The 202,177-nt window shown below is 45.3% G+C and overlaps 5 protein-coding genes, 1 non-coding gene and 1 pseudogene across 13 annotated transcripts; 2 read left to right on the top strand and 5 right to left on the bottom strand.

The window, feature by feature from the left end:
- Positions 1 to 4,597: 4,597 nt before the first annotated feature.
- On the bottom strand, positions 4,598 to 29,424 carry Snap29 (synaptosomal-associated protein 29). Its single transcript, NM_023348.4, has 5 exons — positions 29,065 to 29,424; positions 15,964 to 16,160; positions 12,873 to 12,958; positions 8,283 to 8,387; positions 4,598 to 7,281 (listed from the first exon to the last, which is right to left on the bottom strand). The coding sequence occupies exons 1-5, from the start codon at positions 29,299 to 29,301 to the stop codon at positions 7,124 to 7,126; spliced, it is 783 nt and encodes a 260-aa protein (NP_075837.3). The 5' UTR covers positions 29,302 to 29,424; the 3' UTR covers positions 4,598 to 7,123.
- Positions 29,110 to 155,073, top strand: Pi4ka (phosphatidylinositol 4-kinase alpha). Of its 5 annotated transcripts, none has more exons than NM_001001983.2 (55): positions 29,110 to 29,169; positions 45,967 to 46,083; positions 49,095 to 49,188; positions 53,535 to 53,623; positions 56,910 to 56,982; positions 58,247 to 58,506; positions 62,008 to 62,074; positions 67,872 to 68,020; positions 71,412 to 71,477; positions 74,831 to 74,927; positions 76,338 to 76,529; positions 77,037 to 77,137; positions 77,749 to 77,878; positions 79,208 to 79,340; positions 80,458 to 80,553; positions 81,191 to 81,374; positions 82,583 to 82,686; positions 84,494 to 84,662; positions 86,659 to 86,709; positions 109,375 to 109,483; positions 109,894 to 110,030; positions 110,178 to 110,311; positions 112,354 to 112,436; positions 116,871 to 116,941; positions 117,020 to 117,144; positions 118,049 to 118,130; positions 118,379 to 118,462; positions 119,786 to 119,875; positions 122,953 to 123,072; positions 126,026 to 126,118; positions 127,202 to 127,358; positions 127,594 to 127,721; positions 131,981 to 132,139; positions 132,282 to 132,433; positions 134,324 to 134,431; positions 135,855 to 135,982; positions 137,754 to 137,873; positions 138,135 to 138,214; positions 138,335 to 138,528; positions 139,962 to 140,052; positions 141,414 to 141,581; positions 142,491 to 142,544; positions 144,189 to 144,309; positions 148,643 to 148,772; positions 150,147 to 150,217; positions 150,756 to 150,828; positions 150,907 to 150,977; positions 152,015 to 152,124; positions 152,497 to 152,601; positions 152,682 to 152,807; positions 153,018 to 153,138; positions 153,416 to 153,575; positions 154,315 to 154,404; positions 154,624 to 154,707; positions 154,804 to 155,073. In NM_001001983.2, the coding sequence occupies exons 2-55, from the start codon at positions 45,985 to 45,987 to the stop codon at positions 154,853 to 154,855; spliced, it is 6,135 nt and encodes a 2,044-aa protein (NP_001001983.2). In that variant the 5' UTR covers positions 29,110 to 29,169; positions 45,967 to 45,984; the 3' UTR covers positions 154,856 to 155,073. The 5 variants fall into 5 exon arrangements, with proteins under 5 accessions (NP_001001983.2, XP_006522099.1, XP_030104929.1 ...); NM_001373955.1 differs by lacking the exon at positions 29,110 to 29,169 and adding an exon at positions 29,559 to 29,790 and having other exon boundaries at positions 154,804 to 155,072; XM_030249069.1 differs by lacking the exons at positions 29,110 to 29,169; positions 49,095 to 49,188 and adding an exon at positions 29,557 to 29,790 and having other exon boundaries at positions 154,804 to 155,072.
- Positions 33,908 to 34,592, bottom strand: Gm18793 (predicted gene, 18793; annotated as a pseudogene).
- Serpind1 (serine (or cysteine) peptidase inhibitor, clade D, member 1) lies at positions 91,850 to 104,053 on the bottom strand. 2 transcript variants are annotated; one of them, NM_008223.4, is made up of 5 exons: positions 103,977 to 104,053; positions 98,288 to 99,259; positions 95,383 to 95,656; positions 92,939 to 93,083; positions 91,850 to 92,571 (listed from the first exon to the last, which is right to left on the bottom strand). In NM_008223.4, the coding sequence occupies exons 2-5, from the start codon at positions 99,111 to 99,113 to the stop codon at positions 92,380 to 92,382; spliced, it is 1,437 nt and encodes a 478-aa protein (NP_032249.3). In that variant the 5' UTR covers positions 99,114 to 99,259; positions 103,977 to 104,053; the 3' UTR covers positions 91,850 to 92,379. The 2 variants fall into 2 exon arrangements, with proteins under 2 accessions (NP_032249.3, NP_001317976.1); NM_001331047.1 differs by having other exon boundaries at positions 98,288 to 99,132.
- Gm24927 lies at positions 93,412 to 93,518 on the top strand. Its single transcript, XR_003952047.1, has one exon. It is a non-coding gene; the product is annotated as a U6 spliceosomal RNA (small nuclear RNA).
- Positions 155,074 to 156,762: 1,689 nt separating the features above from the next.
- Positions 156,763 to 177,819, bottom strand: Tmem191c (transmembrane protein 191C). Of its 3 annotated transcripts, none has more exons than XM_030249067.1 (10): positions 176,351 to 177,819; positions 158,956 to 159,358; positions 158,537 to 158,790; positions 158,385 to 158,462; positions 158,174 to 158,230; positions 158,023 to 158,082; positions 157,832 to 157,896; positions 157,683 to 157,755; positions 157,533 to 157,573; positions 156,763 to 157,452 (listed from the first exon to the last, which is right to left on the bottom strand). In XM_030249067.1, exons 5-10 carry the CDS (start codon positions 158,195 to 158,197, stop codon positions 157,248 to 157,250), a joined length of 468 nt encoding a protein of 155 aa, XP_030104927.1. In that variant the 5' UTR covers positions 158,198 to 158,230; positions 158,385 to 158,462; positions 158,537 to 158,790; positions 158,956 to 159,358; positions 176,351 to 177,819; the 3' UTR covers positions 156,763 to 157,247. The 3 variants fall into 3 exon arrangements, with proteins under 3 accessions (XP_030104927.1, NP_803424.2, XP_030104928.1); NM_177473.3 differs by lacking the exon at positions 176,351 to 177,819 and having other exon boundaries at positions 158,537 to 158,587; positions 158,667 to 158,790; positions 158,956 to 159,124; XM_030249068.1 differs by lacking the exons at positions 158,385 to 158,462; positions 176,351 to 177,819 and having other exon boundaries at positions 158,956 to 159,139.
- On the bottom strand, positions 171,994 to 201,837 carry Hic2 (hypermethylated in cancer 2). Its single transcript, NM_178922.3, has 3 exons — positions 201,694 to 201,837; positions 180,358 to 180,456; positions 171,994 to 178,089 (listed from the first exon to the last, which is right to left on the bottom strand). Exons 2-3 carry the CDS (start codon positions 180,381 to 180,383, stop codon positions 176,256 to 176,258), a joined length of 1,860 nt encoding a protein of 619 aa, NP_849253.2. The 5' UTR covers positions 180,384 to 180,456; positions 201,694 to 201,837; the 3' UTR covers positions 171,994 to 176,255.
- Between the last annotated feature and the right edge of the window lie 340 nt (positions 201,838 to 202,177).

Below are 202,177 nucleotides of genomic sequence, written 5' to 3'. Positions count from 1 at the left end.
TCCAGTAGAGGAAGGTCTGGAACCTTCCTATGCTTCTCTTTGTTCCATCGCCTGTCTAGTTTGGGGATCCCCTTCAGTTCTTCATTTTTATTATTTTCACTCATTTGACAGTTTTGTACATGTATAATAAATTTTGGTACTTTTTGCCATTATTACTTCTCCTTCCCCTGCCTACTAGCCCTGAAATCCCTTAATACTTTCCTCCCCCAAAGCATTCTCTTCCTGTCTTTGTTTGCATGTGACCACTGACTTTAACTAGGGTTGTTTGCATGAATATGGATGGGAGGCTGTGTACTGGAGCAAAAGCAAGTGTCCTAGCTTGGTGTCCATTGCGGTAATAAAACACTGACCAAATCCACTTCAGGGGCTCAAAGAATTTATTTGGTTTACATTTCCATGTCACAGGCCATCATCAAGGGAAGCTAAGGCAGGAATCTGGAGGCAGGAACCAAAACCATAGAGGAATGCAGCTTATTGGATTGCTTTTCATAGCTTGCTCAGCTTACTTTCTTATCTCACCAAGGACTACCTTCCTAGGAATGGCACTGCCCACAGTGGGCTGGGCTCTCCCACATTAACCATTAGTGTGGCTTTTGAGACAGGTTCTCATTATTTAGATATGGCTGTACTGGAATGTTCTCTGTGGATTAGTCTGGTCTCATACAGAGATCTGCCATCCTCTGCCTTCCTAAGATTGGGATTAAAGGCATGCCCCACTATGACTGGCCAACAATTGTTTTCTTGATTTTATTTTTAATTTTAATTTTTAATATTTGATTGTTTATGGTGAATAATGATATAACCAAATTTTATGTGTTGAATTTGTATCCTGAAGCTTTTCAAAGTATAGTAATTTGTTGTAGTACTTGTGTGTATATGTAGCACTTCTTAGGATTTTTTTTCATATATTATATATCATTTGTGAACATGAGCTAATTTTAGTCTTTTGTTCAATTTGGATGCCTTCTTTCATTTCTTAACTTACCTAAGTAATCCATCCGGAACTTCAGGTATTACATCCAATAAAACTTGTAAAAGCAGGTATCCTGGCTTATTTCAAGAAAATGCCCCACAGATATGTCCAGAGGTCAGCCAACCTGTGCAGGCAATACTTTTGGGCTTTCCTCTTCCCGGCTGCCTCTAGCTTGTATCAAGTTGACAACCCAGGTTATCGACTTTTCAGTAGCTACAGCACTGGAGAGAGCAACACCCCTTCCCTAGACATCAGCGGTCCTCAGGAAGGGATGAAGTCTCATGAGCTAGCTCTGTGGTGTTGGCAGACTTATTGTGTGCAGGTCTCGTGAGGATGACCACAGCTGCAGCAAGTGCAAGGCGTGCCACATCCAGAAGACAGCTTTCTGCAACACACTTCCCCATCCTCTTCTGGCTCTTCCACTCCTTCTAATTCTTCTTTCTCAGTGTTCTCTGAGCCTTGAAAGGATACTCTAGATGATCCCTCCCACACCCCAAACTTTGAGACAGGGTGTGATGGCTCTTCTTGGTTGTCAACCTGACTACATCTGGGATTAACTGAAACCCAAATGACTGGACATACCTGTGAGGGGATCTTTATGTATTTCCTTTCCTTTCTCTCCCTCCCTCCTTTCCTTTTCTCCCTTCTCTTCTCCTCCTCTTCTTAATTTCTTCTTTCTTTTTTTCTTCCTCCCCTTTTCTATAAGAGACAGGGTTTCTCTGTGTAGCCCTGGCTGTCCTGGAACTCCCTCTACAGGCCAGGCTGGCCTTGAACTCACTTTGCAGTTCTTCTTACGTTGTGATCTGTCTTTATGGCCCCTTCAACATACAAATATGATGATGCCATTTTCTTACTTAGACACCATCATCTTTGAAGGTCAGTGTTGTAACTCCCCACTAGGGCTCTTAGAGCCTGTTTTACTTCAGACTGGCCCAAGAAGAGCAGTGTGGCTCTAGGACATGGACAAGCTAGCCTTCTGGCAAACAGATAGGTATCCTGGCCTGGCCTGAGGGTGCCAGGTAATTCCTATACCATTCAAGCAAAGATGGAGACAGAACAGTGGAAGTGATGTCTGTCCCATCCTCTTCCTTGGCAGGAGCCTCAAAACGGAACTGCCTGCAGCCCACACTGGCCTTTCCCTCTCCACAGACCTACCTCTTAAGTCTAAACAGGAGGCAACAAACTATGACCCACTGGCATCATTTTCTATCTCCCATGAAATGAAAGATTCTGATTTTTAAAAAAAAGATAGATTTATTTATTTATTTATTTATTTATTATATGTAAGTACACTGTAGCTGTCTTCAGATACTCCAGAAGAGGGCATCGGATTTCATTACGGATGGTTTGAATCACCATGTGGTTGCTGGGATTTGAACTCCAGACCTTTGGAAGAGCAGTCGGCGCTCTTAACCACTGAGCCATCTCGCCAGCCCCCTGATTTTTTTTTTTAAAGTGGATGGAAAATAAACAATAGTTTGTGAAATAACATTCAGTTTTTATGTTTATAAATACTGTCTGACTGGAACACAGGCACTCTCATTTGTGTATTGTGGATGGTTTTGTGCTACTATGAGAAATGGACAGTGCTACAGAGACCGTAGCACTATGGGCGTGGCACACTTTTTTTTTTTTTTTAAAGATTTATTTATTATGTGTACAGTATTTTGCCTGCATGTATTTCTGCATACCAGAAGAGGGCACCAAATCTCAAGCCACCATGTGATTGCTGGGAATTGAATTCAGGATCTCTGGAAGAGCAGCTAGATGATCTTAATTGCTGCTGAGCCAGCTTGGAAGCCTAGCTTGGAGCACTTAAATTTTTGTCATTTCAAGAAGTTTTCTATCCCAAAGTCATAAGGCTCAGGCTGGTGAGAGGGCTCACTGTGTAAAGGCACCTGCCTCCAAGCCTAACCTTTGGAACCCAAATGATGGAGGAACCAACTCCTGAACATTGTCCTGACACCTCCACATGTATTATGCTGGGGCACAAGAACAATACGCACACGCACACATGCACGTGCGCACACACACACACACACACACTTTTTTAAAGAGAGGACCTGATGATGATGGTGTGGCCTTTTAAACTTAGACTTCAGCCTTCAGAGCTGTGAGCCATGAGCTCTCTGTTACCTCCTCTGCATGTTTAGTGTAGTGAAACTGGTAACGATAGACATTTCATCTTGAGCCACTGCACTAGAGAAGAGGTGGTAGCATTTACTGAGATGGATAGCTAGGAAATAAAAAAACAAATTCAGGTTAAAAAAAATCTATGTGTATGTTTTGCCTGGATGTATGTCTGTGTAACCTGTGTATGTCTGGAATGACAGATGGTTGTAAACTACCTCATGGATGCTGGGAATTGAACCTGGGTCCTCTGGAAGAGCAGCCAGTTCTCTTAATGATTATACCAACCTCCAAATTCAGAAACACACACACACCCTGAAGATAAGGCTCATTCAAGCAAAGCAGAAAACTGCAGAGGGGTGAGACGATGGCTACAGGTTGGACAAGCTTTCTGATGACATTGGGTTTCTGACTCACTTTTATCTTTTCAGTAGTAGTGGTGCTGGGGATTGAACCCATGGCCCTCTATGTGCCAAACACATGCCTTACCACCTGGCTATCTTCAACTTAGAGGGCTCCTAAATGTGGCCTCAAGGACCAAACACATTAACTAAGGAGGGTTCCCCCCTCCACCCATGATTTGATAGTGGCATGTAGATAGGTTCTGATTAAAAATTAACCTCCTGATACTCATCTTCTGAACTGAGGGCTGGGGGATGGAAGCTAATCTGACAGGACAAAGACTCTTTCACCTCCTGCCAAATGAGTGCCTTTAATGATGGCTTTACTTTTCTGCCTTTTTTTTTTTTTTTTTTTGCCATGGTCTCATGAAGCCCAGTTTGGCTCTCAATTTGCTGGTAGTAGCTGATGGTGACCTTGAACTTTTGATCTTCCTGGCTCTACTCCCCATGTGCTCCAATTACAGGGATGTGCTCTCATGCTCACTGGTAGCTTACCACTTTGTATATAAAGGCTCATTCACTGGACTTGAAGATGCTTAACATCAGTAAACTTCAAAACTTCTACAGAACGATCAGCAAAACGGCCCAGCAGGTAAAGGCCTTGCCTCTAAGCCTGATGATCCGAGTTTGATCCTGGAACTTAAAGGGTGGAAGGAGAGGACCAACTCCTAAAAGATTCCATGTCCCCTGGAGCTCATACACAGACATACAAATAAATGTAAAACAAAACAAAATAAAACAAAAAGTAAAACTCTTTAAAAATGTCCTGCATAGGGTTGGGGAAGCTTGCCAAATGACAAGCATGGGGACCTGAACTCAATCCACAGATCTTGTGACCTGTGTAAGAAAACTTATCAAAAGCACACATATCCTCACTGTGTGCTTGAAATCCCAACACAAGGGAGGGAGAAAGGGTGGCTTGGGGTTTGCTGGTGAGTTCCTGGCTAGTGAGAAAAAGTGGGCAGGGCCTTAGGAACAACATCTGAGGTTCACCTTCTCCCTCCCTCCCTCCCTCCTCCCCTCCTCCCCTCTCCTCCCCTCTTCTATCACACAGGCACACCTCTCTGAAGAAAGGGGCTTAGTCAAGCAAAGTAGATTTTTTTTTTTTTACTGAAGTGATACATTATACACTTAAAATTGCACATTTATAAGAAGAGAAAGGGAAATTAAGACTCTCTGCTCTCTTGTTTTACTTGTTACATGAATGAACATCAGGCCTCTCCTACAGAATGAGGAAAACCAACTGAAGACGTCACTCTAATGCTGCTAAGTTACACGTCAGTAACGGTTAGTCTTCTCCAGAGGACAATGCACTTGTTTTGGTAGCACACATACACATAGCTAACCTAAAGTTACAAATGCCACCTTTCTGAAGGTAGGGTGCTTCAGTCTGTCTTGCAGACCTCACATGACAAGGATATGTTCACTGGTCTGTGAGACAGAAAGTCCATTCCACTTCTGCCTGCCACCTCGCCAACACTAACTCTTCCTAAGCCAGAGCGCAGGAGTGAGTCTTTCTTCCCTCCCTCCCTGCCCACCTTCACCCCCCTCCCCCCGACACACACACAACCACTGATATTCAGGGTGAGACAAGATCTCACCCTGAACCTGGAACTCATGGTTACCCTTCTGCCTTGGCCTAAGTGCTGTGATTACTGTGTCAGCCAGCAGATCTGGCTCTGGAGTTTCCCCAAGTCCTTTGTATCTGTGTCTTCCAAACAACCCTGCTTTGTAAGGCAGCATCTGCCTCAGCCAGTCTCCAGCAGGCCAAGGGATAACTTCAGTGGACCACAGAGTCTGAAGAACAGACTGGATGAGGACCTCTAATGGTTACAGGAAGACTGTTTCATGTTCATGGAGCAAAAAAAGATTGGGAAAGGGGTGATTGGCTTCATTAATTTAGCAAAACAAAGAAAGGTACATAAAATGTCCCTTTGCCTCAAGTTAGCTGATTTACACTAGGATGACCATGGAAGGCATTCTCATGTGTAAATTTCTTAGGACTGAGGTATATTGATCAATTTCTAAAAGGCTATGCCTGATAGTGATGAAGAGAAACAGTTATAACACTTGGAAGGTTTTATAGAAAAAAACAAAACAAAACCAATTAGTGGAAATACATATGGATCAGTCTCTCTATATTGTTTGAGACAGATCTTAGTATATCGTCCTGGCTGTCCTGGAACTCACAGAGGTCCACTTCAGTCAGATTTCAGATTTGGGCCCTTTCTCCCTGTGGTTGCTGTATTTTCAGAAAGGTTGGATAATTTTTGACAAGAGTGTGTACATATTGCTACATGAACAGTAATAATCCTGTTACCCCATTTTCTGATCCTCTCCTCAATGGTGGAGACCAACCCCAGGCCCCGAGAGAGAAGAGTAGATAACTGACCACTGAGATGAACCCACTGCTTGCTTTGCTTTAAGGTACTGCAGACTCCAGATGCAAAAGGAAGGATCCTCAAATGGCACATGAGCCAAGTTTTAAGGCAAGAAGGCACCAGCATTATAGATTTTGACATATCTACTAGTAAGTCTCTTTTACCTTCTTCAAAATATGTGAGTTTGATTTTAAGATAGTCAGGTGTTCTGTGGCTTCAGTGACTTTATTGGCAGTACAAGGAAAAATTCTTGCAAGAATCAATTTTAATTAATACTTCTAAATATTTTCTTTTGGAAACTGAAGGGAGTGGACACAAGCTAGCTAAGATAGTCTCTGGGCCTTTTGGTCGAATCATCTGACAGACAGAAGGTTAGCATCATTTGTGGAGTCGAAGTCCCTAAACTAGGTGGAACACTTCGTAGCTATGGAGAATGCATGGGAATCTGGGATGGATGAGGAGACTCCAGGCACCGAATAAACAAGGCCTTTGGTTCTATTCCCAGAGGCAGAGGGCTCAGTAATACTCCATGCACACAAACCAACCTACCAGTTGGCTTTGAGCCAGTGGAGAAAGTCCCCATCAGAGATGGAAAGATGAGGTGAGAACAGGTGAGAAGAGGGGCCTAACAGTTCTGCTCTGAGTCCTTCTGCTAAAGTGCAGGACAAGAACAGAAGATGGGGATAGGGACAATGAAGGCAACACATTTCCGTTCTGTATGAACATGGATCCTTTTCAGGGGAGAGAGCTGCCATGTGCTCAGTGTGTGTGCAGGCATGTCCACAAGACTTGTCATATAAAGATGTGGAAGGACCTGTTCTTCTGTCACAAACCCAGGGTCCTTTCACATCTGAATTCACAGTAAGGCCTCGGAGTGAGAAACATAACAAATGGGTAAATGAAAGGCAGTAGTTCTGACACTCTGCCCGTGGCTTTGCAGACACACATGAAATCAGAAATGCAGTACTTTTTCTCCTTCCAGCATAGTGATCAAAGGCTCAAGGTGTTCACAGTTACTCAGCTTAGACTAAAACTCAGCAGAACAGCTCAATAATTTTAGAACTACTGGTCTTACCAAATGTGGAACACACATTTTTTCCCCCATTGAAACTAATATTTCAAAGACCCACATTTGAAAACACGTTATATTATACACTTGTAATAAGTGACATCCATGAGTTTAAGAGAGCCTTTCGAATCTTCTCATCAGGATGGAGCAGAGTTCCTCCTCCGTGTCTCTAGAGTTGCCGCACTTTTTTTTCTGTGCTTTTTATATTGACATCTAGCTTGTCCACTTTGGTTGTCAGTCGGTCAAGGATGTCATCCTGTTCCTCAATTTCTGTCTGCATTCCCAAGGCTATGTCCTTCAGGTGGCCTAATCCCACGGACAGCTCATCTGTGAGAAGGAAATGACAGGCTGTCACAGTGCCTCTCAACTACAGAGTCCTGCCTGAGAAGCTGTGTGCCACAGCTTGTAGCATATGTTTCTCAGAGTACACAGAAGTGAAAAGAAATATATTTACTACACAGTGATATGTGGTGAATTTGGTAGAGACCACTGTGTATCTCCTCCCTCTAGACAGCCACTGTTAAGGGTTTGCTTTTTAAGTACAGTCTTGATCTATAGCTCTGGCTGTAGCTAAGCAGTCCAGGCTGGCCTGGAAGCCACAGAGCCCTCCCTGCTTCTTCTGCTTGAGAAGATTACAGGGGTCACTGTTACACTGGCATTTCCGCCCTGCATGCTGGAGAATCAAGCACAGAGCCTTGCACATGCTAGGGAAGCACACTGACACTTAGTCATATCCTTAGTCTCTCTACACTTTCCATTTCAAGACAGGAGCTCACAGATTTTCTAGGCTGGCCTTGAATTTGCAATCCCGTCTTAGCCATCCAGATAGCTGGGACTAAGCTTGGCACACTATGTTTCTTGACGTCGCTGGAACCTGAGACCTTGTGTTTTCTGGAAAGTAAAATAAAGAGTCACCCATGCCTCATGAAACTTCTTGGGTTTGAGGACAATAAGGACAGGAAAAGAAGGCTGAGATAAAGTAGCTGGTTAGTTTTGGGACATGCCTCAGTGGGTCTGAGCACTTGCCAAGCAAGCATGAGGACCTGAGTTCAGATCCTTAGCATCCATGCAAAAGCTGTGTGGTTTATCCTGGATGCACTTAAGCCCCAGAGACGCCTAGGTCTGGTCTGGATTCACATGAGCAGTGGAGATGGCTTGGCTGGACTGATGTAGGAATGGAGAAGTGGACAGATTCCTGAGGTGTGAGGCAGTGAGAGGGACATGGCTGTGGGGTGTGACTTGCATCTACACAATGAAGTGTCAGTGCTGGGTGCTCTTGCTGTGCTCAGCAGAAACTGCCTGGAGGCTGTAGCAGCTCCCATACTTACCTAGGTTGCTGTCAATCTTCTGGTGATAAGTTCGAAGGGTCGAGTTCTTTGGGTAAACCTCAGTATTCACAGTAGAAGAAGGTTCTTTGGGGACCGAGTCTAGTTCTGAAAAAATACCAGAGGCACAGTTGTTGCTGTTTCATGAAATTGGTACATGCTTTTTGAAAGTCCTAGGGATATGTCCCTAGGAACACCAGGAAAGGACTAACGGGGTGGGAGAAAGGAGGTGAAAGGCTCTGAGGCCGTGCAGAGGAACAGGAGTGGGAACAGGACAGGTTTACAGGCTGGAGATGACAGGTCTGAGCTGGTCCCTCAACATTAACAGATCAAGGACCATCAACTTACAAGTCACTTGGTTAGATATGTAAAAAGATATATATATAACAGAGGAACTGTCAACGCAAAACTGCAGGCTCACAGGTGGGCTCTAGGGACAGGCTGTTTTGTTATTGTAGGGTTTTTTTTTAATTATTATTATTCTGATTGAAACCAGGCCTTGCGCATTCGAGGCAAGCACTCTTTTGTCGAGGTATCCCACAAATTCTTACCCTGTGTGTGTGTGTGTGTGTGTGTGTGTGTGTGTATGTGAGAGAGGGGGAGGCCTTGTTATGCTGTACAAGCTGACCTCAAACTCTGTGTTCAAGCTATTTCTGAAATAACTGGGACTATATGGGCATGCTACTACACCTGGCCAAGCTAGCAGAGATAGATTAAAAATTACCAGGTGTGGTGGTGCATGCTTGTAATCCTAGCACATGGAGCAAGATGAATTAGAGACCAGTCTGGGATAAATGAGGCTCAATCTCAAAAGAAACAAAATAAAATAAAACAAAACCATATAAAACCATACAAAACACACAAAAAAGCAAAGATCAAAATTGTTGTCTGGTGTGGTGATTTGTAGCTGAAATTCCAGCACTTGGAAGGCTAAGGCAGCAGGATCATGAATTCAAAGCCAGCCAGGGGCCGGGCGTGGTGGCACACGCCTTTAATCCCAGCACTCAGGAGGCAAAAAAAAAAAAAAAAAAAAAGCCAGGGCTATATAGCAAGGCTGTCTCAAAGAAACCAGAGGAAATGGAGTTATGTTACAAAATTAAAGATTTTTTTTGTTCTGTTTGAAATTGATTTTTATGTTGTCATTTCACTTTAACAAGCAGAAAGAAAATGCTAGGCAATGTATGTGTGCCTAAGAAATGTTCCTTGAAATTTCATTTCTAAACATATACTAAATATTCTCCCTCTTCTTTTGAGACAGGATCATATGTAGCTCAGGCTGGTCTTGAACTTGGTAAGTAGCGCTGAGGTTGGCCATGAACTACTGACCATCTGTCTCTATCTCCCAAGTTGTGTGCTACTCTCTCTCTCTCTCTCTCTCTCTCTCTCTCTCTCCTCTTTCTCTTCTCTCTCTCCCCTCCCTCCCTCTCCCTCCTCCTCTCCCCCTCCCCCAGACAGTTTCCCATGGTGTTCCAGTCTGGACTTGAACTCATGGCCATTCTCTTGTCTCAGTCTCCTACATGATAGGATTAAGTGTAAACCACCATTCCTATTCACTAGTTTCTCTCTTTGGGGGAAATATCTCTTAGTAGGTTTAGCATGCAGTTGTCCCTGACTATCTGTGTGCGATTTGTTCCAAGATCCTCCTGAGATACCGAAAGCTGGGGATGCCCAAATTCCTTGTGTAATAATACAGTTTCAATGTATCTCTCATATATGAAATCATTTCTGTATCACACAATATTTAAGCAAAGTCAGTACTTTGTAAATGGCTGCTTTATTGTTTAGGAACTAATGAGAAGAATCAAAATCTTGTACAGTTCAGTTGGCATTTGCCCTCCTGCCTTGCCTACAGTGCTTGGATGCTACCATACTGGGCTATGATTTTTGTTTGTTTTCTGAATATCTTACACCATCAGTTTGTTGAATTAAAAGATATGGGACTAGTGATACAGAGGATCTGACTGCATTTCCTCCAGCACTAACTACTGAAGCCAATCTCTCTATAGAATGTCTGTTTCCTTTTACCCTTTTAGCATGTGCCACACAATAGATAGCCACTTTTAATGCCCTCAAGTTATGTCTTTGGATGGAGGATCTTTTTGTATTTCTTCAAGGCATGACAGTGAAATGGCTTTCCTTGGGCCTTGTACATTTCAGTTTTCTCTTTCTTCCTTGGTTTGAGCCTTTCCAGAATAAACTGTGTTTACATCAGTCTGTCTTGACTTCTGACTCTTCCTTCATCAGGTCTCTCTGTCTGTCTGTCTCTCTCTGAGACAAAGTCTCCCCATGTTTTCCCAGCTAAGCCTGGGACTCACTGTGTAGCCCAGGTTGGACTCAAAGTTTCACCAGTCCTCCTACTTCTGTCTCCTGAGGGCCAGGATTGTAGGTGTGTCTACCATGCATAGCCATCAGGTCTCTCTTATTTGTTCATGTGTGGTGTATATGCACTTATGTGTGCAAGTGAACATGCATAGTCATACAGAATTCAGAGAACACTGAAAGTGGCCTCCATAGGTTCAAGTTTGAACACTTGGTTCCCAGTTGCCTCTATGCTCATGTATAACAACATGCCTGGTAGTATGGCTAGTTTTAATGGCAACTTGCCACAAATTAGAACCACCTGAGTCCCCAAAGAACTATCCAAATTGCCTTGACTGGTGTGGGAAGATTCCCCCATGCAGCACCTTCTGGTATCCCAGAAAAAATGGATTTGCCCTGTTATCAGGCTGCTGATTCCCTCACTGATAGCAGAACCAGCATTTCCAAGCTTTCATTTTCAACTAGGGAGCAGGCTTTGCAGAACCTCCAGGCTTCTGTCAGAGACTGGGATGACTGAAGCCCAGCCTGTAGACTCAGTGAGCAGTGTGGTTGACTCCTGGTAAGAGATGTCTGTTGCAGGACTCCTCTCACTGCTGAGGCCTTCAGTCGCAAGGCCTGAGTAAGTACAGGGTCCTCAGCTCTCAGGTGGGATTCTGCTGCTGTTACCATTGTAAGCTGTTTCATTAAATTCTGATACACTTCCTCTAGAGAACTCTGAGGACCCTAGCATTTTTTTGTTTGTTGATTTGGTTTTCCAACTGTGAAAGATCTACATATTGAAAATGGACCCAACGTGGTACCTCAGAATAAGTTAAATACACAAGCATATTCTTTTGCCTTTAACTTATTCATGAGCCCTGGGTACAGGTAAACACCTCTAAGGGCCATTTTACTTAAAACAAGCACTGTTCCTATAATTGGTTTTTTGTTTGTTTGTTTTGTTTTGTTTTGTTTGGGGGGGATGCTTTTTGTTTTGTTTGTTGAGGCAGAGTCTCATATATCCCAGGCTGCCTGCAAGCTCAACATGCAACAGAGGCTAGCCTTAAACACTGATTGTCCTGTGGGTTAAAATGGGTGGCCTGAGTCTGGCCCAGGGCTCGGGCTGCTGGGTGAGGCAGGATGCAGGAGACTGTGTGCACCCCACACCCCACAGGGCTGCGAGAAGCCGCAGGACCCTGTCCCAGGGATGGGGAAGCACAGTCTGAGGTTCCCTTTCCAACTGCTGGGGTTTGGCTCTTGGGTCCCCGGGCCACACAGAAGCCCGGGACAGCAGGTTCTAGCACTTGGATACCACAGACACAGCTCAATGTTGGAAGAGCTGAGAATGGAGTAGGGGCCCGTGGGGCTGGCTCTGGCCCAGAGCCAAAAGGGAAAGGGTAGGAGGAGAGCTCCGGCTGGTTTCTGCGGGGAGGAAAGTGTCCTAGGTTTGCTCGGGCAGGCTGCTTGGCTTGGTGGAGACCTTGGCTAAGAACACAGAGAGGCCTCCTGCAGGAGATTAGACACAGCTCTTTAGAGGAAGACCTGTTCCATTTTCCCCTGTTGGATTCTGTCGAAGGGTTGATTGTCATGGTGAAGAGTTGTGAAGAGTGAAAGCACACCCCACCTTCCCAGGGCAGGCCTGAGGTTAAATACCTTTGCAGGAAGGAGTGTCTGGGAAGGGGAGCTTAATTGGCTAAGCCCTTCAGGCCTTTGGGTACCTCATTAAAATGGAGATCTGACTGTAGTCAAGTCCTCTACCTGTGGAAGGGCTTGGGGAGTTGCCCTACGTGACCAATGGCCACAGAATTATGGAGAGCTGAGGCTTGTGTCAGGAGCCTAGTGTCTGTCCCTTGCAGGAACACCTGCTGGGTCTCCGGGCTTAATCCTAGCTCAACCAGAAAATGCCTTTCATGGTCCCACATTGTCCTTCCTCTATTTCCCTGGTCCTGGGATTATAGTTGTAGTCTACCATGCCCAGCTTTGGCTTTGTTTTACTACTAGAATTTCTCAGAGTTACAGCAGTAGAGGGTTCATGTTCAATGGGATACAGGTTCCCACTTCCTCATTCAGATTCCATGGGGTACTGAGGTAGAAGGAACCCCACTGAAACATATGCCTATGGTTCCCCAAGAACACCCGGTCCCTGATGTCATTGCTCAGCATGTGGGATGTGAGATATTGGAGCCTCTGCCTATCATTGTAGAGAGGTGGCTGTCCCCATACTGGTGCTTCAGGTTAAACCCAGAGACCCATCCCCACAAGGATCCAGATGTGATTTTATACATCCTCACTTACCTGCATCCTGTAGCCTTCTGAGGTTTGGGTGGCTGGCTTGGTACTTGTTTTCCTGGTCTTTACTTGTATTTATGGCTTCTTTCAATCTGAAAATTAAAAAAAACAAAACAAAAACTGGAGGAGACACCCTGAAGACAGTGTTACCTCTGTGCCAGTGTGTGCACAGCAGTGTTACCCATCTTCCCATGATCCCTTTGTGCTGCATAGCCAATGCTTTCTTTCCTTTGCTGCCCTCTCTGGAACATCCTGGGAATAGTGTAGGCCACACCGTGGGCTGAGGAAGACCTTACAAAGGACAAGGAGTCCTTAGAGCCAGGTGGATTAAAAAGTGTAATGAAATGACCAAGTGGGTACCTTTGAGGAAGGGTCAGTAAATTACTCAAAACTGACCTACTATCTATCCCCCCACCCCTTTTTAAAGTGGTGCACTCTGGCCTCAGCCTCAACATGTAGCTGCTGAAGATGACCTTAAATTGCTGATCTTTCTGCCTCTACCTCACAAGTGCTGGGGTTACAGGTTTGTATCTCATCTGGCTCTACATTTTAAAAATTGTGATAATATATACATAACACAGAAACCCATCACTTATTTATAGTCATAAGCAAACAATGGCTTTTACATATGACCACTTGCCATGAATGGTAGGTAATGTCAGTTTAGAAACTTGAGTCTTGGGGCTGGTGAGATGGCTCAGTGGGTAAGAGCACCCGACTGCTCTTCCGAAGGTCCAGAGTTCAAATCCCAGCAACCACATGGTGGCTCACAACCATCCGTAACAAGATCTGACTCCCTCTTCTGGTGTGTCTGAAGACAGCTACAATGTACTTACATAAAATAATAAATAAATCTTTAAAAAAAAAAAAAAAAAAAAAAAAAAAAGAAACTTGAGTCTTTCCATAAAAAAAAAAAAAAATCAACCCAGAGTCTCAGGGCTGGAGAGGTGGCTCAGCAGTTAAAAGCACTTGCTTCTCTTCCAGAAGATCCAAGTTCAGGCCGGGTGTGGTAGCACACGCCTTTAATCCTAGCACTTGGGAGGCAGAGGCAGGCAGATTTCTGAATTTGAGGCCAGCCTGGTCTACAGAGTGAGTTCCAGGACAGCCAGAGCTACACAGAAACCCTGTCTCAAAAAAACCAAAAAGCCCAAAAAAGGGCATTAGATTCTTTGTAACTGGAGTTTGGGTAGTTATGAATCACAATGTAGCTGCTGGAAGCTGCACTGAGCCACCTCTTTGGCTGCTCTATTATTGCTTAAAAAAAAAAAAAAAAAAGATTTATTTATTTTATGTATGTGACTACACTGTCACTGTCTTCAGACACACCAGAAGAGGGCATCAGATCCCATTACAGATGGTTGTGAGCAACCATGTGGTTGCTGGGAAATTGAACTCAGGACCTCTGGAAGAACAGTCAGTGCTCTTCACCACTGAGCCATCTCTCCAGCCTTTTTGTTGCTATTTCAGACAGGCTCTCACTCTATAACCCAGGCTCACTATTCCAAGTGATGGGATTATAAGTATGCACCACTATAAACTGGCTGGAAGTTTACCTTTCAGTCTGATTAAGAATTATATTTCTGCCGGGCACGGTGGCGCACGCCTTTAGTCCCAGCACTCAGGAGGCAGAGGCAGGCGGATTTCTGAGTTTGAGGCCAGCCTGGTCTACAAAGTGAGTTTCAGGACAGCCAGGGCTATACAGAGAAACCCTGTCTCGAAAAACCAAAAAAACCCAAAAAACCAAAACAACAAAAATCCAAAAACAACAACAACAAAAAAAGCTTTAATCCCAGCACTCAGAGGCAGGCAGATTTCTGAGTTTGAGGCCAGCCTGGTCTACAAAATGAGTCCCAGGACAGCCAGGGCTACACAGAGAAACCCTGTCTCAGAAAACCAAAAAAAAAAAAAAAAAAAAAAAAAAAAAAACCCCAAATATCCAACTATACTTTTTAAAAAAAAAAATTATGTTATGCTTGGCTACACATATGTATGTGTACCATGTGTGTGATTGGTGCTCAGAGGTCAGAAGAAGAGACTGAGTGCCCTGGTCTTCTGTAAGAGCAACAAGTGCCCTTAGCTGCTGGGCCATCTCCCTAGCCCTGCCTTACAATTGAACACGGGGTGCTGAAGCCTGCCAGGTTCCTTTGTATGATTTTATTGTATTTCTGCTCAAAAATTTTGAGGTAAACAATCTATAATTTTAAAGTATAAATTAATGGACAGATTAGGTTAGATATAGAGAAGATGTAAATGAGATTTTTACATACTCATATATGTATGTGTGTAACATGTATGTATGATTAATTTTTGTGTGCTGGTGGGAATGGAATCTAGGTCTTCACATTTAGGCAAGCCTTCTACTAATATACCACACTCCTAGCCTACATGTGTACATGTTTGTATGTATGTACGATACATTAGATTACATTTAATTTGTGTGTGTAAATATGTGTGGGATAAGAGGAAAAGGTGTTGGGAGTTTATTCTGGGTTTCCAACCATGTCACCAGGTTTGATGGCAGGCACATTTGCCTGGGGAGCCATATCACCAGCGCAGCCATATAGATTTCTTTGTTTTGTTGTGTTTTGTGAGACAGGTCTCACGGCTGGTGTTAAGATCTAGTCTTCTTGCCTTATCTTCCTAAGTTGCTCTGATCACAAGTATGTACTGTCACATCTGGCTTATTTATCAGTATGCTTTTTTTCCTAAAATGAGGCTTTGCTTAATTGCCTGACTTTGCCTTGAACTTGCTATCCACCTGCCTTAGGTCTCTTCAAGGTGAGATTACACACAGGCCCCACTATGTCTGGCTTTTGGAATGACTTGATAAAGAAACAGTCTGTAAAAAGAACCACATTTTTAGTGATTAAACTTTCTAAGAGTGGAGTATTTTTCATGAATTAGATGATCAGTTGGGTATAAGGGTATAATTAGATGAACAGTTGGGTATAAGATTTCTCATGAGTAGGTCCCTTCCCATGAGTAACCCACAAGGTTCCAGGATACCTTAACAGCACTGACAAGGTCTGAAAGCCTTGGCTCCTTCACACAGCCTGTCTCTACTGTTTTATGTATCCAATGCAGACGCTGCACTCACCTGCTGTTGGGCTGGGAGACGATGCTGCCATTCTGCTCAGGTGGAGGCTCTACTGGTTTGGATTTGAAGTAGTTGATAAATCCTCCAAACACACTCTTAATGCTGTTGATATGTTTCTGGCTCATCTTCAAATCCTGATCCATCTTGTCTACCATCTTCTCTGTGTGTTCTAGGACTCCTCGCTGCCGGACCAGCTCCTGCAGAAGGCAAGAGACAGTAGCATTATGCCATTTCCACTATTTCCAAAAATCATAGTATATTTAAGTCTGGAGCTGGGAACGTAGCTCCATTGGTAGAGTGCTTATCTGGTTTGCACAAAATCCTGGATGGATCCTTAGCACTCCATCAACCAGGCCTGGGCACACAAACCTGTAACCCCACAACTTGAGAGGCAGAGGCAAGAGGATTAATTTAATGTCATATAGTGACTTTGAGGGAGGCCTGGACCAGGTGAGACTCAGTCTCAAAAAATCATCTAGATAGGAATGGCAGCCCATGCTTTTAGTCCCAGCACTTGGGGACTTTGGGGGAAGAGTCAGGTTGGTGGTGTAACTTCTAGGCCAGGCTAGTGCTTTATCTGGTTTCCCACAGGGCTGCTGCTGCTTCCATCCTTTTCTAGAATATTAGAATATTACAAAGTAATGGGCTTCCTTATAACATTTCCTCCCACCAGCTCCCCCAAACTTCTAGGCCTTCAGGACTACATAGAGAGACCTTGCCTCAAAAAAAAAAAAAGTTTAAAATCATGTATTTATTATTCTGTTTGAGGGCTGGTGGTTACATGTGGAGATCAGAGGACGACTTAAGGGAGGTGACGTCACTCCTTTTACCATGTAGGTGCTGAGGATCAAACATAAGTTTTTAGGGTCGACAGTACAAATTGATCCAGCCCGCTGGCCCCTTTATGCCATTTCACATTGACGTTTGGTTTGCTCCCCTGCTCTCCTCTGTCCCTGCTCTATCACTGCAGACCCTGGCCCTGTATTCCTCCTTCCACTTATGTATCACATGGTCATGGATCCTCCGCACCTATCTTAAAGTACCCCTCCCATCTTAGGGGTCTTTTTCAAGCTTCACAGACTCTACCCACACTTACACCTACTTAAATAGACATGTTTTATAGTTAGAAAGTAGGATTCAAGTCTAGCATGGTGGTGCACACCTTCAGCCCCAGCACTCAGGAGGCAGAGGCAAGCAAATCTTTATGAGTTTGAAGCCAGCCTGAGTTTGGTATACATAATGAGTTCTAGGACATCTTGGACTACTTATAAAACCCTGTCTCAAAACCAAAAACAAACAAAAAACAAAACAAAAATCCTAGCCAAATTACTGAGCAAGAGCACAAGAGAGCGTGAGAGGAAACCATGATTTGCATGAGAGAACATGTGAGATGCTTTCTGAGCCTAGACTACAGTACTTAATGGAATATTTTCTAGTTTCATATATCTTCCTACAAATTTCATAATTTCTATATGGTTTAATAAAATGCCACTATGTATATGTACCACATTTTCATGATTCATTTGTCCATTAACATTTTTTAAAGATTTATTTTATGTATATGAGTGTTCTGCCTTCATGGATATATGTGTGCTGCTTATGTGCCTGCTGCCTATGGAGATCAAAGAAGGGCACTGGATACCCTGGAACTGGAGTTATGGATGGCTATGAACCACCATGTAGGCTGGGAACTGAACCTGGGTCCTTCACAAGAGCAAAAAGTGTTCTTAACTATTGTCTTAGTCAGGGTTTCTATTCCTGCACAAACATCATGACCAAGATGCAAGTTGGGGAGGAAAGGGTTTATTCGGCTTACACTTCCATGCTGCTGTTTATCACCAAAGGAAGTCAGGACTGGAACTCAAACAGGTCAGGAAGCAGGAGCTGATACAGAGGCCATGGAGGGATGTTCTTTACTGGCTTGCCTCCCCTGGCTTGCTCAGCCTGCTCTCTTATAGAACCCAAGACTACCAGCCCAGAGATGGTCCCACCCACAAGGGGCCTTTCCCCCTTGATCACTAATTGAGAAAATGCCTTACAGTTGGATCTCATGGAGGCATTTCCTCAACTGAAGCTCCTTTCTCTGTGATAACTCCAGCTGTGTCAAGTTGACACACAACTAGCCAGTACAACTATTAAGCCATCTCTCCAGCTTCTACTCACCTATCTATAGACATTTAGGTCAATTCCATGCCTTTGGTATTGTGGAAAGAACAGGAACAAACATGGAATCCTTTGGGTATACACCCAGGAGCACATAGCTAGATCACTATTTCTAGATTTTGTGAGGATTTCCACACTGTTCTCATAATGGCTACACCAGTTATATTCTCACTGCAGTGAATAGTGTTTCTTTCTCTTACCATCTTTGCTAGCATTTATTGTATTTTGTCTTCTTTTCCTCTCTCTTTCCTTTCTCTCTCCTTCCCTTCCTTCCTCCCTCCCTCCTTACATACCTTCTTCCTTTCTTTTTCTCTCTTTTTGTTTTTTGAGACAGGGTTTCTCTGTGTAGGCCAGGTATCTCTGCTAATAATAAACTAAACTTTTGATACTGTAACCAACCCCAATTAAATGTTTTCCTTTTTAAGCATTGCCTTGGTCAACGGTGTCTGGTCACAAGAATAAAACCCTGACTAAGATAGCATGTGTCATCATAGTCCAGTTTTGTTTTTTGTGAGTTTTTTTGTTTTGTTTTATTCTTTCGAGACAGGATCTCACTGTGTAGCCTTGGCTATCCTAGAAACAGGCTATGTAGACCAGACTGGTCTCAGATTCAGAGATCCACCTGCTTCTGCCTCTTGGTGTTGGGATTAAAGGTACCATGCCTGTCTAAGATGTTAGAACTTTAAAACATATTTATTATCTACCTGCATTTCTTCCTTTGAGAACCATCTGGGCAGTTTCTTAACCCTCTTATTGACTAGCAGTGTGGTGGTTTGAATATGCTTGACCCAGGGAGTGGTAGTCACTTCCCCAGCTGAGCCATCTCCCTAGCCTCCTGCTTGTGAGGTAGTCACTTACCACTAAGCCATCTTCCCAGCCTTACATTTCCTACTAAGAAAAGTCTCTTGCTCCTAGATGTATTTAGGAATGTTTTCCTCAAGCAGCTCCAGCATATTAATATGAAATCAAGGTTTCTGACCCAGTTTGGATCATGTGCAGAGTGAGAGATGGGAATCTAATTTCAGTTTTGGGCAGATGTTTATTCAGTGTCGCCAGCATCACTTATTGTAGAAGCTATTATCTAATGTATGCTTTTAATACCTTTGTAAAAAACAAAACAAAAAGGATATCTAGTCTCCTTTCCCTGGCTGCACAATGCCTGGGGGGTTGTCAGAGCTCTGGCAGCCTTCCTCACAAAGCCCAGGAAGCTGAAAGTCCTGAGTGGGCCAGTACAGTCAAACTGGTCAAACATAAAAAGCTTGCCCCCTGTGATGGTTTGTATATGCTTGGTCCAAGGAGTGGCACTATTAGCAGGTAGCCCTGTTGGAGTAGGTGTGTCATCGTGGGCATGGGCTTTTAAGACTTCTATCCTAGCTGCCTAGAAGCAGTCTTCTCCTACCTGCCTTTGGAACAGGAGGTGAACTATCAGCTTCTCCAGTCCCATGTCTGCCTGGACAATGCCATGATTCCACTTTGATAATAATGGACTGAACGTCTGAACCTATAAGCTAGCCCCAATTAAATGTCCTTTATAAGAGTTGCCTTGGTTGTAGTGTCTGTTCACAGCAGGAAAACACTAAGACACCCCCTATGATAGGAACTGGTTGTACATATGAGCTGCTTCCACAGCATGGCTCCTGTATCTCCATGGTGGTGCCAGGGTGTGGCCAGTGCATTTCCCTGCGGAGTTATCTCCCCAGCCCACTTTTTTTTCAACGTATAGAAGAAAGTTTATTTGGGTTTATGGTTCCAGAGTAATAAGAGTCCATCATGATGGGGAGACATAGCAGTAAGATAATGATGGCAGGAACAGGGAGCTGAGGGTTCATATTGTGGACCACAAGCAGGAAATAGAAAGCTGACACCTAAGTTTGATTGATTGATTGATTGATTGATTGGTTGATTGATTTGGTTGGTTTTTCAAGACAGGGTTTCTCTGTGTAGCCCTGGCTGTCCTGGGACTCACTTTGTAGACCAGGCTGGCCTCAAACTCAGAAATCTGCCTGCCTCTGCCTCCTGAGTGCTGGGATTAAAGGCGTGTGCCACCACACCTGGCATAAGTTTTATTTTTTTTGTTTTTGTTTCTTTGAGTTCCTCTGGGTAGCCCTGGCCATCATGAAATTCTCAGAGTGATCACAAACTCACAATGATACAGTTCTAAGAAGAGGGGAAAATTGGTTTCTCAGCAAGAGGAGTGAGTCATGTGGTAGCTCTAGTGTGGTAACCTTAAACAAAGAAACTCAAGGGAGCCTCAGCTCATGGATACTAGATTCCCCGATTGTCAAAAGGGAGGAAGGCAGAGAAAGGCTGCTGCCTCCAACAAGCAATGGGCTCCATGGGAATTCTGGGTTCAATATTCCTGACACAAAAGATTAGAAGTCTAAGAATAGACTTAGACAGAAGCAGAGGACCAGACAGTAGGAATTTATATGCCTTGAGGATTATATAAAGAGAGAGCCTGGAAATAGGCTCATACATTTGTTTAGTTTGCTTTATTTGCCTTGAATTGTTTTAATTATCAAAATGGGTGTGATTTTGCTTTTTGTGGTTATATTATTATTCCTCTGGGAGAGAAGTCAAGCTAAATGTTTAATGATTTCCAGTTACTGGCTCAAGGACATACTATTCTGGGAGGAAGGCTCTGCATTTGTGTTGACAGGGAAGGAGAGTAGGCTCTAGATCCTTTCCAGAGTTATATGGATCAGATATGACAGAGGGAGACCCCTGAAGAACTAGAAAAATTCAAGAGAATCAAACAGGACAGGTGAAGATTCATTGTGCCATCCTTCACATGGCATGAAGACTCACTATAATTGGTTATTAATAAAATCAACTCATAAAAAAGACAGCTTTCTTTCACACGTTCAAACAGGAGCAGAATTTCATCCTTATCTAGTCTCTGCACCCTACACAATCCATGCAGATAGCTTGATGGTACTTAAATCTATTTTGAGATTTGTATATTACAGTGTATACAGCTTTGGTGAGACTCATCCTCAGAGGTGCTAAGCTGACCTGCTTTTGGACTCCCTGTGTCATGGATTCCAGGTCATTTTGACTCATTCGACCTTTCAATGGGTCAAGTCAGAACTTCAGTCAAGCCCTGAGCCTTCTAGGCATACAGAGACTATCCAGTCCATACAGAGACTAACAGTTGCTGGGGTTGGCTTTCTTAATGCCTAACCAAATCTTCTAACTTTCCTATCCTTCCCTCCACTTTAAAGAACTTTTGTCACCCCTGTTCAGCCAGAAGTTATGATAGTTATGGTGAGTCGTCAGCCCAGTTCCATGGTTTTGGGGGTCTGGTAATGGTTATTTTACAAATTATAGAAAAGTTGTCATTTAAGGGATAATTTGGGAATGGCTATAATTTTGAACAGGGAGAAAATAGGTAAAATTGATTGTGTAGATATATTTTAATTGGTATATATATATATATATGTGTGTGTGTGTATATATATATATATATGTATGTATGTATGTATATATATATATATATATATATATATATATATATATATATATATAAAATATATGTGAGCACATTGTCTTTCTCTTCAGACAGACCAGAAGAGGTCATCGAATCCCATTACGGATGGTTGTGAGCCACCATGTGGTTGCTGGGAATTGAACTCAGAACCTCTGGAAAAGCAATCAGTGATCTTAACTGCTGAGCCATCTCTCCAGCCAGGTAGACATCTTTATAATTGATACAAAGTTAAAGTTATAATTTCTTACCTTGGTACAAAATTTATTTTGATTCAGATTTAAGGTTTTCATTGGTATGAACTTCTTATATTGATACAAAATTTGGGATTAATATTGTTACTCTTAGACTTGTGCTTATAAAACTCATTTAAGAATACAAAGCTTAGGGGCTGGAGAGATGGCTCAGTGGTTAGGAGCACTGACTGCTCTTCCAGAGGTCCTGAGTTCAATTCCCAGCAACCACATGGTGGCTGACAACCATCTGTAATGACATCCAATGCCCTCTTCTGGTGTCTCTGAAGAGAGTAACAGTATACTCACATAAAATAAATAAATCTTAAAAAAAAAAAAAGAATACAAAGCTTAGACCCAATTCTTCTACAACTGCTATTACAAACTGTTTTTAGATGATTGAATAATTCAAGTTAAGGACCAGATAACAAACTCATGGTTAAGTTAGATTCTGATTTAATTAAAAGGGTGTTTTCCAGACATTTCAAAGAGAAATGGGTGAGAGGAGTCAAGGTTTAACAGTTCAGATTACTTTATATATTATAAAGAGTCTTCAAAACCACCAGAGAGCCACAGGACATGACATTTAATGTTATTTAATCATTTGACAGTGAGACACATTGCTCCTGACAGCACTCCCTCCTTGGTTCAAAGAAGATATTGAGCATCTTTACCTCCAGGTGAGGTTGCTCATTGTGGCAAGGGAGTCACTGGGCCAAAATTGCCCATTTCATCTGCAGACAAAACTGTCCAAGAAAAGAACACTTTTTACAAAATAGTCGACTATTGGCTTTGCCAAGACAGAGTCAGCAGTCCTTCAAATAATTCTGCTTTGTAAATCTGTCAGATGATCCTTGGCCAGAAGGCCAAAGACAGATGCTCCTAGATTTTGAGGCATGAGGGGCTGTCCAGGTAGTCAGCTGTCTCTACAGTTGTTTGAGAAGCTGTGTTTGCTGCTTCCTATATCCCAGGTAATGTTTTAGTCGTTGTCAGATTTCTGATGGGGCTAAAGACTAGTTTTGGTCTCATAATCAAACTCAAGTTGTTTAACATTGAGAGAGAGTTGACATTGATAAAGTAGATGACATGGTTTTCAGGTAACAGGCTTTATAAAATCTAAACATAATCTAGGGATAAAATCATAACTCTTTTAGTTAGGAATGAAGATAGAATACTTTATCTAATTGACAATTATGATGGACTGGATGTCATTTATATCATACTATGTAATTTACATGATTGTCACGGGAGAAAATGAGACAGCTATCTGTGCTTGTGCACTTGGTTAGCACACACACACTTGGTTAGCACACAGGGCCCTTAGCTTAATCCCTGGTACTGGAGAGAGGTAGGGAAGAAGGTAGGTTTGAGTAGGATGTGTGTGTGATGTTAGGAGGACTGAAAACTTTGTCCTGTCTGTGCCTTAAAAACAATAAATGAACAAATAGAAGTATATCAGAGATGTTCATGAGATGGAAATATGCCATTTTATTTAAGGAACATGAGCATTCAGGGTGTTTGTAGGAGTCCTGGAACCAACTTAGAGCAACTACAGAAAACTACTGAAGTTCAAGTTAAATGTAGAGGTACCAAGTTAATGTAAGGAGGGGCTTTAGTCTGTTTAGAGGCTGTGGGACATGCAAACAAAATGTGCTGCTTTTTCTATCAAAGGGTTAAATAAGACAAATTTTCATTTGAAACATTGTAACCATTAGTCAGCTCTTCTTGAAGTCAATATGTACATGCTCAAGGTTGCAACCTGTTCTCAGAAGTCCTACTTTGTTTATTAGGTATGCTATTTTGAGTTAGCCAGCTGCCTAAGAGTGTGAGACAAACTCTGAGCACTCAGACTGGGGCCCAGGATCCCTTCGCCTTAGGAATCAAAGCCTTGCAGGACCACTCTGAGGTGGACCTGCCTGCTTGACTTGACAATGGCTACACACCCTTCTGTAGAAGTAAATCTCTTTGCCTTGATGAAATAACTTGGATTGTGCAGTCATTTTCTTGGGACCCCAGACGAATTTTTAACATGGGGTTAACATTTCTAACCCAATGTGTTACCTGGGTTTCAGTTTAGTGAGTGAAATTCAGAAATACAGTACATAGAGATATAACACATAGGCAAAATACTGATTTGAATTTATCTTTAAACTCTATTTACTATATTTCCAGCCCCAGGCATTTTTTTTTTTTTTTGAGACAGTTCTCACTACATAGCTCTGGCTGGTCTAGAACTTGCTATTTAGCCTATACTTGCTTCGAACTCATAGAGATCCACCTGCCTCTGCTGAGACTGAAGGTATGAACCACCATTCCTGGCTTAGAAATTTTTAAGTTAAAAGAATTTTTTTTTTTGGACTGTGTGATGGTTTGTATATTCTTGGACCAGAGAGTGGCATCATCTGGAGGTGTGGCCTGGTTGGAATAGGTGTGTCAATGTGGGTGTGGGCTTAAGACTCTCACCCCAGTTGTCTGGAAGTCAGTCTTCCACTAGCAGCCTTTGGATGAAGACGTAGAACTCTCAGCTCTGCCTGTGCCATGACAGCCTGGATATTGCCATGCTCCTACCTTGATGATAATGGACTGAACCTCTGAACCTGTAAGCCAGCCCCAATTAAATGTTGTTTTTTATAAGACTTGCCTTGGTCATGGTGTCTGTTCCCAGCAGTAAAACCCTAACTAAGACTGACTGTGTCAAACAAGTTTGCAAGAGCTAGTTTTCAGAAGAAAAAGGATAAAGAAAAATTTATCTTCAGAGTCTCCAAGCATATCATCTTCACAGGCTGCTGTGGAACAAGCCAGAGCGATCCTTTTTGGATAAATGATTTCTATAGCATATATGCACTGTTTCTATCTTTATCCCTGCTCCTTTTCTTCTTTCTTTATTATCAGTGTTACTTTGCAATACTGCAGCTAACTCAGGGCTTACGTATGACAGCTGAGTGCTCTACAGCCGAGCTACATCCACAGCTCTGGATGCTTGCACAGGGCAACAGATGAGTCTGGGGGTTAAAGTGGGATTCTGGAAGTTTCTATAAGCTAGAATCTGTTCACGGAGAACATGAGACCAGCAAAGAGCTTCTTTGGCTAAAATCCTCCCCTAAAAAGGACAGGAAATGACTGTGCTTCTGACCTCCGGACAGCCGAGGAGGAAAGGGGGTGTGGCAGGGCACATGACAGAGGAGAACTGATAGTGCTTCTCTGTGAAGACAGACTGGCCAAGACTCTGTACCCCAGCCATTTTGAAGGCAGACCTCAAATGCTCCGGGCTTGGAGGTGTGTTTCCATAGCTCAGAAATGGGCTGTGTTGACCTTTTCATCTGCATTTGTGAGAATGAGGCCCAGGGTGGGTGTGAGTGGTGTGAACTCCTGGATGAGGAATGTGGCTCGGCTGGTAAGGGTGCTTGCCTGATGTTGGCTTACACGTTGGGATCTCAATCCTAGCTCTCTGTAAATGGGGGTGGGGGCAGTGGGACGTGCCTGTAACCTCTTGGAAGGAGAAGGCAGAGAATCAGTTCAGGGTCATCCTCAGGTACAGAGAGTTGGAGGTCATTCTGAGCTACATGAGACCCTGTCTCAAAAACAAAGGACAAGAAAACACAAAATGCCCTCCATATGAAGACTGGATGGACCAAGTGACTATTTATGAGATGATTGCAGGTGATCTCCCCAACTTATAAGCCCCAAGTGTTTTCTAAATCTAAACAGGAAAAAGGAGAGACAGGAGATGCTTAGGAACCACAGAGAAAGTTCCTCAACTCCTCTTTTCTGGGAAATACTCCTCAGAGCAAGGGGAAGAGGAAGTCAGGGAAACAATGACCATGCAAGGGCTCAGACTGCCTGAAGTGAGGTGACACTCACATAGACAGGTTATGTTCTGGGGACACTGTGAGGATTCAGGGAATCAAAGGGTTCTTGCTGCCTGAGCCTGGAACGGTTGGTGGGACTTTCTCCAAGACACTCAGGAGAACTTCCTCTCTGCCAAGCAGTCTTCTAGTGCTAGGGGACTAACCAAGCCCAAACTCCTCCCTGAGGGCTCATACAATCCAGGCAGGGTAAGAGCAAGGCTAATCCACTTTTCTAATTTGCTAACAACACTGTGGTGCTGAGTTAGGCAGACCCGTTCTTGCTTCGTTGAGCTTAGTTTCATGGTAAAAACAATAAAAAGGTTACACACAGTGAAGCCCCAACAAGGGCTTTTGGCCTGGTTTAAGGAGTATATATATAACAGGGAGTCCCAAGGGTGGGTGGGGTAAATGCCTCAGTTGAAGAGAGCAGCTAGTCTAGGCAGCTGGAGTAACTGAAGGGAAGTGGAACTGTGTGTCAAGCACAGAAGGGTGTGGGTAGGACCCATGAGACCCAGCAGGAAATACCCAGCAAATGATGTGGAGCCCCACAGATCACAATGCAATCTACAACTAAGGCATCCTGGAACATCAGGTAGGCCTCATAATGAGTTTGAAATTAAACTTAGCTATGAACTGATAAGTACATGGATGTCAATCTGGGGTCAGCGCACTAAACTCAGAACTCTGAAATTAATTATCTTAGACTGGGGATTAAGCAGTGGGGTAGCACAGACATGGGATCCCAGTACTCCAGAGCTGAACTCAGGAGGATCAGCAAGATGGAGGTGAGCCTGGGCAAATACTATTTCACAAAGGAAAAGAGAGGAAAAAATAAGAAAGGAAGAAAGAAAGAAAGAAAGAGAGAAAGAGAGAGAGAGAGAAACAGAGAGAGAACGAAATTTCTCATTATCTCTTTCAAGGTAATACACACTCACACTAACAGATTCTAGCTTGGATAGCCAAGTAAACATGGAGCTTGCTGGGTTCTGTGTGAGCCAGAGATTGCCCTGATGTGGAGTGCATTCAGAAACAGAAATTGGACGCATTAGAGTCACCATGAACAACTCTGGAGGAGCAGGTCTGGTTGGGAAGCCCTTACTGGGAATGCTGCTCCCACCAGCTTTCTAGAAAACAAGAGTACATCTATGGCAATGGATTTAGTCACTCGAACTGGGGAAAACCTGAGGAGTTTGCCTTGCCACTCCTCCAGGTTATGAGGGATGCCGTCTGTCTCTCTGACCTCTCTGAACTGAATGCCCAGTGTGGCTTCAGTGGCAGACACTGGAAAGATGTAAGGATGAGTAGGCCTCCGAGGAGCGTGTGCTAGGCAAGGCAGCTGAGCACGTTATGTGTCAGTATTACCAAACATCAGTTCCTTTCCACTGTGTTGGTGCAAAGTCAATTGAAACCCTAGTCTACTGTTCGTTGCTGGGCTCTGCTGAACTGAGAAATCAGGCTCCAGAGAAGATCATTGTAGTATGCTATACTGCTCTAGGAGGGGCAGAGTATCCTAGGAAGGGGAGTGGCTTTGGCCAGGTGGTGATGTTCATGTAGGAAGCAAATATTATGATATTCATTATTAGGAGGCTTGCTGCATAAACAGGTCATCCATCTAATGGCATATAATATGACCATTAGCCTATTCCCCGGCTCCAAACCACCCCTCATTGTATTTAACTATGAAAGAACCTTCAATACTACTAAATAATATACAGGCCAATATGTAAAGAACACCTCACTTTAAAGTTAAAAAAGAATAAAAGTGCTTGGTGTGGTGGCTTGAACCTCGGCACTCCCAGGCTGAGTTTAAGGTTAGCCTAGTCTACATAAAGTTGGAGAACAGTCAGAATTACATATTGATACGATTGAGAGAAAAAAAATAGGTTCTCTTTTGGGGCTGGAGAGATGGCTCAGCAGGTCAGAGTGCTTTCTGTTCTTCAAGAGGACCTACCTGCATTGGCATCTGGTGAATGTCTATGACCTCAGCCCTCTGGAGGCTGAAGAAAGAGGATCTTGAGTTCGAGGCCAATCTGGATTACTATGGGCTACATTGTGAGAACTTATCACTTATCTCAATACAAAGTGACCTGTTCACCAAGACCTGTAGGACTCCAATTGATCTGGAGTGGAACATTAAGAATCCAGTACACAGAAGCACAACTTCCTAGAGGCAGAACATACATTAGCCGTCAGGGAGACAACAACAGGGAAGGTAGGAGAAGGTAAAATACCAAACAGTGGCAATAGAAAACAACAGAGATCTGTCCAAGTCCCAGAGGAGAACACTTGCCAAAGATCAGAGATGAAGACTGGTAAAGAAAGACAGTATTTTGTTTCAACTATTACATTTCAAAACTGTAAAATACTTAAGATTATTCTTGGCTGATATATCAGTAATTTCTTCTTCTGCCAAAACAACTATTTTGCCAGTAGACTTAGGGGCAATCTGGTGTCTTGGAATAATCTTTATTTTATGCTGGAGAAGATGGTACATGCCTGAAATCCCAGTATCAGAAAGATTGAGACCAAGAATTCTAAGTTCCAGACCAGCCTGGGCTTCATTGGTAGGCTGTCCACCAAGCCGAACTCCTCAAAAAGAAAAGGTCTTAAAGAAGTTTCAGAAGACCATTTCTGTTCCCAGCACCCATCTGTCAACTCCAGCTCCAAGGGATTCCCTGGTGCCCTCTTCCGGCTTCAGGGGACACCCTTAAACTGTGCATATGCAAATACAGGTAAATTAAAGGAAAGCAAAGTTCCTAGTTGCTGAAATTTTCTATGGATGGAAAGAGCTGTCACAATAACACACGGTCTACAAAGGTAAGAGTCGACTCAATTCAGGATCTGGTTTCCTGAGCAGGAGCCCAGGCGAGGGGACTTAAATATTCCCATTAGAAAGGTGAAAAGTGGTCAAGGATGTGAGAAGAAGAACACAGGCTCCCTTTGCGTCAGTACTTCAGGCACCACCTGGCACTTGAAGCATACACAGTTCACACTTTAACTGGGCCACTAGAGAGGAACAGCTTGAGGCTTCTGCCTAACAAGTTATATGTAAATGAAACAGACACTACTTCCCAAATACAGGCCGCACTTTGGCATTTTTACTCTCACACAGAACATTATTTGGAGTTTACTTTTTAACTAGACATGAGGGCAGGGCAGCGAGGGAGAAATTAACCTCGCAGAATAATAGATAAGGAAGCTTCCAGAGGTAAACATCAGGTGATCCTGATACATAATTCTTTACACTATGTCCATGAACTTACGGTAGGCAATTAGAAAAATACCAAAAGATCGTAAACAAAATATTTCTTCATCCCGTTTTTATAACGCATTGATTGGCCGGTTTAGCTCAGTTCTGCCCCAGGCTCACCTCGGAAGAGGCGACTCCGATCTTCTCCGATTCATACATGAGAGACAAGGACCTGCTGGTACTGGCAGCGGTAGCCTCGGCCCTGCGCAACACCTCCTGTCTCAGGTACTGCTGCCTGTCAATGGGCGCGTCGGGGCCGTCAGGCAGGTCGCGGACGTCCTTCCACGGCGCGGGCCGGGTGTCTTCCTCTTCCACGTCATCGTCGAAAGGATTATAGCTTTTAGGATAGCCAGACATGGTGCGGGAGACGGCCTGCACCTAGGAAGCAGGAGGGGTTGCTGAGCGAGGAGTCGATAGCCCAGCGCCGGCGGGCGGATTCACTGTGGACGCCGCGCGCACTACTTCCGCCAGCACTGCGCTAGAGCCCCGCCTCCAGAGCCAACCCGGCGGCGGAGCGGCAGAGGGGGACCAGGCCCCACCCAGTGCGGGGGAGGGGAGAGGGGAGGAGTCAGGTGGTCAGGTGGCCGGGAAGTCGGCCGCCTCTGCGCCTGCGCAGTAAGGACCGGTGGTGGCGAGCCCAGAGCTGTGAACCCAGCCGCCTGCGCCGGGGCGTGCGCTGTGATGGCGGCTGCTGGGGCCCGGGGAGGAGGCGGCGGTGGCGGCGGCGGCGGCGGCGGCGGCTCGGGGTCCAGCTCTGGCTCCAGCACCTCTCGAGGCTTTTATTTCAACACAGTACTTTCACTGGCCCGCTCCCTGGCTGTGCAGAGACCAGCATCCTTGGAGAAGGTAACCCTGCGTACTGACAGGAGGAGGGGCCTGAGGTGGCGAAGCGGCGGGACGCTGCTGGGTCTGAGAAGGCTACTTGCGACTAGAGAGGGGCTCCTGAATAGAGGTGGCAGCGATGTAGGGAGGTCGGTGGGAGAGGGTTCTGGTGAAGAGAGGAGTCGGGAAGTCGACAGGACGCTGGGAGGTCTGGTACCGGTGGGAGTGGGAGGGCAGTGAGCTGTGGGCGGGCGGACTACCGCTGTGACATCTCAGGCGCGGGGGTTGTGGCAGCATCGTGACTGCCTGTGAGGCGTGGTAGGATGAGCCAAGGACCAAGAGTCCAATCCGGGCTTTTGGTCCCGATTTTTTGTTTTCATTCAATGACCTTGGAGAGGTGTCTTTCTCATGAAATGGGACGCCCTCCTCCCCTACACACTTTTTGCCCTTCTCACTGGATTGTGGAGAAGGACAGCTATGCAAATCGTATTATTATTTAAGAGATGGTAGCGTTAGACTGGATCAAAAGATGATGAGTTTCGAGAAGATGCAGTGGCAGGAATATGCAGTGGACTGTTAGTAGACAGAGAACTAAATTCAGGATTGCTTCAGAAGAGAAAGACACGCCAGTCCTTATCTTGGAAGATAAAAGATATGCTTGGACCTGGGATAAGAGGTGAACTGGGTGGGTGGTGAAGGGTAGAACCCCAGGATTAAGGAGGCTAACCGCTTTCTTTTAGGGGAAAAAAAAAACCCAAAAACCAAACAACAACAAAAGGATGTTGTGATAGGAAGAAGACAGATTTTAGTCAGAGCTGACTAAATTTACAATTTCTGTGTGCAGTCTTGAGGAAGAAACTTGCATGCTAACAGCCTATTTGCTTATCTATAAAACCTGTGAAGCTTTGATGAGTTTACATATTAAGGCCAGGCACAACGTGGATGAACAATAATAGTCAGCTGCTTTTCGCCCAGGAATGTGTAAATAGACTCAGCACAGTATGTTAGCACTGAAGGGAGGGGGCTGTCTGTCCATTCAACTTTCTGAAAGATGGAAAGAACCTGGGTGACATGTGCACCTGCGCGCTGATGGGTAAAAGTGGAAAGGCAGAGTGACCTGGTCTTTGACCTTGTAAGTTTTCAAACTTGATTGTATCACCTACCTGCAAGGTGAACAGGTTCTGGAAGATCTAATGCCAACCCGACTTCTGGCTAAAGAATGAATACAGACTGGACATGGTAGCATGCACCTGTAGTCCATGCTACTCAGGAACAGCCCAGTATCCGCAGAGGTGCTGAGGAGTTGTTGTTCACTCAGGGAGTTGGTATCTCAGTACTCATGTCTGGCAGCTTAGGACTGCTTGAATGTTTGAAGGTAACTCCAGTTTTAGGGCATCAGAAAGTCCTCTTGTGGTGTCCATGGGCACTTGCATGCATGAGCACATACAAGCACAAATAAATAATAACAACATCTTAAGAAGATTTATTTATTTATTATATAATTATGCTGTAGCTGTTTGCAGACACACCAGAAAAGGGCATCAGATCTCATTATGGATGGTTGTGAGCCACTATGTGGTTGCTGGGATTTGAACTCAGCACCTTTGGAAGAGCAGTCAGTATTTTTAAGTGCTGAGTCATCTCTCCATCCCCCAACATTTTTAAATTAAAAAATAAAAGATGGTTTAGGACTTGTGGTGCAACTTAGGCAACATATCAAGATCCTGACTCAAGCAGGGAAAGACAGCAGTGTGTGTGTGTGTGTGTGTGTGTGTGTAAGACTATGAGTTTGAATGGTAAGACCATCTAAATTTACATTCCCTTATTACTTGTATTTTTAAACTTCTTTTTTGTTTTATGTGTATGAGTGTTTTGCCTGCATATGTGTTCTGTACACCATATGTGTCAGTGCTTGCAGAGGTCAGAAGAAGGCATCATTGGATCCCTTGGAATTGGAATCATGTGAACAACCACATCGATGCAGGGAATCAAATCTGAGTCCTCTGGAAGAGCAGCCAGTGTTCCTAACAGCTGAGCTATCTGTCCAGCCCCTCATCTTTGTTTGTTTGTTTGTTCGTTTGTTATATACTATAATGGGCATGTGGAGGTCACAGGACAAACTTGCAGGTAACAGTTCTCTCCTCCCACCATGTGGGTTGTCAGGCTTGACTGCATGTGCCTTCATGAACTGAGCAAACACCCCTTCTTCCCCCCATCCTTTTGGTGGAGACAGGATCTCACAATATAGCTTTTCTAGAATTCCTGAGTAGACTAAGCTAGCCTTTAACTCACAGAGCTCCACCTGCTTGCTTCCCAAGTGCTGGGGTTGAAGGTGAGTGCCATTACACAAGTACAACTGGACAGGTCAGTTCCACGTGTTGATTTTCTCTTGCAAAAACCAAAAACCAAACCACAGAACAGGTCTTGGTAGGGGTGTTAGGAAGATCAATAAAAAGATATGAATAAAAACCATCCTAGGATGAGCTTGAGAAATATTTCAGCAGTTAAGAGCTCTTGCTGCTCTCCAAGAGGATCCAGGTTCAAGTCTCAGTACCCACATGGTAGTTCACAATGGTCTGTAACCCCAGTTCTAGGGATCTGATGCCCTCTTCTGTTCTTCATGGGTACTGCATGCACATGATATACAGATCCACACATAAGCAAAACACTAATGCACATAAAATAAAAATAATACACCTTAAAGCAACAACAACAATTTATTACATTTATTTAGAGAAGTGGGAATTGGCGGGGCAGAACTCATGGAAACTGTTTTGCCACCTACCATGTGGGTTCTGAACTCAGGTCTTCAGGCTTGGTGACAAGTGTCTTGGTACAATGGCCCCTGGTTATCTTGTCAATCTGAACTGGATGATTCTTCAAGTTATTTTATATTATATGTATGAGTATTTGGGCTGCATATATGCTCGTGCACCACTTGCATGGTGTGCCTATGGAGGCCAGAAGAAGGCATTAGAATCTCTGGGGCTAGTGTTATAGGTGTTTATGAGTCACCATGTGTGTGGGGAATCAAACCATGTCTTCTGGAAGACCAGCCTATGCCTCTAACATCTAAGCCATCCCTCCAGCTCCTGAAGTGGACGATTCTTAAGATTGTCCTGCATCTCTAGCAGTAATAGCTTTCTTTTTCATTCAGCAACTGAGAAGTGCACTTTGAACTCAACTTGTTTCTTTTTGTTCCTTAGTCATAAAAACATAGCAAGGTGAGTAAGACGATAGACACAGATGTACACGCTAGATAAATGTAAAGAAAACAATTAAAAGGACATTATAGGAACCCTGGATGTAGGTCAGTAGTAGTGTGCTTGGAGGAGCACTTGCTTATCATTAACAAGGCACTCGATTTTATTCCCTTAACCAAATCAATGCAACACAAAACCTTGATATTCTTTAATTGTAACTGTTAGTTTTGTTTTTTGTCATAATTGCTTGGGTTGTCAAGATCACAGTATAATGTAAAGTTAATTAATACTTCCCTGCATCTCCTAAAACACTTGTTTTGGAAAGTACTTAGAAATCACTTTATGCAAAAGAGTTAAGAGAACAGATCCAAGGCCACTGTCTTTGCAGGGGTTGCTTGTGAGTTTGGCCCATGGCTGGTATCTGAGAATTTGGGCATTTGAACTGTTACTTCTATTAACTGTTTGATAAGCATGATTTGTTGTGCCTTAAGTCTCTTGTGTATGGCATATGATTTATGTAAATATCTTCTTTTCTTCTGGAGATCTGTTTGATGGTTGCTAAGTATATGATGACTATGTGACTAACCAAAAAATCAGCACTACGCAGAGATACCTTGTCTTCAAAAACCAAAACCAATAAATAAATAAACAAATAAATAAAAACAACAAAAAACCACAAAACCATTACATGTGTGGGAATTTTGCCTGCCTGCATGTCTGTGCACCACATTTATGCCTGGTGCATATGGAGGCCACAAGAGGCTTCAGATCCTCTGGAGCTGGAGGTGCAGATGGTTGTAAGCTGCCATGTATCTGCTGGGACTTGAACCCACATCCTCTGGAAGAGCAGCCAGTACTTTTAGCCACTGATTCATGTCTCCAGCTTCAGTGAAGCATGGGTTTCTTTTCATGGTCTCTTGTTAAATTTAGAAAGTTGGATTGCCAGTTTCCTGGGCAGCCTCTTTAGCTGGGAGGGCTTGCAGTACAGCTACAGCTTGCCTTAGAACAGAGAGGCTATAGAGACTGCAGCCTGTGAAATAGTTCAGTTACTAATCTTCACGTTGATTTTTATCAGCAAGAGCAGGAGGCGTGGGTTAAATAAGAGGAAAGAATAGTTTACCCAGCATTTGCTTTTGCTCCTTTGGTGGGCCAGATACTAGCATGGAAACAGTGTTAGATTTCTGACCTTAATATGAACAGCCGACTGTTGTATAGTCACTTGTGACAGTGTGTTAAGGTGTTGCTGAGAACTGCAGACTTCTGAATGGTATGGACAGTGGAAATAGCCTCCACTACGGCGGCAGCTGTAGGATACAGACCCATTGCCTGTGTTGGTATGTTAGTAACACACTATGTGGGTATGACTCAGGAGGAAGCTTCTCAAAAGTACTCAGTGATGGTCTAGGTGTATCTGGGCAGACAGCACCCATCATATTTTAGAGTGTACTGAGCTGTACAGTGAGGACTTGGTCTTAGTTGAGCTATTGGGCTAGAAGGATAGTATACCACACAATTCTGAGTCTGTGGCATAGAGGCCATGAAAAAACCTGAAGGAGGTACCAGGCGGTATAGGTTAATTACAGTATCGGGCATAGCTTGATTACTTGCCATTCTCTACATAATGAAATGAGCCTGGCTCTTTGCACCGAACTTAAATTGAACTTAAGCTAACGAGGATCGCCTCTGGGCATACCAGCTACTGTAAATTTTTTTTTTTTTTTTTGGTAGTAACAAGGAACAAATGTGTTTAACCTCACAGGATGGAGAAAAACAAGGGAAGTCTGTGCATTTTCCTAATAGGACCTGTGTCTTTTCTCCTTGCTTCCAATTTTTCAGTATAACAAATAAATTTAGCTGTGAATACAACAGTATGTTTGTGGGACCCCTGAGACAACTTGGTAAAGTAGGCTTCTGTAGGTGGCTGTTCGACGTTTATTGTGACTTCCTGGAATCATCTTGGATCATTTGCTTTGCTCTTTTGTGTGTGTGTTGTTTTGTTTTTCTCACTATATAATCCTGGCAGGCATGTAGATGAGGCATGTAGTCCTTGCTGTGTAGATTAGGCTTGAACTTGGGGCAGTTTGTCCTCCTACTTCTGCTGTGCATGGCCCTTGTCTGAAGTCTTGAGGTTGTATTAGGATAGGAATTGCTGTGTTTAGTTCTAGCAGATTCACCTGCTCACTTCATCCATTTACTTTAAAATAGTTGATAAGAAGCCCTTAGCCATTCCATGAGGGCAAATCTTAGAAGATCTTGGAGGGCTTTCTTAGGACAGCAAAAATGGAGACATGTGAAGATCAGTGCTGAGAAACTGACCTTCTCCCTCCCCCCCCCCCCCCCCGCCTCTCCCTCACCCTCTCCCTTCCTTCTTTTTTTAACTTCTACACTTATGGGTGTTTTGCCTGTGTGTATGTGTACTATGTGCATGCCAGGTGCCCTCAGAAGAGAGCATCCGTTCTCCTTGAAACTGGAGTTGCAGATGATTGTGAGCTGGCCAGCACCTAGAAGTTCTCTGCAAGAGCAACCAGTACTCTTTACCAAGCAGCTATCTCTCCAGCCCCTGTTTTTCTATTTCTCTCTCTTTTCTTTCAGAGAGGTGTTAGAGGACTTAGTACAGGTCATATTAACCTACAAAGGCTCAGTGCTTGAGACCAGACCTGTCACCTGAGCTTAGCTCTTGTTAATGCAGGCAACTCTGACATGACTAGCACCTGAGACACCTTAATAACACACTTTCCCCACATTTGTCCCTCTGTATGCCACAGCTATGTTAATTTCCTCTACCCTAATCCCAAGCTATGAGACCACCCTGAGACTGCTCATTATATTTTTTCTCTAATTACTTAAATCATTCATTCAGAAAGCATTTATTGATCTACTACTGTCTACTGGTATGTGGAAGCCCAAGAAAATAAGAAACAGTTCTAATTTGGTGATTTGTCTAACTAGCAGCAAGTCAAACTTACTGTTAGTCCCTATCTACTGAGGTATCCTGAGCCTGTTACTCAGACTACTACCATATTTGGGAACTAACCGTAAGACTCTTAGATATATGTGCTAGGATATGTCCCAAGTGGTAGGATAACAGGCATGTATACAGACAGGCCTGGCTTATACACTTATACACTGATGGAACCCAGGGCTTCATTTTTCCTAGGCAAGCAAGTACTCTACCAACTGAGCTACAGCCTCAGCTCAGAACTCTAAAATGTTTTAAGAATATTTTGATTCCTGTGTAAGCTTTGACTTCTTCGTTTTAAGACTTGGGTCTCAAAAATCTTTAGCCCCTGGAATTGGAAACCATCATTAAGAATACTTTCTGTGAAGTTCTGTGGGACTAAGTTCTCCTCAGGCCTCTTGCTCTCTAGGAGAAAGATGAGAGGAGGGGTAGATAGGAAACAGGCTTTTCTGGCTGGAGAGATGGCTCAGTGGTTAAGAGCACCGACTGCTCTTCCAAAGGTCCTGAGTTCAAATCCTTAAAACCACATGGTGGCTCACAACCATCTGTATGTAATGGGATCTGATGCCCTCTTCTAGTGTGTCTGATGACAACTACAGTGTAATCATAGACATAAAACAAATCTTTAAAAAAAGAAAGAAAGACAGACTTTTCAGTGCTGGAATCCTCATGGAGGTTAGTTCCCGGCTCCTGTACTTTTATGTCAGTCAGCCCAGGAACTTGCTCTAGTTTCCTGATCTCACCTCTCTTTAGAACGTGGCTGAGTTGTCCCTACCAAATCACTTCCTGGCTCAGCCTGGCCATGCTGCCACTGCTTCCAGGAAGTACAGTGGCCTACTGGTCCATGTCATACCAGTGGGGCCTTCTCATTCTGTGTCACTGACAGTCCTGGACAAGCTGTGAAGTTGGCAGCTTTCCTTGCCAGAGTCCTTTTCCTAGGACCTAAAATGACTTCTGTTTCTTCAGTTAGAATGCCAGTCTTTAGGATCTTAGCTATTGATCTGCTACTTAGTGACACTGATATATTAGGGACAGATAGAACTTTCCCTGGTCCGTAACTGGAGGAATTTATTTATATCTTTATTTTTGTGGTGCTCACACAGCGAGGCAAGGGCCTCTTAAGGGCTAAGTGCGGTCCTGTGCTCCCACACCCAGGTTTGAAGCTGATTTTCAAACTTTGTTAGTGAAGCTCTAAAATAGCTTTTACTCTACTACTGCAGTCTCTACCTAGCGTTCGGAGAACTTCATACCCTGGGTAACAGGCTCAGTTCTTGTGAACGCTGAGAACTGTTCAGTTCACAGTTCCTTATTCTTTGCCTAACTTCATCTATTTTGCACTCACAAAGACTACAGCAGATTTCTGGGGCTTTATTTCTATTGTGATCAGTTTTCAGGATTCCTAGCAGTGATAGCCTTCCTGACTGTTTCTGTCTTTGCATTCAGTGAGACTCCCAGTATCTGCTTGAGATGCATTTCCTAGTTTGTAGTCAAGGGTGTACCGGCAGAGATCTAGGGCAGTGATAGGGCTTGTATTGTTTTCTCCTGTTAGATATTGCAGTCTTGTGCGACTTGCCTAATGTATGAAACAGTGGTTTCCTATATTTATCCGTTTTCTTAGGACAAAAGATCCAGGTCTCATATCTCTTCATAGCTACAAGTAAAAGCTCAAGGATCAGAAGATATTTGATTTTATATAGTTTTAAGATATGAGTAAGAATCTGTCTGTAGGCGTACTTATCCATTTGTCTGCCTTTTACAGAAGAAGAAAGCAATGAAGAAGGGTGCGGTAGGTTTAACATTTATTAAGTTATTACATTTCACGTTTACTGCAGAAGTCAGCTTGCCTGGAGTTGATTCTGTCTCTGTGGGTCCCAGGGATTGAACTCAGGTTGTCAGGCTTGGCAGCAACTGTTCTTTACACAGTGAACAACCTTACTTGCCCATCAGGTCACTTAGGTGAGGGAAGGAGCTGAAGTAAAACTGAGTATTTCCTGTGGTGCAGCTCCCTGATTAGCAGTATTGTCTGTGGGAATGGGTGTGCTGGGAATCATATGTACACGTCTGTGCCAACCCTCCTATCAGATACTTGAATGGGACTCAAGAAATTGGGGGGTTCCTAGTGGGGGGTTTTATTGCTGTGATGAAACATTGTGACCAAAAAGCAAGTTGGGGAGGAGCTTATTTGTCTTACACTTCCATCAAAGTTCACCATCAAAGGAGTTCAGGACAGGAACTCAAACAGGGCAGGAACCTAGAGGCAGGAGCTGAGGCAGAGGTTATGGAGGGGTGCTGCTTCCTGGCTTGCTTCCTCTGGCTTGCTCAGCCTGTTTTCTTGTAGACCCCAGAATCACTAGCACAGGGATGGCACCACCACAATGGGCTGAGCCCTTCCCATCACTAAGAAAATGCTTTACAGCAGATCATATGGAGGCATCTTCCCAACTGAGATTCCCTCTTTTCAAATAACCCGAGTTTGTATGTCAAGTTGATTGAGATCAGCCAGCACAGGGAAGGAAAGCACTTAAATTATGATTTCTAGGTTTTGACTAACTATTATTAAAGTACATATAATACTGCCTGTGTGAAGTGTAGAAAAGGCATGTTAAATTGCAGAAGAAAATACATCTACCTGTAAATGACCATAAGAACATTAACAATTTTATTAAGCCGGGCGTGGTGGCACATGCCTTTAATCCCAACACTCAGGAGGCAGAGGCAGGCAGATTTCTGAGTTCGAGGCCAGCCTGGTCTACAAAGTGAGTGCCAGGACAGCCAGGGCTACACAGAGAAACCCTGTCTTGAAAAACAAAAACAAAAACAAAAAACAAAAAAAACCCAACAATTTTATTACATCCATTTATTTATATATCATGTATATATTTGTGGACATACATGTATGTTTTCATGGCATATATGTAGAGGACAAAGGACAATGCTCTAGGGTCAGTTCTTTCCTTCTACCATGCGTGTCCTGAGGACTTGGATGCACATTGCCAGATTTAGCAGCAAGTGCCTTTACCCACTGAGCCATCTTATCAGCCTTGAGAGAATATTTTTTTTTTAAAGATTTATTTATTTAAAGTACACTGTAGCTGTCCTCAGACACTCCAGAAGAGGGAGTCAGATCTCGTTACGGATGGTTGTGAGCCACCATGTGGTTGCTGGGATTTGAACTCCTGACCTTCGGAAGAGCAGTCGGGTGCTCTTACCCACTGAGCCATCTCACCAGCCCCGAGAGAATATTTTTAATGAAATTTCTGTCCTGGACTATGAATATCATGTTACAGTTACTTTGTCTGTCATGGTTTAAGACACTTAGAAAATGTTAGTTCTCAGTACACCTGAGAAAGACAGTTGAAAAAACAAACAGGTTTAGCCAGGGTAGTGGTGCAAACCTCTAATCCCAGTAGGCAGATCTCTGTGAGTTAAAGGCAGTAGGCAGATCTCTGTGAGTTAAAGGCCAGCCTGGTCTACATAGTAAGTTACAGGACAGCTACGAATGCACAGAGCAGTGGCTCTCAACCTTCCTAAGGCTTTAATACAGTTCCTCATGCTGTGGTGACCCCCAACCATAAAACTTTGTTGCTACTTCATAACTATAATTTTGCTACTGTTATGAATTATAATGCAAATATTCATATTTTTCGATGGCCTTAGGTGAAAGGGTTATTGGACACCACTCTAGGGGTTTGAACCTATAGGTTAGAACCACTGGCATAGAGAGGCCCTGTCTTTAAATAAAAAAAGGTTTAGCAACAAAACTCATACCAGTGCTTCTTTAAGCTTAGCTTTTAGTTCCCAGAGAATTGTATCTGTGCAAGGACACTCCCAGAGGTTTCAAGTAACAAAAGTTGTGCTGGAGGCAGTGCTGCTCTTGTAGCTTTCTTTTGACCTCCATAGCTTACAAGGCTTGTTAGGGTTGATTTTCTGTTCAGTGTCCTGCCGAGGGCTGCTGACTTTCTCCTTGCTTAGATGTTTCTGTAAAGGATCAGGTCAAAGCATTGCCACAAGTGCTTATTTAGTTTTGATTATGTGTAGGGGGAAGGGATCTGGATATGCATATGAATACAGTGTAAAGGTGCCTCAGGGTGTCAGATACCCTGGAACTGGAGTTACAGGCTGCTGTGAGCCACCTATATTTGTGCTGGGAATTAAAGCTGGGTCACCTGGAAAGCAGCATGTGTCCTTAACTGCTAAGCTATCTCTCTAGCCCCAAACTCCCTTTTAGAGACAGGCTGACCTCAAACTCACAAATCCATCTGTCTCTGCTTCCTACAATGCTAGAATTAAAGACATTTGCCACCATGCTTGGCCATTGTTTGTTTGGTTTGGTTTTCCTTTATTTTTAGAAACATTTTATTTAAAGATTTAATTATTTATTTTGTGTATATGAGTGTTTTGCCTACATGTACATAGTTGTGCTATGTGTGGAGTTACAGATTGTTATGGGTGATAAATGTGTGGACTTAGAGATGGTTATGGGTGATGTATTGTATGGACTCAACAGATAGTTGTGGTTACCAGGAACTGAACTCAGGTCCTCTGCAAGAGCAACAAGTGCTGTTAACTACTGAGCCATCCCGCCAGTCTCTCTTTATTTTAAAGACAGGGTCTTAGGTAACACAGACTAGCCTTAGACTTTCCATCCTCTAAGCCTCAGCCTCCTTCCTGATGGGATTATAGTTAGGTGCTTGGATTGCAACCTCTCCCTTCTTTGTTATTGTTTTTTCCAACAGGTTCTGGAAACAATTAAAAGTTTGTTCTTTGACATTTTCATACATGAATATAGTACAGCTTGCCTGTTTTTGCATTCAGTAATTTCAGAAACTTGTCATCATACTGGTTTCAAAAGTACTAAATAGAGGCCAAGAGATGGCTCAGCAAGTGAAGTCACTTGTTGCATTATGCCCTGAGTTTTATCCTTGGAACCAACATAAAGTTGGAAGAAGAACTCAACTCCACAAAGTTGTCCTCTGGGCATTGTCCACATGTATACTGCACATGTATCTTTGTAGTCACAGCATAAACACACTAATAATAAATACAAAAGTAAGTGGCGAAATTGAGAGAGAGGTTAGTGGGTGAATACATGCTGAGTGTGTGCACTTGTGTACATGTGTGTGCGTGCATGTGTGCCTGTGCGCCTCTCTTCCCCCTTCTTCTGCAGTGGTCCCTGAGATATAAGTGGATACTGTAAATGTCTTATTTAGGTCCTAGCTCTCTGAGTTTTTTTTTTCTCAGCATCTTGCGCAGTCATGAATCTTTGTATTTACCTCTGACTGAAGGAAAAGGTTTCCTTGAGGCTGAGTGTAGCTTTTGTCTGTGGGTATAAACATAGACATTTAGGGGGTAGTTTGATGCTCTGTCAGGTCAGCTGAGCAGCTATCCTATTAGATCTCCCCTGCTCCCAATGCATATAGAGTCATGGTTACCACAAACTCAAAACAGCTCTGTATAATGGTTCTTGGTCCACAGAAGTCAGTTAAGGAGGAACTGGGCTCATGAAGCCCTATCATATTGGGTACTACTGATGTATTGACAACCAGCACACTCTGGGAGAAGGTGAAACATACTATCTAGTCCTATACCCACTGGTGAGCCCACCAGGCTCTGATGATTAGTTTCAAACTTTTCCACTCTAGACACTACACAAAACCGAAGGCTAGTAAATAAGGAGAAAGAGATGGAGGGGAAGGGGAGAGTAGAGGGACCACAATATATGGTGTATATGTATGCAAGTGTAAAAGAATAAAATTTACTAGTAAAAAAATTACTTTATTTAAAAAAGGAGAAAATTAAAGACAACAGTGAGATGGTTCAGCAGGTAAAGGTGCTTGCACCAAGCCTCATGACCTGAATTGGATCCTGGCCATCGTCCTAGGGAGGACACATGTAGTAAAGGAGAGAACTAACTCTTATGTGCTGTCCTCTAACTTTCACATAAACAACTTGGCACAAGAGTACCTGTATGCACACATACACTAAATGTAACAAAAAAGTTTAGTTATTTTATGTGTATGGATGTCTTGCCTGTGTGTATACCAGTGCACCACATACATACTTGGTGCTCACAGAAGCCAGAAAAGGACCCCCTTGGAATAGAGTTGCAGAAAACTAACTGTAAGCTGCCACAGGCAAGCTGAGACTTGAACCCAGGTCTCCTGGAAGAACAGCAAGTGCTCTTAACTTCTGAGCCATCTCTCTAGCCCCACGTGATTTTGATTTTTTATAGAGGGAGGGGCAAGGCTGGGGAGTCTCCTCGTGGGTTACATGTGGGCTACACTCAGTGGTTTGCAGTTGCTGTGTAAGCACAAGGAACCCAAGTGAATGCTTAGAACTCGTGTAAAGCCGTTCTTGTGATCCCAGCACTTCCCGGGTCAGATGGGAAGTGGGGACAAGAATCAGATTCTCAGGCATGCTACTGAGTGAGCTCTCTCTAGCACCCTCCCCTTACTATTAGAGACACAGTCTCACAGTGTCACCTCTGCTTGCCTTGAATTTACAGGAGTCCCGTCTTGGTCTTTTAAGTTGGGATCACAAGCTTGGCCACATGCCCAGATTTCTGTCAGTTTCATGGTACTTCCTTGTTTTTATGTTATCTAGATTCTATTTATTGAAATATTATAAAGTATTTTCTGCTTTCTTTACCTTTTTTAAGGAGCAGGTCCCATTCTGAGTTTCAGTTTCCAGATGGAGGGTAACACCAAGGAAACAAAGGAACAGCAAGCAAAATTCTTTTGAGGAGAAAAAGTTATTATCCTTGCTAAGAAGTATAGCCTTTTCAGTGTTTCGTCTATCCTTTACAACCAGTTTCATGTGTTGCTGTTGTTCTAACAGTTTACCATAATCCTAATGTGGAATAACATTTACATTGTTTACTATCATGTAGATTGATACTCAACACAAGTCTCACTGGAGACAACAAAGGTGTGTACTTTTCTGGAGACTTCTGAGTTCAAGGCCAGCCTGGTTTACAGAGTGAGTTCCAGGACAGCCAGGGTGTACTGGCTAGTTTTGTGTCAACTTGACACAGCTGGAGTTATCACAGAGAAAGGAGCTTCAGTTGAGGAAATGCCTCCATGAGATCCAACTGTAAGGCATTTTCTCAATAAGTGATCAAGGGGGAAAGACCCCTTGTGGGTGGGACCATCTCTGGGCTGGTAGTCTTGGTTCTATAAGAAAGCAGGCTGAGCAAGCCAGGTGAGGCAAGCCAGTAAAGAACATCCCTCCATGGTCTCTGCATCAGCTCCTGCTTCCTGACCTGCTTGAGTTCCAGTCCTGACTTCCTTGGTGATGAGCAGCAGTATGGAAGTGTAAGCCGAATAAACCCTTTCCTCCCCAACTTGTTTCTTGGTCATGATGTTTGTGCAGGAATAGAAACCCTGACCAAGACACAGGGCTACACAGAGAAACCCTGTCTCAAAAAACCAACCAACCAACCAACCAAACAAACAAACAAAACCCCAAAACCAAACCAAAACTCATTTCCAGATCTTTATGGCTTCTGGCAGTGGCCATCTAAAACTTAATTCCTTGGTTCATGGTCCGTTCATCTGCAAAAGCAGCCATAGTGGGCAGGTTTTCAAATCACACGCCACTTTGCCCTTTCTGCCTCTCCTTTTTAAGGTCCTTTGTGATTACCATGGGTCTGCTCACCGTAATCCGAAGAATTCCTTCTCCATTTCAGTCTGCAGTTTCTCTTGTGTCATGTAAAGTGAACACTCACAGGTTCAGGGATTCAATATAGAATCACTGAGCCATTTTTACAGATCTCTGAGTTGCTTATTTATTCCTTTTGGTGTCTTCCCCTTACATTCTAAAATTGTAGGTCCAACATTCAGTGCCATTTCTGAATACTCACACCTTTGAGGGGAAATATAATTAAAAGTAGGGTCAGCTGGGCATGGTGGCGCACGCCTTTAATCCCAGCCCTTGGGAGGCAGAGGCGGGCCGATTTCTGAGTTCGAGGCCAGCCTGGTCTACAGAGTGAGTTCCAGGACAGCCAGGGCTACACAGAGAAACCCTGTCTCGAAAAACCAAAAAAAAAAAAAAAAAAAAAAAAAAAAAAGTAGGGTCTTTCAAATCAAGAATACCTGTAAAGGTAGTGGAGACAGAAAATTCTCTTTCCCCCTCATGATAGGGATTGAACCTAAGATGATACATGCTAGGCAAGTGCTTGACCACTGAACTCCAACCACAGCCCTATCCTTTTTAATTGAATATGCATTAAACCAGAATGTGAGCTGTATCACAGGTACTGTACTAAGAGATTGCAAAGACAAAGAAATCTCACACTTTATGTGGTCATGTAGGTGTAACCTGTGGTATGTATGTGTTCCTTAAGTAAGAGGACTTGCCTGCTTGCCTGGTAATGGGTGTGTGTGTGTGTGTGTGTGTGTGTGTGTGTGTGTGTGTGTGTATGTGTAACTGTCCTTGTTACCTAGTTGGCTTTGTCTGGAGCAATCAACAGAATCCTCCTATCTTTATGATACAGAAACTGTAATGCTGAGAGATGGCTCCCTGAGAAAGACGGTCCTAGATCGAAGACCTGTCCAGTCCTCTAAACATTTGTGTACATTTCAAAGAGAAGAGGAGTTACATAGAGCTGCACATTTAATTCATTCACTCATTAATTTGGAGGCAGGGTCTCTCTATGTAGCTCTGGCTGTCCTGAAGCTCACTTTGTAGACCAGGCTGGCCTCTAACCCATAGAGTTCTTCCTGCCTCTGGAGTGCTGGGATTAGGGGTTGGCCATACACAACAAGTTGCAGATTTTCTAAAGTAAATGCTAAAGATGGAGAGAAACACCTTTGCTTTTTTCTCTTCCCCTTCCCTTGCCCCTTCCCTCCCCCTTCCCCCTCTTTCCCCCTTCCTTCCTTTCCTTTTTCTTGTAGTAGTCTCCTTTGTTGCCAGGCTGGCCTCAGAAGTCCTGCCTTCACTTCCCATGTGCTGAAAGTACTGGTATGCGCTCATCAGTGCCCAGCTTACTCCCTTATTTTCAACAGGAAGAATTAAATCTCTTCTGTTTTGTACATTATTTAACTGAGATCTCTGATAATGTCTCATTTCTTTAGGATGAGAGCTAAGTCTCTTTTTAACCATGTGTATGGGTGTGTGTACATGAATGCCAGAGCCCACACAGACCAGAGGTGTGGGTCCCCTGGATCTGGAGTTACTGGCAGTTGTGGATCACCTCATATAGGTGCTGGGGAAAGCACATAGGTCCTGCAAGACCAGTATGTGCTCTTAACTGATGAGCCATTTTCCCCATCTCTCAGGGCTCTAGCATTTATATACCCTCTGAAAAGTCCCCAGAGTTCCAAATGTCACACAACTGCAAAAACTATCTGCAGCTGGCAAAATCACACCTCTGCTAGAGCATGAGGCAAATCATAGTCAGCTGTTGCAGTCAGTCTGCAGCAGCCCCATATCCCCACACCTGAGATCAAAACAAAAACCCATGATATTTCTTTGTTTTTCAAAGAAACTAAAACTCCAAAATTGTCACCATATTATTTTGTGTTCTTTTAAGAGAAATGATTTGCTGGTTCCATGGACTTCTGCAGGGTGTGTTTCTTCTGAATGTGGCTTTCTGTTTTGGGAAGCCATGTGTTTGACTGTTTGTTAGTCTAATTGTATGTGCCTGGGTGTATGTATGTGTACCATGAGCATGCAGGAATCTGAGGAGGTCAGAAGAGGCATCAAATCCACTGGAACTTCATTGGAGTTACTGTTAGTTCTGAGCCACCATGGCATGCTGGGAAACCTAACTCAGGTCCTCTGCGAGAGCAGTGAGTGTTCTTTACCATTGAGCTGTTTCTCCAACCCTTTGTTTTGTTTTGTTAAAGACTTATTTTTATTACTTTTAAGTGTCTATATGTTTGTGTATGTGCAGGTGCCTGCAAAAGCCAAAGGAGTTGGATTCCCCTGGCATCCGAGTTAGAGGCAATCTCAGATTCTCTTGAAGAGCAGCATGTGCTCCTAAGTGCCGCGCCATCTCTTAAGTCTCTTGTGTTTGTCTTAAATCTTATTTTCTAGGTTCAAAAGCTGCTTTGCATGTGCCCAGTAGATTTTCATGGAATCTTCCAACTAGATGAAAGACGGAGAGATGCAGTGATTGCATTGGGCATTTTTCTCATTGAATCTGATCTTCAGGTAAGCCTTTACTAAGTTTATAATTTCTATAGTATAAAAGGGGGAGTAATGAGAATCCACATTTGTATTGCATATATTTACCTAGTACTAGAAGTGTGCGTCCCAACTTAACCAAAGTGCTGAGGGGATGTGCAAGATGGGGTAAATGGAACAGTGGCATTGATCTGAGGAAACTGGATTGTTTGTTTAGAGGAAGGATCTCTTATACAGCCTGGTGGTCCAGGTATTAACTGTGTAGCCCAGGCTGCCTTAAACTCATAGAGATCTGCCTGCTTCTGCCTCTCAGGAACTGGGGTTAAAGGTTTATGTCACCATGCCAACTTACTGATTCTTTAAAATAAATAGTAAAGTTTTTTAACTATCTTAAAATTTAGGGGTAATAATAAGATAAAATTATTTTGTGACCTAAGTAGTATTTTACAAAGTAATTTGCTTTTTATAGCAGGTAAAATGTTCATTAGGTATAGTTCATCAGTCATATAAGACCATCTTTATCAAAACTTAATAGAAACAAAATTTGAGTGCATATTAATAGTATTTTCCTTGTTACTACAATGGAGAATGTGCACTGTTGTTTCTTCTTTTTTTTTTTTTTTATAATTGTCAACACTAATTGAAGTACATTTTTTTCTTTTAATTTTTAAAAAATTATTTATTTATTTTATGTATATTAGTACATTGTAGCTGTCTTCAGACACACCAGAAGAGGGCATCAGATCCCATTACAGATGGTTGTGATCATGTGGTTGCTGGGAATTGAACTCAGGACTTTTGGAAGACAGTTAGTGCTCTTAACCACTGAGCCATCTCTCCAGCACCTTTAAGCAAATTCTTGGATCATTGGATATCAATCCTAATTCATTTATATGTTGTTTATCATTTGTAGTACTAATTTTGAATTCTAAGTTTAATTGTTCGGTTAGGAAAACAATGTTATATATTTGAATATTCATCTAAAACCATTAGCCTGCATATCCTAGAAATTATACTCCAATAAGCATTTTTTTGTTTTGGGGGTTTTTGTGTTTTGTTTTTGTTTTGGTTTTGGTTTTTTTTGGTTTTTCGAGACAGGGTTTCTCTGTATAGCCCTGGCTGTCCTGGAACTCACTTTGTAGACCAGGCTGGCCTCAAACTCAGAAATCCACCTGCCTCTGCCTCCCGAGTGCTGGGATTAAAGGCGTGCACCAGCACGCCCAGCTCCAATAAGCATTTTTATTATTTTGTTGTATGAAATAGTCTTATTGTATATTTCTGGCTTTGTTTGTTAGTAAAGACTGCCCAGAACTAGTTGTGTAGACCAGGCTGAACTCAGTAAGGTTCTCCTGCCATTGTTTCTCCACTGCTGGGATTTCAGGCATGTCCACACACCCCGTTTTATATTTTGACCTTTTATTTTATTTATTTATTTTTTAATATATTGCTTTTTTTTATTATTATTATTATTTATTTATTACATGTAAGTACACTGTAGCTGTCTTCAGACCCTCCAGAAGAGGGAGTCAGATCTCATTACGGATGGTTGTGAGCCACCATGTGGTTGCTGGGATTTGAACTTCAGACCTTCGGAAGAGCAGTCGGGTGCTCTTACCCACTGAGCCATCTCACCAGCCCTATTTTGACCTTTTATATGTAACCTTTTCCACAGCGTCTGTCCCTGCACTCTGGGCCTTGCACATGCCAGACAGGCCTGTACCACTCAGTTGTACTCTCAGCCATTCTAGTTTTGATTTGCCCATAAATATCTTTGATACATGCATTGCTTGACAGAGTTACTTGTAAATCCCAAACATGTACTTGACTTTTTAAAAATAGCAAGGAAGAAAAAAAAAAGTACAAACTATGTTTCTTACAATTTGGGTTCTATGTAAGGAGTGACCAGGGGTCTGGGGTTAAAGGGCACAGGACAGTTTAGCTGTGCTGCCTGCCCCACCGGTGCGCTCATGGGTACAGATGGACCCAGAGAAGGCAGAGGACCGTGTCTCTTATCTTGTTCACTCTAGTTTGCATTGCTTGACTCTCTCCAGGATGCACAGGCCACCTTTGTGTCTCTTCTGAGCTAACATAGCAACAGTTGTGCCCCAAAAAGTAGAGGTGTTTACTCCGTATGTGCTACAAAAGCCACTGCATTATGTAGGGAAGAGCTGTGGTTCCTCTGCAGGGGCAGTGCAGTGCAGCCCTTTGGAATTGTGTGCCTGTAATCCTAGATAGATGTTCTAGCCACTACCTTTTATCATTTTCAGATTTTTTTTTTTTGCTTATAAATCTGCATTTAGACCAAGTTTAGAATAATCACTGTCTCTAGTTTATTGGGCACTAAAAGGAGATGCTTGAAAACTGGGTGGTAGTTCACACCTGTAATCCTGCACTTGGGCGGCAGAGTAAATCTCAATTCTCTTAGTTGAAGCTCAGCCTGGTTTATCTATATGGCATTCCGGGTTATCCAGGGCTACATAGTGACACCCTGTCTCAGAAAATATAAATGAATGAATGAATGAATGAATGAAAAGATTTAGGAGGAAAGCCATTTCTTTCATTGGGTGCTATTAGCCATTAAAGTCTGATGCTCAGCTTTCAAGGACTAAGAGGAAACACAAAGCACACAATTTAACACCAGTAGAGGAAGAGGATATGGGGTGAGAAGAGAGGAAATGTCAAGTCCAGAAGCTTGTGGCTGTAAGTGACCCTTTGGTCCCAGGAATCTGTCTTAGGATCCACAGGTGTTTTGGAGAGATCTGTACTCCTGTCATTGACAGCAGACTTAAGTACTTGCTTGCAAGTACCTTCTAGAGAGGCCCTCACTTGGGCCTGTCCCTCAGAGAAGCCCACTGGGCTGCACGTTCCACACCACAGGGAGGAGACTGTGTGACATCTTCTGGACTGTGATGCATGTGAATGGCTGGGTGCTTTACATAATTCCTGGAAAATCTGAGATTATTAGATATGGCTCGCTTAATCTATGTGAGAAAACTGGCTAGTCACTTATTAAATATAATTTTTTGTTTGTTTTTTAGCACAAAGATTGTGTTGTTCCTTATCTTCTTCGACTTCTCAGGGGTCTTCCAAAAGTGTATTGGGTAGAAGAAAGCACAGCTCGGAAAGGCAGAGGTAATTTTGTGTGATATTTATCTTGAATGAAGAAAAAAAAAGGAGAAGAAGCAGACTAACTTGGAAATTAGACAGCTTTTAGCTGGTCTCAGAAAATGTGGAACAACAAATTGCCAACAGCAACATGGCTGACCTTACTCACTGCTGTCTAGAACCCATGGGCAAAGGGAGAAGGGAAAATGGACAGCCTGCAGCTTTCCATTGAGTCTCCTGGGAATGAGCAAATTCTGTTCAGACCTTCAGAAACTTTAATTCTTCTATGTCACTGGATGCATTGGACCATCTGCATCTGTCTATCCCCAAACCAACCATTTTGTCCCAGAGCTAATAGATTCACTTCTAGAGAAAGGTCAGTTCTCCATGTTCCAATCTTGCTGTTCCAAAGGGTGAGATGGACTTGGGGACACAATCATAACTGTTCACTAGAAATAGTTTTATCATTTTTGTTGCTGTTAACCTTCAGCTAAACTCCTACTTTAAAAGACTATGCGCGGCCCGGCATGGCTCACACCTTTAATCCCAGCACTTGGGAGAGGCACAGACAGGTGGAGCTTTGTGAGGTTAGGTTAGCCTCATCTATAAAGCAAGTTCCAAGACAGCCAGGGCTACACAGAGAAACCATCTTCAAAAGCAAAAACAAAAAACAAAGCATTATACTAATCTGGAGATGAGAGGTCTACTTTAAGGAATTGATTCTTTCCTTCCACCATATAGGTACCTGGGGCTAAACTCAGGTTGTTTGGTGGGAAGTGCTTTACCTACTGAACTATCAATCACCTGGCCTCCAGTTGAACTTTGGCACATTTTGAAACAGAATGAATTCAAGCTGGGTGTCCAGGACAGTCAGGGTTACACAGAGAAACTCTGGTCTCACAAGAAAAAAAAACCTAAACAAGCAAACCCAAAACAAACCAAAAAACACAAACAAAAAAGGAAAAGAAAATAAATGGAATAAATTCATATGCATTTTTAAAACGTTTTTATTCATCCATCATCCACCCACCCACCCACCTGGGATTTTTTGAGACAGGGTTTCTCTGTGTGGTCCTGGCTGTCTTGGAACTAGTTCTGTAGACCAGTCTGGCCTCAAACTCGGTGTTCTGTCTGCCTCTGCCTCCCATGTGCTGGAATTAAAGGCATGTACCAATAGTGCATGGGCACATTTTTTTTTAACCTGGTATTTTATTTTGGATTTTTGGGGCTAGAGGTGTCAAAGAGAAAGTCACATCCTTGTCCCACATTCTCTCTGCTGCCCTCTTTCACAGACTCTTCCTTCTTTTCTTCTTTCTTTTCTGACTGTCTTTTAGCTACAACACTGATGTTTGTGTCCTGATACCTTGAAGCCCCCAATAAGCTTGGATCACCTCTAGCATTTTAGGATTCCCATAAAACTGAAGTTCTTTGGAATTTAGTTCTGTGGTGCTTTATATAAAACCTTTGGGTGTATCCTGACAGGTTGGTAATGACATTATTTTTTTTTTTTCTGCAGTAGGGATGCTGCCATAACTTGTTAAAGGGCTCACTCAGCGAAAGATATTTTGCTGTCATCATAAACATCCCTGATTGTACCCGTACACCTCTTGACCTGTAGATTTTTAGCCCTTTAAGTTACCTACCATGCCTAAAACTGAATCTTCAAATTATGTGTTTCCACAGTTCAAAGGACCATATTAAATAGAAGTTTTTATCTATAACTGTTACCTAGTTTGAGAAGTGCAGTCTCAGAATCTATTGATATTCCCTCCCTTTTTCATTTTAATTTTTAATTATGTATGGTGGGATATGTCTGTGTGGTATGTGCATGAGAGTGCAGTGCCCTCAGAGTTCCAAGAGCTCCTGGAGCTGGAAATATGATGTTATGAGCATGGTCATAGCTTGGACTCAAACTTGGGTCCTCTGTAAAAGCAGGATGCAGTCTTTTTTTTTTTTTTTTTTTTTTTTTAATATTTATTTATTTATTATTATATCTAAGTACACTGTAGCTGTCTTCAAACACACCAGAAGAGGGTGTCAGATCTCATTATGGATGATTGTGAGCCATCATGTGGTTGCTGGGATTTGAACTCAGGACCTTCAGAAGAGCAGTCAGTGCTCTTAACCACTGAGCCATCTCTCCAACCCCGAGGATGCAGTCTTAATTGCTGAGTCATCTCTCTAGGCCCAGTTTCTTTTGAGGCCTAACAACTATCATATACATGTTCTTTAGGAACAATAAATAAAACTTTTAAAGATCACTTTTATATATACAGATTTACATTAAAATGAAAAATTCAATGTTTGAAATATTGTTAGAAATATGTAAATCTATAGGCTTTGTGTGTGAACCGAACCCTGAGCCTCATACATGCTAATTATATGCTTCACCACTGAGTGTGTGTGCATGTATGGGAGTTTGGGCAGGGTAATGTGGAGTGGGGAAGATATTTGGGGGGGGTATAGGGAGTGGGAGGGTGTCTGTGTATGTATTGATAAGATGGCTCTAATCATCTTGGAACTGAACAAGAAGACTTGTCTAGTTATCTGGCTAGCAAACCACAGAGATCCTTCTGTTTGCTGTCCCTGCCTCAATGGCACTGGAATCATGTGTGCTGCCATGCTTTCTTTTCATGTAGTTACTAGGGATCAAGCTCAGGTCATTATGCTTGGTAAAGTCTTACTGACCCGTGTTCCAAGCTGCTACCTTCCTCTTTTATTTTTTTGGTAGTATAACTCATGCTGCTAAAATCTAGAACAGTGGTTCCTAAAGTGTATAATCTAAATTGTAGTAAACCTTAAAAAGATTCTGATGCACACAGGTTTCATAGATACTTGGGTGACATTTTAAAATTCTAGTAGAATTCTAATAATCTTCCATATACTGTATACTGTCATAATCTGAGAATATACCCATGAAAAAGTGGGTATTTGTATGTCTTTGACTCAGTTTAAGACTGATCATATTGTTCATGATAGCACATGATAAGCATGATTGAAACCATGGTGGGAGTTCTAACATTTGAAGGCATACCTGAAAGGCTGCATGTGCATAGTGTTTGGTGTTTTAGCTAAGGTACTCCTTCCAGCCTATTTGCCTTGAAGAATTTCCTTGCTGTTAGGCTTAGTTTGAGAAGGACTTAAAATTTTATGGGCATGCTGAGGGTATGTGGTTCCGTAGTCAAGTGTGTAGTTCCAGCTCTGAGACTTTGGGTCAATCTCTAACACAATATGAATGTGTGCTCGTGTATGCTTCATTCTGCTAAAGGTGATATGAGTATGTATTTGATGGTTAATATTCATGAGCCATTGTTTACACTCTATTTAGATTTATCTGTTGGGGTTGCAGATATAGCTCATTTGTTAGAATGTTTGCCATCAACATTCTTAAGGTCCTGGATTTAAATCCAGTACCACATGAACTAGGCATCAAACCAATAATCTATTACCAATAATCTCATTATCAAATTTGTAATCCCAGCAAATACTTAGGAGGTAGAGGCAGGAAGACTACAAGTTCAAGGTTGGGTTAGGGAGGTGGCCACACAAGCCTGATGCCCAGAGTTCAGACCATAGAACCAATGTAAAAGCTGGATTTGGTCAATCAGGCCACAGAGATCTTAGCATTCCTACAGCAAGGTAGGAGGTGGGAACAGGAGAATCCTGTGAAAGCTTACAGGCCAGGTCAGCTGGAAAATGCAGCTCAACACAAAAGAAAAAGACTTTAAACAAGGTGGAAAAGAACCACACCTGAGAGTATCTGCTAACCTCCAAAGCAATGCTCTGGCACATTCTTCCTCACACACATTCCACAGAACTCAAGCGTTCAAGGTCATATTCAGTTCCTATGAGCTCAGTCCCTGGGACTCGCATGAAGGAAGGAAAGATCTGACCGTTTTGATCGAAGAGAAGAAGTTGTTCTCTGACTTCTACACACATGCAGTGTCACTCATTTATGTGTTATGTGGTGTGCACACGCACGCGCACACACACACACACACACACACACACACACACACACACACACACGAAGTGCAGTTTAAAAAGCTGAAAATTGATGCAAGAGTCCATGATAAATGGATAGAACTGAATCTCAGCAAACTAAGCCCTTGCCTTCTTTTAACTTTTTTTTTTTTTTTTTTTTTTGGCTGTGTGTTCTTTTTTGGTGGGTGGGGTCCAGCCAGCCCTCAAATTCCCTATGTGGTGAGAATAACCCTGAATTCCCGACTTGCCTGCCTGTGCTGCCTGAGTGTTGGGATTCCAAGCTTGAGCTGCCACATGTGCTTTCTTAGCTCGTGTAAGCTGGTCCTTAGACAGACTGTGTTAGAAAAGGAGCGTGCAGAATCATCTCATCCAAACCTCATGTCTTCCAGGTAACCTCCCAGTTGCAGAGAGCTTCAGCTTCTGCCTGGTGACCTTGCTGTCTGATGTGGCTTGCAGGGACCCCTCACTTAGGGATGAGGTAAGCATCTGGTACAGGTGCATGGATGTTAATTGGAAGAACCCCAGAATGATGAAAAGGCTGTGAAGTGTGATTGGAGTGTGTTGGTTTTATATAGTATATGTGCATGTATATGTGTTGTTAGACACAAATGTATACAAATGCAGAAGCCAGAAGAGGACATTGGGTGTTTTCCTCTTGAGTTTTCACTCTCGAGCATAAAAATCCCGTATGTATGTATGTATGTATGTATGTATGTATGTATGTATATACATATTTGTGTATTCGTGTATTTATTAATCCTGGGGACTTAACTCAAGGCCTGTACTTCTTTAGCAAGCACTTTACCACCCAGCTAAATCTCCACACCTTTCCACTTTTTTGAAGCAGGGTTTCTCACTGAACCTGAAACTCACTCTTTGAAGTAGTCTAGCAGTCATCAAGTGCCAGTGGTCACCTGTCTGCACATCCTAAGCTGCTGTTACAGGCAGTGCACACACAGCATCCCCAGTATTTGTGTGGGTGCCGGCAGTCTCAGCTCCTATCTTACTGCTTTCACAGAATGCACTTTTACCCACTCTCTCGTCTCCCCAACCCCTTTGCTTGATGCTATTAATAGCAGTATTTCTCAACTGGGATACTTTTAGGCATTTTTTAGGATCTGAGAGTCTTACCTCGTTCAACATGCCATGTGTGAGACCAGCCTGGTCTACAGAGCTCATTCCAGGACAGCCAAGGCCACACAAAAACGCACTATCTTAAAAAACAAAAAAAGGGGGGTGGGGAACAATGGTGGCTGATTCCCAGTGTCAGCTTTAGGTCTCCACATGGACGTGCGTACACGTGTCACGCCTGTGCCCAGGCACGGGTGTTCACTTTCCTCCTCTAGGTTCTTCATAGAAGCTGCTCATACAAGATACTGTTGTCATTTCTTCTTATGTGTATGGACACGATGTGCATTCACATGTGGGCATTCTTGTCACTGAGAAGGCAGGGATAGCAGGCTCCCTGGAGATTACCTGTGATTTGAATTGGAATGGCCCCATAGTCTCATATTTGAATGCTTAGTCATCAAAAGTTGCACTATTTAAGGATTAAGAAATGTAGCCTTGTTAGAAGAAGTGTGTCACTAGAAGTGAGATTTAAGGTTTCAAAAAGTCTGGCCTAGTCCTTCTCTCTCTGCCTGTGAATGTAGCTCTCAACTACTTCTCTAGAACCATGTCTGCCATGCCTGCTGCCTTGATACTAATGAACTGAGTCTCTGAAACTTAAGCCAGCCCCAGTTTAATGTTTTCTCTTAATAGAGTTGCTTATAAGAGAAGAAGAGTTCTCTTATAAGTGAAGTGGCCATGGAGTCTCTTCCCAGCAATAGTGAAGAGACATTATATGCCTGTTATATTAAGTACGATCATCTTGTGTTTAGTAATTCAGTGCCCTCTCACCATTTTGCATCTTACAAGATGTAAGTGGAGGCATGTCTTCTGGGATTTTCCATTGTGGAGGATTAGGATTTACACAGTGAACCTACTCTAGCATTGCAATTTCCCTGGGCTTTTAATACCTTTCATCAACACTAAGCCAAGGGATATCAGGCACCTCCAACTCCTTTTCAGTAGGCCATCTTGACAAATGCTTCAGCCAACCATTCAAACAAACTTTTGACTATGTTTTTTTAAAGCTGTGATACTTCTGTATTAAACCTAGACTCTCCATTCAGAGAGCCCATATTAATAAACTCAGTCTGATCCAGTTTTATGTTCCTTCCTCCATTATCCCATACTCTGAAAATGCATTGTCATACATATTCCTTATTAGAGAAGGGAGAGATAGAGAATAGAGCATGGCAAGAGAGAGTTAGAGAGTGAGAGAGTACTGTGTTCATCCAGGACTGTCTGTGAGAGAGTAGAGAAAGCATCATGAGAATAGCAGGTTCTCAGAGAATGTGTACCTGGGACAGGTGGTGTGCTGTGTGGTGGGGCAGGGGGAGGGACCCTTGAGCTGTAGGGAACTTAGGCCAGAAGAGGAGGTGGGAAGGATGCTAGCATGGACTTTGAAATGAGCAACAGGTACTTGTGATATTGAGGGAGCCTGGAGGCTAGCGTGGGCTTTGATTTGCTGATAGGTAACCATAGGTCCCTCTGCTACAGGTAAAGTGAAATGACTCCTTTTGGCAGATGGAAACCAGTTTCATAAGTTTCTATAGAATGCTGACTTTTACTTTTATATACCCTCCAGAGACCCTCCTATGGTTCAGTTATGCTCATTTCTGGATATTTGGACTGCATGCTGGACTACCTGAGACTTAGCATGTCCTAGACTTCTGCTTGAATGAATCAGCAAATGCATTGAGCTGTGTCGTAGTGTATATAGCCCATGTACCTTCTCATCAACCACACTTTCTCTCTCCCTTCTAGGAGCCTGTTAAGCCTTTAGTCTAGTTATAGATCTAGAGGTAGGCCCTGAGGGACATCAGCATTGTCTTGTCTGGTATCTCCTTCACTGATGGTTTAGCAGATAATGAAGGATTAATTTCCTCAGTTAAAGTCAGAAAAGGCAGTAGTTCAGGGGATGAAGTGGGAGAACGTCTTCTGCTGAGGGAGGAGAGACTACCTCCTCAGGTGAGAGAAACCTTTGAGAATCTGAGGGGTCAAAGTTCTCATTGAGAATCTGAAGTGTTGCTGGGCAGTGGTGGAACATGCCTTTAATCCCAGCACTCAGGAGGCAGAGGCAGGCAGATTTTTGAGTTTGAGGCCAGCCTGGTCTACAGAGTGAGTTCCAGGACAGCCAGGGCTACACACAGAAACAAAACAAAACAAAACAAAAAACAAAACAAAACAAAACCCCCAAAAACCTGAAGTGTTTATAAAAATAAATAATGGCCCATACAGAGAAGTCTAGACTCTGATGAATGTGGGGTTATTCTGCATGAGTTCTGCATTCCTGGAATATTCTTATGTGTGTTCTGAGCCCCACACTTCCAAGTAAGATGTAGAAAATTATTCTGTTGTACAGTGGTGAGTAGACAACATAGATTCATGAAGATTATGATCCTACCGAGTAAAACTGAAAAGAGCTAAGCCCTTTCGTGAGGACCTATCACCTGTTAGAGAAAGTGAAGGAAGGACTGCCAAGCTACAGATGCAAGCCCAGGAAGGCAGCAGGGTCAGAATCAGAAGGTTTTTCTTCCTGATGTTAGCAATAGAACAGCTATTGTGGGGGGGATGTCTAAAGCTCCTTCAAATTTTGACTGTACTTTGTAGTACCCAGTTTAGGTAACAGGTTTGTTTTGTGTCCTTGTTTGTTACAGATTTTAGAGGCAATTTTGCAGGTTTTACATGTCCTTTTGGGAATGTGCCAGGCCTTGGAGATTCAAGAAAAAGGTATGATTATAAATCTTCATGAGTATGTTATTTTCAATTTTTAAGATTTTATTTTTTTAATTATTATTTGTGTCTGTGTATACTGTGTGAGTGTGTGTGTGTGTGTGTGTGTGTGTGTGTGTGTGTTGTGCGTGCGTTCACACATATGCACATGGGTGTAAGAATAGCTAATTTTCAGGAGTCAATTCTCTCCTACCATGGGATCCAGGAATCCAACTCAGTTCATTGGATTGAATCATCTGGTTGGCCTTTAAGCCTAGTTTGTTTGTTTGTTTGTTTCTCCTTTTCCTTTTCTGTATCTATTAATAGTTTTCTGTTTCTTTGTTTTGTTTTGTACTTTCTGTATACCTGATGGGTAGAAACTTTTCTGTTGGGTTATGTTTGTTGTGTGTGGTATCCTGAGAGGCCACATGGGGTTATGAGCACAGTTCTGCTTATAAATGCCAGGTATCTTTGACCAGTGAGCATCAGTTTTGTCAGGTACGAGGGTAGCTTAGCTGATTTTTGTAGGTCAGTTTCCTATTGTGTAAATAGGGCAATGAATATAATCTGTGGTGGTCAACAGTACCAAAACAGAACCCAACTATTTTACCGGTTGGGATGTTCCATGCTTCGAGACCTCTCAAGGAAAGCAAGTGTGATAGAGACACAATATGACATTATAGGTTATGGTGGTTTGAATATATTTGGCCTAGGGAGGGACACTATTAGGAAGTGTGGCCTTGTTAGAGTAGCTGTGACCTTGTTACAGTAGGTATGTCACTGTGGGGGTGGGCCTTAAGACCCTCATCCTAGCTGCCTGGAGGCCAGTCTTCTGTTTGCCTTCGGTACAAGATGTAGAACCCTCAGCTCCTCCTACTCCATGCCTGCTTGGATGCTGCCATGCTCCCTGCCTTGATGATACTGGACTGAACCTCTGAACCTGTAAGCCAGTCCCAATTAAATGTTCTGTATAAGAGTTGCCTTGGTCATGGTGTCTGCTCACAGCAGTAAAACCCTAAGACACTAGTATTATTATCAAGGGATAACTAATGACATTTTTAATATGGCATTACTAGTATCTTAGGGTTTTACTGCTGTGACACCAGTAATGGCATATTAAAGATGTCATTAGTTATCTCTTGAGTTAACTCTATAACTGGGGCTTCTTCTTAGCCTTTATAGTCATCACAAGTGGGTTATAAAATGTTAGCCACTGGTACAAGTTGGTACAATATAGCTGTCATCAGTGACTCCCACCTTATATCTCTTCTTGGTCTTCTAGAATACCTTTGCAAGTATGCGATCCCATGCCTGATAGGAATCTCAAGATCTTTTGGACGTTACAGCAATTCAGAAGAGTCTCTCCTCTCAAAGCTTTTCCCCAAAGTTTCTCCTCATTCCCTGAGAATCCCAGAAGAGCTAGAAGGTGTCCGAAGGCGTTCCTTTAATGACTTTCGCTCCATCCTGCCCAGCAACCTGCTAACTGTCTGTCAGGAGGGCACACTGAAGAGGAAAACCAGCAGTGTGTCCAGCATCTCTCAGGTGAGGTGCTTTCCCAGGGGTGAACTCAGGGAGGAGAACTTCAGTAAGCACCCATGCAAGAAAGTAACAAGTATGTATAATTTGAGCTTCTCATTAGGATTTTCTTATTATAATGAAAAGATTTGTCCCTTTTTTTCTGTATTTGAGAAAGGGTCTCACTCTGTAGCCCAGACTAGAACTCACTGTATGACCTAGATGGCCTAGACCTTGTAGTCCCCTTTCCTCACCCTCTGAGTGCTAGGATTGCAGATGTAAGCCACCACACTTGCTTAAGATTGATCCCATTTAAGCCTTTTTTGTTTTTTTAAAGATTTATTTATTTATTATATGTAAGTACACTGTAGCTGTCTTCAGACAACAGATCTCATTATGAATGGTTGTGAGCCACCATGTGGTTGCTGGGATTTGAAGTCAGGACCTTTGGAAGAGCAGTCAGTGCTCTTAACCACGGAGCCATCTCTCCAGCCCTTGGTTAATTTTTAAATTGGGATAGAGGCTCCCTCTACAGTCTAGGATAGCCTCAACTGGCACAGACCCTCCTGCCTCACCCTCCTCCGAGCTTGGATTCCATGTGTGCACCAGCACATCTGGCTTTTTAATTCTTTTTTTTTTTTTAAGATTTATTTATTATTATATGTAAGTACACTGTAGCTGTCTTCAGACACACCAGAAGAGGGCGTCAGATCTCATTCAAATGGTTGTGAGCCACCATGTCGTTGTTGGGATTTGAACTCAGGACCTTTGGAAGAGCAGTCAGTGCTCTTACCCGCTGAGCCATCTCACCAGTCCCCCTGGCTTTTTAAAATTATTTATCATAGTACCAGAGATCAAGTCCCTAGGGTTGTGTGAAACAAGTTGGTTTTCTAGAGGATCTTGGTGCATACATGCTGGCCTCAAATGCACATTCTGCCTCTGCCTCCTAAGTTCTGAGAACATGGGAGAATGCTGCCATACCAGGCTCCTAAGATTTGCTAATGATATCATAGTTGTAGAATGTTTTGTTGCCCAACTTTGTTCATGGTGGTTTGTTTTTAATTTCCTTTGGGGGCAAGTGTGGGGGTTGTTTATTTGTTTGTTTTTGAGATATGTAGCCCAGGCTGGCCTCAGAGTTGCTGTGACAATGAACTTGATCCTCCTGCTTCTGTCACTCTAGTGCTAGGATTCCACACGTGCCACTTTATGCAACACTAGGGATATGCATCAGTTGGGGCTCTCCAGAGGAACAGAACTGACAGAATGGTTCTGTGTACGTATTATAGAAAGGGGATTTATTGGAGTGGCTTTTGAGCTGTGGTTTTTCCAACTAGTCCAACACTGGCTGTTTATAAACAGAAAGTCCAAGAATCTAGTAGTTTTTCAGTGCATGAGACCAGGTGTTGCAGTTTGGCTTTTGTGTATCTGTGTCTTCAGAATCCTAAAGAAGTAGCCTCTAATGCCAGTGAAGGAATGGACTCACCAGCAAGAGTGAAGGCAAGCAAGCAATGCAAAGAGCAGATTTCTTCTCCTATGTCCACTATATAGGCTACCAGAAGGTGTAGCCCAGATTAAAGGTGGATTCTCCCACCTTAAAGATGGGTCTTCTCATTTCAAATGATTTAATTAAGGGGGGGGAAAATCCCTCATGGGTATACCCAGCATCTTGGATTGTAGTTGATTCTAGATAGTCCAGTTGACAACTTAGACCAGCTACCAGAGGACTGAGCCCAGGGCTTCCTATATAGGAAACTGGCACTTTACCAACTCGGCTGCATGCCCCAGACTTCATTCTGAGATAGCTGGTGCCAGTAAGCATGTGATTCAAGGCTCCCAGCACCCACACTACAGCTCACAACCATCCTTAACTTAGTTCCAGAGGTTTCAACCTCTTCTGGCCTCCTGAGACTCTAGTCACATGTGTAGTACACTGACAGACATACATGCAGATAAAAGTAGCCATAAATATAAAGAAAGTAAATGAAAATATAGTATGTAATTGGGATCTGGGATGATAGCTGATCTGTGAGTTCTTGTTTTATAAGCATGAGAACATGAGTTCAGTCCCCAGAACTCAAGAAAAATACTGTTTGTGGTGTACACATGTAATTCTAGCACAGGGTAATCCTGTGCTGGCTGGCTAACCAGTGTAGCTTAATTGATAAGCTCCAGGCCAATGAAAGTCCTTGTCTCAAAGGAAGTGGATGGCCTTGCAGCAGATATTACCTGAGGTTGAGCTAGGTGTGGTGGTGCACGCCTTTAATCCCAGCACTCAGAGGCAGAGGCAGGTGGGTTTCTGAGTTCGAGGCCAGCCTGGTCTACAGAGTGAGTTCCAGGACAGCCAGGGCTACACAGAGAAACCCTGTCTCGAAAAAACAAAAAAAAACAAACAAAAAAAAAACCAAAACCCTGAGGTTGTCCTCTAGCCTCCACATACACCCATACACACAAATGTACTTGTATGAAGCATCCACATACATATATGCACATACATACCAGCAAAATATATAATCAAAGGTTAAGTGTGTTTATATTTCTTGCATATGACCTGAGTTCAGCTGCTAGTACCTACGTCAGATGACTCACTCCAATCCCAAGGAATCCAATTGTCTCTTATGGCTTCCAAGAGCTCCTCTCTACACATAGTGCAACTAAACTCAGGCAGGTACACATCTACACGTAGAAACAATGAGTAAATTTTTTTTAAAAATTGTTTCTTTGGAAAATAAAACACTGTATTACTGAGCTGGGCTTGGTAACATCTGCCTGCATTCTCAATACTCATCAAGCTACAACAGGAGAGCCAGGCTTGAGGCTAGATGGCAAGATGCTGTTTCATTTTTGAAGAAAGTATATATTGGGGCTGGGCTGAAGAGATGGCTCAGCGGTTAAGAGCACTGGCTGCCCTTGAAGAGGACCTGGGTTCAACTCACAGCACCACGTGGCAGCTCACAGCTGTTTATCACTCCAGTTTCAGGGAATTTGACACCCTCACACAGATATATGTTCAAGCAAAGCACCAGCACACATGAAACATAAACAAGTAAAGAAAGTGATCTATCACTTTGAGGAGTGAGGTGTATATATGTAAGACTCTGGTTCTGTAGCTAGTACTAGTCTCCTCAGAAACCTCACATGCACACATGTGTGCATGTATACATGTGTGTATGACTCATGGAAAGAGGATAATACAAAGTATTAAAAAAATTAGCTCTAGCTGCGTGTGGGGCTTCACACCTGTAATCCCAACACTCAGGAAACAGAGGACAGCCTGGCTTGTATAGCAGATTCCAGTCTGGCCATTGCTAGGTAGTAAGGCTTTGTCCCTCCAAAAAGGTGGGAGGAAGATTCATCTTAGCAAACAAGTACAAAATATATAGTTCGACTGGTGATAGAATATATAGACAAGGAAAGGAGGCTTGACATTGGACTTCAAGTATGCACATTAGGTTGGCAGAGAGTCCTATACTGAAATGAGTGATCGAGTGCCCAGTAGCCCTTTTTGATCTGTACCTTGTGATTTTTCAGGTTAGCCCAGAACGTGGCATACCCCCTCCCAGCTCCCCTGGAGGATCTGCATTTCACTATTTTGAAGGTAGGTTTTACCTCTGTACCAGTATTGATCTGTTATCAGATAACAGGTTCACAGTGATTTCTTATGATGTTGAGGAGGCTGGGACTGACCCTCTGTTATCATGCATTTAGAGTGGTGAGCTTTTACTCCAGTTTCCATTTAATTTCTTCCCATTCACCCTTATGTGTGTGAGTATGAGCACAGAGAGAGAGAGAGAGAGAGAGAGAACGCATACTTGTGTGTATACATATGGAGAAGAAAGGTCAGATTTGGGGAGTTGGTTCTCTTTCTGGATCATGGAATCCAGGGATCACACTTCATTGTCAGGCTTGGATCTTTACCCACTAAGCCCCCCTGCCAAAAGTGATGTAAACTTCTTAAAGAGCATATTTCAAGGCTATTCTAAGGGAAGAAAATTTTGAAAAGGAAGAGAATAGTTATCTACTATTATGGACACTTTGTGTATAGTATCTCTTGGATGTGAGAGTATTATATAAACAGTTTAATGTGCGTTTAAGAACTAATGACTATAAATGAAGAAAATACCTAATTTTAAAAAAAAAGAACTAATGACTAGATTTATCCAGCTCAAAGTCTCACTTAACCCCCCCCCAAAAAAAAACAAAAACCCTGTATTTTCTAAACCTGTTTCTCACATGTCTAGCTGTAAACATCCCTGATCTGGCAAGAGGGGCTCCTCTTGGTGCCTGCTGTCCTTTAAACATACCTATTAGGTAGTTGAATGGAAAGACACCCAAATAATGCTGTCTCTACAAGCCTGTGTTTCTCTCAGCAGATCTGCCACCTTCTCTGTGCTAACAACTCAGGAGCAGAGGGTTGGTGTGCATAGCACCAGAAGCGTGCCTCCCTGTAAGGAGTGCAATAGCATACACTGCTTCCTGAATGCTTGCTCACATACCCCATTTCACTCTGAAGTTTTGTAAAGTCTCTCCCATTTCTGGCATCCTTCCTACAGCACCAGATACATTTTAAATTTATTTTGTGGTCCTGGGGTTGAGCCAGTGCCTGTGAGTGCTAAGCAAGTGCTCTGTCACTGAGCTATATCCCCACATTTTAATTAATTTGCTTGGCATGGCGGCATGCATCTATGATGCCAGCCCTCGGGAAGCAGAGGCAGGACAGCTCTAACTCAAGTCTAGCCTGCACTACAGAGTATACCTTCTCTCAAGAAAGCAACAGATAATTATTCTTTAAAAGCACAGTTTGCAGTGCTATCTCTCAGTTAGTTCCAATTATTTTTTTAACCCAAGACAGGATCTTGTAGGTAGAGCAGAGTGGTCTTGAACTTGTAGTTATGTTCCTGCTTTTACCTCCCAAGTTCTGGGATTACCAGCATGTATCACCACACCCAGCTCTGTAAATATAAAAGTCCCAGTTCTTAGGTCCCTGGTTCTCTCTGTTCTCTGGCTTTTGCCTCCTCCTGTGACCATTGTACACCAGCTCATTCATAGAGCTCTTTTCTTTCATGTCATGCTGTCTACCTGAAAAGTGTCTGCTGCCAGGTCACAGCCTCTTTACCTTCTCTCTTCGCTCCTTTAAACCTCTGTTCTCCCGTTGTTTCTTCCTCTTGTTAGTGCTCTAGCACCACAATTCCAGGTTCCATTTCAACTGCCCCACCCCCGTTCTGTTGCTGGCTGGTATTCCCTCCTTAGACCCACAGTGTGCTGCCAGTGTTATAGCACTAGATTTTGTCTGACCTGCACCCTGCTTCTGTGTTCTCCTACCAGAAAGTCAAACAGGTTCCTAGGTTCTTGATAGACTGATACTGTCTTCCAGGATTTATTTTACTCACTTATTTTTGTGGTATTGGGGATTGAACCTGCATGCTCTCCCACTGAGCTATTTTCCAATAGCTTTGTTTGTTATGAAATGTAGTCTTACAGTGTAGCCCATGCTGGCTGGGAACTTGCACTCTTTCTGGATCACTCTTTCAATTAGCTGGAATGATAGATATAAGTCACAACATTGGGCTGTCTGTCATTGTTTAATATGACAATATTAGACCTGCTTATTTTCTAATCATAGTTTTCAGATAAAATGTCTTAATAATGACGTTTTAGGGGCAGGAGCAATGGTTCAGTGGTTAAGAGCACACACTGCTCTTTCCAAGGACCTGAGTTTGATTTCTAGCATGCACATTAGATTATCAGAAATGCCTATAACTCCAGTTCCAGTGGGATCTGATACCTGGGACCACTATGGGCACTTGCATTCATGCACATAATTGAAATAAAAAAAATTTTAAAAATGACTTTTTGATCCATCATTTGCTTTGGGATCTTGTGTGAATTTTTCAGAGAGGTGTAAAGTTAGCATCTGCCTTAGTCACTGTTCCTTTGCTGTGAAGAGAGACTATGACCAGGCAGTTTATAAAAGAGAGTTAGGAGCTGGAGAGGAAGCTCAGTGATCAGAGCAATTGTTGCTCTTGCAGAGATCCTGGGTTCAATTTCCAGAACCCACATTGTAGCTCACAGCCATTTGTAATCTCGGTTTCAGGGGATCCAGGAGGTACATGTGTGGTGCACATATGTGCATGCTTGCAAAACATCCATACACATGAAACACACATCCAAACACATGAATATATACATCTATATACATAAAAAAATTGAAAGGAAGGAAAGGAAGGAAGGAAAAAAAGAAAAAGAAAGCACTTGAGGGCTCATTTACAGTTTCGGAGATTGAGTTCATGACCATTAGGAAGATGGCAGTAGGCAGGCAGGCATTATGGTAGAACAGTAGCTGAAAGCTCACATCCTGATCTGAAAAGGTAGAAGAAGGCACAGAGAGACACAGAGTCTGGGCCTGGTGTGGCCTTTTGAAACCTCAAAGCCAACTCACAGTGATGCATGCTTCCTGGTCATTCCCAAATAGTTCTACCAACTGGGAACCAAGCAATCAATCATTCAAGCCAGCACAGGCCCCAAGCTGGAGCAGGACTTGAAAGCCCAAAGAAGGACTCATTCAATGTTATCTTGATAAGTAGAATAAATTTGTTATAGGTTACTTCTAAACAGTGGCAATTAAAGACAGCTGGATTTTCCTGTCCTAAGTTCCTATCTTTAAATATCTGTAACTTCACAGCCAAACTGATGCAAGCCTGAGTTTAGAACACTACCTAGTGTTGAAATAATAGAAATGATTCAAAATAAGACACGAATTAGAGCCAGATCTGAGAAAAGTTATGTTTTTAGGTTACCCCATCCTTACTATATCAGTGATTCTGCTGGTCCTGGCAAATGCTATTACTATGGGAGGGATGCTTTGTTTTGCTGTTGTCTGGCACATAGAACAACTAAATAGTTCCTAAGGCTAGGATCTATGGGATTATTTCGCTATGTTTATTAATACACTGGTTATAGGTGCTCACTTTATTTTGAAAATTTCCTCTTTTATTTTTCTTTGTTGACTTTTTAAAATTTTCTTTATTTTAGGGTTTCATTCTGTAACTCAGGATGGTGTAGACAGGCATCCCTCCTACCTCTGCCTTCCAAGTGTTGTGAATATACATATATACACTTGTGTGTGTGTGTGTGTGTGTGTGTGTGTGTGTGTGTGTGTGTGTGTGTGTTTGTGTGTGTGGTGTGTGTGTGTATACATAATATATAATTTTATTTTTTAGATAAGGTCTTGCTTGTTGCCCAGGCTGTCCTGGAGACTGCTGTGTGGTACAGGCTGACCTCAAACTCTGCATCCTTCTGCCTTAGCCTCCCCAGTTTTGGGATTTAAAGGTGTGTTCCACCACTCAACTTGTGGCTTCCATCTTCAGCACTTTGTAAGTGACAGCTAAGTGGTGTTACGTATGTTCTTAATGCTGTGCACACATCCACATCAGGACTTTTATCTTATAAAACTGAAAGGCTCCATTTCCTCCTACCTAGTTCTTGGCGACCCATTTTTCTGACTTTGATACGAGCTCTCTAAGAGTTCTGTAGAAGTCAGCTCATGCAGGACTTGCCTTTTTGTGGATGGTTTGCATGATTATTCCAATTTTGCAACTTATAATTACATTATTATACTAATTTTATTAGCAAAACATCTTTGGGAACCCTGTGGACCTTAAACTTATCTCTCAGATTTGAAAAGGTATAATTCTACCCTCTTTTATCCCATCCAGATTAAGTTTTATTGTCTGGATTTAAAAAAAATAATATCATATCTGAGCTTTTGATTTGAGGCACCTTGCCCCTTGTCTTAGTCAGGGTTTCTTTCTTTTTTTTTTTTTAAAGCATTTCTTTTCTTTTTTTTAAGATTTATTTATTTATTATATGTAAGTACAGTGTAGCTGTCTTCAGACACAACAGAAGAGGGTATCAGATCTCGTTATAGATGGTTGTGAGCCACCATGTGGTTGCTGGGATTTGAACTCTGGACCTTTGGAAGAGCAGTCGGGTGCTCTTACCCACTGAGCCATCTCACCAGCCCCTTAGTCAGGGTTTCTATTCCTGCACAAACATCATGACCAAGAAGCAAGTTGGGGAGGAAAGGGTTTATTCAGCTTACAATTCCATACTGCTGTTTATCACCAAGGAAGTCAGGACTGGAACTCAAACAGGTCAGGAAGCAGGAGCTGATGCAGAGGCCATGGAGGGATGTTCTTTACTGGCTTGCTTCCCCTGGCTTGCTCAGCCTGCTCTCTTATAGAACCCAAGACTACCAGCCCAGAGATGGTCCCACCCACAAGGGGCCTTTCCCCCTTGATCACTAACTGAGAAAATGCCTTACAGTTGGATCTCATGGAGGCATTTCCTCAACTGAAGCTCCTTTCTCTGTGATAACTCCAGCTGTGTCAAGTTGACACAAAACTAGCCAGTACACCCCTCAAGGATTGGTGGTCTGGCCTTTATTTCTCAATTCCAAAACAGAGCAAGAAGATGGAAGGATGGTTCAGTGGATAAGAACACTTGCTGTTCTGTAGAGGTCATGAATTCAGTTCTCATCATCCTACTGGTGGTGACATACAGCCACCTGTAACTAGCTCTAAGGGATCAGATGCTCTCTTCTGCCCAATGCATGGAGACATGTACATGCAGATCTATAAAAATGCAAGTACAAGGAAAGCTCTTGACATCCCGTTTCACCCTGATGTGACCCAGCAGCCTTCAGTGCCCTACTTTCACCACTCTGAAGGACTACACCCTCAAAATAGGAACCGCCTGTCTTAGTCAGGGTTTCTATTCCTGCACAAACATCATGACCAAGAAGCAAGTTGCGGAGGAAAGGGTTTATTCGGCTTACAATTCCATACTGCTATTCATCACCAAAGGAAGTCAGGACTGGAACTCAAGCAGGTCAGGAAGCAGGAGCTGATGCAGAGGCCATGAAGGGATGTTCCTTACTGGCTTGCTTCCCCTGGCTTGCTCAGCCTGCTCTCTTATAGAACCAAGACTACCAGCCCAGAGATGGTCCCACCCACAAGGGGCCTTTCCCCCTTGATCACTAATTGAGAAAATGCCTTATAGTTGTATCTAATGGAGGCATTTCCTCAACTGAAGCTCCTTTCTCTGTGATAACTCCAGCTGTGTCAAGTTGACACAAAACTAGCCAGGACACTGCCATAAGCCCTTCCTCCCTCACAACCAAAGAGTGCTATGGAAGCACTCCTGTAATCACACTCCTGTAATCTCCCAACGCTTGAATGGCCGAAGCAAGAGAATTGCTGTGAGTTCAGAGAATCCTAGCATAAAAAGGAATATTAGTATCAACAAAAACAAAATATATACACCTATGCTGTTTCTCAGGAATTGTTTCAGTCAGCCATGTCTTTCTATGTTTTATTTTGTTTTTCTCCTGACAGCTTCTTGCCTACCTGATGGGACTGCCTTGGAGCCTGAATACTACTTCTCTACCATCAGCTCCAGTTTTTCTATCTCTCCCCTGTTCAATGGTATTACCTATAAGGAGTTCTGTATTCCACTGGAAATGCTTCGGGAACTCTTAAACTTGGTGAGCAATCTCTGATGGGTAAATAAATCAAACGAAAACCAATCAGCGGAAGACCTTTTGCTTCTGTTGTTGCTTGTTTGTTTTTTGTGAGCTGTGTAGCCCTGGCTGACCTTGAATTTACAATCCTCCTGTGCGTGTACCTCCCAAGTGCTAAGATGGCCATGTATCACTATGCCTGGTTGACATTATTGCATGGGAATTGAATCTAGAGTCTATCATTGAGCTATATTTTTAATCTTAAAAAAACCAAAACAAAACAAAAACTAGGCAGCCATGGGTGGGTGGCAGCGTCGGCCCATCTTCCGTGCAGACGTGGTCACTTGGCAGAGGGTGAGTGAGGAGGAGCTCCTTGGTCAGAATTTGCACAGCCTCAGGACTGGTGCTCTGTTAAGTCTCTTTAAAAACACACAGGCCCTTAGAATGAGAAAAATGATGGTTAAAGTGCAGTCATAGAATCAATCAATTCTAAATTGAAATTTCACATTAGTCACCACTTAACCTACTATTCAGTCTTTCCATTGGTCCTAGAAAATTTTAAGCTTAGTGTACAAAACATATGATTACATTAATAGACAACTTGCAAACAGTATTATCCCCAGTACATACTTTCTGTATGAGACTTTTGAAATAGCAAACAGTTTTGATGACAGATACAAGAAAAATATGTGTACTTTTCCAACAATCCCAAGCTTATTAATAAAGATCTTTTCACAACCTTCTCATCCCAATAATAAAAGATTTCCTTTTTTGTTTGTTTGTTTTTGTTTTTTTCGAGACAGGGTTTCTCTGTGTAGCCCTGGCTGTCCTGGAACTCACTTTGTAGACCAGGCTGGCCTCGAACTCAGAAATCCGCCTGCCTCTGCCTCCTGAGTGCTGGGATTAAAGGCGTGCGGCCACCACCTCCTGGCTAATAAAAGAATTCTTATTTTTCTGTACCCTTTTTATGCCTAGAAATATCAAAATTGTATATTACTATAACATAAAAAAATAAAATGATGTATTCATTTAACCTAAAAACAAAAACAAACAAACAAAAACATACTTTTAATATTGAAGCAGAGTCATAGACATTTTACCCAGGCATGCTTGGAACTTCAGATCTTCATGTTTTAGCCTCCCAAGTAACTAGGATTACAGATTTGTGCCCCCAGGCCCAGCAGAAGCATCTAATTCTTTTCTTTCCTTTTTTAACAAGAAAGGCTTGGAATACATGTTGAATATCTCTTATCCAGAATATTTGGTATGGGAAACATTTAGGATTTGGGGTCATTTGCAGATTTTTAAATTTTGCATATGCATGATTTCATCTTAGAATGAAACCTAAGTTTCATGAAATTCTTTTGTTCTTCATATCTGTGCTCCTTCTACACATAGAAGGTTATTTTAGAGTTTTCTTTTCTTTTCTTTGAAATAGACTTGCTGTGTTGCCCAGGCCAAACTCAAAGTTCTGAGCTCTAAGAAATCCTTACATCATGGCTTTTGGAATATCTGGGACCACATGCCTTGCTTATGCAATGCCTTGAGTAATTTTGTCAGATGTGGAATTTACCACTTGGGGCAACATATTGATATAAAAATAGTTTGGATTTGGGAACATTTGGGATTTCAGATTTTTGGCATGGGGTACTCAGTATGTACAATTATTTACAGGTAAGTAGATTTAATGAACTGGCAAGTTACTGAAGGAAGCAGAGTAAAATTCCTTCCCTAAGGGAACTGTCAAGCAGTGTCTGCCCCTCCTCCTCAGGTCCTAAGGACACACGGAAGCACAATTTTGACAAAGTCCACACTAGGAACCAATGACTTTATTGGGTGTCCCTACAGAGCCTAGGTGAGGGGTTAGGGGATACAAATAGGGTTGTGAACATCCCGCCTCCCAACCCACCACATCTGGAAGGCCTTAGCCAAGACCAGTGAGGGCTCCCCGCTCCCAGGCTTTCCCAGTCTCTATATACTCTAGCCCTTTCCCTAGACCATGTACAGCATTGCCATGTGGGAAGAGCAGCAAGGACTCTAGAGAATCTGTGCCCTACTCCAAACCTATGGGAGTGGTTGGGAACCATTGGCAGATTCCTCTCGGATGGGCTTTTGTGGGGAAGGCACAGCTGTACTTCATTGAACATGATGACTTGGAACGTGTTTACTCACAACACATTCTGTAGTGTTTTTCATTTAATCCTTACACTGAGTATATAGGAGAGGTGTCCTACATTTCCATTAAGAAGAGACACAAGTTGAGTACATCAAGAATATGCAGATCCAGAGCAGAGGGTCAGGCTCAGTCCAAGCACTTAGACGCCCCTAAACAGTGCTTTTCCTTGCTGTGTTAATATAAAACCCAAGCTTTTCTAACTTAGACGCCACTAAACAGTGCTTTTCCTTGCTGTGTTAATATAAAACCCAAGCTTTTCTAGCTTGAGTTTCTTTGGGTAGCCTTTGAGGTGACACTTTCAGTGCCATTTTTGCATGGGTCTTTAGCAGGAAGATTGCAGTGAGGTTGAGGCCAACTGGGGATACCGAGTGAGACCCTGTCTCAAAAGCAAAAAGTAAAATGAGGTTGAATGTGATGGTGCATACCTTTGATCTCAGCAGGTAGAGGCAGGAGAATTTCTGTAAGTTTGAGACTAGTCAGAGCTACATAGTAAGACCCTGTTTCAGAAAGAGAGAAACACACACACAAACAAACACAGAGAGAGACAGAAACAGACAGCCAAGGCTACACAAAGAAACCCTGTCTTCAAAAATCAAAAAAAGGAAAAAAAAAAAAAAAGAATCTAACATTGGCAACTTTGAGGGAGTTGGTCAGTCACTTCCTTTGTTTTTATTGTCATTCATTAAGAAAAGTCCCAAATGATGTATGATGTCTTGTGCAGATGTGTGGCCATTGTTCAATTGGTATGTCGTTGAGATGCTTCCTGTCATTTATCACTACACGTTTATTGGGTTCTTTCTCTTTATTTTTGTTTTAAATTTGTTTTATATTGTGTGTGTGTGTGTGTGTGTGTGTGTGAATACTTTAGCTACATATATGTATGTGCTCCTTGTGTGTGACTGGTACCCATGGAAATCAGAAGATGACATTAGCTCCCTCAAACTAGAGTTATAGACAGTTGGGAGTCAGCATGTGGTGCTGTGAACAAAACCTGGATCCTCCTCTGCAGACAAGAGCTACAACTGCTCTGAACCTGAACCACTAAACCGTCTTTCCAGCCCCTGGCTTTATTCTTGGCACCCAGCATCTTGGGCATGCTAAGCATGCTCCTTACTGTTGAGCCCCACCTCAGCTTTATTACGGGTTTTAGCTGTCAGCATCTTTGTCACTGGCAGAAGCAGCTAGCGTTTCAGTCTTCTTTGTGTACGTTGCTTCATGTGGCTTTTGTCTCTCTAACAGGTGAAGAAGATTGTTGAGGAGCCTGTTCTCAAATCCTTAGATGCAATTGTAGCCGGCGTGATGGAGGTACATACCTTCTGAGGACATTTCCCTGAAAGTAGCCCGACTGACATCTGCAGAGAGAAAGCAGGAATTGTTCACGTGAGGGTTAGAGTGGAGGATAGTTTGTAGTGAGTGCTTAGTTTATTTTAACCTTAGTTCCAGCACACCCACCGCTTGCCTCCCTATGCCTGACTCTTTGAATTACATCACCACACAGTGCCTCTGACTGCTGGTCCATGTTTCCACTCCACAACTGAGAGGTTCATGAGAGCTGACTGATGTGCAGTGTCACACCCCTAGGAAACTTGGAGTCAGGCTGGGTCTGGGTTTTATCTTCCTTGCTCCTTTGGTGCTTCTTTAGGCTGCAGGGTGCGCTTACGGGGACATGCAAACCCTGACTTTTTAAGTGCATGAGGTACATATCTGAGGGACTTTTAAAAAATGTTTTTGGAGCTAAGGCCTACAGATGTAATTATAAAACCATTACCTCTGAGTTCTGGGAAGTTTCAAAGTCTCAGTGGACATGAGTCAGAGTGGAATGATTGTGCTCTATCTGTCTCTGACTCTGTGTGTGTGTGCACATGTGTGTGCGCGTGCATATGCTCGAGCACTTTCGCTCTAGTCCCAGGTTCCTCACTTAACCAGGCATGCCCCTTCTCTTGTGATTGTGACATAACAGACTGGGGACCCCGCTTCAGGCTAAGCATGAAGTAGAAGGCGAGCCCCATGGTCTTCAGTAACTTTGAACTGTCCCTCTTCTCTGCACTTGCCATCAGCAGACTTTGATGTTAGTGTTTGTGCTGTGTGTCCTGAGGGACACAGTTCCATAATTCCAAGTTACAGTCTGGTGCTTTTCTACAGATCTTCAGACTTCAGTGTGAGCTGCCATGTGGATTCTGGGAATTTAGCCTGGTCCTCTAGAATAGCAATCAGTATCAACCACCGAGTCATCTCTCCAACCCCAGTTCTTTTATCAGTATACAGTCATACATGGCTGAGGCCAGGAAGCTGAGGCGTGAAAACCAGGCAGACTAACGACTAGCACAGTGGTTCTCAACCTTCCTGATGCTGCAACCCTTTAAAACAGTTCCTCAGGTTGTGGTGACCCCCAAACATAAATTATTTTCATTGCTACCTCATAACTGTAATTTTGCTACTGTTATGAATCGTAAAGTAAATATCTGCTCTGGAGGATATCTGACTTGTGACCTTCAAAGGCGTCATGACCCACAAATTGAGAACCACTGATCTAGAGACTTATTTGGTTTACATAGAACTGTAAGAAGTCATATGGGTCCTAATGAAGAATTGTGGCTTTCTAGAGATCGCCTTTAGGGCTTATCTTTTTTCAATGTGTGAATGTTTTAACTGCATGTATGTTCGAGTATCGCATTTACATGCCTGGTGCCCATGGAAGCCAGGAGAAGGCATTGGATCCCCTGGAACTGGAATTACAGACAGTTGTGATTTGCCATGAAGGTGCTAGGAATTGAACCCAGACCTTGTAAAAAAGCAATAAGCAATGTTAACTGTAGACCATCTCTTTAGCCCAGTAGGGTTTACCCTAATAGAGGAACATTGGTACTATGGCATCCTAGCACCCTGTCTCCCCGTAAGTGAAATGTGGTACCAGTCTGTTCTTAGGGCAGGCTTATAAAGTAAAACACACACACACACACACACACACACACACACAACAAGCTCATATACAGGTTCAAGAAGTGTTGCCCAGTGGTCAGGTCTGACTCAAGCCATTTTAGACATAACAGTTCATATTATCCTACACAAAGCTTTGTAGAATTTCTTAAGATTAACAAACCTCATATAGAGCATACAGAACATAACATGGTATGTGATCTGTATGACAGTACTCTGAGACGAGTTATTTTTCTGTGTCAATGACTGGCAAGCATATTACAGCAACAGTATGAAATAGCTGGCAGGCACAGAACTAAATGGCTCCAGCTATGCTGGGTTGGGGGCGGGGAGGGGCAGAACTCAACATTGAGGACTGTATCTTAACTTAGTCTTGAGGGCTCTTCTTTTACCAGTACTACAATTGATTGGTAACGAATGATTCAAAATTAATTTTAATTATAAAATGTAGGCTAAATCTGGGAGTACCCTGGCTGTAGTATCTTTCTACATAGATTGTGAGTAATGGTAGGTTCCCTCTGGTCTGGTGACTCCATGCTTATTTGTCTGTCTGTCTGTCTGTCTCTTTCTCTCTCTCTCTCTCTCTCTCTCTCTCTCTCTCTCTCTCTCTGATTTATTTATTTATTTTATGTCTGTGAGTACACTAGCTATACAGATGTTTGTGAGCCTTCATGTGGTTGCTGGGAATTGAATTTAGGACCTCTGCTCGCTCCGGTCAACTCCGCTCGCTCAGTCCTTGCTTGCTCCAGCCCAAAGATTTATTTATTATTATACATAAGTACACTGTGGCTGACTTCAGACCAGAAGAGGGTGTTGGATCTCATTTTGGGTGGTTGTGAGCCACCATGTGGTTGCTGGGGTTTGAACTTAGGACCTTTGAAAGAACAGTCAGTGCTCTTACCCGTTGAGCCATCTCTTCAGCCTGCTCATGCTTGTCTTTCATTTCCTTCATTTCCCATGTCAGGCCAAAGACAGTGAATAGTTAGTTGGTGGGTTTTTGTTGTTGTTTTTATGGTTCTGTGTAGCTCCTGCCTGTAGACACCAGGGTAGTGCACGGGCCTGTATACTTCTGCCTTTTACTGTAGACACCAGGGTAGTGCACGGGCCTGTATACTTCTGCCTTTTACTGTAGACACCAGGGTAGTGCACGGGCCTGTATACTTCTGCCTTTTACTGAAGACACCAGGGTAGTGCTCGGGCCTGTATACTTCTGCCTTTTACTGTAGACACCAGGGTAGTGCACGGGCCTGTATACTTCTGCCTTTTACTGAAGACACCAGGGTAGTGCTCGGGCCTGTATACTTCTGCCTTTTACTGTAGACACCAGGGTAGTGCACGGGCCTGTATACTTCTGCCTTTTACTGAAGACACCAGGGTAGTGCTCGGGCCTGTATACTTCTGCCTTTTACTGAAGACACCAGGGTAGTGCACGGGCCTGTATACTTCTGCCTTTTACTGTAGACACCAGGGTAGTGCTCGGGCCTGTATACTTCTGCCTTTTACTGTAGACACCAGGGTAGTGCTCGGGCCTGTATACTTCTGCCTTTTACTGAAGACGATGAAGAGGGTAATTAAGATGTATGTGTATGAGTCATAGTAAGTAGGTGCTCAGTTCAGATCGAAAAGATTCAATACAGCTGCTACTTGGCCTCTATGTGCCAAGGACCAAGGGCAGATCAAAGAGTTTCCGGTCTGTGGCCATGTGCCTCTTTCCCCTGCAGGCCAATCCCAGTGCTGATCTGTACTATACAACCTTCAGTGATCCCCTGTACCTGACCATGTTCAAGATGCTTCGAGATACTCTGTACTACATGAAAGGTAAGGGTTGGTGGATATGGGTGTGAGCAGAGGATGGATCCCTGGCCATTCTTACAGGCTGGTACTTGATGTGTGTTGATACCAATTTACAAATCATGTGTGAAAGCCAGCTGTGGCTGACGTGGCTTATGAACCTAGCTCCCTGGAATGATGGGTTGAGCCCAGGAGTTTGAGGCCAGCCTGGGCTACATAGCAAGAGCCCTCTGTCTCAAAAAATAAAAGACCACATGTGAGCAACATGATCACATGACTGAATTTAGAAGGAATAAGGAAAAAACTTTTTAAATCTGTCCCTGATGTTAATACTGGCAATGTTGGCTAAGAGTTGGGTTTATTTCCTAATATGTTTTACTACACTCCTTGTATCATTGTCCTGTACATGTAGTTTTATATAATTGAATTTAGATATTCTAGGAAAAAAAAAAGGTATTTGCTTTGTGGCTTTAACTCGGAGTCAATATATCTTAATAATTTTTCATGTACACTCAAAAATTATCATTTCCTCCCAATTTCTCGTATGATCTTCCCATGCTGTTTCTTTGTAGAATTAAATGTTCCTCTTAAATATGTTTTGATGACTACATAGTATTCCAAGATATAGATACACCATAATTTAGTTATGTTTAATTTAGTTCTAATCTAAAGAAGTAAGAGTGCCGCTGAGAAACAGTCTTTAGGGACCTCAGCAGCAGAGGTTTGGGTTTACTGAGGAGTCACTCTGCGACAGCCGGCCCAGCTGATGTCCTAAGTCCTCAGCATCAGCTAGTTGTTAGTAGTCTGAATGATGCTTATCACAGGGGCTCAAAAGTGTTCAAGCCTAAGGATGGAAATTTGGAAAGTCTCTAATCTTTGAATACTCCAAAGACCCATTAAAATAGCTTCTATTTGCAACTAGCCAACTGTTCTTCTGTTGTCTTATAACTGGTCACTATTAGACAAATATATCATTAAGCATTTCCTGTTGTCAACTGAGTGATCCCATTTGATGATACCTACCCTTCCAAGATTTCATGTGTTTGCAGTTCAGTTTTCAACTGCTTAAAAGACAGTGCTGTAGGCCTAGGGTATAGCTCAGTGGTAGAACACTGGCTACAAGTGTGGGCACCTGGATTGCTCTCCAGCACCACCAAAACCAAAGCATAACAACCCAAAAGCCCGCAGTCTGACTTACCAGGAGAACACTTTTCCTCTGACCAATGAAGTGTGTGCTTTTGGGGAACTATGACATAGCCTGTTCATGCTTGGCCCCCCAGGCATTCTTAGACCCACAGCTTCAGAGCCAGCCTCAGAGGTCGTCTTTGTTTTTGTTGAGAGGGAACATCCTTCGCCATGGACACCTGCTGCCTGTGTTGTACAGCTATTTCCATCTGTGACTGTCCCCCACCCCATCCCAAACTTTCTTTCCCACAGATCTGCCCACTTCCTTTGTGAAAGAGATCCATGATTTTGTGTTGGAGCAGTTCAACATGAGCCAAGGGGAGCTCCAAAAGATTCTGCATGACGCAGATAGGATCCACAGTGAGATGAGCCCACTCAAACTGCGCTGCCAAGCAAACGCTGCCTGTGTGGACCTCATGGTGTGGGCTGTGAAGGATGAGCAGGGTGAGTCCCAAACTACCTCCCTGCATCCTGTGTCCTTTAGACCTACCCAAGGATCTTTCTATGTTTTCCCAAAGTAACTTCTAGAACTCTTGGCCCAGGCATTTGCTGTTCTGTCCTGCAATGTGAGACAGTGGACCTTCCTTCCAAAAGGAAAGCCCAAGGCCGAGGAGCCTGTGCATTCTTTCTGCTATCTTTTGATGGTGCTTTAGAATTTGCTCTGGAGAGGTGGAAGTTCATAACTGTAGGGTGAGAGACTGGTCCAGTGGGTGAGAGAGTCTGGGAAACATTTTTGCAGAGCAGAACACTGAGACAAAATGAGTCCCAGGCAGCAGAGAAGATACAGTAGGAACACATTATAGAGGTGCCTGCTTCAGAACTTCCGGTGCCGCCTGTCACTGTTAAAACCTGCAACAGGCATTTCTGTGGTAATCCTTTGATTAGTCAATAAAAGCATATTTTCTGAAAGTTAGGCTTTGGTGATCATTTGTATCTGCTTCTGATCTTAAGGTGCAGAAAACCTTTGCATCAAGCTGTCTGAAAAGCTGCAGTCCAAGACATCCAGTAAGGTCATCATTGCCCATTTGCCCTTGCTGATCTGCTGCCTACAGGTCAGTCTCGATGATACTTGAGACACTCACTTCCCAATCACAGGGTGCCCTTTACCTGAGTGTTTCTCAGGCTGTAATTGATTCTCCAGTATCAAACAAGAGACAAGTTCTCCTTTAAAAAGTCTTAGTAGAGCTTACTGTGAACTAAGCATAAGCTGCTCCATATAGGGCAAGTGGTATCCAAGAGCTATGTGCCTTAAAGAGGACCTGGGGTCCTCCTTGATATGAGACAGCCTTGCATCCAATCAAGGCCAGCAGGTGAGTTGTTGACACACACCACTGGGCCTCACAGAAAGATGCCCTTGTTATAGTGCTTAGTTCTGTGTGGCTAAGGCTCACTCCCTGTCATAGATCCATTGACTCCACACATGCCATTGCTTAACAGCCTACTTTGTGTGTGTATGTATATGTGTGGCAATATATACACAGACATATACATACACACACATACATATGTGTGTGTGTATGTATTGCCTTGATTGGTGAAGAATCAGCACCATATACTTGGGACATTTTAGTGAGACTTGGACATCAGAAGGGTTAAGCATCCCAGGGCCTTGTAGGCAGTCCTTTCCAGACAGTATGATGACTTGATGTTGTGTTTCACACAGGGTCTGGGCCGCCTGTGTGAAAGGTTCCCAGTGGTGGTCCACTCAGTGACGCCATCTTTGAGAGACTTTCTGGTAATTCCATCCCCAGTGCTGGTGAAGCTCTATAAGTACCACAGTCAGTACCACACAGGTAACAGCTCTCATCTTCCGCATTCAGGGCATCTGTGTCCTTGAGAAAGGGTTGGCAACTGTTTGAGTTCTATGCCTGCACTGGTCTGCGCCCATTCCTCCTCCTCCTCTACGTCTTTTCCTTCTGTCTTTATCTACAGATCCCCCACTCCTGAGGTTTCAGGCCTTCCTCTGCCTCCCACTGAAGGCCCCTTGTAATCTTGTGCTTTGTGTTTTGTTTTGTTGGTTGGGTTGTTGGTTTGGTTTGGTTTTAGAATTTTCTCTTGAGAAAGTAACTGGCAGCTTACATGCCTCAGACTGAGCTAGGAGTTTCAGATGCACTGCCACATAAGAGGACACAGGCTGCCAGCAGAGCTTCTCATCTAATAGTAATTAGTGTAGATTAAATAGCTTCCTGGGCATGAGGCACTAATGTAGTTAATGTTGTGCATAGGTACATTGACATCTTTCCCCTTCAGATGAGGAAACACAAACTCAGCCATCAGAAGACTTCCCCTGGTCCTTAGAGTAAAGACATACAGACATAGAAAACAAAAACCCTCTTGATTTATAATTGTGATATTTCCTAGCTTAGAGAACTATTTTTTGAATCAGTCATTATAACTTAGTTAATGAATAGTGTAGATATTTAAGGTTGGACTGCATATCTCCCAGGCTTCTGTCAAATGTACCACTACCTAAAACCACACACACTTTTTCCTGCTCTGTGCACACTGCATAGTGTACCTCCCACGAAAGGGCTGTGCCTTGCTGCGTGTCAGAGCTGCATTCATGTGCACATTTGTCAGTTATTATTGTTGTAGTTGTTGTTGTTTGACACAGGGTCTCTCTACATAACTCTGGCTGTCCTGGGACTTGGTATGTAGACCAGACTGGCCTCAAATTTACAGAGATCTACTTGCCTCTGCCTTTTGAGTCCTGGGATTAAAAATGTGCCCTGGACTTGTTATGTTTTAAAATGGTTCATTAAGAAATTGCTGAGTTACCAGTTAATACTTTATAACCCAACTGTCCCTAAATAAACCTGTTCCTTCACCCTTCCTGTTGGTCTGGGGCTCTTGATTCTAAAATGGTCAGTTAGCCTGGAATGGTGGTGCATGTCTTTAAGGAGGCAAGCCTGGTCCTACATAGTAAGCTCCAAGCAGGCAAGGGAGGAAGGAAGGAAGGAGAGAAAGAAAAGAAAGAAAGTGTGGATAAGATATATGGTCAGACAGTTTTGAGTCCTTGCTTCTGCAAGCTGAAGCTGACTAGCTTGTTATCTTCGTTGTACACAGAGAAGGCAAAGAAAGTGAATGCTGAGTCAGACACAAGTTTGAACTTTTACTTTTAGTTGCTGGCAGTGATATAAAAATCAGTGTCACCAATGAGCATTCCGAGTCAACTCTGAATGTCTTGCCGGGCAAGAAGAACCAGCCATCCATGTATGAGCAGCTCCGAGACATCGCCATTGACAACATCTGCAGGTTGGCTGAGTTGAAAAAAGCCTCTGGGGGTGTCTAGGGGTTGGGCGGGGGCACAGGCTTGATATAAAAGGAGTGGATTTATCCTCTATTTAAAGCTTGTTTCTATTTATTGTATATTTATAAAAAGAGAAGTTTTTTTTTTTAATCTTTCCTTTTCTTGGCCAGAAAAAAAAATCAAAATGATTATTCAAGAAAATTAGTAATATATTAAAAAGGATAGCCGGTCATGGTGGCACACGCCTATAATCCCAGCACTTGGGAGGCAGAGGCAGGTGAATTTCTGAGTTCGAGGCCAGCCTGGTCTACAGAGTGAGTTCCAGGACAGCCAGGGCTACACAGAGAAACCCTGTCTCAAAGAAAAAAAAAAAAAAAGGATTGATCCATAACCCATCTTCCAAAGTAACTTGTAATTATATTTTTTCTGTATAATATTTGATGTAAGTTAGAGGTTTTTGCTGTTGTTTTAAATAAGATTAAGTTTCTGTGCTGTGGAGGCTTGCTTCATGCTCTTGTTCTGATTTGTATCAAATTCTGGCTTCTCCTTCTCAAAAAAGCAAATTGAGACAATAGCTCAACATGCCTTAAGCGCCAAATAAATGTGGCATGCAAGACATACCTGAGAAAGATTTTGTGTTTAAATAGGGGCTTTTAAATTTTCCAATTCTCTCTATAGTCCAAGCTTTTCTCCTTGGTAGGGAGTAGGGTGTAGCTTAAGGACAGAGCATGTGCTTTGCATTTGTAAGGCCCTGGAGTTAATGGGAAAGACTTGATATATAATGTCCCTCAGCTGTCTGGGACTCTCCTGTCCTTGGAGTCCTTTGCTAAAGGAAGTGTGAAATTGGAACTAGCTAGGGTACATTATTCTGGAAGAAGCTGTTCCTTCCAAACTGGCAAAGTGATTTAAGTTACTGTTTCCAGAAGAAATATTATCAAGTGGGCAAATCTGCTGTAAATTTTCAAATTCATTCTTTGGAATGACTTCATTCAGATTTGTGGAGTAAAAACTTCAGAACTGCTATTTAAAATGTTGTAGAGCTCAGCAAGGAACAAAGCAAGCAGAAGTCAAAGGGTACCACCATCTTAACACTTAGTGTCCTGTGGGTTCTCTGCTGCACAGGTGCCTGAAGGCCGGCCTCACCGTGGACCCTGTGATCGTGGAGGCCTTCCTGGCCAGCCTCTCCAACCGGCTCTACATTTCCCAGGAGAGTGACAAGTAGGTGTCTGTATTTGGGAATTAGACTCTTGTGCATTGCTTGCCACTGTGTGTGTGTGTGTGTGTGTGTGTGTGTGTGTGTGTGTGTGTGTGTGTGCGCACGCGCCTCTTCCCTGTTCACAGTGTAGCCATGCATTGGGTCTGCTGAGGGTTTCGGGTCAGTCTTGGATGACAGTGCTGGAGTTATAGTCTTGGTCTCTGTCTCCGAATGTGGCTCCATCAGAGGAGTGCTTCTTCCTGGAAGAAGGGTGAGAGATCCACTCTTTGCATTTTGTTTCACCACTGCTGGCCTCAGAGCTTTTATTTTATTTTTACTTTTTGGGTTTTTTGGTTTTGTTTGATTTTTTTTTTTTTTTTTTTTTTTTTTTTTGCTTATTGTTTATACTGAGACAGGGTTTCTCTGAGTAGCCCAAGCTGTCCTGGAATAAACTCTGTAGACCAGGCTGGTCTTGAACTCAGATCCACCTGCCTCTGCCTCCTGCCTCTGGTCCTGAGTGCTGGAATTAAAGGCGTGTGCCATCACTCTGGACTCTCAGCTTTTTTTATATTTTTGGTTGTGAGCCTAGCCTTTAATGGCTGAGCCATCTCTTTGGCCCTCAGAGCTTTTCTTAAACATCTCTTTTCTTCCCTCCTATAGGGATGCTCACTTGATTCCTGACCATACCATCCGTGCCTTGGGACACATTGCAGTAGCTTTGAGGGACACTCCAAAGGTCATGGAGCCAATTCTGCAGATCCTGCAGCAGAAATTTTGCCAGCCCCCCTCACCCCTTGATGTGCTCATCATCGACCAGCTGGGCTGCCTGGTGATCACTGGAAATGTAAGAAAGAGCCCCGAAGTAAGGCCGGAGCTGGAAACCTTTGATTATAAGGAGTATAAAATTGCACTATTCACATACCTTGAAAATGACCTAAATTCTCACAATGATTTCAACCCTGTATGGTGAGAATAATGTAATCAGTGGTTTTATGGGTCTTAGGAGAAGAAATGCCCACTAATTTCTTATCAGTGTAGCTATCATAAAATAAGGGCTAAATGAGAACTACTTCTCTTTTACTTTTGATTTGGGGTTTTCTTAGAGCTATAGACATGGATCCTTAGCCAAAGTGTGACACATGCCTGTAGTCCCAGCATCTGAGAAGTAGAGGACAAAGGATTAGAAGTTCAAACCCATTCTTTGCTATATATAAGACTCTATCTAAAAACACAAACCCATAGAGCTGCAAATGTTGCTTAGAGGTTAGAAGCACATACTGCCCTTGTGTAAGGCCCAAGGTCAGTTCTAAGCTCCCACATCAGGTGAGGCAGGACCTCCTATGGCTTCAGCTCTGGGAGGTCTGATGCTGTCTTCCTCGCTTCTGAGGGAACCTGTACTCACATGTACATACTCCCATGCAGACACCCACATAACCATGTAATTCAGAATAGAATCTTAAAGCCAGACTTGATGGTGCGCACCTTTAATCCTAGCACTTGTTAGGCAGAGGCAGGCAGATCTCTGAGTTTGAGGCCAGCCTGGGCTACACAGAGAAACTCTGTCTCCAAAAAAAAAAAAATAAAAGTCTTAAAACAATAAAATAAAGAGGCCAGGCATGATGTGCACACCTTTAATCCAGCACTTGAGAACCAGAAGCAGAAGGATGTCTGTGAGTCCAAAGCCAGTCTGCTCTATATGGTGAGTTCTAGGTCAGCCAGGGCTTCATCACAAGACCCTGTATATAAATCAGTCAATCAATAAAGTAAACATGGCTGACAAAGAGAGTTTAATAGGTAAAGAGACTTGCTGACGAGCCTGATGACTTGAGTTGGGTCCCCAAACCTGAGTGATGGAAAGAGAAAAGCAGTTCCCACAAGTTTTCCTCTGCCACAACACTTAAACACACACACCTGCGTGTGTGTGCTGCATGTGTGCCCTTCACAGTTTCTTTGGTAATCAGATTCCAGAGCTTTCTCTCTGGGTGATGACAAGAAAGCCCTTTTTTGTCTAGGAGTGGCCTCTTGGTGACAGTATCTCTTTCTCTCTTCCAGCAATACATTTATCAGGAAGTGTGGAATCTCTTCCAGCAAATCAGTGTAAAGGCCAGTTCAGTTGTGTATTCAGCCACCAAAGACTATAAAGACCATGGCTACAGGTAATTCTTCTGTGCCTCGTTGCTTTAGATCTTGACAGCATGTAACTCTGAGAGAATTTTGTCTGTGTTTCTCTTCTTACAGAAGCACCATATGGTATAAATCAGTGTACATATAAGGCGACATGGGAAAATTCACACCTAAACTCTGTTCTCCTCCCTTCCATGCCATACAGACCCATAATGCACATTTAGGTGACCTGTTTCTTATACTTAAGCAACATGCCAATTACACCTGAAATATGTCCCTTTATGTTGTTTTAAACAGCGATGTGGTACCACATTGCATAGCTGTGTCAAGACTGTCACCAGTCCCTAGTTTGGTTATTTGGTAGTTTTTTAGTTTCCAAGGTGTTGCCTTGAGAAACCAGTGTAATAGCTGTTAAAAAACAATGTAAGTCTGCTTTTCTTATGTTAGATTTTCAGAAGCAGGATTTATTTGGTGGTTGGGGATTCAGTGCAAAGCAATTGTAACAAGTACAGGGCCCTAGGTTTAGTTCTTAGCACTTTAAAAAAAAAAAAAAAAAAAAAAAAAAAAGCATGGGTGTGGACAGAGTTGGGGAAGGTAGTCAATGCTTGGGGGACCTGAGAGACTAGACATATCTTTGAGCATTCTATATTTATATAAAGCCTGGCCAGTTGTCCTTGACAGACTGAGAGATACGTCCTGACTTTACCTGGAATGCCTTGAGGAAGAGCCATGTCTCTTCATGTTTGAGGGATCTTACATGTTAGGTCAGCAGAAGAGAAAGGGAAGAAATGAGATTAGTGGGGAGAGAAATGGCCCTTTATTGGTACTGCTGTTCTTGATCATCAGGCTCCTCTGTCTTTGATTATTAAATACAAGTTTCCTCTAAGATCATCCACATGTTAGTTCAGTGGGAAGGAGTGCAGCTGCCTGGCCTCTGTAAATGCTGAGCCTACCCGTGCCTCAGAGCACATCTGCCAAAGAGCACATCTCCAGTTGTATGAGGGAATAGGAAGGCACACTGGATCTGTGGCAGCCTGACCACCTTGAATGTGCCTAACTCAGTTGGTCTCCATTAAGCTAAGCAGGCATGGGCCTGCTTACTGCTTTGGTAGGGGAATATATATGTGAAATTTCTTGACCAGTGTGAGCTCATGGCATTGCTGCACAGGTGCCTCTTAAATCTGAAGTTTCCACATCTGTAGATTTAACCACTGATGGGTCATAAATGCTGAAACAAAAACATGCATCTATAGTGTTCATGGACAGACCTCCTCAACATTCTCAAAACAATAAAGTATTTTTTCAAGGCTGGGAGAGGTGATACATACTATGATATCAGCACTTAGGAAGTTGAGACAAGAGAATTGTGAGAGTTAGAGGCCAGCCTGAGCCCCATAGTAGATTCCAAACTACACAGTGAAAACCTACCTTTAAAAAACAAAAAATAATGTGGTGATGGCAAGGTGGACCTCTGAATTCCAGGACAGCCAGGACTACACAGAGAAACCTTGTCTTGAAGAGACATCAGTCCAGGGTTGCAGGGAGCACTGGGGAGAAGCTGGTCACCAGGTGAGATAGTGTTTGAGTTCCATGTGATTTGAGGAAGAAAAACAGCTCAAGCAGAACATTCTGGAACAGTAATTCCACATTCAGATATTCAGTAGGCTTTTAGCATTCAGAGGACAGTCCTTCGTCAAGAGGCCATAGTCATGTGTTCGCTGTCAGTGTCTGTGGAAGTTCCTCGTGCATGGTGAGGTAGGCCAGTGTTTCTCCCTACAGCTTGTCCCCCGGCATTGCTGAGGGTCAGGCAGTGAGTGTGACTTTGTTTCCTTTCTTTAGGCACTGCTCCCTAGCAGTGATCAATGCCCTGGCCAACATTGCAGCCAACATTCAGGAGGAGCATCTTGTGGACGAGCTGTTGATGAACCTGCTGGAACTGTTTGTGCAGCTGGGGCTGGAGGGGAAAAGAGCCAGTGAGAGGGCCAGTGAAAAGGGGCCTGCCCTGAAGGTAGGAAGGGAGATGCATTTCGAGGAACTACCTTGGTTGAAATGGTGCTTTCTTTGTTAAATTATTTAAGTTTTAAATGTATTCTGTTTTTGGTTCTTAGACTCAAACCAAGATTTCACATATGCTAACACACTGACTCACAACCTCCACCTTTAATCCCAGCACTTGGTAGGCAGAGGCAGGCAGATGGTATAAGAAAAAGGGAAGGGGTTTCACACAAGGATGCTGGTTAGGGAAGAAGATGGCTTCCTCACAACATTGAATCTGGCTTGTATCAGCCTAGGCGACATCAAAACAGCGGCATAGGTTTCTCCATGGACAGCTCTCCCTGGGTTGCTCATCAGGAAGCAGGTGTTGAAGGTGTCCTGGGCCTGAGCCTATGCTGAGGAGGACCTTAGATGCCCGTCATTGGGACATAAGGGATGCCAGCTTTTATCTGAAATCACATGGTCATACAAAGGCAGATCCACAGGAACAAACAGAATGCTACCTTTTAAATGCTCAAGTTGATTATTTGGGGGTGTTTTAGAGACAGGGGATACCCCTTACCATATCATTTCTCCATTAATACTGAGCCCTCTCCCACATTTCCAGTTTTATGCTTACATTATTTTCCCTCTTGCCTTTCCCAGTTGCTCTCCACCACTGTGCTCAGTTATGTCACAGGTCAGACTCAGCCCACTTAATATAAGGAACCAGGCTTTGCAGGCTCCAGACCGTTTCTGTTACAACAACTCAGTTCTTCTGTAGTAGCCAACAGCAGGTGTAGCCAGTGTGCCAGAGACAGTTAATGGTTAGGATTTGGCCCATGGGCTTAAGTGTCCCTCCTGGCTGTTGTTCCAGGTGAGGGATTAAGCAAAGAAGAGAACATCTCTCTCCATGAGAGGCATTGTGGGAGTATAGAACAGGGCAGCTCAGCAAGGAGCACTTTGAAATCAGGCTAGTCAGGGATGCCTTACAGAGGAATGTCTGAGTTGACATCTCCATGGAGTCCTTCCTGTGAAGGTCTTGAACAAGGAGTAGCTGATGTAAAAACCAGAAAAAACAAAAAACCTGCTTAAGACTTTGTCCATAATTCCTCCTTGTTCTTCTGGACCCTACCAACAGTTATCTGCTGATCAGTTTATCAAGCCTCCCAGGATAGTGACTTTCTCAGTTCTCAGGAGAGACTGTCCCCTACAGTCAGCAGAGGCTTAAGTCATGGTGATGGGGGTAAAGTGCTGGTGATAAAAGGGGGTTCTAACACCTGAGGAAGTGGTGTCAGTGTATCTAGAACCTTCTCTCTCACAAGAGGTCGGCACTAGTACCCAACTGAGCTGCTGGGACCTGTGGCCACTCCTGTCTGCTTCCTCTTGCCACACATTTTTTATAGAATTGCAAGATTCCTGGAATTTAATGCTTATTCAGAGGCAAGAACAACACTACCAGGATTCCCTTCTCACTTAAATACAAAGGTGGGATCCTGTTCTTTGTAAAGTAATTACTGTTGACCAGCCAAGTATTCGCTGAAGGAGGGACTTCTGGAGTGAGGGGAGCCTGTAGAAGCATAGAAGATGCTAACTCATAACCACTTGTGAGTCCCAAATGTGATGGCACATTCCTTTAATCCTAGCTCTATGAGTGCAAAGCTAGCCTGCTCTACATAGCAAGTTCTAGACCAGCTAGGGCCACACAGTAAGATCCTGTTTCAAAAAAAAAAAAGAAAAAAAAAAAAGTTAAACTAAGGCTAAACCACCAAGGTAGAGAGAGGTTTCCTTGACATAGCTATGCGGGGTCAACAGTACACATGCCCTCGGGACTTCCTCAGCTCCCACAGGTGTTTGTTGAAGTTTAGCTGCATTTGGGGGCCCAGCTAGAAAACTTAACAAGTTATTAAAATTAAATAAGATGAGCGTCTTTATTCTCCTGGGTATAAGTCTCGTTATTTTTCTGTTGCAGTTTTTATTTGTTAATAAGAGAAATGTTTTGCCAGTGATATATTTGGTTTTTCCCCTAGGCTTCCAGCAGTGCAGGAAATTTGGGCGTGCTCATTCCTGTAATAGCTGTGGTGAGTATTTATCTGTCAGAGAACTTAAGTCTCAGCTACTCATGTTTGCACAGAATCCTTATAAAAATGCTTTTCTAAAATCCCAGTAATTCAGCCAGCCAAAATGATGCGCACCTTTAATCCAGCACTCAGGAGGCAGAGGCAGGTTGACCAGTGAGTTTGAGGCCAGCCTGGTCTACAAAGTGAGTTCCAGGACAGCTAGATCTGTGTAGTGAGACCCTGTCTCAAACAAACAAACAAACAACAAAAATAAATAAGAGAATGGGATCCCAGGACTGTATAGATAGTTGTTTCAGTTACAGTGACTTTCAGAGACAGCCATAGGGATACTGTTTCTTCATGCCTTGCCCAGCCTTCCTCAGTAGTTCCTCAGCAGACTTCAGTTCCCTTCTTGCATGGTGCCTAGGCCTGGCCCTGCCCTCATCCTCTGTTGTCATCCCCAGTATTAGAGTCTTTGACTGGTACTTTGCCTGGCCTCCTTTGGTGGCTTTCTCCTGCAGACAGTGGGGCTGCTGTGAGTCCAGTGGATGCAAGGTCTGCTTCCTGATGCAGCACACTATACTAGAGAGCCCATGTTCGTCCTGTCCTGTTTTATTCTGTGTCTACTGCTCTGTAAAACATTTTTTAAATAATAGACATAGGTCTCACTGTGTAGCTTTGGTTTCCCTAACTCAATATATAGACCAGGCTGGTCTCTAACTCAGAGATTCACCTGTCTCTTGAGTGCAGGGATTAAAGGTGTGTGTCACTACACTTAGTTTTTTAAAATAACTTTTGTGAAGCTTTCCCCCCATTCTTAGTCATTCCCAGCATCAGTCCTGAGGACCCTGTGTTCTCATATTTCTATCCCTCCCATTCTCTGCTCACCCCTTGCTTAATAGTGTTATCAGCAGAGTTGACCTGCCTGGGGGGCTGGGTGTCAGAAAGGACAGAATGTTAGACAGACAAGTGGAGGGTGTGTGTGTGTGTGTGTGTGTGTGTGTGTGTGTGTGAGAGAGAGAGAGAGAGAGAGAGAGACAGAGACAGAGAGACAGAGAGACAGAGAGACAGAGAGACAGAGAGACAGAGATGACAGAAAGAGGGGAGTTAGGAGACTGACTGACCAGCTCAGTTAGTTTTGTTGTATAGCCGAGTTAGTAGTCGAGAACAGTCTCCAGTCTCTCTCTCTCTCTGTGTGTGTGTGTCTGTCTGTCTGTCTGTCTCTTTCTCTTTTAACTGTTTAACTGCCAGGCTATCTCTTTGGCCCTCCATTCAGTTGTTTTTTTGTTTTGTTTTGTTTTTGTTCTGTTTTGTTTTGTTTTTTTTTCCCTTCGAGACAGGGTTACCATTCAGTTTTTTTTTTTTTTTTTTAATTAACTTTTTAAGGTATGGTAGTACACACCTTTAATCCCAGTATTTAGGATGAAGAGACAGGCAGATTTCTGTGAGTTCAAAGCCAATCTGATTGACATAGAGAGTTCCAGGCCATCCAGAGCTACAGAGTAAGATTCTGTCTCAAAATATAAAATAATAAAATTAATTTTAATTAATTAATTAGTTAATTAATTTACATCCTGACCACAGTTTCCCCTCCCTTCCTTCCCAGGCCCTCCCTCACCACCCACTCCTCCTCCCTTTCTCTTCAGAAAAGGGAAGGCCTCCATCGGATATCAGCCAGCAGTGGCATATTATGGTGCAATAATTGAGGCTAGTTGAGGCAGCTCAGTAGTGGGAAAAGTCCCAAAGGCAGGCAACAGAGTCAGCCCTGCCCTGCTGTTAGAAGTCTCACATGAAAACCAAGCTACACAACTGTCACCTATGTACAGAGGGCCTAAGTCAGTCCCCTGCATGCTCTGGCTGGCAGCTTAGTCTCTGTGAGTCCTATGGGCCCAGGTTAGTTGATTCTGTAGGTTTTCTTGTGGTGTCCTTGACCTCTTGGTTCCTACAATCCTTCCTCCCCTTCTTCCACAAGATTCCCCAAGTCCAGCCTAATGTTTGGCTGTGGGCCTCTGCATCAGTTTCTATCAGTTGCTAGGTGAAGCCTCTCTAATGATTGTTATCCTAGGCTCCTGTCAGCAAATATAGCAGAATATAACTGATAGTCAGGGGGCGGGCTCCCTCCTGTTTGGTCTCAAGCTGGCTGGTCATTAATTGGCCACTTCCTCAAGTCCTGCTCCATCTTTACCCCTACTCATCATGTAGGCAGGACAATTGTAGGCCGAAGGTTTTGTGACTAGATTAGTATCCCAATCACTCCATTGGAAGTCTTGCCTAGTACAGGACATGACTGGTTTAGGCTTCACATAAAATTAATTTTTTAGATTAGCACACAAAGTAATGATTTTGGGAGCCGGGTGTGGTGGCGCATGCCTTTAATCCCAGCACTTGGGAGGCAGAAGCAGATGGATTTCTGAGTTCGAGGCCAGCCTGGTCTACAAAGTGAGTTCCAGGGCAGCCAAGGCTACACAGAGAAACCCTGTCTCGAAAAACCAAACCAAACCAAAACAAAACAACAACAAAGTAATGATTTTGATGGTGGCACCTTCATATGTATGTGTCGTGCTCTGTTCTCATATGTCCCCTCAATGGCCTCCCTGCCTGTGAACTTTCAGGTGTGTCTGTTCGTGCTCACTTAGAGTGTATAAGTTCATTCAAGAAATATGCCAGAGATGTTTTGTTCTATGAGACTGGCAGTGATAGTGAAGTTGCTTGGGAGCACTCAGGCTTTAGGGTTCTAAAGGCCAAGGGTGAACTTGTAGCTATTTGTCCATGTACAGGGTCACTATAGGCAGTACTATGATGAATGACATCTCAGAACAAACACTCCCCAAAATCGAAACCTTTGTTCTTTGTATGAATAGAGTGAATATTATTATTATTATTAGTTGGAGTTAAGAAAAAGGTTTTAATGTAGATTTAAGTGTAGTACTGGGAGAAGAGGGACACACATAGCCAGGAAGCCAGGCACACACTTAATGGCAAAGGAACAGTTCTGCACACTCAGGGGTGGGTGGGGGATTCCCAGGATTATTGTATTTTTTAACAAAAGTTAATGATTATATTACAGGGGAGGAAACAAATATTTGACCTAGTTGCTCAACAGAGAGCCGAAGGACCATGGGCCTCTGCATTTGCTTTTTAGTGACCTCTTGTACCTTGGGAGAAAAACTGATTTCCAAAGGTGTGGGGGGGGGGGGGTTGTTTTGGTTTGTTTTTAATATTTAGAATTTTGTACTTTTTATTGTTGTTTGTTTTGCTTCATTTTTCAAAGACAAAGATATCCTCTGTGTTGGACTTTTAATGATTCAGAGGGGCGGGTAGATGGGGGCAGGAAGCTTGGCTCTTGCTCTTAATGCGTCTCAGTAACCGGAAGCTGAATGAGCTGTTGTGAAGCTGGAGCCTGTGCTCTGTGAGACTGCTTCCTGCTCAGGCGGCTCATCCTTATCTTCTAACTTTGTAGCTTATTTCTTCCTTGCTTTTGTTGCCAGATAGCCTAAGCATATTAAAGGTGTCTGACGCTTAGACCTCGTCCACTCAGTTGTTCGGCTCATCCATAGCAGCTTATTAACATGGGCCACTTCCCAGAAGTATTCTTATGTCCCACTCAGCACAGGTTTATCTCTGTCCCTGGTGGGTTTGTGGCCTTAGACAGGTTATAACCTTTTCTAGGTCATAGACATTTCAGTAAGCTTTAAACTTCTTTTCCATAGAAATACATCTGTGTTCACAATGTGTTCCATGAAAAACTATCCAGGACCTCTAAATTAGGAACACAGTAAGATATTTCTTAGATTAAAATAAATGCCTATCTCTTACTGAACTGAGCCCCTGATCTAGAGCTTTTCCAGGTATTAAGTTATCACAGCAGCTCTGTAAGACTGCTGTTGCTTTATCTCCATCATACAATTGAGGACAGCAAGATACAGAACCTACTCAACATGTCATGGCTACAAGGCATGCGGCTTGAGCCTGGGCAGCTCAGCTCAGAGCCTGTACTGTGAACTAATCCTCTACTGCTTTGAGAAATGGTAGGAGAATGTCTTTAATGGGCATCGCAGGTATGCCAAGTAGATGTGAGTAAGTAGAAAGCATGGGGACCAGAGAGTCCTGTCCTGTGCAGGAGCCTAGAGAACCTGATCTGGCTGCAGCCTAGGCTAGCTGCAGCTGAGGTACAGAGTAGAAGAAGGGACACACAGCAAAGGGCTGACTATCTGGAATGATTTCACCATATAGTCCAGGCTCAACTAGTCCTCCTAACCTCAACGTCCTGAATAACTGAGATCACAGGGATATAACACATGCCCATACAACTTTTTAGGGCACAATTTTGAGATAACTACATTTAGGAATGTAAGAAACAAGAGAAATGACCAACACGATAAAATATATAGAGCAAACACCAGAAAAGAACACTGTTAAAACAATTTGAAGGGAGGAAAAAAAATGGGGAAAAAGGTGATAGGTCGTCATCAATATCAGGCTTCACCAGGAAGCTGGAAAGATGTAACAGGGAAGTCCTGCCTTGGTCCTGTACTGTCTTTTCCTAGCAGAGTGCTGGTGTAAGCAAAGTCAGCCAAGAGCACAGACCCTGGAGCAGGACTGCCTGCCATTGGATCCAGGTCTTGCCCGATTACTGACTTTCTGTAAGTTGCCATTGCTTTCTCAGCTGTCAAGAGGAGGTGACGATAGTGTGGACTTCCAAAACCAGTGGCAGCACACATACAGTGCTGTCTATATCTGCATCGCACTGGCAAGTAGCGCACTCCTTTCAGCTGTTCCCATTGCTAGTATTGCTTCATGTGATCAGAGTCCTCTGTAACTAAGACTCCCTACGAGACCCTCAAGTATGAGGGCCAGCCAGTCTACCTAGCTTGGTAGGTTCAAGGCCAGCTTGATTTACCTAGCAAGTTCCAAGGCTACATAGTGAAACCCTTTCTTTAAAAGTGGGGTGGGGCTGGAGATATGGCTCAGGGGTTAAGAGCTCTTCCAGGGGATCTGAGTTCAATTCCCAGCGCCCCATCAGGCAGCTTGCAATGGCCTGTAATTCAGCTCCAAGGGGATCTGACACTCTTGGCCTATAGAAGCACCTATACACACACATAAGTTAAAAATAATAAAAATATGTATCTATAAAAAATAAATAAGAGAGAATTATAACAGATACATGGTAAATATGGTTGTTTATTTATCTCTAGGATAGACTATGTAGTCCTATGTACACACAGCAGAAGAGGAGATATTTACATGAATTTAAAAGTCCGAACATCTCAGACATGTTGGGATTGCTTTCCCACTGGGCAGGAACGGTGCTACTTGGACACCCTCCCTGGAAGGGGTGCAAGTTCCTCAGTGCCTTTTGTCTGGAAGGGCCTGGCTGAGCAGAGGCCGTTGACGAATAAAGGCTGAGGAGGCTGCCTGAGGAGAGAGTGTCAGCTCCACTCTGCCCATTCATTCTCCTAGGGACAGAGGTGTGGGGGCTAAGGCAGTCTGTGTGTCTAGGACCTCTAGGGAATAGCTGGCACAACCATTAGTTGCATTAACATCTGTGCACTTAATGGCACTGTTTGCTGTTCAGATTATTATCATAAACCACAGAGATTATCATAGCAAAATAGCTCTGTCCTCTTTGTTAGAATGAAAACAGGAATACAGAGTGTCCCCAAACTACATCAGGTGCCCAGACCACTGCCATTAAGACTTGGCAGGGTTGGTCACTTTTCCCATGAAGAGCAGACAGCTGGTTCGGTGCTCATACACTAGGAACAGGAAGGGACGGTCGACAGTGAATCGGACTTGGGTAGACAGCGGCATGAACCCCACTGTAGTTACAGCTGCAGCTTGGGTACCCTCTTCATTCACTGTGATGGTACTTTGGTGCTTGAACTGTTTAAAATTAGAAAGGAAAAGGGTCAGGTTGTATAGGTTGTCACGAGAGGTGGGGGTGGGGTGAGATTGAGTATCTGCTGAAGACTCATTATCAGAGAACAGCTCCAGAGACTAATCATGCCTAGTCAAAACGACCTGTAACTGATCTCAGCTTAGAGTGTGTTACATACACATTCTTACCTTTGCACATTACAGCTACATTAACTTTTGGCCATGGCCATAGTCTGAGAGGCCATGGGAGCCAAAATAGCCACCCAGCCCCCTGTATCCTTAAAGTCTGGATCATAGGCCCAGCAGGTTGGGGAAAGAGATAGCACCAGTGCAAGGCAAAGTGTGGGGGCTAGCACAGGAGAGAGAGCCATACCAGGTCAATGGCGATCCTCTGGTCTGAGATGCCTGACATATTGCCATTCTTGTTGAAGAGCTTTGTGATTCCCATGGACTTAAGGACCTCCACCAGGTTGTAATTCTTCTCAAGCTTAAACTTTGGCAGAAGTACCTCTCGAGTTCTAGTTGGAGAAGAAGGGAGCCAATTTTATGGATACAAATGACAAAATAATTACAGTTTTCCTACTAACTTTGCATTTACTATAAAATTGACATGCATTTTTTGTGTTTAAGACTTATATACTGGTACTGTCCATTGAGGGTTTTGTAAAGAAAACACCCACTGTGAGTCCAGTTACAGTTAGCCCTTAGATCAGTGAGTTTCATCAGCCATGGTTCTCAGCATCTGACTGAGCATGTGCGGAGTTCTCACTCTCCTCACTCTGGAAACAGGAAATGGAACAACTGTTGGTCAGGGGTTCCTATAGTATTATTATAAGAAGTGAGGCAGTGCTCACTTTGGGAGCACATAAACTAAAATTGGAACGATACAGAGAAGATTAGCATGGCCCCTGTGCACGGATGACACACAAATTGGTGAAGTGTTCCATATTTAAAAAAAAAAAAAAAGCGAGGCAGAGATGATTTACAGTCTTTGAGGAAACTATGCATGGGCGTATGTAAATGTTAGGCAATTTCATATGTAAGGAGCATGACGGTCTTAGATCTGACTGGAGGAAAAGAAGGGGCCAAGGGAGAGAAAGAGGAAAGATGTTAGCAGAACCAACCAGAAAGGGTAAACTATGGACCTGCCTAGAAGCAGGTCAGGCTCCTATTGCTGGGAGTCCACAGAGATGAAGAGGGTGAGGGAAATGGAAAGAATATGCTGGACTAGGAATAGAAGTCAGAGTTGGCGTGGCCTTACTGACTCCAGAGAGGATGTCACTGGTGAGAAGATAAGAGCAGTTTATGAGTTCAGAAGGTAGGGAGTGACAGGAAGCCTTGGGTCATCTTAGGAATAGCCTCAGTCTGCTATACTAGTTTGTGGCTCTGAGCCCCAGTTCAGTCAACCCCAGGGTGAGGTCAATCATATTACCTATCAGGATTCAGGGTGAGAAATAAACAGAGCAGGCAAGCGAGGAGACGGACAGTCCAGGGGGATGTTTGAGACAGGAATCTACAGGGTGGAATAGCATAATATGTAGAGAAATTCACCTTCCTCCAAGAGTCTGCTTTTAAGGTTTTATATGTTAGGGGGTTTATTTTGTCTTAATTTTTATTATACTTATTCATTTATTGACATATTTTATGCATGTATATTGCCCAAGGTATATGGTGTGTGCATAGAGGATAGCTTTCAGGTGTCTGTTCTTTCCTTCCAGCCTGTGGGTCTTGGGGATTGAACTCAGGCAGTCAGCTTGGCAGTAAGCACCTTTACCTGCTGAGCCATCTCGTTGGCCTGTGTTTTGTTTTTGTGAAACAGGGTCTTACTCTTCCTAGGTTGACCCTGCCCTCATGACCTCCCACCCCAGCTTCTCCAGTGCTGGGGTCACAGGTGTGTGCTGCTGTACCCAGCAGTATGTTCAGTTTTGTTGTACTTTTTTTTTTATTTCTTGTCAATAGATTTCACTTCTCATTTTGAGTCTAACCAGTAAGTATCTAGTAAAACAGAAGTATATCCCTTTTCTCTATTCTTTCTGTAGTGGTCCAATAATAACTTCGGCAGATATTTAGTATCAACAGTTTCAACACTAAGTAATAAATAATAATCAAGGGAAATCATGAGTGACAAGTCTTGTTGGGATTTCTAGGCAGGGAAGGAGACAACTAATCTTTTCTGGACGCCTCTTAGATTCCAGGCACTGAGAGTAAGGGCCCGACAGTGGAGGCAGTCAACACACCTGCTCTCTTTATTTCTCACCCTGGGTCCTGATAGGCAATGTGATTGACCTCACCCTGGAGCTGACTGAACTGGGGCTCAGAGCCACAAAGTATAGTATAGCAGACTGAGGCTATTCCTAAGATGACCCAAAGCTACCTGACCCTACCTCCTGAAACAGCTCTGTGGAGATGTCTTTCTCATCAGTGCACTCATTGAACAAGAAATTTAGGCTGAAATAAACAGGCATAGCTTATGCTGCATTTCTTTTTTTGTTTGTTTGTTTGTTTTTTTGCTTACTTCCCCCTTTTTAAAAAATGAGCAAACAAAAAATTGGTAGGGTGGCCCACACATGTTATCCTGGCCCTTGGAAGGCTGATGAGGGAGGAGGATCATGGCAGGTTTGAGGCCATCTGGGCTACAGAGTGAGATCCTGACTCAAAGGAAAGGAAAGGAAGGGTGGAGAAGGGAGAGGAGAGGAGAGATGAGAGGGGAGGGAGAAGAAAGGAGGAAAGGAAAAGAAAGGCAGAGATTGGTCATGGCTTTAGAACTCCTAGATACCCCAGCCCTTAGAAAGCAAAGGAACAGATGACCTGAAGTACCTGTTTGTCATGCTTTTTTGCCATCTCTCCACCACCTGGGGTGTAAGCTGTGCTTCAAGAGTCTTCATTCCCGATAGCTTCCGTGGAACTACAATAAGCATGCTGATGCCCCCTACGTACTCCAGCTGGAGAATGTCACAGTCTAGCTCCTGGTCATTTGCCGCAAGGAAATTCCCTTTAGTTTGCATCATGGAGACTTTGACTACTTCTCTCTCATTCAGCCGGAAGTTGTGGTTGTGCGTCATTTCTACTGGGAATTTATTCACCCAAGTTCCTGTAAAGTCAGAAGGAGCAGACAGGTGGAAGAATGTCCTTTTAGAATATAGTCTTAGCTCTCGAACATTTGCCACTGAGGGCTCTCTAGGACCAACCCCAAAATCTTAACGAGAAATTTAAAAGACTACAAGGTCTTATGGATTAGATTCTGACACTATCATTTGTCCCTGTCTAATTATTTGTAAAGCGAGTAGCCCTTTAGGCCCTCACACTGTGATTCTCTAGCATTTGGCAGGACACATATCTGACATAGTAGTATCCTCAGGATCTTCCATGTTGGCTGGGTATAGAGATATCATTTAGGAATAAATCTTAGCTCTAAGATACTCATCATTAATAAAGTTGGTAACCAACAGGCCATGTGTCAGGCACCTTTCTTGTATCATCTCATTTTTCAGCTCCTAGAAACTATATAAAATAGATAATTTTAATTTTTATCCATAGGTGGCAGAGACACAGGGTGGGAAGTTAAAGTTAACTTGTTCAAAGTTTTGTCTGATATGTAGAGCAGCTGAGATGGAAAAAATGGAGATCTTTGGAGGAAGTCAGACACCAGACAGCTCTGGCCTGCTCATTGCTATAGTATGAGGACTATCTGTGCTTTTAGGGACTTTAACAGCATTCCTAGGCCCTCCCAGCTATATGCCAACTCAAGTTGCAATAGTCGCAGGTGCCAGCAGATGTGTACCTCAGAACCATTGGAAATCATTGCTCTTCCAGCAGCGATATGAAGCTGCTCTAACAAAGAAATTATAACACAGAGTTAAATTAGGAACAGAGATTTGGGAATTAGAAACCAAAACTGTACTTACAGAATCTTCTAACTTTTAAAATGCACCCTTCTCAGCTAGGTTTGGTGGTGCACACCTTTAATCCCAGCACTCTGGGGGCAGAGGCAAGCAGATCTCTGAGAGTTTGAGGCCAGCCTGGTCTACAGAGTGAGTTCTAGGACAGCCAGGGCTACATAGTCAGACCTTGTCACAAACAAACAAACAAACAAACGAACAAAAAGATGCACCCTTCTGATTCCCAACACTGAGTCAAGTGAGTTATCTAACAAAGTAAGGAAAGGTACTCTTATACCTCAGTGTATCAAGAGCATCTTGAGTTGTGGGTCAGCCTGGGCTACATAGCAAGACCTTTTTTTAAAATAAGTTTGAGAGTTGGAGAGATGGCTCAGTGGTTAAGAGCATTTGCTGCTTCTCCAAAGGTCCTGAGTTCAATTCCCAGCAACCACATGGTGGCTCATAGCCATCTGTAATGGGATCCAATGCTTTCCTCTCGTGTGTCTGAAGACAGTGACAGTGTACTCACATACATGAAATAAATATTTAAAAAGAAAAAAATAAGTTTTGAATTGGGTCTCAGTGGATAGATAGGGATACACATGCACGTACCCATATATATTGGGTGGGAGATAATAATTTCTGTAAGGGCTGGAGAGATGATTCAGCAGCTAAAGAACACTGACTGCTCTTCCAAAGGTCCTGAGTTCAAATCCCAGCAACCACATGGTGACTCACAACCACCTGTAATGAGATCTGACACCCTCTTCTGGTGTGTCTGAAGTCAGCTACAGTGTATTTATATATAATAATAAATAAATCTTTGGGCTGGAGCAAGCAGGGACTGAGTGAGTGGGGGTTGACCAGAGCAAGCAGAGACCCTAAAAATTCAATCCCCAACAACCACATGAAGGCTCAGAACCATCTGTACAGCTACAGTGTACTCACATATATAAAGTAAATAAATAAATCTTTTTTTTTATTTCTTTTAAAGTGCTCTCATGCCTGGCCTGTAAGAGTTAATGAAGAAGTAATTATTTAGGAACAGAGAGGTGACTTAGCAGGTAAAGATGCCTGCTGCCATTTCTGCCAGCTTGGGTTCCATCACGGAGACCCACATTATAGAAAGAGAGAACTGACTGCCTCAATGGAAAAGATAGTAATAAAAGAAACAGAATTAATGGTATATTTCCTACCTACCCATGAATGTGAAAGCACCCTGAGAAAGCTGGCTGTGGTGGCTCATGCCTTTCCTCTGAGCAGGCCAGCCTGGTCTACATAGCAGGCTTTAGGCTAAACAAGGCTACACACACGCACACATACACACACACGCACGCACACACACGCGCGCGCACACCCTAGGAAGAAGTTGTATTTCTAACACTTACTGTCCCTGAACAGTTTCAGACCTATTTCTTTAGCTTTTGACCCATATTCTTACTCACCAATAACTGGGTAGGGAAATGAAGAAACCCTAACCCACACTAGCCAAGTCTAAAAGGGGAGCTTGTATTATCTCTTGTCATTAGTAAATCACTAGGGATAGCTTACTGAGAGCAGCCTGGACAGTCTGTACCCTTGGGGCGTGTTACCTCTATGCTTTTGTGAATTCATCTGTAAAACACGGATTCCGATAGCTCTAATACATGATGCCCACCAGATAGAAATCGAGTGAGTGTAAAATAATAATAGGGCTTAGTAGCTATCAGCTCATCGTGTTTTTCCCTGTCCCTGAATTAACCTAGTGTCTTATTTTCCTTCATAAATTACCACCTCAATACAGTTCTAAGCATTGTCTTTCTGTCCTGTGAGTTTCCTTTGAGAATCATAAAGCTGCTTCTTACCTTTGAAGTAGATGCAGTTCAGAATCAGCATCTGAGTAGCAGGATCTATATTCTCCAGAGCTTCTTTTATAAGGCCCTTGGTGAGTTTCAGAATGTGGTTGTTTGCCTTTGATATGAAGGCAGGATCTGGGAAGTTAGCCTCCTGGGCCTCAGCAAAGTAAAACTCTCTCATAGCAGCTTTGAAGTCCTCCCGTATGGGAAACTGCTTCTGAATATAAAGGCCATTAACTGACCGAAGTGTGTACCCAAAATTCCTCCTGAATAGACGATGGGTCAGCTTTCGAAAGAGATTGTGAATGGTGGTAACCTCGTACTTGCTGCTAGCATTGACAAAGTCTCTGAAGTGTAGAACTGAGTGTACTTCTTCATGGGTCTCTCCCCTCAGACCTAAGGAGATCATCCCCATGGCAGTAGAAATGCCAACAGGTGCTATGAAGAGGTTATCAGATGTGGTAGCCTGGTCCTTCAGGACTCGGTAAAGGTTGAAGGCAAACTTTGCATTGAGGATATTAAGACGCTGGATCCGGCTCTTGCCTTGGAAAAGCTGCAGGATGTTGCCAGCACTTGATTCTGAGTCTGTCGGGGAAACGGCATCGATGATATAAATGTAGTCGTCATCTTCACCAAGCAGCTTCTCCAGGTCCAGGTAGTCCTCATCCTCTTCCCCCTCTGGGATCCAGTCATTGGTGACTGTGTTTTCTTTGTGGAAGTTAGCAGGCAGGAAGGACGTGGTCAGGTTTTCATTAGTTAGCTGCTCAGCAAGGCCTTTGCTCCCAATACACATAAATGTGATGAGAGAAAGAAGAGTGCAGAGTGGATGTTTCATTTCTGCAGAGCTAAAGCTGCTGTGAAAAACAGACAACAAGGAATGGCAGGGAGCCTGGCTGACACCACCCCCACTGGAATGTGCAGACAGCAGATTCTCTTAACACAGCAAGAAGCCTTCACAGCACCAATGCTCACACCAGCTATCTGATAAAAAATAAATAAATAGTGTTTTGTAAGTTTCATACATCTCCTGGAATCTATGAGCCCCTGGAGCAGTGGTTCTCCACCTTCCTAATGCTGCAACCCCTTAATATAGTTCTTCATGCTGTGGTGACCCCAACCATAAGATTAGTTCATTGCAGCCAGGCAGGGGTTGTGCTCCTTTAATCCCAGCATTCGGGAAGCAGAGGCAGGTGGATCTCTGTGAATTCGAGGCCAGCCTAGCCTACAAAGCGAGTTCCAGGGCAGCCAGGGCTACACAAAGAAACCCTGGGTGAGAGGGGGACACAATTCCAAACCACCCCATATATATATTTTGTTGCTACCTTATAACTATAAATTTGCTGTTATAAATTGTAAATATCTGATATTCAGGTTATCTGGGTGACCCACAGGTTGAGAACCACTGCCCTAGATGAAAATTTATTCTTTAAAAAATGTTTTAGATTTTTTGTATTTATTTATTTATGGAGGTGGACAGGTTTACCATGCTGTGTGTGTGGAAGTCATAGGACAACTGGTAGAACTCACTCTCCTACCATGTGAGTCCCAGGCACCTGTACCTGCTGAGCCATCTCAGCAGCGCAATTTTTTTTATTATTTATTTACGTGTCTCTGTGTGTGTGTGTGTGTGTGTGTGTGTGTGTGTGTGTGTGTGTGTGTGTAGTTTGTGCACACACATGTAAACATGCATGCCACAGTCAGCTGGTTGGGTGAAGTTGCTTATTCCACCTTTATATGAGTTGTGGAGATGAAACTCAGGTTTGCACCTGGTGAGCCAGTTCACTGATCTGACACTGCCTCCGTTACTGATGTAAAAGAGGGGCCTGGGCGATTCCTAGAGCCTCTTTTTCATTCATTCATTCACCAACATCATCACCTGTCTCTGGCACTGAGGTTTGCCTGCTGAAGGACACAGAATCATGGGACAAGCAGGGAGAACTTTCCAGGATCAAGAGCTTTCTAAACAGTGCTGCCATGATTTGGGGGCAGGGAAAGGGAGAGGTGTCCAGAGAGTTACAGAGGTTTTCTAAGAGCTGGGCTAGAGTGAATGCCTAGAGTGAGGCAGGAGGAGTGTCCAGTAGATGGACCAAGCCTTACCAAACTCCTGCTCACCTGTGGAAGGAGGTGTTATGAACGAACATGAGCCAGCCTTCTAGAAACATATTGTAAAGACTGCTGTACTCTCTGCAGTCATTTGGATTAATTTGTTTAAGATTTGGAACTTGATAAGACTTCCTTAGGACTCACTGAGAAAGGAGTATGGCTGGGGTCCTGTGTCTCTCCTGCAGTCCCAGGAGCTATTAGGGACTGTAGAGAGAACTTTGCTGTCAGGAGAAAGAAAATCTTTTCTACTTCCTGCTTTCAATCTCACTGTGCAAACAGGGTCTGCAGGAGAGTGATGTCAGAGGCTTAACCTTTGTAGAGGTCTGTAGACAAGCAAGGTATTTTGTGTAGACCCTGTTCTTGTCTTTATCTGCTTATCCCTTGCCTTGTTTCTGAGGAGACCTTGATAGCTTATTAAATCCAGATTTCTGCCCAGTGGCTTTGATTTGCTCTTCCAGTCTCTCAATTTCTAAAGAGGTAGATGACCTCTCTTGTTGCTTCCCTGTCTCAGCAGCTAGGTATATCTTCTAGAGAAAAAAAAAAAGAAGTCTATTTTGTGCCTGTGACCATTTCTTGATTTAGAATATCTGTTGCCAGTCTATCTATATTCAGTAAGGGTTGCTGGCTCCTGATAAAGTATTCGGACGTGTTAGGCCTATAAACAGTTAGGGACTAGCTTTGCAGATGCTCTATTTGAAAATTTACTGCCATTTTAACCTATCATAAGATGTGGCCTTCCTTTACCACTACTAAGAGATGGCAGTGGTTTGATCCAGGAATATAGATAAATATTAACTACACTCACCCAGCTTGCATGGGATCAGGGTTCAATCCATAGCACTAAAATGTAGGGATTGAGGGATGGTAGATGATGATGAGTAGTAGGTTGGTTAAGTCCCCAGATCTCTAGTCTCATGTTGCTTGCCTTAGAATGCCAGGACACTCAAAACTGCTCACACTTGGGGAACAGCTTTACCAGCCTTTGTCCTTAGGGACTGTCCCTATAATGTGGTTAAAATTAGCATTCCCAGCTTTGTTTTTTGTTTGTTTATTTTTTGTTTGTTTTGTTTTTTTTTAAAGATTAAAAAAATTTTTTTTAATTTAATGTATGTGAGTATACCATAGCTGTACAGATGGTTGTGAGCCTCCATGTGGTTGTTGGGAATTGAATTTTTACGACCTCTGCTAACTCTGGTCAACCCTGCTCGCTCAGGCCCAAAGATTTATTTATTATTATACACAGTAGATGTCTTCAGATGCACCAGAAGAGGGCATCAGATCTCATTACAGGTGGTTGCTGGGATTTGAACTTGGGACCTTCGGAAGAGCAGTCAGTGCTCTTACCCACTGAGCCATCTCACCCGCCCTTGTTTTGATTTTTTTTTGTTTTTTTTGTTTTTTTGTTTTTGGTTTTTGGTTTTTGGTTTTTCGAGACAGGGTTTCTCTGTGTAGCCCTGGCTGTCCTGGAACTCACTCTGTAGACCAGGTTGGCCTTGAACTCAGAAATCCGCCTTCCTCTACCTCCCAAGTGCTGGGATTAAAGGTGTGTACCACCACCTCCTGGCCACAGGATTGTTTTAATCATAACTTAGGGACTTTTTAAAAAGACACTGTGCATCTCAGGCTAGCTGAAAATCTTGTGTACCAAGGCTGACCTTACGTTTCTGACCTTTTGATTATACCTCCTTATTTGTAGACCGATATCACCATACCTATACTGTACAGTGCTGCAATGAGTCAGGGCTGTCAGTGCTAGGAGTATGCTCTCCCAGCTGAGGTACATCTACAGCTGGCTGGGGGCTTCTGAAGTGCTTATTTTGGAAAAAGAGCCACATGCTTTCTGACTGTGAATAAGCCCGATCCATCTCAGCACTTTGCTGAGACTCATGGCTACATAATCTACACATGTGGAACAATTACTGGAAACAGTATCTAATGTAAATAGAACTAGTTTCAAGATAAAATCAGGCATGGGTATCATTGAAATTAAGTGGGCTAGAGAGGGGGCTCAGCAGTTAGTACGAGAGTTCAGGTCCCAGCCCTCCAGGTGGGTGGCTCAGCCATCTGTAACTCCAGCTGCAAGGAGTTTTGTACCCTTCTGGCAGTCTGCACAATGTGGTGCATACTTGAACAGACAAGTGCATATGCACAAATAAAAAAACTTAATGGAAGCCTTTTTATGATTACAGTTAAAAATTTCCTTGGCTAAAACAGTAGTTACAATAATGTTAAAGAACAAAAGAAAAGCCAACTTGAATTAATGTAGGTTCAAGGAGACTAGTCTGAGCCCAAATAGAAAAGATGTTCTTCATCTTATCCTGGAACTCAGAACACATTCTGGTTTGGTTAGGTTGGGTTGGGTTGGGTTGGTTCTGAAGGGTAAGCATCATATACCCTGTTCCTGAAGGTATGTCCAAAAGCCATAAGCCATAATTTTCATTATTCTCTTCTTAGAGAAAGGAAAAAATGTAGTTATTTTATGCATTGAAAATTAACGATCTGACAGATAAATCTTTCTATATTGCTCATCAGTTTCATTAAAAAAAAATTAAGGCATTTAAAAATACCTGTAAGTTGTGTATGCGTTCAAATTGCTGTCTTTGAATTAAAGTGCTATAATTTTAAGATATTCATCAAAATTTTGTTTTCATGGGAACATCATATAGTGTATTCTTGAGAGTTGCATGGATTGGAGTTGGCCTTTTTGTATATGTGTCATAAAGAACACCATTTCCTACTGTGATCTCTCCAGATCCAAACAGAACAAGCAAGAAGGGAAACCTTTTTATGTTAAAATAACTTCAAACTTACAGAAGAATTGAAAGAATAGAGTAGCAGAGCAGCCACTGTGTTCCCTTTACTGTTGTGTGCGTGTGTGGTGTGATGTGGTGTGTGTGTGTCACGGTGTGGTATGTGTGTGTGTGGTGTGTGTATGTGTGTGGTGTGGTGTGGTGTGTGTGTGTGGTATGGTATGTGGTGTGGTATGATATGTGTGTGGTGTGGTGTGGTATGGTGTGGTATATGTGTGGGGTGTGTTGGTGTGTGTGTCGTGTGGTATGGTGTATGTGCGTGTGTATGTGTGGTGTGTGTGTATGATGTGATGTGGTGCACATGGGGGGGTACATGTATATGTATCAACATATGTACACGTTTTCTGGGCATTTTGAGGTTAGATCTCTTACATTCCTCTAACCTTTAATAGTAATGCTTAGGTGGAAACTTCCTCTAGAACAAGAATATTCTCATTCTTAATCACTAGACAATTATCTAATTTGAAAAGAAATTGATTTTGTGCCCTAGGGTGATAGATACCCAGGGGCTACAAGTGCTGGAATTTCAATCTTGTGCTGCCATGCCCAGTTTCCAGTATAAAGTATCAAAGGTATAATAATCTTGTCTCTTAAAATTCAAATTCCATTTTTGTCAGTTGTACCAATATTAATATTAAACTAAACATTAAACTAAATTTTAAAGAATATTAAACTAAATTTTAAAAATAACATATTCTTTTCTCAATAAAGGAACCAATTGTTTAGCTCTAAGCATTAAAAATAAAAATTTATAATTGGCAAAAAATGTTAGAAACCAAACTTACCTCTGTACCTCTGAGCAGTGGTGTGGCAGAGATGAGACCAGAGAAGGTCAGCAGCAGGTTTCAATGTGAACTTTGGTGCTGGGCTGTTGTGTGTTTTCCAAAGCAAATATGTCCTAACTCAAACACCACTCAAGTAGCTTTGTCAGCAGAACCCTTTCAGCTCACTTTGATCACTTAGGGACAAGCTACTTCCAAACTACAGTTCTGTGTGGCTGCTGTGTGGCTGTTGAGTGTTCCTATCTGTGTCAGCACGTCTGCACCATCTTGTTCAGCACATCTCGCTGAAGTTATGCATACCTGAGGCACTGTTCAGTGTCCTGGGAGCCATGTCTTCCCCTGCTGGGTCTCCGTCTGTGTGAAGGCTGCTACACAATAGATGGAGTTACCTTAAGTTCACGGGAAGCTTTTTCCTCACTGAAAGGGGAAGGGGAAAGTTAAGGTTGGTGACTTAGGAAATGCATAAATTGGTGTAGACCTTTGGAGTTGTTTGTTTGTTTGTTTGTTTTCAAGACGGGTTTCTCAGTGTAGCCCTGGCTGTCACTATGTAGACCAGACTGGCTTTGAACTCACAAGAGATCTGCCTGTCTCTGCCTCCTGAGTGTTGAAATTGAAGGCATGTACCACTATGTCTTGCCCTCAAAAACTTTTAAAATGTTGTTTTTACTGTCATTCCTCAGCATATAGTTACCAAATTAATATATCTTTGGATTATATTGTACTAAGTTGTATCTGTGTGAGAGTGTATATATGTGTCTTTGTGCGTGTGTGTGTCTGAAAGAGAATGTGTGTGTGAGAGAGTGTGTGTGTGTTTGTATGAGAGAGTGTGTGTGCATGTATGTGTGTATAAGTGAGAGAGAGGGAGGGAGAGAATGTGTGTGTGTGTGTGTGTGTGTGTGTGTGTGTGTGTGTGTGTGTGTGTGTGTGTTAACTCCACATACATCTCTACCAGGAGCAGCATCGAGTTGCTCAGAGAGACTCTCCAGTCTATTAGGGACTGCTTTGCAGCTTCAGCCCTAGCAGGCTCTGAGCCCTTGGTACTTAAATGCTGTTTCTCTTTGGTGCATCTTCCTTGCAGAGCAGTATGTGGGTGTCACTTGGATGTCACTTTTCTGTCTTAGGAAACCATATTGAGCACCTTGACTGAAACTATAGTTAGCATTCTCTCCTGTAAAGAAAAAATGCTGGATGTGGTATGTTAGGTACTTTTGCTGTGGTATGTTACAGGAGAAAGGGTTAATAGGACTTAAGTTTGCAGAGGGTTAGAGTCTGTGATGGTAGAGTGAAGGCATGACCACAGGAACTTCAAGAGTTCACATGAACTACAAGCAGGAGGCAAGGGCACACTGGGAGTGGGCCAAGTCTTTTGAAATGTCAAACACCACCCAAAATACACACCTCCTAGTCCTTGACAAACAGTTCCACAGCTAGGGACCAAGTTTTCACACATATGAGCCTCTTATTCAGACACCACAGATGACTCAAACTACTGCTCTGGCAGAGTACTCAGGCTCAATTCCCAGTACCATATCAAGTGACTCATGACTGCTTGAAATTCCAACTTGAGGGGCTCTGCTACCTCTGGCCTTCAAGAGCACCTGCACTCAAATGCAGAAATGCTCACACATGCACATAATTTTAAAAATAGAATTTAAAAAATAATTTTTAAAATATGCTTGTTATGTAAGGGAGCTGTAAAACTGAACTCAGAATAGTGACCAACACACAGTAAATGCCCAGAAATGTTACCCATTCTCAGTTACTGAACCTGTGTGTACACGTTCACAGAGAAAACCAGGGAGGAGGCAGGAGGCACAGCTCCATTTTGTGCTTCTTTCTATTGCTGTGATAAACATCATGGCCAAAACAATAGAAAGAGGAATTTATCTGAATTTACAGTACAGTAGGGATAAGATCTACTCATGGCAGGAAGCAACAGCTGTGGCTGGAGTTGTTGAGAATTCACATCTTGAACTACAAACAGAAAACAGACCAAACTCAAAATGGCAGTTTTTTAAACTCTCAAAGCCTGCCTCCAGTATCATCACTCCTCCAGCAAGACCACTCCACCTCACCAAACACTGCCATCACCGAGGGTAGGGAGGCACAGAAAAGGACACCCGTCCCACTCAAAAGTATGTAACTGACTTCTTGGCTAGAATTGGGTTGAATTGAAATTTTTTTGTTTGTTTTTGTTTTATATTGGATATTTTTTATTGGATATTTTCTTTATTTACATTTCAAATGTTATCCCCTTTCCTGGTTCCCCTGCTACCCACCCCTCCCCCCGAAATCCCCTATTCCATCACGTGGCTTATTTTTGTTTTTGTTTTGTTTTCAATATTTTTGTTATTGTTTTTCTCTTTGTTTTGTACATGCTTGGCAAGAATCCTGACTGGCTCGCTCGCTCTCTCTCTTTCTCTCTCTCTCTCTCTCTCCCTCTCTCTCTCCCTCTCTCTCTCTCTCTCTCTCACACACACACACACACACAGACACACACACACACACACACACACACACAGACACACACACACACGATCTCATGTGACACAATGTAGCCAAGATCCTTCTGCTTCCACTAAACTCTAGGGTTACAGGCATGGGACACTACTCCCAGTACAGTATTAGGGATTGACCCCTAATCCCAGGGCCTCACAGGTGATACAGAAGTACCAGCCCAGCTGAGCTACAGTTCCAGCCTTATTCATTTAAACCAGAAATCAGAGGTATTGCCTACAGCTCTAGTTTCTGGCCCTGTAACTGATTATTGAAAAGAAAGGGGAAAAAAACATTAAAAACCAAAACTTAGATTTCAACACTTCTTGCACCTTGACATTTAAATCTGTTTACCACATAAAGGTGGGTTATGTATGTTCTAAAGCCCAGCATAAACAGAATGGCGTCTCAGATAAACTCTGGTTCTGACGCCCTCTTCTGGCTTGTCTGAAGACAGCTACAGTGTACTTATGTATATAATAATAAATCTTTGGGCAGACCAGCGCGAGCAGAGGGCTTAAATTCAATTCCCAACAACCACATGAAGGTTCACATGCTCTACTCTGCTCTTATTGGGGTTGTTGTTGCTGTATCAATGTATGTATCACAGCTTACTTTGAGGTTACAGAGTACTTACAGAGTTGAATTAAGAACTATTCATTGCAAATCACTTAACACAGAAGTTACTGTTTTCCTGTGTCTGTTTAAATATATATGCCTAGATGACAAGACATGGCATTAACCAACCCTGTGCACTGGACTTGCATTTCCTATTGTGGCATCTGTGCTCGAGCCCTGGGAGACCACAGTCTATACAGCAAACATCTGATCAGTCAGATTTCTCTGTATTCTTCAAAAATGGCCTTTAGAGCCAGATGTAGTGCTTAATAATCCCAGCACTCCAGAGGCAATGCCCACAGTTCTCAAGGCCGCCTGTTCTACTTAGTGAGACTCGTGTGTGTGTGTGTGTGTGTGTGTGTGTGTGTGTGTGTGTGTACTCCATATGCATGCAATGCTCATGGAGGCCAGAAGAGGACATCAGATTCCCCCCAAAACTAGAGTTAATAAATGCTAGCTGCCATATGGTGCTGGAGAAGAGCAGTCAGTGTTCTTACCAGCTGAGCCATCTCACCAGCCCACTCTGATTTCTTTTTAAGCATAAGCAGGACTGTTGTCCTGCTGTCCATAAGTAGCTCTTGCCTGTCCTTAGGGGCCCTTCTCTAGGATGTCCAGCTCCTTCCATCCCATGAGACTGTTACCGTGCACTAAGCTGCCACAGCTGCCTTGTCTTAGAATGTATCAGAGAACTGCTTGCTTCTTCCTTTCCTGAAGCCACCCCCATTTACCCTTTCTAGGCACTAGAGTAGTTTTAGCTGCAGTAATAACTGATGGACAGGAGGAATAAGAGAATAGGCGTAGCCTATGACTTACTCTCCACCCCAGTCCTTAGGAGGAAGCCAAGGAGGTCCCAGGGTGAAGAGAAGGATCCCAAACCACAGAAAGTTTAGTAACTATCTCTCACCTGTCAAAACAGTGTTGGGGTTCTCTGCCACTTGAAGATTTGTTTTGTTTGTTTGTTTGTTTGTTTGTTTGGAGACAAGGTCTCACTATGTCCTGGCTGGTTCAGAATTCACTGTATAGACCAGGCTGGCCTTGAACTCACAGAGAGAGATTTACCTACCACCAGACCGTCTTAGCAACATTCACCTTGATGTCTCCTATCTGGAACCCTATTTGGGCCTCCACCTGCCTCTTAGAACCTCATCTTAGGTTCACCTATCACCATCCTCAGTCACACAGCTACTCAAGCTTGTCATCCTTGGCCACTCTCCAAACTGCAAGCATTTTGTCATTTGTCCTTGGTGGCTAGTGTCCTATGGAACACTGAGCTTTCTGCCCTGTGATTCCTCCATCTACTCAGTACTTGAGAGGCAGAGACAGGCGGATTTCTGAGTTCGAGCCCAGCCTGGTCTACAAAGTGAGTTCCAGGACAGCCAGGGCTATACAGAGAAACCCTGTCTTGAAAAAAAAAAAGAACATCCGAAGTCCATCCTAAGCCAACCCTCTCAGTACCCTGGCAGCTCTAAAGGAGAGGCCAGAGCTTCTGTCTTGGGCCACTTAGCTCCAGACCAGCACCTGTGGGAGCTACTATGAAGACCAATGTGCTCAGTGGAGTGGTTTGTACAAGTATAACCATTTATGTAACTGCCATGCAATGGTGTGCTTTTCAGCAGGCAGACTGTTCTCTCAAGCAAGGATTTAGGGATTTTGACTTCGCATTCCTGCACTCAAACTAGTTTGCTACACGTTGAGATTCTGCCCAAAATTACCGTTTTAAAAAGTCATGTACTGAAAAAGATTTGAAAGGTGCTTCTTCACTCTGTTCATAATATTGCTCAGTCTGCCAGGTGGTGGTGGTACACACCTTTAATCCCAGCACTCAGGAAGCAGACACAGTCAAACTCTGTGAGTTTGAGGCCAGCTGCTCTATGGTACTGTCTCTGAAGGCCCTCCGAGTCCCAGCCTTGTGACTTGAGGTTTCTTATAGCAACTAGTGCTGTCCTCTGTCCTCTGCCTGGCTAGGCTTCATGGAGACGCAAAACAGCATTTCCAGGACCCTGCCCCCATTGTAAGTGTTTTCCTCCCAGTTAGACAGAAGGCCCTTTGAGTGAAGTCCAACCATGGTGCCTGGTCCACATTACTCATTCTGTATATAGCCAGTAAGAGAATGAGGCTGGTGGTGGGCAGAATGATGGAGAAGTGCCAGCCAATGCTCCCTGTGCCTATTTGCACCCATTCTGACTGGCCAGGTCTGGGATGGGGCTCTTGGAGAATGTGTGCTTGATTTTACACTTAGTATAATGGAGTGTTACTAGCAAATAACCTTTCTCCCTTCCCACATCAGCTCACCCGACGATTGCCACCCATCAAAGAAGCTAAACCTAGGCTACAGAAGCTTTTCCGAGATTTCTGGCTCTACTCTGTGCTAATGGGATTCGCTGTGGAAGGCTCAGGTAAGGAGTGGTGTCTCCCCGAGAAATGCTGAGTGTACAAGAAACAGCTAAGGTCAGACTCAACAACGCCAGAGTCTGGGTACATTTGTTCTGAGCCCAAATGTAGCTATAGGAACTTATAAATATTGCATTCCCAATAGGGATGCTACATCTTATACAAAAATTAGACAGCAGATTTGTTTCTGAGTCTCATTATAGGGGACACTTGTCTTAGGAGACCCAGGACTCTAGAAATTGCCAGTCAATATGTAAGACTTCTTGAACTAGGTACTCTATGTTCTCATATATTCATCCTCTCTCCTCTCTCTCATCCCATCTACCCTGTGCTGGGAAAATGTCCTTACTCATTTGGTCAGGTGGCCTACTGATCTGTATACTCAGCCCTTATCTTTCACCCCTCTCTCTTACAGGACTCTGGCCGGAAGAGTGGTATGAGGGAGTCTGTGAAATAGCTACCAAGTCACCTCTGCTTACCTTTCCCAGCAAAGAGCCTCTGCGATCAGTCCTCCAGTACAATTCAGCTATGAAAAACGATACGGTCACCCCTGTACGGGTTCTCTTCTCACTCTTGTTAATCTGTCCAGAAAAAAATTAGAACAAATCCTTTTCATGGCCTTATATGTTGCTAACTATTAGGCTTCCTTGCTTCTGGGAAGGCACCATCATGAACCTCTGAGTATTTCTTTCCCTCCAGGCTGAACTGAGTGAGCTCCGAAGTACCATCATCAACTTGCTAGATCCTCCTCCTGAGGTGTCTGCCCTCATCAACAAGCTGGACTTTGCCATGTCTACCTATCTCTTGTCTGTGTATCGGCTGGAGTACATGAGGTACATGAGCCTTCACCTCCACACACATTGAAGCGAATTTTTAACTTTTGTGTCTTGATAGATGTGGGACTTTTTCAACTCCTCCCAAGACCTACAAGCATTTAGAAAGCAAACAACTGTTGGTGGCAGGGGAAGGGGGAGGAGTCCTTTAATCCCAGCAGTTGGTAGACAGAGGCAGGTGGACAGCCAGAACTACGTACCCGTGTGTGTGTGTGTGTGTGTGTGAGATGTGTCACACACACACACACACACACACACACACACACGAACATACACACAGACAAATTAAAAATAAAATAGGATGGCTAAAGTAAAGAGAATGATCATCTCATTGCCATCTCCTAAAGTATGTTGATGTAGCTCCTTCCTATTTTTTTTCCCTCAAAGAAAAAGCAGCCAGAGAGCTAAGGGTGTAGCCCAGCAGGAGAGTGCTTGTCTCACATGCAGACTGCTCCATCCCACTGCATTTAAAAAAAAGAAAAGAAGGAAGCTAAATGGAAAACAAAGCATGATGACCGTGGTTAGTGTGGTGTGCCTAACTAGAAGAGCTGCCTTTCACCCCTCAAGTGTGGTTTTGTGGGTTATATAGCAATGGGCTCCCTGCAGATCCCCCAAGATCCCTATGCCAGCATGGAACAACCCCTGAGCTCAGATTCAAGGATGAGACTTCAATTCCCAGTTCCTGGTTATTAAGAAAAAAATATTTTTTTAAAGATTTATTTATTATACATAAATACACTGTAGCTGTCTTCAGACACTCCAGCAGAGGGCATCAGATCTCATTACAGATGGTTGTGAGCCACCATGTGTTTGCTGGGATTTGAACTCAGGACTTTTAGAAGAGCAGTCAGTGCTCTTAACCACTAAGCCATCTCTCCAGCCCTTAGGAAAATTTTGAAATCATGGTGTGAGAAGTTAAAAGTATCCGAGCCTGCACAGATCCGTTTACTTTAGGACCCTGGCTTTGCTTTACAGAAACTCAGCTACCTCCTGAAAGGCTTTTGTGTGGGCCGATTAATCCATATTAAGCCCTGCTTTTTTAACTGCAGCTCCTAGAACCTGAACGACTCTTCAGTATAGCTATGGTTCAAGCACATGAGTTTATTTCCTTTTCTTCCCTTTCCCTAAAGATTATAGGTGTTTTGTCTTTTGTCTTCTTATATTCTTTTTATTTTATACATGTATATGACTGTAGCACATGAATGCCAGGCATGGAGCAGGGGTTCTGAGGTCATTTGCAAGATCAGTCCCCTCCTTCTACCGTTGGGTCCTAGTCACCAAACTCAGGTTGTCAGGCAGGTACCTTTACCCTCTGAGTCATCTGGCTGGCCCAGATAGGTATTTATTATCATAAAGGTAAAAAGAAAAATACTAGAACTGGAGAAGCCAAGACAGAAGGATTGGTATAAGTTTGAGACCAGCCTGAGCTACATGAGACCATGACTCACAAAAATGAAGGAGCTGGACAGATGGCACAGTGATTCTGAGGACTTGCCATGATTTCCAGCACCCGCATAAGGCAGTTTACAGTCCCCTCTAACTCTGGCCTCGGCAGGCACCCACTCACACAGCATACAGACATATACACATGCAATCAAAACCCCAAGAATGGCCCAGAATATGCCAAAGGCAAAGAAATCCCGAATGCAGGTCTCAGTGTGGGCATGGTAGCATATGACTTTAATCCCAGAACTTCCCAGAACTCAGGAGGCAGAGGCAAGTGGATCTCCGTGAGTTCTAGGCCATCCTGGTCTACACAGTGAGTTCCAGGGTTACATAGAGAAAAGCTGTCTCAGAAAACCAAAAAAAGAAAAAAGAAAAAGCCTTGGTTCATTTAACCTCTCTGTGGGTTGAAGGAGATAGAACTGTATTACTAAATGGTAATACATCAGCCTGTAGAAACTCCAAATGAGTGTGTGCGCCTATAAACAGCAGAGATGGTATCCTGTAAGTCAAACCAGTTCAGAACAGTGGCAGGTCTCTGATGGGAAGGGGAGAGTTACATGTTTGTAAAATGTGTTCAATGCTGCTCTCTTTGTTAGGGTACTGCGTTCTACAGATCCAGATCGCTTCCAGGTAATGTTCTGCTACTTTGAGGATAAAGCTATTCAAAAAGACAAATCTGGTAAGCTCATTATTACAGTACTTTCATGATAAATTGAGCTTGAGTAGGAAAAAGAAAAGAATATTTCCTATTTTCTGTTCACATAGAGAAAATAGTTTTATGATGTTACATACTCCATTGAAAGTATCTTCATAAAATATATAACCTTAAGGCAAGGTAGTTCCATCAAGATGGCTCAGCAGATAAAGGTACTTGTGCCTGACAGCCTAAGTTTAATCCCTGGGTCCTTTGTGGTGGAAGGAGAGAACTGACTCTATAAATTGTCTTCTGACACTTGCCGGGCATGATGGTGCACGCCTTTAATCCCAGCACTTGGGAGGCAGAGGCAGGCGGATTTCTGAGTTTGAGGCCAGCCTGGTCTACAAAGGGTTTCCAGAGAAACCCTGTCTCGAAAACCACCCCCCCAAAAAAAATTGTCTTCTGACACTTAAAATCCACCTGCACTGTGAAATATAAGTGCACATGTGCACAAGGAATAAATAATAAATATAAAATACTTTTTTCCTTTTAAAAATGATTTATTTTTATTTTATAACCTATTTTGCCTGCATGTATGTCTGTGTGAGGATGTTGGCTCCCTGGAACTGAAGTTACAGACAGTTGTTAGCTGCCATATGGGTGTTGGGAGTGGAACCTAGGTCCTCTAGAAGAGCAGGCAGTGCTGTTAAGTGCTATTAATCACTGAGCCATCGCTCCAGCCCTCTAAAGACCTTTGTTTTGTTGTTGTTTTGTTTTCTTTTGTTTTTTGAGACAGGGTTTCTCTGTGTAGCCCTGGCTGTCCTGGAACTCACTCTGGAGACCAGGCTAGCCTTGAACTCAGAAATCCACCTGCCTCTGCCTCCCAAGTACTGGGATTAAAGACATGTGCTACCATTGCTCCTTTTTTTTAATTTTAATTTTTAATAATCCAGGGTAGCCTGGGTTATAGTTGAGTGGGTAGGGAGCTTCCCTGTGGGCCTAAGGCCCTGTGTTCAGTTCCTGGTGTACTAGTATTCGCTGTTACCCAAGCACTTGGTTGTGGAGGCAGGAAGATCAGAAGTTCAGGGTCACCTCAGCTACATACGGTGTTCAAGGACAGAGCAGGATACTCGAGACGATGTCAAATGGCTGGGTAGGTATCCAGGCTCCTTGGGAGGCTGAAGCAGGATAATTGCAAATTCAGGGCAAACCTGGTTAACTTAGAGATTCAAAAAAGCAGAAAGAGGGCTGGAAAGATTTCTCAGTAGGTAAGGGTGTTTGCTGTGAAGATCCAGCAAGATCCAAATTCCCAGCACTCTTGTAAAAGCTGAAAATGGCTGTGTGCCAGCTGGATCCAAGCTTTCCCTGGCCAGCTGTCCTAACAAAAACGGCAACGTCCTAACCCAAACATCCTAACCAAACGGCAACATCCTAACAAAGTGGCAAGCTTCGGCTTAGCGAGAGAACCTTCTGAAAACTTAGATAAATAGTGCCAGGAAAAATACCCAGTGTCCTTCTCTGGTGTCTCCATGTGCATCCCACACAGGTATACAGACAAACATACAGAACTCATACACAAAGGGAGGTTATGGGGATGTAACTCAATGATAGAGGGCATGTATGGGACCTAGATGCAATTCCCAGAACCACAAAAAGAAATTTAATTTAATTTTAAAAACACATTCTTCTGATTTGTCACTCTGAAAAGACCCAAAACAGTTCGCTTTCTGTGTACAAGCAGCAGGCCAGTATCCAGACACTGGTCTCTCCTGCTAAAAGAACCAAGGCTCCTTAGATGGTCACTCATGGATCTGAAGCATCTCCCTGTTGCTTGTTGAATGTAAATAGTGTTTTTTTGTAACTTTGCTTAATTGAAATGAGTTGACATTATAAATGGTATGAATCATAATAATGTTCTAAAAAGAGTAAAGTTTAGTATAAAACGTAGAACAAAAATAGGGAGACTTCATTTCAAGTTGTCCCTTTTATAAAATGACATAGAGTTTGCATAGAAGCTACACACATCTACAGGTATGTTGTTAAGTCATTTTGTATTACTTAGATTACTCAGTACAATGTAAATAGCTCATATGATTTTCCATTTATTTTTACTTTGTGTGTGTTGTATGACTGTATGCATGTATATATTGCATTGTATACACTTACTTAGTTTAGGTTTTCTTTTCCTTTTTTCCCCCCTTTGGTCTTTCTTTTCTCTCTCTCTTTCTTTCTCTCTTTCTTTTCCTTCCTTCCTTTCTTCCTTCCTTTCTTTCTTTCTTTCTTTCTTTCTTTCTTTCTTTCTTTCTTTCTTTCTTAGATTTATTTATGGTATATATGTGAGTACACTCTATAGCTGTCTTCAGACACACTAGAAGAGAACATCGGATCCCATTACAGATGGTTGTGAGCCACCATGTGGTTGCTGGGAATTGAACTTGGGACCTCTGGAAGAGCAGACAGTGCTCTTAACCACTGAACCATCTCTCCAGCCCCCTTCCCCCTTTGGTTTTTCAAGACAGGGTTTCTCATGCCTGACAAATACAGAAGTGGATGCTCACAGCCATCCATTGGACTGAGTGCAGGGTCCTCAATGAAGGAGCCAGAGAAAGTACCCAAGGAGCTGAAGGGATTTGTAGCCCCATAGGAAGAATAACAATATGAACCAACCAGTATCTCCAGAGCTCCCTGGGACTAAACCACCAACCAAAGAAAACACATGGTGGGACTCATGGCTCTAGCTGCATATGTAGCAGAGGATGGCCTAGTTGGTCATCAATGGAAGGAGAGGCCCTAGGTCCTGTGAAGGTTCTATGCCCCAGTATAGGGGACTGCCAGGGCCAGGAATAGGGAGCGGGTGGGTTGGTGAGCAGGAGGAGAGGGAATGGGATTTGGGGGGGGGGGGTTTGGAGAGGAAACTAGGAAAGGGGATAACATTTGAAATGTAAATAAAGAAAATATCGGGGGCTGGCGAAATGGCTCAGTGGGTAAGAGCACTGACTGCTCTTCCAAAGGTCCTGAGTTCAAAATCCCAGCAACCACATGGTTGCTCACAACTACCCAAAATGAGATCTGATTCCCTCTTCTGGCACATCTGAAGACAGCTACAGTGTACTTATTTATAACTATAAATAAATCTTTGGGCCAGAGCAAGCAGGGACTGAGCAAATGGGGCTGACCAGAGTGAGTGGGGTTGACCGGAGCAAGTGGAGGTCCTAAAATTCAATTCCTAACAACCACATGAAGGCTCACAACCACAGCTACAGTGTACTCACATACATAAAATAAATAAATAAATCTAAAAAATATCTAATAATAAAAAGACAGGGTTTCTCTGTGTAGTTCTGGATCTCCTGGAACTCGCTCTGTAGATTAGACTGGCCTCAATCTCAGAGATTGCCCTGCCTCTGCCTTCCGAGTGCTGGAATTAAAAGCATGCACCATGACTCTGGCTGGGTTTTTTTTTTTTTTTTTTTTTTTTTGGGTTTTGGTTTTTTTCCTTTAAACAGGGTCATACAGCTCAGATTAGACTTGAACTTGTGGTCCGGCCTTTACCACCCAAGTACTGATATTACAGGTCGGCTTTTGCCAGGACAGGCTCTGATATCGGAAAGGTTTTGAACGTCATGTGAACCCTTAAATGACTTTCAATTTGGGGACTAGAGAGATGGCTCAGCAATTAAGAGAACTGCTGATATTGAGTCACAGCACCCATATCAGGCAAATTCCTGTAACACAGCTAGCTCCAAGAAGTCCAATGCCCCTTCTGGCCTTTATGAGCGCTAGTACATACACCTGCATATAAACACACAGAGACATACACACATAATTATTTTTTCAAAATAACTTATGGTAGATGCCATAGCCCCCAGATACAATGAGACAAGAGAAACAGGTATGCTAGCACACACCTCTCACTTCAGCACCCAGAAGTCTCAGGTGAGAGGGGAGAGAAAGAAACAGAGAGAGAGAGAGAGAGAGAAAGAGAGAGAGAGAGAGAGAGAGAGAGAAAATGAATGAGAATGAGAATGAATGAATCGTATCACTTCCAGCCTTCCAAGTCCCCTGAATCCTACACTAATGAACAGGTCTCAGATAGCTAAATTGAAAACCCTTCTATCAATTAACTGTTTCCTTAAAGTGTCAAGTTTATGAGGTCCAACAAGTATCAAGTTTATGAGGGATCAACACAGTTATAAGAGACAAAGAGATATGAGGAAATTCTGTGCGGTGTCCAGGATTCGCTCCAGGAACAGAAAGGGGACATGAGTGGGAGAATCGGGTGATAGTGTGGCATCAGGTTTCCTACTTCTGACAACTGCAGACTGGTTATGGCAGATGTACTACTCTGCAGCTCTGTGCATTTGAGATTGTTGGTAACTTTTGTGACTGTGCCTGATCCCTGGAACTGCCCTCTCTGAGTCTGAGATTGTTGGTAACTTTGACTGTCCTAATCCTTGGAACGCCCTCTCATTGCAGGGATGATGCAGTGTGTCATTGCTGTTGCTGACAAAGTGTTTGATGCTTTCCTGAACATGATGGCAGAAAAAGTAAGCCTGCCTGAGTGCCAGCGGGTGCCTGCTGGAGACACACAGGAGAGCCCTATGGTACCTGTCTTCTTGCTCTAGGCTAAGACCAAGGAGAATGAAGAGGAGCTGGAGCGGCATGCACAGTTTCTGCTGGTGAACTTCAACCACATTCATAAGAGGATAAGGAGAGTAGCTGACAAATACCTATCTGGTCTGGTGGATAAGTAAGTTTGATTTCTCTCTAATGCTTTATATGTATATAAATGTTGATAGCTTGGAACACGGAAAAACCACCATTACAACAACAGCCCAGAATATAACAAAGTCAGAACAAATATTCAGGGGTGATACAGCTCCCTGAAGAATGTCAATGAGTTCGTTAAAGCCTATATTTTACCCTAGAAACATACTCATTCTCAGCCATTGGTATTAACTAAAATAAGCTCACTATCTCCTAACCCAGGATTTAGCTAGAAGTCCCCCCGGAGAATAAGGATCCTTTGAGTTTCTCAGAATAAAAGCTTACCCTTGTATTTTCCCACTGATTGTGCTAAGAGACAAAGTAGGCTTAGACATAACACCTTCAGAAGGTAAGCTGGGTAGCCTCTGAAGTATAAAGGCCAAATTAGCACACAGCCTGCCTTCAGCTTCCTGAGGCAGCTGCAGAATCTGAGGATAGGTCAGGAGCCAGCCAGGATATCCACAAGGACCAAGCCATGCATGTAAGGTGTACATCCAAGCCAGGCTACGTATAAGATGATTGCTGCACAAGGCAGTGTCCTTCCAGCCCGTGGGCTGTCAGCCCATGACCTGTTACTTCACTCCACTGCTTTACTTCAGTATTCTGTTTTCTTTGGTGTCCTAATGTGAGTAATACTGGGGAGCCACCATAAAACACTAGGACTGCTTTGGAAAGGAGGGCTGTGGCCTGTATTTGCCCTCAGAGGTAGGATGGGCAGGACATGGGAACATTTCTGACCAGGCTCCATACACCTCACTGTGGAGAGCGAGGTGGATAAGTGCTGTGTCTCAATGGGCTCCTGCCTGTGCAGGGGAAGCCCTAGAGGTGAACAGTGTAGGTTCCTGGAGAGTTCATCTCCTCAGCCCTGAGAACCCTTCTTGCTGTAGGTTTCCACACTTGCTCTGGAGCGGGACTGTGCTGAAGACCATGTTGGACATCCTGCAGACCCTGTCACTATCACTAAGTGCTGTGAGTGTTCCAGTGTGTAGGTGTACCTAACACATGAGCCTCCCACTATGTGTTGTGCTGACTCCAATAATACCCCTGAGCCTCACTTATGTACAGGTGGTAAATGGAGTGGGTACCTGAATTGTTCCCTGATGCCTCTCGCTAGGCTGTAGCAAGTTTGGGAGTTCATGAGGGGCATGTGACACTGTTGACTATGTCACATGCTTGGCAGAAGCAGCCTTGAGGGCTAAGGGGTCTGTTGTTTCTAGGATATTCACAAGGACCAACCTTACTATGACATTCCTGATGCCCCCTATCGGATCACGGTTCCTGACACATACGAAGCCCGGGAGGTAAGTCCCACCTGGTCCCCTAGAATGAGGTCTTCCCTGGGGCTGTCAAGACAGGTGTTCAAACATACCTTAGGTCCCTGAGTCCCCAGGTTCTTGGCCGTGCCCACTTCAGGGGGAGCTCCTGAATTCCTGATCCTGTCTGTGTTCCAGGCCTGTGGCTTCCCGGAACTCAGTATCCCTGACTCTGCAGCATGACTGCTTTAGCTGCCAAAGGCATTTCTAGCTATGAGTCAGCTATCGGCATGCATTGAGCAAGCATGAATTTTAGAGTTCAGTCCTAAAAGAATCATGCCAACTTGTTCACTGTAGAATAGAATGACGGACTCTGGTTTTGCCATACCCTTTGAAAACGGTAACGTAGCCCCAGATAAGGAAGATGTCTTGATAGCTCCTCTCCCGACTGAGTCTGAGAAGGAGCCCCTGCTACAGAGTACTGAACTGGCCCAGCATTCTTCCAGCCTGGGCAGGGCCCTGCCTTAACCTAGGCCTCTCCACCTGGACATAATGATGTGGCACCTGTGCGGACTTTTTTCCCATCTAGAACATGCCTTTTCTTTCTCTTTCTTTTCTTCTCTTTTAGATTTATTTATTTATTTTATTTTACTTTATGTATGTGAGTACACTGTCCTGTTGCTGTCTTCAGACACACCAGAAGAGGGCATCAGATTCCATTACGGATGGTTGTGAGCCACCATGTGGTTGCTGGGAATTGAACTCAGGACCTTTGGAAGACAGTGTTCTTTAACTACTGAGGCATATCTCTAGCCCTAGAACATGCCTTTTCATTTATTGACTGACTCAGGACATGTTGCACAGTAGTCTTAAGATGGACTGTTTATGTTGTTAGATCTACCACACAGCCTTCTGCAAGAATCACAGACCTTAGTGTACTCAGAATCCCTGTGCCCTGGAGTTTTGGTGTTAGTACATAGTCACTGATAAAGTTTCCATATCCATTACCTTAGGCTAGGGGGCTTAAGGAAAGAAGTTTCCTCACAATGATGGGCATAAAATGTCCGAGAACCAAGTGTTAGCAGGGGAGTCTTCTGAGATCTCTCCTTTGAAAGCAGAATCCTTCTCTGTGTTCTCATGTGGTCTTCCCTGATGTTTCCACATTGCTAACTTGCATAAGTATACCAGCTGTATTAGGCTCAGTTTTCCCTCAGTGGCCTTTAATCACCTCTTTCGAAGCCCTATCCAAGTACAGTCTCATTCTGAGTTTCTGAGGATCGGGGCTTCAACATAAGACTTTGAAGAAGACAGTTTAGCCTCTAACAGTCACTACAACCTAGATAGGCTGATTTCAGGTTGTCTAACTTCCAGAGCATCGTGAAAGACTTTGCTGCGCGCTGTGGAATGATCCTACAGGAAGCCATGAAGTGGGCACCCACGGTCACTAAGTCCCACCTACAGGTACTTTCTGCAAACATCAAAAAGTAGTCAAAATATAACTTCACAAGTTATCTGTTGGACATACCTTTTGGGGTGAGTGTGCTTGTCAGGTTCGTGGGCCTGGCTCTGACCACTATAAGGTGTTAAGGCCGTGGGAGGACTGTGGCTGCTTGCAAGGTGAGTTGGGACAATATGGGGACAGGGACAGTGGTACAGGCCACCCAGGCTTGGTGCATTATGTGCACCTTAGTGCAGGGCCCTGGTGAAGGCCAGTGGGCAGACCATCAAAGACTGAGTCTCAGTGAAGCTCTGTCTAGGCTGCATACATACATACATACATACATACATACATACATACATACATACATCTGCATTTCTTCAGACTAAAGTTCTGGCTTGCAAAGAGAACAAACATGTCACAGAATATAGAAGGGAAAAGTTGTCTTAAAAGGAATCAGATTTAAAAAAAAAAAAAAAAAAAAAAAGGTACCTGAGAAAGAACCTGATGTAACAGGGAGCAGAGCTGCTGAGTGAAGCCTGTGGGACCTCAGGAGAACATTTAAGGGCAAGCTAGCTTTGTTCATTTATTTTTGTTTTTGTATTTCAGGGTTTCTCTATATACCCCAGTTATCCTGGAACTCACCATGTAGACCACCAGATTGGTCTTGAAGTCATAGAGATACACCTGCCTCTGCCTCCTGGGTGCTGGGTTTAAAGGCTAAAGCAGCTGGCTCTGAGAGGCTGAGAGTCAGTTTGAAATGCCCTGAGCAAGAATCCCTGGCTTGTGCCTAGGATTTCCCTCTGCAAAGGGGTTGATCAGCAAGGATTGAGGAATGCTGAAAGAGGGATCACCTGGACCCAGATTCATACACAGAGGAGGACAAAGCCACACCTGATTATAAAGGCCACACTTTGACACTGTGTAGTTTTAATATTTATCCACTGGAAGTCTTCAGAATTTTTTTTTGCCAAATCATTAATATTTAAGAAATATCGGGTTTAATGTCATGTAGAGGAAAGGAGCCATAGATACTAATGAAAACAGGAATCCTTTCGTGCCTAAAGGTTTCAGGAAACAAAAAGGAATCAGTAGATAGAGGTCATCTACTCCAGCAATTTTTTTAGACAAACAACCTTAAAAAGAAAATAGAAACTGAATGGTGGTGCATGCCTTTGATCCAGAACTCAGGAGGCAGAGGCAGGTGGATCTCTGTGAGTTCAAGGCCAGCCTGGTCTACAGAGCTAGTTCCAATCCAGGGTTACACAGAGAAACCCTGTCTTGAGAAGAAAAAAGAAAAGAAAAGGAAAGAAAAGAAAAGGGAATATCAGGAGGCTTGAAAGGGTCATAATGTTTCTACCAAGCACAGCACACCCTGGTTTCTCTGCTTGCCCAGCAGTCATCCCTCTGAGCCCCTGGCTTCATGCAGCTCTCACCGACCAGCTTCACTGCCTGCCCATGCTCCTGAGCCTCAGCCACCTCCAGTCCCTCTCCTCCTGGTGCCACCACAGTGGTCCAGTCTTAGTAGCAAGTCTGATTTGGTTTTTAAAGTTAACCATTACTCAGTCTTTATCACTGTAGAGTCTGATCATAGATGGATTTCCCCAGCTATAGAAATTCCTAAAACAATTGGCAATATTATGTGTGTTTGTGTGCTTTCTCTTGTACTGCTCCTGTGGTGATAAGAATATGTCATTCTAAGAGTAAAAACATTCTTTTTCCTCTTGTTCTGCTCTGGTGTGTAAAAATAACTTTTATGTGCCTGATTTATGTCTCTGATGCTTATTGCCTCTGTCTGCTAACCTAGGCCTACAATGTTTCAGCCTCTGAGACTTCCTCCTGAATAAGCACAGCCCTTTCTAGTTCTTTCTGATCTCTAGTTGGCGGTTTCAACTTAGTTGTTCTGCCTCAAACTCCTCTCCAAGCTGACTGATTCAATCTGGCATCTCTCAGTTTCTCCTGAATTGCTCTGCTTGGCCTCATACTAACTCTGGCAATATGTTCTAGTCTGGCTCCTTCTCATTCTCTAGCTCCTTCTATCTTTACCTGTGTCTAGCTTGTTGTCTCTCTATAACTGTCCTCATAAAACCAACTCACTCTCTGTCTCTCTGTCTCTCTGTCTCTCACCCTCCCCTCCCCCTCTCCCCCTTCTCCCCTGCTCTCTCGCACTTCTCTCTTAAATTGCATCTCTTTCTTTTCTCTCTTTTCGTGAGAGTTGGGAATATCTTATTCTGTCGAATACTTTTTTTTTTTAAGATTTATTTATTTATTTCATGTATGTGAGTACACTGTAGCTATCTTCAGACACACCAGAAGAGGGCATCAGATCCCCATTACAGATGGTTTTGAGACACCATGTGGTTGCTGGGAATAGAACTCAGGACCTCTGGAAGAGCAGACAGTGCTCTTAACCACTGAGCCATCTTTCCAGGCCTATTCTGTCAAATCTTTCTCTGATTCATTACTTTGTCTGCCACTCAGTTAGACATCACTTTCAAACACAGATGCTTCCTTCTAAAAGCTAGTTTTACTTTCATGATTTGGGATTAAAGGTGTATACTAAGGGCATGTCTGTATTCCAGCCAGAGGTGTGTGCTAAGGGCTGAGCCACACCACAACAAGAAGCAGGCTTTTTTAAGTTAATAACACAATCTTGGGATTCACAGTGTGATCAAGTATCCTGCATCACTGGTGCCCTCCTGCTAGCCAACAGACGTGCTCAGATACTTGCTCTGGTTCCCAGTGTCTATTTCACAGGTCCCTCAGTAGCAAAGTGCTGCCCTAGCAAAACAGAAATCTACATGTTCACAGCCGGCCTGAAGCGATACAGCTTGTTTTCCAGCATTTGGCAGAGAGAACACTTGCCAGATTGCATATTTGCAGTCACGAATGGTCCTCGTATAGATAGATCATGCCAACAGCCACTCAGAGATCAGGGCTCCTCCTCCTCATTTATAAATGAAAAGGTCTTCTCCTTGATGGTCCCACAGTTGGCAAGTCAGAGGAGATCCTGCACTGAAGCCTGGTATCTGATCTGCTGCTTTATGCTTCTAGCGTTTTCCTTTATGTCAATGAAGTAGCTTGCTTTCTTTGATTTCAGGAATATCTGAACAAGCATCAGAACTGGGTGTCAGGACTGTCTCAGCACACAGGATTGGCCATGGCCACTGAGAGCATCCTTCATTTTGCCGGCTACAACAAGCAGAACACAACTCTTGGGGTATGTGTAAATATCCTATGGAACAGTGAGCCCCTTATCTGTGATAGGGTGAAGGACTCAGTCCATATGTAGATTTTCATGAATGGCCCCTCAGCTCCCATATCCCACACATTTGTGAGGTATATAGGCTATCTGTTGACAGATGGGGATTGATGAGGGTCCAGAAGAAGTGCCCATACAAACAGGCATTTCTCTGTTGAGATTAAGTTTTGAAATATGTAGATTTTTGAAGGTAAAATTTGATACATTGATGAAATATGACTTTCTAGTATCTATAGAGAGGAAAGAAACTGGTTTCTCAGACATACACAGCATTATATCATAGTCAAATTTGTCTGGAATCAACCTTCCTAATGCTGGGGCCCCTTAATGCAGTTATAATGTTTTGGTGACTCCCAGCCATAAAGTTATTTTGTTGCTGCTTCATAACTGTAACTTTGCTATTGTTAGGGTTGTAATGTAAATATCTGATATGCAGGATATCTGATATGGGGCTTCCAAAGGGGTCACAACCTACAGGTTAAGAACTGCTGGTCTGGAATACCCACTGGACTTCATGATTCTATTTCCTGCAGGTGCTCAAATACACACATGCCCCTCCCTAACTTAATCTGTTTTGTTTTGGGTTTTGGGTTTTTTTGTTTGTTTGTTTGTTTTTTTTTTGGTTTTTCGAGACAGGATTTCTCTGTAGTCCTGGCTGTCCTGGAACTCACTCTGTAGACCAGGCTGGCCTTGAACTCAGAAATCCGCCTGCCTCTGCCTCCCAAGTGCTGGGATTAAAGGCGTGCGCCACCACTCCCGGCCTGTTTTGTTTAAGATTAATTTAGATTCAAAAGCAGTAGTTTCACAGTTAAATTAGGCTGGAATTTAAGTCAGGATGGGACAGACCGTCGCACCTGCTAATAAAGTGCTGGCCTCATTAGCTGCATAGGCTGGCCTTGCAGCATAGGCTGTTTCACTCTACATGCTCCCCCACACACACACACATACACACACTCAATATGAACCCAGAATACTGCCAGATGTGTGTTGTGCTCTGCCCTCTGGGTGGACTATAGGTGGGCTATAGAATGTGCTGTGTGGGGGCAGAGGTAAGGCACTACAAGGAAGGGAAGAAGGTCTTCATCACCAAGCCAAGAAAAGAGCTCTTGGTGAAGGGCCTGAGCTATCCCCAGGGAAGGTCTGTGGCTCTGTCACCGGGGAGCTTGTACCTTGGTGTTAGTAAACTTGCTTGAAGGCATTGGGCTTGGCAGATGTGGCCAGTTGGACCACGCACATCTAGCTGTCACTGGCCTTTCTACTCTTTTTTTTTTTTTTTTTTTTTTTTTGTGGGGGGGGGGGGGGCTTGGTTTTTCGAGACAGGGTTTCTCTTTGTACCCCTGTCCTGGAACTCACTTTGTAGACCAGGCTGGCCTCGAACTCAAAAATCTGCCTGCCTCTGCCTCCCAAGTGCTGGAATCAAAGGCGTGTGCCACCACGCCCGGCCGCCTTTACTCTTAACAGTACACAGTACATTGTCAGCACTTAGAGGACAGAGACACAGCTCTACAGTCACCTTCCTCAGGCTGAACAAGTCCCCTAGAATTTTAGAGTCCTCAGCTCAGGCCTAGCCAGGATTTGTAGCTTTGCTGCTGAAAGGGATTTCTGGATTAACAGAATTGAAGCAGATTTAGAAATTGTATCAAAGTTGGTTTGGTTTGGTTTGGTTTGAAAGAGTGTCTCTATGTGGCCCTTAGTTATTAATGATGTGTTTAGGTACATGGCTTAAGAGAGGCTCTGGGAAGAAAGGAAGGCATGTCCACGTGTAGGTACAGCTTGCACCAGGCATCAGCACTTGCATCCCCGAGGATTGCTGAGACTCTGGCCCTTCCCTCTCACTGGATAAGGGAGCAGAGGGAGACAGCTGCAGAGACACCTTGAGCTTCCTCTTACCATATGATAACATGAAATGGAAGCTGCTGCATCTGCTACTCTCTGCTGAGACCACTGCAGGAAACTGCAGGTTCATGGCTGGGAAGGGAGAAGGGCCTCAGACTGTTAGCACACTGTTCTGTAATCTTCAAATGCTTCAAACAGATCTCAGCGTTTGGGGCTTCTTTGTTTCCCTTCTCTTGTTTCCAAGCTTTTCTCTACCTTAGTGTCCTGTTTCAGGATCGGATCCCCAGCCTTGAGCTCTCCACCACTTGGAGACCATATGAGCAGAGCTTAAAGCCAAGTGCTCTTTTTAGGTACTAGCCAGCTAGCTTGCAAGGGCCTGTTTTGCTGGAAGGATTTTCATCTTTGTCCTAGAAAGTTATAGATTATAAGTAAGGAGAAGACACTTGGGTTGTTGTTGCTGTTTGTTTTAGTTTTAGTTTTTGGTTTTGGCTTTTTGTTTGTTTTAGAATATCCCATTATGAAGCCCTGGCTTGTCAGGCTGGCCTCAAACTCAGAGATCCATCTGTGTCTCAATCCCAAGTGCTAGGATTAAAGGTGTGGGCCACTACATCCAGCTGACTAGATTCTTGGTAAATAGGAAAGGATGCTTTTTGTTCTGTTTGTTGGTTGTGCTTGAGATCATGGCTAAGGTGCCTCTGTTCTATAGTCCCCAACTCCACATTCTTAAAAGAGATATCTCTCATACACAAATGTGGAGACCAGAGTTATTTATGTGAGGTGCACACACCTTTAATCCCATCACTTGGAAGGCAGAGGCAGGCAGATCTCTGAGTTTGAGGCCAGCCTGGTCTACAGAACAAGTTCCAGGACAGCCAGGGCTACACAGAGAAACTCTGTCTCGGGGAAAAAAAATAAAACTTTTCCATGAGGCATGCCGATGTCTAGTGATCGTGTTAGCTCGGCGCACTGAAGGTTGAATGGTCTGTATCAGAGCTTGATGTCTTACCAGAGCTTTGGTTTGACATAAGAAAAATATGTTTCAGATTCTAAAACAGCTCTCTGCACCTGTCTATAGGCAACTCAGCTAACTGAGCGTCCGGCCTGTGTGAAGAAAGACTACTCCAACTTCATGGCATCCTTGAATTTGCGCAACCGCTATGCCGGCGAGGTACTTCTCTTGCTCTTATGCAGCACTGTTCTGAGCATCTTGACTTCGTGCTATTTAGCTCTTTCATAGTAGAATGCGAAAGAGGGATCTGGGCGATGTGGAATTTACTCACTTCAGTTGCCTCGAGGAGCCTGGGTGCTAGTGCTCAGTATCACATTCCAGGGCATTTATGGCAGCTACTTAGCACCTCTGCAAGAAAGTGATATCATTGGGCACACTCAGGCATGCCAGGGCAATTTGTTATGTAGTAGCAAGCATGTGGAGTGTCACGCATTCTCCTGGACACTTACAGGTAAAGAAACCCAGCTCCTGAGGCTAAACAACTTGTCAGAAGGAGGTTCAGGAACCATGTCTGCTGGCTCCACACAGGGTTTTCACTCAGAGTTTATTCCAGGCCAACCAAATCACTCACCTGTCAGATTTCAGTTTTCTCTTCCACAAATTCAAATCTAGTTGACACTGAAGGTGGAGACTGAAATCTCATGAAATTTATCAGAGTAGTCTTCTGAGGGTAGGCTCGCCTCCCCCTGAACTGTGCTTCTTGCTCAGTCCAGTGGCTGCTTTTCTGTGAGTCTTGTACTCAGCATAGGCTAACCTCATGCTGAGAACTGGAGAGAGAGCTTATTCTATGTCATTTTGAATGATGCTGTGGAAGGAGAAAGTCTGCCTTAAGCCCTGGGTTTAGTTTTTGGAAAGAGTCATATCTCATGGATACCTTAGTATATGAATAAGAAAGTAACGCTTTTTGCAAAAAAAAAAAAATTATATATGAAAAGATAGTGAAGCAGTTTTGTTGTTTGAGTCATTACTTGACTGTGAAGGAAGTTTATTTATCTAGCTTATATTCATAAACCTTGCCCTAGCTTAACACTGTGTACACTGATGAGACTATGTCTCCATCCTCAAGAATCATTGTTGGTGAAAATGCCACCATATATTTCCTGGAACTGTGCTCAATGACGGCACCACTGAGATGAGCTCTAGTCTAGCCAGTCCTATTGTGAGCTGAGTGAGCTGGTAGCCAGGGTCTCACTCGGAGGCCGGACTCAGTGCACAGCTGCTAATAAGCGTACTTCTTCACAGGTACATGGAATGATTCGGTTCTCAGGTGCCACAGGCCAGATGTCTGACCTGAACAAAATGATGGTCCAAGATCTGATCACAGCTTTGGACCACAGTCATCCTCAGCACTATACACAAGCCATGTTCAAATTGACGGCAATGCTCATTAGCAGCAAAGGTAACAGGCACAAGGCCCATGGAATTCTGGGTTCATTTCTAAGTGAATATTTGCTTAGAAATCCTTGATAACCTGGAATTCTGTCAAAGAAGGAACAGGCGGTCTGCTAGTAGAAATCTCTGATGAAAAGGCATTATTGGCCCTAGATAGGACTGGCTTTCATCACAGCCTAGAGAACCCATGTTCAGGCCCAGCCAGAGTCAGGAGCCCTTGACTAATTTGTGTTTGGTTCCAGATTGTGATCCACAGCTCCTTCATCATCTGTGTTGGGGTCCCCTCCGAATGTTCAATGAGCATGGCATGGAGACTGCACTAGCCTGCTGGGAGTGGCTGCTGGCTGGCAAGAATGGAGTGGAAGTGCCGGTAGGACATTGACCTAGCTTAGCTCTGTGTGTGGGTGGGATTGCATGTGGGAGAGAAGCTGCCTTGGCTGTGCTACCAGTGAGTACTGTGACCCTGGACACTGTCACTCGCCTAAACTCTGGTCTCCAGAAAGAACACTGTATGTGGCAAAAAGGATGATGATGTCGGAGTGGCTGGTACAGACTATATATGGGAGGCTCGGAATGGAGAGCAGTGTCTTGTGAGGCTGGAGGGCTGTCTGTTCTACACCTGCTGATGTCAGAGCTGACTGGGAGTAATTGCTTTCTAGACTTGCTAATTATGGAATCAGCCATTTTGCCCTAGGTCTGTGTTTCTAGAGTTATTTTTCATGGAGCCTCCAGGCAAGATTATTCTTGTTGAGTACCTCTTATCTGACATGATTAGCACAGAAGCTAATTCAGATTTTGGATTGTTTTCTTCAGATTATGGGATACTTGCATGTAGAGAATGAAATACATTTTATGGGAAACGAATCTCATATGTAAGACACATATTCATATATGTATCATGTACATCTTATATACCATAGTCTAAAGGAATTTTTTTAAAGATTTATTTATTTATTTATTATATGTAAGTACACCGTAGCTGTCTTCAGACACTCCAGAAGAGGGAGTCAGATCTCATTACGGATGGTTGTGAGCCACCATGTGGTTGCTGGGATTTGAACTCCGGACCTTCAGAAGAGCAGTCAGGTGCTCTAACCCACTGAGCCATCTCACCAGCCCCCTAAAGGAAATTTTTATGCAGTATTTTTATACATTTATTTTTGTTTGTTTATTTAATGTATATAGTTATTTTGTCTGCACATATGTCTGTGTACTTCATGTATGTCTTGTATGTAAAGAGGTCAGAAGAGAGCATCAAATCCCCAGGAATTGAAGTTAGAGATGGCTGGGAGCTAACATATGGGTGTGTGGAACAGAACCCAGGACCCCTCAAATAGTAACCATTGATACAAACCTGTGAACATATCTCCAGCCCCACCCCCATGTATTATTTGTAATGTGCCTACTTGGTTTTGAGGTAAGGTCTCTTCCCTGCTGTGTCAAGCTTGCCCTGTAGAGCCACAGCCCTCACACAGAGCCTAACCACAGAGAATTAGAACTGATTCAACTTCACAGGTCATGACTACTGTTGTCAACCCTCATGTTGCATCTTGGATTCCCGGTACCCTTGAATATCTGAACTTATAGTCTATCTTCAGGGTAGGTGGTTTGAAGCACTAAGGAGGCTTAGCGGCAAGGACGGTGGAGCTGCCCCAGGCTGTGGGTCCTAAAAGTACCTATGGTAGGAATGTAACTGTTCTCTTATGGACTCTCCTTCCCAGGGAAGCTTCATGGCTGAGCATAGTGGTACATACTCTTATCCCAGCACTTGAAAGGCGACTGTGAGTTCAAGGCCAGCCTGGACTACAGAACAAGTTCCAGGCCAGCCAGAGTTGCACAGTAAATCCTTGTCCTAAAAAAAAAGCAGGTAGGGTAGGCTCAGTCAGCACCTCTCAGCAGGTGTGCCCTAACATTCCTTTTGCCTGCCAGGACAGCATCACCTACAGAATTGCTAGCACCTCCATTCCTGGCACTGCCATCTCCTGCCACCAAGCACCATGTGCTTAGCTAGTGAGCATCCCAGCTGGTAGGGTCAAACTCAGTGGCCTAACTTTATGATCAAGCTAGCTTTTCAAAAAGTTAAATCAAGAAGATCAAAAATTCAATCCCACCTGAACAATTTACTAAGACTATCTCAAAAAGGTGGAAAGAATGGAGAGATGGTTTAGCAGCTAAGAGTATTTGCTGTTCTTATCTGGGTTTAGTTCACAGTACTAACATGCATATGGTACCCATACACACTTATAGGCAAAGCACTCATACACATAAAATACATTTTTTTTGTTTGGTTTAAAAAAAATCCACTCTAAGTATATAGCTCAGTGGAAGAAACACCTGTTAGCATATGAGGTCCTGGGTTCAGTTCCCAGCACCACAGAAAAGCCTAGGCTGTAGAGATCCAGTTGCCCCCTGTTTTGGACACCACATTATTGACAATGCTGTACCTGTCTTATCTCTGTGTAGACCAGGCTGCTATTGACATCTTACACTTCCTACAAATGGCCCAGAACATGCCCTGTTAGCTTTATCTTTTTACCTTTAAATAGACCCAAAATTTGGTCACATCCCAGCATTCCAGCTACATTTGTGGCCCTAGCCTCCTTTGTCTTTCCCCTGACCTTAGGGCAGCCCCACTGAGTCAGTTACTTTCTCCTGTTATGATAAAACACCATGGTTAGACTTGTGCAATAAGTCTTTATTTTAGCTGATGATTCCAGAGGGCAGAGGCATGGCAGCAGGTGCCAGAGTGGGTAGCTGAGAACACTAGAATGGAGCAAGGCTGTACACTCTCAACACCCATGATGGTTTTATAACATCCCTAAACAATGCTACCAACTGGAGACCTGTTCAAATACGAGCCTCAAAACTCTCCTGCCCTAGTTACATGCCTCCTACTCCTTCTCAGACAGCCACTAACCTGGGACAAAGTATTCAAATGCCCAAAACTTACAGGAATATGTCATTCCCTGCTTCCATACTGTCCTGTATACATGCAATAGGAGCATGCAGTAAAAACTATACTGGATTGAATCTCTCTGATTCCCAGGCCTCTTGCTGCTCTTCCCACCTCACTTAGACTGACTGACTTGTTCTGGCCCTGAAGCTCACCTGCACCTACCTCTGTCTCTTCTGTCTTCTCATTTGCCCTGCTGTAGCTCTACTAGATCCTGTTGCTCCTGCTCTCCCAGGCTGTTTCTGCCTAGCTGCATCCCATTTCCTTTACTTAGATGAATGTCACTGCTGACCATCTCTAGGACTTGTGTCCAATGTTCTCTTCCATCCCACCAGCATTCTCTGGCCACCCTATCTAAAACACCTTCCCTCTTTGCACCATACTGCTGCTTTCTCAGATTTAGTATGCTGCCTGTTGCTTATATCTTGGACCATCCACATTTGTTTGTTCCCAGAGTCTGGGAGACCCTATCATAGAAGTGGATCTTACACAAATGAGTGGGAGCGTAGCCTTTGCTTGGTTACTTTATCCCATCAGTTCTGGGGTTTCCTATACTTCCAACCAATTTGGTACCCCAACTTCTACCATAAAAAATACATCTAACAGTAGGCAGAAGCCAGACTCCGAAAGAAGCCACAGCAGGGTATATAGCTCCTTGATATTCTTCATTTCCCACCTATAACGATGCTACCTTAGCATGAAAGGCCTTTGTCTTCACCCTCATGGCCTCCCAATGGCATCTGTGCCTTCAGGAATCACGAGGAATAGCAGAAGAGAGGTGTCATTTTATAAAGCCTGCCTGGGCTTCTCCTGAGCCTTGCCTAGTTGACTCCCATCTTGCTCTTTAGTGCTCATGATCCCCAGCATCTTGAGCCAAGTCTTGCAAGAGGGTAGGTAATGGTGCTAGAAAGGGAACCAAAGCCTGCATAACCCATGCATCGCTGGTGCTTCTGTAGGGTAAAATAGTAACCATTCCTCTGTTTAGCCCCTACTTCTTCCAGAACACACTACTGTGCTTTATCTGGGCAACCCTCCAAGCTCAAAGCAGAAAGGGCCCTGGATCAGTATGACTAGGTCAAGGGAATGACTCTGATCTTGACACTTACAGCCTGCCCTCCCTTGAACTTCCTGGGCTACTCTCAAATCTGATAAGCTAATGAAGACCTACCTTTGTGGCTTGGAAATCCTGCATGTGGTACTTGCTGCTCTTAACACAGGAAGTTTTCAGAATTCTTTCCAAGCTTCACCAGGATAGAGCCTGTGGAAGGCTTGCACTGCATTAGGGACATGCTAACCAAGATGTGCTGCACCTTGTTCCCTGCCCTGCTGGGCCCATGAGTTGTGTTGACAGTCAGTTGGGGGTGGGGAGCTGGAGGAAGCATACAAAGACTTGAGTAGCTCCCCTGAGACGTGGGTTCCGGGCCGCTGCTCCTTACTTTGCTTGCCTTCTATTTTCATCCAGTACAGTTTTACTTTGTGTTTGTTTTAAGAAAGCATCTCATTCTGTATGTAGCCCCTGCTGAACTTGAACTCATTCCCGTCCTCCTGCCTCAGCCTGCTGAATACTGGGGTCACAGGCATAAGTTACATGTTGAGCTTTATTCAGGAATTCAAAAACAAAGCAGCCACCCACCCTCTACTCTCTGGAGGCACTGACCTTTCTTTCCAATTTGCAGTTTATGCGGGAGATGGCAGGAGCCTGGCACATGACAGTAGAGCAGAAGTTCGGCCTCTTTTCTGTGGAAACAAAGGAAGCAGACCCCCTGGCAGCATCAGAAGCAAGTCAGCCAAGACCTTGTCCCCCCGAAGTGACACCTCACTACATCTGGATCGATGTATGTGCCTACCCTCAAGCTCTGCTGAGCTTTGTAGGGACAGCCTTGGGGACACTTGGGTCAGCCCAGCGCACCAGCTGGTCTAGGGGCCCTGACCTGAGAGAATGGGTGACAACTTACACAGCTTGTTTACTTTCCACAGTTCCTGGTCCAGCGGTTTGAGATTGCCAAGTACTGTAGCTCTGACCAGGTGGAGATCTTCTCAAGCCTGCTGCAGCGCTCCATGTCCCTCAATATTGGTGGAGCCAGGGGGAGCATGAACAGGCATGTGGCAGCCATTGGACCACGTTTCAAGTGAGGACCCTATTTCTCTGGGGCACCTGAGTGTGCTGTTACTGGCATGTAGGGCACATGTGTAGTGTGTAGATCATGGTAGGGGTGGGTGGGTATGTCCTGCGATGCTGCTCTGCAGTGTAGAGTAAATCCTATGGCAGTGCCCTGGGACGATCAAGAAGACTTGTAGAGGGCATGAGACCATGATCCGCTGGCTGGCTAAGAGGCTCCCCAACCCCTGTCCCCTAGTACAGTCCTGCTTGCTAGAACATGGCCTCTGCTGTTGTCTGTGAGGGGCTGGCTGACCAGCACCAATGCATGGTAGAAGCTCTTGCTTCTACCAGGTATTGTCTTTCTCTCCCCTGAACTCCAGACCATGGCCTCATAGCCCATTAGAACTACACTTCTCCAACCACCTACAGAGAGGGGCCAGTCCTCTTGTTAGTACCTAGTCTGTCACTGACTGATACTTTTCTAAAGGCAGTGGGAACAAGTTATAGAAAATGATTCCTGTTGCTGCTTTTCAGTAGCATGTAGCCATCACAGAAATGCCTCTGCCTGCACTACCACAAAGGCTCAGCCCTCACTCAGGCTTAGCTGGCTAATCCCAGATGCACTCAGAAACATCAGTTTGCCCTCCTCCTTTCTCTGCTGTCTCTGTTCCCTTGCAATGGTGGATCAGACCTCTTTTTTTCCTCATATCTAAGCTCCCTTGTGATCTACTCCCCACCACAGGCCATCGCCTAGGACTCAGTAGCATAGAAGCTAGCATCTATACTTCTGCTGGTATAGACAGCCTCTGTAAAGTGGCTGTGCTATATTCTATTCATCTTGCACCATGCCTTAGGCCTAGCCTGACTGTCTACAATGACCCTGCACCTGTACTTGAGCCTCTAGAGCTACTTGCCCCTGGATCTGGGTCACCCTGTTTGCTACGTGTAGACATGCTTGTTCCACAGGGTCCATGTCACTGTCAGGCTGTAGCTGGGATCTGGCCCTTGAGAAAAACCCCATTGCCACTCGATTGTGTGGGATAGCCTAGCTTTTCCCTGTGCAGAGCACTGTGTCTTACCCACCAACTTGGTTCCTGACCTCCATCACTGTCTTACCCCAGCAGTGTAGGCAGGAGCAGAACAGTACCTTCCTACTTATGTCTCGTACCCTGCTCGGGGCTTTGTTTAGCAGAAACCGTACACATAACCCTCTCCACCACCCCTTAGGATTAAAATCATAGCAGTGTCCCATGGGGACAGAACTGCAGACTGTTTGTGAGCCTAGGAGTCTTGGCCCAGTCAGAACATCATAGAGTTCATTTGATTTCCTCTCAACAAGAATGAAGCATGGTTTGCTTTATTTTGTTTAAAAATGTTTTTTCATACCCATTTTTTTGCAGAGGTAGGGATGGAACTCGGGGCATCAGGCATGCTAGGCAAGCACTCTACAAACCACATCCCCAAGCACGAATGCAGAGTGGGTTTGCCCAACACGTGACCATCTGCACGTCCATGGAAGAGCTGAGCTAATGAGCTAGCTCCATCTTAGAACAGGGAAAACTTGTATTTTAGTTACCTAAATTTTAACTTTAGAGCTTTCTTGTACAACACCTTTACCCATGCATAGATTTTTTTTTTATTTAAACACACTATAATCTTGACACCTAAAAGACATAGGCAAGGGGATCAGAAATTCAGGATTACCCCAACACTCCAAAAGAGAACTGAAGGCCAGCTTGGAATACATGAGACTTTGTCTGAGAGAGGAGAGACGGTGGGGAGAGAACAGCTGAATGGTGATATGCTGGTAATGTTTATAGGGTTTATATTCAGGGATTCTGGGGTTTGCTTAGGAGAACATATATACCCCTGAAGGCTCAGCCTTTGCCCAGGGCTCCAACCTTGTAATCTCTCTCAGACTGCTGACCTTGGGGCTGTCCCTCCTGCATGCTGATGTGGTTCCAAATGCAACCATTCGAAACGTGCTTCGAGAGAAGATATACTCAACAGCCTTTGACTATTTCAGGTACTACCTCCAGCTGTATTGGGCACATGCCCAGAAACAGCTGCAACCCAGCTTATATCACCAAGTTACTTACATAATAAGGACATAGTTTACCTGGTTCTTGCTCACCAACCTCATTCAGTAGTCCTTGTATGACTACACTGTAATATCCTCAGGAATGTACTCAGAGCCAGGAGCCAAATGGAATATGTGCAGATTGTTCCTTGAGTTAATTTAAGAGATGAGGGGCTCACAACCCCTGATTCTGAGGCTCTTTGGGTAGTTAATAGTTCCTGGAAGACACAGATATTTTCTTTAGTGGCTCTGTAACTAATTCATTGCCCATGTTGGTGCAATAACCCTTTACCCCTGCTTCTCTCAGCAGCCATAACTAATCCGTGTCAAACAAGGGTTGAAAGTAAGAGAGAAGGACAGGGAGCAAGCCTGCAGAGATGGCTCAGCAGTTAAGAGCACCTGCTGCTCTTCCAGAGGTCCTGAGTTCAGTTCCCAGCACCCATTTCAGGTGACAGAACAGCCTCTAACTGGAGGTTCTGGTCTTTTTATTTGTCTAAATTAAGAGCAGACAGGCACAGTGGCATATACCCTCAGTCCCAGCTGTATGTGAGGCTTTAATCCCAACACTGGGGAAGCAGAGGCAGACAGACCTCTGAGTTGAAGGCCAGCCTGGTCTACAGAGTGAGTTCCAGGACAGCCAGGGCTACACAGAGAAACCCTGTCTTGAAAAAATATATATTTTTAAAAATATTCCCAACAAATTAAAAAAATATATTCCCAGCATGGTGATGTATGCCTTTCATCCCAGGAGGTAGAGGCAGAGGCAGATCTTTGAGCTGGAGGTCTACAGGGCAAGTTCCAAGACAGCCAGGGCAGAGAAACCCTATCTTGAGAAAAGATAGAGAGATAAATTATATACCTTTTATTTTTCCTGTTCATATAAATGATTTCTATTTAAAAAAAAAAACCTGCAAATATCAGCTGCATGAGTCTTTGCAAATGTAAGGTGTATGGTTGTATGTAAACAGCTAAGTTATTGTCTGTCACAGCATACTAACTCACCAGAAGCTATAAATGTCAGCCATCTATGGTGGCATGCCTACAGTCTGATCCATCTAGAGGCTGTGTGGCAAGAGTGTCTTGATCAAGGCCACCCTGCAGTATATAGGAATATACATGGAGTTACAGGCAGTCTGAGCTATGTAGATAAAGCTAAGCAGAGAGCATAGGATAGTGATGTGATAGACAGGCCTGAGCTACTAGGATAGCCTCACTTCCCATGGGACATCAGCCTTGCTGTTGGTGAGCTTTGGGCTAACCTCAAAAAAAAAAAAAAGTGAATTTTTATATCAGCTCTCATTGCTTTGTGAATAGTTTCTAGTCTCTGACTCCAGACACTCAGCTCTTTCCCTCTTGTGATTATTTGAAGTTGTCCACCAAAGTTTCCTACTCAAGGAGAAAAGAGGCTTCGTGAAGATATAAGCATAATGATTAAGTTTTGGACTGCCATGTTCTCAGATAAGAAGTACCTGACTGCCAGCCAGCTCGTTCCCCCAGGTAAGCATTGCCCTGAGCAGCACAGCAGCTGCTGGATGTGGAGTGAAACCAGGACAGAGAAGCGGGAGGGTGGTTTAGAAAAGCCAGACAAGAAAGCAGTTAAGGCCCAAGTGAGCCCTGATCTTGGCCATGCCTTGTATTGTTGAAAACTCAGTACTTGCTTGCCTGTTAGTTTTCCTCCAACCTACACTGGATGCATACAGCAAGTACAGGACACTCTTATAAGTTCTTCCTGGACCAGCTCACTTACCAGGTGCCCACTGAGTAGGCCAATATACCCAGATGAATTTAGCATATTCCATTGTCATCTGATAGGTGGAATCAAATGAAGATAACTTCAATAAAGGAGATTCAAGGACAGGCCCTTGGCCCAACCAGAGTAGACTGGGCATTGAAGACAGTTTTCTGGGGACAGTGACTTCTGAGCTGAGTCTAAAAGGAAACTGTATATATGTACCTGTGTGTATGCATGCTTGCACTGTATCTTGGTATATATTCATACACATAACACACACATTCATGCAAACATACATACAACACATACATTCAGCTAGCCAGCTAAAGTGTACTGGAACAAAGTGCTTTCCAGGGCAAAGAACAGAACACTCTGGAAGAAATACTAACATGTTTGCAGCAGCAAACCAAAAAGAAATCATCTTCTCATTCCTCTAAACACAAAGCTGGTGACAAGCCACACAGAGAGGTGAGGAATGGGTTCTTCTAGGCAGGCCTGCAGCAACAGTCTCTCCCAAGAAAAGGAAAGAAGTGTTAAAGCATTAAACACTAGCTTGCTTTCTTGTTCCATATAGACTAGAGCCAACAAATTGTGTAGTTTGTCCCCTAGGTGCTCAGATTCCTGCCTTATCAGACAGTACAGTGCCAGTGGACAAGCAACTGACATTATTTATCAAAAACAAAACAAAAAAGCCTGTGATGGGCTGGAGAGACGGCTCAGTGACTGAGAGCACTGCTCTTCCAGGGTCCTGAGCTCAGTTTCCAGCTCACCGCCATCTGTAACAGGGATACAACACTGTTTTCTGTCCTCCATAAACACCTGTACATACATGCCTGCAAAATATTCATACACATAACACTTTTTTTGAAACTGATAGTATTTGTTTTATTCTATTTTAAAGATCTAGGGCTATGGCAAATTTTAGGAAATTTTCCACATAGAATGGTTAGAATAAAAGAATTCATGAGTGTTTGGAAAAGTCAGTCTGAAAGGGCTTATCCACAGAGCTATCCATCCACACCAGTGCTGTGCAAAGAAAGACCCAGTCTGAACCAATCGCCTTCTCATGGCTGAGATCCTATGTTTCTTTATGATGTCTTTTTGTTGTTGTTGTTCTTGTTGTTGTTTTCAAACATAGGATTTCCCAGTGTAGCTCAGGCTGTCTTAGAATGCACTCTGTAGACTGACAAGGCTGACCTTGAACCCAAAGATCTCCCTGCCTCTGCCTCCCGAGTGCTGGGATTAAAGGCGTGCGCCCTGCTCTATGATGACTTCTTTTTTCTGGACAAGGTCCTTCACTGGCCTGGAACTTGCCAAGTAGGCTGGGTTGGCTGACCAATGAGCCACCTCTGTCTCCATCTCTCCAGCATCAGGAGTACAAGGGTGCACCACCACACCCAAATTATTTAATGTAGGTTGTAGGGAAGTCAACCTTAGGTACCTGTGCTTACAAAGCAAGACTTGCCAAGCTCTCTTCCTTGTGATGCCATGTCTTGAGCCATCTCATCCCAGAGTCTTCAATGTGTTTGCCCACAGATAATCAGGACACCCGAAGCAACTTGGATATAACTGTGGGCTCTCGACAACAGGCTACCCAGGGCTGGATCAACACTTACCCCCTCTCCAGTGGCATGTCAACCATCTCCAAAAAGTCAGGTTGGTCAGGGTATGGGGTGGCTCCTGCATCTCTAAGCCAATATTAAGTTCCCTTCCCGGTGGAGTGATGGACACTCACTCAGATAGCAGAACAGAGCATTAAATGTCAGTGTCTTCTAGATTCTAAAACAGCAGAGTCTGAGAATAGTAGAATACATGACCAAGATTTTTGTTTCAGTTGCCAACACACCACCAAAAGAAAAGACAGAGCAGAGAAGTGGCCTCAAAGGACAATGACCATGTTTCATCTCTGCTTCCTAGGTATGTCTAAGAAAACCAACCGGGGCTCCCAGCTGCACAAGTACTACATGAAACGCAGGACACTGCTGCTGTCACTATTGGTAAGACCTGTGCCACACCACTCCCGCCATGTGACAGCAGAACACCCGGGGATGGGGAGGGGAGGGTGCAGCACATGACCCCTGCAGAGAGTATAGTGGATATTGTGACTGCTCTTCCAGGCCACTGAGATCGAACGCCTCATCACTTGGTACAACCCACTGTCAGCCCCAGAGCTAGAGCTGGACCAGGCAGGAGAGAACAGCGTTGCCAACTGGAGGTCCAAGTACATCAGCTTGAGTGAGAAGCAGTGGAAGGACAACGTGAACCTTGCCTGGAGCATCTCTCCATACCTCGCTGTGCAGCTGCCAGCCAGGTAGGCCTCTCGGGAGGTCGGGAGAGGTCGGGAGAGCTTCACCACAAGTCCAGGGCAGGAACCTGCCGGCTATGTCACGAGAGCCATGAAATATCACATGACTTCTGTGGAGGACACTCAGCATACTCATATAGTCTGTGCAGAGGCTACACAGTGACCATTATGCTCTTGTCAGCTCCTGCCTAGATGCCACAACATCCAGAGCCCAGGAAGGGATCAGACCCACCATGGATGACAGGGATGTGGCTCTATGGTAGAGCTCATTCAATCCCTGCAACTATTTTTTTTTTTTAAAAATGGCAGAGTCACAGTGTATTTTGTAAAGATTTCCTTCCTGGGAGGTAGTCCACAGTGACAATTTGGGTGAGTTTTTGGCTATATTTGAATAATGCCATCTTTCAGCTCAACCGAAGAGCAGACACTCTTGCTGTGGCTGTGGCTGTGGCTAGCTGCCTAGTGTACCAAAGTGGTTACATACATGCATACATACATACATATATACTTCAGCCAACCAAAGTATACTGGAAAAAATAGCTTTCCAGGGCAAAGAACAGAACACTCTGGAAGAAATACTGATGTGTTCTTCTTCAGCAGCAAGCCAAAAGGAAGGCATCTTTTCATTCCTCTGAAAACAAAGCTGGTGACAAGCTATAAGGGGATTCTCTCAGACAGAAATAAACCTTTAGCCTGACAGTAGGTGAGATGGGTTGCAGAGGCCCCCATGACATAATCCCACATGGCCCTTAGCCTTCTTCCCTACCTCCAGAGATAGATACCCCATGTCTGCCTCTATCTCTGCAAGCCAAGGTTTACCATTTTCCTATTGTTTCTACCTGGTCTTCAGGCCCAGAACAGCACACTGGTTCTTTTAAGTCCTTTCAAAGCCAAATGTTTATGGAGACTTTCCTTGCATTAGCCTGGGTCAGTAACACATGCAGGCTTACATCTGCCCCCTCACCACTAAGTAAGGAGCCTTGTGGATTTAGACTAAAGTAAGACGTTGAACCAGAGATAGGCTGCTACAGAGGACCAGGGGAAAGAGCTGTGGTGGTTTTTGAAGAATGGTTTACCCTTTCCTTTTATTTGTTGGTTTGGTTTTTTTTTTTTTTTTGCTTTGAAGAAGTGTGGATGGGGGGGGGGGGGGGTTGGGGAAGGTGAAGGTTGGCAGCAAGGACATTTGTTCACTAAACCATCTTGAGATGAGGCTTCTATGTCCCTCAGAGTGGCTTCCAATTGTGGCGTTCTCCTATCTCCTTGTAAATGTTGTAATAACTTTTCAGATGTTGTAATGTATTACTTGCCTACATCTAGATGTCTGTCTATAGTGTTAATCTAAATCCTCCCCCTGAGTCTTTCCCTCTGGCTCATCTGTGGCAGTGAAGGAACGTACCTGCTCGTATGGCTACCCAACACAAACCCTCTGTGCACTGTAGGTTCAAGAATACAGAAGCCATTGGAAATGAAGTGACCCGTCTCGTTCGCTTGGATCCTGGAGCTGTTAGTGATGTCCCTGAAGCCATCAAGGTAGCACAGCCCACATACACCAGCTCAAGTTCAAACTAGATCTAGAATGTTTTCTAGAGAGGCCTGGCTCCTTCTTATGACTATGACCACATATCTGACACAAACAACTTGGGAGAGGAAAGCTTTATTTGACTCCATTTCAGAGGGCTCAGCCTCATATGGCTGAGCAGAACATCATGGCCACAGGACCATGTGCAGGAAGAACCTGTTCACATCCTGCCAGATGAACAGACGAGCAAGAGGGGGCATCCAGACAAAGTATAGCCTCCAAATACATACCTGTAGTGACCCACTTCCTCCACCAAGGCCCCAGATACTTTGCACCAGCTTAAAATAGTACCACCATATTATGGCTCCTCAAAAGGTTAACCCGTCCATCAGGCCAGAGCCTCAGGACCCAGTCCTCTTTGGGCCCCATGGATGTACTCAAAGGTGTGCTTTATTAATCTATACATTTCTCAATTAAGTTGGTATTAACCGTCATTGCTGAGCCTAGTCACCAGTATAGGTCTACAATCGCAGCCATTAGGAGACTGATACAGGAGGATCACAAGTTAAAGGCCTGTCGAAGTTACAAAGTGAAGTTTGGACCAGTCTGGACAGCCTAGTGAGACCTTGTCTCAGTAAAGAGAACAGGGCACAGTGGTGCATGCCTTTAATCTCAGCAGTCATGAGGCAGAGGCACAAAGACCTCTTGAGTTCAAGGACAGCTAGGACTACAGAGTAAGACCCCGTCTCTAAAACAAAATTATTTTATCTATCACATTAGAAAGACTGGGTAATCTCAGTGGTAGGATTTTTTTTAACTCCCTGCATTTTCTATTTCTAGTATGTAGTAATTATTATGTTTATGATAGGAAATATTTAGTCTGCTTTAACTGTGTTTATAGATGGGGTTTCATATATCTCAGGCTAACCTCAAATTCAGATTTGCTAAAGATGTCCTTGAATTTCTGATTCTCCATTCTCCATCTGCCATGTGGTAATATGTATACAACCACAACTGGTTTTATGCAGTACTGGGGATCAGTGCTACTAGCCTGGAACACACTACCTCCTGAGCTTCACTCCTAGCCCCTCTACTTGAATTTATTGCAATTATGCTACTTTGTGTAACATGTCAGAAGCACTTTCCATTTTTATCATAAATGGCTTTTATTATCACATTTTATTTTATTTTCTTGGCCTAGAGTTCACCTTGTAGACTCAGGTTCACAGAGATCTGCCTGACTGTGCCCACTGTGTGCTGTAATTAAAGGCATGCAGAGCATGCCCACCCTATGACCCTTTGCTGCGGCCATTCTGGAGCAGGCCATAACTGAAAGGACTCCTGCAACCCTATCTCCCAACTTTCTCCCCAGTTCCTTGTCACCTGGCACACCATCGATGCTGATGCTCCAGAGCTCAGCCATGTTTTATGCTGGGCACCCACGGACCCACCTACAGGCCTCTCCTACTTCTCCAGCATGTACCCACCACACCCTCTCACTGCACAGTATGGGGTAAAAGTCCTGCGATCCTTCCCTCCGGTGAGTCTAAAGCCCTGTGAGCTAGCCTAGGGTATAGCTATCCCAGTGTGGTTAAGTGGATAGATTAAGTGGGCAGCCCAGGGCTGGAGTGAGAACTCAGGAGCACTGACTGCTCTTCCAGAGGTCCTGAGTTCAATTCCCAGCAACCACATGGTGGCTCACAAACACCTGTAGTGAGATCTGATCTGATGTCCTCTTCTGGTGTGTCTGAAGACAGCAATAGGGTACTCACATACAATAAATAAATAAATAAATAAATAAATAAATAAATAAATAAATCTATTAAAAAAAAAGTCAGCTCAACAGGCATGCATCCAACTATATAGGTCCATCTAGAGTATGCCTTTATTCTTGACTTCAGTAGTGGAAGGGGATGAATTTGGGCTATGGTGGCACACACTTTTAGTACCAACACTAGGGAGGTGATGAATTTAGTTGTAATTCATATGTTTTCTAGTTGTATGTGTTTGTTTGTTTGTTTTGGGTTTTTTTTTAACTTTAATTGGATCTTTTGGTTTTAAAAACAGTTTGAGTTTAGCCCCTGCTCTGAGAGGTAAGCAGTGTGCCCATGCCTCTTACTCCAACAACAAACTTTCAGGGATCCTGAAGATTTTATGTAGTAGCCATGGTGGAAAGTCTGTAGCAGGGAGTTTCTGTAGAATGTTCTAGATCCCTGATTGCTACAGTTTCAGCACCAGCAAGTTTGTAGTAACTTTCAGCCCCTTTACCTGGGGTAAGCTGCACTCTTCTGCATTTTTGATTTCACTGTGTGTTTCAAGCCTTAGATACTTTGTTAGCCTCTGCACTTCCCCAGTTCTCCAGCAGGGGGCAGCGTCCAGTGGGCAGGTCCAGGGTTCATGGCTGTTTTAAGTGTTGTAACCTCTGAAATCAGTCTTTCCTCCTCGACAGGATGCCATTCTGTTCTACATCCCCCAGATTGTGCAGGCCCTCAGATATGACAAGGTAAGTGTCCTCCAAGAGCTGTACACATTGCTATGGACCCTAAATTCTACCTCAGACCAGCTCTGCATTCCCTCAGGAACAGGACTGTCCAGCCAGAACTGAGCCCTTTGTTCTCCCTGCCCCATCCTGAGGCCCAGATCTGCAGAGTGGGTGGGCTCTGGTACATTTTCTAGCTGTTTCCTTCAGGTGGGCAGCTTGTTCTTCTAGAATCCCCTTTGTTGGGTCAGGTATCAACAAATGACATGACCTCCCTCAGACTGGCTGTTCTCATGAGGTTTAGGTAAGCTGATAAAGAATGTGTTCCACTCAGACTGCCTCAGGTGTACATCCTGCTGAGGTTACAGAGACGAGCTGCTCCTGTGTCTCAGCTCACTGTCTTCAGGCCCCTCTGGAGTTCAGAGACCTTGGATTCTGTGGCCCTGGAGTTCTGAGCATTCTGCTGTGGTGCTAGGAACTGAACTCCAGTCTTCTCCCAGAATGTACATGTTCTTATCTGGTGAGCCATCTCACCAAACCTAAGACATGGCCATTAAAACTAGGAGTTACTGGGAATGTGAAGTGGCTTAGTAAAATAGCAGCCTTGTGTGTGTAAGGAACATGTGTGTGTAAGGACCTGAAGTCAGTCCTTGGCATCCTCGTAGATCACCTGTAAACCTAGATCTGGGGAGCCAAAAGTAAGGTAATGTACCCACCACACCCTCTCACTCCAAGAGCTGTCCACATTGTGTACCTTGTGCCTTGAGGCTATCCAGCCAGCCAGTTTAACCAAATCAGCAAGCTCCAGGTTTGGTGAGAGACCATATCTTTTTTTCTTTTTTTTTTTTAATAGGTATTTTCTTCATTTACATTTCCAATGCTATCCCAAAAGTCCCCCATACCCTCCCCCCACTTTTTTTTTAAAGATCGATTTATTTATTTATTTATTTATTTATTTATTTATTTATTTATTATATGTGTGTACACTGTCTGTCTTCAGACACTCCAGAAGAGGGCATCAGATTTTTGTTACGGATGGTTGTGAGCCACCATGTGGTTGCTGGGATTTGAACTCAGGAAGAGCAGTCGGCGCTTTTAACCGCTGAGCCATCTCACCAACCTGACAGACCATATCTTAAACACTAAGGTGGAGAGTGACTGGGGGAGACACCAGTGTCAACCTTTCACATCCTCACACAGCCATGCACATAACAGAGAGAGAGAGAACGAGAGAGAAAAAACTGGAGCTACCAGATAATGGCAGGAGACAAATGAGATGGATAGATGTCTTTAAGATGGCAACTATCAGTGTGTGAGCTACATCCAACTCTGTAGAACTTTCTGGACCCTGTCCCTCTGGATGGTACCTTGTACAGCCTTATAAGTGAGTTTTGGGCACCTAGCCTACTTGCGTCTTGTATTTGACAGCAGTAGAAATTGAGAGCCATGGTTCTTAAATACCAAGGGAACTAACACAGGAAGCCCACGCCTATAGTGTAGACCCATGGTACCCAGCCCCTGGCTACTGGCTAGACTGAGCACTGACTCTATAGGGTACATCCACATAGTGGGAACCATACAGTCAGGCAGTGGGAGTTGCTTCTTACACTAGGTTAGGAAGAGTTTCTTCCAGGAGTGAAGATTGACTGTGGCCTTGACCTCCTACAGATGGGCTATGTGCGTGAGTACATTCTCTGGGCTGCAGCCAAATCCCAGCTTCTGGCACACCAGTTTATTTGGAACATGAAAACTAACATCTACCTTGATGAAGAAGGGCACCAGAAAGACCGTGAGTATTTTGGCCTGTCAGGCCTCTCCCCATCACCATCACCCTTAGAGGCCACACAGGGCTTCTGCTTTCCCAGAGGCCTCTGTGGTCTGTGCTACCCCAACCTGGAACACACACGGTGGAAGGAGAAAACAGACTCCTGCAAGTTGTCCTCTGGCCTTAACATGTGTGCCATTGTGTGTGTATGTACACACACACACAAATAACTAATAAAAAGTAAATTAAAGAGCCGAGCATGGTGGCACATGGGAGGCAGGGGCAGGTGAATCTTAGTGAGTTTGAGGCCAGCCTCATCTAAAAAGCAAATTCAGTCCAGCTAAAGCTACACATTGAGACCTGGTCTCAACCAACCAAACCAAACTAAAACCTTCCATATCCACCACTTATACCACCAGATTCATAAGTACCACCTGACCATCACCAGCCAGAACTACCCCTTTCATGGGAACATAATTTTGTTGCTGTGGTCCACTGTAATCACCAAAATCATTATAGTTACTATCACCACCACAGATACCTCCACCTAATGTCCTGCAACTCCAGGTCCACAGAATCCAAGGTCTCTGAACTCCAGAGGGGCCTGAAGACAGTGAGCTGAGTCACGGGAATGGCTCGTCTCTGTAACCTCCGCAGGATGTACACCTGAGGCAGCCTGAGTGGAACACATCCTTTATTGATTAAACATCATAACCTCCTCATGTAACATTTGGTTTCTGTATTCTGGTCACTACCACCATAGCCTCCTCTGCTAATATAACCAGGACACCACCACTGCTTCCTCTTCCACCAAAGTTTCCACCACAACCACAGTTCACTCCATGGCACATGGCCTGATCTACTCAACAGCTCCTCTGTGGTCCAGCAGGTTGCATCTCTTGTTTAAAAGGGGCCTTTCCTTTGCCACTGCACAACTGTGGCCATTAATAGTATAGTACACTTATGTACTTCTATCAACTGCATTGTGATCATCAAAAGTTAGAAAAGCAAATCCTCTTTTCCACTCTGCCTGCCTGCATCCCCCCAACCCCTCTCTCTCTCTGGTCTTAGGTTTGTTGGTTGGTTTTGAGACAGAGTTTCTTAGTATATGTAGCCTTGGCTGTCCTGGAACTCACTCTATAGACCAAGCTAGCCTTGAACTTACAGTGATTCCTCTGCCTCTGCCTCTCTGCCCCTCTGCCTGCCTCTGCCTCTGCCTCTCTGCCTCTGCCTCTCTGCCTCTCTGCCTCTGCCTCTCTGCCTCTACCTCTGCCTCTTTGCCTCTGCCTCTCTGCCTCTGCCTCTCTGACTCTCTGTCTCTGCCTCTCTGCGCCTGCCTCTGCCTCTCTGCACCTGCCTCTCTGCCTCTCTGCCTCTCTGCCTCTCTGCCTCTGCCTCTGCCAAGTGCTGAGATCAAAGGTTTGCACTACAATGACAGCCTTCAAGACCCTGTCTCAAGAAAAGAAAAGGAAGTAAAGAAGGAAAGCAGACATCTAACTAGCTAGCTAGCTAGCTGGGTATAGTGGTATATGCCATTAATTCCAACATTCAGAAGTCAGAGGCAGACTGATCCCAGTGAGTTCCAGGCCAGCTAGGACTATATAGGAAGTCCCTGTCTCAGACTAACAACAACAGCAACAACAACAAAGCCAGGGTTTGGAAGGTGGAAGCAGGAAGATCAGTTCATGCCAGCCTCGACCACATAGAGCCCAATCTTTTAAAAGGGGGCTTGTGTAGCTGGGGCTATATCTCAGTTGGTAAGATGCTTGCCTAACATGCACACCACCTAAAACAGATGTGGTGGTGTACATCTGTAGCCCTGGCACTTAAGAAGTAGAGACTAGCCGGGCGGTGGTGGCGCATGCCTTTAATCCCAGCACTTGGGAGGCAGAGGCAGGCGGATTTCTGAGTTCGAGGCCAGCCTGGTCTACAGAGTGAGTTCCAGGACAACCAGGGCTACACAGAGAAACCCTGTCTCGAAAAACCAAAAAAAAAAAAAAAAAAAGAAGAAGAAGAAGAAAAAGAAGTAGAGACTAAAGGATCAGAGCTTCAAGATCAGTGTGGGACCTGAGACCCCTGTTTTCAAGAAGCCAGGTGTGATGCAGCATTGGGAATGGAAGAGCAGAAGTTCTGAGGCTGACTGAGGCTGTATAGCATGCTGGAGGCTACTCAGAGCTGGGGTTGTTTGTTTTTTCCCTAAAAGAAAAGGAAAGAAAAAAGTAAATTTGAAAAGTGATATAGGGGCTGGTGAGATGGCTCAGTGGGTAAGAGCACCCGACTGCTCTTCCCGAAGGTCCGAAGTTCAAATCCCAGCAACCACATGGTGGCTCACAACCATCTGTAATGAGATCTGACTCCCTCTTCTGGAGTGTCTGAAGACAGCTACAGTGTACTTACATGTAATAAATAAATAAATAAATCAAAAAAAAAAAGTGTTTAAAAAAAAAAAAAGAAAAGTGATATAAAAAGTCATGAAGCCAGACATGGTGGCACACACGTGTAATCCCAGCGCTCTCAGTTAGGAGACAGAAGCAGGAAGATCACGAACACCCTCAGTTTCAACCTGGGAGAAGGAGACCCTGCCTCACACAGGCACGCACATATATATATATATATACACACATACATACACACACATACACACACATACGTGTACACACACATACGTACATACATACATACACATACATATACACATTCATACATACACACATACATAACATACACACACATATATACACACACACACACATACATATTCATACACACACATACACACATACATACACATACATACATACATACATACACACACATACACACATTCATGCACACACACATACACACATTCATGCACACACACATACATGCACATTCATACATATACATACACACACATACACACACATGCATTCATACACATACATACATACACACATACATACATACACACACATACATACATGCATACAAACCTACACACATACATACATACACACACATGCATACACACATACATACATACACACACAGATAGATAGATAGATAGATAGATAGATAGATAGATAGATAGATAGATAGATAGATAGATAGATAGATAGATAGATATTCTGCCTGTCAAGATAACTCACTGGAGAAGCCAGTAAACCTGACCTAAATTTGATTCCCAGGTTCCCACAGGGTGGAAGGAGAAAAGCAGCTCCTACAGACTGGCCTGACTTCACAAGTGCCATGCTCCTGTGCACCCCACAGGAAAGCAAACAAGGAGCGGCAGGCACAGAGACTTGTATTCCCTGAGCTGAGAATGCTGAGGTACACAGATCCTCAGGGCTGGCTAGTCCACCAACCTAGATTCATCAAACCACAAGCCAGTGAGAGACTCTCAGAAAACAAGAACAGTACCCAAAGAACAAGGCTAAGGCTGACCTCTGGCCTACCATGCACACACACCCCCCACAATACAAAGGAAAGTCTCAGACAGTCAGTTGCTTCTCAGAACAGTGGGATCTTCAAGTATGGCAGTGGCCCTGCATATACATTCTGCTTGCTCACACAGAACAATGCTGAAAAGGCATAGTCTCAATGTAGAGTATAATAAAACCAGTATCTGGAATCAGATGCTGTGCTTGTAATCCCAGCACCCGGACGATAGGGCAGGAGGATTATCACTCACAGGCCAGCATGAGCATTATAATTGTAGCTAGACCCTGTCTGGAAACAAAACAGAGCAGAAACAAGTCCTAGTTGATGGAATGTTTGCCCAGTTGCATAATGCCCAGAGTTAAACCCCCAGCATCAGCATAACTAACCTGGGAGTGATGGCACACATCTATAAACATAGCACTTGAGAAGTGGAGGAACAGGGGTCACAAGTTCAAGGCTAACCTGGGTCAACCCTATCTCAAAACCAACCATTGGTGTTGTGTCACCTAGGATTCTGTCAGGTGACTGGTGCACACAGCCCCTGCCTTGAGCTTAGATTCAGGGGCTAGCAGTTTTATCTAACAGCACAGCCAGTGTCTACAGCAAAGGGGGAAATGATGGTATGTTACTGCCTCAATCAGGTCTATATCAGGTCTACAGAGTCTTTTCCACGTGTGGGCAGGCTGCTGGGACATCCTGCATCATGGCTGTCTAACAAACTTTTTTTTTGGTTTTTCGAGACAGGGTTTCTCTGTGTAGCCCTGGCTGTCCTAGAACTCACTCTGTAGACCAGGCTGACCTCAAACTCAGAAATCCACCTGCCTCTGCCTCCTGAGTGCTGGGATTAAAGGCGTGCACCACCACTGCCTGGCCTAAAAAAATCTTTAAGGGTCTCTGTTTCAACCATAACATAAACTCATCTTTGTCTCCTCAGCTGACATCGGTGACCTCCTGGAGCAGTTAGTAGAAGAGATCACAGGGTCTCTATCAGGCCCAGCCAAAGATTTCTATCAACGGGAATTTGATTTCTTTAACAAGATCACAAACGTGTCAGCCATCATCAAGTAAGTGGCTACTCTTGAAAGACTGTCTTCTGAGATGTCTTGTTTTCATTCCAGCTAGTCACTGGTGATAGGAGCCTGGGCTCTCCACCCATGTGGCTTTCAGGAGCACTGCCCATTTGCCTGGGACAAGGCAGAGCATCACTGACATTTGCTACTTGCCCAAGGAAACTCAGGGAGAAGAGCACTGGGCACAGCTTCTTCCCTCAGTGTGTGTGCAGGCTGCTCCTGCCGCATTCATTGTGAGCCCTTACCGTGTTGCAGGGGCTGTGACCACAGACACAAAAAGGTTAGGAAGTATGTCATACCTGAGATAATCACCATAAGAGGAACAATGTAACTGGGCACACTGGCATATGCACACCTTTAATCCCAGCACTTGGGAGGCAGAGGCAAATGGAGCGCAGAGCCGCCTGGCCTACATGGTGATCTCCATACAGTCAGGGCAACATAGACTATGTCTCAAAAAACAAAGCACACAGGGATCAGGGTGGCATGGGACAATATGTATATCTTACGGTGTGCTTGGCATAGACTATAGCAGAGAAAGAGAATGGTGTCCCATAACCCCCTGCAAGGCAATAGTTCCAGTGACCTAAAACTCCTCATTGGAGAACTTTTTTTTATGGAGGAGGGGTTGAAACAGTATTTCTCTAAATAGTTCTGATAGTCCTGGAACTTGCCATGTAAACCAGGCTGGCCTCACAGAGATCTGCCTGCCTCTGCCTTCTGGGTGCAGGACTAAAGGCTTACATACTATGCCCAACTTCACTGGAGAGTTAAAGATGAGGACCTATCCTAAACATACTGGCCTTTGGGGAAAATTCCCAATTCAAGTCATAGCAGATAGGTACATTGCCAGGGCATCATGATACAATAACCTGAAAGTTCCAGTCACCCTCAGCCTTACCTTTAGCTAGCCTACATGTCCGGGGCTTACTAGTGAGGGTCATACAAACAGCATTTCAGTCTAGAACTGTGTTGGGCCCCCAGTCACCCGTTCTCTCCAAACCTCGACAGCAGCACACATACTATAAAATGTAAGGAGAGGGGTGTCAACAAACAGATCAACTTCAGCCCCTACCACCTTCTAGGCCATCTGGCTTCTTTGAGGAATGCAGGGCAAACGTTGCTATGAATGGTTTCCTGACAACTTAAGCCTGGTAGAGCCAGGTGTGGTTGGGTTATCAGTGAAGAGGACAATGTCCTGAGCAAAAACTGGAAACCAGTTTCTGCAGGAGACAGAGCAGAATCTTTTGTTTATTTAGATGATTGATGTAACCCAAACTGGCCTCAAACTCACTGTAAACTCACTTAAATCAGGCCTCCAGATCTGAGAGTTGAGGTCCAGTCACCACGTTCTGTCTTATTCCTCAGGCCCTACCCTAAAGGCGATGAAAGGAAGAAGGCTTGTCTGTCAGCTCTGTCTGAAGTGAAGGTGCAGCCTGGTAAGCTGGCATCCGTAGGCTAGTGAGGCAAAGGGAGCTACTGTCCTACGTGGGATGAGGCCAGCCAGCTACATTGCACACTTAGGCCCTTCAGCATACAACACCACGGGATGAATGAACTTCCTGTTGTTTGCTTACTGTTGTTGTTATTTACTAGAAACAGGAGTACCTGGATGCACAAAACAGAAGATGGAAGAGTGTTGATAATATGCTAGGCCAGTGCAGCAAGGGTGGGGGTCTCCACAGAGAGGCACTAACCTGATGCTGACCCAGGGCAGAGCAGGCTGATCATGAAGCTAAGGTCCAGAGCACTCTGGAGAAGCGTGTCCTGGGATGTGGGGTCCCTTTGCTGGCTATCTGGAGGGAGGAAGGACAGACTCACAGTGATCATTGAAAAAGCAGGCTGCTGCAAGCGAGGGCAAGCACTCCCTGCAAGGCAGGGCCCCCGATACGGCTGCTGTGTGTGTGAAGCCTATGTTGGGGACCGGGTGTGTCTCCCCGGGGGTTATATGCACCTGTACCCTCCTGTGCCTCCCAGGCTGCTACCTGCCCAGCAACCCTGAAGCAATCGTGCTAGACATTGACTACAAGTCAGGGACACCAATGCAGAGGTGAGTGCCTGCTTGCACTTTGCTGCCTCACTCGGAAGTCTCTACTGGCTGTCTCATGTGCTGTGTTCTTTTTCTCAGTGCCGCAAAAGCGCCGTATCTGGCCAAGTTTAAGGTGAAGAGATGCGGAGTGAGTGAACTTGAAAAAGAAGGTCAGTAAGGAGCTTGAGGCAGTATGGGTGTCTCTCCTCAGCCATGCAGGCGTTTTGAACTTCCTAGACAAGATGTCTGCAGTCATCTGCCTGCAGGCTCACCCTTCCTCTGACAATGGCAGAGTGCTCTGCAATAACACTTGCTTACCCTAGGATCTGTCACCCAAGTCACAGGAGCCCCAGAACCCCGTCTCGAGTCCCAGTCCTGAGCCTCCGTGGGCACACGAGTTGCTTTAGGCTCTTACAGAAGAGAGCAATCTGGGTGACCCATGGAATATGCGGCCCCACAGATCTGGAGGCCAGCATCAGTATGGAGGTGGCCGTGCTCCTGCAAGGGAGCATCAGGCTCTGGCCAGGCAGAGTGTCAAGTTCTGGGCTGGGTGCTCTCTCTAAGACTTTCCACCCCTGTGGTTGTAGGGGATGCTGTGCAGCACCACTCCCTCTCTACTTGTCTCTCTGGCCTACAAATTCTTTTCAAAGAACACTTTTTGGACAGTTATCATCTTGTATGGTTTGGTTGTTTTTTGGTTTGGTTTGGTTTTGGTTTTTTGGAGGCAGGGTTTCTCTGTATAGTGATGACTGTACTGGAACTTGCTTTATACACACACCAGGCTGGCCTTGAACTCAGAGATTCACCTGCCTCTGCCTCCTAAATGGTGGGATTTAAAGTGTATGCCAGCACCACCTAGCTTAGTATGACTTTAAAAAATGATTGCATCTTCAAATATCCTAATCCCAAATAAGATCACATTTGTGGTTTGGGGTGTGAGCTCTGTGGGACACAGGCCAATGCAGAAAGGTATCTTAAGTAGCCTGGCTATGTTCTGGCCCTTTGTCCTGTGCTTGAACCCTAGGGCTTTCTTCAGTTCCTTATAAGCCTGTCTATTCTATGTTCCTAGGGAAACTTGTAGCCCAGTGATTCCACGTGACCTCTTAGTGCTTCGCAGAACTCACTCTTAAGATGCCAGGTCTTTCTAGGGCTGGAACCCACCTCACAGCAGTCAGGCTCACAGATGGCACCTCTGCCCTGCCTACAGGTCTGCAGTGCCGCTCAGACGCAGAGGATGAATGCTTCAGCCAAGAGGCTGATGGCAAGAAGATCTGCTGGCAAGCAGCCATCTTCAAAGTGGGGGATGACTGCCGACAGGTGACAGAGCTGCCCTTACTTATACTGGCAGGGCAAGGCACCACCCCTAGTGATCCCAAAGAAGAGACCCTTATGTTATGAAACATGATCCTTTATTTGATTCAAGTGCTGTGGCGACTTTAGAGGAGACACAGAAGCCTCTCCCTCCTTCCAGCCCCACCTTTCACCATTGTTGAAGGACATCATCTCTGGCAACCCCATGACAGCCCAGCCTGGCTAGGCAGTGAGGCCAGACCCCTAGACACTTATTTAGCCACAGTCTGCCCCCTTCCCTTGCGGGCAACCTGTGTGAGCCCCCAGGGCCACTAGCTTCTGAGTAGTCCAGCAGCTGAGGGGAGACACTGACTGCATCCTGTGCCTTCTGCATTCCAGGACATGTTAGCCCTGCAGATCATCGACCTCTTCAAGAACATCTTCCAGCTGGTTGGCCTGGACCTCTTCGTTTTTCCTTATCGGGTAGTGGCTACTGCCCCTGGGGTGAGTTCCTGGAACATGATGGGCAAAGAAACCATCACTTCATTGCTCCACCTAACTGTCCCTTCCCCGTCCTTCCCTAGTGCGGAGTGATTGAGTGCATCCCAGACTGTACCTCCCGGGACCAGCTGGGCCGCCAGACTGACTTTGGCATGTATGACTACTTTACACGCCAGTATGGGGATGAGTCTACCTTGGCCTTCCAGCAGGTAACTACCCATTATCTACCTTCTGTCTTCCTCTACTAGGAGCTAAGTTCATCACCCATAGCTTTCTCTCAGTGAAAGACAGAAGCCTAGAACCCCAGGGCACAGAAATTGCTGCTGTCTCCACATTCCACACAGCTGCACTCACTGACCTAGCTCTGCCTCTAATGTGGGCCACAGAGCCAGGGTGAGACCACGGACCTCTCCACACAGGCACGCTACAACTTTATCAGAAGCATGGCCGCCTATAGCCTCCTGCTGTTCCTGCTGCAGATCAAGGACAGGCACAATGGCAACATCATGCTGGACAAGAAGGGGCACATCATCCACATCGGTCAGCAGGCTGTGCCAGTGTCCCCTCCCCTTGCCCGTGGCAGAGAGCAGCCTACCCAAGGCCTCGATGTTACACTACTGTAGACGTGGCTGGCCAGACCTGGGGAGCTGGGAACTAGAATGGCAGCCCATGCTCTTGGTAGAAGTGAGAGCTCTGCTCTAACTTGACACTCCCCTGCTTTTTCCCTGCCTATGTGCGGCTGAGTCCTTCTCCACCAGAAATAAGCCACCCTGACCTAACCCTGCCCCAGTTCAGGAAGCTTTTTGGGATTTTGCAGACTTTGGCTTCATGTTTGAAAGCTCACCGGGTGGCAACCTTGGCTGGGAACCAGACATCAAGCTGACAGACGAGATGGTGATGATTATGGGGGGCAAAATGGAAGCCACACCCTTCAAGTGGTTCATGGAGATGTGTGTCCGAGGTTATCTGGCTGTGCGGTGAGCCCATGGGCAATGTGGAAGGGATATCAAGGTGGGAGAGAGTACTCATGCCCTGGAGGGAGCCAGGCTTAGTGGCACTGAAAAGGAGTTCAGCACTCAGATCATGTGGCCAACACACCTGGAACTCCAGCTCTGTGAGCTCCACTTGAGCCACCTGCACATGTGTAGGCACACGCATAAAGATAGTTTTTGTTTCAAGACATGGTCTCACTATATAGCTCTGGCTGTCCTGAAACCACTATGTAGACCAGGCTATAAAGATAGCTTAGCCATTAAAAGCTAGGCTCACAACCAAAGACAAGATAAATCCTTTTTTTTTTTTTTTTTTTTAAGTGAGCCTTGCACTCTGGTCACACATCTCACCTGTGTGATCAACTTCACACTCTGAACCTCCAGGCACACTCCTAGTCCCCCACAGCTGACGCTGTCATGCCCCAACACCCTTCTCTTCCTCTGGACTTCCTGGCTAGCGTTTCACCATAGCCCCAGCACCACCAAGGCTACGTAGGAGACTGGCATCAACCACTTTGGCACATCCCAAATGCTATTGTAGCTAACACCAAACAGAGCATCTTTGAAACCCCTGCTGGAAGCCTGGCATAGTGGGGAGATCACTCAGCCATATAGTGCTATATGTGGTCCTGCTAGCAGATTGTATGGAGAAGTGGCAGCTGGACCACAGGTTCTGTGAGCAGGGTACCTCACACTGTTTGTCCCCCACCCTCTGTCTCCACAGCCCCTATATGGATGCAGTCGTCTCCCTGGTTACACTCATGTTGGACACAGGCCTGCCCTGTTTTCGTGGCCAGACAATCAAACTTTTGAAGTAGGTACCATCTGCTGGGGCTCTATCTAGAAATGTATGTATCCTTGGATCCCCAGAGCAGACAGGGGGTTTATAGAATAGCCACATGATCATGCACTCCCCATGTGGCCTAGTAATTGCTGGCGAGGATCAGGGAGCATACTAGACCACAGCATAATGTCCCTGGGGGATGGGGGGGGGGGCAGATTCCCACAAATGCCTCCTTCCATCTCTGCCTAGACACAGGTTCAGCCCGAACATGACAGAGCGGGAGGCTGCGAATTTTATCATGAAGGTCATCCAGAACTGTTTCCTCAGCAACAGGCAAGTCCCTCCCTGTCCCTGAGGCCCTGTCCCTGCTCCCCACACAGCTGGGGAGGGCTCCAGCGAGGTCTTCACTTTCCTCGCTTGACCTTGCAGGAGCCGGACCTACGACATGATCCAGTACTACCAGAATGATATCCCCTACTGAGAAGCCTAGCCTAGCACCTGAAGCCTTGAGTGTCACAGAGCAACTCGTCCTGCCACCGTAGGCCTGGCTGTGGGGGCAACGGGCACATGGACCGTTGATGCACACGTGTGAGTCTCTTTCACACTGGACACATTCCGTTTGTTCACCCGTCATACTACATTGGTACATGAAGTATTTTCTTGTATAAACATGAAAAAAATAAAAATCCCAAAATGTGCTGCTTTTGTTTTGTTATGTAACCAAACATGTGCCTGTAGTTAAAGGTGCTCTTTGACCTCCTGATCCTTCCGAGGCACACCTAGCTTGAGTAGTCTTGGTTCTGGTACTGAGGATCAGACCCAGGGCCTATACATGCTGGGCAGGCCCCCACATCCCCTAGCTATAGCCCCAGCCTATGACTCTTTGGATTAATGCCTCTTCCAGACAGGAGTCCTCTGCAGCGGAAAGGCTTTCCTCCATGAAGGCCCTAAACAGATGTGGCTGTTTCTGTGTCAGGTACCAAACAGGTGCGAGCCAGTGTGGTCTCAGAAAGTAAGGTTTTAAATTGGAGCAGAGCCTGCAGTTCAGTGGTTAAGGCACTTGCCTGCTGTGCACAAGGCCCATCCCCCAAAGCCCCCCAAATATCAGTCAGATGGGACTGGCAGCAGGGTGGGGGTGAGGTGAAAGGCTAGAGCAGTCACCCCAAGGACCCTGGCACCACTCTGTCTAGTTTTGTTTGCTTTTTGCTTTTTCTAGACAAGGTTTCTCTGTGTAGCCCTGGCTGTCCTGGAACTCACTCTGTAGACCAGGCTGGCCTCAAATTCACAGAAATCTGCCTGCCTCTGCCTGATGAGTGCTGGGATTAAAGGTTCGAGCCACTACTGACCAGCTGGCTTTGGCTTTTTGTAAGATTATATGAGTGTCTGCATGTAGTTTGTGCACTATAACTTTGGTGGTCTGGCACCCATAGACACATTTGTTTGAATGCTTGGCCATAGGGAGTGGCTCTATTAGAAGGTGTAGCCTGTGGGAGTAGGTGTGGCCTTGTCACAAGTGTGTCACTCTAGGGGTGGGCTCTGAGGTCTCAAATGCTCAACCTGAACACTATGGCACACAGTCTCCTTCTGCTGCCTGTGAATCAAGATGTAGGACTCTCAGCTCCTTCTCCAGCACCATGTCTGTCTGGACACTGCCATGCCTCCCACCATGATGATAATGGGCTAAACCTCTGAAACTGTAAGCCAGTGCCAATTAAATGTTTTCCTTTATAAGCATCGTCATGGTCATGGCGTCTCTTCACAGCAATGAAACCCTAAGTAAGACAATGACTATACCTGGTGCTCAGTTAGGGAACAAGAGGGCAGTAAGAATCCCTGAGCAGGAATTCCGGGATGTTGTCAAACACTGTGTGTGAATATTGGAAATTGACCACCCAGTTTCCTGAGACAGTTCCCATTAGCTGGAGCTCACTAATTCACACTTGTCTCTACCTCTCCAACAAGGGGTCACTGACATTACCACCACATCCAGCCTTTTTACATAGGTTCTTAGGGTCAGACACAGGACCTTATGTTTGCAAGGCAGTGAGAGACACCAGTGCATACAACTGATAGGTCGCTGCACGCTACAGAACCTAAACCACATCAGGTGCTTTCTCCAAGTTAAACAGACCATTCCAAGGTACTTTACAGACCACTCTGTTAGGCCGTTAAGGGAGTCTCCAATGAACTTAACAGAAAAAGCTGTAATTGTTTAAATGCTGTGGTTATAGCTTAGCATTCACAAGTGCTGAGCTGAGTTCAATCCCCAGAACAGAATAAACCATCCCTGGTGGCTCATGCCTATAATCCACTCAGGAGCAGGGAGGTAGGTCAAGGTCACTCAGCTGTATAGTGAGTTCAAAGCTGGGATGAAACCCCACACACCTATAAATAAACAAGTAGTCTAGAGTTTATTGGAAATTCAACCCAGATTAATTTCCACTCAGCAGGGCAATCCTTATCTACTGCATGTTCCCCACAAAGCCCACGGTGGCAAGCATACACTACCCGGTGTGTTCAGATGCTGTGAGGGAGGTATGGCGAACTCGAACCTGCCCAAGAGGGAACCCCAACGTTGAAGTAGATCTGGAGTAACTGTGCATCCGCATCCAGGGAAAATAATCCACCCACTACGGAGGGGACCCGACAGGCCAGCACCCACACCCATCCTACCCAAAGCTCAGGTTCAGAAGAGCCCCCTAGAGGGGTCAGGCTGCGGCCTGGACACAAGCAGCCCCGCCACAGACAGGCACCCCTGCACTCAGGTGATATCGGAACAGACGAACTTCACCCCCACCCTTTTCATATAAGCAGGCACCCAGAAAACACAAAGGAGACAGAGGTACAAGCGGCCAAAGCCGACATGATGCACTCTAGGCAGGCAGCAATCCGCGCGCACGCAGCTCAAGTAAAGGCGACAGCGTGTAGCGCAGCCGGCGGAAGACCGCGTCAGAGCCGAGACTCTGGAGCCCCGGGCCAACGGCGTCAGGCTTCGCCAGCACCACGTAAATCAGCGGCAGCACCAGGAAACCCAGCGGGAGCAGCAGCAACGTCTGCAGTGCGCTCAGCGCCCACAGCCTGCAGAACCACCAACGGACAGGTGGGTGGTGGCTCTGGGACCCGGAACCCGGACCGCCCAACCCCCACTAGCCACTCACCTGAGGCTTCCCGCGCCTGTACCACCGAACAGTCGCTTTTCCTGCAGAGAAAGGGCTGTATCCAGTTTTTTGCCTGGGCAGCCGCTAGGCTCTAGCCAAATCTAGTGGGCAGGTACCAGCTTCAGCCCGCGCTTCCCAGCCCACGCTCACGCAGTCAGCCCTGGCCACCTCCTCCATGAGTGAGCCCGCGCAGTCCTGCACCGGACGAGGCTCTGAGTTCCACCTGCAGGACAGGCGCGGAGATGAGCCACCAGGCTGGGCCTAGCACCTTCCGACGCCCTCCAAGTCCCAATTCTTACGGTTCCGAGCCACCGCGCGTAGCCTCCAGCGCAGCTGCTGCCTCCATCACTTTCCCCTGCAGCTCCTGAAGGATGGCAATAGGGATTCAGGGCAGAGGATGCGCTACATCGCGAGTCAGAGAGTAAGGAAGAAAGAGTCGAGGCCGCAGGGCATTCGAAAGAGAACCGCTGTCAGAAACGAGGGGTCACACCTGCAGGACTCCACTCTGCTCCTGGAAGCTGGCCCAGGCCTCTTCTGTCCGCTGCGCACCCTAGAAGCCAGGGGCTTGGTATGAGCATCGCAATGACAGGCCCTCCCCACACGCCTTCCCCCCCCCCCCCAGAGTCCAGCGCCATTCGCACCTGCCGCAGGTCCTCTGCCTGCATGCTGAATTTGGCCTCCGCCAGCTCCAGATGTTTCTTCGGGAGGATTCAAGTGATGTCAAGAACCTGAAGTCCTCGCACACCACTGGGCCTCGAGGCTCGGTCCCCGGCCTTGAAGGCTGATACTCTGCCCACAAATGCACATAACCCTGCCCACAGCCATACTCCGCCCACAGCCCCGCCCAAGTACCTGCAGCGCCACAAGCTGGTTCCCTAGTTGCTGCTCCGCTCGCTGTTGACTTAGCTGCTCCCCTCCATAGTAGAAAAGCTGGGGACCGAACTCGTGAGTGCCTGGCTCAAGGATCTTGGGGACTAGGGCATGATCTGAGACACTGCACGTACCTGACTGGACAGTTCCTCCCACTGTTCCTGCAGCTTCCGATTGTGTTGCTCCTGCGAACAGGGTCCAGGCTGTCTAGGCCCCTCCTCCAGCCTAGCCACCCCGGGAGCCGCCTCTTGCTCTTGCCCGCACCAGGTCCTGCCGGTGCTGCTCCGCCGCCTCCAGCAGCCCACGAGCCCGCTCCGCACGCTCCCGTGCCGCCTCACATGCCTCGCCTCGAATGGCTCGTGATGCTTGACTTCGTCTCCGCTGCAGGCTACACGGGGGAGGGGGAGAGGGGGCGGAGAATTGGTCTGGGATAAAACCAGGGAGCAAGATATTTTGGGAAGGAGCCGCCACCAGCCTGAGAGTTCCAGACTAGGGTCCCACTGCCTGGAGCGAGACTGCCAACAAGCCTGCCGGGGCCTCGGTGCCCTCGCACCTGCGCTCGCGCTCCCGCAGCTCCTCCAGGCGCCCGGTGAGGCTCTCGCTCTCGGCTTCCAGCCCACGCACCAGCTCTTCTAGCTCCTGCTTCCGCAGGCGGCCATCTCGGTTGTCCTTCTGCAGCTGCAGCAGCTGCTCCTGCGGCTCAGTCATGGCTCCAGAGCTCCGCCCCGACCTCCACCGCCTGGGTAACTTGGTGGCCCGCGTCACAATAGGCAGCAGAGGGCGCCCGAACCCAACCGAGACGGATCACGCCCGACCAATTCAGGTATACAAAGCCGGGCTTGGTTGCCCACATCTGTAATTCTATCTCTTGGAGGTGTGAGGGCACGAAGATCAGGAGTTCAAGGTCATCCTTTGCTACATACGGAGTTTGAAATTAGCCAAGGCTACATGCGGACCTGTCTCAAAAAAAAGAAAAACAAAACAAAAAACAAAAATATCACAGTCCAGATCTGATTGGTAAAAAGTTACTAAAGTTCTAAGGAAGGACCAGACTTGATGGTCCGTACCTTGTAATCCCAAAATACTAGAGGCTGAGGCAAGATCACCTAGAGTTCAAGGTCAGCCTAGAGGTCTAAACAAGACCCTGACTCAAAAGAAAATGAGGGCCGGGTGTGGTGGCCCACGCCTTTAATCCCAGCACTTGGGAGGCAGAGGCAGGCGGATTTCTGAGTTCAAGGCCAGCCTAGTCTACAGCCTGAGTTCCAGGACAGCCAGGGCTACACAGAGAAACCCTGTCTCGAAAAAACAAACAAACAAACAAAAACCAAAGAAAAAAAGAAAGAAAAAATGAGAGGGTTTGAGAGATGGCTCAATGGTTAAGAGCACTGACTGCTCTTCCAGAGGTTCTGAGTTCAATTTCCAGCAACCACATGGTGATCCACAACCATCTATAATGGGATCTGATACCCTCTTCCGGTGTGTCTGAAGACAGCTATAGTGTGTGAGTGTGTGTGTATGTGTGTGTGTAATCTTTTTTTTTTTTTTTTTTTTTAAAGAAGGACTGAAGACATGGCTCAGCGGTTAAGAGTATTGACTGCTCTTCTAGAGGTCATAAGTTCAATTCCCAGAAATCACATAGTGGCTCACAACCATTTGTAATGGGATCTGATGCCCTCAAGACAGTGACAATGTACTCATATAAATAAAAATAAATAAGTCTTTAAAAATAAATAAATTAGCCAGGCGGTGGTGGCACACGCCTTTAATCCCAGCACTCGGGAGGCAGAGGCAGGCGCATTTCTGAGTTCGAGGCCAGCCTGGTCTACAGAGTGAGTTCCAGGACAGCCAGGGCTATACAGAGAAATCCTGTCTCAAAAAAAAAATAATAATAATAATAAATAAAAATAAATAAATCTTAAGAGCCACAGTAGCTGTAACTACTGTAACTACAGGCTAAACCAGGTGTGCCTCACCTTAGATTCTGAGTGACCAAGCAGGGAGTGCTAAACTTTTGAGAAAAACATTTTTTTGTTGCTGTTGTTTTTTCGAGACAGGGTTTCTCTGTGTAGCCCTGGCTGTCCTGGAACTCACTTTTGTAGACCAGGCTGGCCTTGAACTCAGAAATCTGCCTGCCTCTGCCTCCCAAGTGCTGGGATTAAAGGCATGCGCCACCGTGCCCGGCTTGAGAAAAACATTTAAAATTAAAATTTTTAATGTTTTTCTCCCCCATGTGCTATGAAACTTTGTCGTGGTCTCAGTGGCTGGATTTTCCCTAGCATAGTGCCGTGCTGAGTGGTGCTGAAGGACCTGGGAGGACCTGGGTGCTAGGGTGGCCTGATGGTCTCTTTTCTCCATGGTTTCAGCTCTAGAGAACCTTTGATTGGGCTTGTGTGGTATGAGTAAGAAAAGGAGGGATGTAGTTTTGTGATCTAGGGGTTCTGTTAGCTCAAGGGGTCTCATTCTGCAGCCAGGCTGGTCTTGACACAACCCCTTACTTCCCTAGGAACCTGCTTAATCATTTTCTTCAATTTATTTCTCTCTCTCTCTCTCTCTGTGTGTGTGTGTGTGTGTGTGTGTGTGTGTGTGTGTGTGTGTGTATACCACATCTGTGCAAATGCCTCAGCAGTCCATCAGATCCCTTGAAGCTGGAATTCCAGCAGTTGTGAGCCACCTATGTGGGTGATGGGAACTAAAGTCAGTGCTCTGGAAGAGCAACAAGTGCTCCTAACTGCACACTGGACCTTTTCACACTCTGTGGTGATATAATCTCTCTAAAGATTTTAAGAAGCTAATTTATTCCATAATTTAGAGGACATACTTTCTGGATGCTGTAATAAACCATTACAGCTTCATTAGATAGCCTGGGGCAGGAATCCTGCTGCAAATTCATAGCCAGCCTTTGCTACAGGGTGAGACTTTGTCTCAAACAGCCCCTCCAAAAAAACAAAAACAAAAACAATGAGTGCTTTTTGCTATGAATGGGCTGGGATATTGGTCAATGGAATCCCTGCACACACAAGGTTCAATTCCCAGTATCACGCACCAAGACATCAATTATTGATTTACAGGAAGGGCTGTGGGTTTTGATAGCTCTGGCTAAGCTGGGATTCCCCAGTGCTGTCAACATAACTCGGATTCCCAGACTCCAGTGCTGCCTCATCTCGTCCACACAAGAAGTTCAAAGCTCCAGGCCTCTGAAGCCCTTCTGGCCCCAGTAATTTGGGAGAAGGTGTGAATACTTGATTTTTGTATTTTCTGGGCTGGGCTGGAGGTGAGCCTCCCAGACAAGTGTCTCCCTCTGAGCCACGCACCCCTGGGCTTCCCTCTCCGTGCCTTTTCTGTTCACAGGCTCTTCCCAAAGCAACTCTCCCTCAGCCAGCGTCCCTTCCTCCCCTTCGGCCTTTGACCGCTCACTTCATAAGCCACCCAGCACACCTGCAGCTTACTTACTGAGTTTTGCTAATCTAGGATTCTTTTTTCTTTTGTTTGATTTTGTTTTCTTTTATTACCTTGGAGACAGGGTCTCATGTTACTCATACTAGCCTGAAACTCAACTGTGTACCAAGGATGACTTAGGACTCCCCCACCTCCACTGCCTGTGCTCACACCACAGGCTTCACCTCTGGGGCTGGCCTTTTTTTTTTTTTTAATGGTCAAATGTGTTGCTTATAAAATAAAACAAAAATAAGGTTCTTGCTAAGTAACCTTGGCTACTGTAGACCAGGTTAGCCTCCAAACTGGCAATCTTATCTTCGTGTCCAAAGCTTTAGACCACCATCCCCAGATAAAAACTGGCAGAAGAAAACACTGTTTCACACCAAAAGGTAGCCAATGGGGCAAGGTAGAGAAACCAACTTAGGATATGGGAAAGGAAAGGAGCCCCTCCCTTCCTGAGATCTCTCAACTGCTGTCAACACTTGCTGTGGAGGGTCTACACACAAATAAATAAGCCCTTCATTTATAGATACTGATTGCTAACGTAGTAATGAACTAGGCTTATGTGTGACCTTGAGTGGGCATACACACACTCAAAAATGTATGCACGTGCAAGAACATACACACGCACGCACACGCACACACACACACACACACATGAGCATCTCCGTTAACTCTGCTTCTTGTCTCATCAGCAATAGCCTTGTCAGGTGCCCCTCTGAAAACACCCTGTGATCTCCCATCTCAGGCTCTTTGGGCCAGCCTTTGACGATAATAGCTTCAAATCCTACCTGTGACCATTGTAAAGAATGACATTTGACTCTACCTTAAAAGCCATTGTTGAAACCGTTCCCTCAGAGAAGTTCCTCAAGACTCAATGTTCTAAAGTGAAGCTGTTAAGACTCAGGAAGTCTTGGGAGACAGAGGCAGGCGGATTTCTGAGTTCAAGCCCAGCCTGGTTTACAAAGTGAGTTCCAGGACAGCCAGGGCTATACAGAGAAACCCTGTCTCGAAAAACCAAAAAAAAAAAAAAAGAAAAAAAAGAAAAAGACTCAAGAAGTCAAGGGCTGTAGGGAGGTGGTGGCACACACCTTTTATCCCAGAGCTTGGGAGACAGGGGCAGGTGGAACTCTAAGAAAGTTCTACAGAGTAAGTTCCCAGATAGCCAGGGCTACACAGAGAAAACCAAACCAAACCTAATCAACAAAAGACTCAGGAAGTGCCTGAAGCTGACCAGATTCATGAGACCCTTCCTTCCTCAAGGTTCCATGAGTAAAATCCTGCTGAGACAGAGACCAGCCAAGCTACCTGGAAGAGGTTCAGACTAACTCAGTTTCCTAGAAGAGACTCTACATCTGTTGAGCTGCCTGCAGGCTGTGTGGTACACTGCAGTTCCCAGCTTTCAGGAGCTGTCACCCATGCCAGGGTGGGTTTTCTGAGGTGCAGCTGTCTTTGAGTCATTTCTGTTCCTTTTAGGCGACTCAAACTTCTTTGGTTCGCTGCCTGCTTCAACACGTGGGGCTTTGACGGCAGCATGCACGCTTTGGTTTAGAGCCATCAGTTCCCTGAGGCCAGAAGACATTTGTAGCTCTGTCTTTTTCTTTGAGGAGCCCACACCTATTCTCTGGGCTAAGTCGTTCCTTCTGAGCACCCAGGCTTTATCTTACCCACATGCTTAAAGTCTGTATTTATTACTGTAATTAGGCCAGTGATGTGCTCAGGAAGTCCCTCACTGTATAATCTACAGACCCACAGTGAAAGGCAGAGCTCACATGTGCCCCCCAACATCAAAGACATACAAAACAGTACGTTTAATTTAGGTTTTTGTTTTGCTTTTCGAGACAGGATTTCTCTGTATAGCCCTGGCTGTCCTGGAACTCACTTTGTAGACCAGGCTGGCCTCAAACTCAGAAATACGCCTGCCTCTGCCTCCTGAGTACTGGGATTAAAGGCGTGCACCACCACCGTCTGGCTTAATTTAGTTTTTTTGTTTTTTAGATTTATTTATTTATTATATGTAAAGTACACTGTAGCTGTCTTCAGACGCACCAGAAGAGGCATCGGATCTCATTACAGGTGGTTGTGAGCCACCATGTGGTTGCTGGGATTTGAACTTCCGACCTTCGGAAGAGCAGTCGGGTGCTCTTACCCACTGAGCCATCTCACCAGCCCCTTAATATAGTTTTTAATGTGTGTGTTTTATCAGCATGTCCATGCACCATGTACATGCAGTGTCCATGAAGGCCAGAAGAGGGCATCAGATGCCCTAAAATGAATTACAGATGGCTTTGAGCTTTGGGTGCTGGGAATCCAATCACAATCGCTTGGAAAACTGCTGAGCCATCTCTCCAGCCCCTAAAAGTTTAGTAAAACTTCAACTCTCCCTCACACTGGCCAATGCTCTTCTGTGTCAAAGCCTTAAGTGTATGGCCTGAGCTGAGGTCCCTAAAAGGCTGCTGCATGTGACAGAAACAAGCTGCGGCCCAACTCCCTGGTAACAGCTACACAAGATAACAGCAACTGAGGGCTCAGGTGGTTTGCCCTGTCCGCAACATAGGTAGGCCTTGTCCTAGCTGCAAACTCAGGCCACACACACCTTATACACAGTCACACAGACAGATTGTGAAGCACTGCACACTGCTGGCCAGATCTGGACTCAGGCTCGCCTGGGAAGGATGGCCCCGGTCCGAGGCTTTCTCCCTGCTACCCAGGGGCCATCCCCTGCCTTGGAAGGAATCAGTACGCCAATCAGGGAGACAGTCAACATTCTCACTCCCTAACATGACATCTTATTTGCTCTCTGGCCATACTGGCATCTCCTTAGAGTTCACTCGGCCTTCTCCATCTCTCACCCAAGGTCCTAAATTCCCGATGACAAACACCTGTCCACCTTGATGGTCACCTGCATTAGAAAAACCCTGCAGCAGCTTCTGCTGGCCCTGCCCAGCCCCCAGGACTCCCTTTGCTGGTCCTTCTCTGATTCTTCTAGCCTCATACCCCTAGCCTGCCCCCAATTCCTATTGCAAACCGCTGACCTCTCTCTCCCACAGACTTCTCACAAGTGGGAAGCCCCCTGCCTCTGCCTACTGTGCCTTGATTACTGTTTGCCCAACACTGAGGTTTGAGGAGGCTGCCCTGTGCCGCCTGCTTCTTACACCTTCATCAACACCGTTTCAGACTGGATGATCAAGGTCTGCTTGCCTCGAGTCCCTACTAAACCTTCCTAAACCCTTCCTTGACTGTGACTTCACAAAACACAAGTTCAAGCCAGTCCTCACTGAGGTCCGGGGCACAAACACCTGCCACCTGTTGCTCTCCAGACATGCACCTGCCAGAGAGTCTCTGCTTCCCCCTCTTTCCAGCATCCCAGCACCTCAAATATAATCCATCCTTCCCAATTCTGTCACTTTGTCCTTGGTACTCAGCACTGGGCAGCCACAGAAACCCAGCTAGGATGGTGCCCAGAACGTAAGATAATGTACGTACAAACAGATGGCTGCTTCTGATACAGGAACCTGGCAAGTTGACGGAGGACACAGGCTCTTGCTGGGAGAAGCTAGTATTCAAAAGCCAGGTAGATGTGGCGCAGGCTCCCCGTGTCCTCTCACTGCCCACCTCCCTCAACCCCACAGTGACACAGCTGGGCAGCTGTAAGCTCACTGGGCCACTGGAGAGCCAAGCAAGCAGCCATTATTCTTTCCAACTTTAAGTCTCAGTGTTGTTCCCTGTTCTTACCAGGGGTGCTAGAGGCTGGTTACAGGGGTGCTAGGGGCTGGTTACAGGGGTGCTAGGGGCTGGTTACAGGGGTGCTAGAGGCTGGTTACAGGGGTGCTAGGGGCTGGTTACAGGGGTGCTAGAGGCTGGTTACAGGGGTGCTAGGGGCTGGTTACAGGGGTGCTAGGGGCTGGTTACAGGGGTGCTAGGGGCTGGTTACAGGGGTGCTAGGGGCTGGTTACAGGGGTGCTAGAGGCTGGTTACAGGGGTACTAGGGGCTGGTTACAGGGGTGCTAGAGGCTGGTTACAGGGGTGCTAGGGGCTGGTTACAGGGGTGCTAGGGGCTGGTTACAGGGGTGCTAGAGGCTGGTTACAGGGGTGCTAGGGGCTGGTTACAGGGGTGCTAGAGGCTGGTTACAGGGGTGCTAGGGGCTGGTTACAGGGGTGCTAGGGGCTGGTTACAGGGGTGCTAGAGGCAAGGTTACAGATACCTTGGATATCTTAATGATATGGTTTGACCCCACACTGTGAGAAGGTCAGAGGTGAGATGGATTATTGATGGCACACTGAGGAACCCCAATATCTGCTATCTGATCCTGTGCACTGGGCCCCGAGCTACATCTGTCCACATTGAACCCCAGACCTGCCCTACAGTAGCCACTTCATCAAAGCGAGTGGATACTATAATGGCAGAAAGGTACACTTGAAACTTCATTACTGAAGTCAAGCGGGGCTGAGACTTGCCTTGTACACTGTTGATGTGAGTGAGTATGGATACACATACTAAATTACACTGCACACATGGCAGGTAAAGAGCAACTTGCTGCAATCTGTTCTCTCCTTCAATTATGTGCGGCCCAAGGAGCACACCCAGCTTGTAGCAAGCCTCTCCATCCACCAAGTCAGCCTCCAGCCTGTGCTTTAGACTTAGGGCCCCTCATGCCCTATGCACCACCCAAAATTCCAACAAGTGCCAGATAACTACCCCCATTCTTGTACACAATGTTCATTCTCCAGGACACCAACCCAATTGTTTCTACATCTAAGAAGCAACTTTGAGTCCTCTTCCAATACTCAAGTGACACTAGAGACACCATTGTGTTACAGGCCTTCAGGGTCAGGGCTGGCTGTCTGCAGGTCCCCAGCATCTTATTCAGAACTTAAGGAAAATGATACAAACAGTATTCACAGCAAAGCCCAGTGAGGATGGGAGGGGAGTGAGGTTCACAGCCAGCTCAATGTGAGAAGAAACACAAAGGATGTGTATGGGGTCTATACAGAGGAGCTAGTTGCTAAGGGGCAGTGGTGCTCTATTTTGATTGACAGGCTAAATTATATATCTCTGTTTGCATATGTACCTTCCCATAATGCATCTGATTTTAGTCATATCCATACAACTATACATAAGATGGTAAATAGGAGACTCTCTAAACTTTAAGAATACCTTACTGCACATGAACTCAAACTAGTTCAGACCAGTTGACCTTCTTATTCTCATGCCTGGACATAACTACGGTACAGGCCAGGAGTGCCTTTAATCCCAACAGGCAGGCAGGACTACACAGTGAGTTCTAGGCCAGACTTTTTCAACAATAAAACATCTCGAGTATCACTGCCTAGAATCTGTTTGATGGTCATATAAGGAGAAACCCCATTGGTGGAGGGTCCTAGGTTGGTCATATAAGGAGAAACCCCATTGGTGGAGGGTCCTAGGTTGCTGACAGGTTGATAGATGTGTGTACATTATCCATGCGGGGAAACCTGCCGATTGTGTTATCAGAAGAGGGTTATGAACACGTGGCCTCAGACTGCATGCTGACTCACTAGCACTGGCTAAGACCGGGAAGAGTGTACATGAGAGCCCTGGTACAGGAGCTGGGTGGCAGCTGCCCTTCCAGAGACTAAGGAAGCATGCTGGGCTCCTCTGAGATAGCTTGCATACGCCACAGTCTGACAGAAGCCAGCAATGATGGTTCTTCAGTACTAGGTATACCCTGGGGTGATCAGTTTTGTTACCTGTGGTCAGAAAGAAAACTGATATTAGTAGGTTGACCTCAAAATTATATGAGGCTGACATTTTTATAAATTTGCTGGCCAGCAGTTGTACCAAGAAATGTATGAGCTTTGGCTACAGGACTATTGCCCCAACTCTGCAGCAGGGCCAGCATTTATCCAGTGCCCTGAGAGCATCCAAGTATGTCCTTGATGCACCTGCCTTCCCTCAGCCCAACCATACTCCCTCCCTCCCTCAGTGACTTTGGTGAGCTTCCGGGTCTAGGGGACCATCTAACTGACCCCCAGCTGGCTACAGCTGAAAACAGGCTGGCCTGAGGGAGGCAGGAAGACAGCATGGATCATGGGCACAGCTACAGGCTCACAAACCCACAGCGGCCCAGGCTAGTTGATTGCACATGTGTCCAGATGTTTCTACTCAAAATCTGGGACTCGAGACAGACCACCACACCTGATCTCCCAGCCTGTGAAGGTGGCAGCACACCCACCACTACTGACAATGGTAATAGTCTGCAGATGGTACCACTACCACCACCATCTGCTTTACACTGGATACTGGGAATGTGACATTCAAAAGTTCCCTTTACAGGTTAGTGAAATAGGAAATGAAGTTGTAAGGACTCCGAACCCAGAACCCAAATAAAGCCAGATGCTATAGTATTTGTCTGAAGTTCCAGGACGTCTGTAGGAAATTGGGAAGAATCCCTAGAAGCCAGTCTCGTGTGCAGAGCAGCCCAAGATGTTTTTCTAAAAAAGTCTCGGGCTGGAGAGAGAACAGTAAGAGCACTGCTCTTCCAGAGGTCCTGAGTTCAGTTCCCAGCAACCACACGGTGGCTCACAACCATCTGCAATGGGATCTGATGCCTTCTTCTGATGTGTCTGAAGACAGCTACAGTGTACTCACATACATAAAATACATAAATCTTTAAAAAAAAAAAGTCTCCTGTGGAAGGTGAGGACTAACACTCAAGGTTGCCCCTGACTTCCATGCACACACTGACACACACAGTCACCCACACCCAGGGGAGCACATGCGTGTACCTTGGCACACCATCTCCCACAGATGAAAAAAGCAGGTTTCGGGGATTGCAGAGATGGCTCAGTGGTTCTGAACACTTGCTGCTCGTGCGGAGGACCCAGGCTTTTGTTGTTTCCCCCACCCCTCCTTTTCTGTGGGTAGAACAAAGTTCCGGGGTGGGAGGATCTGTGATTCTCTAAGCCAGCTGGGGTCCACACAGCTACGCTCCCGTACGCCCCAGCATTTGGGAGGTGGAGATAGGAGAGTCAGAATCATTCTATCCTCAACTATGAAGCTGAAGCCTAGCCTGGATGACATGGGATCCTAAAAGATGAGAGTGTCTTGCCAAGCATGACGGCACAAACCTTTAATCCAGCACTCAGGAGGTAGAGGCAATCAGATCTCTGAGGCCAGTCTGGATTACACAGTGAGTGGCACAATGAGATTCTCAAAAAAAAAAAAAAAAAAAAAAAAAAAAAAAAAAAAAAAGCAAAACAAAACTGTGACACTGTGACTCTTAATCACAAAACTGTGACTCTTAATCACAAGCATAGTCTGGCCCACCAAGCACTTTAACTGCGTTCTACCTTGCTCCTCTTCTGTGATCACATGACATTGTGGTCCTTTACTGCAGTTTATGTCCAGGTCCTGTGGGATTGACACTGTAAGAGGAAGCTATGCTGTCCTGAAGACTGAGCCTGCCTCAGCACTGAGCAGGGCCCTTCGAGGTGAAGTGCAGTAGCTAGAGTTGTCCTAAGCCTCTTCAAATAGACCTGAGAATGAACGAACTGGTGCCAACTCACAAAGCTCGGAGACTGCTCAGTAGCACTGTGTGGTTGGCACTAACAAAGCCAAGCCGCATGTACATTCACCTCCAGAACGGCAGAAGGAAACTGTGAAGGAAACCTAGAAAGGAGCCAGCTAAGGTCACGGTTTGGGGGTGGTGGTGGGAGGGGGCATGTCTTTAAGCTATGTAAGATAGTTGAGCTGGTCATTAAAATTTTTTTAAATTTTGGGGCTAGTGAGATGGCTCAGTGGCTAAGAGCTCTTCAGGAGGTCCTGCAACCACATGGCTCACAACCACCCATAATGTGTTGAGGGGTGGTTTTGTGCACTGTGTATTCAGATGCTGATTACTATACCCAGAGATCTGGTTGTCGTCTGGATATTGGCACTGTCATATCTGGAGCATCTCCTGTCTCAATGATGTATAAAAAAAATTTTTTTCCATCACCTTTGATTGGTTAATAGAGTTGATTCAGCCTATAGCTGGGCAGAATAGAAAGAGGAACATCCAATCTCAGTCAGAGGTCCAAGCAAAGATGGAAGAGGAGAGTGAGCAGAAGGACCAGTCTTCACAGTTAGGGGAGTAATCATGAGGACACACATGGACCAGAGCAAGCCAGGGTAAGACGTGGTAAAGAGCCACGTGGCTGGGAAGTCGGCAGCCATGGAGGGTTAGAACAGATGAGTATCTGCACAGCACAGTGCTGCAGCTTGTTAATAAATCTATTAGGTCTCTGTGCTATTTACCAGGGAGCTAAAACTGGCAAGAGTGCAGTCATAGAAATGCTGGCACTACTTGGGCACAAAAGAGGACTTAGAAAAGCCCCAGGAATTACATCTATAATAATAGGATTCGATCCCCTTCTGGCATGCAGTATATGAGAGAGCACTTATATACATAGATAAATCTTTAATTTAAAAAAAAAAATCAGGGCTGGAGAGATGGCTCAGTGGTTAAGAGCACTGACTGCTCTTCCATAGGTCCTAAGTTCAAATCCCAGCAACAGCATGGTGGCTCACAACCATCCTTAATGAGATCTGATGCCCTCTTCTGGAGTGTCTGAAGACAGCTACAATGTATTTACATATAACAATAAATAAGTCTTTTTTAAAAAAATTTTTTTAAAGGTCATCCCAGTCTATGCAGCAAGTTTCAAGGAAGAGAAGGCTGCATGGTGAGACACTATCTCAAGAACAGAAGGGAGTCAGGGGAAGGAGGAGAGACTATGTCCATGGGAATTTAAAATAAGCAGCCAGGTCTAGGCACCAGCACTTGAGAGTGAGGGATCAAAATTAGGAGTTAGGAGAGAATTCATCTGGCAACGCACATCCAAAAAGCTTGGACCACCATACACCCACCGTGGCGCTCAAGGCTGCCCTGGAAGTCTCTGTAGTCCAAGCTGGCAGAGTGCTGGAATTAAAGGCAGGGGCCACCAAAGCCCAGCAGAAACTAGACTTTATCACGTAAAAAGGTAGGAGCCAAGAACACCCTAGGGAGAGGTCTTGTCTGGTTGGATTCAGACAAAAAAACACGGTATTTTTAAATCTTTAGAAATTTAAGCCAGAGAGATGGCTCATTTGTTGCTCTTGCACAAGACCCAGGGTTTGATGTGCAGCACCCACATGGCAGCTTGCATTCACTAACTCCAGTCGTTGGGTTGGGTATCTGAGGATACCAATCACACATATGGCATACTAACAGACACATCGAAATAAACCCAGCTGGATGTGGGGGTACATGCCCTTAATCTGTTTTCAGAGTTGGGCTTTTTGTCCTGGAGCTTACTCTGTAGACCAGACTAAACTCAGAGATCCACCTGCCTAGGCCAAGATTAAAGGCATACACCTGCCCGACAGTGGTGGCGCACGCCTTTAATCCCAGCACTTGGGAGGCAGAGGCAGGCGGATTTCTGAGTTCGAGGCCCACCTGGTCTACAGAGTGAGTTCCAGGACAGCCAGGGCTATACAGAGAAACCCTGTCTCAAAAAATAAATAAATAAATAAATAAATAAATAAATAAATAAAATAAAGGCATACACCACCACTGCCAGGCTGTGGGCTCCTGGTGTCCACGAATCTATCTCATGCTATCCCACCTTGCAAGCACACACACCTAGAAGTTTGAACCTAGTGTCCTGGCACATGCTAGGTCAACTACTCTTGTCACAAGCCAAGCCCTTTGGAACTGCCTTGATAAAATCAAGCTTACTAAAATTTAGGGCAGCAAAACTAGTTCTGGAGATTAGGTCCACTATGATAGCTCCCATCAGTTGGGTGGCACCGGAGCATGTCTTATACCCAGTGAGGGCAGAGGATCTTCTTTCTGATCTATAGAACAGAATTCCAGGACAGCTAAGACTATGGGGGGAGGGGGGATGTTTGGCCCAGCACTTTTTTGGTTTCAACTGTGGTCCTGGTACTGGCCACACCTCCTCATCCCACCCACCCTAACTGTCCCCGTATCTGCTTTCTGGACAGTCTTAATTAACTTGAGCCAATGTTGCTATGACCATGCCCACATCTAAAGGAGAGTTCCCCCTGGCATGAGTTTGTCCAAGGTCCTGCTCTCCTAAGACTTGGAGGCACCTTGTCAATCTGTCAGAGGGTATAGTCACAGACTCCACATCAGTTTTCAATCAAGCTTTTAATGAAAAGATCATAAAATAACAGTTTCTCATCACTGTACATTAAGACTGCACGCTTTTGAATGGAGAGATTAGTCATGGATAAATCACTCTAACATCGGAGGGCTGCAGAGCTGCAGCTCTGACCTGAATGCATCCATCCAAACTCTTTAGGGAAGTAAACTCAAATCAATGTGATGCGTGGTAATAGGGGTGACCAGTACAGGAGTGCGATCCCAGCATCCCTCCCCTGCTCGGGGAAGGGCATAAAGGACGTCATGATCCCTCTTCCAGTTCCAATTAAATGAAACAGATACCCCATCCCTCCTGAGGTATTTGCAAATGGGATGGATAGAGCCCAACCTGGGGCTCCTGGAGGAAAACGAGTGATGGGTGGGTACAGGGGGTTCCTCTCAGCACCTGGCCCCCATGGGGCCCCACCAAGTGGAGGGGAGGACCCTGGGAACTCTCCCTGACCCAAGTGAGGTCTGTTATGCAGCATTTTTGAGGTCAATAAATTACAGCAATAAATAGCAAGGTGAGGTAGGGGAGGGGTCCCTGGTAGAAAGTTAAAGTAAGGTGACTGAAGCTGCAGGTTTCCTAGGAAGGGGTCCTGGGCAGCACGGATCCACAGCTCCCACCCTTTCCTGGGCTGGAATGTCAGACTGAGGTCGGGTCCCTCTCTATCCCTCATTCCTGGCATCCATTTCATAGGTTCAGTAACATTGGCCCCATCGTGACTGGGGAAAGGAAGACCTTGGTCCCTTTCATCGAGCACAGCAGGGTTTCGAGAGCCTGTCCAGTCTTTACAGGCCTTGCCCTTGGCTTCCACCTTTACTCATAGCGCTTGCTCCCTGAGGCCTGCCCTCCCGGCTGCCCAGGGTTTCCCCTACTCAGGAAGGCAGCAGTCTGCCTGCTGACAGATTGCCCGGCAGATCGCACTCCTGCACAAGGACCTGAGGTCCAGTGAATACTGATAGTGTGGACAGCAGGTGGGGACCTGGCTCCCCTCAGTGTTGATGGACGGAAAACACACTTCCTGGGCCACATGAGGTCAGGAGTCACAGTTGAGGTGTATGGCTATGCTGCAAGTCTGAGATTCTTATGTGTTCATAAGTTCATCTTTTCCTTTTTGCAACCTTGGAAGAGCCCTTGCAGTAGCTCGGTCCGGTGGAAATGGGCACTGGCAGAGCCAGGCCTGCTCCACTGGATTGCCCTAAGTCTGAGAAATAAATACATTCATCACTGCACAAACATTGATACAAAAACAACACTGTTGAGAGTGTCTGCACCATTTGTTAGTAAGGACCAGACTCCAGTCAGACCCTTCTGCTGCCCGGGGTAGGGTACGTGCATGACGGAGTCCACTGAGCTTCATAAAGCTACCTGCTTTTTTGGCTTGAGTGACTCTCAAAGTAACACAAGGCTCATGGGCAGGGCCAAATCCACCCCTTGGGTTCAGCTAGGAAGCCTGGGGGCTGGTCAGCTTGGTGCATGCTCTTTGGTGGCAGCTGAGCTTGAAGAGGCCCCAAAAAATGGGGATGAGGGCTCAGGTGAAGCTAGGGGGACTTCGAGTCCTTACCCAGCACCCAGGGCTGCCTCTGCCCTTGAGCTGCTCAAGGGTCGCCTCAGAAGGACCCAGGTGGGAGGGGAGAGCTTCCCTGGGACTGTTGTAGCTGCTGAGGTCTGAAACTGTATAAGTTTATGTAAACAATGAGATAAATATATTAGTATTTTTTTCTGAGCCCACTGAGGTTCCACACTCATTCAAAATGTGCTTTGGTTTAAAAAATAGGTTTTGTGAATTTGGGTATGAGCTTTTTTTTTTTTTCTTTTGATTTTTTTTTTAACTTTTTTTTTTCTCTACATGACATCTGCTATTTTCTGTTTCCTGTTTCCCCAAAACATTCAGGAATTAAATGACTAAAACAGAGAACTGTTCGCTGCCTTGGCCTCCTATGGCCTGGTTTCCATGAGGCTCTTCTATCTGCACACACACACAGACACACACAGAGACACACTCATAGGCATGCAGCAGTGAGAACAAAGGAAAGAGAATCCAAGTGTGGATCCCACCCATCCCAACAACCCTTAAATCTCAAATAGGAAACTAGTGTTTTGCTTTCTCATTAAAACACAGAAAAGGCTTGGTACAACACTAAGGTGGGTACAATACTCTGTCGCACAGACATGCTCAGTGAGGGGCTCTGCTCCTAGTCCCTGATTTTCTGCAGATGAGGGTACCTACAGCCTGGGAGGCCACACAGACCTTGTGTCCTAGGCCTTAAGTGCTGGTAGGTGGGTGGGTGGGGAGCAGAGGCCAGCATGCCCTGCTATTTCACTGGGTAGAATAGTGCCTGGGCTGCACTCAGATGCTCAGTCAGAGAACTAAGATTCCCAGTGAGGGCTGATGGAGAGCTGGCTCAGTACACAGGCACTATGTGGAGGTTTGGCCAGGTGCCCTCACTCCCACACCCAACACTCTCTGGGTACTGAATGTAGGCTCCAGGGTCTCTGAGGGGTGGAGGCAAGCAGGGGATGACTCTGGAATTTTTTGGTCTGAAGTAAAAATCAAAAGGAAAATGAAAAGCCATGAAGCAACATGATAAGGTCTATAGGCCCATCTGGGACAGAACACAGACACTCTTGGTCTTGCCTTGCCCCTTGCAGAAGCCCATGCAAACATCTGAGGCTGGCTGACACACCCATGGAAGGGTTAGCTTGACCCTGTACTGAGTCAGTATAGGTAGGGGTCAACCATTACCTCTGGCTCTGCTGTAGGTTACCAGACATACCTGAGCTCTGGAGGGGACAGGATGGGGTGGGCTCACTTCCACCTGACCCTGGCTCATAAAAGGGAGCTGCTCCTTCCTAATGGCTTCTGCCTGTTACTCAGATGCCCAGCACCTGCCCCACACACAGCATGCCCTGAGCAGCAGACATCTCTTCAGAGAACACTGGGTCCCACAAGGGGCTTGGGCCAGCCCAAGCCCAGGTTACTCCCACTACAGAAAAACAAAAGCAAGTGGCTCAGCCTCAACTGTACTGGGTATTGAATTCAAGAGGTAGCAAAGGTCAGAAGGCTCCCCACCATGTTCAGTGAGCAAGGAAGTGAAGCATCTGTGCATAAGCAACACACACGCACATGCGCGCGCACACACACACACACACACACACACACACACACGCGCGCGCGCGCGCGCGCGCGCACGCACACACAGATGCGTGTGCACACGAGAGCAAGAGTACCGATGGCTCTGGCACCGAATCTAGCCTCCCCTCCACCCTCTGAAACTTCAGACCTTCCAGTTCCACATCTCAAAAAGGTATATGGGGGAGGGTGTGGTTCTCAATAAAAATAAGTACCTCTAACAAGGGACATTCCTTGGAAATTATGGAAAAGCATATTCTCCTGAGGAAGCCCAGGCAGGCAGGGCTCAGAATCAGGGAAGCCTTTGGGCAAGAAGGGCTTCTGGGCCTTGGAGAGGCAGGTTCAACCATGCCCAAGCACCAGGACTAGGGAAAATGATAGGGAGGGGCAGCTGCCCCGGTTACATTCAGTCTGCAGACCCAGGCTCAACCCCAAAGAGGCAGGAGGAAAATATTGTTCATTTTGGTTTTAAAAAAGAATTTTTAAAAACTGTAAAAAAGAAATAGGAACAGCTCAGTAGGAATAACAGCAATATAGGCCCAGAGGGCTCTTTAGTTGCAGAGAGGTAGGCAATGGGTCACCCTGACTGTTCCAGTGCCAGCTAGCAGTTGCCACCCCAGCTCACAGAGAAAGGAACTGCCACCCAGCACCAGCACCCCAACACCAGAGTCACACTGCACTGCAAAGACACAAGCACACATGCACACACACAGCCGAGGTCCCTGCCAGCTAGGCCTGCTCCAGGCACCACTTTTGGCCACAGGAAACCCTGTGGCCCAGCCCAACCTGCAGGAAAGGAACCAACCAGGCCCCACTGGCACCCACATGATGGACTCCCACCGGCTCTTCAGCAGCTCCTTCAGGGAGCTGGAAAGCCCAGTGGGCCCAGGGAGGTAGAATAGTCACCAGCACCACATGCATAGGGCTAGACTGGTCAGCTTCTCTCTTGGCTTCCCTTGGTATACTGTTGATTAAAGCTCTGGGCGTGAGGAGGCTGGGCCAGAGGGGCTGCCAGGAGCCTCATGTCAGACTTTGGGGCTCAACCCTCCCACCATGCTTCCGTGGGTTCCCAAGTGGCAAGTCTGTAGAGGGCTCCCACGGGTCTTTGGCTTCTAGGAAGGGGAAGTGTGCATGCGCAGGTGGCTGATGAGGTTGCGCTGTTGGGTGAACTTGCCTCCACAGAGCTGGCACTCATAGGGCTTCTCACCTGAGTGCACACGCATGTGCTCTGTGAGGCGGTACTGGCGAGTGAAACGCATACCACACTCATCACAGGCAAAGGGCTTCAGGCCCAGGTGGCTCCGCATGTGGCGTGTCATAGTGCCTCGCTGTGTGAACATCTTTCCACAAATGTTGCAGGGGAACGGACGGGTCAACCAGTGTGTCTTCTCGTGTTGCCGCAGTGTGGCTGGGTCCTTGTAGGTCTTCTCACAAACTGAGCACTTGAAAGGACGAGAGTCAGCTGTGTAGGCTGCACTAGGTGTTGACAGGTCCTCAGCCTCCTCCTCGGCACCCCCACTGCCGGTCTCATAAGCCCCTTCTTCCTTGATGAATAACTCCTCCTCCGTGTGTGTCTCCACGTGAGCATTGAGCTGCTCAGAGCTGGGGAAGCCCTTGGCACAGGGGATGCACACATAAACATTGTCCCCATATGACACTGTCTCATAGCCTTCCTGCCGGTATACATAGTGGGCGCCAGTATGGCCGCTGCCCCCCTCACTCCCACTCTGCCCACTGTCCTCACTCCCATCTTTGCCATTCTCCTCCTCCTCCTTGCAGGGGAATGACTGCTCCCCATACGATGCACTGGGGCCACCTCCACCAGCACTGCTAGCCAGAACGCCATTGGGAACCCTGTCCCCAGTCCCTTCACCTTCTTCCCCTGGGCAGGAACCCTTAGATCCTGTTTCTCTCCTATCAAAGGGGGACCCAGCCACAGGTTCCTTTTTGTTCCAATCTTTTTTGCGGGCTGAATGCCGGAGGCTCTTGCGAGGCTGCCCACCCTGTCCTTCCAGCAGACTCAGGTGGTTTTCCTCAGCCCCTTCCACATCCATGGGCTCCTCAGGAGTGGCCCCCAGCTCAACAAATGAGGCACTATTGCCGACAGGCAGGGCAGAGGTCGATGTGGGTGCGGGTGACTCTCGCTGGCTGTCACTCAGCTGGGCTGGGTCCTCGGGTGTGAGGTGGGGGCCAGGGGTTGTAGGAGGTAAGGGTGGGCTCTTCTTGGACAGGTCCAAGCCCAGCTCCTGCTCACAGCCCCCACTACTCCCATTGGTGCTGGTGCTGCAGCCCCCCAAGCCCATCTCCCCACCAGCTGGACCCCCCAAGCCCAGGCCGTGTGTGCTCTCCTGAGTGGAGGTGCCCAGAAAAAGCTCATCATCTGAGCCTTTGGCCTGAGGGAGCTCCTGGGGAGCAGGGTGTCCTTTACGCACATCTACAAGCCCTGGAAATCGAGCCTGGATGACAGAGGCTGTGGACAGCCGCTGACTGCGGGTTGGTCGCCCTATGCCAGCAGTACCCACTCGTCCAGGGCCAAAGGGCTTGCCAGCTCGCTTCAGTTTGCGGCGACAGAGGGCTGCCAACTCAGGCAGCTGGAGGTAGCTGGCAGCAGTGAGTAGAGTGCTGAAGTTTGGCTCAGATGGCTGGTCACTGGGCAGGAGCTTGCCTGTGTAGATGAAGTCCAGGATCTGCTGGAACACAGTGGAGCTGACCATGTCTGTGTCTAAGTTGATGAGGTTATCATGCAGGACCAGGGACTTGAAGTAGATGCTGCTAGCAGCCAGGACATTCTTGTGGGCCCGGAAGATAGAGTTCTCCACCATGATGATGACGTCACACAGGAAGCCCTTGGCCCTCTGCTGGTTCAGCTGTAGCAGGAGCTGTTTTGAATGGCTGGGAAGCTCCATGTCTGGCCCCATGTCCCTGTGCCCTGCCCACGGGCACCACCTGTGGGCAAGAACAGGCAGGATAGATAGTTAACCTGCAACCTGCACGAAGGCCTGGCACAGGGTATGTACTGAGCCCACCGGATTCCACCCTCCTCAGGCACAGTGTACAGGACAGATTTCATTATGTATAAGACCGTGTCCTCTCATTTCCTGCCAACTACTCACATGGAAAAAGAGGTCATGACAAATACAGGTGCCAAGCAAAACCCAAGGTGTATAGGCTAGGTAGAGGGCTTATTGGCTAAGTGCACTTGCTGTTCTTCAAATCATCTGTAAGTCTGATTCCCAGGATCTGATGCCCTCTTATTAACTCTGCAAGCAGCAGGCACTCAAGCAGTTATATACATGCAGGCAAAGCACTCACATACATAAAAATAAATCTAGAAATGTTAATGGGGTTTGAATTTTCCTTTGTTACTCTTTCAGGTATGAAAGAAGTCATTCACAGGTCAGAGGTCACAAAGAGAACCTACAAAAATGACTGGCAGCTGGCCAGTCCAGGCGTAAACCCACCCCACGGGACTGGTCTTCCCACACTTACACACACACACACACACACACACACACAAATTTTTTTAAACTAAAAGGTTAAAATTTAAAAGATAAAAAGGAAAAAAAATGGGGGTGGGTGGCTATGGGGGACTTTTGGTATAGCATTGGAAATGTAAATGAGCTAAATACCTAATAAAAAATGGAAAAGAAAAAAAAAAGGAAAAAAAAACCCCACCCAAAAAAAAAAAAAAAAAAAAACAGCCAGACAAACAAACAAGTAAACAAAAGACAACCAAAACTCAAAAAAACTATGAGCCAAACCAAATTTTTTTGCTAGCCTCTGGCCCACAACCTCTGTTCTATCCTGGGATACCTTTCAAATACTCCGCCAGGCAGCCAAGGCGTTCTCATTTGCTAACTCCTAGTCCTGACCCAAATACTGATCCTCCCTCCCATAACTGCTGGGTTCTTACAAGCTCACCACCATCCAGGAGTATAGAGACAGTGGGCACTGTCCAAGCCTGTGAGCCCTGTGCCCTTTCTAGTACTGTCTACCATCTGGAGCCTGGGAAAGGCAGCAAGCTGGTCCTTCCAAACAGGCTACATAGACTCCAGCTGCAGTGACTAAGTAATAAGCACACGGATGCCTCTCGTCTTCAAAGGAATCTATCAGCAATAGTGTGTCCAAGTGAGATCCCACCTGTAAAGAGCTCTCCAGGAGAACAAGGGCGGCAAGTGTACCGAAGGCCCCAGGAGGTCAGAAGTATACCTCAGCGGCACTCTTGACTCCACATGGCCTGCCTTAACTTCCATCCAATAGAATGGGCCACACCAGTGCCCAAGGAGACCCAAAGTTTCCTGAGGTCACAAGCCATGGGGACTCAGCTGCCAGCCCTGCAACATCAGTGCCCACAGCAAAAGTCTGGGGGCTCTGGTAGCTTACACAGAGAACTATGAGCCTCCAACTCAGGGTCTAATTTCTTTCTTTGAGACAGGATCTCCCTTTGGAACCCTACCTGGTCTGGAATTTGATGTATAGACCAAGCTGTCCTTGGCTCAGAAGAAATCACTCTTCCTCTGCCTCCCAAGCACCGGTATTAAAGGACTGTGCTGTGCATACCATGCCTGGCTTCCATGTAGCTAAACTGAAGCTCACTACCACCCCAAATGCCCTGCCCTTTCCTCAAAATGTTCCCAGTCCTGTCTTCTTCTAGGGTAGGCCTGCTTCTCTTCAACCCAACACACTGTAAAACTAACAATCTGCCCTGTTCAGAGAAGGAAGCTAATAACCCAGCACACTGTGAGTCAACAGAAACGTTACAGGAATGCTAACACTCGGTCCTACCAGCACCTGCCAGAGGGCTCTGCCTGCCTGCCCCTTGCCCACAACAGCTGAAGCACATCAGTGGGATACTGAGTGGCTGGAGATGAGGAAAACCAAGGCTTCTCCACATGCTAAGTAGAAACAAAGAGCCTAAGGTATGATTTCCACACAGGCCCTATATATCAGCCCCAAGGCAATGGCAGTGCCAGCTCTGCCAGCAATAATAGCTGGTACCTCAGGCCTACCAAGAGAAATAAAAGAAAAGCTATATGTGGCCAAGGCCTGGGCCACAAGTCCTAGACACCCCACATGCTGCCTGCCTGCACTGTGCACATATAGCAACCTGAATTCTGAGGGCCAGGACAGAATGTATACTGCAAAGCTGTATGAGAGACCCAGGAAGCCCCAAGGACTGGAAACCAGTGGTGATTCTTCCTCTCCCAGGCCTACCGGAGTGCCAGGGGCCCAGAAACCATGTGAGCAGCAGCCGGCGGGGGGTGGCCTCCTCGAGTGCACAGACTTCCTGAGGGTGCATCAAAGCCTGGTTACCTGGAGAAAAAAAAGCAGGCATCAGTGAGGGACGGAGGAGAAGAGAGGAACAAGGGGTGGGGGGGTCTCTACTCCCAAAGAGGTTCACAAACACCTGAGGCAACAAAGCAAGAGGAAAAAAAATGAGACACACATACACACACACCAAAAAAAGAGAGACCTTGTTTTAGATATGAGCAGCTAGGTGGCATTATGTAGCCTTTAAAGCACATTGTAAATGTCCCTTGCCTTTAATCCCAGCACTCCCAGAGGCAGGTGGGTATCTGTAAGTTCGAGGCCAGCCTGCTCTATGTAAGAGGGTTCCTGTCGAAAGGAAAGGAAAGGAAAGGAAAGGAAAGGAAAGGAAAGGAAAGGAAAGGAAAGGAAAGGAAAGGAAAAGAAAGGAAAAGAAAGGAAAGGAAAGGAAAGGATACAGGGAGGGGGCATCTTAGGAGGCTAAAGGCAAGACACAGCTGGCTGTCAGGAGGCTAGGGCAAGGCTGGCCATATTTACATAACAAAAGGTCAAAACCAGGAGCCACTTGTGGAAGGGCTATTTATAAGAGCCAATCTGCCTCTACTGCCTCTTTCCCCTTCTTTCCTTGGCAACAGGGCTCTTCTGTCTACAGGCTCAACTCAGCACAACAACCAACAGCAACCGGGTGAGGGGTGCTCTCTGCCGCCATCACTCTGTGTTCTACAAGAGGAGGGATCTTGAGGTTCTGGATCCCTGTACTCCATACAGAACGGCAGCCTGGTCTCCCCTGGAACAAGCAGGGGTAGGAGGAGCCTGCAGCAGGCAAGAATCCATCTCTGACAGCCCTTCCCCCACACCATCCCTAGGGCCAGAGGACAGGTCCTTCAGGAATGTGACCAGACCTGGGGTATAGACCTTAGACTGAGGCCTCGGTCCTTGGCTTCAGGCTCAGCTGTCTCTCCAGCCCTAGAAGCAGCTCCCATTTCAGAGTGGGCTCAAAATCCCAGAGGTCACAGAACAAAGAACCAGCTCTGAGCTCCATGTTTCATGAGCTGGTCACCCAAGAGGGCAGTGGACAGAAGAAAAGCCAACGAAATGGGCAAGATGAATCAGACACCCATGAAATCCATCTTAGCCAGCCAGACACCTCAGCCTAAACCAGTCTTATGCCATAGCGCTTGCCAAATCCTGATTTCTGTGAGTTCAAGGGGGAAGAATTCTTTTACATCAAGTTCTACAAAAGGCAAAACTGACACAAATCAGTGTAAGCTTGCATGGGCAGAACAACCACACAGCAACACAGACTCTTGTTGCTCCTGGCTTCTCTCTGACTGGGGCACGATTAGTGTTTCTCCAGAGCCAGTCAAAGCATGGTTCTTCAGGACCTCCCTCCCTTCCCCCATGCACCCACAACCTCAATATTCACTCACCCCACTTCCCTGCCTAAACACACAGCATTCAAGTGGCTGATGAAAATGACAGATGACAGTCTGGGCTTCCACTATCTCCGTGCCGCCTCCTGACCCTAAGTGGAGCTTCATTGGGGGAATGACCCACCCATAATCCTGCTGAGAAGGCTAGTGTCCAGGAAGCCTCAAGGACTAGTGAAAAAGGCTTCTCTTCTCTGTTCCCTACAATGGGACAGGACACCACTATTATGGCCCAGTCTTAAGAATTGAGAAAGGTTTTAAGATAAAAGTGACTTAAATAGGAAACTGAGAAAGTCTACCACTCTACCTCTTCCAAAAAATACTGCCCCAAATCAGCCTAGACACCCACCTTTCCTAGTGCCACGGTCTCCAGAGGCTCACGCTTAGTACTGGTCTGCCTATGGAGCCTCCTGTGACTCCCTTTGCACGCGAGGCTGCTAGCCCAGCTTCTAGGACAAGAAGACTCCAGGCCCACACAGTGAGGCCCAGACTCGGGGTGTGGTTTCAAGCCACATGATACTCCTCACACTTCTTCTCAATGCCTGATCCCCTCGGGCAGGAATGAACCCTCCTGGAGGCATCCAAGGGCACCTGGGCTGGAATTTCTCTGCTTCACACCCAGCCAGGAGGCCTGGTGAAAAGGAAAAAGGCCAGGAAAGGGGGCCATCCCACCCAGGCCTCTTAAGAACCTTCTCATCCTGCCTGGCAACCACTGACTCCGCCAGAGTATGCATCTGTAAAAGGCCTGGTGGACTGAGAAAGCGGGCGGGAGTTTCTTCCACCTCAGCCATCATCCTGAGTGCCACTCCCAGGTAAGAGGGCTTGGCTGAGACAAGAACACTGATGAAGAAGTCATAACCGCTAGCTAGGCACCTTCCACATCCCAGAGATTTAATAAGCACATCTGACTAATGTCAGAGAAGACTCAGACATTTTCCTACCATCCAGAGACCTTAATGTGAGGACAGTTGGTCCACTTCCCATATGGTAATCTCATATCCCACGTGGCTCCCCCAAGCCTGGGCTGTCTGAAAGAGACTGAGCAACTGGAGATCTAGAAGATTCCCAATGCCTAGTCCAGGGCCTAACTATGGGCAGACACAGTCACAAAGTGAAGATTCCATTTAACCCTGTTCCTGTCCTGGACTCCTCCATGAAACTCTATCCATCCTAGCTTTCCACCACAGTCCATACAAGTCTCATCTGCCCAAGTAAGATAGGTCTTCTAGGGGTGGGGGGCTGTGCAGTGACTGAACAGGTCTGAGCAGGTCTGGTCTCACTGAAGCCTGCCACAGGCTTATAAGGACCATTATCTCTGCCTCCAGCTGCAGATAAGGTTCTTGGGGGTTAAGCAACTTGCCCACAGAAAAGAGAGTACATAGGTAACAGAGAGAGGATCTAAAGCCTGACTTGGGAGGGGGTTGTGGTTAATTTTCCTCTCTCATAAAGGCCCTCTTAATTACAGAGCTGCTTGGGAGAACTCCGGCTCCTTCCCCTCCCACCCCTGGAGGCCTCAAAACCTAGACCAATGGTAGGGGGCTTGTGTAAGGCCCTGGGTTCAAATCCAGAATTACACTTTTTCACCCCCACCCCCGCTCTAATGTTCCAACCTAGTCACTGTGAGGGCACAGGTCTTTTCTCCAGGAAGAAAAGTGAGCTGCCATCTAGGCAGCATCAGGGGCTAGGCAGGGCTTGCTGCTTTTCTAAGAAAATCCCTAGCCAGGTGTGGTGACCCACTGCCTTTTAGGTTTGGGCTTAGTAGCAGGTGGAGCTCATTTCTCTGGGCAAGCCCAGCCAAATTATTAACCCAAACCTGGATGCTAGCCAGCCACTCCTGGCTCTCTCCCAACACCGTCCTGGAAAGCAATAGGCACTTCAAATGCCAAGAGCCCAGCCCCCCTCTTGCCACAGTTTCTATGAAATGAAATTCTCAGGTTCTACTAGAAACATAGGTGATGCGATCAGAGGCCAGGAATGGCTGCCTCCTCCGTTTCCAACCCTAAGAGCAGCTCTATAGCACATAGAAGAGAATGAATGCACTCCAAGTTTTTTCCAGTCTATCCTGAAAAGTTTGAGGGCCCTATTAGAGACTTATTGCTGCCTACCTGAAGCTGAGACCTGCCTGGATCCAGACTACCTGCCCAAGCCTACTAATCCCTAGGCATGTAACCATTTCTATAAGTAACCATCACCATAAGAAAGCACAGAGGGGCCAGGGCGGTGGTGGCGCACACCTTTAATCCCAGCACTTGAGAGGCAGAGGCAGGCAGCGGATTTCTGAGTTTGAGGCCAGCCTGGTCTACAAAAGTGAGTTCCAGGACAGACAGCTAGGGCTATACAGAGAAACACTGTCTCAAAAAACCAAAAAAGAAAGAAAGAAAGAAAGAAAGAGAGAGAGAGAGAGAGAGAGAGAGAGAGAGAGAGAGAGAGAGAGAGCGAGAGAGAGAGAAAGAGAGAGAGAGGCTGGAGAGATGGCTCAGAGGTTAAAAGCACTGATTGCTCTTCCAGAGGTCCTGAATTCCATACTCAGCAACCACATGGTGGCTCATAACCATCTGTAATGGAATCCAATACCCTCTTCTGGTGTGTCTGAAGACAGTGATAGTGTACTCATATAAATAAAATAAATAAATCTTTAAAAGAAAAAAGAAAGCACAGAGGGTGTGTGATGCTACAAGGTCTGGAGACATACACTATGTAGCACCATATCACAGCAGATTCTGTGCCCTCCAAGCACAGTTCATCCCCTCTCATGCCTAACCTTAGCGTCAACAAGAGCTAGACAAGGATATTCCCTGCTACATCTGCCCTAGTGAGCCCCAACTCTAGGGCACTCTAGTTGACGACAGCAGGTGAGTCCCCTTGACAATGAAATAATAATTTGAGATTATGATGAGTTATTATTTTAAAAAGACAGATTACCTGTAACACAACAGGAGCTAATAAAGCAAAAATCAAATGGACAGAAAAAAATCCCCCTAGGCAATGTAAAAGTGGGAATTCTGGAGGCCAGGTGTGGAGGTGCATACCTTTAATCCCAGCACAAGGAAAAGCAAAGGCACAAAGATGTCTTGTAAGGTCCAGGACAATCAGGGTTATACAGTGAGACCTTGTCTCAAAAACAAAACAAACAAACAAACAAAACAAAACAAAACAAACAAACAAAACCCAGATGGGTGAGAATTCTGGAGGCAAGGCAGGCCAAATTGAGAACCATGACCCCCATGCCTCTCCCTGCTCTCCTCGCTAGTGAGTAAGGTGAAGAGCAGAAGCGCTGTAAGTCTTTAGAACGCAGGTACTTAGGCCCCACTATACACATGCCACTAAGAATCTATGTCAGTTTTCTTAGATTCATTCCTTCATTTCATAGGGAGGGAGGCACATTTGGTTCCCTGGGATCAAACTCAAGACCTTTATCCACTCACCAAGAGCCCGCATCTCAGTCCCTGGAGATGCACTGTCTAGAGCATGGGCTTCCCACTTCATACTAAGTAACAACAGTAACGTCAGTAGAAAGACAAAGCCTCCAAAGGAAGACACATTTCCCAAGTCAACAAGTCCAACAGCTGGTGACTACAAACAGTATAGCTGAGGCCCAGCACTGATACCAAAGACACGGGGCATTCCCTGGGCAACATACACTGGTTAGAGAAGAGGTATGAGTGACTGGAGAAGCTCAGGCTGGGGAGATGGTTCAGCACATGTGGCCACGCTTGACCAACTGAGCTTAATAGGTGGGTCCCACATGGCAGCACAATGACTGCTACAGAAACTGTCCTCTCATTTACAAAGGTACTGTGTGTGTGCACTTCTGTACAGGTACAGGAAACACACACCATTTAACCAGGCTGGCCTCAAACTCCCTGAGACCTATCCGCCTGCTTCTGATTCCCAAGTGCTGGGATTAAAGTTGGATTAAAGTCACCACCACCACCACCATTGGTTAAACACGTATTTTTAAAAGGAGAAAGAGAAGGGGCTCTGCAGGCTAGGGAGTGCAGTTCACTGGTACAGGACACGCCTAGCATGCATGAAAGAAGCTATGGGTTCCATCTCCAACACTATAAAACAAAAGGAAAGTAACTGCGAGGGAGGACAAGCAGAGACAGCACAGTACAAGTAGGTAGAAATTCCACAGGCAAGGAGTTGAAAGGGCACCAGGAAGCCTGGGCCACCCAGCTGGACGGACTATCACAACCATCTCGACTGCCCGAGGACATCCTTCAACTGAGATAACTGAACCCCAGAGGGAGGTGTATGTCACAGCTGAGTCACTAGGCGTCACGTAGCCCAAGGCTCTGGGAGACAAGATTGCAACTTCCCTAAAACCAACTCTAGTAGCCAACAAAGTATTAAATCAAGTAGGAGCTCAACAAGTAAAATAAAATACTTCTGGCATCATCCACTTTATAAAACACACCTTTCTATGTAAGTGTCTTCCCAAGACAGAACTGCCTCATTCACTGGTAAAAGCTGAGCTGAGACCAGGCACGGCAGCACATGCCTACAGATCTAGCACTGAGTCTGAAGCTTCAGCACAAATCTGAGGTAAGCCTGGATTACAAAGTAAAAGCATGTCTCAGAGACCAAAGAAGCAGGCACCCCTACACTGCCCATGACTGTGATCTTCGACTGGGACAAACTTGAGATGGTACGCTGCATCAGAATCAGCAAAATCAGGGTCTGAAAAATTCCATCAGGAAGGAATGGTGCTTTTTTTTTTTTTTAACCTGGGAGTGGTGACACATGCACCTTTAATCCCAACAGAGGGAAGTGGATCTCTATGGTTTCAAGGTCAGTCTGGTCAAAATAAGGAGTTCCAGAACAGCCAGGGCTACATAAGAGACCTTGTCTTGGATGGATAGATGGATGGATGGATGGATGGATGGATATAAAATTTTTGGTTTGGTTTGGTGTTATTTTTGTTTTTTTGGTTTTGTTTTTGGTTTTTTTCCAGATACAATGTTTCTTTTCAGTGTAGCCCTGGCTGTCCTGGAACTCTTTGTAGACCAGGCCGGCCTTGAACTCAAGAGATTTATTTGCCTGCCTCTACCTCCTGAATGCTGGAATGAAAGGCACACGCTACAGCAATGGCAAACATTATCTTACATGAATGGGAACATTGCTACACATATGTCTGTGCAATACAAGAATGCCTGATGCCCACAGAGGCCAGATGAAAATGTTAGCTTTCCCCGGAGCTATAGTTACAGATATGAGCTGCCTTGTGGGTCCTGGGAATGGAACCCAGGTTCTCTGGAACTTCTGACCCACAATGATGGAATTTAGTTAACCCAACAAAGGACTGAGGACTATTTCCCAGGATCAAAAGAAAATGGTGATTTTAAATGTGCTTGTGTCATATGTGTGCATGAATGCTGTGTGTGTTTCTTTAATATGGTCTGTGTGTGTCTAATATGTGCATGTATGCACAACCCTTACTCACTGAGCCATCTCGTTCCTTTAAAGAGGATACTTTAAAGTAGGTACAGGACAAGTCCAGAAGCTCAGTAGACAGGTAGGAAATGCAGCTTAGTGAGAACAGTTGTCTAATATGTACAAAGCCCTAGGTGTGAGTGCCAGCAGTTCACCTGGCTCAGTGCCACATGCCTAGAATCCCAGCACTCGAAGCTAAAGAGGGAGGGAGGAGGCTCTTGAGTTCCAGGCCAACCTCTGTAGCATTACCATGCTCAAGTAACAAGTGCCAGACCGCACTACATGAAACAATGCCTCAAAAACTAAAAGAACCCAGGAACTGTCCCAGCACTCAGGAGGGCACAGGCAGGCTGAGACTGAGCTTGAGACTAGCTACACAAACAAGGTCATGCCTCAAAATTAACTAACTTTTCGAGAGGGAGCCTGGTGCACAGACACTCAGGAAACTGAGACAAGAGGATCACAAGTTTAAGGCCTGCCTAAGGACTCAGTGAAAGACTTTGTCTCAAAGCACAAGTAAGAGCTGGAGAGATTCCTCAGCAGTAAGCGACTGCTGTTCTTCCAGAAGACGTCCAGGTTCTATTCCCAGCCCCCACTTCCGACAGCTCCAACTCCAACTCCAGGGTAATCCAGCACCTCTGTTCTCTGAAGGTACCTGTGCTCGTGTGGGTACACCCACACACAAACATATAATAAAAAGCAAGACAAATCTAGGGGCTGGAGAGATGACTCAGAGGGGTTAAGAGGACTTGTTCTTTTAAAGGACCCAGTGACTTACAGCCATTTCCAGTTCCAGGCAATCTAATGCTTTCTTTCTGACCTATGTAGGCACCAAGTAAAACATGGTGCATACACATACTTGAAAGCAAAACACCCATTATAAATAAATCTTAAAAAAACAAAAACAACTGGGCAGTGGTGGCGCACGCCTTTAATCCCAGCACTTGGGAGGTAGAGTCAGGTGAATTTCTGATTTTGAGACTAGCCTGGTCTAAAGCGTGAGTTCCAGGACAGCCAGGGCTATACAGAGAAACCCTGCCTGGAAAAACCAAAAACCAGGAAAAAAACAAAACAAAACAAAACAAAACAGGAAAAGAAAGAAAAGCTGTAGAGATGGCTCAGTGGTCAAGCGCACTGACTGTTCTTCGAAAGGTCCTGAGTTCAAATCCCAGCAACCACATAGCGGCCACAACCATCTGTAATGGGATCTGATGCCCTCTTCTGGTGTGTCTGAAGACAGCTACAGGACAGTGTGGTCACATACATAGAATAAATAAATAAATAAATATTTTTTTTAATCTGGTTTTGGTGATACAAATCTTAGAAGTAAGCAAAGACCTGGAAGTATAAATCTGCGGTACATTCTAGGTTACATTTCCCATTCCCACCAAAATAACAAAAAGTACAACTTTGGAAAGGTTTAGCTTTGAACAAGGGGATTTCGGGACAGGAGGTAAAATGAACAGGGCTTTCTCTTCCTGGAGCAACACAGCTCAACTCTGAAAGACGGGCGTCTAGAAAGGCAAGACTTGTGAAGGAAGCAGCACTGCCCCAGAACTCCAGCTCCACACGCTTCAGTCTCTGGAGAGTGTCATCACTGCCACTGCTGTGTGAACAGGAGACAAACCAACTCCAACAAGCCACTTTGTGACTCAAGGTCCAGACAGATGCAGGGAAAGGTTAGCCCGTGACGTCAATGAGTGGCAACTTGAAAGAGCCACAAAGGAATGGACATGTCCAGAAGCTGGGGTGAAGGGTTGCTTCTTAAGTGACACAGGAAGAGCTTCAACTGCAGTAGGCTTTCCACTATTAACTCTACCATAATACACAACTCACATCATCTGACTACACTATTGTAATAATATCCTAACTTCCTAGCTGAGACTGCTCTATATAAAAATCCCAAAACAGCTCCACAGTGAGGACCCAGTACAGGGGTCCCAACATTACTCAACTCTATTAACAATGGGAGGAGGGGGGTTAGAAGAATTCTGGTCCCACAAGAGACCATACAGAAAGCACCACCCTGCCCTAAGGACGAGCCAGACTGTCATGTATGTGGAGAGTAGGTATGCCTAACTTTACAGGTATCCTCTTCCTAAGATCCAGTCTAAGTAGAGTGTCTGCCTACACAAGATCCAAGGTTCCATCCCAAGCCTGGCAAACTGGCAGCAAAATAACGTCAGCAGTTAAAGGTACTTTCTGACTTCAATGGAACACACATGGGAGAAAGAACCACCTTCACAAGCTGGCCTCTCACCTCCATGCCAGGGTACACACATCCACTCATACAATAAATGTACTCTTCATTTTAAAAAGGAAAAAAAATTAATCCATGTCTAAAAACACCATCCCCTGAGGCCCCTTCACAAAAGCACACATAGAGCATTGAATACCTGCCCCCTCTGATTTTGAATACAATTCATCCTGTTATCTTCCTCAAATATATATATATCAAGTCACTCCCCCATTGCCACTTTCCTTAAAGTCCAAGCTCAGCCTAGACTCAACTCTTCCCTGAGGGGTGTTGCGCCCACCTCATCCTTCCAAAATATCATGAGGAGCCCACAGGCCAAGCCCTCCAATCAACGACCCTTTCCCCTTGTTTTCTTCATCTTCCTTCCAATCCTCACCCAACACCAGCATTTGCTGAGGCACATCTGTCTGGGCGCCTCCCCTCCTGCCCACCCTAGTCCTACTGATCAGCACTCGTTTAAGAAGAATGTCAGAATATTCTTTGGGATGTTTTTTGTTTTGTTTTGTTTTGTTTTTATTTTTTGAGACATGGTCTCATATAGCCCAGGCTGGCAGCAAATTCTTGATTCTCCTGCCTCCTCCTCCTAGGTGCTGAGATTACAGGAATGTGCCACACCTAGCTCTTGCCTGTTGTTTTTTAAATGCAGGATCACCACAACATAGCTCAGGCTGAACCAGAACTGAAGATCCTACTTTAGCATCCCAATCCCAAATAGATGAAATTACAGACACCACAGGGGTTTGCTAAAGCCAGTTAGCTCTTCCAGATATTACACCACCAAGAAACCCCATGAGTTAATAAGAATAGTGCATGCCTGTAATCCTTGCACCTGGGAGACACGGGAGGATCAAAAGTTCAAGGACCTATACTAAACTCTAAACTAGCCTGAGTTACTTGAGTCCCTGCCCCATCCTAAGGCAAAACTCAGTAACGTCTAAGTCTTAAAAAGGGGGCCAAAATCTACAAACAATCCTGTGAGAATGGTGACATGCATTGAGTATTTTTTCTTGCCTTTTGTTTGTTGGTTTTGGTTTCGGGAGATGGTTCTCTGGGTAGCCCTGGCTGTCCTGTGTCCTGGAACTCACTCGGGAGACCAGGATGGCCTCAAACTCAGAGATTAACCTGCCTCTGGTCCCCTAGTGCGGGGATTAAAGGAGCACCACGCTATGCCTGGCTCAAATATTTCTAACAACACATTTCATAGGCAAGAAAAATGAAGCTTTGTCAAAGAGGTTAAGGAATACCAGAGTTTGACTTGATGTACAAAAATGCCAAAATCCTGGGCAAAGGGGCTTCCCTAGAGAACTTTCGAGTAACAATTTTTTTAAAAAAATTTTTTAAAAAATGTTTTGAGATAGGGTTTCACTATGTAACTAACCTCGGATAGCCTAGAACTCAGAGCCTCACCTGTCTATGTCTCTCAAGTGCTAGAACAAGGTTAGAACAGTCGGTCTCTCAACTCCTTTGAGGGTTCCATATCAGACATCCTACATATCAGATATTTACATTATGATTCATTATAGTAGCAAAATTAGTTATGAGGTAGCAACAAATAATTTTATGGTTGGGGATCACTACAACATGATGGATTGTATTATAAGGTCACAGCATTAACAAGGTTCTCTACTAAACTAGAATAACAATTTTTGGTTTTTCCAAGACAGGGTTTCTCTGTGTAGCCCCAGCTGTCTTGGAACTCACTGTGTAGAACAGGCTAGCCTCAAACTCGGAGATCTGCCTGCTTCTGTCTCCCAAGTGCTGGGATTAGAGGTGTGTGCCACCACAACCCAGCTTAGAGTAAATAAATGAATGAAAGGACTGTTTGAAACGGCATCCATGAATCTCAGGTCTGGGCTGTGGAAGGAAGAGACCTGTGGGGGAAGGGTGCTACCAGGAAGCAGGATGTGGATGAGCCTGCTGCCTGCTGGGGGCATGAAGTCAAAGTCCCCTTCAACCCAAAGCAAGCAAGCAGTGCTGCTCTTATCAGAGTCCATACATGCATGGAATGTGGGACTTTGGAAACAATCCTCTCCCCTCAGCCAGGATGGGGGCTGCCTCAGGCTCACACCTGGCCTTCTGGAGTTTAGGATGACTTATCACATCCAAAGAGCAACCCAACCCCAGTGCCTGATTACCTGGAGGCACTTTCAGAAGGCTTTGGCTGTTTCTCCCATCCTTTCTCCAGCCCCTGTGCTCATCTACTGAAAGGCCCACCCTGCTCCCAGCACCACCAGTAGCAGTGACTGAGCACCTCTCATTGCCCAGACTGAAAAATTTCCAGAAGGGAAGGCTGTAAGCTCTGAAGTACATACAGTATTGGCTGCCCCCAAAGCCCTCTCCCGGCTTTCCTGAGTTAGTTGTTCAGCAAAACCACCATGAAACAGAGACCAGAAATCCCAGAAGGGAGCTGTTTGTTATTAAAGTTAAATGGTCCAGGGAGCCCTTCTCTGTCTTCTAGTCCCTGGGGTGAGGGAACCCTTCAGCTTTGAGCATCATCTCCAATTACACTTGAACTGAAACCTTCAGCCACAGCCATTCTTGTAAAAGTGCTTGCTGCCAAGCCTACATACCTGAGTTAGATCCTGAAATCCATAGTGAAGAGAACCAACTTCAAGTTGTTCTCTGACCTCCACATGTGCAGCAAGCACCCTTCCCCCTTAAAAAAAAAAAATCAAATGCTTTTTTTTTTTTTTTAAGACAGGGTTTCTCCGTGTAGCCCTGGCTGTCCTGGAACTCACTTTGTAGACCAGACTGGACTTGAACTCAGAAATCTGCCTGCCTCTGCCTTCTGAGTGCTGGGATTAAAGGCGTGCACTACCACCGCCCCGCTCAAATGCAATTTTAAAAAGAAAACCTCATCTGTAAGTCAACAAGATGACTTACCAGGTAAAGGAGTATGCTACCACACCCAAGTTTGATTCCCAAAACCATAAGGTAGAAGGAGAAAGCCGACTCCCATAGGTGGTCCTGACCCACAGACTCATACACTAACATACATAAAGTAACTTAAGAGGAAAAAAAAAAAGGCAGAATAACTCAGTTTAACAACTTGAGTCCAATCCTAGGTACCCATAGAGAAAACTTGGCTCCTGTAAGTGCCCTTCTAAGTCCCACTTGCATGCTATAGAAATAAACTTGCATGCCCATGTCCTTCTACAGGCTCCCCCCAAACACACAAAATTAAAAAAGGAAAAATGTCAAAGAAAACCTCAGGGGGTGGGGCTGGAGAAATGGCTCAGCGATTAAGAACACTGCTCATTCAGAGGTCCTGAATTCAATTCCCAGCAACCACATGGTGGCTCACAACCATCTGTAATGGGATCTGATGCCCTTTCTGGTATGTCTGAGGTCTGTGATGTTGTAACTTCAGAGCCATGTGTGGTACCCCAGTACTACAGGAGGCAGAAGCAGATGGATAGATCTCTGTGAGTTCAAGGTCAGCAAAGACTATATATTGAGATCCTGTCTCAAAAAGGGGGAGGAGGTTAAAAAAAAAAAGCCGGGTGTGGTGGCGCACACCTTTGATCCCAGCACTTGGGAGGCAGAGGCAGAGGCAGGCAGATTTCTGAGTTCGAGGTCAGCCTGGTCTACAAAGTGAGTTCCAGGACAGCCAGAGCTATACATAGAAACCCTGTCTCAAAAAAACAAAAACAAAAACAAAAACAAAAAAAGGGGGGGGGAGGTGGTGCACGCCTTTAATCACAGCACTGGAGAGGCAGAGGAAGGCAGATCCCTAGATTCAAGGCCAGTCTGATCTACTGAATGAGTTTCAGGATAGCCTGGGCTACACTGAAAAGCCCTGTTTTGGAAAAGGGGCAGGGGTGCATGGAGGGGGCATCCACAACTGGTCAAAACGCAGAGATATAGAGACCCAATGAATATATTCATCTATAAGAAACTCCTGCACCGGGCTGGTGAGATGGCTCAGTGGGTAAGAGCACTGACTGCTCTTCCGAAGGTCCTGAGTTCAAATTTCAGCAATCACATGGTGGCTCATAACCATCCGTAACGAGATCTGATGCCCTCTTCTGGTATATCTGAAGACAGCTACAGTGTACTTACATATAATAATAAATAAATCTTTAAAAAAAAAAAAAAAAGAAAAGAAACTCCTGCACCTAAGGCTCAGGGAATACTATGCAGAACTGTAGGAGCCAGAGGACCAGGAATTCTGCTATTGAAAGATATTGTTTCCTAGATGCTTCAAAAATATGACTGCCTAAATAGGAACTGAATAACACCAACCGACATACTACTGTGGAAGGGGAAAAAAATCTCAGGAAGATCCACTGGTAGACAGAACTATGGGCAACTCAGGGCTGGGGAAAAGGGAGAATTTGTTCCCAGGGATAAGTCACTCACCCCAGTTGATTATCTAATTCCAGGTGGTGAGCCCTGAAATCATATACATAAGAGCACATATATTTACCTACATACATACATAATATATGCAACAAAGTAACAAAGAGACCATGAATTTAAAGGAGAAAGGGGGATGCATGGATGCATGAAAGGTATTAGATGGAAGAAGGGGGGAAATTCTGTAATTTTAATTTTAAAAATTAAAAAAAGGCAGATTTCTAAGTTTGAGGCCAGCCTGGTCTATGGAATGAGTTCCAGAACAACCAGGGTTACACAGAGAAACCCTGTCTCAGGGGAAAAAAAAAAGAAAGAAAGAAAGAAAAGAAAAAAACAAGTCAAGGGAGGCCTGAGTTACATGGTAAACTGGTCAGCTTGAGCTACATAGTGAGATTCTGCCTCCAAAACAAAACAAACAACAACAAAACAAAGAACACCTAAATATTTACAAAGAAAGTGCTGTGCCTGGCATGGTGGTGACCACCTTTGATCCCAGCTCTGCAGTTCTGGTCTACATAAGGCAACATAGTGAGATCCTATCTTGAAAAAGATCCAGCCCAAGTACCACTGAGAATAAAGTGCCCTCAGACTGTATGTATAGCTCCCACCCATGGCTCACTGCTGGAACTTCCCTGAGCACTTCCTATCTGTGTTCTGGTAGGATCTCTGAATCATGTGTACAACAGGGGCTGATGAAATGATCAGGACTACACAGTACATTCTGAGCATTAAATGCAGGCCTGCCTAATATGCTACCAAAAGGCCGAGCAAGGGTAAGGGCTCAAAAGAACTGGCCACCCCTCCTCCACCAGCACCTTCCTAGCATTCTGCCAAGAGCTCTGCACCAGCTTCCTACTAAAGGAAAAGGGAGGGTTGGGCTGTAGCTCAGTTAGTAAAGTATCTAGCGAGCATGGGAGTCCTGATTCCTAGCCCAGAAAAAAATTAGGCATGGTGTTACACACATGTATAGGCAAGGGATGTGTGTGCCTTGGGTGTGAAAGCCTCCCAACAACAAGCATGCGTGCACGCTAACTAGAAGGTTATGCTCATAAAACAATTTGTTTAGGCCTGTCTACCAACATGCACACTACAAAAAAAGTTCTCTACCTGTGTTCCTAGCATCCCTTCACTGTCTGTACCTAGGCTCTCCCTCCTCTGAAAGACCACACCTCCTACCCAGGACACCAAGATGACAGTACACCAAGGAGTTTTAACACTCCTGTCACACAATCATTGCCCTAACCCCAACAGACACAAACTGAACACCAGGACGTTCCACTGTTCTGTTCCTGCAGAGAAAGAGCCAACCTGAAGCCCTGCCTCTCACACCCTGCATAGCACCACCTTCCCAACCCCTTACTATACACCTTGCCTATACAATGCAGCCCAAAAATAACCTCCAGGACCAGGGTCTCTCCCAGGGACAACAGGGCAAAGAGACTAAAGAAGAGGCAGCTATACCAATGATGCCTATGTCACATCTCAGCTAGGGCTAAAGTAAAGTAGGCTGGTAAGGAAGTCATTACAAACAAAGGTTTGCCAGGTTACAAAGGCCAATGGGAACCCAAAAATGCAACCAAGCCAGGACCACACAACAGGCTACAGGGTGGGTGAGACTGAGTCTTAGAGTATAGGGAAGGAGGTTGCTTCACAGAGAACACTCTACTAGAGACCCCTCAGTGCATGCTCAGGCTCTGCTGTTCATCCTTGTTTCAGTGTTCCTCTGCTGCCTGAGAATCTGCTATGTCCATTCATCCAGTGGGTAACTGCTAAGCCCACTGGGCCTTCCTAAATCAGTTAACAGCATATCTTACTCAACCTTACTGCTCAATTCTTTGCTGGATTCTGTTATAAACAGATACATCTCTTGCTGGGGCAGTGGTTCTTAAACTTGGCCACATACCAGCTTCACTGCAGGAAGCACAGGACCTAGCTAGGGATAAACCAAGCTCCCCAGAGGTCTGATATAAAGTCCAAGGTTTAAGTCAAGCACAAGAAACAGTGCTAGGCTCACAGGCAGCCCAAGTTCATCATCTCACGCAGCACGGACATTGTGTCCATATAAGGAAAAGCCCCTGAGGTCTCAGGCCCCATCCCTCCTTTTCATTTACTTTATGCAGCTTCTAAGCAGCAGGGTGATGGAGCTGCATAGACCAGGAACAGTCATGGGGTCCTTCACCTGGAAGAATCCTAAGCTCGGTTGATGAAAACTCCAATGCGGCTCAAACCCACACTACTATGAGAATGGGAGTGGTCCCCCCAGCCCCATCATCCAAAGCATCTGTCCACCCACAGGTATGAATAAGTAATAAATAAGGCCTGCTGTCCCAGCCACACAGAACTGCCTAGCAGCTGTACTCATGCAGAGCAAACAGCCTTCCCTCCCATCCTGACCTGGACCTTTCATCCTTGACACTCCAGGAACTCCCATAGGAACAGACAGGGCAACCTGGGAAACAGCCCCTTTCCATATCCCATACCTCCCACTTCACCCACAAGAAGTTTGTGGTGAGGTAGCTCACCCTCAATCAGGAAACAAGGACCAACAGCTATTTTCATCTCACAAGACACAGGAGGGACTTCTGGCCCAGATGCAAGTGGCTAGCTCACGCTTTCTCACCTTGGAGGGTATAAGATCCTCAGTCCCCCGACATCAGTCCCAAAACATGCTTCTTTCCCCTCTACCAAGAATGCTTTCATCAGTTATGGTAGCCTTTCTGAAGGTCCTTAGGAGTGTTATGGTGTCATTCCCCCCACTCAATCCAGCATGCCCTTCCCAGGCCTGCCTTTCCCTGTCCTCCTGGACTGTAGTAGTGTCTAGCCTTCAGAGAATCAAGCTTACTAGGGTTCCCCAACCCCAACTCCCAATAGGCTCAAGAGACCAGTTATTCCTTAGGGTCCTTCCCCAGTTCAGTTCCCTAACCCTTAGGCAGGCTTACTCCTTTCCCCACTTCCTCCCAGCCACATGCACACACAATCTGGACAGGCTTGTTTCATAGTTTCCAGCAGAAATCCAGTGTGTCTTGGAGAAAAGGCTCGCTCCCTGGTCTGAGCTCAAGTATCTACAGACATCATGTAATAAAGGCTCTCATAGGCTCTCAAGTCAAAAGCATTTATCCTTCAATCCCAGCAAGGTATGAACCTTGGTCTCAAGAGACTCCCACTGAACTGGAATAATAGTTCTATCATTCTGCCTTAAAAGCAGAGCAGTGGTACACAAGTTTGTGAGTACCAGAGCCAGCACAATTTAGACATGCTATGAGAGTGAACTGAGTAAAATACAAAGTTTGCAAGAGTCTCACACATCTGGGGGGGGCACACAGTTCCCAAGCTTCACATACCTGCAAGATAATGTTTTTCATGGTCTCCTAGTCCTTCCTCCATGGCCTTTAATTTAGGGGGAGAAGAAGAAAAAATCCTCCCCAGGTGGTAGTGGTGCACACCTTTAATTCCAGAGTTTGAGGTAAGCATGGTCTACAAAGCAAGTTCCAGGATAGCCAGGGATACATAGGGAAACCTTGGGGCAGGGGTTTTAGGGTGGGAGGTGGGGGATAGTATGAGACAAGAGGAGATGAGACAAAAAATAGTCTTCCCAGCTGCCCGAGAAGATATACACTATCCCAGCAGTCTGGAGGCTGAGGTAAGAGCACAAGTCTGAGGCCAATCTGGGTACACAGTAAGACCTTATCTCAAAGAACAAAAACCGGGTTGGCAAGATAGCTCAGTGAGTAAAGCTGCTTGCTGCCAAGCCTGACAATCTAAGTCCAGTCTCTGGAACCCACATGGTAGAAGGAGAGCATCAACAGCTTCTTTAATCAGCAAACACGCACATACCAAATAAGTAAGTGCAATAAAAATAACCATCACTCAGCTCTGCCAACATGAACCTAGCATGGTGTCCAGAGCACTCCTCCAACCTACATGGCCCCCTCCCACCGTGCCTGCCACACCACACTGCCTATGCCCACCCCTCTTCTAATAATTTGCTGTCTGTCTTCTCTAGACTGATGGATGGAAGACAACACAGGTGTACACTCAAGCTGTCTCTACCTTAGACATGGGTGGTAAAGTGGGCATCATCACTGCCCATGGCTGCATGCAGAGTGAACCACAGAACTAGGCACACTGCAGGCTTCCAACTAAGTCCACTCACCCTGCCCCAAACTGACTTGCAGGGTACTCTGTTTAGCCAGGTTCTTCGGAACTGATTACTTCCAAAAAAGGACCATTTCCTCCTAGTCCAGGCCCTGCTAGAGATCAGGTTCAGGAGGCAAAGGCCTTCAGTCCCAGCCTATGAACAGAGATGGGATGAAACTGACCCCTCGGGTCAACAGACCAACCAAAAGAGCAGAGACAGGAGTTCCCTAGGTAAACTGAACTTTATTCCTTCTCGAACTTCTACATCTCCAAAACTGGTTCCTTTTCAGAAGCTACTGATAAGAAGGTATCTCTTTGGCTCTCCTGTGAGAGCCACATTCACAAGCATCTTATTTTATTCCTGAATGCCTTTCTCTTAATTCCAGGGCTCAAAATCTATATTAAAATATCTCAGGAGGCCGGGCGTGGTGGCGCATGCCTTTAATCCCAGCACTCGGGAGGCAGAGGCAGGTGGATTTCTGAGTTCGAGGCCAGCCTGGTCTACAAAGTGAGTTCCAGGACAGCTAGGGCTACAGAGAAACCCTGTCTCAAAAAACCAAAAAATAAAGAGAAAAGAAAAAAAAAATCTCAGGAGCCTGGTACAGTGTGGCACCTCTTTAATCCCAGCACTCAGAACACAGAAGCAGGTAGATCTGAGTTCCTTGTCTATCTAGTGAGTTCTTAAGAGCCAGGGCTAGAGAGACCCTGTTTCAAAAACAAAACAGCAAAGGATTTATGGGAGGGAGGTGGATGTCTGTGCCTTCTGGGCCAGTTAGAGCTATAAGAGACCTTGTTTCCTTGTTTTCATTGTTGTTTTAACTTTACACACACGGGACCCCCAGGAGTGCCTAGTGCCTTGGGAAGGGAGAAGGCATCAGGTTCCCTGAAACTGGGGTTACAGATGGTTATGAGTCACCTGGGTCCTCTGAACGCAGCCAGTACTCTTAATCTCTGGGCCATCTCTCTAACCCTTTCTTATTTAAAAATAAAATAAAACCCTGAAAACTGGTGGCACACACCTTTAACCTCAACATTTGCTAGGCAAAGGCAGGCCATTCTCTGAGTTCCAAGACAGACAGAGCTACACAGTGAGGCCCTGTCTCATCTCGAAAGACAAACAAAAAAAGCTGGTCATAGTGGAAATAGTGAGGTCTAAGCCAACCAAGGATACATAGGGAAACCCTCTTTCTTGGGCCAGAGAAATGGCTCAGTGGGCAAAAGTGCTTGCCAATTAGCTTTATGACAACTTTGACCCCCAGGATCCACCTGGTGGAAGAAGAGAACCAACTCCTACAAGCTGTCCCACGCTCGACTCTAGCAGAGAGTCTGCCCATCGACATGCATACATACGAATAAAGAAATGTAGTATCTCAACAAACTCCAGCTCAGTTTAAAAGGGAGAAGGGTAATTCATGCCCCTAACCTCACCCCTTCAAGCCTGACCTTGACAGGCAATAAGGACTCATAGGAAGACTGCACAGCATTCCCTACAGCTCAATAATGCAAAACCCTGTTGCTCTCAGTCCACAACAGCTGACTCCTAGAGGATCAGAGACTGCACTTATTAACAAAATGAGAAATCTGATCTGTGGAAAGAAAACACTATGTGAGGATTAATCTAGAATTGCAGCTTGTGGAAAAGGCTAGGCTGCTGGCCAAGACCAGGAAGTGCGGAAGGAAGGAACCCTGTCTACCTGTCCTCAGAGCAGGTACTATGCAGCAGAACAGGCTGCACCGCCCCTGCCCTGTTTGCACCTCTTCTCCTTCTAGCAATTACAGCAAATCATTTTGGTTCTGCTTTAAACACAGGGCTCCCTCGAGCTGCTTCTTCCTACACGCAAAGCCAACAATCAGAGGGAGATTTTTTTCTTTTCAGGAATTGCTCGTAAAAGCTCAGTGACTAATGTACAAGTCCCAACAACTGGCAGGAAAACACTGCAGGAAGAAATTCTGGGCACACAGCCGAACTCAAACAGCCAGACAAGCTGGCCAACAAGCACTCTCAACACCTTACAACTAACCTGCAGAAAGCCAGGAGCCAAATTAGTAAACTGAATGAACAGCATTGCTCCCCTCGCAGCAAGCAGGCAGGCAATGCAAAGACTGGACAACTTTTCCCAAGTCTACCCTGTAGGTTTCAGAGGTTTTCATTAAAAAACTGCATAGGACAGAAAGATCACCTGCAGGCACATGACTTCTTGCAAAAACCTTAGTGGGAAGGTTTGGCCACACATTTGTCTCTAGAGGCCAGCCTGAGGCTGGACCATCTGCTTTCTTTCAGACTACTCCAGGAGCTCTGCTCCACCCAGCATACTTTTTCGAGAGACAGAGCTACAGAGTGGTTACACAGACTACGATCCTAAAAATGTCTGCTTGAAAGCCAGGGATTCCAGATACGGGCAGATAACAGTGGAGGGGCAAGGCCAGGAGGAATCAGAAGCAATAATGTGGCATCCCTCTAGGGTTTGCCTCCATCCCACCAACCTTTGTCCTAGATTGGAAATCCCAAGTTCAGCCTAGAAGATGAGCCCCTCCACGACCTGCCGAATCTCCTGGTCCTAGGTGCAAAAGCCACAGCTAGCAAACCCCAGTAACAGTCCAGTCACAGGATTCCTATAGGCAAGGATCCGCCCCTCCCCCATCGCCACATATGTCAGTGGGGGTGGCCTCTCAGTGTTACACCCCTCCTGCTGATTGAAAGTGAGGAACCTGGAACACAGCTTTCCAAATGCGCCTGACAATTATAACTAGAAAAGATACTGTGAAGAGGGGGATAGAACACATAAGTAAATAACTTCTGAATCTCTCCGGCCAGCCAAGATCAGCACGGGACTCTCGTCGCAAGGTAGTCCAAAACTGTTCAGGGCGCGGCCGCTGAGAGTATTATCTGGCCTCAATCACTCCAAGTACCTAAGTCACTGCCCCCCAGGGAGAGGTATTTTCCCCCAGCACTTACACCCAGGCTTGTGTGCATATGAACCATTCTGGAAGATAAACAGAGAATGACAAGCTAGGGCCCCTCAGCTCACTCCCTGAGCCAGCCAGTCCCTTCCTCTTGCCACCCGACCCCCTCCCCCCAAGCCCATCTCTCTTCCTGCCAGGCGGCTGCCTCCAGCAAAGGTCTGGGGGCAGGGCAGAAAGCCCACCCAGCCACGGAGCCGGGCCCTCTAAGCCCTACCCTGTCCCTGACACGGCCAGTCCCCCAGCCAGGAAGGGTACTCGAGGAAAAGGACTGCAGACCATACACACAAGCGCAGTTCTGGAAACCGTAAAGCGTTCCAGTGAGGGGCAGCCGCAGGCGTACAGCCGTTTGCATAATGGGAGAACGCCCGCCTGTCAGGCAGCATAGCTCGCCCGACGCCGTTCGGATTAGATTGCTAATGAAAAGGCACAAAGAGCCGGCGCCCGCTACCCCGTCGACCCCCGCTCCACAGACTCGCGTCCCCGGACTGGCGCGGCCCTGGGGGCTTTGTGCCCGGAGTCCCCGTGCCGGCCGCAACCCGCCGGGCACCTGAACCACAAAGCCCCCGCCCGTCCAGGGTCCCGCGTGCGCCTCGGTTCGAGACTAGGGGCCGTGCGCGCGCTCCGTCCCACGCGCGCCCACGCCCCCCTCTCCGGGGGCGCGCCCGGCCCGCGTCGCCCTCCCTCGAGGACACCGCTTACCTCAGGTGCCTGCCAGAGGCCCCTCGTCTTGGGCGCCCGACCTGAGCTGCACGCGCCCGCCCTGTCCGCCCTCCGCCGGCCCCCGCTCGGCTCTCCGCCCAGCGCGCCCAGAGCGCTGCTCACAGCCGCCCGCTCCGCGCCATCTTGGAAGCTTGTGACGTCAGCTCCACCCGCTCACCCCTGACCCACATCTGAATGGGCGAGCGACAGGGCGGACCTGGAGGCGGACCCTTGTGGGGGCGGAACCCTGAGGCTGGGCGGGGCCGCCGAGGGGTCTGAGTCCAGGGATGGGCCAGTGGCTGCGGCAGAGTGTAATGGGGGAGGGGCGCACGGGAGGTCGCCTACAGGGTCCCGATGCAGGCGCCAGAACGGGATGGCAACCTCACCTCAAAATACTTGACGGGCAACACCCAGCGAAACAAGAATCCTGCTCTTTACCACGGGTCTATGCCCAGCCCTCAAACGGAAGACTGACCCGTTTTGA

This window comes from Mus musculus, chromosome 16 (genome assembly GCF_000001635.26).
Source record: "Mus musculus strain C57BL/6J chromosome 16, GRCm38.p6 C57BL/6J".
NCBI lineage: Eukaryota > Metazoa > Chordata > Mammalia > Rodentia > Muridae > Mus > Mus musculus.
Note: the sequence above shows the minus strand (reverse complement) of the source record. Positions and strands in the feature narration are given on the sequence as shown.

Bases quoted from the DNA above. Each gene is read 5' to 3' on its own strand.
- Snap29 (NM_023348.4), bottom strand. From the start codon at position 29,301: ATGTCTGGCTATCCTAAAAGCTATAATCCTTTCGACGATGACGTGGAA. The intron at 16,161-29,064 runs GTGAGCCTGGGG...TGCCTTCTGCAG, and splicing joins TCGGAGTCGCCTCTTCCGAG to GAGCTGGTCCGGCAGCGAGG. The intron at 8,388-12,872 runs GTAAGTGAGGAT...GTATTTTTTCAG, and splicing joins CAGAAGGCTACAGGATGCAG to AACTAGACTCGGTCCCCAAA.
- Pi4ka (NM_001373955.1), top strand. From the start codon at position 29,626: ATGGCGGCTGCTGGGGCCCGGGGAGGAGGCGGCGGTGGCGGCGGCGGC. The intron at 49,189-53,534 runs GTAATTTTGTGT...CATGTCTTCCAG, and splicing joins CACAGCTCGGAAAGGCAGAG to GTAACCTCCCAGTTGCAGAG. The intron at 117,145-118,048 runs GTAAGTTTGATT...TTCTTGCTGTAG, and splicing joins CTATCTGGTCTGGTGGATAA to GTTTCCACACTTGCTCTGGA.
- Tmem191c (NM_177473.3), bottom strand. From the start codon at position 159,110: ATGACTGAGCCGCAGGAGCAGCTGCTGCAGCTGCAGAAGGACAACCGA. The intron at 158,463-158,536 runs GTACGTGCAGTG...TTCGGTCCCCAG, and splicing joins GGGAGGAACTGTCCAGTCAG to CTTTTCTACTATGGAGGGGA. The intron at 157,453-157,532 runs GTGAGTGGCTAG...GTGGTTCTGCAG, and splicing joins ACAGGCGCGGGAAGCCTCAG to GCTGTGGGCGCTGAGCGCAC.
- Hic2 (NM_178922.3), bottom strand. From the start codon at position 180,383: ATGGTTTCTGGGCCCCTGGCACTCCG. The intron at 178,090-180,357 runs GTAGGCCTGGGA...TCTTGCCCACAG, and splicing joins TCTGGGCCCCTGGCACTCCG to GTGGTGCCCGTGGGCAGGGC.
- Serpind1 (NM_008223.4), bottom strand. From the start codon at position 99,113: ATGAAACATCCACTCTGCACTCTTCTTTCTCTCATCACATTTATGTGT. The intron at 95,657-98,287 runs GTAAGAAGCAGC...CTGACTTTACAG, and splicing joins GAACTGCATCTACTTCAAAG to GAACTTGGGTGAATAAATTC. The intron at 92,572-92,938 runs GTATGGCTCTCT...AATTTTAAACAG, and splicing joins AGAGGATCGCCATTGACCTG to TTCAAGCACCAAAGTACCAT.